The sequence below is a fragment of the Cygnus olor genome, chromosome Z (assembly GCF_009769625.2).
Source record: "Cygnus olor isolate bCygOlo1 chromosome Z, bCygOlo1.pri.v2, whole genome shotgun sequence".
NCBI classification, from domain to species: domain Eukaryota; kingdom Metazoa; phylum Chordata; class Aves; order Anseriformes; family Anatidae; genus Cygnus; species Cygnus olor.
This window is the reverse complement of record NC_049198.1, coordinates 11749340-12037697: the sequence shown is the minus strand read 5'-3', so window position 1 is coordinate 12037697 and position 288358 is coordinate 11749340. Positions and strand designations below refer to the sequence as shown.

Genomic DNA, 288358 nt, shown 5'->3' with positions numbered 1-288358 from the left:
CTGGCTCAGGGCTACCCGCAGATGTGGTTGATCTCTGTGGGACTGCTCCGAGCCAGGTTGCAGTTTTCTTTTCCCACAGTGATACTGAAATCCTGAGCAGAGGTGAACAATGCTGAGTGGCTGGAGAGGGAAAGATGTTGGCTCATGAAGTGGAGGAAAAGACTTGGAAACGTTTGACAATTTTGATATGAGCATCCTGACAGCTACAAACAATCAAAAAACTTGCCATCTACCTGTTTCTTCACTTTGAGGGTTATACTGAAAAAGATATGTCTTCTTTGGGAACTGACCAACATTTTTCACAGGGATGGGGAAAGTGCATGGTGGAGGGAAGGCTCGTATGAACACCACCAGCCAAACTGCAAAAAGTGTCCAAAGAAAGAAGCCAAAGAGACAGGGTTGGAAGCTTCCTTCAAACCATTCTTTCTCCCACTCCTCGCCCTCAGCTTGGAAGACCCTGAGTAAACAGGAGCAGGACCCTGAGGTGTGCCATGCCTGCCCGCAAACCTTGGCTGTGCCATCCTGCGGCAGGATGGCAGGGTTGAGGCCATCCTGCGGCCTCTCTTGAAGTTTCTGTGTTCAGGCAGAAACGAGGATGGGTTCAGCTGTTACCACAGCTAGTTTAAATGACTTTTTCTCAGGGGGGTGTTTGTACAGTATCACGCGGTCCCAGAGACCCAAAGCTGAAAGGCACCTGTGTGACAGCAGTGTTGCACCCAAGCTTTTTTTTTTTTTTCTTTTTGATTTTCTGCTTCCTAGGCACATATTTCCTTTGTGCCTTTGCCAGCATACACACTCAGAAATGCTCTCCCCAGCAGCGATGGGATCTCTGCTTTATTCAGCATGTAAGATTCGGCCTTGCTGGCTTGCTGGTGAGAAATTATTCTGGTTTCTACACTACCCTGTTGGACCCAGGACTGCTGTACAGAGCTTCATGTGCTCTTCACTGCCTCTGGTCTGGTGACCCTTTCTGTGGGTCAGTCTCAGTTCAGTTTGCTTTTTCAGCTTTCAATTTTGCCTTTTTTCTGTTGTTTCCTGACATGACAGATCATCTTTAGATGTTCGTCCCATACTGTGGAGCTGATGCCATACCACTAGAGATAAAAATGTTTCTCTGTACCTTTTTTTTTTTTTTGGGCGGTGGGGGGGGGTTGGGAGGTATGCTTTCTCTGAGCTATTCGCTTTGTTCTATCTGACAACAATAAACAGAATAGACAAAAGCCAAGCACTGACATACGTATCTACTTTCTTCAGTTTTCCAGATTTGATAGAGGAAGCACCATCACACCCAGACTATACACTTTTGGCTGGAGTGCACTGATATCTTTTTTCTTCTTCCAGCAGCAGTTGCTTCCCTAACCTAGATGGGGATAAGTTAGGAGGGTGATATTCTGCTATGGTTGTGCCTTGTGCTGCAGTGGCCAGTGTAAATGAAGGAGAGCCAGCTGCATCTGGCTTTTCTGCAGAAATTAAATTGTGAGCTGACAAGTCAGTTAAGGGAATGAGAGCATAGTTGGAGGAGCTGATAAATTCCTCAACTTTCAACATTAAGTTTAAGGCAAGTGGCTAAGAAACATAAAGTATATCCACATCAAACTTCTCATGCTAACCTGGGCATCCTGTGATTAGCAAGTATTACATGACATTTTGAATGCTTATTACCAATTTCAGCCATCCCCATGTGTTCTGTCTGCATGGGAAGGGCTCTTCAAACATTTTGGCCAAATATTTTTCCATCAAAGTCTGTAATGTAATTAATGTTGAAACCTTTTTGGAAGCAGCTTTGATTTTTGACAAAAACCTCGGCGTGAAAAGTACAGGTTGGTGTTGTTCTGAAAAACAGCTAAAGTGCAAAAAAAGTGACTTTTAGTTTCACTGCACTCTTTAGTTTATTCTGTTTCTGCCTTTTAAAACTCTGTTTCCCCCCCCCCTTTTTTTTTTTAATATCTCCCCATTTTTTTCCATGGGATAAGAAGAGAAGCTATTCCACAAAAGTGAAAAGAAAACCACTTTATTATTATTATTATTATTATTATTATTATTATTATTATTATTATTATTATTATTATTATTATTATTATTATTTTCTGCACATGTTAAAATTTGAAGTCAAAACTGGGACTTGATGTGAAACAAATGTCAGTTTTAGTTTGGTATTTTATGTAAGGAAACCAAACACCTGACTGTGGGGAGAGAGGAGGGGAAAAAGTCTCGTTTTCCATCAGCCACCCTTAAGGTATCTTGACCATAACTCCAATGTCCAATTTTCCAAACTCAACTTTGAAGTGAAGGAGAACAGCAGCTGCCAGCCTCTGCTGGGTCTTTCAGCACTCTCCTTTGATCACTCCAAACAAAGTCATTTGTTTTTCTCACTTCATTTTCAAAATTCATAGGAAGAAAATTATTGGCTCTAGGCCTGTGGAAGAGAATAGGTGAGGGCTGCAGTTGTGGGGTGCTCTCCTCTGGTCTGCGAGAGGGCTCTGGAGACTTCATGGATTTTTTATGTCAAAGGATGCTAGGGCTGTGTACCTGGGGAGAACAGGGCTGAGCGGCGCTTTTGCCCCGAGTGAGCTCCTGAGCATTGCTGCAGGTCCCATACAAATACGCCATGCAATATGTGGACAAAAAAAGCACCTTCCTTGCTATGCAAATAACAGTCAAAACTGAAGATTATAACTGCCATATGTTTTTCTTAATAACTTAGACTATAAGACACTCTTTACAGCAGATCAGCTGAAATAGAAAGTCCTCTCTCCCAAGTCTGGTTATGTAAGAGGGCAGAGATTGCCAAGCTCACCTGGGCTCCTATACCATCCACACCATCTGGAGTTCCCAGAGTAGGATCTCACACCTGAGATAGATGCAAAACCTAGACAAACAGCAGCATTTGTCTGCTAAATTGTGGAGAAGGATCTTCACCTCCAAGAAGGAACTGTGAAATGGTGAATGGCACAAGTGCAACAGCCCAAGAGCATCCTGTTAAAATTTCTGCCATGGTTTTCCCATGTCTGTGCTTATCCCAGATGTTTTTTCGTATATTGGCTCACACTGCACCGAGAAAAGTGGAGAGAAATTTTCCACCATTGCTATCAGGGTTCAGCCCCGGCAACATGAGAGCCCGACTCTAAAACAGCTTCCAGCTGGCAGCAGGGTTTTCAGCAGTGTCATCTAACCCTTCTGGGAGAAAGTGTCAGGAAAGCAGTCTGGAGAAATGTCTTGTCTCAACTTGCCAAATAATGGATGGTGTTATTTGGATAAGATGCTCCACGAGACATATACTCAAGCTGACATTTAGGGATCAGGCTAGACCAAGAAAATATTTTCCATCCCTAGTGGTTATAACTTTATGGGGGTCATTCCTACATTGCAAGCCTTCTGAAGAAACATGAAACTGCTTTTACCATTTTTTTTTTTAATCTCATTGATTGTTCATTGTTTTTGTAAAATGAAAAAGCAGCTGTGATTCATCCCTACACATCCAGTGGATCAGGTTAAATTATTCCCGTCCAAGCATACCTTGAAAATAAACATTTTCCTCCTCGTTTAATTTCTGTTGCATATGATTCAGTTCTTGTAATCACCTTCTGGGCAGAGAAAAAGCTGCTGTGATTGACAGCATGGAGAGCAACAGATGGTGCTGTTTCTGTTCCATTGAGAGCTAGAGAAATAAGCCTATTCACTGGCATTACAGACTGGCTACTATAGATTTAACTCTTCGTTTTAGCTCAGTTTTTGTGCATGTATGTGATGAGCTCTGTTAATGCCTTTTAAATCAAACACTCTGACAAACATCAACTTTAAATTAAAAACAAAAACATTTATAGTCTTGCAAGCCTTACTAATATTTCTCACAATTTTAAATGCAGATGGTTTTGCACACAAGCATCAGTAAGGGTGCTGGGGTGCAGAGCAACATATTCATGGTGTAAAATTCCAAGGTGATTGCTCAAGGCTGGTAATACTCATTACGTTGTACCATGTAGTATATATGGGAGGATAAAATCATTGCAAATTTCACAAGAACGAGAGCAGAGTAAGTTGGTTGCCTGAGTGTATATCCAGAGTAATTGTAGATATTGCTTTGAAATGTATTGGTATAAGTGGGAATACCTTGTCTGGGTAATTTAGATAAAAAGTGCACAGCAAGTTTGTACCTTGGATTTCCCAGAGAAGGCCTTTTTTTTCTGGGCAGTCAAAACACAACAGGGCTGGCAAGTAAAGCCCCAGTAATTCTGACGTTAAGGAAATCTCCCATGCAAAGGAGAATTTCAAGCTACTCGTTTATCTTTCCTGCTATTTTCATGCAGGCTTCTGTATGTTTTTGATTGTCTAGACTAGATATTTCTATTCAACACTACTGCATTTTCTAAACTTTAACTTTCCCTCTCTGAATCAATTGCCTTCTAGCTTTCCACATCACAGTGTAAGTTACAAAGCAGTCTCTTGTAGGACATTGGACGGACAAGGCATTACCTCAGGGCTGTCATGTGGATACACTTTCCATTGTTTGACTGCTCGTCAAGTCAAAAAGGTCACCACTGGAGCAAATGTCAGTTGCAGTGCTGCTGATGCTAAGCCAGACCAAGAGAGCAGTACAAAGGCTTTGCTGAGTTGAGGGAGATGAAAACACAGGTTTAAGGACTTTCATTTTGGGACCAGAAAATTTGGTGCTACCTCTGAGTGGCAGGGATTTGTATAGTACTTTAGAGACTTTAGTTAATATATTTGCCAGATATGTTTTGCAAGCATGGATCTTCAAAAAAAAAAAAAAAAAAGCTGAGTGAAGCTAACTTTGCTGAGAGGGGTTCTCTTTTTTTCTCAAAAGGCATTTACATTGCTCTTATCCAAAGTCCCTGAGGTCTGTGTGTATGAGAGAGAGACTAAGCACTTTAGTCTGCTTTAGCTTTGCAAGTTTTTATCATAAAATCATGAATAAGTTAATCAAGTTTTGACACAAACTCAGTGTTCAGGTCTGTGAACTTGCATTAAACCACGATCTTGTGGCTTGTAACAGTAAAAAAAAAAAAAAAAAAAAAAAAGCAAGTAAGTCTTGCAGTTATTTTTCCAGCCCTATTGCACACCAAGGCTCAGATCCATGCAAATGCCAGCAACGGTGTGTAAACTTTCAAAGACTGTTTGGATGCCACAAAGATGGCAGTGAGCTGTAGCACAGAGCAGTAGAGGGAATCGTATAAAACTACACTGTTCTGAATGCAATTCTGTTCTTCTGTTAAATACCCGAAGAAGAGACAAAATTCCTGAACTAAGTCCATGAGAGCCACGAGCAAGATACCTTGCCTACAGCTTTCAGCATGGATTTCTGAAGTAAGGTTATTAAAGCCATGGGTGGTTGGGTGTGTGGATGGATGAATGGATATACCACAAGAACTGCTCTTACTACACGTACAGGCTACTGAGTAAGTAGGTGCGGTATGAACTGGAGGGTTCGATTAACGTCTCTGAATCTGAATGCCAGTTTTCTGCCCTCCAGGTTGGAATGGGAGTTATTTGGTAGGTAAATGTATTCCTTCACTGAACTCCTTTCTTTGAACACATGCAGTCTGATATTTGGAAGGTATTTCCACAGCGTAAGGTGGTTTGTAAAGAAGCAACACTCTGTTCCCATACAATCAAAATTAGGTTCAGTTACTTCAATATTTTTTTTCTCCCCCTGCCCTTCCTACTCTCAGGAAGAAGCTTATGGTTTTGTACCTTTTGCTGTGGCCAGGTCATTCTTTTCAGTTAGCACGGAAGAACGTGGTTGGTAACTCACCCTTATCCCAACCCTGCGACTCCAAGCAGAACCAGCACAGGGACAGCAGCTGCCCCACAGCTGTCTGCAGAGCTCGCCAGCAGCATCCTCCCGCTGATGGATGTGGCTGACCGCTCCCTGGCCACAGTCCTCATATAGATCCAATCGCCATGTCTGACACTGGGTCCAGTTTCAGTTTAAAAGGGATGCATGGTCTCATTTGGCAGGATCCACCTCCTTTGTCAGCAAGCTGCCCGCATGCCACGCGCTCTGAGTTTGGAGATGTGTTGAGCTGTCTCCTAACATGGCCCGTCTCTCTGATGATGGAGTTTACACCAAATACAAATAATTTTGATGTGGATTTCCCTTCCTCTGGTTCACCCTTCATTCCCCCACTGCACCTTAGGGGGTCTGCACTGCACAGCGCTCTGGAGCACCGACCTCGTGGCAGCTCCTGCTGCTCTGCTCATTGCATGCATAGCACATTGGGGTCCTGTTTGCTTTCAGAGTGAAGGAAAGCCAGACCACTAGAAATTATTGTCCTTTCAGGGTTTTCACCCCACCTGAAAGCAAACTTTTGCTCTTTCTGCTGCCCATGTTAGCAGGACCCCATGTTGCACTGCAGGTTCCTGCACAACATGAACCTCAGTTTGGATGCAGAAATGAAGCTACAGCAAGACCCCGGACCACAGCAGGCAGAGGAGTATCTTATAGAGCACATTCAGATATGTGATGGGCAGCCTCTGACTGATATTGTGCAGACTCGGGGCCTCTGCTTGGGTTCACTGCCTGAAAGGAGGCAGGTAAGTCCCTCTCAGTGTTGGTTGCTGTGTTAGAGGGTGCTGGGACAATTATGCAACCTCTGTTTGAGTCTAGCAAACTGTTTGTTGTCTGCTAGATGTAAAGCTTCAGCAGGTCGTTTTAAACCCCCTCCAGTTCCAGACATATACTCTTCACTGTGCTGGTAAATCTGCATTTCTGAATTGCAGAAACACTTCTCACCCACCAAACCAGGTGAACACCTTTATCTCCTGTCTCTGTTGCTCATCCTTGCCCTGTTGGCTTAACCTCCTGGCACACTTCTGCTGGTGGGGATTGGTTTTTCTTGGTTTTCAGGAAAGCATGTGCTCACCTGTTGCCCAGGACACTGCTAATCTGTGCAATGTGGTATGTTTCAGGGGGAAAACAGGGTGAGGACTAATGGCAGAAAATCCCATCAGCTGGAGCACATGTTAAAGATATCAACCTGAGGACTTGCAGAAGTTACTTGAAAGGACACAGTTTCCTTTCCAAAGTCACCCTGAGAAGCACAGTTTTTCTCTGGAAAAAAAAAAATATATTAAAAGGAGTGCATGTGGCTAGTGTCCTGGATCAGTTTTATCAGCAGATGGGAGAAACAAAGTCTCCAAGAGGAGGTAAAGCTGCTGCTCTGGGGAGAAGGGGGAAGATGAAGGCCCTCCAGTCCAGGAGCACTGCTTAGGCTGTGTGAGGTGGCCCTGTCCAGTCCAATCCATCCTCCTGCCATGTCTTGAGTCCTGCCATCTGCCTCACACCTGGGCTCTGTTTTTGCCCGGCATGTCCCCACATCTCTGAGGCCTACCTCCTTCCCTGCCTCTCCTCCCTGACATGGCCGCCTGAGGGAGGGCAGCCCTCTGCCTCGGCCCCAGTTTCTCTTTCTGGCTTATCTCTGAGATGCCATTTCCATCCTTCAGGCTGCTTTTGGTGGCAGCCTACTTTACCTATGCCTACAGTTGGCCACAGGCACTGACCACAACGATGGTGTCGCTTTTCCCACATACCATCCATACAGCTCAGCCTAAAGGTAGAGGCTGGGCTTTGCTGCCTACTGTGTTGGGAGTTTCTTTGCTTAGAAGCTGGCTAACAGTCCCATGGCAGAGCCTTTCTTAACAATACTCAGGTTTCTTTCCTGCCAGAAACTGAATCCGACATTACTGATGAAGTTAATAGAAGTTACAGACACGGGGCGAGACTTGTTGAGCCAAAGTGTCCCACTGCAGAAGATCTTTTGGCCATAATCCAGCATCCCATCTGTTTTTCTTATGAACCAATGAGGAACATTAAAGTTAGATCAGTAAATTTAATGTCTGCTTTAGCAGCTTCTGTGTCTTGAGGTTTTCGAGGCATTTCTAAAGATGTGTTGCAGGAATAATGTCTCTTTATTTCTCTCCAAGGCCCATGTTGGTTAAATGAATCTATATAAGAAAAAAATTACGCATACCCCATAGCTTAAGCCCCAGAAGGCAAAGGCAGGGACTGGGAGAATGAAGAACCTCCCACTGTTGGAGAAAATCAGGTTCAAGACCAGCTAAGGAACCTGAAGGTGCACAGATCCATGGGACCTGATGAGATGTATCTGGGGGTCCTGAGGGAACTGGTTGGTGAAGCTGATAAGCCACTATCCATCATATTTGAGAAGTCATGGCAGGCCAGTGAACTTCCCACTGATGGGATGAGGGGAAACACAACTCCCATTTTTAAAAAGGGAAAATGAAAGACTGCCATTGGCCAGTCAGTCTCACATCTGTGCCCGGCAAGGTAATAGAGCAGATCCTACTGGAAACTATACCAAGGCACATGGAAAATAAGGAGGTGATTAGTGACAGCTAACACGGCTTCACTAAGGGCAGATTGTGCCTGACACATCTGGTGGCCTTCTACAATAGGTTTACAGCATTGGTGGATAGGGGAAGAACAACTGATGTCTTCTACCTGGACTTGTGCAAAGCATTTGACGCTGTCCCCCATGATCTCCTTGTCTCTAAATTGAAGAGACATGGATTTGATGGATGGATCACCGGTAAGGAACTGTCTGGATGATTGCACTCAAAGAGCTATGGTCAACAGCAAAATGTCCAAGTGGAGATCAACAATGAGTGATGTTCCTCAGGGGTCAGCACTGGGACCAGAGCTGTTTAATATCTTTCTGGGTGACATGGACAGTGGAACTGAGTGCACCGTCAGCAATTTTGACAATGACACCAAGCTGTATGGTGCAGTTGACTCACTGGAGGGAAGGGATGCCATCCAGAGGGACCTGGGCAGGCTTGAGAGGTGGGCCTGTGCAAACCTCATGAGGTTCAACAAGGCCAAGGGCAAGGCCCTGCATCTGGGTCAGGGCTATCCCAAGCACAAACACAGGCTGGGAGGAGAACTGAACGAGAGCAGCCCTGAGGAGAAGGGGCTGGAGGTGGTGGTTGATGAGATCAGCATGAGTCAGCAATGTGCCCTTGCAGCCCAGAAAGCCAACCATGTCCTGGGCTGCATCAGAAGCAGCGTGGCCAGCAGGGAGACGGAGGGGATTGTCCCCCTCTGCTCTGTTTTCATGAGACCCCGCCTGGAGCCTTGCACCCAGCTCTGGGGTCCCCAGCACAAGAAGGACATGGAGCTGTTGGAGCAGATCCAGAGACCGCGCGGATGCTCAGAGGGCTGGAGCACTTCTCCTATGGAAGAGCTCAAGACCAGTCTGGATGGGGCTTTGGGCAACCTGGTCTGGTGGGAAATGTCCCTGCCGATGGCAGAGGGGTTGGAATTGGATTTAAGGTCCCTTCAAACTCAAAGCATTATGTGATTCTATGATATCCTTCCTGCACTTGTCACCTTTAAATTGCAAAAGGTGCCAAGATGATTGACTCCTCTAAAAATATTTATTAAAGACATTTTTCTCTACTAAATAGAAACAATAGTGAGTCAACAAGAAAGCAGATTAATTTATATACCTTAAGGGTAATTGGTTCAGGAAACAATTTTTATCTCTGTCTGGTTTTCCACAGTAAGGCTTGTAGAAAGAAATGTTTTCTTTCCAGAAAGCATATTAAAAACGGAAAGCAATATCTTTCCATAACAAAATTCTAACAAAGTAAGTAGACATAGCAGTACTGTGGGTGGTCATAACAAATTAATTACAGATTGATAGGGAAAGTGTTTTTGGAAGTGAACATTCTGGCACAAGATGATAGCGAAGATATCAGCTCAATCCATTCACTTCTTAAATGAGTCGAATATTTTTTAATTACATTTTTTCTTTGGAGAAGGGCTTTAAAAAAAAAACTTTGGGATGTGTACTTGAATCTGTACCTTTGGCAGGGTCAGTGTCACCTGCAACAGGCAATTGGGACAGCTTTGACAGTCTTTCACTGACCTGCCTCTTGTTCATGTGTGGTTTACACCTTATTTGAGGAGAGGAATCATTTCAAACAATGTCCTCAGTCACTGGCGTGACTTTTATTTTTATGCTACAGAAAAATAAGCTTTTTGGCTATCCTATTTTTTGAAAAAAATCCTGCATGATCAGTACATTGTAAGAGCAAAGTAAGGATCCTGCTGTCCTGAGTATCGAGGTACAGAGCAATTAGAGGATTAACTGACATTGCACAGATCACGTCACTGTAGACTTGAGAAACAACTAACCCTTGTTAGAAGCAATGAGCAAGACACGGAAAGAGGGAAGAGAATAAATTGTACAATAAATTGTACAAGAAATTGCCCAGCTGAAGGGAGTTTACAGCTTTCCTGAAGCTGCAACTAGGAAAGTTCAGGGAGAACCAGAACTTCTCTGTGAAGGAATTATCTGTGATTGTACAATCCTACATCCATCTCAGATGGAAACATCACTGTCAGCACCCAGACCACTGCCAAAAAGGCTGTTCTAAACTTTTTATGGAATATCCCATCAGCCTTACCAAGAAAGTGGTAGGACCTAAAACAGTGCTGCCAGCAGAAAGAATTTGGGGAAATCATACCACACTTGCAGGCGTAAAGGGCAAAAACCTTAGGTAACATTGCTTTTCAGATTATTTTTACACTGTTTGCTGGACTGCAGTCTGTATTTGATTTACACTGTGACAGAACATACTATTCATTTTGTAAATGTGCTCAGCTGTGCTCATGGAAATCAGCTCACATGATGCTTGCTGTTCCCTCCAGGGCAGCACACCACAGGCTGGACACACTCACAGCCTTACTGCACCTGACCTCCCCATGCTAGCAGAAGAAGGGACTACCCCAGAGTTGAAGGACAACCCCTACATCCCCTGGCTAACACCAAAATATTTTATAACACTCAGAAGTTATCATGACTCTCAGAAGCACCTTCAGCTCTGTACAGCACCTATTCCTATCATCGCTATCTTCTGCAGAGACTATTTTGATGTATTTGGCAGGTTACAAGATCACAGCCTTGATACATAGCCATAAATAAGTTGTTCAGGTCCTTATTTTGATGCCCCAGTAATTTGGGTCCCTAATTACAAACACCTGGACAATATGTAGCATTTGCTATGAGATGTAAACTGCCTACCTTACGTAAAGAGCACTTAGAGAAGACTATGTGTGGATATTCACGTGTCAGACATGGAGGCAGAGTACAGCAAATAGCCCAGGAGCTGGCATACTACTCTCTTTAATACAGTGAAAAATTCAGTTAAAACAGACACCTGAAGCAGACAGAGGAGAACTATGGCACTGCTAGAGAACTGAGGTGTCCAGCCAAAAAAATATTTAGGTCTAGCTTGCCACAGATACAGACAGCCTTTCATAGTTTTGGGCTTTTATTTCCACTTCAATCACTCCAAGTCGGCCTAGGGGATGTCATAAGCGGAGGAATATTTGGTAACAGCTGGGGCTTCTAAAAACTGGACAAACTCCTAGAAGTCTTGCAAAAGCCATCACCTCAACCAGAGGGAGTCATTACTGACAGTCTTGAGACTAAAGGCCTGGACATGGTTGGTAACAGGTCTAGAGAAGGTCTGTAAATGTTTGGAACATTATAGAAGAAGGTTTGTCTGCTACTCCCCACCCTTTCCTATAGATGCAAAAGGAATTCCTCAAGTGTATAAGGCCATAATCTTCCACAAATGCCATTAAAAAACCACCACAGTGATGTAATTTCCTTTTCAAACTATCTTCTTTTCTTCTCTCCATGAAAGTGAATACTTAGAAACCAAATTAGGAAGACAAACACAGCTTTTTTTGCATTGCAGGAAACTCATTCTTTTCTGTTATAAATGGTGCAGCTTGGCTGGGCTTTTACCCAGCAAGGGCTGCCAGTTCTGTACGAGAGGTTACTCTTCTCTCCAGTCCATGTGGCTCTTTCCCAGTTGTTATTATTATAGCATATATTTTTAAATATATATTTTAGCCCAAACAGGCAGGCAGTGAATGAAAATTAACAAATTCTATCTCATGTTGTGCCAGATGTCCCTCTTAATTCATGGCAGCACCATTTTCTGACTCTTCTGGGGTAAAGAGAAGTTCATGGACTGGGCATTTATCAGAAACCATTTACAAGGGGATGAAAAGAAGCAAAGAGCTAGTCCAGCAGCACACCATAGTTGCTGGGTTTATATGCTATCTTGGCATCTGTCCTGGGTTGTTCTTATAAGCCCAAACTTTTTCCCTCTTTCTAGGGCTGGCTTCTTAACTCCTTGCAAGCCAGCCCATTCAGAGTGTGTAGTGTTGGTAGGAAATGCAGGTAGGAACAAAATCAGAAGATCAGTTGGTGACGGACACCCTTCCCTTTCCATAATGTGATTTATTTAAACTGTTTTGTGATCTTTGGATCCCAAGTCTGGTGGCAGAGGTTTTCTCATTTTGGAGCCTGGACACAGTGTGTTCACAAAGCCAGCATTTGGACTTTTCTCCTGAAGATCTCTGCTGAGCTCACCAGAAAGATGTAAACCAGAGCTTTGGTGCTGCCTTCCTGGCATTCGCCTAACAGCCCAGCTCTTGAACTACAGTGTCGCAATACAAGCATAAAGTAAAGATTGATAATCTGATATGAATTGTCAAGAACTAGTCCAGCGATCTTACTGGGTCAACAGATCACAGATCAGTCACAGTTCACCCAAGGAGGTGCCCAAGTAGGGCACTTCTGGAGGAGTTTGATTACTTATACAAGCCCCATTTTTCACTTGATATCACACTTCTCTGAAGACTTAAAGTCTTTGATATGTCTCGGGAATCTGAGAAACTCTGATAAATCTGGACCTTTGAAAACAATTTATGTGAGATCAGGTCACCAAAGCAATTCTGCTTACATACCCTGGACAAATGTGCAATTCTTGACCTCTCATGGATACTGAGGCACACTGAGAGCATTTTGTCTTTATGCTTTTCATTCCAGGCCAGAAGATTAGTCTTGGGTAATAGTGTGCCTGAAACTGTGTCTTAGCTTCCCATCTAAAAATAACATACCTTATCTGAACTACCCATACCTCCTGCATGTGAAAAACTTGAGCTGGGGATGTACGCAGAGGAGGATTTCTCACAAGATATTCCTTATTTTTTGCTGGGTAGTTAAAGTAATGAGCAGTTGTTCCTGTGGCATTTCATCCATTACACTCTCAGTCCTGGCCGGAATAGAGAATTGCAGAGGAACACATCTCAAGTAATAAATTTAAACATTTTGAAACTTGAGAAAAAGGTGAATTAAGAGAAAGCCAAAGATTCAGGTTAGATCTTGTTTAATCCAAACCAGGATATCCATCCCTGACAAAAATGTTGACCACGGCTATTTTTTTGGCACAGTGTTTGTTCTCTCCCCACCCTGGTTTCTTGGAAGTCACTGTGCTCTGGCTCTTCAATTACAGATGGATAATTGATGCATTGCAGACTGGAAAAAGCTTATCACACTGCATTATTTGTTCCACCACCAGAGCCCTATCACCACTGTGAAATCTATTTCTGCAAGCTTGAAAGAGACTTGGATAAACCACCTGGCGATCCTGTCTGGGACTGTCGACAGTCTGATCCAGGCAGTTTTTCACGGACTCTTAAAAATGGCATTGACAGAGGGAAGGGGTCTGTTTCACCAATGCATATTTTGGAGAGAGGGTTCATGCAGACAAACTGATGGAGGCTGTGCTGTTTATTAGAGGATCACCCAGACTGAGGCTCTGTTCAGAGCCAGGAGCTCAGGACCAAGTTTCTGCCCACTGCTGTTCACACCAAATTTCCCCACCTCATCCCAGCTTAAAGCCAGCCTGAGCCCTACAAATTCTGCGCTGCTTTGTGGTTTGGACAAACTCATCAGCAGCTGCCACATCTCTGCATCGCCAGGCTTTAGCAAGGCAGCAGCACATCCCTAGGCCACTGGGCAAGAGTGCACGAAGACTTTTGGGTACCTTCCTCTGTGGCACCAAGCAGAGGGTGCTTAATGATGCCTTGTCTGGCATTTAAAGCCAGCCTTCCTTTGCTGATGCCCACTGGCAGGCTCTTGGAGGGGCTTTTGCTCACACCAAGCAGCGGAGCAAGCCCTTCATGGGCCCCTGCAGGGATAGCGACAGGCACCAAAGAAGAGACCTGGTCGTACTGGTGGCCTGGTGAGGAGTGGCTTTTCCCACCAGGCATTTGCCAGACATTTCTGGTGTGCTGAGGGCATGTGGCCCACCTGTCTTGGGAGCCCAAAGGCCATTCTTGGGTGCACAATATTTGGAAATCCTCACAAATCTGCTTTCCCCTTGATAGCCCATGTCTGTGGAGGCTCCCTCAGGGAGGAAGGTGGTGGAGTTTGCCTGAATTCCAGTTACTGACCAAAACTCCTGCAGAAATAAAGAGCAGATCTCAGAAGCTTTCAGCAAAAATACCTCCCTTGCTTGGTCCTGTGGGATTGCAGTGGTCAGCACAGAGGTGGGAAAAGGCTTCAAAGCCGTCGTATGAAAAGCAGCTGCACAGCTTGTTGGCTCTTCATCTTCCTTCCCAGCTCCTTGGGGACAACACACGCAAATCCCACCTGAAAGGGCTGTCTGTGTTCTCCCTGCAGCCACGCTGAGGTCTGAGGACTCTGCCCAGCCGCAGCACGTGGCTGTTGCAGAAGCTAGCCAAAGGATGGCACAGTGCTGGGCATTTTGGATTGTTGCTGGAGAGGGGAGGCTTCATCCCTGCGTTGCTGCAGGAACAGCGTTAAGTGCCAGCCAGGTGGGGGGAGCTGGTGGCCCAGCAGGAGCAGAGCTGGTAGCATGCCTGGGAATGAAGGAGCCCAGAGAGTCATGGTGGGGTCAGGAATTCGGTGACAGTCAGTGCATGGTGGTGTCATGGTGCTGGGTGGCCTTTGTCCCTTCAGCCGTGGTCTGGCTCTCTCAGTATGGCTCCGTGGAGACGACTTGTGAAAGAGCAGGTGCAGATTACCTCTGTGTTTGGTATGAAGGAGTTAACACTGCAAACAGAATTATTTCCAAGTGAAGGAACTGTAAATGTTTAATTACAGATAAAACCCTGCCTCAGCCAGAACATTTTTATTTATAATCATTTTGCTTTGTTGCCTCTTGAAATTATGTCCTGCAGTTTTATATAACAACCTCATTAATAACCTGCTTTCCCAATGTCAGTACTAATAAGATAGTAATAAAAGTCACCTTTCTCACAGAGTAGCATTTTTGCTTGCACAGAAGGTGGGAAGCAGTTTTTACCTAATAGTTATTACATTTTAGCTGATATCTAATTATCTGACATAAAAATACCCACGTGCTTCCCTTCATCTTAAAGTGTTGATAACTAGGCAGAAATATATCCTGTGCTAGAGAACCTTGTCAATAGAAGAAAGGCAATTATGGTGTGCTTGAGCTTATGTAGCAAAGGCTGGAAGGGTGATGCTGGCTGTGCACGCAGCTAAGGGGTGGGGTGTGTGTGTGAGTGTGTCAGATTTTATTCTCTTTTTCATCTCTCTTGCACTGTTCACTGGCCCCACAACTAGAAGCAGAAATCAACCTTGCGGTCCCTTCTTCTCTCCAGATCACTAGGATCTGTTCTTCTCTTTGTGAAGCATTCTTGGTATCTTATTCCAGTACAAAACAAATTCAAAATATTACTGTTTTGATGTTGTATTATTTTAGATTCACTTCACACTTTTGGACAAGTGTATTTCACCATTTGGAGATCAAGAATGGAGAATCAGTACCTCCATTGCTTTTTACTTTCAAGTCCAAAATTTCTGTCTGTAGACAGTGACTTGGTGGGCCAGCTATTCCTTGTGGAAGGCACAGAGGAGAATGATGGGCAGCAAAGACTTCTGCATATGGGAATTTGATCAAAAGATTGAAAATAAAAGAGCAGAGGCTAAACTCTGTCATTAATTTGGACAAAAAAATGTGTACAGCATCAAACCACGAGAACATGATGGGCAGGAACCAGGTGGACTCTATTAGAAAGTGAGGAAGGGAACATTTCTTCTTTCTCATAGCTGCCAAGAAACATGCTTGTTTCAGCTTTTGCATGAAATGATAGATGGGTCCTTTGAAGCCCAAATCTCTCTGGTTTTATTCCTTCTCACTTTGGGACATGGGTGCTGGCAATATTCATTACTCATATTGGAAACATTTGCCACAGGAAGCTCCTGGAACAGAGTTTGGAAAACCATGAAAGCCTTAACAGCAGTTGAAAACATCAGTGCTGTCCCAGCACTTGCTGAATCAAATTATTGAGTGCCAAGATAAATTAATGTTTGTCTCTGAGTCATTCCCAATTTTACGGAGTCCAGGGTTTTCAAGCTCCTTTCCTACCAAGAAAATCCTCTCTCCTTGAAAAAGAAATCCCATTTTGGTGGCAGCAGCTTCCAAATTCTGGAATGGTGTTTAGAGAAGACTTGTTTCATTCTTCAGTAAATTCCTTTCCATTTCTCCTTGCCCAGTGAAATAACTGGAATATTTGCATTTTTTTTTTTCAAATCAGGGTTTTCTGTTGTCATAAAGCATAGGCTAATGAGCCTCTTCTGTGAGACTATCTAGTTGATTAATGTTTATACACTGAAGCAAGGCTCAAGGGCTAATCTATGAACTGTATTTAATGATCCTGAACATCTGGCTTGAGAATCCAAGATTTCACTGAAATTGAATTAAGATTCCTGTGATTAGAGCTTCAAAATAAGGGAGATAAAGGCAACAAAATCACAAAGCCAGGAGACACAATTCTGCCTTCCAGGCCTACGGACTGGAATAACCATGAGCTGCCCCTTTTCCAGAGGCTGTTGCTGAGATATCCAGGATGCTGCAGACAGTGGTCAAGTTTATCCTTGTGGAGAAAGCTGAGGTCTCTGCTCCTATGCCACGCTTGGCCAATGGAGAAGGACAAAATGGGGAAGATCTGCTCTTGGTGACTTCCGCTGCTGGCAGGCCTGAGCACTGCCCCTGGACTGGCTCAGCTTGGACCCTGGGCATCTGTGGTGGCTGGCACTGCCTTTCTGGGGTACCAGCACAGCCCCACACTCCTCGCTGTGGGCTGCAAAATTGCAGATCATGGAAGAGAGTGGCCAAGTACACGTCTGTGCTGACACCTTTCCCAGCACTTGCACCAGTTGTAGACGTACCCCAACGGAGCATTGCTCACCCCTTTCCAACACATTTCCAGACAGCTTCTCCTCCCACAACGTGACTGCCTTGCTGTCACCCACAGAAAGGATCAGAATATAAAACAGAGAGCAGTTCCTCACCATCATTCAGCAACCATCAATTACTCATCCCTCCCAGCACCTGAAAGGGGCTGAACAACCCTCAAATCACCAGTCTCCCTTTTGGGCTCATCTTCAATTTTGAGGGGACAGATACATCTCCTTTCAAAATCCTTGCTGCTTGAGACTTTTTTATCTTACTTGGGGTCAAAAAAAGGTTTTCGTAAGATTTCACAAGGATTAAGATTAGGCTTTATTCCTTAAGATGCTCCATGCATCTCAGCACTCTACCAGGCAGTGAAGACCCGTGATGGCTGCCCCTTACAGCTGCAGTCAACGAAGTTGGGGCATTTTAGCAACTGTAACTCATTTTCCTTGTTTAGCAGCATCTCTGGTGTTAGGCTTTGCTGCTGTAGAACACCTAAGGCTTTTCACATTGACAGATAATTTAGCACCTCAATTTCACTTGTGGGTCCTAGACTTCTGGTTGTTCACATCCTGGTTTGTTCCCAGAATCTCTTTTGGAGTGCCCTGTCTATGTTCACCCTCAAAATTAAGCCTGGGTGATATTTATAGATTATTACCTTCAGAAACAACTTTCTGGATGGATGAAACCTTCACACTATATATGTAGGTCCCTGTTGCTCCCAGTCCCCTCACATCCCCTCCTCAAACACATGACTTTAGACATCATGCTCTAAAAACAACCACTGTAGCACCCTGCACCACAGCCCTCACATTTCTTCAGGCATCTGAACAGGGAAAAAAAAAATAAAAAAAAATGGAGGGATAATTCAAGGCCACAGAGCACCACAGCGGTCACAGAGAGGAGCCCCAGTCAAATGTTAATCAGGGCAGTCATCCTTGAGCGACTTCAGTACTAGAGGTCCAGAGCAGTCCATCATGTTGCAGGGCCAAGGATCATTCCCTGTGACCGATGCCTTCAGTAGTGATATTGTCATGTACTGCGGAAGTGTTTCTCATGAGCCGGGATGCTCCTTGCTCTCAGGAGGGTGAAGTGCACGCATGTGTAAGCCTCTATGTGTGTGCATTTGCAGGACTGCATTCTGCAGATGTGGCATTCTAGAGGATACTAGTGGGTGGTTAAAAATATAATAAGGATATTATTATAGATATATAATTTGATTCCTTTAGTCTGAAATAAGCCCCCAGTAAATTTATATTTACTTGGCAGAGAAGACATGAAACTTGGTTTGGCAGTTGCATTTAGCAAAACACTGGGAACTCAAGGGAAAAAATATTGCCTGCCTGAGTATGTTGAACTAAAGCTGAGAAACGGGGCTCTGTGAATCTGAATTCAACCCAGTTTTTCAGAGCTACTTACCCAGTCTACTTCCACCATTGGCCAACTGACAGAAATTCAATATTTTTCTTTTAGTGAATGAAAAGCATAGTCAGAAACAGCCATTGGGTCAGAATCATATGCAAAAGCTCCTCTTGTGCTTTTGTTTCCTAATTGCTCTTGGAAGGATTTTTCAGACTGGGCTGACGCAGTTGTGTGTGTGAATTTCCTGGCAAATAAGGAAGGTGACTGTGTCCAAAAGACATTTTAGAGTGTGAATTCACAGCTTTTCCATGTCTAATCAGGGAACGTAAACCATTAGCCACATGTTCTCCATTTCCATCACATTTTTTCACACTTAAACAGAAACATGCCAAAGAAAAGGTGCTACATTCTTAATGCCCCCAAATAGGAACCACGGGAGTCCGTTAAATGCTGTGGCCATTTCCAGCATACAAATCAATTTTCCTTGTGGTGGTGAAGTGGTGAATAATGCCTGGTTTGTTTAAAGGAGCATGACTGATTTTGGATGAAGGATCCTGTCACTTTGGCATTTTTAGTTTTATTTATTGCACACAACCGTATAAAACTTGGTACTGGTCTCAGTGCCAGGCTTACTAGTGGAAAAGCTGAAAGGACCACATAACTCCTGGTGCAGCAAAGAGGTTCTCCTTCTGCAAGGCATTTTCTGGACTCCTGAGAAATTATTTTGAATAACATGGCAGAGAAGGATTTCATCAGTTGGCATCTGCTGGCTTTATTTTTTCTTCCATTTTGCCTGTGTCAAGAAGAATACATGGAGGTGAGCAGAAGATCTTATAAACCAGTGGCCAAAGTATTGCAAAGTCACCACCAGACTGGCCATAAAGGTTCCAGAAGCAGGGAAAATTTGAAACAGCGGAGTCAACTTATAGAGTGGACTGTTGCTAATAGCTCTTCTACAGACCAAAATGTCCTGAGACCAGAGGTAGATGATGTAGAACTGACTACCTCAGATAGAGTCCAGGTACTCTGAATTAATCTTCTAAAGATAACTTTAAAGCTAATGAGACTATTTATTTTTTTTCCTAAGATTATTAACAATATACTTATGAAATGAATTTTATTATAGCTGTATATTGGTCTGTATCCTGCTGGGTTGTTTTATAGGATCTTTAAATGAGTTGGCAAAGCCAGCAGTGTTTTTGGGACACTGGTAACAACATAGACAGAAGTCCTCTTTGCTGAAACTATGATACAATGCAATCATATATTGTAATATACAGTCTCTTAACTATTTCAAGGTACTACTTAATTAATATATTAAGTTTTAGATTCAGTTGACTCATTTGGATGTGAAGGAAAATTGATTTGTAGAGATATTTAGAAAGATTCAATTAGAAGAGAATGAATTTCATTGAAAATTATTTATATAAAGTATATTCTCTTGGGCTTGAGACAAACATATTGAAACTCTTAGTATTCAAAATTATTATTCTAAGGGATAGTTTGAAAACCATCAAGTATTAAAGTGTTTGAGATCTGAATAGATTTAATAATGATATATATCAACCTAGTGTCAGTGGAAAAAAGATTTGGAATGAAACTTTTAAAATCATCTGTAGTACCTGCTTTTTAAACTGTGGGTCTTTTTATGCCTTTTACATGGCATTTTATATGTTATAATCATTAGCTCACAACAAAGAGATAATTGCATAATTTGATTATACAAAAAATATTGCAATCCAAATTAAAAATGAAAACGGAAGGGTAGAAGACAAAGCTTTCCCCAGCACAACAAAATGATACTCAAATGAAATTTTTGTTGATTGATATTTCTTAGAAACAAGAACATGAGTGTTTTGCTCTTATTTCTGATAGAAATGTTTGAGTCTTATGCAGTCCACAATTTATCCCTTGTGATTTAAAACAAATTTTCAGTTTGAACCATAACATTTTGAATTCCAAAAAATCATGGACATACAGACAAGTATGGAATAACAATCTACTTCATGATAAGCAGAGGGGAAATTTGATTTTAATCCTGTTTTAGGTTTAAAGAACTGAAACACATCTGAGTAAAGGAATGAATTTAATACACCACTATATGCCCTAAATATAAATATATCATTTAATTTTTGTAGTGCATTGCATTTCATATTTCTTGAGCAGAAATTACATGTTCCTATAGTACACTCAGCAAGATAGACATTTAACTGTAGGTATGCTAAATTACACTTGCAGTATACAAACAGTGTAAGCAAACAGATATATATATTCCAATGAGTCAGTTACCATGTGTGTTCCTCTTTACTGCATAGAGAATTGTACAGCTGCATATTATAGACCATATATTATTGGTAGTTAAAGACAACTACTAACAAAATATCATATAATGCAGTATTTAATGCAGCATAATGATTTTTTAAGGTTAAAGCTCTCAATCACAGAAAGTGCCACTGTTTTTTGGGTGCATGTGTCTCTCATCAGAGAGTTTAGTACATGTGCGGAGTTGCCTGCTGGGAGAAGAGGCTGTGACATTAAAAATGAGCCCAGCAAGCCTGAGTACAGCTGATGGCAGTCATTTACCTGCCAGTCCCTTCTCTGGGAAGCAATCTTTTTCTGGGGAAATGATGCAAGTTTTGGCTTACTGAAATGAAATGGAGCACTAGCAGATGCGTGACAGGGCCAATCCATCACCGAGTGGCTGACGCAATAGGTATTTTCCATCTCCAAACTCCAGGGATTTCCAGGCAGAGAAAGAAAAGAGATGGTAAAGACTTGTTTCAATTTATGTCAAACTTCTCCCCTCCCCCTGAGCTATCTGAAAGCTGTTTTGCAGCTGCTGAAGACAACCGGTCTGTGAATGGAAAGGTTTCACCCCTAAGTCCTGCTTTGCTGCTTATCCTAACTGTGAGTGGAGAATATAACCATCTAGTAAAAGAGTTTTAAAGATCCTATTCCCTGTTGTGGCACTGAGATTATGGCATTTGTCTTTACTGCACTGGGTAAGAGGTCAGTTTCCACACCCCCAGTAACTTATGAAAAATATAATGCATATTTCTCAAGCACGTGTTTTCTTAATAAATGGGGAGAGCCATGCTAGACACATTTGCCCTTTTTAGCTTGCTCCTTGAAAACCTTCAGGTACTAGTCAAACTACTGGTGTTTTGTCTTGAATTCTGGTGGCTTGTTTATTTCATTGCTAGAAAAGGGGCATGGAGGACATTAGTGCCCACAAAGAAATGCTATTTTACATTCAGAACAGGAGCCAAGGACAGTGGCTGTACATTACTTGTCTCCTGCATTGTCTTAGCACAATGGAAACCCATCAAATTAATTAGGAATTGAAAAACGATTGGTTCTCTTACTATGATTAGTTCACATGTTTAAATTAAGGGAATTTTATAGGCCATCTGCTGCCTAGAACTGCCTCCTATACACTAAATCCTAGGAAATTCAACAAATATCCGCAGTGTCATTGTTTCCAGTTTTCTATCTTTATTGGGATATCAGTGTGGTAGATATATTTCAAAAGCCCCTAAATCATACTCGTGTTCCGAAAGCAATGCCAAAGGATTCATTGTGCAATAAAATTTATGTGCAAATGGCTGCATAGGACACCTTTGGCAAGTAGGCTGTAATTAATCTCTATGTCCCGTTTGGGTGTAATTTTACATTAGCCACAGCTTTTTAAGTGTACTTTTCATGAAGTTCTCTGTTTTCAGAGATTAAAAAAAAATCCTCGATATTGATTGTTCTTGGCAGCCAGTTATGAACATTTTTTTCTTCCTCGTCAAAGGATTAGTAAAGATAATAAGTCAATACTACTTTATGACTTCCATAAGTAGCTATTTTCAAGTCAGTGGGACTGCTCTAGTACAACCAGGCTGGCAGGACTTTCCCCCTTTCACACGTAATCTGTTGAGTTTTTGGAGAGATTATGTCAAATAGCTTTTGGCTATGACCAGCGCTGGTATCTGTTTTGCAATAAAACTACTGCTTATCTGATAATGTTGGCCAGGATTTCAGTGCATTTTGTAAGAAAATAAATCTTACCTGTGCAGAGACTTCCATGTGCCTGAGGTAAGGTTTTCTGACTGGACTCGTGCTTTCCCTTACCAATAATCCACAGTTCTAAGTATTTAGGTATTTCCAGGCTGATAGTACTTATTTGCTCTTGGCAGAAGTGTATATAGTTGGCTGTCTCGTTTAATATGAATATCAAGCTCTATCAAAGAAAAAGCTGGAGATTTTATTCTTCGCCCATACTTGACATTAGCACTTCTGATGGTGCAGAATGTTTGCACGGTTCCAGTCCTCTTGTCTTTGGCTCCCTTTCAAGAACTGAAAATGAACTGAAAACAGGGTTACTTCTTTTGTCATATTAGGAAACACTCGAACAGTGTGTCTGGTGATTATCAGTTAAGTTCTTTGTAAAAACAGGGAGAGACAAAGCAGCGAGAAAGATACAAACAGGTGCTCCAGGAAGAGATAGTCCAACAAGTAGAACTCATTTTTCTCATACAATATAGACCTTATCAAAATGAAGTTGAAAATCATCTCGTTGACCAAAATCCCATAAATCCAAAGCTCTTCTGCCCACTGGCAAGTCTTAACATTTCCACAAGTCTTTGAATATGGAGCACATTTGTTGAAATGTCAGGTCAGCCTTTCCTCCCATGGTAGCTTCACTGTCCGTGGTTCCAGATGCAGAGGGAACATGTCTGTGGCATTGGAGGTGTAGCAGTATTTTGTTGGCATGAAAGTTGTTTTCTGTATTTACGACATAAATTCCCAAGCCTTTTGAAATGAATGAATTCTGAGAGTATGAGTTCTAGAGGCATGCTTGGAAGAGTTCAAAACACGGGCAGAAAAGCAGTGTTTCAAATCCAGCTGTTGACCTTGAGGGCAGGAATACAGCACATCTGCATGTTCATTTGGCAGTTCCCATCTCACCAGAGGATCATTTGCTGCTGTTAAACCAACAGGTCTGCATTAAGCGAGTAATTTGAGGATGATAAAGATGATGGAAAAAAAGGAAAGGAAGACCTAGGAGAATATTGAAAGAAAAGATGTAGTTGGAACTATCCCCCTGCAGAATTTGAGAACTGCAGATTTGCGCCTCTGGATAATAGCAAAAAAATTGTAAGGAAAAAACAACAAAGTAGGAAAAATGAGGAAGTAGAGAAATAAAATCAAACCTAGTACTTCTACCTCAGCTGACCCATCAGAAGTTTTGTGACCACTGAATCACCACAATGCCTAGTTACAAAATCTAACCAGGATTGAATGAGACTCCACTAGTATAAATACAATAATTTAGGAAAGAAAAGCACTGAAATAAAGCTATTATCAAACTACTATTACAGAAACTGAGCTGTTTGTAGTAAATGTATTAGTTTACTTGTATTGTACCTTGGCACTTTTTTAGGTTCTCCCAGCTTTAATAGCCTGTAAATATGCAAGTCTGAGAGCTTTAACAGGAATATGCTGCGTTTTTGAATATCTCCTTCTGGCAGTCTGACCCAGTTTTCTTAATGCTAATTGAAGAATTGTTCATTGCTGATGGCCAAATGGAATCCCTTTTTTTCCTGCCATTCATTGCTCCTAGCCTTGTTTGCCAACAAAAGGTCAGCAGAAATGTGGGATCAGTGAAAAGCAAGATAGGAACCTAACTGAAATATTCAGCTAACTTTCATTACTTGGTATTATTTTATTTTCAAAACCCCCACTGCATTTGTTGACAACATTTTTCTTTTGTATATTTATATTTATTTAATACTCATATAGGTCTTAGAACACCTGAAGAGCTTTTGCCTTAAATCTTCCAGAAATAACATCTTTAGGGAAAACCCACGTATGGGAGATTTCATTCCAGATAAGAAATGTTTTGAAAACTTAGCAAATATATAAACAGAGTCTATGCAATGAAAACCCTGTAAGTGACATATATATGATCAATGCACTCCATGAACAAGTTAATTAAAATTTATTTTTGTGCACTTAGCCGCCGCAAACTGGACCGCAGAATCCAGACTGTAGTTCCTGCTGCCGTGGTGACTTTGGAGTTCGGTTATACCAAGGACCCCCAGGACCTCCCGGCCCCCCTGGGATGCCAGGTAAAAAATGCACTTTAATCTATTTTTGAACAGTCTAATTACAGACTACAAGTTACAGGCTATTCTCAAAGTACCAGAGAATGGTCCAATCAGTATCTGGGGACAGATTCAGAAGCAAGTTTTTTCTATAAATTCTTGGGACGACAGAGGTTTTCAGTAAGACTCTAAAGACTTTCCCAGTGTAAAACTAATTGTTAATAAAAATCAGCTTTCAAAAATTCATACTGAAATTAATCTCCTTATGTTTCTAGGCCAAACTTTTCTCTCTTCTTAAAGCAGCATGAAGCTTCCATTAAACTTGGAAGAACTTGTTTCCTGGAGTTGATTATTGCTTTCACCTTTGAATAGTGAAGCAATAATGGATTGCTGGATAGCAATGCTATTGTGTACTGTATGTAGGAGTTTTTTTCATCTGGCACACTGCTAGCCAGATTTTTACAGAGACACACATTCTCCTATTTTCTCATGGAAACTTCTTTTTCTTCTTTCTTGCTGTCTTCCACAATAAGAAGTAGTTTTTCTTTAAATTAAAAATGCACACAGAAGAACAGAATACACAAAACTAGAAAAAGAAGAGCCTACAGAAGGGAAAAAAGATAGTTGTATGTTTGTCTGTTTGCTACAGCAGCTACCTTCAGGGATTTGAATATGACCACTCCTAAAGCAGATGTGTAACGTAAATGAATTTAATGGTGAGGCCTCTTGTTCAGAAATACTGCATTACGTACTAATACATAGTCAACTTCTTAGAAGTTGGACAATATTTTTATTACACCCGCTCTTTTAAGGCTGCTGGTCAATACAGTGGGGCACAACCCAGTCCCAGCTTTGCCCTTTCTTCATGTCAGGATGTAACTCCGTCACACTCTTGTGTTACCAAAGGATGCCACAAATGTGTGGCCAGTGGCAACCTTACGCAGCCTAGAATTTCTGTTTCATTCAACTGCTGCATTTCCTATCATTGTGTGCTTGAGGGGAATGACAACAGCTGTTCTTCCTTTGATTGAAACAAATACCACTTGTACACTTCTGTTCTGAGCTGTTAGAAAAGTAGTGCTGTTCTTTCAGGAAAGATCATTCTTGTTATTTTTAGGAGTTACTGATTTCTCCATTCAAACAAACAAAAAATTGGTTGATTTCTTCTATCCTCTAGCTTCTTAGTTTGAAGTCAATTTTTTCATAGTACAAAAACTTTGAAGAATCATGTATTCAGATTTGATCACAGACAACATAATTCTTCTTGTAAATTCATAACTAAAGTGACTAATCAGAGAACAAGCAGAGTGACAAAGAATCTAATTTAAATTCACATTGAATTAGATCAATGATGACACCAATTAATCCTCTGAGTACTTAATTGAAAGGTCAGGCTCTTGCTTCAGTCAGGCATAATAACTACTCAGTTATTCTGGCCAACTTTAATATTTTGTCAGTCGCACAGTCACACATGTTTGCTCAGCAATTTCCTCAGTAAACATTGTGAAGTAAGTAATACTGCAGATGCAGAAACACATTTTTATAATGACCCTTTTTATAAGAAGCCATCTCAGAAAAGTTTCATTATAAGGTTTTTGTCTTTAAATCTAGCAACAAGCAATCAACCTCTTCAAGCTAACCAGCACCCTAAGAATGTAGCTCCTCCAATTTTTCACACCGATGGGTCATTTAACTAGCTTAAGATTACACCCACTCTCCACTTGTGTAGACAACTTCTTCAGACAGCAAACTGTTCTTCAAAATTATCTTATCCTATCCTAGTTAACTTGAATCAACAGGAAATATGTTTTTGCACAAAAGAAAAAGCAAGAGTTTATATGCAGGCTACCAGGTATGTGTCATCTGGCAGTGGCCTTTCCTTTTCCTAAGCCTCACATCCACTGAGGTCTCCTCCTTGCATACCTCCCCAACAATGCAGTGACCCAAGACACCTGCAGTTTACACAGAAACACCAAGGTAGCATGGGGATTAACTCTTAAACACCAATGTATGTCCTTCTGGAAACATGCTCATCAAAACCCTTACCTTCGTCTTAACCACACAACTGTTTCTTATCCATCACAACTCAATATGGGTTTTGTTATGAAAAGTGTATGTGTTGCAAACTGGTAGAAAAAGACCCTGTCACAGATAGCTGTTAAAATGTATTATATGAAATAATTGAAGTTAAACAGAAAACTCTGTTTCTTTCAAGGAAATCATGGAAACAATGGAAACAATGGAGCAACTGGCCAGGAAGGAGCCAAAGGTGAGAAAGGAGACAAAGGAGATATGGGACCGAGGGGTGAGCGTGGCCATCATGGACCCAAAGGCGAGAAGGGTTACCCTGGGATTCCTCCAGAGCTACAGGTACAAATCTGTTTGTGTCTGCTACAGCAGTAACTAATGCAGGATAGTTAAGTAAATCCACCTGTAAATGAATACAGTGAGAGACATATATATTGCATTTGTCATGATTGACAAATACGCTCTGCCAGATCTTCCTGGGAAAGAAAGACATCAGGGCTTAGCCTTTTTTAGAGTAAGTTTCCAGCTAAGAAATGGGCAGGAAGAAACAAATGGCTCCTTTTTATGACAGAAAGCCAGTACCTGGGTCATTAAAGGTGAATAACAGGGACTACCATTTTTCTATTAAGCTGTGCTATACACATAATTCTGTGCTTCCTAGGGCATATGAAAAGAGTAAAGGAGTTACTCAGCCTCATGCTTCTCAAGTCAGTCAGGCCTTGTGAGATTCTCATAAGCACATGTAAGCAAATCCTTAAAGTACTGGGTCAAAACCTTTGTGTGCAGCCCATAAACCTCTGGTTTTGAAAAATACCCTTCAGTTAGCTATCTGTGGTTTTAGAAGTCTCAGTGTCTGAAATATGTTGAGAAGCATGTAGGGTCTGCCTAGGAATGAGCAACCCGAAAGCCAGGAAAGCATAAAAATATGGGTTCGAGCCTGAGCTTATAAGCTTTGCTGAGAAATGGATATATTTGTCTGGGCTCAACACCGTGTTGACCTAATCCCCTAGCGTTTGGATTAGAGTTTATTCATGTCCCAGGAATTCAGCAGATGGTGGAGATCTTATATATATAAACCTGCAGTAGAGCAGAGGCATGGTATAGTCTTGTTCTTAAGGCAACCAAAAGCAAATAGGGCTTGTATAACTATGACCTTTGACTGCTGCTGAAAACGGGATTTAAGAGTTGCCCACACTATACACTGCAGTGTGAGGATATGTGAGTAGTTCATCAGCAGTAGCAGGAGTAGATTTGGGTATGTCTATGATACTGTGTAGCATAGGTGCTTAAAGCAAGATTTAGGTGCATGGATTTAGGTGCATGCCTTTGGATGTATCCCCCCTGGTATCCAGCTGCCACTGTGGAATGGGCTTCTGTAGGTCTTGTCAGATCAGTCAGCCCCATATAGGGGAATCCTAAAACACTTCAGATGGCGCTAGATACATTTGTGTGGGCACCTGGTTGGAGTTAGATTTAGCTCCAAATTAACATAGTTTAGGAGCCTACTTATGAGAAAAGCATCTGAACTCCCATTATATACTGATTATATATTCATTATATATTCCCATTTATAGTCATTGGGGATCTAGAAGAACAACCCACCTTAATCTGACGGTCAATGCTGCTTTTGGGCAGATGGGTCTTCACACTCCATGGACTGTACAGACTTGATCTCCAGAATCTATAGGGAAGTTTACATCCTCACTCACATGTACACTCTTAAATGGAAGTGTCTTAGTCCTGAGCTGATTCATACCCCCAAAGTCAGTTCACCACAAAAAGTACAAAATGGGATGTAGCAAACACGCAGGAAAAGGAATCCCACTTCCAAAACCTCCAACCATGAGCAAAAACAAATTTCTGATCTATTTACAAATCTACACCTTTTAACTGAAAGATATTGCTCTGAGTAACAGCCATTCATGTCTGTTTTATATCCTCATAAAAGTATGCAAATTAACAGCAAAATCACCAGTAGAGATAACCTGTGTAATGTGGGAAAATGACTGTAGATTTCGCGGCATTGTGTATGCTTGAATTCTCAGCCTTAGTTTGCATGAAGATGGAATAGTTGCACAGAATAAAATCATGATGAAAAAAGCTTCCAAAACTAATGGACTTTTGTAATATAGCAGAATTATATTAGCACCCTTGAAGAATTAACTGGGATTAACTTTATAGCTGAATATCTTGAAAAACATATTGGTTGTAATTACATTCAGCATAGACATTTTTGCAGTTTTAAAATGAGTGATCAGTACTTCTTCTTACGCATAGTGGTACGAATTTAATTGAAAAAAATAATAATGAAATGGCATAAATAGCAAAGGCTTACATATCAATACCTGTTTCCGTGTAAAATTCCACCACTATTTTTAATAGATGTGCTTAAAAATTCCCTATACTGTAGAGCATATCATTTCTCATTAACATCATGCTTAAGAACTTTAGAAAGTGGATAGATTGGCAAAAAACTTTTGAATACAATACTGTTTTAAGTACATAATTATTTTGAAAGACTTGCATTTCCATGTTGATCTGTTACTTCAAAATGAGACATAGGGAAAAAGGACACCTTTTTCAGCTCTTTTGGTCAGCCCAAGAAAATAGCTTGGGTTCAAAAAGAATGTAAAATGGAATCTAAAAAAAAAATAAATAAAAAATTCCATCAAGTGGCCATTACAGCTGCTTTGCTTTAACACATGATGAATTTTGATGTAATCCTGGCTGAGAAACAAGAAGTTAATTGTTTGCTGTCAGAGAAAATGTATCAAGTATGGATAAGGAAAATCAGCCCAAACTCTCAGCTCACATCTGGTGTGCCTCAGATTTCTGAGCAGATGGCTAATAATTTCCATTGTTGGATCTGACCTGGCATCTGATTTTGCCCTTTTCAGTTTTCTTCCTTTCTGTATCTGAAATCAAAAGAAATTTTGGGTGGTTTTGTGTGTTTGTTTGTTTGTTCTTTAATACCATTGTAGCTGGAATTTCATGAAAAATATTGTTTTTATGGAGATCATTAACAGCTGTCGTTGAACACTTTTCTTCTAAGAAATTAAGAGATAATAATAAAGTGTCTGTCAAGTCACTATTCAACTTTCTGGCATCCAGGTGTGATTCTGCCTATACCCCAACCGCTGACAATCAGATGGGGGGATCACAGACTTACAGAAGAGATAACCTCCTCTACCCATGCAAAATAGTTCTCTATAGGTCATTCCCTGGTATCTTACTGAGAATAATCTAAATTGTCTAGTGTGGGAGGTTTTGCACTGCTTCTTGTGAAAAATTTTCCATGGCTAATGTGTCCCACTGCAAAGTATAATATGAAGTTCAAGCACAGTTCTCGCTTTCTTAGTTTCCTCTTTTGATCTCCACCACTCTCTGTTGCCATGACTGAGGGGTACAGGGCAAGAAAGAAAAAGTGTTGATTGCTGAATTCCACTCACTGAATGTTTAGAAGACCTCTGATAAAAATGCCTGATGCATCTCTGTAGGTAGTTAGCAAGAAACACCAATATGTATGGATTTTACCAAGATTATTTTTTCACACATTCAGTTAAAAGCAATATCCAGCCTAACTGCATTGGGGAACATATAAAAACTAATTACATCACATGTATCAAAAACACCATACATTTCCATACCAGTTGTCTGTTGCATCATTCTAGAGAGAGTCAAAGGTAAATAAAATCCCAAACTAAGGTTCTGCTCTGCAAACTCTTGCCCATACACTTACCTTTACAGTCATGAATAGTCCAATTGAACGTAAGAAAGCTAGCACTCTTCCAGTTTCTTTCAATGGGAGTTTTGTTACTGGTGTTTAATGGCCTTGGAGCAGACCCTAGAAGAACATCTCTGTCAGGAAAATAAACAGACTGCAAATACAGGAAAAAATTCTGTAGCTGATTCCTCTATACATGTACACGTAACGGACGACTGACTGAGAACTGCGTTTTTCCAGGTTGCTTTCATGGCTTCCATGGCTACTCACTTCAGCAACCAGAACAGTGGGATCATCTTCAGTAGTGTCGAAACCAACGTTGGAAATTTCTTTGATGTTATGACTGGGAGATTTGGTGCTCCGGTGAATGGTGAGTGCTTGCAAAACAAAATAATGCAATTCTGGATCTCTGGGGAGAAGTGTGATTAATAATGGTGAGAAAACAGTGCTGCATTAGCACAAGGAACTGATGAGACATCATGATTGCCACTTGCTTTCAGGGAAATTGTATTGGAAACTGAGCAAGCCAAGAGAAGGCTTGCTAGCCAGCGTGACTAGTGCTAGCACAAAGGCAGAAGAAAGAGGCATTACCAGATCTGGGGAAGGAGCAAGATGGTCTGCTTTGAGACCTTTAGCCCTTCTGCCACTGTGATGGTATAACCATGGCCACATGTCGCAGCAGCTTCTCATCCACCTTCTGCCTCTAGTCATTCTCTCCATCCTTGTTTTCCCTTGAATCTGTCCATCTGTGAGCAGGCCAACAGCAGATGTGTCTGGAACCAAGGCATTACAGTTTTTCCTGAGCTATTTTTCTGCTACGTCAATCCCCCCTCACAGCTGTGGCACAGGAGAAACAATAGGAGATGGGGGAGAGAGGGCCATAACCAACACGCATGTAAGCAAAGCCTAAGACCATCTTCCTTCACTTGGCCTTTCTCACCCTTCCATTCATTTACCCAGAGCTATGAGAAGTGATGTTAGATTAAATGGAACTTAGGCCCTCCAAGCTTGCTGTGGCACTTGTCTTACTGGTGGCTAGAGGTATAGGTGATTTACTCACAGCTGCCCACTTTGGAGCTTACTGTATATGTGGATGTTAAATTTTGATCCACAATGATTCAGCAACTTTGATGCATACTCCAAGCTCCCACTGTAGGGTCAGTGCTACAGAATTACTCTGTAATTCTGTAAGAGCAGGAGCTTGTCCTCTCTCCTGTGGGTGTTTTGTATATCTCATGATACATGACACAGTTGCACAGACAGCATTGGCACCTTTCAGACAGTGAAAGAGCTATAACGAAAAAGGGTGATGGCAAGGGATGTGTTGTGCAAACAGAAGAAGTGGTGGCTATGCCTGCATTGTTCGGGATGTGGCATGGCCAGTAGAGCAGCAGTAAGTACCAGCAAGTACTGCTAAAACTGCTCATGCCCTGACTGGCTAAGGCAAGATGCTGGCTGCATGACAGCCTCTGAGGCTGAGCCCAGCCTGGCCTGGAGGCTGCCCTTTTAGGAATGGGCAGCAGCAAGAAAGCAAGGAGAAAAAAAAAGGTGAAAGAGAGGTCACAGGACTCAGCCTCTGGGAATTTCTCTTTTGGTGAGATGAGATGGGCAGTCCTGTCATGTTCAAGTAAAGTTATTTCTCTGGAACAGGATGTTGCTTAGCCCCTGCCATAGGCAGAATAAAAATGAATCAGATTTTGGTGTCACTACAAGCAGAAGAAAAATACTCACTGATAACTATAAGTGAATTTTGGTCTCAACTGTTCTGCTTTCTAAGCAAGAAGCACAAGCCTGCAGTGTGACTACCTCCTTCTAAAAAGAAAACATACTATATTTTGCAATCTTTTCAGGGGTGTATTTCTTCACCTTCAATATGATGAAACATGAAGATGTGGAGGAAGTGTATGTGTACCTGATGCATAATGGTAACACAGTATTCAGCTTATATAGGTAAGTGAAGGGTCAGGCCATTCTCACTGCAAAAGCCATGTTTGCATAGATGTGATTGCTTGCTCATGTTTCAAAAAAATATTAAGTTGTTCTTTTTTTGAAGAAATTTGGTAGGGTGAATTAACCAACTAAGAAAAAGTATTATATTTTGGTCTCCTCAACTTGCAAATTTGGATCCTACCTGACACAGATCCTGGACCAAAAATTCTGCCTTCATCAGAAGTTCCTCAGTGATGAGGGAAAAGGAATTAGCACTGCAAGTCAGGGTTGGAGTTAACTGGTAGCATGAAGTCATTCTGCTAATACACATCTTCATCCTCATTTTGTCTGTCAGAGAAAGGGTGTAATGAGTGTTCAGCAGCCAATAATAGTATTGTGAAAGATTAGGGGAAAGATGTTTACTTTAAAGGTGGAGAGCATTTAAACTGCAATAGTGAGGATGGGTAAGAAGTGAAGGTGTTCCACTTACTAGCTTTGTTATCTTCAACACACTTTGAATAAAAAGTTTCTGAACTTTTATGAAGTTTATATTACTTGCAGAATCATCAAGAATAGGATCCACTTGTAGCTTAGCGACTCCTATAAGGACCAGATCAAGAAGCTTGTACCCAGGTAGACATCTGAAAAAAAAAAAAAAAAGTGTTTGGAAAAATGTTATTTGTTTAATACCAACAAGAGGTCTGTTGCCAAAATCAAGTCTTTCTCCAAAGCCTGAATAAATGGATGTGAAAGCTTAAATTCAACACACTGGATTTTAGACACTTAGATGACACTGGCTTCATTTAAGCTGCCTTGTTGAAGCTGCTTCTTCAACAGCCAGTAACAGAAGCACCACTGAAGGGTGCTTCATTCCCAATAGATCTTTCCTTCAAAACAAAAAGCACCAAGATCTCTTCCCCTAATGTATTAATATCAGAAAAGGCAACAGATGGAGGAAAGGGAACTAACACACAAATAAATTGGTGGGTTAGCCCACACCATACACACCGAAGTTCCAACAAAAGACCTCAGGATGGTGCAAACTGCCTGTCTCCACCTGTTGCCTGTGCAGGGAGCACGGGGACTCACCTCATAGGAGTCTCCCAACCTAGAGGCATTTAAAATTGTCTTGGATGAATCACAGGAAAAGAGAGAGCATCACAGGAAATCTGGAGTGTTGTGAAGAATGAGCAGAAATCTATTTTAAAGCATAAATTCATAACTGTGTCATGGGGAAAACAAAAACAAAATCATATAATTTAAACTTCCAGAATTCCAGATTTTCAGAAAGGAATGATACAATTATATAAGGTGCAGAGGTTGTCTAACAGACCAAATGCACAAAAATGCCAAAGTTTCCGCATAAAGCTGAAAAAATGTTGGCAAGCCTTTCCAGGAAGTTTTGCTCAGGATAACAATGTGCTTTCTCAAATTCATTTTTTAAGTTGTTTGCATGATCGTTGCTGACAAAGAAAAAACTGATTTGTTAAAATATCCATCCTTAGCTATGAATCAAAAGGGAAAGCAGACACTTCAGGAAACAGTGCCGTGCTAAAACTTGCCAAGGGAGATGAAGTCTGGCTGCGAATGGGAAACGGAGCTCTCCATGGGGACCATCAACGCTTCTCCACCTTTGCTGGGTTTCTTCTCTTTGAAACCAAGTAAAGAAAGAAACAACCAAGTAGGTGTTTACCTGAGGAAGCTTCTTACTGGGAACTGGCATTTTTCTTGGACTGTGGAATTGCATTACGACATGTAAAGATCAAGAAGGCTTGTTTTGATGCAATGTGTTGCTATTTCTGTATCAGAGACGAGCAGAATACACCGGATAGTTGACACAATTACAGATGCACGGAGGATGTATTGTCATCTAGGCTGCAGCTGTTCAATGTTGTGATTGCTGTCTTCTCCAAAGCGACTGAAAAACAAAGGGGAAGGAGTTTTAGTAATTTAGAGAGCAGTTTGCACAGTAAAGCCAATTTTGTCTGTAAATATACTCTAGTTAAATATACACCAGGAAGTGAACAATGTTTTTCTGTTCTTTTATTCAGTTCTTATGACATGTTCATTTAAATTTGCATCATGGAAACAGGCCTGAATGAATTATAAGTAGGCTCAGCTGAGACCAGATTTAAAGGAAGCTTGGACTAGAATGAATTTTACAAATAGAAAGAAAAAAATGTGAAAATTAAGGTGTCAAGGATTCAGGTTTATTGCATCCCCATCTCAAACCTCTGAAGATAATTTTTCACAGATTTTTAGTACATATTTATGCTTACTCTCTCTAAAAAAAAAAAAAAAAAAAAAAAAAAAAAAGACTGTTAATAATTTAATAATTCTTGCCTCAGTAGGAGCTCAAAGCTAAGGTAACTTAGTCTGCAGGGTACATGAGACTGGACAGGGGAACCATAATGTTTCTTCCAAGCTTTTCAGTTGTTGAAACCTGATGTAACTGAATGCAAGCTGTCAAAGCAGAGGTATATAAGCTGGAGAAGTTGGGATATGTCAACAGCACAAACAGAGAAACACACTTTGTGAAGTTTGGAGCTCTTTTAGAAGGATGTATATTTTAGTATGGCATATTTACTTAGCAGCGAAGTTGTTGATACAGTTTTATTACCAACCTTCCAAGAGCCAGTATTTCAGGAAAAGACATTGCAGCCTAGCAAAGCAGCAGAGACCCAGTTCATATTTAACTGGTGAAAGCAGACACTGGCTGGCTTAGAAGTTCTGACCACAGTAAATCAGGTCATTCTTCATCATTAATATTTCATTAATATTTGCCACCAGTTTTTCAAAATTTGGCTACCTGAAATCCTGTCTTGCTATTTTCTTTTCCTCAGAATCAGCACTGAATATACTAAAACAATATTGAAGTTTGTATATATTTTCTGCACATTCTGTCTCTCCACACGCAAGCTAATGAAATACAAATTACATTTTAAAAGGGGATCACACATACATTACCTGTCATTAATGTGTAACAAGCAGGTGGGGTTAGGGCAATATATATCTGAAATTCTCTTCTGTTGGCTAAAGATACCATTATCTCTCCAATAGAGAAAGTGAATCAAAATCTGCCCTATCAGTGTCCGTGTTCTTGTACGCTTTCCTAGTGTATGGAAACCATGTCTTATGATGAAAAATGCATGTTGATACTTGATGATTATGACTTGTGAATTTTTTAGTTTTATGCATCAACCACTGAAAATATTAGCTTTAACGAACTGTCCTCTGATGACTTTTATTTTTTTTACATGATTTTGGGTTGGGTTTGCACCACATAAGTTTTCAAAACCTGAGACCATGTTATTTTAATTAGTATTTTAGTAACATTCTGGCATGCCTTCAATTTAAAACTCACTCACCAGGTAATCAGAAAATGTTATTCTTCTGGAGTAAGTGCACAAGGTGCATGAGATATATGGCACCATAAACTAAGGTTCACAGTCAGAAAAATCTTGAAAAAAAAATTATTTCTTGTTTGTGTTAGGAATGTTTGCTTACTTTGTAAAACATATATCTACCCAATAAAGATTAATAGACATAAAACTGCAATGGTTTGTTCATATCATTATTTACTATAATCTATCTGAGATCAGCCAAAGACAGCTACCGTTTGGAGATTACAGACATATATTCATAATATGTATTTCTTAAGCATTAATTTAATTAATCTAAACTGGAGAAAGACAGTACTAAGGATCAAAAATATATTCATTTTTTATATATATGCATACATAAGAATTTAAATCCCTGAGATTTTCTTTAAGGACTTCATTTTCTTTTGTGGCATGGCCGCTATAATTCATTTTGGTCAGAATAAAGCACTTACAAATGATGATACATACACTCATTTTAAGGTTCTTTACATTATCTCTTGTAATGGCCATGATATAAAAGAAAGCCAAGTTTTACCATTCTCATTTTATGTCATTTTCATGAGTTTTGTACAACTTGGACTGCTAAGACAGGGTGGAAGGCAACTGAGAATAACCATGAAAGCTTTCTGATGACAGCAATGTGGTCTCAGTTCCAATGTTAAGAGTTTTTTTTACATCAAGGTTGAAACTTCCAGGCATTTATAAGAAATCTCTACAGACTTTTCTCTGCAAAGTTACTGCATGTAATCTCTGCTGACTGATTGCTGTGATACTTTACATTTTAATGGTTAACTTACATATTAGTTTCGAAGATCCTTCAAAATATAGCAGCTGATGTAAAAATCCATGTGTGTGTTCCCATCCCTCAAAATATTATCAAGTTTTATATTCAGTAAGTCTTGTGGAATATGTGTGTTTGTCTCAGAAATGTTTATGAAAATTAGTCACCTTTCCACTGCTGTCAATAGTTGAAAGTCTTTAAGAGATACTCAAGAAAACAAAACAACAACAACAACAAAATAGTCTAGTTACAAAGACTTTTCTCCTTTGTTTTAAAATAAGTGATTTTGATTTCTTGTAGTTTGTGTTACAAGTGAAAAAACTCCTGGAAACTCAAAAACACTGCCCCACACACAGTTTGTGCCATGCTCTGTATGAATCGCCAGCCCCTACTCCTGGTCCTCCTTTCTCCCAAGACCCAGGACCGCCATCCCCCCGTGACACTGCCCTGCCTCTCGGCAGCAGCCTTGCAATGCGGCAACTCTCAGCTCCAGCTGCATTAGGAGCGTTAAGGGCAGCATTTTGCAAATGGCTGCATGTCACTTGAGAGATGCTGGTGACATGAGATGAAACCTAACTGAAGGAAAATGTCCTAGGTCTGGGTCGCAGTTTCACAATTGGTGTTATAAGAAAGCAGAACTTGCCAAGAAAGAGAATTTGGTAGGAAGCAGTTTGCAGGGAAATGTGTAAGGCAGAAGCAATATGGAGTTTAGACTTCAAGTGAGCAGAATGTAGATGAGTGCAAGAGAAAGGCAAAAACTTTTTGTTGTGGTCTCTGGTATGGCCTGGCAGTGCAAAGGAAATGCATGTCCAGAGGAATTAGTTGAAAAACATTGACATCACAAGAGTAAAGCTCTCAGAAAATTTATTTGTGTTTGATAAAGGACCAATGACTGAATATACTTCAATTGAAAACGTATATCTTGCATAGAGAGCTCTGTTAAATTCACCACTGATTCTGTAGTGAAAATGTATTTGAAAAATTTGTGGGTTTAAGCAAAGTGAATAGGTCTTTAATTACAGTGACACTCAGATCTTTCATCTTCCCCATGAAATTTCTAAATGCAACTCAACTGCTTTCTGAAGCAATTTTTTAACTAAATCTATTTTTTTTTTTTTTTTTTTTTTGTTAAAAATCATTTTCCTCATACTTAACAGGCATGATTAAAATGACGTTTTGTGCTCAGGGCCAAAAAAAATTCACACAAGAACAAAACATGCAGGGAAGCACAAAAAAAAATGCAGTTGTCAGGGGCTAAAGGCATTCTTGGGACTATTCTGCTAACATAACTGTACAACCCATCAATTTTGGAAACACAGCACTACAATGCACCCATTCCCACATTTGGAAATTCCTGTTGCTGTTTGAATCAGTAGTGTGTACATGGTCCTCAAGCACTTTGCAGGCTGACAAAGGAGTGGTAACAAGAGTGAGAAGAGACCACGCTTGACTTGTGAAACTGGGAGGAAATTTTAACTGGCCTCATCCCTCTCCTCTACCACTGGGCTGATAAAATCCAGCTCATAGATTTTGGCATGAAAACTGTAAAGATGACTGTGGAACAGCCTCAACATTGTGCAGCTGCATTTGAAACAAGGCAGGGCATACTCCATGAACACATTCACGGAATAATAAAACCCATGTGGTGCAGGAAAGAGATTTCTTGCATTAGCTGCTGAAAAATTGCACAAATGGAGTTTTATCCTGCTTTTCTGAAGACAATCCACAGACTAGAGAAATTTCACCAATAAAAAAAAAAAAACAACACCAGAAAAACAAAGCAAAAAACCCAACAGTGTTTTAAATGAAGTGCATTGTTACAACACCAAGAATAGTAATACCCACATAGAAATCATCTTTGACATCTTAGCTCCTGTTTCTTGTAAACGTGCCTCACAATGCATTCTTCCCTTCATATAGTCATATGCTACTTCTTTGCCTTATCCAGCAGCAATGATATAGTGCTTGCTAAATAAGATGAGGGCTATATACTAGAATGTGATAGCCAAAGATGAATATAGAACTTCATTCAGTAATTCCATCCAATGTATACTTAATGAAGCACTGTTATTATACAATACCGATCATACTAATACTTAAGAAAGAACAATGTAACTTAATTCACAGCAGCAACCTTTAACTTTTTTTTCTTTTTCATTTCTAAGAGCTTCATTTACCAATCTTAACAATTATTTGAAAGAAAAATGCTCCAGGCTCTCACAGTGTACTAAGAGAGTCAAGGATGTCATTAAGGACTGGAACTTCAGGCCAGAAGATGGGAATTCTGAGTTTGTGTTATCCTGTCTTGTGAAAAGCCCTGGACTCCAGAGGAGAGTTAATTTGTCTGCTCTTCATCTTGTAAACTACAAAAGAGTGGAAGTACCATTGTTTCAAATGAAATCTTCCATTTAGTGCATCAAGGCAGATCAGTGCTGTCTTCCCTCTGAGAACACATGCTCCTCAGAAAAGTCCACATTTGCTTTCTCAAACTATCAAAGGGACAAAAAATGAAGAGGAACTGATTTAGTTATAGTTATAAATAAATAAAAGTTATAAGTAAATCATGGCCATAGCAAAGGTGCAAATTAGTGGCTTATGGGCAACAGTGTGGCTCTGTGCTGGAAACAGTTTATAAAAACAAAGGCTTATCGCACTAGCACATGCTGGAAAAATTGTCTATAATGATTGTTGTGGACAATGTTATTCAGCAGAAATGGCCCATTGGAAAGAAGTGAGGGTAAGATTGCCAAGCAGTGTTGCCCAGCAGAGAGCAGAAGCTCAGTATCCAGGCAATCAAAACCTGGGAATAACCCTGGTCTAGTTTCTAGTCCCCTCAGCAGTGGTTAATAATAAACCTGTGGGAAAATATTTATTTTCTACAGTTTAGCCAATATAAAGGTTAGTTATATAAAGCTGTTTGCCAGTTTCTTCATCTAAATCAAGAAAGCACAGCAATATCATAAGGTACGACTCAAAGATGAATACTTTGTTTCAGGTACAAGGGTAAAGGTCCAAAGTACAGGACTCACTGTCACAGAGGTCAGTAATTTGTTCTATTTCAACAGAGTAACAGGAGGCAAATTTCTTACACCGTGAAAATTAATGGCAAAGCTTATTTATTGTGGCAAAGCCAGGTCTGCACCTCAGTGACTCCCTGGACTAGACAACTCACAAACAGTGTATTTTCTAGGAGATTTGATTTTAATGAAGTAGCACAAGGCAGTTTATGCAACTACTTTCTGTGGATGAGAGTGAGCTAAGTCTGTAATTCATATTCTCAGACAGAGACAGAATTTCAGGCAGTATGAATTCACAGCTACTTTAGAGGGATGTACTGACCTCAAGATAGATTCACTTTTGGGCTTGTGTGTGTGTTGGGCATGCACTCTTAAAACAGAAAGCAAGGAAGTGTCAGTTCACACTCATGGGGAAGCAAACACAGACAGGCAAAAAGATGCTCTGTCTCCCAGCTGAATAACCTATTGAAATTGCAGAGATTAGGCTGCTGCATTTGAGAAGCATGCTGTATGAGGGACAGTGTGCCATAACAACACGTAATATGAGGTCAGAAGTGTGGAGAAAATTTGCTTGGCAAATATTGAGAAGTATTATGAATGGAGAACAGCTGCTATTCAGGCAAAGCATAAACACAGGTTTGGGGATAAAGCACCCGTGCTTGAAAGCTTTGATAAATCTGGGACACAAAAATACCACCACAAACTTCATGCGAATCTTTAAAGTTCTCAACTTCAGATTAATGCAGATATGTTTGAATTTACAAGGGAAGTGTCACTCTGTGTTGTGACCTACTACCTGCATTTTTAGGCAATGATAATTATCAAGTAAGGTTTGAAATATAGCAACAGATGTAAGCAATTCTTTTGCACTTCTTGCTTTTTCATTTAATGAAACCAGTACAAATGGACCTATTAGTAGTACCTCTTAAAACCATGCATTAGAATGGATGAAATTGTGCATAATATACTTGCAAAAGGAAAGAACCACGAGAATCAAGGTTTTGTGTAGAGCTGTAATTCACATTCCTACCTTAGTGTTTTTCCAATCGACTGAAAAATTAGAATAATTGTAAACAACAACTCTGATATGAAATGTAAAAACCTGGCATGCATTGCAGTCAGCTTGCATCACAGAAGTGCCTATACCTGTGTCAGAAAAATTGATATAACATATGATACATTATTTCATTTTTTCAACACTGACTGCGGAATACACTAGCTTCAGTATAGGACATGTACACTTTTCAAAGGATGACATGGATAGTGACTCACTGAAGTAATTTAATCAAGCCCACAAAAGCAGCCTGGCAAGATCTGAAACAGAACTGACGGCCCTGCCACCCAGACTGGGGTTTTAACCTCGTAACAACCTCTCTTCCCACACCTCTGCAGCACTGAATTTATACAGCCACCCATTTGCTGCTGCATATTAATGAAACATATTAAATGGTATTGCATATATCAGCATTGCACTGTTCTTACTGCAAGCCTATGTCAAGAGATAGCTCTTTGTATTCAGCACATAGTTTCTGCTGGGCAACTTAGTGCTTTGGGAGAGTTTGTTGGATTCAGATCATCAGCCTCATCCCTTGGTGACTTAGGATCTCTCTTTCTCTCCCACATCCATGTCTTTCTTAATTTGTTAAAAGCCAATTTTTCAAAGTGAAATTAATGCTCATGAAGTGGTGCCCTTGCTTCCCTGAAACTAAGGTAATTTAATAAGGTCCTGACTTGAATGTTTCTGCCACAGAGTATCCATTGGAATGATTGATGGTAGCAAAAATGCAGGTGTACAGCCAGAATAAATGGATTGCTCAGTTAAACCATAGCCAAATCCAGAGGTTACACAGGTTGTGCTTATAGTGTTATTTGGATGTGATAACCTAAACAATATCAGGTGAAATGAAAAAAGGTGAAATTGTCTGTTCCTATTCAACACAAACTCCAAGACCCTAAGCTGAGAGGAGACAACTGAAACTGAAAATCACTTAGAGAAACGCAATGTCCCAGTAATATCATGGTAACTGTGGAAACAAACCTGTGTATGGAACAGTGTCTCTAAGGGAAATGGATAATAAAGGAAACAAGCTAGCTTCATTTGAATAAAAATGCATTTTTTTTTTCTCTCCACCATTTCTTGTGGATGGCAGCATACATTGGATACAATCAGTGCCTGCATTATAGGACCAGGTGTCTACTTGAAAAATAAAGAGTGTTCTAGAAATAGACCTATTCTGTTTGCTAACTATGGCAGTTAAAACAAATTCTGCATTTGTATTTGCAGCCTTTACACATTTTTGTAGTCCAACTAATTTACAGAAATAAATGAAACAAAGATGAAATTGATTGTAAGGGCCTCTTTGCTGCCATAACCTGAGATACTGGGAGCAGGACATAAATTTGAAAAGCCCTGTTAATCTGATGCTTGCTCCATCACTTTTCCTGAATGGATGTCCATTCCTGTCAGCAGCCTAAACAAAAATAAAATGACCATTGCCTCTAGTCAAATGTGGCTGTTTTTCAGGCAGGCAGAATTTAAAGAGCAACTGTACATGAATACAGGCTTTACTAAATCCGGTATAATTTAACTAAACAAAAGTACCTGTGCTTTGTGCAGGGGAAACAGTGAAAACTTCAAGAAAGCTTCCTTCCAGTACCTAAAAGAGGCCTACAAGAAATCTAGGTAGGGTAGTGTAGTGATAGGACGAGGGGAAATGACAAGGGGAAACTAAAGGATGGTAGATTTAAATTTGACATTAGGAAGAAGTTCTTCACTCAGAGGGTGGTGAGGCCCTGGCACAGGCTGCCCAGAGAAGCTGTGGATGCCCCATCCCTGGCAATGCTCAAGGCCAGGCTGGATGGGGCTTTGGGCAACCTGGTCTGGTGGGAGGTGTCCCTGCCCATGGCAGGGGGTTGGAATTAGGTGGTCTTTAAGGTTCCTTCCAATCCTAACCATTCTGGGATTCTATGATTCTGTGATTCTATGATGAAACAGGAGACATTCCTGGCTCAAGTTCCTCAATGCTCCTGATGTGCAAAGGCTGGGCTGATGGCCCTCACATGCATGATCTTCCCTTTGCAGCACCACTGAGCTAATGGCTTCACATAAGTGCGATGTAAATGGCATTTTACAGGGCACTTTACAGCCCTGTCTCAACCAGATAATCTGGTCCTGACAAGCTATTATAAACTGTTTGAGATGTTGCTATACTAGCTGTGGGCACTGTTTCTCCAGCAGAGGTTACAGCTGCTGTAGCAGGACCAGACAGGCCAGTTGAACAGCAAATCTGGTGGGAGAAAAGAAAACAAAAATAAACACAAACAAACAAACAAGAGTTTTTATCATCTCATCCACTAATGTCCTTGAGTGTGGGTTTGAGCTCTCAGGGTCCCTCCATAGCAGCCTCACAAGGCCGGGACAAACGACTGGTGTGGAGTTAGCTGCCCTGTAGAACACGTCCAGTGATTTTTTTGTGTGTGTGTAAACTGGGTGTTGATTTTCACATTCCTTGCTATCCACCCAACTCTGAGCCGCAAGGGATAGCACCCCCGCACGCCTTAACCTGACTGAAATCTTACTGCAGGCGTGGAAACCTGAAGGCGAGGCGGGGAAACCTGCCGCTAAGAAGAGGCAGAGGCAACGGTCAGAGGAACACGAGCCGTCCCCACAAGTTGGGGACGAAGTACGGGGTCTCCGGACACCGTCCTGCCCTGCCGGAGCGCCTCAGGGCGCCGCCCCACGAGCCGTCGACCCGTTGTGGCCGCTGGGCGCGGCGCCGAGGATCGATGTCTCGGCGCTCGGCAGCCGCCATCCCCGCCATGGCGCTGAGCGGGCTGCGGGTGCTGGAGCTGGCCGGGCTGGCTCCGGCTCCGCTCTGCGGCATGATCCTGGCCGACTTCGGGGCCTGCGTGGTGCGGGTTGACCGTGCGCCCCGCTCCGCCGTGTCGGTCGACGTGCAGGGCCGCGGCAAGCGCTCCTTGGCGCTCGACCTCAAGCGGCCGCCGGGCGCGGCGGCTCTGCGGCGGCTGTGCGGAGGGGCGGACGTCCTCATCGAGCCCTTCCGCCACGGTGAGGCGGGGCCGGTGATGGGCGCCCCCCCCCCCGGGGGCACCGAGGTGGTGGGTGCGGGTGGGCACTGAGAGGGCGGCAGGGTACAGGGCTGGTGGGTTTGGGGTTAGTTTGTGGGCTTTTGGGGTGTCACGGGGAGGGAGCGGCTTGCTGGGAGTTGGTTTCCCGTGGTTGGGTGAAAAACGGCCGGGATTTGTGAAAGGGTGGTGAGCAGCACCGAAGTGAAGTCAGCCTGGCTGAGGCTGGTTTGGCAAATAGTTGTGGGCAGCACTGCTGTGTGTCACAGAGCAGGAGGCATGCGTGAGCCTGGACAGCACTCCTGCAGTGGTTTTCAGGCCTGTTGGTGTAATTCAAGTCACATTTGTAGGGTTAGTGCCATGGGAAGACGCAGCAGACAGCAGGGCTTATGATTCCTGTGCACACAGCAGCAGGGAGCTGCTCTCTGGCCTCATAAGCCCTACGCAGGCATTCAGCTGATGCTCATGCATGGGGTGTGCCTGTGTGTGGTTTAGGAATTTGTCAGTGACGGTGCTTTTCATTCAGAAAATAGGGTTTTATGGGTATATTTTGGGGTTTGTCCCTCTGAAGTAGTGCAGAGAAAGTAAAAAATTAATTTCAGTTTTTCATTGTAAGTAGTCTCCTGTTTTCTAACTTTTTTTTATTATTTAATTTTTGCATATAGTCGAAATTTCCATGCTCTTTGGCTTTATAAACACTTGCTTTTTTATGTAATATTGCACATAATTCTGTAACTAGGCATTAAGGTTTACAGGGCTCTGACTAAACTAGCCAAATCCCTGATCCAACACGGAGCTGGTGGGAACCAATGAGACAATGAGGGCCCAGGCAGCAGCAGCAGCAGAGGTTTTTTAAACACACATGTACCATCGACCTTTAAACAAATGATTTTGTGGCTCCAGTGGTTATGGGACACTCACTTCTCACTTGTGCTTTTGGGGATTTTGCTCACACATTAACGAGGCAGTGACCAGAAACTATTTATATTTTTTTTGCTGTGCCTTTGTTATCCTATAAGCAAATTTATGAACTGAATGTATTTGGTTCTGTGAATAACTCTTTTTAATTGAAAGTTTAAAATAATAAAGCACTCAGACTGTTGTACTAAGCTGTTGGAGTTTTATACAAGCCAGTCCTGAAGTTTGCTTGAAGCTTCGTGTGGATGGGCTTCTGCTCTGTCCCCAGTTCATGTTTTAAACTATGAATCCTAAAAACTTTGCTCTTGCCCATAGGGAGAATGTTTTTTCCTTTAATTTAATTTTTACAATTTTCTCTTGGTTATTTAATGGATCTGGCTTCTCAAAATAGGTGCTAATTGGTAGAAATGTGTTACAAATGTCACCACTTTTCTCCCTAACATTATCATTTGCCACTTCCCAGTAAGTAATACAACAGAAGGAGATCTTAAGGAATTTGAAGATGTAGTAATTTTATGAACAGTCTGTAGTAATAGGTCCTGGGGCAGAATGGGCACTGAAGTTCTGTCAGGAGAGTAGATCTGTTTTCCTCCAAACCGCGTCTCCCTGCAGTCCCGTTACGGATCATAGGATAGTCTGACCAACAAACACTGAACCAATAAAAATCTATAATTTGTTTGCAACTTGAACCTGCTTCTTTTAAAGCCACTACTTTGGAATGCAAGATCAAAACTTTAGGCTTGATTACTATAGACCCATGCTGACCAAACCTATATTTCATTGATTTCTAAAAGTTCCTTATTGTCTGCATTAGAAAAAAAAATACATTTTCTTTAACGTAATCGTTGCAAATAGGCTTTGGAATATATAGTGGCATGGCCAGTTTGCATCGGTGAGTTAAAAGATACAGGAACACACAGTGTACTGAGAGGCTAATGTGATGAGGAAAGTATATTCCAGTGAAAGGTGGAAGCAATTTCAGGTCATTTTAATGTGGAAAACGTAAGAGTCTGCTGGTTTTTTTCGTTTATTTTAAAATGATGCCTGCCTTCAGTAGCTTTCTCACTCATTCAGTGATACATAGAGTACAGCAAATTGAATGGCAGGCTTTTGGGGAAATAAAAACAGAAAAGAAGCCGAAAAAAAGACCCTAAACTTTAATTTCGACTTAACTGGCTTGCATTCAAAATGTATGCAGTTTGTTGGTAATTTGTAACATTCTGACTGTTAATATTTTAATGTAAATTCTGAATTAGAATGTATTATTTCAGAAATTGCAATTCATTTCTGTTTTATAATTCGAACCATTTATATTTTGAGTCTTATTAAAAATAAATGCAAATTAGGATTTTGTGCTTTGTCTTGTTAAGGTGTCATGGAAAAACTTGGTCTCGGTCCAGAGGTCCTTATGCATGAGAATCCCAGACTCATCTATGCAAGACTTACTGGATTTGGTCAGACAGGAAAATACGCCAAGTCTGCAGGACATGACATCAATTATGTGGCTTTATCAGGTAGGCTGTAAAATTTTCTGTTGAATAAGTTTTTTTTTTTTCCCTTATGTCAAGACTCAAGAACTTATTGAAAGATTCTTTGCAGATAGCTCTGATTACCTCAGGTTTAGTCTGATGAAACAGCTGAGCAGATCTGAAGTGTCCCTGTCCGTGAAAGGAAGGTTTCCTTCTCCTTTATTGTGCTTCTCCCTGCTTGTTTCTCTCCAGTCAAATCTGGTGCTTGCTTAACCCCTGCGTGAGCTGTCTCGGCTCCCTAACAAGTCAACAACTAAGTAGGAAAAAAGAGGATGTTTTTCTGCCAGGTTATTGAGGGGAAGCAGTTCATTAGGAGATCTGACAAACAAAAAGTTGGTACAAGAAAGGATGAAATGTGGGCTGGACTGGACTGTTCCTTTTGGCAGCAGCAGTGAGCTGTTAGGCTGGATCAGCATGACATCTCAGACTGTACAGTATTTTCCTTCCTTTGTGTGCTATTTTATCTGAATAAGTTTTTTTCTCTTTAAAGAAAGGACTGAAGTTTTTATGCATTTTTGTCTTTGTACTGGGCTTCTGTCCTAGAAAATCTTTTCACGGTCCCTAAAGGGCTGTAGATTATTTTGTGTGTGTTTGTGAGCAGCTGCTTTAAAGTAAATAAAAACTAGCCATTGGAGCATTCTCATGTTCTTTTATTTTCTGCTGTAAATATCTCTAAAGATACCAACTGAAGGGAAAGGAAGTTTAAAGTGAAGTGGTTTTGACTGCAGCATTATGTTTCCTTAAATTACTGTTGACAGAATGCTGATTTTAAGTATCATGATTCTACAGGTATGCAGTAACAAACAATAACAAAATTACCCAACTCTGGTGGTAGCAGTCAGTGTGTCATCAGTGCTGTCATGCATGATCCTGTTTACTGCTGTTCACACTGCTCCTGTCTCTGCCCACAAGGGAGGAGAGAAAGTGGGCCAAAACTTCTCAGCTTCCCACTGCATGGTACATTTCTTTTAGCCCAAGAAAAGGGCCAAAGCGGAGGTGCTGCAAATGTGATGTGGAATCACCTACTGTGGGGATCCACAGTGTTGTGGAATGAAGTTTTGTCTGGGATAGATTCGGTCTTCTCTCATTGTGTAAGAATGTCAGGAAATCAAAAAGAGTGAAGAAGACCCAGCTTGGAACAGTTGTGATTTTATATTGAGGTGATTTCAAAGTATTATGATAATTGGTTATTAACATAGGTAGAGAGTCAAACATTATTGTCTATTGCTGTCTTAAATTGTAGTGCTTCCTGTTTACAAAAAGTACTGTTTCTGTCTCTGGAGCTAACGTAATCAGTAGTATTTTGGTTGGTGCTATATTACATCACTAAAACTTAAGTCATTCTGTATGAAATTTTAAGGAAATAGGACAAGGTATTTGGGATGTATCAGTCCTGAAAAATGAGATCTAACATCATAATTTCTTCATTGGCTTTTTTCAAATAAAACTGGCTTGCATTAGAAACTCCAGATACAAGTTACTATGTTAACTCAGTGGTGCCTGTGACAACCTTCAGACTGTTAAAAGAGAGATTTTAGTCAGTGACAGGGCTTTATGCTTGTACTATATGCTCTGCAAAATTCTTTATACTGTGAACTCGTTTGTGAGTGTTGTTTGCACTTAGCTAACAGTCCAATGTACTTCCTAACTAAACAGTGCTTCACCATCATGCAGTTCTTGGGAAATTTTGACCATGTATGTTGTGAATCTCAGACATTAGGCTATAGGCTTAGAAGAGACATGACCATATGCAGAGTTTCTTATTTGCCCAAAGGGACCTATGAGGGAAGTGACAGTAAAAAAGCTCTTCAGGGTGGAAGAGAAATGCCAACAGATTCAGAGGCAAAACTGCCTTTGCTCTATCCTCTTTCATTTCAGCATAATTTCTGGCATAGTTTCCCCGTGTCTATGTTGCATGCAGTCAGAGGTAACCTTTGTATGTTATATTCATCCATACCTCTGATATACAACCTGTTTTTCAAAACTACAGTGTGAGGAAAGGACAGAAGTGCAGTTGTCAGCGTGAAATCTTTTGTTATGATTGTTAATTCGTGGGTTATGTGCACAGAAGACTGTAAATCTGAGTTTTTACTTTAGAAGATTCAAAGAAGAAAAATTTGCTGAAGTTGCTTGAAGCACATTCATATTGCCTACTGAATTCTTTTGTGGTAGGTTCTATGTGTGTACAAAGTATTAATATAGAATTGTTGCATTCAAGTTTTTGTATGAAATTTTGTCCTTATAGAGCCAAATGATCAGCGGATTATCTATGAGATGATATCTATTTTATTAATTTATTTAATTAAATGCATCTTCACTAATATGATTTGAGGTACTCTATTAATAATTTTGTGAATGAAGGAGTAACTATTTGGTAAGACAGAGCTGGAGTGGAATCACAAAACTGTTGGTAGAAGTTTACTTTAGCTTTTATTTACTCACATAGATTGAAAAGAACAAAAATTTGACCATGAACATTGGTTTCTACATTTCTACAATTAACTTTATACTTACGTTTGCTTTGTTTCCTCTGCTACCAGGTGTGCTGTCAAAGTTAGGTAGAAAATCTGAAAATCCTTATGCACCAGTCAACCTTCTGGCTGATTTTGCTGGTGGAGGTGTGCTCTGTGCAATGGGCATTCTCATAGCCCTTTATGAACGTACCAAATCTGGCAAAGGACAGATCATTGATGCAAGCATGGTAAGTTTTCTCTTGGGAAAGTGGGGGGGATGATTGGATTTGTTTGTTGTTTTTTTTTTTTTTTTTTTTCCAACTCTGAGTCTGTAAAAGGAAGGAGGTTGGAGCTATTGGTAAGGTTTAAAATTGAGAGGTTGGAATGTGAAAGTAAGTCATCGCATAAAATGGCTATTGCTTTATCTGAAAGCAGTTTTCACAGGTCACTGTTGCCATGGCATCCTTATGACATGGGTGACATACTGCAGCTCTCCCCCTGTGCTGTTCCCTGTCTTTTATTTTATTTTATTTTATTTTATTTTATTTTATTTTATTTTATTATTTTTTTTCTGTGTTTTCTACAGTAAGATGAAAGAGGGGTAAGGGATTGTGTTTAGTAAATTCACAGATAATGTGGATGTGGGAAGAACTACAAGCACGTTGGGTGACAGGATTAGAATTGAAAATGACCTTTACAAATTAGAAAATAACCTGAAAAACCTGGCTGAAATTCATCAATGCTGCTACTCTGTAATTTTCTTAGGCAGAAACGATTCGCTGCACAAATATAGCGTGAGAACAATTGGCTGAAGTATGATCCTGGGGGTTTGTAATAGTCACAAGCTGAACATGAGTCAACAATATAATGCTGTTGTGAAACACATACACACTGTATTAGGGTGTATAAACAGGAAATAGACCCAGCAAGGTTTCTTAGGTAATTCTTGTCATCTAATCGGCATTCTAAGGCCTCAGGAAACTACAGTTTCTGGCACTGGCTATCATCCTTCCCCCAAAAAAATCACCAGTTCGTGGGGGTCCAAGGAACACAACAAAAATGATTGCAGGTCTGAAAACATGACCTAGAAAGGAAGGTTGAGAGGGTTTGTGTCTTTACAAAAAGAAATGATGAGTCTTCAAATACTTATAAAGATGCTTCTTTTACTTTAGAGTAGAACACAATAGTTCAGTTGGACAGGACCTTCAAAGATCGTCTAGTCCAACTGTTTGGAGTATTAGTTTATCTTCACTATTGGTACTTTTAGTCATTAAAAGAATTTTCTGCAAGAAGAATCAGTCTGCTAATATCCCACATTCCAGAGATCTCATTAGGACATCTTTGGTTTTGTGTGTGGTTTTTTAGTTGTTTGTTTGTTTTTAAAGCCTGCAAACCTTCTCTCCTTCAGTTTTTTCTTGTTTCATTATTAATTGTGGAATATACAGTTCCTGGTAGTTCCCACACACTGCGTAGGACAAGGGATGGATGCTGTGATACAATACAGTAGGCACAACGATGCATCTGCACTCTCACACTCTTCTGGAACAGAAGGATGCGAGACGGGGCAGCACTTGAGGTTCACTCAGAATTTAGACGCAGTCTTCTGCTGATGGTAGGCATCTGACCAAGAATGACTCGCTCTTTATGAAAAGACAGCCACAGGAAGATGATGATCGCTTGCATAATGGTCTCATGGTGAGAGCTGTCCGCTGGCTGACAGAAGGCTGCGGTTCCAGGTTTTTCTCAGCCTGGAGGTATTCAAAACCAAAACTCCCACATCCTAAAAATTTTCTTCAATCACAAGGATAGATTAGGTTGGTGTGCATTTATTCTCAGCTTTGTTTGAGCTGTTTCACTCTACAGAAGTGCCAGAAGACTCACGGAGCTGATAGAGGTCGCCCAGCGGGACGGTGCCTCTGGATTCTTGTCCCTACTTCAGAGGCTGCTTATGCTTTTAGGGAGTCATTAAGTGAAACACCTCACTATTACTGTAATCACTGTGCAGTTCAGCTAAAGCGGAACCTCCCAGTGTCACTCTTTTCATGTTTTAAAAGAAAGTGACCACATCGGTGTGTGTGGTGTCATTTGGAGACATGCCTTCAGGGATTTGGGGAGGATGTTTGGTGCCTTTCATCTTTGAATTGCAGCAGCCCTCAGGCAGAACCTAGCTGCCGTTTGCCCAGCTAAGTGCATATACCAGTCCAAAGTAAAGGTGCTATTTTAAGTGTCTACAGGGTAGTAGCATGGTAGATTGTCAGTAGTTCTGTCAAATTTTGGCACCAAAATCTGATTTGTATTTAGAGCTTATTCTAATATTATTCCCGTTTGTTATTATCCCTACTTGCAATTTTTTGTTGTAATTTTTTGTTACTAGGAGCAGTGAAAGATAAGATCATTAATAAAGCAGACACTTTTGCAATTATTTTGCAAACATGCAGAGGAAGGTACATAGTGTTTTCTCATAGAAACGTAGGGCAAAATTGTTCCAGCATTTGTGGCAGGAACTTGGGAAAGAGGCCAAGCAATACATTTTAAATGAAGAAGCCATAGTACTTCAAAGATTCACATATTTTAAGTTCTTACTTGGAAAGGTAGAAATGAATAGATATTTCCACATGAAAAATCAGTAGCTTTTTATTTTCATACATGGACTGTTAAAATTAGGATGACTTCAGAGGAGGCCACAAAGATGATCAGAGGGCTGGAGTACCTCTCCTACTAAGACATGCTGAGGGAGCTGGGGTTGTTCAGTCTGTAGAAGAGAAGGCTCCAGGGAGACCTTACAGCGGCCTTCTAGTGCCTAAAGGGCAGGAAAGCTGGGGAGGGACTCTGTCAGGGGCTGGAGTGATAGGACAAGGTGGAATGGCTTTACATTAAAAGAGGGGAGATTCAGGTTAGATATAAGGAACAAATTGTTTACTCAGAGGGCAGTGAAGCCCTGGCACAGGCTGCCTGGAAAAGCTGTTGCTGCCCCATCCCTGGCAGTGCTCCAGACCAGGCTGGATGGGGCTTTGGGCACCCTGGGCTGGTGGGAGGTGTCCCTGCCCACGGCAAGGCATTGGAACTGGGTGGGGTTTAAGGTTCCTTCCAACCCAAACCACTCTATGGTTCTATAAACTAGGAAAATGTGTTGAAAGTGTGTGATGCATCTGAAGCTGCGTTATTACATTTATGCTCATTCTTATTCTTTAACTCTAGACAATATAAGATAATACATGAGATAATACATATGCAATATAAGTAGTACTTCTGAAATATAAGAAATTAAACTGCTTACCAGAAATTTTGTCATAAATCCTGACAAAGGAGAAACCTTACAGTAGGTTTTTATTGTCTTGTTTTATGTCGAATTAAGGTAACCTGCCAGTGAATTTACTGAAGCTGTTGTTTTCTTGGTTTTGTTTCGTGTATCTTTCAGGTAGAAGGAATAGCATACATAAGTTCTTTTCTGTGGAAATCGCAAAATTTAGGATTCTGGAACAGACCTCGAGGTGAGAACTTACTAGACAGTGGTGCACCGTTTTATGAAACCTACAGGACCTCTGATGGAAAATTCATGGCTGTTGGTGCTATTGAGCCCCAATTCTATGAGCAGTTAATAAAGGGTAAGTAACTTGGAGTAGTTGTTTCACATCAGCAAAGCATGATTGAATGAGTGCTTTAATACTTTGATTCATGACAGCAGTTATGTTGATTTCTTTGTAAAAGCCAAACACTTCTCAAAAACAATTGGGCAATATGGTAGAAGTTCAACTGATTTTCTTCTAGCAATTTTCTTTGTTTTTCATCCCTTTCTTGACCTTATCCCCAGACACTACACTTAAATTAAAAATTTTCTCCTGAAACTGCAGCAGTGGTAGTCTGTGGTGAGGCTTAAGAACTAATCAACTATTTTTCAATACCACTTTATTCAGAGGCAAGTGAATATGCCTTAAAAAGAAGATGTAATTCTTTGTTATTGCAAATAAAATTGCAAGCAATTCATTTATTTCTGCTATATTTTTTTTAAAGAAACTTGAAATTATTTTAGAAATGAATGCTCATTGGGATAGTTCATAGTATTTCCTAATAAATAAAAACTTTTTATAATAACAAAGCTTTATAAATTAATTTCCATCACAGAATTGAGTGTTTTTTTTTCTGTCCAGCTATGGATATGATTTTTATATTTTATAGATTTTTAAAATATGACTTTAAAATATTATTTATCTGTTTGAAAAATTAGAATGGGTCATGGTACTTCTTATATGTAAGAAGGATATAAAACCATTAGAGAGTGTCCAAAGGAGGGCTACAAAAATGGTGAAGGATCAAGAGGGGAAGATGTAGGGGGGAAAGCTGAGGTCCCTGGGTTTGTTCAGCCCGGAGCAGAGCAGGCTGAGGGGAGGCCTCATGGCGGCCTGCAGCTCCCTCACGAGGGGAGCGGAGGGGCAGGCGCTGAGCTCTGCTCTCTGGGGACAGTGACAGGACCTGAGGGCACGGCATGGAGCTGGGACAGGGGAGGGTCAGGCTGGGTGTTAGGGGAAGGTTCTGCTCCCAGAGGGTGGTTGGGCACTGGGACAGGCTCCTCAGGGCAGTGGTCACAGCACCCAGCTGCTGGAGTTCAAGTGTTTCAAGCACCCTCAGACATAAGGCCTGGGTTGTCCTGTGTGGAGCCAGGAGATGGACTTAATGGTCCTTGTGGGTCCCTTGCAACTTGGGATGTTCTATGCAAAATCATTAATGCATGTAGTCAAAACAGAAATACACCGCGGTGCCTCTTTACCTTTGAATTTTTTGTGTACTTTGTGTTTTTGATCAGATGTGCTTTTAGCTTCCTATTGGTTGTTTCATTTACAAACAGATTTCTTCTGTTGTGCTCCTTTGGCAGATTATTGTACTTTCCATACAGAATTTATAAAAATTTTGAAAATTCACAAAATAATTCGAGATATATTTTCTGTTTCCAGTGTTCTGAGTGTGAAATATATCTAAAGTTCTCAATCTAATTTGAGTTGTGCTTAATGAGTAGGAGTACCAACGCAGAATATACCTGAAGTGGATGTTCCCAGACAGCGTTATGTATACTGCTTCTGTGTATGAATTGCTTAAATATGGTAAATCTTTGCCAAGTGAGGGTGGCAGTGGAGCAGCTCCTTATTGTTGCTCAGTTTCTCCCCACTGGTTGTTTCTTGAATTGTAGGGTGGATACCTTCTCACGGGCAGTTACTGTCAGCTAAGCCCCAATCAGCTACATTGTGCTAACAAGAACATAGCCAATGCCAGGACCTGCACTTCAGGAGTTTCTGAAATTCAGGAGCATGGTTAAGACAGGATGAAATGAAGGTATGAGGTTGTGAGATGGGGTGTGCCTTTGCTGAGCAGAACCCCTAAGAGATTTTGTGGACTTTGGCATTGTTCTTTTGCAACCTGTGGTGCTCCCAAAGAAAGTTCTTGAACATCAGTGGCTGTAAATGGCTGTTCCTCTGTGTGGCTAAAAAGGGCTGTTCATTTGCAGAGAGTATCAGAATTGTTATGTGTTGATATATGAAATTCATAAGGCAGGCTCACAGAGCGCCTCTGTGACATAACCAGCATTACGGACGGCACCCAGATCAGATGCCAAGTTTGGAAATGCCGTCTTCCTGGCTGAAGATGGTATTCCTCGTCTCATTGCCCTGAAAGTAATTTGTCTGTTTTTGAGCTCCAGTTCTAAGCTACTTTCTCATGAAAGAGAAAGTACAGTTGCTTATTCCACGCTTAGCAGTTCTTGGAAATGTTATTCTCATCCAATCCCTTGGGATTTTTGGATATATATATTATATATATATATATAATATATAAATATATATATATAATATATATATATTGATTGCAAGAAATAGTTGGGGAACAAAAATAAATATAAAACTGTACCAAAGTAAAATTTAAACCCTTGTTATGAAAGTTAGGGAATTGGAATTCCAGTACATGTCCTTAGGGAGAATGCCTGTATTAAATACAAAGGAAAAAAGAAAAGAATAAAGCTGATTACTCAAACACCCATATGTTTGGCTTGAAGTGATCAAATACTGGCCTGCAGCATTCGTGGCTGCAGTATTTTATTATTCTCCGGAGATTTAGTTGAATAGTACTTACTTTTAAGTTGCAGGAGTGGAAAAGAATCTATACTTGTTCTTAAAACAAATTCTGCAATGAAGTCAGATGTTGGTTTGTCACTATGCCTCACAAAGCCTTTGCTGGACACTCTAGCATCCTGTGTTGATTGTTGCCACAGGGTGAGGACTCGTCAGCCAGCCAGCCATGTTATATAAGAAGATCCCTGTAATGAATTAATCCAGTGTTAAGGCAATATAACATGACCACTGACCAGTTTCTGTCTTATCTAGATAACTATTTCCTGAGGAAAATGCTGAAATTCTGTTTTTCTCTATGTGGTTTTTCAGAAACTTTGAGCAGCAACTATAAATTCATCTGCCTATATTGGGGCATCCACATTCAAGAACTTTATTTTCATGCCTAAAAGTATTCCATCTGCTTAAAATGTACATAAATGGCTTGTTTTTTAACAGCTGAAATTTCAAAACCAGTTATTCCACCAATAAAGAACCCATGTACTTATATGTAAGTAGATAGATGACGTGTAATCACAGATGCACCTGTGTTTCAGTGTGCTTCTGTCAAAAATTCAACATACAGACTGCAGTCTTCATGGAAGTGCTGCTTTTTGCCTTTAATTACAACTTTTGCTTATTTCCATTCACTAGTTTTCTTTGTTTATTCTGTGAAAGTGTGTTGTTTAAAATATCAGACTGAACTTCAGATGTTTGCACAACAATGTGTTTAAAATAAGTGGTCTTTGTGTGAATTGTTCAGACTTCCATATAGAAAATAATTATCCCCTTCAGTAGCTCTTCTTGCAGCCTTTCTGAAGCAATAGTGTATTAAATTAGAACAGCTGGTTCTTCTTGTGGCTTAGGGATTTTTTTTTCCTTTCTGGGATATCTGTTGCAGAAATTCAGTTCAGAATTTAAGCCTGTGAATGTTATAGGGAAGAGAAAGCTGCTTGTGAGAACTGTGTTGCTATTTCACAAACCCAAGGAGCTTTGACTTGAGTCATCTGTTTAACGCATTAACTCCACGCTTTGAAGTACATTTAAATGGTATGTTCCAGTTACAGTTTCCATAATTTTATTTCACATTCCACCCCCCCCCCCCCCCCCGCCCCCCCCCCCCAATTCTGGTCATTTCTGCTAGTAAACAATTTGGTGCTGTTCCAGATAAAATAAATTCAAAAGCCACTCTGTCTCTCTGTCCATACTTAGAGAATAGGTTACTTTTCCCACTCCTACATAATGAGAACAGAAGGATTTGGATGTTGCAGAAGTAATGGTCGGAGATTTAAAGAGTGCAGAAGTGAGAAGGGAACATGATTTCTGAACCAGTCGTCACTGCCCACAGAATTTCATTGAGCAGAAGTGAAACTATCTTCCTTTTGCTTTTAGTTTACGTCATTGTTTTCCTGCAAAGTTAGGAGCTCAGTGGATCTGAGTGCAGTTAATGAAATAGTGAGGAAAGTTTTTTCTTACCGGTTTGCAGAGGGAAACTTACTAAGTTTAGGAAAATACAGTATTTTAGTTTGAGAAAACTGTTGGCTTTTTGGATTGTGCTCAGCAGGGAAAATTAAATTTCTTCTTACCACAGGTTTATGAAGTTAAAGAAAATTGGTTATATGAGAAACAGAAGCTATATAAAATAGATACAGTAAATAATAGCTGTAATAGCTGCAGTATCAGGAGTTGTGTTCTGATTACATTACAGACTGTTTCCTGTTCACAAACATGCTGTAATCCTTTTGCTTATATTAATTTTATTACTACTGAAGTCAGCCAATGAATAATGAAAATACCTTTGCATCTTACAAGAAATCATATGTAGGGAACATGTGCTACTAATGTTAAGTCTCAATATTTTGATAAAAAGAGACAGAATGTCTTCCAGCAGACCTGTAAATTGCTTCTGCAAGTTTCTCTTAATTTTCAGCAGTACGTGCTTAGTATTGCTGTAGCCAGTCTAAGGGAGGCATGCAGAACACAGTAAATTTCATATATCAAGTAAGAAACAAAGGTTGCGTCTGCATTATCATGTGGCATGAACTCTACCGTATCAGATGAACTTAGTATAAATTTACAGTTATGTGAAAAGCAGAAACAGTCTCTGAAGTTCTGAACATTTATTTGATAATCCTTTCACTACATTTTATGTCTTCTATTTAAAAGGATGGAAGAATGTAGAAAGCACTTGAAAAATATAGTTTACATCATTATGAAGGATTTCCATGGGGCTCTCCATTTAGTGATTGTGAAGTATGGTGTACTGTATTAAAAATCTATTAATGTACTGAATTTGATACAACATTGTTATTAAGACATGCAAGGCGGACAAACAGTTTCCTTGTTGTTTTAAACGCTCTTGTCACACATAATGTTAAGTTCTACTTGAATTTGTTTATCATGACAAGCCTTAAATTTTGTACAGGAACTTAGCAGGGCCAGTTTCTTGCTGCACCAAAACACTGGCAATTATTGTTACCTATGCAAACCTGGAGAACAGCTGTGGATGCTTTTAGTGACACTCTGGTGCTAGTCTGGTAGTCTATATAAACTGTCACTTTCTAAAAATAGTATTTCAGAAACTTTAAGCAGAGAAAATAGGTGCCTAATTTTACTACAGTTCGTTCAAGAAGTTCTGCAGAAATAGAGTTCTCAAAGTGTTGCTTTAATAAATAATTTGTAGATATATCTCTCAATAAAGCTATGGCACTCTCTAAGAGTACTGCCTTCAGCTCAGCTCTGGGGCATTCAGCATAAGGACATTGACTAACTGGAGCAAGTCCAGAGGAGGCCACGAGGATGCTCAGAGGGCTGGAGCACCTCTGCTGTGAGGACAGGCTGAGGGGGCTGGGGGTGCTCAGCCTGGAGGAGAGAAGGCTCCGGGGAGACCTTACAGCGGCTTGCCAGTGCCTAAAGGGGGCTACAGGAAAGCTGGGGAGGGACTCTTTGTCAGGGGGTGGGGTGATAGGACAGGGAGTAATGGCTTTAAATTAAAGAAAGGTAGATTTAGATTAGATACAATGAAGAAATTCTTTGCTCAAGGGGTGGTGAGGCCCTGGCACAGGCTGTCCAGAGAAGCTGTGGATGCCCCATCCCTGGCAGCGCTCAAGGCCAGGCTGGATGGGGCTTTGGGCAGCCTGGGCTGGTGGGAGGTGTCCTTGCCCATGGCAGGGGGTTGGAATTAGGTGGTCTTTAAGGTTTCTTCTTTAAGGTTCCTTCAAATCCAAACCATTCTGTGATTTTATGATTTAAGGGAGACTTACAGCTGTAGCATTACAAGGAGACTTACATTTTCTTTTTCAAAAAACATTACGTCAAGGCTGTACTAGAGTAGGTTATTAGGCTTTTCTAAACAAAAATTGCTGGATGGAAATCGGAGCAAGAGAGACTTGGAAACAAGTTTTGATTGCTCTACCAGATATTCTTTGTAAAGGATATTTTGTTTTTGATTATATTGGGTGAAATATGTCATTCTGTGGTATCCCAAACAATTCTGTGCTGTGTAATTGTTTCCTTGTTGACTCAGTCACTCCTGCTGTGATTCTGTTCATCTGCACCACAAATGGTTAGCACAAGCTGGAAAATGAGAAGCTTTAGCTCTTAAATGCTGTCAGTTCATACTATTTAAAGCTGAGCTCTTCAGTGGTCAGTGGAAAATGAGCATGTAATACTAAATTCCAGGTTCTACATATTGTTCTATTTTACTAGAGCATGTATGGCTAGATTCAGCCAACTTTCCATCTGGCATGGTCTTCAAATATAATTGTGTAATGGGATAATAGTAGAGCTCTATTCATATTGAGCTGACTAGTGGAACCCAAATATAATTAATAAGCACATCAGTGTTTATCAGACGGTGTTTCCAATTGGCAAGATTTCATGCATTGATGAGACGGAGTCTCAAATAGAATGTTGTTACTTAGCTTTAACTGTCGTGAAAGGTAAATTTCCCTCATGTCCTATTCTTAGGTAAACTGTCCAGCACTGTTCATCTTCAGTGTTACACTTTGAAGATTTTGTAAGCATCGTTAGGTTCAATTTAGTTATGGATACTTAACCATTATGAGTAATCTTTAGTTGTTCTCTTTTTGAGGATGATATGAATGGTTATAAATAGTAGATTCTAAGTTTAGTGATTTAAGGTGCATGTAACTTGGTAACTTGCTTAGGACAAATGTTTACTTTGTAGTGATACTTAACCAGATATCCTTGGGAATCTCTAATAAGCTGTGAGAATTCTTATTCTGCCTTTGGCTGTGTTGATTTTCTTCTAAATTTGAACTATTGCAAGGCAGTATTTCTGAATCTGGAGATTAGCAATCTTTGCATCATACTTTGCAATACCAAAGTTAGATTTCAAAGCATGTGGTTTTTTTTTTCAAAGTTACTATTTAAGAATTTGTGAGCAACAGTGAAACTCCTTTCGTATTATGATAACTATATAATTTGGAAGAGACTGAGACCCAACAAGTGCACATAGTAGAGATGATGAGGAAGAAGAAAGATATTAAAGAGCAAAAGAATGGAGATGGTCTTCTTCTCCATTCTGTGTTTTGCTTATCTATATTTCAATGTCTTTCACTGATAAGGAAGCTGTAGAAATAGTGGAAAATATAAAAAGTTATTTTTTTTTTTAACTTTCTATCTACAGCTGAAGATGAGAGGAGTTCTGTGTACATTCTACATGTAAACAGGCATCTAGTAGCCAAGCCTGTTAACAACTGCAAGTCAGATCATCAATCTGATAGCAGCCATATCAAAACGTATAAGAAGTCTTGACATTAAATATTTGCAGAGCTCCACATTTTCTCTGCCTTTTACACAAAGCTGTTTTCTAAGAAGCCTCCTTTTTGTTTATTTGTAAAGCATTATGATAATAATTGTTCTCAAATCTTTCTTAATTTCTGAGATTAACTTCTCTCCTACCCCTGATTCTTCTGGATTTTATCTGCTTCATTCAATGTAGTAAATTTAAAGGTGTGATTATTTGGGCAGCCCTCAATATACCACTTCTGAATTCTGTTTGATATTGTAAATTATGTTTATGCTATCTCCAACTTGAAAATGTGGTTTAATTGTGTTGCCTCTTTCTTGTTTCTTAATTCCTTTTTGCGGTAAGCCCTAGAAGAAATTATAACAATTCTTCTGTCTCCTTGGAATATAGAGTGCAGAGAGCAGAATCCATGAGAACAGAAACTAAGACAGGAAACTGGCTGCACAGGAGAGATGTGAACTCCACACTAAGAGGAAAAGTGGTGCTTAGTTGGGAAATGGAGCTAGGGGTACCCTAGCTCAGGAAATTTTCAGTACAAAGCCTGCATGTCAATCTTCTGCTGTTGTGTCTCAGAAGAGGTGTGTGTATTGAATACCTGGTGTTCCATATGAGCGACCTTCTGGGAAGCTGGGCTCTTAAGCGTGAGCGTGAGTGCTGTGGGTTTCACTCGTCCAAAAGAGCAGCAGCAGGAGAGTTTGAATGTGGGGAACGTGCCAAGGAGGTGAGAGCAGCAGATGTTGCTGGAGTCTGTTTGGACTGAGGGAGTTCGAGAAGCAGATCAGTTAGCCTGCAGGCACCTGCTGCCAAGTGGCCTCGTTCACATCAAGCCCAAGCTTATCCATCCACACTGTCTTCTCATCTCTAGCATGGAAATACCTGGTCGTGTTGGACTCCAGACAGCTTCTGTGACATAGCTTCTGTTATAGAAAGTGTTCTCAGGACAAAATGTGATCTCGAGGCAGCTGCTGCTCCTTTGATGTTATAAATTACAGAAATGAGCATTTATGTGAACTTAGTTCACAGAACCATAGAGTCATTCAGGTTGGAAAATACCTCTAAGATCCAACCTTTAACCTAGTACTGACAAGTCCACCACTAAACCATGCTACATCTAGACATTTCTTGAAGACTTCGAGGGGTGGTGACTCAGCCACATCCCTGGGCAGCCTATTCCAATGCTGCACAACACTTTCAGTGAAGAAACTGCACCTAATATCTAACCTAAACCTCCCCTGGTGCAGCTTGAGGCCATTTCCCCTCATCTTATTACTTGGTGCTTGGAAGAAGAGCCCGATCCCCACCTCACTACAGCCTCCTTTAAGGTAATTGTCAATTACAATAAGGTCTCCCCTGAACTTTCTTTTCTACATGCTATACAACCCCAGCTCCCTCAGCTTCTCCTAGTAAGACTTGTTCTCTGTGCCCTTCACCAGCTTCGTTGCCCTTCTTTGGACACGCTCCAGCACCTCGATGTAGTTAAGAGGCTGTAGCTGATACAATTTAGTCTAATGCAAATAATATAACATTTTATTTTTCTGATCCCTGCTCCCCCAGACGTAGATATCCCAATGAAGTTTTTTTGGTTACTGTGCTCTGCTGTGTTGGACTGCCTGCAGAACAAAAGCTTCCAGAGAAACATGGTTAGCTTTGATTTTCTTCTTTCAGGTCTTGGGCTTGATTCAGACAAACTTCCCGATCAGTTGAGTTTCTCTGACTGGCCTGAAATGAAGAAAAAGTTTGCATCCATATTTGCAGAGAAGACACAAACTGAATGGTGCAGCATATTTGATGGAACTGATGCCTGTGTGACCCCTGTTTTGTCCTTTGATGATGCTGCCTCACATCAGCATAACAAACAAAGAAGTTCTTTTATCAAAAATGATCGGGAAGAGATAAGTCCTAGACCTGCTCCTCTACTTTCAAGGACCCCTGCTGTTCCATCGCTTAAAAGAGATCCTTTTATAGGCGAGCACACAGAAGAGATACTTCTGGAATATGGATTTACTAAAAACGAGATTGCTCAACTTTATTCTGACAAAGTAATAGAATTCAACAAACCAAAAGCTAATTTATAATCTCTGACTATGCAAATCAGACAAACTTCAGGCTGATGTAGTAAGATTTTTATGTATTAAATTTAATTACATGACAAATAAATGTTTGTGTGCTACTGCTTTTAAATGATGGAAATTTTAGATTTAATGGGAGTTATATATTTGTGTGCTGGGATGGTTTGCAGTCTAGGATGATAATGAAATTGTGTTCTCAAGTTCTGCACTATTTGCCTTAGCAAGCAGATTTAAGTCCTCAAAATGTTTTTAAAATACCATATCCTGTGAAATGGTTGGTTCTTTTGACTCATAGTTGATCCATTGCTTTGTAGTGTATGTTGTAATTACCTGAAGGCAATACTTTTCATAAAATATTGTTGTATACTTCCTAAATGTACGATTGTTTACTCATAGATTAGGGGGGATTTTTATTTTTCTGTTTTGATTCATTTGCCTTACCATGCCAAAACAATTATACAAATAACGCTGTTTCCTTGTGTATTGCTGTAGAGTTACAATGATAAAGTAATTGTATTAAAAATCCTGTCTACATTTTCTTTATGCAATTGCCTGATTATATTAGATTTGACATTTCAGTTTGCCTGAAAAGTCATTTCAGAAATAAATTTGTTATTACAAAATATCTGCCAAGTATTAATCCTTTCCTTTCTTTTTGGAAAAATGGTAGGCAACTTAGCTGCATGGGTTTTAAACAATGGTTGTTCTATGGTGGTTGTCATTTCCTTCAAATTAGTCATTTGAAACAGTCTTTGCTCCTTCAACACAAAAGTAATTACATTTTTAAAAATAATTAGCTATATGGTCTTAGTACAGTCATTAGTCCAATGTGTTAGGGTTTGTTTGTTTTAGGGGGGTGGGGGAGTGATATTTTCAGTGTTTACATTGCTGAAGATTAGCTCATTGCTTGCAAAGACTTCCAAAGCTTATTTTAGAGATGTCATGCCAAAATGTCAGCATTACTACTACCAAAAATCCTTTTACATTCTACTACACAAACACCTGCATGGAAGGAGGAATTATTTAGTAGGTATTGACAAGTTAGATAAACAATTAAACAAAAGTATTTTAAGTTTTCAGCAGATAATCACTGATGAATTGCTGAGTATTATGCACTTTTGCACTATCAGAGAATATCCTGAATTGGAGGAGACCCACCAAGATTATCGAGTCGAACTCCTGGCTCCACACTAAGATCTGACAGTTTGCTTAGTCCCAAATGCATCTGCTTGTATTGGAGTAGAGTCAACGTTGTCAAACTTACTTTACAGCACGCCAAGGTTTTGACCTAATATTTGCTGAGGTCTATATAAAAACTACTGCTAAGTTCAGCACAGATTGGCTCAGCTGCCTCAGTCATGTGGCTGACCTAAAAGGAATGGGGTTTGGTGTGTCACTATAGATTTCTTCTAAAGCCTTCTGTTTTCTTGCCAAAAGTATATGTGTCAGGTGAGACTATTTCAAAACAAAACAAAAACTAAGTGATCCTGATACCCCTTTGTTTTTTAGAAACCAAGAAAATAATCAGTTTATCAAGGGCGGCACAGAGCAGATGCAAAAAAATATTCAGCAGTTTCTGTTTGACAGAATTCTGTGCCTGTCACTAATACTAGAACAATAGGTAGGTTCACTTATCTTCATCAAGTGCCTTGAAGTCCTTTTCTGGATGTGATTGTAGATTTTTATTTGTATTTTTCCCCCTTCTACAGAAATTCAGCACTCGGGTGCATGGGTTGTTTGCTGAATGGGAAGATGGGGGCTCTATACTCCCGGTGTCACCGCTATCTTGCAGCAACAAGAGGAGCAGCTTTGTGTAGGGCTGATCCTGTGCCTTGCCCATGTGATGTATGTGATGTGTGTGTCTCGCACTTCAACAGTAAGGCTTTAGTCGTGGATGGCCGGCAGCTTTGCAGACATCCAGGAGGGCAGATCTGCTAATGTTAGCACTCATCCCCGCCCCCTTCCTTTCATAACTTGTGATCGCAGAGCCATGAAAGTATGTGAGTCCCTCCCCCAGTGCAGACCAAATCCACCCAGCATATGACCTGCACTCCATGTCAGCCAGAGCAGGCAGCACCGACTTGCTGGGCCGGGGCGAGTAGACAGAGCGATGACCTTAACCAAACAGAGCTTCCACGGGCCCTTCCGCCCCCTTCTGAGGTGGCCATGACCGACCTGGACAACACCAGAGGGAAAGAGAAGGCTGTGCAGCAATCCGTGACCAGGACTGGGATGGTGGTACCAAAGAAGCGACCGACGGGAAGGCTGGTCATGCACAGCATGGCGATGTTCGGCAGGGAGTTCTGCTATGCTGTGGAGGCCGCCTTTGTCACACCGGTGCTGCTCAGTGTAGGGCTGCCCAAGAGCCTCTACAGCCTGGTGTGGCTCATCAGCCCGATCCTGGGCTTCATGCTGCAGCCCGTGGTAGGTTCAGCCAGTGATCACTGCAGCTGTAGCTGGGGCAGGAGGCGACCGTACATTCTGGGTCTGGGCATCATAATGCTGGTAGGCATGGCTTTGTACCTCAATGGGGACGAGATGATCTCAGGTGAGTGAGGGGAATGCGCTGTGCTGACAGACAAAACTCATCCCAGTGTTTTTGAATCGGAAAAAAAGGAGGGGTTCCTTTATTTCCCTGTAAAAATTGGGTGTTAACATTGGGTCGCACATTACTCGGCTGCACTGAAGGAGCTGAGGAGTACTGCAATTATGTTCAATCCTAATGCTGCATGTTATGTGCCCTTTACATAGTGTTCTGTAGTTTGTGCATGTGATTACAGTATTTTGTATGCTGATCTGCTTGCCTGATCGGTTCATGCAACTAAAGCACTGCTTAGGCCCAGAGAAGTTTTTAAGAACTAAAATCTACCTTATTAAGTTAAATGGTTAATGTTGTTTGTATGATGTAGTACAAATTGTAACAGAATATCTACTAGTCCCTATTTTAGATGGGTCAGCATTCAAATTTGTCTGTAGTTCATCTTTTAACGTAGCTTTAATTATTGCAGCACTTGCTTGACTCAGGAATGTGTTATGCTGGTGAATAATACAAATCACAACTCCTTGGAAACCCTGTTGCACCTGGAGTGTGCAAAATCAGATAGAAGTGACGTCCACAGATGCTGTTGTATTTCAGCTTGAGATCTAACTTCTCAAAGACTTGCTGGAAAGTCGTTGCTGTCATTGTGGCTTGTGTCTCCTTCCTGTGGCGAGGAGCGTGTTTTCACAGACTGGTTTATTCTCTGTTCCTGGATATCATTGCTGTTGTATATATCTGTATATATTCATTTACCCAGAAAGAGGTGTTAGCCAACTCTTGACTGTCTATAACAGTGGAAGGGTGGAACAAATGGAGTAAAATAAGTACTCCAAAATGCAAGTATTTTTGGCTACCAGAGCATGCAATGGAAGTGCATAGAGTAGAGAAAGGCTAGTGATGCTCTTATTGCGGAGCCTTGAGCTTGTGCTGACACGTTTCTGCTTGCGTATAAAAGTCAACCTAGCACAGCTCAGAGATACGCAAACTCAAAACATAGTTATCCTGCTTCTTAGATGTCATTCTGTTTTGACTGAGCTCTTGTGCGTAACAGCATTGTTTAGATTTGGAGGTTTCTGGAAAGGAAAATGGGGGTTTGCAAAACATGACACTATTGCTGTCAGAATGAGGTGTTTTTTTTTTTTTTTTCTTCTCCTTTTTGTAGCTTTCATCGATGGGAGAGACGAGCAGCAGATGTGGGCAATAGTCATTACCATGCTGGGAGTAGTGCTTTTTGATTTTGCAGCTGACTTTATTGATGGCCCTATCAAAGCATATTTATTTGATGTCTGCTCTCATCAGGATAAAGAGAAGGGTCTGCATTACCATGCCCTCTTTACAGGTACTCAGATCCTTTCTTTTCCTTCCTACTTTGAGGGAGGGGAAGGCAGTTGCATGGATTTTATAATCTCTGTGTGCTAATCTTGAATGAACTGATCATCTGATTCTGCGCTTCAGTCACGGGTCTTTTGTTGCTGGATTTTAACTACTCCAGAGCACAGCAACTTGTGATTGCTGCTACAAGAATTCTGCTGCAGAAGGCTGCAGGCATAAACATTTACAGTAACATAGCCATGGTTCAATTAAGAGCAATTAACTATTTTAAAAAAATGAAGTAGAGTTTATTCATTTTGTTCTGATTTTCTTCAAGTTTTTGATGAAGGAAAAAATAAGGATCTTGTTTCCTTGCCGTAGCACTTACAAATAAATATTTTTGACCCAGCACATGAAAGAGCAAGTGACCAGCAGTACGGCTGGTTTCTGTTCTTTGAAAGTGCTCCAACATATGCTGCCCTCCACTTTAGAAACAGAAGTTTTATGTAAAATCACTAACTTCCAGAAAATAAGACCAAGGAGTTCAGTCCAAAAACTCGCTTCATGTGATTGCCTTTAGACATTTGAAAAGTTGCTGAGTTACAGAAGGAAAGAGCTCACGTAGTGGAGAAGGCTTTGCCCTGTGTTTACAAAACACACAGGCAATGCACATAAGGCTGGGTACCTGTAATGTGACTTTGGAGGAACTTCCAGCTGTGTCTGAGAGCAGTCGCTGTGAAAGGACTAGACAAAAAACAGGCTGGATGAGAAGTCATGCAGTCTGTATTGATGCAGATTTTTGCGGCAACGGAGCTGTACCAAGAGCAGAAGCACATAGCTTCGGTGGTGCTTACCCCAGTTGAGAGGGAGGTGTGGTAGCTATTGGCAGCAGGCAGATTTTGGATATACGAAATAGCTGCATCCTGGAACCTGGGCACAGATTCTAAGAGAACCCTGAAGCCACATGGGAATGAAGTCAGTATGAGCCATTAGAAACTCACAGACAATATTTTAATCAATCACTAGTTTGGACAGAATGAGGAGCGAGTCTCTGAGTATATTACTGCCTTCAGCAGAACTCTTTACAATTTTTCCTACTAAAAAGTTTTGATTTCTATATTCAGAGCTACTGAACTGATTCATTTGTGTGGTGAGCTGTGAAAAGGGATGTAAGATAAATCACATTAAATAAGAGCGGAACAGATTTCTCCACATTATTTGGTCCAACACCTTGTCACTATATCAAGATCTTCTGTACCTAAACCCATCTGGATGGGTGGTTGCCGAGCTTGAGATTCTGCAGCCCTCGCAAGGCAGCCTGCTCCAGCATTTCACTGGCCTTGCTGTTAAACGGTTTTCCCTGAAATCTAATCTTAATATACATTTCCTATAGTTAAAATGTATTATTCCTTTTCTCTGTCCCTATTAAATACAGAAAGCATCCTTCCTTCCCCTTTTTAATTGCTTCTGTTTTATGTATTATTATCTTTCGCCTATTTGGTTCCTTCTTTTTACATTAACTATCCCCAAGACTTTGCTCTCCAATTTGTTTTTGCCATTTTTAAAGTTCAAACATGAAACTGGATAGCTTGCAGATATAAAACTGAGAAAAGTAGAAGAAAGACTGCACATACCCAACACCCAACACACAGACTGTGCATTCCAATATCGTGATTACTTTTTGTCAAAACAGTATGCAAAAAAGACCTCAAGCATCAAGCACTAACTGCTGTGCAAACATTTAGTGTAAGTTTTCTTCCAAAATATATTAACAGCTTAATTGTTTTTCATTAGAAAAGCAACGATACAGTCCCTGTCCAGTAGGACACAATGAAGGAGGGCTGTGATCAGACCCGAGGGAAATAAGTACAGAAAGTCCAGAGTGGAATGATAATGACGTGGTTTTTAGGCGAAGCATACGTGGGCTTGTTACCTCTGCTACTTTTTGTTGGACAGAATGGTTCTGCCATGCATTGTCTCCAGTTCTCCTAAGCAGAGGCGTAGAAATACTTCCACGTTCTTCAGATGCTTCTGTGCTGGGTCACTTCCATGTCCTGCAGAATCACCTGGTTAAAGGGGTGGTGGGACTGTACTAAGCTGCTTCCCCTGCCAAAGCTACGTGCTGGATGTAACAGTGTACACTTGTACCTTGTGCTTCTGAAACAGCTTGCACTCTCATCAAAAAGAAGGAATTGTAAAACAATGGACTGAATTCTTAATGGACTGAATTCTTCTTTTGTTAACTTTGAGACACAAGATAGAGTAAATGGTAAAATGAGAATGCTAAATTTTCTGAGATGGGGAAGCTCAATAAGAGGAATTTCACATTTATATTCGTTCCTTTTTGTTTTCCTTTCCTAGTGGAGAGGTACGTGGATTTTGGTGATTACAAAACAATGTTTTTTATTTAATTCCTTTCTTAAAAACAAACAAACAAGCAAAAACCATGGAAGCAATATCTCAGTTCAGATTCAGCTATATAAAGTACATTTTACAAAGTCTGAACTACAGATAGTCTTGATGTAATAGAAAAATTGTTTGTTCTATGAAGTTTTAAAAAACACATGTTCCAGTAGGGTTTTATTTTGTATTACTCACTGTTTCAAAGAAAAGACAGCTTCAAAGAAATGCTTCTGAATCATACAGAATATTGGCTGGCAAAGAGATGAAGGCCCATGTTGCTAAATATTTGCGTCTTTTTTGAGAGCTCCATCCATCAGAACTGAGGATATTTTTCAAGAGACATTTTGGTAACTGCTCATCTGTGTGAATAGCTCAGTGTTCCAATTTCTTGTGATTCTTCCCACATACAATGATATCTGAAGGGTGATTATTCAATTATTACTAGAGGGAATCACATGTTGAAGGTATTGTGTGCTGTTTATTTATTTTATGAATACCAGTAGATTTTTTCCCCCTTTTTTTCCCCATGTAGGCTTAGGAGGAGCCCTGGGTTACCTGACAGGTGCTGTGGATTGGGGTCAAACCATACTAGGATATTCCTTAGCATCGGAATTCCAGGTGATTTTCCTCTTGTCAGCCTTGGTTTTCCTAATCTGCCTTACTGTACACCTGCGCAGTATTCCTGAAGTCCCGCTCAGCTATAACAAAGAAGAGACAAAGTTCTTGTTGGAAGTGACTGATCCCAAAAAGTATAGCTCCATAGAGGAAATCAGGAATGGATACTTAACATGTACTGAAATAAATGCTGCAGCTAAAGCAAAGAAACACGCTGTTACATCACATACAGAGGTAAGTGCAGAGATGATTTTGTAGCCCATATCATTCCATCCTTGGTGACCAACAGCCTTTTAATTGCTGACTATTTGAAATATTCCCCTTTCACGCACACACTCAGAAAAAGAATCTTCCACCAGGATACAGCGTCAGTAGACAGTCTGCTTTCTTTTTTCTTTTGTTATTTCTAAAGTATTTCCAGCAAGAGGGGTGGAGACAGACTAGTCCTGATGCTTTGAACAGTTGGCAGGGATGAGGGAGAACCAGATTCAAGTTTCCACTCTTCGTAAGTTTCTTGTATCCTCCTCATCTGAAATTTGTCAAGGGGATATAATTTGTCCTTCAGTCCTGACAGAATTAACAACACATTGTGGACAGGAGCTACAAACCATTAATCTTTGGTATAAATGTGCAACTCCCACTGATGTCAACAGGCTTACATATTTAGTACGTATGAAGCGTTAGTTCCCTGGTCTGATAAACATTTCAGTTATGCTACTGCTCAGTATTTCATTGAGGATTCGTTGATGATGCTGATTTGTTTGAAATTGCTACTTAAACAACAGTGCGACGTCACTTCAGGGTTTTAGTTTTATTTTGAAGTGATGGTGTAGCTGTGCCTTTGGTGGAACTTTTAGGTGGGAGAGAATAGTGTGTACTTGCAAGTAATCACTGGTATTTTGGTCCTGCTGAGTTCTTATGAGTGATAGCTTCAGTCTAAGGAAGCTGAGAAAAGGTGAACCTACCTGAAAAATATCTGGGAAGCAAATTTATAGAGTAGTCTTAGGAACAGGTAGTGGTTTTCACTGTTTTGTTGATGACTTTTAATGTAGGAATCCTCACCGCACTTTCATGGTATCCTAGGTAAGCAAAAGTTAATATATATGTTTGGTTACTAGCATGGCAGTAAGTAGTGAAACAGTTGCCTGTTGTTTTAATTTCACTTCTGATCTCTTGGCATTATGTGTATATATCCCCGATACAATTCTTGGGAAATCAGCTAAAAATTAATGAGAACACCCAGATGATTTTAAGTTAGAAACATAAATTCATGTTTAACCTGCCAATATAATGGATTTATAATCTTTTACTGTTTATCATTTGTATTCTAACAGCACTTGGTACTCCCAACCCAGATAAGAATATTATTACAGCAGACACCACACAAAGCTATGATAAAAGATGAACACTGCTGGGTGAGGATGCCAGACACACGGTGAGGGACTGGCAGCAAAGCAGCAGTGTGCTGGGAGAATATGGCAAGCACACTGCAGTGTTCTCCCTGTTTCCCCACCGCAGGCCAACTTGAGCAGACAGCATCCTTCACCAGCACTGTTACCTCTGAGCATCCTCCAAATCGTCAGAGGTGATCTGTGTCATTGACTGGCCAATGCAGACTCCAAAAGAAAGGAAGGGCAATGAAGAAGAGAGGGGGCTGGGGTAGCCTCTTGCTTGGCAAAAAATAATTCCAGTGTACCAGTAGCATCTGACACCCGAGGAAAAGTTCTGTCATGCACTGCAGGCCAGCTTCTGCTATTGCCCTCCTTTCTAGGATTTTGGCTGGACAGCCCATCAGAGGCTCACTGTGCTTTGATCTGTCTCATGTTCCTTTGATGTGCCCGGGCTTGTATAAATTCTAGACACTCTCACTACCGCAGTGGTCTGTCTCCTGTGGCACATGTTTTCTGAGTTCATTCATTACTGTAATTGCTCCCTTGAAGAGATGGTTTGGCTTCCTGTTTTTCTGTGCCTCTTTTTTCACCGCAGGCATCACAGGCCTAAATTTCTTCTAAATTAAGGGCTATGCTCTTACATACTAATAGCATCCATGGTTATTAACGAGATTTCACCTGTACAGTATGAACAGAAATCCAAAGTTGTTCTACTCTTGTTCTTTATTTTGGTGCCAAATTACTCAGGATCTATGGCCATAAAACCTGTCATATGAATTCCTCGCTATCCTTATGAATCAGCCTTGAGTTGTAGCGATTTTGTAGAAAAAAATGATTAGGTATTGTGAGATTTTAAAGGATTGTGCATTGGAGGGCATTAAATATATTTATCAAACATTTCTGTTTCCATTTCTACTCTTTAAAATATCTAAATAGAAAGAAAGCATGTCTAACTGTCAAATTATTATTTGTAATTACTGTCCCTTGAAGTTCCCTGACCGTATCTTAATGCTTTGATTAGAAATCCTATTTTGAAGAACTTTGTGGAAGAGTTGAACAAATTGTATAAGCTAAGTCAAACAATAGCAATTATCATTGAAATAATGCTAATGAGTTAATGTGGAACTGTCTTTTTTTTTTTGTATGTGTAATTGTAGTTGAATAGAATGATTACTGTGTTTAAAATGCAGTTAAAAGAGACAGTGATGCTGAGAGAAATTCCAAGGGATTTAGACAATATGCAGTTCAAGGTAAAAGTCGACGACTTGAATTTTGACATTCCTATGAGGATTAAAAACCTCACACTGGAGCAATGTATTTTCCAACTTTATATGTGGTGATTGTTCATGGAGCAGCTTGCCTCATAACCTAGTTCAAAGGAAAGCAGAATTGTGAAAAGTAGCCAGAATATTAAAGGAAGGAAAAAATGTTATCAGCTAACAGCAAATTGAAGACACAATTCAGCTTTCCAGCAACGAACTTAACACTAAAGTTCATCCCCATTTAGTGGCCATACAGCTTTTCTCACCACCTCTCCACTGTTGCCACCAAATATTCCTAGAGAAAATTGGAAGTGTTCCATAGTGCACGGAATAATATAAAAAATAACATTTGTTTTTCTCTGAAAGCAAAGAACCATGCAGGACCTTTTAAGTAGTAAGGACTCTGTGTTGCAAATGCCTGACATCAAGCACACCTGAAGTACTGAAAAAATCAAGTGATAGAGGTGATCTGATGACTGTGACTGAAAACAAAAACAAAAAAAACGAGATACTTTTTGGGCACAGGGCTCAGACAAGGAGGAGGGAGATAAGGTGGGGCATTGAAGGTGGTGAGAAATGTTGTTTTTGCCTGTCAGTGAGATTTGTTAACCCATGCCTATAATGTTTTTGATGTTGTATTGAGTTGCTTTGCCCATGAGATGGGGGCGTTCAGGTGCTGGAGCTTACATTATCTGGACAGTAGGGTTTTGTGTGGTGCTGCATCTCCTGTTATGTATCACAGCCTCTTCCTGCCTCTTGAGGGGGAAGATGTAGTGGAAATTTTGTAGTAATTATACACCAGAAAAGGTTAAGTTTTCTAGGGAACATAGGACATAGAAAGAGGAATGGGAACAAAGTCTCAGAACTGCAGTACTCCACAACCGATATACTTTAATTCTGAGGAGATATTTTTGGGTTTCATAGTTTTCTATGGCAGCTTTAAATCTGCAATGGAAAGCTGATTGTCTCCAGGAAAGAATTATTTTTGTATTTCTTTTCTTTTGCTTTTTGAACCCCTGCTGAATGTGTTTTGGCAGAAAATTTTCACTTGGTTCTAGTGGTAAACAACAATTCTACTGCCTGCAACAACAAGCAATGTTGCTACATCCTTACTGATGTACCCCAGCTCCCCAAGTCTCTGTGATCTTTCAGATGACTTTACTATGCAATGGCTCTACAAATTATAGTGAAGGACATTCAGTACCCAAGCAACCCATCCTAGCAATAACAAATAAAACACTTTGGAAGTTTAGCAACGAAAAGATACTGAGGCCATCTCCGTTTGCCGTCAGCTATTTTATTAGCCTTCAGGGCAATAATACAGTATTATTGTTAAATACTTGCTTTTAGACTCAAAGGCGGATGACCCTTAAATCACTCTTGAAGACGCTTTTCAGCATGCCATCCCACTATCGCTATCTGTGTGTGAGCCACCTCTTTGGATGGATGGCTTTCCTGTCCAACATGCTCTTCTTCACGGATTTCATGGGACAGGTAAAAGTGTAAAATCCTCTTGCTTTTCCTCCCTCGTAGCATCTCCTCCTCCACCAAAAAGAAATGAGATATTGTTACAAATCTGAAGAAATGTCAGTGACTCCCATCCAGTATGCTATGTTTCCTTGCCTTTTTTTTGTCTCTGTAGGTGAGAGGGAGTTTTGGTTTCCTGCAGTGTATATGAACACCTAAAAGAAAAATTTTTGCTTGACTGGATAAGGGACTGAATAAGAGAATGACTGATTGGAAAAATGTATGTGTGGCATGAAAGAAAAAAAAAAGTAATTGTAGATAAATTAGGGAAAGAGATGCTAAAGCAGGAAAGCAGAAGCAGAGAGAGAAGGAGAGTGGGAAATGGGACACCCGAAGGAAAAAGGGCAAATGAGTGGACAGTCCAGGAAAAAATTGAGGATAAGAAATGAGGACAAAGCTGGTACGTGAGAGTCTGGGAGAAATGAGTGTGAAATCTGAAGAACTGCGAATGGATGATGGGAGCACTGCCTGAAAGATTTCTTGGGTGCTAATCATCACCCCTGCAAGGGATGGGGCCCTGTCTTGGGTCCCATGTTCTCGTAAGCAGGAGGTATTGTATACATGCAACGCATCCTTGTCTTCTGTGATCTCTATGGTCTCTTTCAGGTTGTATACCGAGGTAGTCCTTATGCACCTCATAACTCCACGCTTTACCTTACCTACAGAAGAGGCGTAGAGGTTGGATGCTGGGGGCTGTGTATCAATGCGATTTCGTCCTCAGTCTATTCTTGTAAGTATCCAGGAATGTACTCCAACACTGTTTTAAATCAGTGTTTATACTGCTTGCAGTTTGCCATTGTTTAAAAAAATAAAGTGATGCCAAATTTTTTTTTTCACGAAAACTTTAAGAAATTTTACATTCTCAGCAGTGTTATAAATCTGTATCTTGACATGAGCAGTTCCTGTCTGGACCATGTGATGAGGGGTCACTTTGAGAGGAAGGCATTGTTCTGCATGTGAACTGACCCTAAACAATGAATATCATCCTAAAGTTAAATGCCAGAGTAAAATCGAAGCTGTGGTTATCATTCTGAGATGCTCTTTCACCTAGCAGACCTATAGCATTAGGTTTTCAAAGGTCACTCTGAGGGTCTCTCCCCATCTGCATTTCTCACAAAATGACCTTTTCACAATACAGTAGAAGTTCTTGCCAAAAACATGAACCTTGCTCTCCAAAATTATGTGTAAATATGCTAGCACAGTTTCCCAAATAAATCTCACCATAGCTCTTACCCAGGATTTAAAAACTACTTGCTATCCAAAATCTCAAATTAGGAGTATTTTGGGAGTTGAAGTGAGCACCTAAAAGGATCTTCCTCCTTTGGAGCTTAATTATAGGCATTTATGTAGCACCTCTTTCAGCTCAGACAGGGGCTGATGCCAAATGTTCCTGTTGTAATCAAACAGCAGAAATGTCTGAGGTTGTCAATGGGGCAGTTCTTCCAGAATGGCTGTTAACTACTTCTTCTCAGAGCTTGGTTATGTCTGAATAAAAGTACCCCAGAGAGAGTTAGCAGAAAGAAGTTTCTGCAGCAAGTTTATAACCGCAGTAATTTGAGGCAACTTCCAAAATCAATAACTTTGTCCTTCGTTTCATCTTACGAAATAAAACTCCTTAAAGGAATTCCCCAATGAAATGTGACTTATTCTGTTCTAGTCTCAGCAGCATTTTTTGTTTCTTTCCACAGACCTGCAGAAAATCCTTCAGCAATACATAGGATTAAAGGGACTTTATTTCATTGGATACCTACTTTTTGGATTAGGTACTGGATTAATTGGCTTGTTTCCCAATGTCTATTCCACTCTGGCTCTGTGTTCCCTCTTTGGTGTCATGTCCAGCACGCTGTACACAGTGCCATTCCAACTCATTGCAGAGTATCACAGAGAAGAAGAGGTAAGTTCAATATCAAAAGAAGAGTAAATTTATATCTGGCTGCATCTGTTTAGTGTATTTTGGTAGAACATTGGATAGAACTGGCAAATGGGTTTTAATTGTAATTTCAAACTATTTATGGTGACACATGTTATGAACAGAAAGTTTCTGACATAAAGACGTTCAAGACTTTATTAAACAACACTAATATTATTAGCTGTCATGTAGCTACATGACATCTCTCAGCTAAGGTCCCAGCCCCAGGCTCTCCAAACAGAGTCCTGCATTGAGACAAATAATTATTTATCATCCCAGCTGAAACAAAGCCAATCGCAGTACATGTTCAGGCAGGAAGAGGATAACAGGGCTCCAATTTGTGTTGCTTTCGAGGGCTGCCTTCCTGAGAATCAAATCTAAACCGCTGCTCTGTGCACCATTGATCTCTCGGCTGTGTGTATGTGCCCTTGTTTCTAAGTGCAAGGGGCTCAGGCTGAGCAGCTGCCAAACTCAAATTACTTCAGGGAAGCCTAGCCTGTTCATATTAGCTGAGGAGCTGACTTCTGAGGCCCTAAAGTTAATAACCAGGTTGTAAAAGCTGTCAGAAGTTTCAGTTAACTGCAAAGTGTTACAAAAAACTGTTAGCTGATAAAGATATGCAATTCAAGTACGAACAGCTTTATGTAGTTCAGTAATAAATTATATTCCACACTCTCGTTCTCCCTCTAAATGTCTAGGGTTGTTTTTTGGTCTTCCACAGCATGAAATCCTGTTTCCAAAGGAAATCTGGAAAAGCCTGCATTTCTTCTATCATGTTACTGGACACAGCAAGATCTTAATGTCTTGTAAAGAGTTTAGCTCTTTAATGGAAAAGTTCTCTCAACTTAGTAAGAGAGCTGGAAACAAGAAGGATTAAGGAGAATTGGGAGGACTTAGGAAAAGCTCTCATTATGTCCAGTGACATTCGAAGAAATTAATAAAGAAAGTGTTGAACAGTTGAAACACAACAAAAAATATACTTGAGACCAGCACAGGATGAGATTAAGTCCATGAGAACATGTCCTACAGTTCTGTATGACTTCTAAGCATCGTCATCTGAATGATGAGTACAAGAAAACCCTTAATTACTCTGTTGAATCCTAGGAGGATGTTTCAAGGTGGTTAAATATTTCATAGATCCAATTCATAATTTTTCAGTTAATTTCTCTGTTTCTTCCAACAGAGAACAATTACAATGCAGAATTTCAGAGGGATTTAACAAAAGACAGGGTCTGAACCCAGTTTAGGGTAGGATCACAACCCTAATCTTAGGCCAGCCAGCTCAGAGAGAGGGAGTAAAGTAATTATAAGTAAATTATAGCCCATCTCTGACTCAGACTTGTTCCAAGACAGAAGTGAAATAGAATATGCTGAGTGTGAATGGACTTTGTATTTAATAGGCTAATAGCTTCAAATGTGACTTGTGAGAGAGCTGATTGTTTTTTGTTTGGTGTATGGTACTTGTTATGCCAGATATTAAATGATAATTCTATGTAAGATCTGACATTAACAGAATTAACATCACCTTCTGACATTAACAAAACCTTCTATAATAGGAAAAAAATAAATAAAGAGGAAACATCAAGTGCAAGATTGTGTTCATTCACACATTCATATTATTGTGGTCAGAACTACTGGCACATAGGAACCCTGGGCAGAGCACAGCAAAACAGATGTAATTCCAAAGAAATTGTGTCTAAAATTGAAAATACTTCAGAGGAAAGGTCTGCATTATTCCAGAACAAAGAACAGACATTTTGCCTCAGTATGCAGTCTACCAAAATCATGTGCTGGTTTTTAAAATGCTGCCCTTTCAATTCCTGTTCCATGCTGCTGTTCCCTGGGCTCCAAATTGAATTTCATCTACGGGATTAGGAAGACACTGTTTGCCTCCAGTAATTTCGAGCTTTGGGTGGTAACAGCTCAAAAACAATATAACAGGTCTTGAAAAAAGCATCCTAGTCACAATCAAGAGCATTTGGATAGAGACCAGCTCAGCTAGCACACAGCACAAACCCTCTGTGTGTTACAAAGCAACTATCTCCATTCAACTGCAAGAACAATAAATGTGTAAACTTTTATGTAATTTTCCAGTGAAACAGAACAGTTGGCACATTGCCTGTGATCATGTGCAGTTCAGTTTTGAAGGTCTCCAATGGTGGAAGCTCTACAACCTCTCTGGACAGCCTGTTCCAGTGTTCAGCCAACCTCGCATGGTGCTTGTATATGAGATGCCCATATACAATAAAACCTTTTCCTCTGCTATGTATGTCATTTGAATGTCGCAGCTGATAATGGCCTTCTGTAATGTAGAAGAATCCTAGTCTGTACATTCATTCTCAGACATTTTTTTTTTCAGCAATAAAAGCATTACAGTTAGATTTTAATACTGAACTCCTTTATGTGCTTTGAGGCATGACTTCAGAGCACAGAGCTCCATTACAACAAATTATGATCTGTCTGTGTGTGGGACATACTATGTCTCAATATTTCCCCCGAGGCTCTCCTTATGGTTGGACATGATGATCTCTGGAAGGTCTCTTCCATTCCTTTTCCATTCCGTCATTCCTAGATGATTGTATGATTCAGCCATGTGAGAACTGTAGCAAAAATATCCTTGACGGGGTGTCCTGTACAGTGAATTTTTCTCCTTATGTTAGTTTGCCAGAGCTCAAGTAGACCTGAACTTCAAGGAAAGGGTTGGTTTCGCTGATCATTCCTCAATTCCTTCCTTGAGAGAAGGGGTAGAGGGAAAAGTTGCAGGTGGGAGAAATGAGACAATTTGGAAAACTTATTATCACTTGGAAAATCTGTTTTAATTTTGTAACCTCTGTGGGACAGGCAGAGGAAAATGGAAAGGAAGAGGAGAGCTGTTGGCTTGTTTTGCTGCACCTGGATGTAATGACAGTGCATCATCGGCTGAGAGGTGCAAGTTACCAGCAGTGTCTAAGTTCCCTTCCCTGAATCTTGTTTTTTGCTTATTTGCAGGTCCAGAATTTGCAGGAGGACAAACAAGACACAGATCACAGGCGAGGGAAGGGCATCGACTGCGCTGCTCTCACTTGCATGGTCCAGCTGGCCCAGATCATCCTTGGCGTGGGCCTGGGGCTCTTGGTTAGTGTTGCCGGCAGTGTGGTCACTGTGATTTCTGCATCGATGGTGGCACTGATCGGCTGCTGCTTTGTTGCTTTTTGTGTTCGATATGTGGGGTAGGACTGCGTGAAGCAAGTGGAAGAAATTCCCCCAGGGGAATGTTTTCTTTCTGGGTCAGTAGCACTGGTGCTCTTGCCATGCTGATACTACTGGTACACCCTCCTCTCTTACCTGCTTGGAGCAGTTGCAATTCCAGAGCATCTGCAAAGTGAAGACTTGATAAAACTGGTTGCCTCAAGCCTCAGATTGAAAGTCTCTTTTTTTTTGGCTACTTTACTGCTTCCTTCCTGTTGACCTCAGTGTATTAACACACCGTATTGTATGTGAAGACATGCCTGCTAGTGGTGTCTTGATGCCCTGCTTGAGGAGCCATGAAACTCATTATCAATTTGTGGAAGTAGATGAAGTATATGGTAAATTGAAGAAGTAATAAAAATGGACAGAGTTGGGATGAAAGTTGTTACTTATCTTGTTTTACAAGCATCTTAAGTTCGGAGTTATTCTCCTTGGTAGTCAAAAGCTGCAGAAACATCAAACAGTTGTCATAAGCCATAGTGCTATTATGTCATGATTAGCAGGTTCATTAAATGGTATATTAACCTCCCGGCTATCATAAAAGCAGATTTGGGTATGGAAGGTGATTGGAGTGTAAAAAATGTTGAAGCTTATTGTTTAAAAGCATAATAGTAAAGCAATTATTTTATACTGGATCCTGCTGCTTGTGTACAAATGAAATGAAAGTACTGGCTGACTTTGCTATGAAAGTTTGGCTAAGGCTACTCTGCAAATCCATTTTTAGGCACCTAAACAATTGATCTACAGGAAACGTGCAATTTCTTAATTCTTAAAAGTCTGTCCTCTTGACTTTGATACTATAATTGAAAAAAATAAACTTAGCCAAAATAAGAATTGTATTCATGGTGGTAAGCCAGTCAAACCTTGGCATTGGAAATAACAGTATTTACCTTAATGTAGTATCTGTTTTCTCTGTTTACCTGCATATGTCTAGCCTTGAGTGAAATGGTTTTTGTTCTTTACAGAATGCTCTAAGTCAATTCAGTTCTGAAAAGGTTGTCATGAATTATTGTACAGATGTTCCTCTAAACTCTACAGTGAATCCTGCAGTCCAGATATTTGTATTTAATAGAGTATGGAGTTTGATTCCTATTTTTATTATATTGCCAGAGTTTCAAAGGCCCTTTGTTTGTGAAAGTGATATGCTGTATTTATGCTGTGCTTCCTCGATTCTGGAGATTGTCATTTGTTATGTTACATGCTAAGCACCACAAAGCCATCTACTAATGCAATATTTTTAATGAATGGGGATACAGAGAAAGACTGCTGTCAAGTATGTTTTTATATACATGTTGCACATGTACAGTCTCGACTGTTCAGCAAGCTAGCTGTTGAGCTCGTCATCTCTTGGAGTAGCTCCACACAGTGTGAACTGACACCAACACATGCAAGTCATTGGATTTGAGCATGAGGAGCCCCTGCACAGGTGCACCAGCTTCAGCTTTGTTTTTAAGAGTGTGGCAAGTCATTTATTCTCATAGGAAAAAAAAAAAAATTCCCTTATATGAGCTCATTAATTATACCAAGCCTGTGAAGGCCTCAGCTGCCTTTTTGTGTCTGTGTCACCTCTGGAGGCCCCAAATGGGGCTCAGTTTCTGGCAGACTTTACCTTTCTCCACAGCTCCTTCATCCTGCCTTGTGAAAAATACAAGTTTTATGGCTTCTTCCATTTTGTGACTCTTCATTAGTCCCTCTCCCGTTATACTCAAGGAAGAGAAGAGCTTGCAAGAATAACACCCTGGACTGCGCTTGAAATACTTTGTAGGTGCCGGGATGGCTGGAGAACAAGGGCCTCACCCAGGACAAAGAGAAGGCCAGAAAATGAAGGATTGTTATCTTCTCAGTTCACTTATTGCCATCATTAACTTGCATTGATGCAGCATCTTGCAGGAGGAGGAATTTTTAACAGAAGAGCAAGGCTTCTGTGGAGCCATAAAAATAAGGAAAGGGGGAGGTGATTTGGTTCTGTAGGACAAGAAGACTTAAAGCACTATGTAGACCACCTGTGCTCCAGGAGCTGAGAATGGGTTAACTACGTAAAGCTCTAATTCCAGTGTGAGGATGGGAAAGGAAATTTGCAACATTTACTTCTGTTTTTGTTAACATTTTCTTTGAGGTTTAATACTGTCAGAACATTAAAAGTTGAATAGTCAGTGCTATCTCTGCTCTCTTACACAAAGAGAAAGCTGGCATTGATTCAGGCCCACAGAGTGATGGTAGGTCTGTAGCAACATAGGAATTGTGAACCTGAAAAGAGAAGGGAGATATAACTATCTTAAACATCAAAGCTTTTATTTACAAGTCTGTTCAGAGAAAAATGTTTCAGGCACTCACATCATCTTTCTCATTATCTTTCCTTTTTCAAATGAGTTGTGTTCGATAGAACACACAACAGAATAGATTCAGCTTTTCTTTGACAATCTTCCCATAAAAGCATCCTATATTTGCTTCTAATACTTAAAAGTAACGTCCAACTTAATGTGTCTTTGTCACAAGCAAGCAAAAAAATAAGTACAATTTGGAAAACTGTTTAAAACAGAAGTATGATGGTGCTTATTCTGAAGCAAAAATATATATATTTCAGGTGTCACTGAAAACAGTCAAAAATGTTGATTCATGACAGGAGAGGAAAAAGTATTTTTTTCAGCTATTGAGTTATGTTACAGGCACTGAAGAACCACACTAGTGCTGCTAATTTAAGAAGTTCCACCTTTTCTGTCTTTCTACATGAGTTCAGGACTTCATTTGAGTTATCAGTATGATCAGTTTCTATATTTAGTATCAGCTTTTATTGCAATGATGTGAGTTTGAAAGTTAGAAGGACCCTGGGTCTGACCTTTCACATCTAGTTTTGCTTCCATATACATAAAATCACATAAATATCTATGTTGTGTCTCGGCAAACGATACGTCTAGATGAAGATGCAGATGTTTTGCAATAACCAGCCTTCCAGCTCTCCCACTTTAACAGAGCTAGGCATGGCAGAATGAAAGGAGGCAGGAAACAAGCCTGCTGCCTTATATTCCTGACACTTTCCTTTTTCTTTCTCTTACAAGTGCTTGTCATTTTCTTCCATTTAATAAACTGGCCTGTCATGTAAGTAAAGTGTTTTAAGAAGCTTTGATTCTCTTGTTTAGAGTACTTGCAGTATTAGTAATGTCACAGTTGCTCCCACACGCGCACAATTTTCATTCTTTCACAGAGATTTCAAAAGATTTCTTTGACTTCCAAACAAGCAAACAAGGTGTTCGTGGGAGACACTTTTCTTCAAGATAAATTAGACATCTCAGGATGAGTCACAAAAGCCTTTCCCTTGATACAATTCAGTTTTAGCATCGGTGCCTGCAAATCACCAGTCCCTGCAGTATGCCAAAGACAGGGAGATGGTGATGTAAACAGGAGATGTGTTGATGCTGAAATTTGATACTTTTAGAGTGTAACAGAGTTGCTTCGTGAAGGAAAAGGGTGGAGGTATCTGCAGTAAAATGTTTTCACATTATTTTTGACGTGATAAAGCTGTACAAAAATTACCTACAAAACTTTTCCCTTTAAGTCTCCAGCATTCATTTCTCATTCCCTAGCTGCTCTTCTTTGTTTATTTAAACAGCAAATGTTTGGGACCAGTCATGCAAAACTAAACTCTGAAAAAGTTTTCTGAATTCTGTTGTCTTCTATGTTGTATTCAGTTTCATACGTGCTCGTTTAGTTTACTCATGTTGTATTAATTCGTTGTATCTCCTGAAGTTGCTTTATTTTTCTGGAAAATGAATTTATCTCTCCACGTATTACTATTTTACCTGTGTATTAAAAGTAACGGCTTCACATCTTGCAGGTCCATCAAACCAGAGAATACTGCCTCGTGTTGCTATAGGTAACTACTTGCAGTAGTTGGAAAACAAAATGTCGTGCTCTCCACTCTGGAGGGTGCAGTAGGCTGAGATAAATTTACCAGAGACCAAGAATGCTCCAAGGGAAAGAGGGAATGGGGCTGCTGCCTTCCTAAGAACAGAGCACTTCTTTCCTTCCCAAAGGCTGTGTGCTTGTTTGCCCCCCAGTGTTCAATGGCTTTATAGCACTTCTCTAAGGCATGGGAGTTGCTTTCCCTATTGCTTTCTAACCCAACGCCTGTCCCTCTCTATTTTGTCTTATTCTGAAGTTTCCTTATAGGGATGTCCTGCTGCAGCTCATTTCTCCCTTGTGTGTCTACAACAAATGAAAGTTTGCTTGCTACGAGCTGTAACACTGCATAACACTGACGAAGACACATCCATACGGACACCTGGCGGTCAGAGGCCACCCAGGGCATGTCTAGCATCCAACTCATGCTAGAATTTGGCCTTAGAAACCTTCAGTGCTAATGCCAAGAGTCGGATCAGTAGCACAGCTGTCCCCTGCTTGGCTGGCAGGCCGGTTTGTATTGCACTGGTTCCCAGCAGCCGAGGTGTGTTGGGTGGTGGGAAGAGTGGTCACAGCAAACAGACAGGACAAGAGGCAGCATTCCTTGGCACCTCTGTTCTCAGGGCTCCTCTGCTCAGTAGGTGCAAAGTGTGGGGTCTAAGGAGTGGCAGGGAAAAGGAAAAGGTTCTGGCAGTGATGCGTTTTATTAGAGGCTGGGATCACTAGCCTGGAGTTGTGTGGCTGGCAGATCACGATATAAGTGCAAATGTATCCCAGTGTATCCCAGATGATTCCTTTTGTTTTTCAACGTTGACCTGATTTTTTCTTTTTTTGGTGCAAAAAATACTATTTTGCAATACAATTTGCAAGCTATCAGATTCCAGAGACTGTAAGGGCTGAAGTAATTCGTTCTTAAATAAGTGCTGAAATTCTAACATCCCATTTGCTGAGCCTTTAAGAAACATATCCCAAATATTGTTAGATTGCCATAACATTGCAAAACTTGGCAATAAAACAGTTGTTAAAACTATGGTTATCTCTGAGAGAGGGAGAGAGAGATGGCATCTTATCAAAATATGTTGTTCTTTTATGAACAGCATGCCTATAAATTCCTTTTGTACTATTTAATTTGCAATTACATTATATCAAGTGTACTCAGAATCCAAGATTTCAGTTGTTGTGGTTAAACCCAGCAAGCAGCTCAGCACCACACAGACATTTGCTCACTCCTCCCCTCTCCTGCCATGGGATGGAGAGAGATTTGGAAATAAAAGGTAAAACACATGGGTTGAGATAAAGATGGTTTAATAGGACAGAAAATGAACGAAAAATAAAAAGAACAACAATTATTATAATTATATATATATATATATATACACAGAACAAGTGATGCACAACGCAACTGCTCACCAACAGATGCCCAGGCAGCCCCTGAGCAGCAGCAGCCTCCCAGCCCACTCCCCCCAGTTTTATTGTTCAGCACAGCACCACAGGGTGTGGGACACCCCTTTGGCCAGCCCGACCCAGCTGTCCTGGCTCTGTCCCTTCCCAGCTCTTGGTGTACCCCCAGCCCCTTGCTGGCAGGGCAGCACCTGCTGTGGCTGAGAGTCCTCGACTCTGCCACAAGAGTTAAATGCACTTGACTTCACCTGGATCTTTGGATAACTGGTCGTGTCCGGGTCATCATAAATCACCTCCAGCGCAGCTAATTTCCTCAGGTATTGAATACCCCCTTCCACGGTAGTCCACTTGCCTGGGTGACATGAAGCATCTTCCCTGAAGGGATACCTTTCCTCTACATCTCACAGAAGTCACTGCCAGAGGTTGAAGGCTTGCCCCTTTTCCCATCGCTTTGTCAATACCCCCTTACTAGAGAGGGATCCCAGCTGCTTGGCTTCCTCTAATTGCAGGCTACTGGCCCTGTTATCCCAGCATGTGAACAGCCAGGTGACAACGTGCCCACCTGGATGATGGCTGGAATCTTTTTGTGTGCCTCACAGCTCACTCAGTGACAGGGATCAGGGGGTACTGCCTCGTTCATCACTTCTGCCTCTTCCTCCCAGTTCTTGTGATAGCCCTACTTCGGAGTAGCCAATCTCACCCCATCCTTTCTCCTTTCCCTTCTTGTTAGAAGTCTTTTCCCTTACTAGATGAGCCAGTTTTCACATCCAGTGTTTCTTCTTCACTGTAGGGATGGCTGATACCAGCACGAATTGGTTCTCTGGTTCAGCTGCAGGGCCTGTTGTGGGGCTGGATGTGCCACAGAGCCTGCCAGGGGAACTGGATTAGCTGCAGTGCCTGCTGCGGGAGCTGGATCAGATCCAGAGGCATTTTCTTCCTCTTGAGGGTGCTGAGTACTATTGAATAGTGCACTTTGATAGGTGCAGGCCAGACCCCAACACAGTGCGGCGAGCTGTAAATCTCTGGCATTGCCAGGACAGGGGCACACCTTTTTAAAAAATACTATCAGGTTTTTAAGATTAAGTTCAGGGGTGAGTTCCAAAACCATCAGAGGTGAACACCATGGTAGATACCTGCCCACATCCTCCCACACACCTCACCACCGCAGCCACCCTGCCTCAGGGCACGTCCCTGGGTGGAATTCTTTAGAAGTGGTTTGAACTTAGACAAATCTGGAAACACACGTAGGAGATATAGCAGCAGGATCATGCTAGTTTGAACATCCCAGGAATATTCAAAAATTTCAAGAACTATTGTAACTCGCTTGGAGGAGAAGAGGTAAACAGCGTGCTTATTAATAGTTGCCATGAGAAGGTTCCTGCAGTGTAAGGATGATAGCAATACTGAGTACAAATACCAGATTAAGTTCACGGTGGGTGTAACATGAGTGTGTGCTGTACACAGACAAACAACCCCGAGAGCAAATAACACTGTGAATGAATAAATCAACATTGTGACCAGAAGCTATTAAACTATTATCATGCTTACAACCAATTTGTTTTAACATGCTCTGGCCAGATCTGTCACTATCCCAGACCTTCATGCCCCACATTGGGCACCAAAGGAGCTGTTGTTAACCTGGCAGGCAGCGCAGCACCGCACAGCCGTTCACTCACTGCCCCCCAGTGGGATGGGGGAGAAATTTGGGAAAAAAGGTAAAATTCGTAGGTTGAGATAAAAGACAGTTTAAAGCACAGAATAGGAAGGGATACTAACAATAACCACAAATACATACACAAAACAAGTGATGTATGATACAATTGCTCACCACCTGCTGACTGATGCCCAGCCTGCCCTCAAGCAGTGGCCATGCTCCCCTGGACAAACCCCCCACACTTTATTGTTCAGCACAATGCCATCTGGTACAGGACATCCCTTTGGCCAGCCTGGGCCAGCTGTCCTGACCCTGTCCCCTCCCAGCTCCTGGTGCACCCCCAGCCTCCTCGCTGGCAGGGCTGTAACAGAAGCTGAAATGTCCTTGTCTTAGTGCAAGCACTACTCTTCAACAACTAAAACATCGGTGTGTTATCAGCATTATTCTTATCCTAAACCCAAATCATGACAACATACCAGCCACTATAAAGAAAATTAACTCCATCTCAGGTGAAACCAGGACATCAGTCTACATCTCTGAAAATGTAACCCCAAACTTGAAATTCAAAGTAGATTCATGATTCTTTTCATTATTTATGATCAACTGTACAGGTTCAGCACTTATTTAATATCATTAGTATGTCCTGAGAGCTGTAGGATCCCTGCTACCTGTGGTTCAGGAGTTCCTAGGTAGCTCTCTGCCCACATAACTGCATCACTGGATATGATCTGGAGCTCAGTAGGCGATGTCTTGATGAAAAAAAATGTAAGTTATATTTCCTTTGAACCCTTAGAGCTCTTTCAGTAGAAATAAAAAGAACAACAAAAACAGCTTTGAAGTTTAAGTGTTTATTACCATAAATATAGAATAGAAGATTTGAAATATATAACAGGAGGTGATTTGAGGACATAAACTGGATTTTTTAGAGTTTTTTCAGAATAAATATCAAGCAATACAAACATATGTTGATTCCATTGTATCAGAACAAAGATGTATTCACAGCAATTCATCTGCCATTGTAGAATCACACAGAATCACAGAATGGTTGGGGTTGCCTCTGGAGATCACTCAGTCTAATGACACTGCTGAGTGCAGAGTCAGCTAAAGCAGGCTGGTCAGGACTATGTCTGGTCCGATTCTGAACATCTCCAAAGACGGAGACTCCACAGCCTCTGGGCACCTGTCCAGGTGCTTGGCCACACCATAAAATAGCTCTTTCCTACATGTAAAAAAAAAAAAAATTGACTGAATTTCAGTTTGTGTCTATCTCCTCTTGTCTGTTTCTGTCCTCTTTGCCGTAATCCCCTGACCTAGCAAGAATTTACACACGTTAAGACCTCCCTGAGCATTCTCAGCTCCAGCCTAAACAACCCCAGATCTCTCAGCCTCTCCTTGCATGTCAGATGCTCCAAGCCCTTAGTCACCTTCACAGTCCATCACTGGCATCCCTCCAATGAGTGCCTATCTCTCTTGCACTGGGAGCCCAGAACTGGACCCAGCACTTCAGATGTCGCCTCACCAGTGCTGAGCAGAGGGGAAGGATCTTCTCCCTTGACCTGCTGGTGATGCCCTGCCTCATGCAGCCTAGAATGCTGTTGGTCTTCTTTGCTGCAAGACCACTTTGCTGGCTCGTATTTAACTTGTCCACCCATCAGGTTCCATAGGTCCTTTTCTGTCAACTTGCTTCTCAGCCAGCCAGCCCCTGCCTGTACTGGTTTCCCCAGATACATGTATCTGTCCCCAGGTGCAAGACATTGCATTTCCCTTGCTTGAGGTTCCTGTCAGTCCATTTCTGCAGCCTGCTGAGGTTCCTCTGAATGGTGGAACCACCCCCACAAACACCCACACCTTTTTTTGTCATCTGCAAACATGATGGGATGCATTCCGTCCCACAGTTCAGATCATTAGTGAAGATATTTATCAGAGTTGGCTTCGGTATATTGACCTCAGGTACCCTGCTGGTCACCAGCCTCCAGGTGGACTTTGTGCTTCTGATCACAACCCAGTTCAGCCAGTTTCAACCCAGCTCACTTTCTACTTATCTAGCCAAACTTTCTCAGTTTGTCTATGGGAATATGGGAGAGCATCAAAAGCATTATTTAAGTTGAGATAATCAACACCCCTACCCACCAAGCTAGTCGTGTCATCATAGAGGATTATCAGGTTGGTCAGATGTGATTTCCCCATCATTTTGACCCAGGACTAACTGTTGGTATCTATAAATTGCTAACAACTTTATTATCTCAGCTTTAGGATTGGGCTTGAAAAGAAAAAATGGAAAGTAATTTGATTTTCATATTTCTTGTCCAAGCTGATCAGAGGCTTTTTCACAAATACAGCAAGAACTCATTTTTTCTACAAGATTTCAGTTTTATCCAGCAGGAAGCTAAGTGGGACCTCTGAATGAAAGTGGAAAGCTTCAATGAACATTGACACTACAAGTCAGTGCTGAATACTTAATTTGGTCATTCTGCAATGACTGCCCTCATTCAGGTGGCCTAAGCAAGGAACAGCACAGGTTCTGTGGAGGAATGTTAACTCATTAGCCCAAGAAAATGAGCTATCTTTATTTATTTTTATTTTTTTATTTTTTTTTCCCCAAACTGGTTAGTCTAAAGTGACTCACCTTAACTTTCTTTTAGCACTCCCTAAGGAGATAGGTCAGGGTTTCAAAAATTTTGCTTGATGAAAGAAATGTTTTCTGTCTCCAGCTGTTTCGTTGGGTTTGGGCATTGATTTTTGTTTGTTTGTTTTTCCCCCAATTTATTCTGGTGTCCTGTGAGTCTGTATCTTACACATAAGGTTTAGGGAATTATTCTGAGGCTACGCACAAACATAGTCTGAGAAACCTGCCCATATGTGCAAATTCATATGGATTTGGAAGCATTTACTCTAACGAAAACAACTCTCTGCAACTAGGGAACATGTCTAAGGCATGTTAACAGCCACACTTAGCAAAGGAATAAGTTAACTCACTGTCAAACCTTCTCTTGCAGACTTTGTTTCGATCACTGCTGCTGAGAGTGCACCTGGAGGGAGCTCTTATAGCTGAGCAATCACGACAAAAAGGTATTTCCAATAGCCCCCTCTGGACGGCTTAATCAGAATTCTCTTTTGAAGCAAGAGAGAAATAACCCTCACTAAAAACTACAGACCAGGCTCCCACACTAATGCCCTTGAGCTGCACTGCACCCCTGCCGATGCCTGTTCAGCTCACAGATGTCTGTTACATCAGCTTTCTGTGCAGGCACCCGACTGAATAATCAAGTTGTAAGGCAGATGGTAGTGAAAAGGGTCGAATGGGACTGCATTGCTTTACTGCTGAAAGGAGCGCCAAAATGATTCAAACATTTTCTACCACAGAGGCATTTCAAAGGGAAACCTGGAAATGAGATGGGAGGTTGTTAACATATTAAGAGCCTGGTTAGTTACTTGAGGGGGGTAGATATTCAAAAGTCCTTGAGGGATCAGATTTTGTGCCTCATCAGAGTATCTGGGCTTTGCAGGTTCACTCAGACTGTCACTAGATGTCAGTCTGCACCTTCGGGTTCCTATCGCTCCTCAGCAATGTGCACTTCGAGCAGCACCCGAAGAGGTATCTCCAGCAGGACGAGACCCATAAAGAAAAAAAATCGCAAAGAACTGTGTGAGTATCGCTTTGTATCCTTCAGCTGTGTTTATTTCAGTCCACGAAAAGGTGATTGTTACAAACGAACACACCAATATTTGAAGGAAACAGGAGCTTTTGAAGAGTGTTGCAACTTACAGATTACTTAGGAAAACCCACCATACCCTGTTGTTGCTGTGAAAACGTACTCTCAAGGCTGGAGCTGGAAAGACCCTCTGCTCTGGCCCCATGCCTGATGCTGTGCGCACAGCCAGTGCTCCCAGTGCCCAGGCTGGAGCCACTGCCCATGCAACGCGGAGCCCAGATTTCATGCAGGGATAGTTGGGACTCACAGCACACGTGAAGCAAAATTCCTCTCTGTTCGTGCACAGCCAGAGCCGTGCTCTTTGGCCACGCTGGACACACACTGACCGGCTACACAGCCTGAGCTGCGGGTCAGGCATAAACCAACCTCTGACCAATTGTGGATGAGTTGTGCCTCTTTCAAACACCGTATCTGTGACCTAGACCTGGTGGATCAGTGGCTTAAGAGAGAGTAGCCCTCTTAGTCCATAGTCCAGTCCCTCTCTACACAACCATGATATTTTCTTAGTCAGGTGATTTGCCATACATAAGGTTTTTACATCTTTTGTGATCAAGCATCTGAGGCTTCCTCTCATCATGACTATGATTTGTTCTGAACTATGGGTTGTTTTTCTGCCACGAAGTAATGTGTACATCGACATCCACAAAAGCACATGGGTTTTGTCATGCTGAGCACCACAGAGGAGGTCTTTTAGGCAATTCGCTATCTACTGAAATTCAAAGCTATATTTCAGATACCTGGATATTTTTCTATGTAATGCACAAGAGCATTAAAGCATTTGAGAATAGGAATTACAATCACAGCAAGCCAAACAAGAAGCTCTGCTGTTCAATAGCAAACGCCAAGAAAAGAATCTGGCTTCAAGATCCATCCCCTCTTCTTAATTTAGGTGCTTTTTCCTGTTCTATGGAGGTATGCTCAAGTCTGTCTGAGCCCTGGAGTTAGACGTTCGTGGTACACTTTTCTCACACAACAGTGTGGCTTTCTTCATCTGCTAGCACGGGTATTCGGGCTTTCTCCCAGAACACACAACACCCAAATGCACTTCTTACAAATCCTTTGACACGTTAGGCTGGTAGATTTATACAGCCAGAAAGCTCACAGGCTGTGAGAGCTATCTCATCACGCACGGCATACTGAAACATTAATTAAACCAGAATCCGGGAGCAAGAATAAGCCTGTGATTATACAGCCAGGTTAATCATTTTCCTCTGGAAGGTGAAACCTGGGAGCCAGACCTGGATCCAATTTCTCTTCTGTGTTTATTCATACAAGGAAAAAATCTTGGTACTTCCTCTCTAGGGCTCATGCCCTAATCATTATGCTGCAAAGTAGCACTCAGTTCACTTTCTGAACCCACAACAGTGAGCACCTCATGCATCTGGAAACTGTTTCAAGCCAGAGGATTCAAGCACATCCGCAGAGAAGCCCGGAGATTCAGTCATTCACCAGGGATATGGAAAGGAGCATCTCCCAGATTGTGGGCAGGAGCTTTGCCCACTGAAGCAGTATCTCAAAAGGGAAGAGGAAAGAGTATAATCTGCACATGCATTTGAAGGCAGGGCAGGAGAAGCATATTTAGAGATAGATGCAGAGGGACAGGGAGAATGAGTCAAGTTTGCAGCCCCTCCTAACTTGGTGTGGCCTGGTACAGGGTGTCCTGTGCCAGAGTACCCCTTAGGGTACGCGCAGCAGCCAGTCCTGACTGCAGGATCCCCATGAAATGCAGAGAGGTGCTACAGACATAAGCAGATTTAGGCATGCTCAGGAGCAGACTTCTAGGCACAAAAAATTTTACTGAAAAACTTTGAGTACCTACACACTTCAACTGGCAGCCCAGTCAGCATTTATGAACTTAGAGGGACAGTTGTACAGTACTTAAATGCTCAAGTTCTTCTGTGGATACATCTGATTTTTTTTTTTCCCCCCAGAGTCTTTGCATCTTTATAAAGAAGTCCATCAGCTGCCAGCTCACTTCTGCTGTTCTTCTCCAGGCACCTTGCAAATCTCAGTATCTTCCCAGTTAGGAAGCACCCAAGGCTGTAGTAGAAGTCTCTGCTGACTTGAAAAAAGGAACGGCTTCTTGTTACAAGTAGCAGAACCAGCTGCTTCCAGATCAAACTGGAATTTTACAACAGGAGTTATTGGCATGTACAGTAAACCTAAAGGAGTCTGCAAAGCGTAATTGCCACTAATGGCACTGCAATTTTCTCTGGACAGAAATAGCAAGTTTGTTCTGCATTTGTGCTTAGAGGTGACAAACAACCCTCTGCAGAAGTGCTTTTTTTCCTTAGCAGAGTCAGGCTGCAGGGGAGGGAGGTGGAAATAGAGAGGGCTTTTGAATATTGTATCAATATATTCATCCCACTTGCAGTTTTGGGTATTAATAAGCTTGTTTTGACAACAAAGCCAGAACTGTTGCATTTTTCCATCTTCTAAAAGAAATGCTTTGACATTCCCATTTAAAATCGTTTTCCTCATATTAAAAATATTTTAAAAAGGGAATCTATAACCTTACCATAAAAAGTTTCACAGCTTGAAATTACCCTTTTTCATGCCCTTAAAAGTTCACTTCAGACCAATCCCAAATTATTTCCCAACTGTTTCGCTGGAACACCGGATGGGACAGGCACTCTCCCTGCCCTTCTCCAGGGTGAGATCTCCGAACTGCAGCCTCTAGGGCTCCTCACACCAGAGGATTTGAGCTTGAATTAATCAAAACACTGGCAAGTATCAATGCAGACCCTTAACAAAGACTTTAGCAGAACACAAACCTTTGTGCTTGGCTTTAGCTGAACCAAGAAGTATCCTGGAGCAAACAGTTTGAAGTGGCTACAATCTGTTTTTTCCTCTTTATTTACAATCGTGCTGGTCTCCTGGAGTGAGTTACCAAACAGTCTGAAGCGCAAGGGCAGAGCCTGCAGCCTCCGTGCCCCTGGAGGGACACCTGCCTTGCCACAAGGTTTGGGGCTGTGGGTTCTCCCCCAGCAGCGAGGCTGGGGGACACGATGCCAGGGGGCATGGGGGTGTCACTCCCTCCCCTCCAAACCCAGGCAAAGCAACACCTCACCACAAAGCTGCAAGTCCTGCCCTGGGGTTTCTCCTTGGCTGTTCGGGTTGCTCTGTATCACGGCGGTAGCAGAGGGGACGAGGGAGATGGAAAAGCAGATGCTGCAAGGATCTGGAGGGGAGCTCAACGCTCCTTGTCCCTTCTTTCCTGGGTGCTTAAGAGAAGGGAAAGGATCCGAGCCTGAACAAGCAGAAGCCTTGTACCCACATCGGCTGCCTGATGCCTGTGCCCTCACCGGAGCCTGGTGAGGGGTGACCATGGCCAGGCTGGCATCATCTGTGATGCCACACAGCAGCAAGAAAGCAACTCCATGCCTCTTCTCTGCCACAGAGGCACAGAAGGGCAGGAAAGATGCTGGCCCCTTGCTGGCTGTGCTGCTGGGCTGTGGGAGCACAGCCGGGGCTCCCCAGCCTCGCGTCATCCCACGCGGCCCCACACACCCAGCATCCGACTGTGTGCCCCCAGCCAGGGTTCCCACAGGAGCTAGGACAGGTGCAAGCACTAAAAAGCATCTCCTAGAGACACTCTGATCCCCAGTGCACCACAGGCACCTTCTCCTACTCCTGTTCTCCAGGCTGGGGGGGGGGGGGACACACACTTGCGAGACGATTTCCACCAACAAGCCTCCAAGAGCAGACAACCCCAGAAGGGCTTCTCTACCCATCCCTCCTCCCCTCGTCCCTACCAGGCATTCAGTGTCCCAGGGCCACATCCTGCACAGACCCCACGGTCCCACCCCCGGACCCCTCCCCAGCCTTCTCAGCAGCGTTGCTCCGTGGAGGCAGCAGGCAGCACGTCGCAGCGGCTGCTGTACACCACCATCCCGGGCGGGTAGTAAGCCAGCTCCGGCTGCACTGCTGCAGCCGCTGAGGAAGCTGCGATGGGGTGTACGGGCACCAAGGTGTGCAGGGCCTGCTCCTCCTGCTCGGGCTTGGTGGTGTCGGTGAAAGGGCGCATGGTGGTGAGAGAAGGCGAGGTGATCCTCCAGAGGAGGCTCTTCAGTGCCTTGCGAAACTCCCTGCGCATGAGGCAGTAGAGGATGGGGTTGAGGCAGCTGTTGGAGTGCGCCAGGCACACGCTGATGGGGAAGAGGTACACCTGGGAGAGAAAGTACTCAGCGCTGAAGCGCACCACGTTGAGCTTGATGAGGATGCCCCACGTTGTCAGCGCTTGGTTGGGGAGCCAGCACAAGAAGAAAGACAGCACCACGATGGACACCGACTTAGTCACTTTGGAGCGGCGCTTGGTGCTTGGGCCGCTGCAGGTGCTGCCAACGTGCTTGTCACTGATGAAGCGCACCAGGAGCAAGTAGCAGAGGCTGATGATGGCCAGTGGCAGCACAAAGCCCAGCAGCACCTTCTGGATTTGGTACAGACCCAGCCAGAACTGGGCGTTGCTGCCTCGGCCCTCGGGGAACTTGACGAGGCAGAGCACATCATCAAAGACGGTGGCAGTGGTGGAAAAAATGGCCTGGGGCAGAGAAGCCAGGATGGCCGACAACCAGATGAGTGCGCAAAGCCACTTGGCAGAGCAGCAGCCACCCAGCGGGTCACCTCGCCGCTGGTTCTTCAAGGCTGAAGCCACGGAGCGGTACCGAGCCACGCTCATGGCAGTGAGAAAGAAGACGCTGGCATACATGTTCATGGCCGTCACGTAGGAGACGATCTTACACATCGCCTTGCCGAAGAGCCAGTTGAAGTCCAGCGCGTTCTCCACGGCCCAGAAGGGTAAGGTCAGCACAAACTGGAAGTCAGTCACCGCCAGGCTGGTCACGAAGAGGTTGATGGAGGACTTCCTCCAGCCTTGCTTGCTCTTCATCAGGTAGAGCACCAGCAGGTTGCCCACCAGCCCCAGGGCGCACACCACCGAGTACACCAGGGAGATGACGATCCGCAGCACGTCGGAGCTGTCCCCCTGCATCCCATCGGCTCTCTCCAGGTTGATGTTCTTGAGGAGCTGCAGGAAAGCCGACGCGTTGCTCCTGTTGCCCATCGGGGCTCCCTCCAACCACTCCAGCGCCGCGTCCCAGGGCTCTCCATCCGCTCCCTCCTTCATGCCGGCGGCTGCCGAGCAAGGACCGCTCTCGCAGGGCTCTCCCATCCCATGCTAGGGGAGGGACGGAGGGGAGAAGGGAGGGAAGAGAAGGCAGAGGGACGGCTCCGCGGCAGCGCTCCCCGTCCCCGGGAGCAGCACGGAGCGGGCAGCACTGGCTGTGCAGGGCGGGCCGGGGGCGGCCGCCGCTGTTATATCCGCCCCGCGGGGCCGGGGCATGCGCGGCGGCGGCGGCGGAGCTCTCCCGGGTGCTGAGAGCGGCGCCCCCCCCCCCCCCCCCCCAAAAAAAAAAAACAACCCCAACCCCAACCCCTCGTCCCCCGTCTCCCCCCGCCCCGGCTTTACGCGTCCCGCTTGGAGCCTTCGCCTGGGAAAAGCGGGCGGGAGGGGAGCGGGATGCGCGCCCCCGAGCCGGGGTGATGCTCACCAACACCGCCCCCCTCCCCCCACACCCCCCCTAAGAAAAAAAAAGTCTGCACGGTGTTTCAGGTCGTGAAGAAGCCCCCTGATCCCCTCTCTTTCGCAGCCGTCCCGCGGCGCTCTGCTCTGTCCCCAAAAGATCCGCCTGCGGGATGGGGACGGGCAAACCGCGGAGCCCCAAAATATCCCGAGCTGGGCATCCTGCCGATCCCCCCTTCTAGCCCCGGGGCGGCCTGGGGGTGCCTGTCATCGACTTTCACGTGCACGGGGCCGTGCGGCTGCCCCCAGCCCCGGGGAGGGCAGCGAAAGGTCCCGGAGCGGCTCCGGCCGCCGCCCGCCCGCAGGGGGCCCCGCAGCGCCGGCAGCCGCAGGGAGCCGCCCGTGCCTCGCCCCCCGGCCGCGACCCCTGCGAGACCCCCGAGGAAAAGGAGGCAGGAGGTGGGGAGAGGAACCGGGGCTTTCCTATCCCCACCTCCAGCTTTAAAGGGACCGAAGTGAGGGCAGGTTTCGAGGGAGAAATGGATCCTGGGGGGGGGGGGGATTAAAGGAAGGTTTAACAGGTGGCTTGTTTCTCCGTAGCCTCCAAGATGATTTGTTTGATGGAAGTTCCTGCACGGACACGGCTGTGTGCCGTTTGTTGCCAGTGGTTCCACCCTTCCCTCTGCTTTCCAGCTGCGGTGACCCTGTGGAGGTACCAGCCAGCGGCAGTGCTAACGGGGAACGGGAGTAATCAGGAAGTTTTATGCATCATTTGTATGGCACATAACGAAGGAATAACTTCCTGGAGTCAGCAGTGTAATGCCATGGGAAGGCTTTGCCTCCAGAAGGCTTGCTATGCTAAATGCACTGGTACCAGGATGAAAGAAAAATTTGAAATAAAGTGCTTTCAAAAGGCTGGACACAGAGGGCCTTGCAAGACAGACCTCTGACATTTCATCCCCACTTTCCTCCAAGTTATGGATTTCTTTCTAGGCTTGCATACCTCTTAATCACTGACCAGGGTTGCATTCAGGTACTATTTTCAATAGTAGGGCATTAATATGCATCCCTTTGCCTGTTGAATGGCATCACTTTCTGACATTCTCTCCCCTTGACTATGCCATGGTTGCAGTGAAACACGACAGCCCCACTGGTGTTGCACAGCAGACCATAAAAGCGCTGGCAGGACACAAGGTCGAGGATCTTTCTACGCCAGCAGTGCAACAACCGTAACAAACAGACACAACCACAGTGACGGGACAGACAGTGCAGAAGTGGATTGAATTCTGCCCCATTCTGACCACACTGCTGCCTGTACACCCAGTTCTAACTATTTTACTGGGAAAACTGCAGAAACCATGTCTTGCATGAAATAATTTTTTTTTTTTTTTTTATCATGTGAATCTTCCCCTGCCCTGTGTATCTTGTTGGTACACTGTGGAGGCTGCACAGTAATAAAGATGTATCGGGGAGAGAGGAGGGAAACTGTACCTGCACATACATTGTTTTTTCATTAGCCACCCAGAAAAAGCCACCAAGTGTGAACTGAGGTACCTGGTGGGAATACTGGCAGTGGGTTTTGAAAATCAGGGCTGCAAGCATGGGTTGCTTGTCCAGGTTGCTCATGTTCTGGCCACCAGACAGGCTTTCCAGTCTCCACTGGTTTGTCTTTTTCTTTCGTCATTCTTCACCTCAGAGAAGAAGTTTTAGAGGTATGTAAAGGAACTTGCTAAAGCTAGATGAATAATAAAAGAAATATTCACTGAATAATTTACTCATCACATCATCAGAACATTTCTGTAGCTGAAAAAATGTTTAAAAAAGTCATCAGATTTTTTGAAAAACTATTGCAAAATTCATCAGATACATTACCTAATGATTATTATTCTGGGAAATATTATTTTCCACTTGTTCCACGTCAATGCAGCAATGCTGCTAAAGACTTGTTGCTAATGTGAAACTTCCTGGAGTCTTCCCTTCATCAAAGTGCCAGTGCAACTTGTGTTACTGGCTCTATCTTTTTGACAACCCTAAAACACTTGATGGGCGTAAGCTTTAGAGGAGTGTTCTGGCAATAACAGAAATAAGGGCTGGTTTGCTTGCTTCTGAAACCTCAAGCGGATCCTTTAGAGTTTTGGGAGAGGCATTTTGGTGTTTATTTAATACTGTGCTAAAAGAACCCATTGGGCTAGCTTGGCTTGCTCGAGTTCTGATAGCACCTATCTACAGGGTAAACTTGGAAAGCTTGCACCAGCTCACACCAACAGCAACTGCTCCCTTGTATCAGTGATAAATGTGCGCCGGCATGCATTTCCCAAATTGCACTAATAGTGTTTCAGATAGACATGCCAAATACACATTTGCTGAAAATGATAATTTTCATACAGTTCACCCTGCCCTGGCGGATCCATGTCATTTTTTGCTTCCTTTACAAAGCTCTTACAAAAACAAAGGATTGATTATGATTACAGCAGTGACTGAAGCAGCTGTATGCTGTTCTGAAACTTTTTTAGCAAGGGAGATGGGGCTTTGTTTTAAATATGACAGCCTCTATTTTATTTTTATTTTTTTGGCTCAAAGCACATTTTTGAAATATTTCAATATTTCAATATTTTGAAATATTGAATATATTTGAAATATTGAATATTTTGAAATATTGTATTATTATTTCAAACACAGAAACATTCCAAATGGGACTATTTCTTAGGGCACAGTATTTTTTTTTCTATTCGACATACTGAAAAAAAAGACTGGCAATGGTAAAGGTCTTAAATGGATTTCATTACAAAGAGTTATTAATGTGTTACTTAGATGGGCTTGACATTATTCTTAAATGTTACCTTCTCACCAAAGGATACTGTTTTATGAATAATTCTTTTTATGGCATTTTCTTCTCATTAAAACACTTTTTTTTTTTTTTTTTTCTCAGTTCTAATTTCTAGAGCTCATATGGTCTCATATTGGCTTTTTATGAGCTTGTGGCTATGATCTCATGATTTCGACTATATTCAGATAGTGAACTGGTACAGTCTGAACTGGGTTTTACAGCTCTGCTTTCTACATCCTGACAGTGAAGATTTGGCGCAATTTGGTGTGTATACAGCATGGGAAGGCTTTCACAGTAATTCTTTTCTTAAAAGTGTAGAAGGAAATATAAGCAGGTTTTCATTACAAAACCTTGGTTAGATAACACAGTCATCATGACCAGAGAAAAACATCATCAATAAACTTCACAGAATACAGACATGTTCTCCAGAAAGCATTATTTAAACCTAGATACAAACTTTAATTAAAAAAAAATCATTTTAACATGCTCTTGTCATCTGCTTTCTATGTACATCACTGAGAACATATTTTCCTGACACTAATTTTCATAGAAAGTTAATTTCAAAGTGACCTGTTGCTCCACAAACTTGCTTCAAAATTGTTAATACGGATAGTAAGATCAAATGAGCTTTTAAGTTTACATGAAAGGGATCATTTTGTGAATTACCTGACCAATTACAAACAACAACCCAAGTCTGAACACTCATCAGGATTCTGAACGTAAGCATCCCAAAAATCTCATGTAATGGATCCACGTAGTACTTTAGAGTTTGCTTCGCTCTGTTGTTGGAACCTATCCACAGATATGCCATAAGTGAAATGTAAGCAGATATTTTTTGCGTGAGTAACTTATGAAATTCCAAAAATCTTTAAAGACTAGAACTGAAATGGAAAGTGAGAGATCCAACACTGTTTTCATCTCAATTACCAGAAGTTAGCTGGGTGTAAGAGACTGCCTCTAAATGAAAGAGCATGAAAAAGATTTTTTTAAAAAAATGTACTTACAAACTTCCTTCTAAGTATGTCTCCAAAAAAAGGAACAGATGCACAATAATTACTCAGCAAACTTTCCACCAGAGTCTTTGGGATTCAGAGTCATTCCCTTTCAGTTCATTTCTCTGCTAATATTTTGTAGTTTTAACATGGCCCACCACATCACATGTGATTTATCTCCTTAACATTTCCCATCCAAGCAAATTGTTAAGCCGCCTGCACAGTTAACAGACAGCGAGGTCCAAATGGTGCTTCACCTTGCATGTGGTAGAAAAGGATTCATCTTTCTCCAGGGGCATCTTCTCTATCTACTGAATTGAGGAGTGACAACCAAGCACGTATTAGATGCCTTTTAGATCTTTAAACTGTGGGCAGGAGACTTTCATTCCCAGTGAAGCAGAATTTCTCTCACTGTTTTCAGATGGGCTTCATTTTTTTTGCAACTCCTTAATATCAGATCATGTAATTTATGTTGTAGTTCCTCACCAATTATAACCACATTTCTGTCCCTCTGCACACGTTTATACAAGTATACAAATTATTACACACTTCTTTCACCTCTGGTCTGCAGGTCTACTTAAGGAAATTTAAAAAGTTTCAGATATGGGTGGTTTGACAGTGTCTCTTGATCACAAATCTTGTTTTTGTTGGTTTTTGTTGTTGTTGTTTGTTTGTTTGTTTGTTTTGTTTGTTTTTTCCCAATCTCCATTCAATGAATATAGAGGCTTTTCTGTGTTGAGCTGCAGTTACTGAACTGCAATACCTTTGCTGCCACAAGAACACTGCTGATGTGGTGGTGTATTCTTTTCCTTTTTGTAAATGAAGTTAAATTATAAAAATAAAAACAGCCCTAACATTCACAAAAGGTTCCAAAAACTCAGGTTATGCCTCTTTTGGAACAGGAGGCAACTAATTAATTCCTTATCATTAGATTTTAACTATTTCTTGTGAATGACTACATGGTTTAATATATAGGTATTTTATTTTCATAGCCCACAAATGCTCTCCTAAATCAGGCCTGTACTGGGAAGACAGAGTGCCATAAAGTCTGTGCATTTAAGTAGCTGGCCTCAGTATGTCTGCAGAGCACGTAAGTGCTTTCTAGTTGTGCCACTGCTTCACATTTTAAGTGTAGGGAACTGTGTCGGCTAGCACCACTGCAGCTCTTAAGCAGGAATCCTACTGACCCCGGCATATTTTCTAACACTACACCCAGTGAATCATTTCTTGTGTGTGTGTGTGTGGAAGCTGGCAGAAAGCCCAGGGAATTATAGAGATTTTGGTTCAGATTCCCACAGTTGTTTTTTTCCATTCTGTATGGCTTTTACTTCTACAATTTTCGGTCATTAACAACAACAACAAAAAATCAAAACAGAACAAAACACCCACATTTCCACAAAACCTCTAGAGTTCCTTAAGCCATTATTTCTTCAACATATCCCGATTTTTTTTTTTCTTTCTCTCATGTGATGCTTTCTGGAGAAGAGGTATCAGGGAAGAAAGGAGGAAAGAGCAGGTTGAGAGGGTTAGTTCAGAATGAGAAACTTTGTAGTTTCAGAAAAAAGGCAGAAGGAGAAACATCTCATGCTTCAAGAGAATTACGGGCAATGGGAATTAACTTGGCCTGCTGAGAAGGAAGCCAAGATAGGATCCTGCATAAAATACCAGTTGTCTCACTGCATGCACAGTGAACAGCTACCCAAAAGATGATGGGAAGCTGAAGCAAATAGTACATGCCTCGCACAGAAGGACTGCTTTTCTGATTGCCTTCAAGAAACCAGCAGTTTGTAAACATATGCCCATCCCTTGAACTTTAATCCCCCCTTTCCAGTGCTCCTAGTCTGTTCTGTTTATTTTAACATTTTCCTTTTTATTCTATTTACCATAGATACCTCATATTTATTTAAATTATTTTAAAAATTTATTTAAATTTATTTTAAATATTTTATTTTAATTTTTAAACTTCAAGTATTAAATATATCAATTATTAAATTATATATTATATCAATTTCAGGTCACACTTAGCTTTAAATTAATGTCAGGGATGTACTGATAAAGATCTAAACAAACTCCATCTTCCAGTGTCACAGAAGTGTCTATTGCCCAATATGTGACTAGACTATTCAAAGAATCCTAACAGTAAGCACACCAGGAAACTTGTCACTGTAAAGTGCAAGATAACATTACTCATATGCAAAACACATGGACAGCTGTATCAAAATAAACACCTTGCAATGAACAAATCTTCTTTTGGCAAGTATTGTTGGATATCAATATTACACAAAATCACCCTCTTCTTCATAGTTTGTGTCACTCCATTAGCTAGATGAGAGCACATTATGACTCATGAATCAAATATCACTACTCTTTTATAACTATGTTTTATTTCTGGAGCTATCATGTCCCATGCCTGGGAGAAGCCACATTTCTAACTCATTTAGAAATATTTGGATTTTTAACTCTTTCATGCATTTTCATTCTCTGGAGTTTTAGAGTTCTCCTCAGTTAAGGCAAGTATCTTCCCCTTTGGGAAAGCCTGAAGAATGTCCATCATGAAGCCCAGATTGTCACGAAGTGATCAGAGAAACACACGGGATGGCCAGTTTTAAGCAGGGGGCTACTGAGGAACCCACTATCAGTTTCTCTACAACTACCTGAAAGGAAGGCGTGGGGAGCTGGGGGTCGGCCTCTTCTTGCAGATTACTAGTGATAGGATTAGATGGAATGGCTTCAAGTTGCACCAGGGAGGTTCAGGTTGGAAATTAGGAGACATTTCTTCTCAGAAAGAGTGGTCAGGCATTGGAACAGGTTTGCCCAGGGAGACGGTGGAGTCACTGTCCCTGGGGGTGTTCAAGGAAAGGTTGGATGTGGTGCTTAGGGACATGGTTTAGTGGGTGACAGTGGTAGTAGGGTGATGGTTGGGGCAGCTGATCTTGAAGTCTTTTCCAAACTTAGCGATTCTATTATTCGATTCTATGACAGCATCAAAATGGTGCCATGTGTAGGCATCTATAGCTACCTGCAGAACAACGTGTGTGGGCTGGTACTGAGGCTGAGTTCAGTGATCTATGGTGAGGAGTACATAGTGCCCAGCTAAAGGTATAACTGACGAGGTGATTGCAAACTTTATCTACAAAGAACCTGTGGGGTGATGTTTGAAATTAGCCCCAGCATGGCAACACACCCTGAAAACACAGCAATACAGGGGGAAGCAGCCTGGAGGCCGCGTAATGGCCGCTCAGTGTCAGGCACCGCAGACCCCAGCTGGGCCCCGAGCAGCCTTTGACCTCCGGCGGGTCGACACCTCGCTTCTTCGGCGGCCAACACCTCGACCACCGGCGTGTCCCGAGCACCTTGGCGGTGTGAGTGGGGTCCCGCTGTGGGGCCGGGGAAACGAGGCAGAGGAAGGGAGGGCGGAGGGGAGCGGCAGCCCCCGCCTCGCTGCCCGCCCGGTTCGCTCCTCTCCCTTCGGGCGCCTTAACCCCGGCGGCTCCGAGGCGGGGGCTCCCGGCAGCGGCTTCCCGCAGCGTCTCCCTTCCCTTCCCTTCCCTCCCACCCCACCGCGGCCCTCCTTCCTCCGCCGGCAGAAATCAGACACCGGGCCGGCCCCGCGCAGCCCTTCGGGGGAGCGGCGCCGGAGTGCGGGCGGTGCCGGGAGGCCGCCGCTGCCCGGCCATGCCGCGGCCCGGCTGAGGCGTCCCCGGAGCTCGCCGCCCGCACCATGCCATGTGTCCCGCGGAGCCGGGCGGCGAGCGGCTCCTTCTGGCTCCTCGTCCTCCACGTCCCGGCGCTCTGCGGGGCGGGCGGGTCTCCTTTCCCCGACGGGAGGCAAGGTCAGCGGTATGCGGGCGGCGGTAGGGGGAGAGCGAGGGAGGGAGGGAAGGAGGGCGGCCGGGGAGGGCTCCCCGCCGGGCAGCCCGGCTCCGGGTTTGCTTCCAGCAGGACCGAGTCGCTGTTTCCCGGTGTTATCCACTCAGCGGAGACTGAACTCTCCGGTGTGTTAGCCCCCGCCGAGGCTTTGCTGCTACTACGCTCTGGTGGAGCGTGAGCTCCACGTCCAGTGCTTCTGTGCCTTCCTGCTGCTTTTTGGAAGTCATTAACTTGTGCTCTGCAAAGGCACCGCCAAATCCTTTTCTTTTTTCCTTCCTAGCATCTCTCTAAACACCAGTATCATTTCTCACTGCTGAACTGAACAGCACAAACTACAAAGGATTGGTATTCCTGGGATATAAAATAAACTCTTTGAGTTATTCCTGTTCATCAAGGACAGCAAGTTAAGGCTGAGGGCTCCCGTGCTGGAGAAGCCTCCTGCCAACCACTCCCTGCATGTTGGGCTGCTTCTTCAGGTAGCTTAACTTTACTGCACCCTTTCGCAGCAGCTGGACGTCCAGCTAGGGTAGTGTAACATAAATTTTATGCTGTTGCCTGTTTAAGGAGCATTAAGAGAAGCAGTTCCCAAGAGAGGAAAATCATGAGTAGCTGGAAGACTCTGCCAAGTGGTCGAAGGCTTGAAAATGTAGGAGGAATTTTTGCTTTCGGAAAACCTTCCCGATCTAATTGACAGCTGTGGTGCAGTCAGTGGGAGAGCTTGAGCACAGAAGAGGAAGTCTTCTGTGCCCCTCAGAGAGAGTGGGAAGGAAAAGTGGTTAAATAAGCTGCTTGGAAAATGAGCAACAATTATCCTGAAGTTAGTTTACACAGAATACATTTAGAGTGAATGAATACAATCAGTGCGTTTCTGTGACACTTAAGAGGGACGGGACAGGGAGAGCAGTGTTAGCACATATAGCTGTTTATTTGCCAGGCATTTGGAAATGGATGTAGAATTAATTTTATTTTCTAAGCACAGTATTTTCTAAGCTTTGTCTAGAGGGACAGTTCAGCTTTTTTTTTTTTTTTTTTTTTCAGAGGAAGACTGAATGCAACGTTAAGTGTGAAACATTCAATGGTCAGGACTAAAACTAAAGTTTAGCACAGCTGTTAAGTGTCAGTCTTCACTCAGCATCCACAGTGAGTGTGGCTGGTCAGAGAGTTAAACATTGCTAAATGTCTAAGGCCTCTTTGAGTGGCTGATCCCCAGGATGAGCTTTTCAGCTCAGGGGTGTTTTGTGGGTACAGAGCCATTCTTTGGCTGGGGAAGACATCTGACAGCAGTGAGCAACACTAGTGCTTATCGTCGTGATCATTTGGAAAGAAGCCAGATGGTCTGAGGAGCAGATGCAGATGAACTGCAAGGATGAAGTTGAAACAATGGCAAGTGATGATGTGTCATGTTTTAAAGGAATTTTGTCAGAAAAACATGCTTTCCATCTAGAAGGAGTTATGCACTTCCTGTCACGTGTGACAGATTGTGAATGTTTTTCTCTTTATCCTAGTTTATCCGCTCTGTATACAGCAGTTCTTAATATAGGCAGTACTCTGCCATGTGTTGTGCGTTTGAATCCACACAGGAGTGGTACAGACAGCAGTGGTTTTAAATATTATCAGATGTTTGTCAAGTCCCAGAATTGGCAGGGTCTGCAGGGAGGGTTTCTCAAAGGAGCTGAGCAATTCTTAGATTTCTTAAGCAAGCCCCAAGGGCCTGGGGCTTGCTTGCCAACCTTGCTAGTCCATCTGTCCAGAAGGGCCCATGCAAGCACTGTGGTTCCGAGGCAAAGCACAGACTGAATGTGTCTTGCTTAATGTGAAGTTACAGCCATGCTTAGGGCGCCAACGCAAGCCAGTGTGCTCAGATTGCAGTTGTGGAAGGCAAAGTGGTGTTCCGAAGCCTCCCTGGGGAGTCTTCCCTTTCCTAGCATACAAATCCCAAGCAGGGCCACTTGGCAGGTAGGGCTTTTGTGGAGAATGAGGAGAAGAACACCCTGCCATGCCAGCCGCATGCCAGCCCCGAAGATCATCACTGGCACCAAGATACATTTCTTCTATTCTGTGTTTGCTGGCACTAAGTTTTATGGTAGCCTGTAGTGTTTAAATGTGTATTAATTGCTACTGTAGGATGATTGAGGAAGTCAATATTGATGAACACAACCATTATTCTTGTGCAGAGAGACTGCATGTGTTAAGTTATTCTCTCTGTTGCCGCTTCCTTTTTGTTCTCAACAAAACAAAAGCTCTTCTTTCCTAGGAAAGCAGAAAGGTATTATCAAAATTGTACCTCCTGTCTTGGTTTCAAACTCTCATCTCCAGCTAGAAAGGTCAAGTGGTATGTTAGGCTTAACATGGAGCTCAGTTAATTCTTTTAATATTGATGGGATTGCCTTTGCTAATATTGATAATGATAACTTGCAGAAATATCTTTAGCCTCATCTTGTTAAACTTCATTGTGTTGTAATCTTATTCCCTCCGGTCTTTTGCAGACTTTTTAATAATTCATTTCTGCGGTTATATTACAGTATAATATTATTTCAGCATAATTCCACTCTCCAGTGACTAATATTTAGAAAAGAATACTGAAAGGGTGGGTGGAAGAAGTTAGACTTCTCTGCTTTGATAATCTTGGTGTCACCAGATGTTTAGGCACTGTTTTCAGTTTTACCAATGATGTCTAAATTGCGTTGACCTCTACACACTAATTACTGTAGCGCTGAAATAAAAAACTTCCTTAAATAATTTGAAGTCCAAAACCACAAGCCTTTGGTCTTGCACGGAGTTTAACACTTAAGCCATAACAAATTAAGCTCAAGACATCAAGCAAAGTTGTATTGCTCAGTGGAAAGTAAGATTTCCTTCAGGGTTTTAATTAGATTGTTCCATAAACTGGGCGGAAAAATGGGGAAATGAGGGCCTGGTCTATCAGCATTCTCTGTAACCCAGCCTTTGCTAACATAGTATGTGACATGGAGGGAAATAACCAGAAGTTTTGTAATGCAGCTTCTTCAGGTAAGATGTTTTTGGGGGGTTTCTCCTCTAGAGAGGAGAGGTTTCCTCTGGAGAGGTTTCACCCTAAACTTTGAGGAAGGGAGGGCCTCGGTGTAGCTTCCGCTGCTAAATTGTCAGGCAGCAGGCGCTTGCTGTGCTGTCAACCTGCTGTGTAAACTCCAGACAGGAATGCATGTATGGAGTTTTCAACCTCTCAGTCCCCACCATGCTGATGCGGACAAGGGCAGGAGGCATCTCTCAGTATTTGTGGTAGGTGTGAGTCTTCCTCTTGGCAAGACCTGCAGCTGTGGAGATCTAAGAGCCCACTGCTGTAGGTTATCCTGTGAAGGCACGGATTCATTGTAGGCTGCTGGGAAGACTTGCATACAAAGAAATCTATTGTATGGGAGAGTGGTAAGCTTGCTTCTGGAATAAAAGATGCTGTTGAGACAAGGCCAAATTGCTAATGTAGTTTAGTTTATGTGTTGGGAAGTGTGGTGTGTGTTTGTTTGTTTTTTGACTGGGACTGTTTCACTGCACGTGTCTGAAGTGCCCACAGCCTGAGGACACACAAGCAGTAGTGTCCCGTACTGCAGCTGATGGGAACGAAGAAGCTATGTTCCTTCCCAAAGGCGATGAATCCAGACTGATAATGTGTCTGGGCATGATTTATCCTGTGTGGCTTTGAAGGTGCAGTCAGTGGAGAGATGTGTGTCTAGAAGGATTGCCTTATCAGTCGTTGGGAGGAGTAAATTGCTCTGAAAGCTTATGGAGCAGGTTAATTGCTTTGTTAACCAGCTTAATTAATGAATGAGATGTAATCATTTCATGTATAAGCAGCTGAAGCTTTGGAAATAAAGATCAGCCCTAGGAAAGGAGGAATTGAAATGATATGTATCCTCACACTTTCTTTTTGATGAAATATGTTCTGTCTGTGATTTCTTGGGCTGAAATCAAGTATGCCAGCTGAAGATCTGGCCTTTAGGGTATGAGTTCTTAGGGGCTGTGTCTTACATGGGTTTGTTATTTGCTTGGGGCTTTTGAGTTTTACACTAGTTTTTTTTTTTTTTTTTTTTTAAATCGGTGACAGGTGTTCTGTGGCAAGAGACAAGAATGCCAGCAATGCTTTAATTCCCTGGTAGATCCTGATTTCTTCCTCTTCTAGATTCTGACAAGGTGTCCAATCTTATCATGGTTGGAAAACCTTATGCAAAATGGTACATTTACTTTATTCTCTTTCAAAACCACTCTTTAAAACTCCCTCTGCTGCAGCATCTGCTAAAGCTGATGCTACTGATGTGCTGTTGCTGCAGCCCACCAAGTTGCTTAGAAGTATTTTCTTTCATTTTCCTATGTGTATTTGTAAGGCTCTGTCTCCTCCTTCAGGTGGTCAGCTTTCTGAATGTGTGGGGATCTTCTCCTTGATCAGAGCCTAGTGTGCTTAGGTTGAAAGACAGTGTTGCTAGCTCTTGTGGGATTGGGAATGGGGAGAGTCAATACTTGATTTGCATGGTGACAAAATAATTAAAAAGGAGAATGTTCAAATTCTAAACTGTGTTATGATTGGAGACTAGAAAGCCCAAGTAAGGACTGTATTGCAAAGTGGTCTGTGTACTGTCTGCCATTGTGCTAGTAGGATTGTGTGGTGAATTTCTGTCACTCTCAAGTTTTCCTTTAAATCACACAGCCTCTGAACAGGCTAGCACTTACCCTAGTTTTGCTTCTTTTTTTTTTTTTTTCCCTTCCTCTCAGAGCAATTTGTCAAGACACTGCAAGAATACCACGTGGTTGATCCAGCACGAGTAGATGCAAGTGGGCATTTTGTTTCTTTTAATTTACACCACCACATCTCAAACACGAAGAAGAAGAGAGATCTCAGCAAAAAAGGAAATGCGGTGTATTATAAAATTAACCACAAGGAGAAGAATCTGTTTTTCAACTTGACTGCCCACATGGGATTTCTTTCCCACAACTACATAGTAGAGAAGAGACGTGGCAACCATACCAGTGCAAAGATTGCAACTCACTCAGGCGTTCATTGCCACTTCATTGGCACAGTATTGCAGCCAGGTTCTGGGAGCGGGACAGCAGCAATCAGCACGTGCAGCGGCCTGGTAAGTGACACTTACAGGGGTTCTTGGCTAATTTTGGTGTTATTAGAACTAAGCTAGAACATTGGTATATGAGTGTGTGTGCTAAGAAATGGAATGTGCCAATCTGATACTTTACTGACACAGTTCTCTAAAAGAAATGATTTATTATTATGGGTGTAATTTGGAATTTTGGAAGAGAGAATGAGTAGGTCAAAAGTTGGAGCTGAGGCTCTTTGGGGTTTACGTTTGACTAGTTCCATGGTTTTTTTTCTTTTTTTTTTTTTTTCTCTCTGATGCTCTGGGCTCTTTGTCTTATGGCTTGAAGCCATTCAAATATATAATCATTGTTTTGATCCTGCTAGTAGTTGGAGTGCTTTTGCTGCCTGTCTGGATGTGAGTTTCTGCTTTAGTTTCTTCTAAAGGGAATGTAGCTCAGGTGCACTGAAACTGTTTTGCAAACCACTCCAGCAGGTGGTAGGTGGGGACAGCTGGAAGACATGTTTCAGAACTGCTGTGCAACTTCAGAAATAAATGCTAGGATAGATGCAACCTTAGCCAGAGCTTTAAATTCAGTTCTGAATCACATGTAGGCAACCTTCATTCAAAGGAGTACTTTCAAGGCTGGAACTTGAAGTCTTACATTTGTCAATAGCCTGTGGTTCAGACTGAGACAAGCAGGTGGAAGCCTTATTTTTGCTGTGCTTTGTTCTTTATCACTACTGTAGCTCAGGTTTCTAGTTCTAGAGGATAAGGCTGGACCTGTCTTGTCAGGGAGGGAAGGAAGAGGCAAAATTGCCTGGACGTGAAGAAAGTAATGGTTTAGGGAGCTTTGCAGAATGGCACACAATCTGTGAGAGACAAAATGCAAAGGGCTTGTGGAGTATGCAGGCAGAGGCGATGAAGTATGTGCAGCCTGTGTGTGCTTTAGTGCCTTAATCCTTGTGTGACAAATAATAGCAGTTTAAAGTGCATAGAGCAGCACATCGATGCCTCTTGGCCAACATATCTCAGTTTGCAACAGGCTAGGGAATGGGGGTTCACTCTTGAGCCTGATACTCAACGCCAAGGTATCTGTATAGTACATCTGTTCCCTGCCAATCTGTTTATATCCAAGAGAGTTCCTTGCCGTTGAGAAGCATGAAGCTTTCAGAAGCTTTGGGAACTTTGGGTTTCATAAATAGCCTTACAGCATATGAAAAGTAACATGAAGACAGGTCTGATGGAGATGAGTTGGGAAACTCAGGAGTACCACACAAGTGCTGGCAACACTTTTGGCATACTGCCTGGAGAATTAGACTTTTACTTGAGAGCAGAAGCTTTAGTTCCACAAGGATGAATATCAGGGATCTTCTTGGAAATTCTTCCACTGGGCACCAGTTTATGAAAACTTTCCTGAAAGACGTTATGTTCATTGAGGGTCTGTAAGGAAAAGGTGGTATAATGATACAAGTAGTTTCTTTGATTGATTTGTTGTGTGCTTTGCCAAAACAGCTTGGTTAGTTTTCATTAGGATGAGAACTTGAAAATGAGATGGTAGAGCTTCATTATGCCTTCTGATGTGTTTAGCCCACAACAACAAAAAAAATAATTTATCAAATTACATAATAAATATATGTTTCGAAGTGACCCTTTGATTTGAGTTACAAACTTTTTGAGGTTTACTTTGATTTGGGGGTTTTTGAACCAAAGTTTGCTGGAAGAAAAGCCTGGGGATTATTTCTTTTTGACAAAACACCTGTACCAGACAAATATGGTCTCATTTTTTTCAAAGATGAAACCTTGAAAATACCGAATCATTAATTCAGGTTGAAAGGGGCCTTGGGGGAAAATTATGATGACTTTGGAATGATGAATGAAGTATAAAAGTCACTGTTCTGAAGAGGTTGTAGTAGGAGTTGGGTCTGAATCTTAATAACTGCAACTGCCACAAGCTTGGAAAGGTGGCTTAACTTGCCTTTCCTCTGAAAGCTCTTTATAAGAGCCAGTGTCAATAAAAACATCTGTTAATTAATAGTTTTGCCAGTGTTGAGAAATACAATCTGATTTTCAGGATGAAAACCTGAGGTTTCCAAGCCTGTTTGTAGTTGTCTGCTGCTTCCTGAGCTAATGGGTAAATTATTTCCATCCTGGAGATCCCCATTTTTTTGCTCTTCAGCACCATCCATATTTCTGCTTCTGTTTTTTCTTCTTCCTGGGATGTATTGTCTTTCTCCATTGAAAATATTCTTTTTTTGTTTTGTCTTAAAGATCATTCTGACATAGCACTGAAAGTATAGAAAACATAGAAATGGATTTATATTTCCCTTTTGTTTTTAGCATCATAGAATATCCCAAGTTGGAAGGGACCCACTTGGCTCATCGAGTCCAACTCCTGGGCCCCAAAAATCAGACCATGTTTCCGAGAGCCTTGTCCAAACACTTCTTGAACTCCAGCAGCTGGGTGCTGTGACCACTGCCCTGGGGAGCCTGTCCCAGTGCCCAACCACCCTCCGGGAGCAGAACCTTTCCCTAACACCCAGCCTGACCCTCCCCTGTCCCAGCTCCATGCCGTTCCCTCGGGTCCTGTTGCTGTCCCCAGAGAGCAGAGCTCAGCGCCTGCCCCTCCGCTCCCCTCGTGAGGGGGCTGCAGGCCGCCATGAGGCCTCCCCTCAGCCTGCTCTGCTCTGGGCTGAACAAACCAAGGCACCTCAGCTGCTCCTCATGTATCTTGCCCTCCAGACCCTTCACCTTCTCCGTAGCCCTCCTTTGGACACTCTCTAACAGTTTTATCTCTTTCTTATGCTGTGGCACCCAAGGCCACACACAGTAATGGAGACCGCACCGGCGCAGAGCAGAGCAGGACAATCCCTTCCCTTGGCCAGCTAGCAGTGCTGTGCCTGATGCATCCCAGGGTACAGTTGGCCCTCCTGGCTGCCAGATCACACTGCTGGCTCATTTTCAACTTGCTGTTGACTAGAACCCCCAGATCCCTTTCTGTGGGGCTGCTCTCCAGCCTCTTGTCCCTCAATCTGTACGTGTAGCCAGGGTTGCTCCGTCGCAGGTGCGGAATTTGGCACTTGCTGTTAATTTTGGGTTAGATAGAGGAGGAAACCGTGAAGAGAAGGTCACTGCTGGAACATCAGAAATGGATCAAACGGTGGCACTTGGGAGAGCAGATGTGAAATCTCTTGAGTACAGGAGAGCTTCCAAGAGGAAGTGAGGGGAGGAAATGTTTTAGTTCTTGTCTCTCTCTGGAAATAATATTTGGACTTGTCTTGGCAGGCTGTATAGGGCACACTTCTAATAATGCTCCATGTTTCCACAGTGCCTTTCAAGCAAAAGATTATCATGAGCTTTTCCAAACAGTAATGCCTTGATTCTCAATTGTGTATTAGTCCTGAGCTCCCTTGCTTAGCTGCTAAGGCTTGTGTGAGCCTGTCCCCTTAGTGGGGCTGGGAGGGGACACATTTCAGAAGGTGAATGAAACGAATATCCTGAGTTTATGCTCTGAGTAGCAGATTAGTAGCTCTTCCAGAAGAGCTGGGAAGATAAATTTTCTCTAATAATCTGTATCCTCTTCATTAGAATAAGGCCCTCTTTTATTCATCATGAACACAGACGTTGTTTATAGCACTTTCAGATGGCAGAGCATCATTAAGGCTTTGTTTCCTTTACACTTGTTTATAGTGTAGAGCTGTCAACAGACAGTTGCTGTTGGACTTCTGGTAGTGTTTTTATCTTCAAAGACTGTTTAAACATTAGCATGGAAATGGAAGACCAGTGTAAGAACATTAGTATGGAAATTAAGAATGATCTGTACGCTTGTATCTGGTAAGCTCGTGGCCATACTGGGTGACGTCTCCATACAGGTCATGCTTTAGCTCTCTCCAGCTGGTCAGAAGCTTGCCCCTGTCCTGATGGACATCAGTGTTTACCAGAAGTGCTGCTGTTGTTTGCTGCCCAGGCAACAGCAATGCAGTACACAGTCATGAAGTACTGTTTGCTTATTTATTCCTCCTCCCACCTTCCCCTTGCCTCCCCCAAATCAAGCCGCTGCAGAACACTGCTGGTTCTTGGCAGTGACAGGCAGGCAGGCCAGACCTGTTGGCTGCTCCATGTGCTTGCTATCAGTCTGTAGAAAACTGGGTCAAGTCTGCTGCCTGTGCCCAGGATTTTTTAAGATTTCCCCTGCCTCAGTTCTTCCTTGTGTCCCCGCAGTCAGAACAGCCATCTGTGAACACTTGCTTGCTGGCTGTATGACAGCTTTTCTTTATACAGCAGCTGGTGGAAGATGCACCAAGTGGGACCTTTCCACGTAGATCAGTGCCTGCCCTGGCACTTGTGGCAAGCTTCTCCTTGAAAAGAATGACGATGTTGAATTCTACTCAAGTGTAACCATTCTCCTTTTTGCAGGATAGTACTTTTAAGTACTACCCATTATATGAGACGTAAGAATGAGGTCTAGTACTTACGGAGTGTCACCTGTCTTCTTAATCTGGTCCGCTTAAGAATAGTTTCTGTTGCAGACTTGCTTCAGTTTTGGGAAACTCAGCATGATCACTGTTCTCCTGCTACATCCCAAGAAACTTTTCTGCTTAGTGTGAGATAGCTTTTCCATGCTGAAGCATGCATTATCTCATGGTCTGTCTTAGGCCGAAAAGTTCTGTGCAGGTACCATAACAGTACTTCATTAGCATTACGTGCTCTATGAGAGTAGTTTAATACTACTGTTCTAGACTTTCTTGGGGACATGGAAAGTATGCATCATGTTGTCAGACTATGCAAAGCTAGTGCTTTCCTTAGACAGGATTGGGGATAAAGGAATCTTTACTTTAAAACGGTTTTATGATATTTTGTTCTAAATTAATAGAAGGATAAAACACATCAATAAGAGGTAATAGGGATTCTTGTCTACTACATCTTCCAGCTTGTGAGGTTGGTTTGTTAGCTCTGTAAAAATTTTTTTAACTTGTTATTAACGATAGCCACTAGAGCCCTGCAAAACTCCTGTCCTGCATAACTTACTCCTCTAGCCCAGAACAATGGTCGTGTTTTGTATTGCCCTATGGCATACCTGTACGATAAAATTGTTTCTCTTCAAATGCAAGTAGATTTTGATTATCACAAGTGGGTAAATACTTGAGAATGCAGAAGTACACTTAAAAAGGCTACACTTCTCTTTTCCTTAAGTTGCCCTTATGACCATCTGAATTTGGGTTCAGCACTGTGCCATGATGGGGAACTGTACAGCTCCAGAATGTGTCAGGACAAGCATTCAGGTTTAGTGGCTCTTACTTTAAGATGTGCTGATGACAGTGAATTGGAGTGTATTCCTGCTGTGCTACCTCAATAGCTGAACTCCATTCTTGGAACAAGTGTCTCCTTATTAATGTCACTTATATCTCCACTGCATCCTCTTCTGGTTTGTCTAGCCAGTGATAATCTTCTGGAGCCAAAGTGTAGGAATGACCCGTCTGAAGAATGCCAGGCATGAAAGCAAGCTGCTTACCTTTTCCCTGGGGATGGGAATTTCTCCATGGTTGGATATAATGGAACTGCCAAAGTCTAAATGTTGTGACTTGGCTCCTTCTGTCACTTCTAAAGAAGGAACAACCTGCTCATTGACTCTGTTGTGTACTTGCTGTACATTTCTTCTCTCAGGCAGTAGTATGGAAAATGCTGTAAGTAGAAAAATAATACACTGAAAGTAAATCCAGTGTTCCCTGGGCATCTGTTCTATGTCATGCTTTATTTGCCATTTTTCTCCATATAATAATAAATATTTGGATATTCTCTTTGCTTGACCTGTGTGTGTGATTTTATTTTCTCTGAAGACCAAGAAAAGATAGGGTCTGTGGGGGTGGTGCTTTTTTTTGTTGTTAAACAGATTAATCATTCAAACTTTGAATAGTATTTGCTGCAGTACTTTACTTTATCCATCCCTTTTCTTTGTGTTTGAAATCCAACTTTATCCATCTGCCAGCTCCCTTCCCCCAGTCTATTGTCAGCAAAAATACTCTAATTGACAGGTCAAATGAATCTCATCAGTGATCTCAGTACTTGAGAATCTGTATGTGTCGGTGGCTCCTGGGCTTGGCCTTGTCACCTTTGACCAGTGTGAAGTTGCTAGCCCAGAAGCTGGACTTGGCTGCAGTTTTTATAACGTTACGTATCAGTGGAATTGTCATTAATTGGATACGTTAAAGTAGGGATTAGTTGGTAGTAACTACCCTGAATGATGTACTCAGAATTAGACTGCCTTGCTACTTCAAAATAACTATTTTTTGACAGTACAAAAGACAGACATTTCTTATAAGGTATTAAGAAATCTTGTTCTCTTGTTTAATTCTGTGGTTACTTGCTAATTGCTTTGGAATATTGTTAGAAGGCAGAGCTACCCAGTCACATTTCCAGCTGCCATCAGTCTTTTTAATGAATTGTGCATTTTTGTGTTCTTCTCGCCCCTCAAAAATCTCCACTGGTGTTTCATACGTGGTGTGTTTTTTATACATAAAAAAGCTTCAAAGCTTTTCATTCACTCAGAGAAAGCTGTGGGAGTGTGACTTCAGTCTAAGGGTTCAGAACCCAGAATTAAAAAAATATAAATAACATGTATTTCAGCTTGATTGTGTAGTAGGGTTTGTAAGACAGTCTGTTCTTTGTTTCTTCTAGTACCTTTGAATGTTGTTGGCCAAACTCTGCCCAATCTGAAAGAGAAATGGACATATCAAAGATATTAAGTTATTACTGATTTTGCAGAGAAAGGTGGGATCTCCTAATCAGAGAAGTGATGAACATACACAGGTGCAACTATGACATGGTACTGGGTAGGATGCAGTGCTACTGCTGGCATTGAGGATTGCTGAAGGAAGAGATTCCAGAGAGATTGGAGAAAAAAGCTGTAAGTGAGGAAATGGAGCATGTGGGAAGCAAATCTGGGGAGAAAACAGGTTTTGATTAGTTCTGCTGTCCGTACAACTTTTTTTTTTTTCCTCTTTAATTCATTTTCATGATGCTGAAAGGAAGGGTCCAGCTTGGGGATTAACAGAATTGTTTTTCCTGGTTGCCATATTAACGGTGTGCTGTACCTGCTGCCCATCATAGCACATCCTTTGTATGTAATTATTAACGATGAGCGTAAGAGGGGAAGAGCTCATGCTTTCCTACATACCCAGTGATGCATATAATGTGACAGTAATAGGGACAAATCTCGCCAATTGTATGCCTTTTTTTTTCCTATCTGTTTAAAAAAAAAAAAAGAAAAAAGTACCAAGAAAAACCTGTCTTGCTCCTGTTCTGAGCAGACAAACAATGGCCGTAAGTTAAGTGGTAGACAGCAGTGGGTGTTGTAAACACCAGACTGAAATACCTTGTGCCTACTGCTTTCAGTTAGAGGATAGATGGGCTGCTGGTACTTTTACAGCAGCTCTGTGATCCTGGCTGCCAGCCACAGCTGCCAGCCAGCAGTTTGGAGATCAGGTCCTGTATATTCAGTGTTCTCTGTCTGCCACAGAGGAACAGCTGCAGGCTGTGAGCAGGGTCAGCATCAGGGGGCTATTATACGTACATGTATATTAGACACGTACGCAAATATATATATGTACCTGTAGCATTGCAGAAGGGTTAAACTGTAGCTAAAGCATATGGGCTAAGATGCATACTTGTGTGTTAGGAAGACTTCAGCGCTGTCGTATGTGTTGGGTATTATCAAGCCATGCTCAAATATGTTGGGTTTCTCTGGAAGCTGAGGCTTATCAAAGAACTTTCCCAAACCAGTTGCAAATTGAGATAAAATTCAAGTAGCTACTAATTTAGGCTGGGATACTTAGGTGCTTTATGCACACACTGGCTCCAGGGTGTGCTCTGGAGAAAGACTGATCTGAAATTGCAAGCTTTAAAAATAACTAATTAACTAGTAGTAATAATGAACTGGTCTTGTTGGCTAAGCAGTGGCAATGTTTAGACACATCCATTGTGTGTTCCAGGTAGCTCCGACAACAAGTCCCCAGTAAAACTGCTTAGGCTTATTGATGCCTGGAAATCCAGAAAAATGGATCTAAATCCGTTGTATTTGTAACTCGTGCTAAGGCACAAATGTGTTTTTTTTTTTTTTCCCAAATATAAATATGTATGTATATATTTAAAATACTGCTCAATTAGAACTCGAATATCTGTTTGTTTTGATGCAATGTTAACTAGATTGGTTTCCTTGTCTAGAACCATCATGGAGCAAATCTGATTGAGACCGTAAGAATGGAGGCTGTGGGTAGGGCAAAGGTCTATTTTGCCCAGTATCCTATGTCCAATGATGTCTGCAAATAAATATCTAAGGAAGAGTAAGAATAGGGTATTAGGACATCTCCCTCGCATTTTGGCTTCAGTCAAACTTCTTGGTATGAAATTTATTGGATATTTTCTTTATTGAATCTATTAACAGGTTCATCTTTCACATACTTTCTTGGGCTCCCCAGAGTCACCTGGTGCTAGAGACGTGGGTCTTTACTATGAATTTTAACACTTAAAAGAAGCTAAATCCATCTAAATCCATTTCGTTTTTAACTAGCTTTCTGTCAGCTTCTTTTTGATTTTTCCTGAAGTTACTGTCTTGGAGGAGACGATGAATGGTCAGTCATTGTTCATGGTGTTTGAGATGCTTTTGTTCAGTTGCATAGTATAGTCTATGTTACCTTTTTGTTTCCTAGTGTTTCAGAACACCTGATACTGCCTTTTTTTTTTTTTCTTTGACAGCCATTAGGCTGTTATATACAAGTTTCTTTTCTTTTTCCTTGAAGATACCAGCCCAGGTTCCTGTTTCTCTAGAGCAGCAGACAGGTCAGAGCCCATTACTTAATGCACAAAGATTGGGGCTGTTTCTTTGCTGCTTTTCCTCCTTTGCTATGCCATGATATATCGCTTTTCATTAATCTGCAGTGAATTCTTACCTTTGTGCTCAGCCTTCTCAGTGAATTGTTGTAAATGAGCATTACCTCCCACACAGCCATATCTGCAACTACTTATTGTAATTGTAGGAATATTTGGAGACTTCATTGTGAGTTCTTGCTTGTCTTTGTATAGACTGTCTTTCTCAGCTCAACTTGTCTGAAGTTTTCTTATAAATTTCTTTCCAGTGGGCAGTTACCTACCACAGGAGGCAGTGAAATGAAAAGGAAAGGCAAGATATACCTGTATTATATCCTATGTAACAGTCTCTGATTTTTAATCCAAAATGTAAACATGAGGAAAGTTGCCATGAAGAAAAAAATCTGCCTTTGGTTCCTTTGCAACATCGTTACACAGCCATAGCTCTGGAGCTTAATGGAACTTAATGGTACAAGCAGATATTTTTCTTCATTTTTGTTAACTGTGGTTTATGCCTTCATTTTGTATTCCATTGTATTTTTCTCTGCGCTTGAGTTTATTAGATAGATGAATCAAGATCTAGTCAGGTACACTGTCTTTTTGATTAGATCAGATCAAGCAAACAGTGGATTACATATTAGGGGACAAAGCTTGTTTGCTTTTGGCAAAAACAATTGCTAAGTAATTTATTTTCCTTTTGCAGCAACTTCTTTGTTAGGAATTAACATGCTTCTGTGTTAGCAAGAGGAATATAAATAATTTGCATTACTATAAGGATCCACCAAGGGGATTTATGGAGCTGAAATAACATTGTAGGTAGTATTTAACCCTTACTGAACTCCATTACACTACAGTTCATGGGTGCCACTTCAGAAAAGTCTCTGCTAAAAACTAGACTATGAATAATTACTTCTTTCAGATTTTTTCAGATCAACTACATTTAATTTGTAGAGTTTTGTCACTGAACAAAACATGGCTTTTTTTCCCTCCTTTTCCCTACATGCCCACATCATATCATTTCAACTGGAACTTTAGTTGGATTTAAAACTAAATTTTTATTTATGTGTTTGCCTCTTGGTATGTGGTTTTAAATACCTTCCTGAACGAAAGCTAACAAACAGGTTATGTTTTGGAATCATGAAAAATATTGGAAAAACGTTCTCCCAGTTTGTTCATTAGATTGTTTTAGTTGATCTCAATCTGCTTTTTTTTGGGGGGTGAGCTGGGGAGGGTGGTAGGTGTAGGAAGTGGTAGAAAAAATCCTCAGCTTTAAAGGACCCGGCATTCCAAAATATGACAACATATTCCAAACAATTGTTCGCATCTCCAAAACTTTGTTAATTAGTCTGTGATGGAATGCCTGGTAATTTTGGATGGATGTGGGAGCAGCCAAATCAGTGGAATTTTCTTTTGAACTGTATTTTCATCAATACGTAAGGACAGAAATGATATTGTAGGGAACTCGTGCAAATATTTCTCTTATGTTTTGAGTGTGTTGCATAGTTGATTATGACTTGTACAGTAGTGGCAATCAAATAATTACAAATCATTTTTGCATTCTTCAGTGGATCAAATTTCTGTTTGTAAAGATTGGCAGAAGAATGTTCTGATCTGTGAATTTTATAGCCAGGAACAAATCTTATATTGAAAACAAACAGACCTGGCATGTAGTTCTCCAGATTTATGTTACTTAGGTTCTTCAAATGAAAGAAAACTGAGGGAAGAAAAACGTGTCTGCAGTTTCCTTCAGAACTGTTACTTGCTGGTAATGATGTGTTTGCCAGAATGTAAGCCAGAAGTCATCAATCTTAGGCTGTGGTTGCCCCCAGACACTCTAGCAACCTGTGTTGAGAGGCAGCATTTTCATTCTGCTGCCAGTATGCCCAGTACTTGGGGGGGCTGTGTCTTCAGATATTAATAACAGTTGCATCTGGGGAAGTTGCAAACTTGAGCACATTAAAATTCATTTTGTTGCTGTTGACTCTGCAGTAATCTCAGCACTGTGACTGCTCTGACCCCTCACAATTCTGCATACGTGCAGGTAGTTAAATGAAGAAGGAACTTCAGTAAGAGTATGTGGTGCGTATAAACTGCAACCCTCCTTCACTGCTTCTTTGTGTATCATTTCGTGGCATGGAATCCTTTCTGCTCAGGGTTCTAATATTTGGAGCAATACATAAGACATATTGGGCTGTAAGATTTGGAATAATAATAGTAAGTTGGGGGCTGGAAAAGGCAGGTGAGGAATTCATATGAAGTCCAGAGAGTTGATCAAGCACCTGCAGACATCACACGCCTGGTTCTTGAAGTGCAATCATGTATGAGAAGGCTGCATTTTTTTCATAAAGTGGATTTCTTTATATGCCTTTTCTGTAGCACAGTTGCCATAAAAAGAAGCACTTCGAACAGTGCAGTATGCTGGCAGGTGGCTGACAAACTATTTGAGCTGTGGTATAATGTGAAGCAGTATATAGAATGAAACCAATGGACCCCAATACCCCCCTCTGCCTTACAGAGGGCATGGGGGGTTAAAAAAAGTATTTGGAGATCTGTGGGGTGCGTAGGTTTCCAGTGTGCTCTTTCTTTAGGAAAGAGAAAATTTAATGGCTTGGAAGAAAAGACTTCCAAACTTGACTCAAGAATAATCAGAGTGAATCCTGCCTACAGATGCCTGGAGTAGATAACTTATGTGCGGTGCCTGTTTACCTTCACAATTGAAGTTGCAGTGGCTTCATTTCTTAGTCAGTGGCTGTGCACTCGAATGTCTTATGCAGAGCAGGGAAACATGAATGAAATAGAACTGCTCTTTGTAGCATCACTGATGTGTGTTGTTTTCTTTTCCTCCCTCGCCTGCTGTGCAGAATGGCATAGTATACCAGCTGCCTGAGTACAGTTACCCATGTGATTGCTGTATTTCCTCTGCACTTTTGCCAATTCAGCTATTATTATGATAGCTGTCAATGACTGCTTCTTTCATCTGTGGCCCTATTCTGACAAGGAAGATTATTTATGCCCATAAGTGTTAGTACAAACAGGTACTAAATATGTAATAATCACCCTTCCCAGTCTTTCTGCTGTGTTAAGCTGTGCAAAACACCTAGAAAGGGTAAACTGTACTTGTCTTACTGATGCATTGCATTTCATGATAAACAAATTAAAAAAAAAAGTGTTACGTTTCTCAATCTATGACCTTATTTTTTTAACAGTGAACTGTCAAGGTTCATTCTTCTAGGGTAAAAAAAAAATTAGTCCTGTGCTGGTGCTGTGCTGAAGATAATAAGGTACTGGAACTAAGACTGGGATTCTTAAGATCTGTTAGAATTGCACACAGTAATTTGTAGCTATAAACTTGTGCTGGAGCTTACAGCTCTGATTTCTACTCCTCTATATGTAGTGCAGGTCTGCTGTGGGTCTGTATAACTTACAAAAGAGAAACTGCTTAAAAATGATGAAGACTTGAAAGAAAACAGCTAGAGGGGTAAGATACTTAAGTGGTATGGAGCTTGATTAATATTATTATTTTGGAAGCTCAAGACGAGAGTTATGTTTTTTATTTTTATTTTTGTGGGTTTTAAAGCACAAAAAAGCTGGTGGGAATAAACAGCAGAATAAGAAGAAAAAGTAAGCAAAAGGAAAACCAAAAGTTTGTTCTTGCAAATACAGTGATTATGTTCAGGTGGAGGACAGGGAGAATGAAAATTAACATACAAGCTGGCCAGTTGACTGAAAAAAAGGGTTCTAAACAAAAAAATGTTTTGAAGAAAAGTTTTTTAAGGGTGCACAAAGTGGGACCTTTTTCAAACATTTCAGAATCAGGAAGCCTTTCTGAGATTTTTTTTAGTGTGTGTGACTGAGAATCAAATAAATGGTTGGAGGAGATAAGGCTGTGGCAGAGAAGTGACATTATTTAATGAAAAATAATATATCACTAGGATGAGACGGTATTTAACCAGTGGTTAAAAGGAATTAATATAAAATGGCTGAATTACTAACTGAGACATAATCTGTCATTTAAATTGACCTTAGAAGGTGGGTAAACATGGAATAATTTGGATGGCAATATAGTAAATGAATCAACTGAGCTACTGATGGAGAAAAGCTCCAACAAAATTCAATTCCAACGTGATAAGAGTGCGGCCTTTGACTCACAAAGCCCTTATAAACGGAAGATTGCCAGACTATCTGGAGGTCGAGAATATGTCATTTCATCCTTGTACTGTTACTACAGCCTTTCTCTAAGAACCTCCTTGACTGAAGGGATCTTTGTAATCCGGTCTGGCCATTCTTGCCTTCGTGTGGCATGCGGTATGTAATTGTTTTCACCAACCCAGAGTATTGTTGCAGCATATCTTGTTCATGTAGGTGCCCTCCTCTTGAGAGTTGCTTTGTGCCTGGTATAGAAGACAGTGCTTGGCTGCCATTGCTGCCATGAGATTTGAGGATTTCTTTTGTAAACAAGGTCTTTCTGGCTCTCCCGTCCATGTGAAATCTGGATGCCCTTCGTTGCTCTCTGTCCTCAAAGGGCCTCATTAGATCTTAATCTGCATTTAGCAGTCTTGGCCATGTCTATGATGACAGCAAAGCATTTGAACTGCATTGTCTACACGTCGTCTTTTTCCTAGTAACTCACAACCACAGGGAGAAGCTGTGTTTCTTCTCCTAACAGACTTTTATCTTGTGTCAGTTTAGAGTTGCTCAGTACTTGCTGACAGCTTTTGATATGTCTTCATATAATCTAGTTAAATTACAGTTTGTTAGCAGATTCTTGTCAAAAAGTGACAGGTAATTTAACCTCTTTTGCATCAAAATGCACAGAGGAAACTACTGCTATTTCTTCAAAGTAGGATCCCAATCCCAACAGCCAGAAAGAAGAGAGAAATTAAAGTAGTACAGGTTTCTCCTTAGACAGAGAAATGCATGTTTCTTCTTTTATTGCTAGCTAAGCCATGGGGACAACATGCCTCTTGTTTATCCAATTAAGTGTTCCCTATGAATTGAGGAAATGGATTTCACTTAGCTTTGGAGAAGAGTTCAGAAGTCTGAGAGTATTAGCAATTCAGGAGAAAGATGCAAAGGGGAGTTATAAATCTTAAACGTCCATTACTGCTCCCAGGGGAGGCAATCTAAATCTAAGGAGGGAATGAAACTGGAGAGCGTAAATTAGCTATGACTAACTGCAAAACCCCTGCTTGCAATAATTATTTCTGTCTTCTAGGAAAAGGGGTAAGAGAGTCAATACTCTCTCAGAGACTAGGCATGTAACGCCGGTTTATCAGCTACACTGATTTACCCAGGTGAGGTTTCAGGCCATCAAATTTGTGCTGTAGCAGTGCTCTGAACTGCTTTGCTGGTCGTTAGAAAGGAATATGATCTCTAACCCAGTAGTAGTGTTATCCTTTGGGCTATTTTCTTGTAATGAGGACATATCTTCTTCAGACAAGATGGCAGATCAGGTTTTGGCATAGTCCTTTCACGTCATGCCTGTGAATATTGCTGTATATGGTGCTTGCTCCAGTTAAATTGATTATTATAACACTTCTCAAGAAATTGTTCTGTAAAGAGCTTGAATGGCAATTAAACATTTTAAAATGTAAGCAAAACAACTTGTCTATATCCAATATATTGGTGGAGACCAAATTTAGCCAAACTGAGTTGTGTTTTTCATTCTTGGACAGGTGTTTTCCCATTGGTAAGGGTTTCTGTTCTTTGGTCTATGAAGTCCCAACTAACATTTTCATGGGAAGTTATTCTTTATCCAGACACTACGGTATGAAGACCCGAGATACAGAACAGAGGGGCAATGACATACAATACCTGTAAATGGGTAAGTCTTGGATGAGTTAAAAGTTCAAATCAGAAAAACAGGAAGCATAATAGTTCACTCTCAAAGAGAATGAATTTCTGTGAAGTGTAGCAGGTTATGGGCTGTCAGTATTGGCATTTCTGACTCTCAGCCCTCATGCAGGCTGTTCTTGTGACTGAGCAAGTCACTTGGGTCCCATTTCTGTCGAAGTCACAAGATCAAATTGATCTGACTTTAAAAACAAAATCAAAACAAGCGAATAACAAAAACAAAAAACACCAAAAAAGTGTGGTTACGGCCTTTCTTTTATTTCTTTTTAACCTGATTAAATACCTGAACAGACCTTGTCATTTAACCTGACCGTGGCAGTATAATGAGCCATGTATCCGTGTTGGATTTGTGTCTGTATTGAATTTGGGAATTCAGTAGTATTTCTCACCGTCATTTTTCCACTGTAGAATTAAATCGTGGCCCTAAATTACATACTGGTATGGTACTTGTACAGTTTGTGAAGCACAGCTGTGCCAGGAAGCAATTGCTGCTGACTGAGAGAAATAATGTTAGGCATTTGGGAGCTGCTTGTCAGCCTTTCTGACCACCTAGTTGTGTCCATTTATGCAGGCTAATGATACGTATGAGGCAAGATATCTGTACAAATCAGTGTTTCTCATTTACCATCTGGTACTTGGCACAGATCAATAGAATAGAATAGTTCAGTTGGAAGGGACCCACAAAGATCATAGAGTCCAACTGTCTGACCTCTTCAGGGCTAACCAAAAGTTAAAGCACGTTATTATCCAAATGCCTCTTGAACTCTGACAGACATGGGGCATCAGCCACCTCTCTAGGAAGCTTCTTCCAGTGGTTGGCCACCCTCACAGTAAAGAAATTGCTCCTGATGTCCAGTCTGAACCTCCCCTGGTGCAGCTTTGTGCCATTCCCACACACCCTGTGATCAGTTCCCAGGGAGCAGAGACCGGCCTCCCTCTCCTCTTCCCCTGCTCAGGAAGATGCAGAAAGAAATGAGGCCACCGCTGAGCCTCCTTTTCTCCAAAGTAGAAAACCCAAGTGACCTCAGCCTCCCCTCACAGGACATGCCTTCCGGCCCTTTTACCAGCTTTCTTGCCCTCCTCTGGACACTTTCAAGGACATTAACACCCTTTTTATATTGTGGAGCCCAGACCTGCACCTGATATTCAAGGTGAGGCCTCACCAGTGCTAAGTATAGTGGGAGGATCACCTCTTTTGGCTGGCTGGCCATGCTGTGTCTAACGCACCCCAAAATGAAGTTTGCCCTCTTGGCTGCCAGGGCACGCTGCTGGCTCACGTTGAGCCTGCTGTGGACCAGCACCCCCAGATTGTGTCTGGCAATGCTCTGTCTCCAGTGCAGCACCCAGCATTTTCCTTGGCTGAATTTCATGCCGTTGATGATCACCCAGTGCACCAAGGTATCTAGATCCTTCTGCAAGGCCTCTCGTCCTTGCAAACAGTCAACAGCACCCCCCAGATTAGCTTTGTTGCCAAAGTTGCTGAGGATGCATTCCATTCCTGCATTGATCGCTGATAAAATTGTGGAACAGGACTGGCCCTGAAACTGAGCCCTGTGGAGCACTGCTAGTGTCCAGCCACCAGCCAGACATAGCCCATTCCCTGCAACCCTTTGAGCTCTGCTGTTGAGCCAGTTCATCACCCAGCACAGCATGAGCCTGTTCTTCTCACAGTTGGACAGTCTGTCCAGAAGTATGCTGTAATTATAGTTTAATGGTAGCTCTGTATTTCAGTGCACTATCTTACTTGGGGTTACTGGCTGTAAGTGCAGGTCATTGTTACCTGGCTTTATACAATTTGATGTCAAGCTATGAGCCATGCCCAGTTCTGCTTAGGCACTGCAATGCTTCCTATCCGTTGATTAGAAAGGGAGCTGTGCCTGGCTGACTCAGGAGAGCAGTGAGCTAGGTGTAATATCTGTCTCACTGCAGGATAGTTGACCATTTTGTCTAGCTTGGCAGCAGTAAAGAGGAACCTGAGTGCAACCCTCACAAACAAGGGGGCAGTCATTGGTGATTGCAGAGGTTTTCAGAGTGTGGCAGTGTGTGTAACAGACTGCAGCATAAACCAGGTATCAGAAACCTGCTGTTGTGCTAGAAACTTGTTCGCAGGGCTAGTGGCAGTGTGGTGGGACAGATGTGCCACAGGTCCCAGGCAAGACTGTAACTTCCATTCCGGAGTACTGGAAGAAGCAGCCAATAGAACAGTAAATACTGAAGGAAAGATTTTTTCTAGGGAACTATGTGGCTTCATATGTCTGGAGAATATCAGTTGAGGGGAAGTTACTGGGTGAAATAAGACTGTTCACATAGTCCCTTCAGTCTCTCCTCTGAGGCTGCTCTTATTTAAATTATTTGTTAATACTTACAGGACAAAAATAGAAATGTGTGATGAGCTTTGCACAAGACCCAAAGCTGGAAGGTGTCATTAGTACAGAAATGGGCTGCTAAAATAGATGATGCTAGAATCGAATTTGCAGGGTGAAAAACTGAAGAGTCATAGCCTAGAGTGTTAATTCATAAACCTGGCAAGTAATAGGAATTTCTGCTTCTAAAAGTTCACTGCTTGGAAGTATAAGACAAGATTTAAATATAGTAGCTGATGCTAACATAGCTTGTTACTTGCAGGAGGTTACCTTGAGAAAAGTCATAAATGATCGTGAGTGATCAGAGATTAGCCATATTTTCCCTCTTTTTTTCTAAAGGGTAATTTAGAACAGAGCAGACATTTCTCATCACTATTTGAAAAAGGGCAAAGGAAGAAGTAGTGGTACGTATCTCGTCCTATTTTACTGTTATCTAGGTGTCTGCCTTTGGCAGTTGTTGGAAACCGAGGGGTGAGGGATGGTGGTCTGAGCCAATCCCGCTATTCTTATGTGAGATTCAGTTTTTGCGATGGAGAACTGGCAGCTGGATCTGCTGATTCAGGGTTTTCTTTCAAGTCCTGTTTCTAGCTGCATGAGTAGTGGCTTGGGTGCTCAGGGCAGAGAGGTTTGTGAGGATTCACAGACTCTTCCTGGAACAAGCAGGCTGACATTCCTGGGAAGACCTGGAAAACTGACAAGAAGTAAACAAGCTTTGAAGTTGGAGCCCATGAGATTAGTTAACTGTGGAAGATGATTTAAGGCATCCTTGAACCTATGACGGTGGGATTTCAAGCGGTTGAGACATTTCCTTTTAGCACTACTCTGAAATCTGATCGATAAGCATCTTATCTCCTTCACAAGTCGCCTTCATTCACCTCAATTTTATCTTTCTTTTAAGGACATGGAGGCTAAAGTGAATGTGATTCTCCAGGGCACAGTGTGCTTGCATTCGGTATGAGTGCAGATAGTGGAACTTAGATAAATGAATAAAGCCAACACCTTTCTGAAATATAATCCCCAAATACCCTAAAGACTTCTGAACCAAGAGAAATACCTCACATCAGCTAAATCAACACACTTACGGATAATGCAGGGAGACAGAAAGGAGAAGAGGAAAGGGAGAGAGCTTTAAGGAAAGGAAAAAAAAAAAAGGAGGGGGGGAGAAGAAGGAGGAGAGGGTATTGTTTGTGTAACTGATTACAGAGAAGAGATCTTGGCAGCCGTAAAGTTCAGTTGTCTGGGATCTGTTAAACACACTGCACTGCTTCAGTTTCTGTGTATATGTTGAAAGGAGAGTGAGCCCAGCAATATTCTCGCAGGATTTGTGTCAGGGAGCACTTAGCAGCAGTATGCATCAGGAGAATCCACTTGCGAATGGCTTTATTTGGGAACACAGATATTTAGGGAGACTACAGCAGAACCGTAGAAACTGCTTAACAGCTTTTAAAAGAACAGCAAACTAACCAAAAGGTGGCCTGCTCTTTAGCAGGGCTGTAGCATAATTCTCTGGTCCTTTCAATCACAGGCAGCGGGGTGTGGATGCCACAGCATTGCTGTTGTGGAGTCTGGCACAGCATTAACCTCTCTCCTGCTGGTTGTGGCAGAGAAAATGTTGTTCTGGGCAAAAAAAACATATTTGCAACTCGCTTCTTTCAGTCTGTCCTGTCTGCCTTTCCATCTGGATGACTTCTGTTCCCTAGTATTAAATGTAGTTTTTCTACTGATCACTAGTGGTAGATGGCAAGGGAAAGGGAAGTAGATCCTGAAAACAGGGTTTGCATGAGGAGTTTCTCTGTCAGATCACTCTGGGCCTAATCAAATATCCTGTCCTCATCAGACTTCTGCCCAACCTCTCTCCTTCAGGAGACCCAAGGACAGGATACCAGAGTATCCAGCCCACAAAAGCAGGAGAGAGCATCTCAGTACTTTGGTGTGTGAAGGGTGCAGCGCCCACAACAGAGTGTGCGTTGGCATTTGATGCAGTAAAAGGGAGGAGGCAAGCATGAGCTCCAGAAAGGGCTGCGGAACATTTTTATAACCTTTTTCATTGTCCTGTTCTGAAGTGAACCTGCCATACAATCCAGTGATGCAAATAAATTTCATACCTGTCTGCTGTAGAGAGCGAGCTCTGGGGAGCAGTGATCATGAGGTGTGCTCTGCCGTGTGTGGCCAATGCCAGTGTATGAGCATTGGTATTCTGGGGATGCTGAAAGGGGCGTGCTTCAGAATGGAGAATGAGAAAGAAAAATGAGTTTTTTCCCCTCTTCTTGTGTTCACATCTTGACCAGTTTTCATTCAAAAGAACAGTGTCTGAGCTGAGTGGTGAGGGTTTATGGATAAGTCAAGCAGGATGAACTAAAGAACTTGAGTCCATGGTAGTTTTACTTACAAATACCAAGCAAGAAAAAGGTCCTCCTAAACTTTTCCCTTTGCTCTGATTGTGCTGTGTATATGCAGTGTTCTGTATCCATTAGCCATACCTTAGAGTGTTTGGTGTCTGAAGCACATTAAGATCTCTGTCTCCACATAACTTTGCCACAAGCATCCTTTTGTCCTATCATGGATGGCATCCTGTAGCTTTGCAAGTGCAATCCTGTAGTGCAGTACAGGCTTCTTTAGATATGACTGTCAGCTGCCATACGCTGCTCTGTCTGGTACAGCTCATCCCTTGTCTCTTCATCGCTTGCTCTTCTGTTACGCACTCTGACCACTGCTTGCAGCTGGGGCTGGCTGCTTGTGTGGCTTCTCCAGTCCAAAACCAAGGAGGGTGGTGGGTTTGGAGGCAGGCTGTGCGTCCCTTTCCTTCCCCACAGGTAGTGGCATCCTTATTTCTCTTCAGCAAGGTGCTACGGTGGAAGAGAGCCTTCCTGTGGTATCAGAAGCGTTTGGTTGTAGAAGGCTGATTGAGAGCTGACGTCTCAAACATTGCAGGACTGAAGGGATGGTGGGGGAAGAGTTGCTCTAAATGCAGCGTCCGACTTTTGTAAGTAGATAGGCTCTAATTAGAGCCATCACCTTTTGTTGATATTTCCCAGGGACATATCCTCGCTTGTCTGCAAGAGCAGAGTAACTTGGAGTGACCCTAGGTGCTGCCAGAATTCTCTGAATCTCACTAACTCTTTGTCCAAAAGGCTTAATAGCACTACAGCTTTTAGTACTCTCATGTGTCCTTTTGGTGTTGGTTTCATGAAGGATTCAGATTATTTGCTTTCTGTTCCTGAAACAAGATTTCTCTTAAACTATTTTGTTATGTGGTCTCAGTGCACTGGAGTTGCTGATAGATAAGCCTGGGCATCCTGTACTTGCATGCTGAATTCTGTAATGTATGAGTCAGATTAACTGTTTAGAGAATTACTTTCTGAAGTTTGCCAGGGCTGAAAAGACTTTCTGCGTCACCTTTCACTTTAAGAAGTTACTGGGAAAGTATGTCTGGCAGTAAACTATTTACTTTCTGGCTGGGATTCATTTCTGTATTGCTTGCGCTTCTTTTAGTTAGAGAGCAGACACTCCACTTACTCTGTAGTCTCTGTTTTTTTCTCTTTGAAAGTCTAATTTGTGCTCAAAGGACTGTAGTAAGAAGAGAGAGAGAGGTGAAGTTGATGTTGATGACAAGAAATTCTGGTTGTTTTCCTGTACGTAAGTGTTGGGCAACATCAGAGAAAATGTCCTTGTAGTGCTTCCAGATCTGTCTTGCGCAGAAGGCTGAGACAAAGGCCATCTTTGGTTTCTTGTATTGCTGTATCATTGAAGAATGAAATGTGTTCCCTCCATTTTCTGCAGCAGCATAAACTTGTTGTCTGACTCGCACCACAGTTCTTCATGTTCTATTACGTGTCATGAGGACGAAGGTTTACCCAGAAGGGTAGTTTCATGCAGTGGTTACAGAAGGAAGAGAGAGAGTAATCCCAGATGATTTACTCCCCGATGATTTACTCAGTTGTTTCTCACTCATTAACTGTCCCAGACCCCCTTCCCCTCCAATCTGCAAAATGCTCCCACAAGATGCTGGGGTCAGGGCTGGGAATGCAGCTGTGATAGTTACAGCAGGGTGAGCAGGTATAGCAGGTGCCCACAATTGTTGGGGGCCTTGCTGCTTTTTCTTGTCTATCCCTATGGTCAGAAGCCAGTCTTCAGTCTCAGGCAGGTTTTCTGGCTCCCAAAACAGCCCAGCTTGCTCCTCTGCCCAGTCAGCCCAGTTGTTGCTTGCCTGGCCCAGAGGTGTCGACCCCTCTGTTCTCAGCATCTTCCAGGAAATGTGTTCCCCTTCTGGTGTCCCCTATCTTGTTAGCTGCTTCCCCAGGATGATCAAGCATGTTGTGAAGCTTGTTTAAAATGGAAGTTGTGAAATACAAATTAGAGGTAGTGTATAAACGCACAGTGTTTGGTTTTGCACATGAATTACTCTGTACAAGGGCTATTTAAACAGTAGTGCAGCAGCAGCTTGGCATAGTGTCTCCAGGGGGATTTGAAGTATGAGGAGAGCAGAGATTTTTGTCGTAAGAAAAACACCATTTTCTGAGCCATAAAAGCTCATAAGAATATTTGCAAAAGGCAGTCACAGCTAACGGATGAATTCTGCTCTTGCTCATAACGGGAAGTCCCTGACTGATTGAACTGGTTGGGAGTTCTTAGAGGGAGAGCTCGTTTTCTTTGTTTCTAGTACAGTACTAGACTGCTGAAGCTGAAACACTTTTTGGCATGGTTGGACCGTGGGCAGATTTCTAGAGAACCTACAATTCTCACTTACTGGCCAGCTTTCTTTACACTCCACAACCAGTCAGATCCACCGGGTCTCATGGGGACTGGTTGCTGTTTGGAGGATGGAAGCAAGGGTGACACAACCTGGCTTCAGCCATTGAACCGTTGTTTCCTGCATTCTCCACTGCTACCTTGCCCTTTCACAGCAGGAGTTCTTAGCAGGCTAAACTCAAACGAGGAAGTCTGAGGTGGAAGATTGATTTTTGATCTGTCTTAGGTGCTTGTGTAGTCTCCTTAATTGGAACAGTTGAATATCTCGCAGTGTTTATCTTCATTGCAACACTTCCATACCTCACTGAATTGTTAACTCTGATTTGCAAACAGAGAATGGAGGCATAGAGGTTCTCAGTGGTTTGTCAAAGTTCGTACAAGAAGCCTGTGATTGTGCAGGTGCAAGGAATTAAACTCTGCTGTCTTGTTACAAGCTTCACTTTTCTCTTCTTCTGAATCAGCAGAAGCATCATTTGACTGGTACCTGACAAAAATGTGTATGTGGAGTGAGAATACCGTGTTCTCTGTGCGGTGTAGAACTTGTAATACCTGCTTTGAAGAATGATGGTGGTTGCTGAATGAATTTGTAGTAAATAATAATATCAAGTATCATGTTTTGGAGTTTACATTTAATTTGTCTGACAAGGTCGATGCTTGTTGTGTTACCAGTGTTCTTGGTGAGTTTTTGCAGCTGGGCCATCTCCTTCTATCCAGAAGGCTGTGATTAGAGGCTTAGTTTTGACAGCAAGTTGAAACAGGGGAAAACTACCTTTCAAGACTAGGGTGGTTCTTTTTATTTTTGATTTATTTTTTGTTTCCTAATTCCTCTTTTGAAGCATGGTGACTTGATAGGAATGATTCATTTCAGAAACTGTCCATATGGGAGTAATCTCTGGAAAAAATTGGATGTAATCATCATCTAAAAGGGCTAATGACAGTAACAAACACCTTAGCCTTTAGACTAAGGGTTTAGCAGAGAGAAAGGTTCGAGCTTGGTTGTGTTAGTGGTAGTTATGTGGCACTTGTGCCATTTTGTACATGAAGTGTGATGTTTTGCTGTAATGAGACGTTTTTCGAGAGATGTTCTTCTGCCCTGTGGGCATGCCTCTGTCAGGAGAGTTGGGTAATGTTTGGGTGCTTGTCACAGTGACAGATGCAGTGACTGCAGACTTTCACCCGTGTGTCTGGTATGCTTTGACCTGTAGTAAAAAGGTTCCAGCAGATCTCAGGAAGTTTTTGAATCTGTTCCTTTCCACTGTCCTCTTCCCTGCATTGTCTTGTTCTGATAAAAAGGAAACTGGAAAAAGCTGGTGTTTCTCTTCTAGCTATGCAGTGGGTAGTTAGACCTTTCCGTCCCCTCTGCCTCACTGCTTTTGTACATATCTTCCTGTTGCCCTGTTGGAGTCTTGTATTTTTGCATAATAAAGCTTACTTCAGCACTTTAATGAGAACATTGCTATGAAAAATGCAGGAAAATGCCCAGTGTGACAGGGCCAAGTGACCTTTTGTGGGGAAATTTAGTTTAAGGGTGGAGACTAGTGTAAGGACTTCAGTCTTACCAAGAAAGCATTGAAAAGATGGGAAATATCCTGAAAAATACTATTGATGTTTGCTTCACAGGTGGAAAAAAAAAAATGGGAGAATTATCTTGTAAGCTGAAAGAGTAAGGATTAGTGATACTGTAGTGGTCTGTGAAAGTCCTCTTCTGGAATGTTCTCCTATAACACTCTACTGTATCCCATCCAAAAATTGTTAACAAGTTTTTGTTTTGTAGATTGCCTTTTAAAGCTGAAGTCAGGAGTTAGCTGAAGTGGTAATGGTTACACAAATCTGAGCATTGTTGTTTTTGAAGATGAAAATGTGATTGAATAAGATGTTTCTACATTTTATTGAAAAAGCTGATGTTGAAGAAAAGTGGGACCCAGGGTGATAAGGGAAATTCAGGTAAAAAGAAAGCAGAACAAGTGAAAGTCCAACCCCCCCCCCAAAAAAAAAAAAAAAAAAAAAAGCAAAACAGACAAAAAACACAATAAAATGCAGTAAAAGAAAATGAATAAAATGATAAGAGAAAGATACAGCCAAGAAAACAGTAAACACCAGATTGTGATGTTGTGTGTTCAGAAAAGCTTTGGATCCTTGGCTGTATGTTGACACATTTCCTTGTATATAATGAGACAAGAACATAGTGCTTCTAAATTTTCCCATTTTTGTACCAGTATTAGACAACACAGCTGTTACACGAGTAATCTGTGGTATAAAAATCAGTATTTCTTATACGTGACATCCCAGGCATGTTAAGGGCAGGGTCTGCAACCTGACCAAGTGTTTCACTGTGGAGTGTAACTTCAGCATTTTCCACACAGCTCAGGTGTGTGGTCTTGTTGAGAACTGTGTTGCAGCAGTTGTAGTGTTGGTATCTACCTGGCACTCTTAAATGTCATTCAGTACCATTTGAAAGTGGTGTTGATGCTTAGATTTGAAGTAAGTTACTTGCCCATGTAACTGCTGATGATAAATGTAAGGGTACTGAAAAGTGTCAGGACCCCATGGGAGAAATCAGGAAGGATGTTTGATAAGCTCTGCGAGGAACTAGAAGAGACAGGAAGGAGAAGCTGGAGACACTTGGGAGTAGTCTCCTAAAGCTAGGAGGAGGGAGGGGGATGCAGATTACAAGCAAAGGTGGTACGTGCAAGCACTGGAAGTCTGCATGCTGCAATCCAGACTGTTTCGTGTTGTGGTTCATGAGGCATAAGCAGCTGTGGAAATTGGATGTCTGACATGAGGATTCAGGACCAATGCACTCTCCCTCCTTTGTAATCAGAGCAGACGTTTTGCTGCGTTAATTACTGCTTCCTACCCATGACAAGGAGTTCACATCCACAATGGTTCGGGGTGGGGGGGGTGGTTGTTTTTTAACCTGATATGTATCTTCTAGTTTAAGGTGGAAAACACTGTCTTCTTGCATACAGAAAACTCTAGCAGGTCACAGCTGATATTTATTGAAGTAAGCCCATAAGAAAGACAGCAGGCAGTTGGAAAGAATCCCTTGGGTACCTAATCAAAGCTAATTTTCAAGCAGTTTGTTTAATGTGTGGACTGTTCCTGCAAGCATGGTAATGCTTCTGAGCTTACTGGGAAGAATAGCAAGGTCACGTCCTTAGGACTGTGCTGACAAGCCTGATTTGAAGCTCACAGGATCTTCCCCTTCGCTGCAACATGTGCCTTCATCTTACTTTGTCCCCTATACTCTGTTCTAAAGTACTCTGTGTGTGTCACTTCAGAAACACTTATCAATGAATACTAGTTGAAGGGGTGATGCTGGGGACAGGTTTAAATACTTTGGGTCATTGATTTCCCAGAGCTGATGTGTGCCTTTGCAAAGGCACAGTGTAGCTCTGAGATTCTTAACCTACTTGAAAGAAGATTGATGCTGAATTGGGTTTGCCAAAATACAAAAATTGGAGAGAAGGGCGAAGTAATGGCTGTTGCTGTGTCACAGAAAAAAATTACATTTTTCTTTGTTTCTGAGGAAACATAAGCTAGCCTGCTACACTCAGATGTGAGCAAAGCAATGCTGGCAGATAAAAGAATAACAAGATTTTAGTAATTATAGCTTGCATAGATAAAGGTCTAACTGTATGGGTAGCTGGAGACAAAAAGACCATGAAGAAAAATATGAAACAAAATACTGCGTACTGTGTGATGGTAGGTAGCAACATGCAATTTTGAAGCGTATACTGACATTTCTTGTCATTTGGTGTGCCAGTCCTGAAAAAAAAAAAGAGCAATACTAGCCTGCTGCCTGCTTTCTGGCAAAGCTTTTCTGTGCTGAGAGAAGCCTGAATGTTGATGAAAGAAGGGTAAGTGGGTTGCCTAGGCAAAGCACAATTGGCAGAGATGTAAGCAGGCACCTGCAGCAATAGATGGTAGCCCTAGGAAGGACTCTGAGGTCCTGCTGTGTCTCCCAAGATTGCATTAACCCTTTTGACTGCAGAGGTTTGTAAAGAGACAGTGTTCAAATAGGCTAAGGTGACACTAAAAGCCTCAGAGTTGTGGCTTCACGGACTACAGCTCTGTTTCCTGAAGCTTGATTTCTTTGTTGTGTGACTTTTCCTTTGACCACACAGAAATTTTGCGCTGTTCCCTGGAGCTCAGATTTTAAGTGGCTCTGGCTGCGTCATGTCTGTCACCTGTCTTCCCGATAATGAAGCAATCCCACAATCTTTGTATTATCTACAGATAACAACAGGAATGTTTCCATGTCGTCTTCTAAATCTTTATAAGAATGTTCAGTTTCAGAGGTGCAACACCGATACCTCTGGAGGATTTTGGTAGAAATTTACATGCTTGGTAATGGCTGTTCATTTATAATTACACCTTAAGGCCTCTCAATTAGCCAGGTTTAGAATCAGTAGAATATGTATAGCATTGATTCCCTTTTAAAATTATTCTTCATCAAAAAGTGCCAAGATAAACGTCTTACAAAGCCTAAATGTGTCATAAACATACTGTATTTTTTTTTTTCTGGTCAAACTTGTAATCTCATTAGGAAATGTGATTAGAAAATGTAAAATTGTAATCTCATTAGATAGGATCTGTTGTTTATAAAGTTGGCTTTGACCATATTTCCTGCTGTTAATTCTTTACTAGTCTGGTTAATATCAGCTGTCCTTCCTTCTTTCCCTACCCTGCATGCCCTGAATCATGCCAAGCTGACATGAATGTGATATCCTATGTTGTGTTATATGTCCTTAGTAGATACTATGCCAACATTAACTTTCCTCAGCTCTTGAGGAAAATTCCTCTTGTTCTAAAATGTATAGAGCAACAATGTGAAGTTTCCATAGTTCTCGACTTTCTCTTTTACTACTCTTGGATACAAGTTACTTAGTGACCCTAAAAGTGCTCTAGTACTTGCTGCTTGACATCTTCCTTAGTTATCTTTGAAGTAGGAATGACTGCCTTGGAGGATTGCCTTCCCATGCACAAAACAAGAATATTTTGATAAGCAATTACGTTTTTTCTGGCTGTTGTCTATCTGTCAACAGTTCTATTCTTTCAATTTAATAAGGAAAAGTTATATTAATATATGTTTTTATTTCTAATATGTGTTATTTGTGTTTCATTGTCTTTGTAATCACTGTCTGAGGGGCAAAAAGGAGGTAGATAAGGTGGACGCCTACCTCAACTGAATTCTTTAACTCCTTCTCTCTGCTGACCTGGGCACCTGTTTATTTTGCTTGAAGATACTTCTAGGGGGAACTTGTAAATCCCAATCTTTGCTTTTGAGTCTGGTAGCTTGACTTGCTTATGAGTGTAAGCAGACAGGTGATAGTTACAGGCTATTAGGATGAGATTATTATGCTATTTTAATTCATACTGTCCTTGCAGTATATGTGCTGCTCTTTGGTCAGATAAGCACTTGTGCTTTGAACTCTCTTTGAACGTGAGAGAAGTCCAATTTTAGTGGACGAAGGAGGGACCATGGCTTAGACTTACCAGATTTTGCTTGCAATCTGAGCAGCATTAAAAAGAATCTTTTAAGGATATCCTTTCACCAATGTTACTCAGAGAAAATCATTTATTCAAACTGTGCCATCTGTGTAAGGGTGTTTTTTTAAAGCAGCTGACTTGCTTTAAATGAGGTGTGATGTCTGTGTAAGCTCCAAAGACCACTTTTGCACTCCATGAAATAAGAGTACAACCTTAGTAGGTATTAAAAGGTGCAAAGCAGTCTCTTAGGACACCAGAGAAACTACCATTCAAACTATGAATCACAGGCCATGTCAGAGTAGTTTATTTCACTCAAATATTTCTGAATTGCAAAACCAAGAAGGCTGAAGAAATGAAGACCTGCACATCTGTCTCTCAGCAGGTTTCATTCCATCAATTTTTCCTACTTGAAAAACATAATGTATTGCTATTCTTTCAAAGCAGATTCTTTAAAAAATGTGTGGCTGCATGTGATTTTAGGATTAGCTTTTTTTTAGCTTTTTTAATAAGTAACATGAGATACAAACGCAAACTAGGACTATATGCATACTAAACAATACTAAGAATTTTGTTTTTCATGAAAGCCAGAAACGCTCTAGAAACAGCATTATGGCTTACACATCAAATTCACCCCTGTTGATGATAGCTTATGTTCACTCTCTTGGGTCTTTTATAAGTTTTGCTTCATTGTGCAGGCTTGTAAATCCCAATTATACTAATGGGTGTCATGCTTTCACATTATAGGAAAGAAGTGCCAAATACAGCCCACAGTGGGATGCCCTCATCTAGCAACTAGCTCTTACACTATGGAGCCTTTCTCTTAGCTATCAAAAACATTTAACACTGGGGAAAAGAACATTAATACAGTTTGTATTGGAGTCCAAGGACAATGATCCGGAAAGCTGTTGCAGTCGTGTTCTGTCAGGCTGTTGCATATTGGAGCTAGAGATAAAGCAGTTCACACGTGAAAGAAAGTGGCATTTGCAAAGTTGATGGTCAGTTAATTATTGCTGAAAAATACATAGCAACTTGCTCTTGTACTTTTTGGAAACATTATTTGATATGCTACCCTCATTTACTGAAATGTCTTGTAAAATAATTCTTTGCTATGAATTAGAAGGTCAAACATTTGCGCTCCCCTGTTTCTGAGAAACCAGTTCTACAGAAAGATATGAAACAGGTTGGTGTCACCATATGGCATTTTGATGAGGACTGGTGTCCTGTCTTTGTTTTGAAAGAAATCAAGTCACAGATATTACTGTGCTTTCCTGTGGACTATTTGAGTAGGATTGGGGGTTTCTTATTGTTGATTTGGTTGGCAGCGTTTTGAAGAGTCTGAACAATAGGTACATTAGGAGAGATGTATGAACACAAGTTTTAGATTTGTTCATGCTTCAAACCAGTGCTCTTAGAATGGGATTCATGTGGTTTTGTTTCGGACAGTTACCTGAGGATCTCGAGGTGGGAGCACAGTTGCTCTGGAGGGTGGGTCATTTTTTTTCTGAAGTCATTTTTTTGAGGACCTCTAAAAATGGCTTAGCCTTCAGTGGCTGAGCTCTTAGCTCGGATTTTTGGTGCTTCACAGAATTATGAAGGTCTTATCTAACACAGTTCATGTTTATCTTTCATTAGTAACTTCAGTAAGTATTTCATTTGAGCACCTGAATTTGGATGGAGGGAATGTATGGTATTATACCAGACATTAGGAAAGGTTATGTTCAGAAAAGAATGACACTCCTATAACCAGCATTTTCCCATCTGCTAGTCTGCTCTTACTGGAGGATTGTCATATCCAGAGGCTCTTAAAAGGATGCTCCAAGGGCTCACCCATTGACTGGTTTAATGGGACATTTTGTCTAGGCTAAGGCTCCATAATCTAACGTCTTCCCTGAACAGAATGGTGGCTTTTTGCTTTTTTTGTAATCCTGGCTATTTTCCTTTCTTTTCTCTATACAGGCCAAAGCAAATCACATTTAACAAACATTTGTCTACATTGAGTATGTGTGAGCCCATGGCATCTTCAGCTTCGTGCTGCTAGTCAATAAGCAAGTTGATCACTGAAGGGATTGGGTTGCTGATTCTTAGCATTTCCTGAAAGTCTCCACTGCAGGTGAGGTGCAGCTGCAGAGTTAGGTTTTCTTAGAAATTAAGAATGTGTGCAAGCAAGAGAGTAGTAATACTTATTACGCAGAGTAACGTTTCATATTATCAGAGTTTATAATTCAGAGGGAAAACCATCTGGTTAAAAATACATGCATTTTTCTCATTTCAAGTATAACCCCAGGGTTGCTTTTTCTTGTTTTCTTCCTGATTGCTTTTCATTTTGTCTAAGAACTTGTTAATGATCTGTGGCAATCGAATTCACTATAGTTAACAGGGAAAATGAGAGTTAATTTTGGAATACTGTTGTCTCTCACTCCCCTCTATTCTGTCAAATTGTCACATGAACCTGTTGTGCTTTATCTTAAATTAAATTATTAGAGGTAGGCACTGTGTATTTCTTTGTGGTTTTTGTCTTTCTAGCTGTGTCTCCTGAATGTTCTTTTAAGGGTTCTGAGTTGTAAAAGAGAAGTGAAAACCAAAATTATGTAGTATTAAAAAATGGCTTTGTTTGCTTACATCTAAGCTTTATAAAGTTGTGGAACATACGAAGATGGGTGAGCAAGCATTAAACTAAGTTGGTTACCAGAAAGGTTCAGCTCCAGCAACCTTCACCTTCTGGAGGTGGCCTGAACAGGTCTCTTGAATCCTGAATAAGCTAAATTCACAACCGCCTGTGGTGTTTTACCCCATAGCTCTCTTGTGCAGTGCCCTCCTGTGTATGGTCTTCAGAGAAGCTCCTGTGTATTATTTTCTTTCCTGTTGTCAAGGATAACCAAAACAAAGTAAAAATGAATCTGGAAATCCCTCAAGTGTTTTTACAGCTTAAATCTAATAGTCATTTTTTCCCAGACATGGTCTTGTTGTACATGCAAAGGTTTGGATGACTGTTCAGTGATGTGCTCTTTAGCTTGCGTGGAGATGGTATGTATGAGAATGGATTTTGTATCTGAAGCATGCTTGAATTCATTGCATTTTTTCTTAGTCACCTATTGCATTTGAGTTTTCAAGTATCTTCTCCCTGCCGAGTTTGTATACAGGAGTACAAGCTGTCTCTGCAGTTAACCCGCACTTGGATTTCTCTTTGTTGGGGCTGCTGCAGACCCAGGCTCTGTGCAGACACTCCTCCTTTCTCATGTGAAAATAGCATCTCAGATAGATACATTTGGTAGTGCATGGTCACCCTGTTTTTGATACGCTCTTATTCTGTACAAATACCCATTGATGTCATATGATGTACCTGCGACTGCTGACTAATGCGTAGTTTTGGACAGTACTCACTTCTCTGTGTTGATAGCGCTGCATCGCATTAGTGACAATGAATTTCATTTCAAAGATACCTGTAGAGTGCAGTGAAATTGATATTAATGGCTTTTCTGGTTCAAGACAATCTACTTTTTGAAGTGAAGCCTACTTAAAAACCTGTTAAATTCTGGCAAAACCTATTATGTCAAGTGTATTTCCATTCAGCTGTGCTGAAGGAAAAAGGGGATGACCAGATACCTGAAGATAAGATCCTGTCTGGATCTATGTTATTTTTAAGCTGGGTATCTAAAATCCTACCACAGTCCCAGAAAAGGAATCAGCCTCCTTGCTTTCTGGAATTGTCTAACCCTGAAAGCTCCTAAACACTTCTGTGTCACCTGAATTATCTCGGCTGTGATGCAGACCTAGGTTCTACCGGTGCTGATGGGAAGCTAATTGTGGTTGTGGGATTTTGGGAAATAATGTTCATCTTATGTGTTACAGCCTACTTGTGAGAATATTCTGCTCAGTAAATAGATAATCCATTTCAAGGCACAGCTCAAGAGATTTTCATTTCTCTCTGCCACATCCAGGAAATGAAAGGTGTACATTATAGCCTTGGATCTCTACCATAAAGGATTAAGTGCCTAAAACTGTGGTGCATCTGCATAAATAGGTGACTAAATTTGCTGCATGAGTTCCATATGGAGCATTCAAAGCTGCAGAGCTGAGAGAAGGACTTCATTGTGCAGCCCTGTCCTGGGACAGACCACATGGCTCTTAAACTTAATGCTGTATTTGATTTTTTTCATTTGCTTTTCAAAGAAAGGCTTGCAAGCTTTCTGAATGTAAATACATTATTAATGTCCCAGAGGTAAAGAACTTGATCTTTTGGCCTTTAGCACCACTTTTTTTTCCTGAATGTACAAAATCAAGGAGCTGTACAGCTGTAATCAAATCGGGATGAGAGTCTATTTTTCTAGTATTGTAGGATCCTTAGGACTACATGGTGCCTGATCCTTAAACTGTGCAGAGATTGGAGAACCAGAGCAGGGAGAGGGACAAGTAGGTTTTGCTTCTTCCTTTATCTGCTCTCTTTGTAGGCAAGATGGCATTCAGACCCTGTTCTTTTTTTTTGGGGTAGAGGTGCTGTGCATGCCAAAGAAGAGCAGTGTGTGATGGTGTAATAGTAAAAACCAGGTGGATGATGTACAGCTTCTTGTGGGTTTGATTGCCTTAATGCATTAAGCACCTACTGGGCTAGTCCTGAAAGAGGTGGTGGTTGTTTTTTTTTGTTTATTTTTGGTTTGACGTGCATGAATGGCAACAAAAGATTTAAATCCCATCTGGAAGCAAATGCTGTGCAATTCTAACTGGTGTTTTGTCACTAAAAATCTGTTCAGGCTGTTCTGGGGACTTGATATCATTTAATGCCGTGCTGGTGAGCCTGGTATAAAATAGACATACGTATTTCCTTTTTTCTGTTATAGACAAAAGTGCTTTTGTACTATTCAGTTTTGACTCAATGGAGGCTTTGAGTCAAAGTCTTTGTTTTTGTATGCATCGTGGTTAAAAATAATGTTGTTGGTGTTGGTATCATGCTCACTAATTTGTTTGTATGATAGGAAAAAATAATTGCAAACAAAATTTTGTTTCAATCTGAGTTTTTTTTTAAGCAGACCATCACAGCTGCTAAATTCCTATATCATTCAAAATTCAGTTCCTTTATGTTTGAATTATGGATTATAATTTTAGGCTAATTATATCTGAGCTGTGCTTGTAAGTGAATACTAAAGTTCAGGTGTGTTTAGCAGGTGGACTTGGCTATTTTTCTGGGTTCTTTTTTGGATTTAAATTCTTCCTCTGTTTATAGGAAAACATATTATGCTGTGTTAAAGACATGGTCATATCTGTTATTGGATTTGCCAGCACGTATAGAGTACTGCTTGTATAGCCATGAAAGCAGAGTAGCTCCTAGTGTACCTCTCTGGGGAGGCAGTTTAAGCACAGAAAATGAAATTGAAGAGCTCAAACTAAGTTTAGGTCCTACAAAGATGAATCCAACATACTACAGGCTTGGCAATTTCAGAATGATTTTCAAACCCGTGAATGAACCATGCTGTGAAATCATTTATTGAAATGATGGTGAAACTGCAGTGGGGAAGAGATCTTTGTCTCAAAGTGATACAAGTTAGTTAAAGTGTCCTACTAGGTTTTACATTGTATTATCGTTCTATCTCTTGGAATGGAGACATCAAGCTGCTCCCCTTAAAATTTCACCCAGTTAGCTTTGTTCTGACAGTGTATGCATTAGTAGCATACTGAAGTTTAGTTTCCTAGTGAAGAAGAGTGGAGAGACCAAGGGACCTTAAAAGTCCGAAGTCCCAGAAGTGACAGGAAATTGTTTTCTATACCCAGAGGATTCTGGTAAGTTGTACCACATTGTGAAGGCAGTACTGGTTCCTTCCTACACTCCCTGATGGTTTGATGTGAGGGGAAAAATACGTCACAATCCCACATCTAGGGATTAGTTTAATCTTCAAGGCTTTAGCCAGATGTCTGAAGATGATGTTTGCTGGCGCAGATTATATTACATTCTTTCATTCTTTCTTCAGAGCTATGTTATTTCTAAACAGCTGTTCAGTTTACAATCCCAAATATGTGTACATGCATATTATAAACAGACCTTGGGTTCTCTTGAACACAGAAGAAGATAGACCAAAATTTGGGGCTTACAGTTTATGAGATATGTTATTTCCATACTACATCTGGCAAAGCTGAAGTTTCTGCATTTGTGATAGCTGGGTGTAGTCATGTGCAGTAGATGACTGTGCTGTAGAATAAAATTTGCTCTTTCCTGTCTCATGGTTAGGATTGAGAAGGAATCTCCACTGATGCAAAATGTAACCATTTCTTTGTTACAAAGACCATTAAAAAGTGAACAACGGGTTTTGTTTTCGAGGGGCTTTGCAACCTTCTCAGTGATTCAAGGTGGTAGTTCTGTGCAGATACTCCTCCTGCTTCTGCAGTGTTTAAATGAATGACCCAGATGGGTCTGATCCTTCCGAGTTTGTATTGTTCTTCACCAAAGGCAAATTTGGGTTGAATGCAGTTTCTCCAGGCTTGTTCCAGGCTTGTTCCAGAACTATGTGCGACTAAAAATTTGATTAGGCTGTCACTGAAGGATGCTTACAGAAGCCTTTTTTCCAGTCCTTACACCAGCATTCATTTGCATCTGACTCATCGTCTGCAATGTCAGCAGTCAGGTGAAGCTGGCTTGAGTTTCACGTTTGATCTGAAATCTGAAGATCATTTTTCCTTTCACTAAGGATGCTTCACCCAGCTCTGCTTTCTATTCCTCTTAATTTTCCTGTGGTTTGACACTGAGAAGTGCTATCTTTCTTACAGATTGTAAATTTGTGTGGCAGTGGCTTGCCTGAGCCTCACAGCAAGTTGTTAGCAGTGCAGGAACAGGAGAAAGCTGTCTTGGACCAAGACTTACATATGAAGCACAGTTACATGGTATGGTATGTAGTCTGTGCACTGGAAAGGTGCTTAACAGGAAAAAAAGGCACCAGGAAGGAAATGATCTGGAAGACTCAAACAGTAAATAAACCTGTTTCTTCTAGATCAAATTTTATTTCCTGGTCTGATTGTTTCTAAGTAGACTGAGTTCAAGAACTCAGGTGAATCTGTTGAGTAGAAGTGAACTGTTTTCTTCCACTCCCTTCAGGAGAGCTTTTACTGAAAGTTGTTAATTGCCCTAGGAAATAATTAAGAAAAATGTATCTCCTCAGGCTCCAGGAATAAGTTTCCAATTGCATGCAAAAGGAGTTAAGGGAAGAACAGATACAAAATAGCAACAAAAAATATTTTTTCTCCCTATGGATTATTGTAATCTGGGAGAGCACGCATGCTTAGATGTCCAGATGTTCATCCAAAGTAAGGTTCAGCCTCTCGGAAACAGAGTTTGTCTCCTGCATCCTTTTCAACTTTTAAGAATAAGATTGTTCTGGTTGTGTGTGTGTGCGTGTGTGGAGCAGATATTTGGAAACCTTATCTGCAGCATCATATTCTGACAACCCAGTAAACTGTTGCTTGAGAATTAAAAACAATTGCATTAACAGTTGCAGGCATTTTTGTTGTTATTGTTGTTTTCCTTCTAGCAGTCACCATTCGATGCCACCTGATACTACAAATGTTGCCATACATTCTTCATTGTCATTCTGGTGTGAGATGCTGTGGAGCTGTAAACATAGCTCACTTCTCAAATGGACTCATAACACTGCTGTAAAAGGTGGCCATGTATAGGAAGAACTGACAGCAAGTGGAGTTGTTGCATGGTTCATGTTAAAGAAATCTCCTATAACAGCATTAAGGCTGAGAAAAGTCTGTTGCGCTGTTGCAGCCTCAGGTATGGAATCGGGAGGGGCATGCTATGCGATCTTTAAATGACTCAACCATAAATGCTTTTTCAATTCATTCCTTTCAAGTGTTCCTAACAAGACCTAGTTGTTACCATTTCAACTGCTTCGCATTGCTCACAGTGTGGACCCATGTTATGTTTAAGTGCACAGTTGAACACCTGCTATGAGAAAAAGCTTTAGTTCTTCCTGAATTTTCCTTCTCAGTGTGAATTTCACAAACATGCATGTATTTTTCACAAAGCTAAAGTGGCAAAGGTGATAGTGTTGCCCTGTTTTGCATACAAGTCTGAGCAGAAAGATTAAAATCAGATGTGTTCACTGCTTTGAGATATTTGTTATAAATGAACTCTCTGATTCTTTACGTTTTCCTTTGTATTACAAAACATACAGAAGCTTGTGATTTTGCATGTTTGGTTGCTGCCATCTTTGCAGGTTGGATACCAAAAAAAAAAAAAAAAGATTAACACATCATCAAGGATTGTGTAAGATCTGTAAGATCATGTTAGTGATGTGTCCAGCATCAATAAGAAGGCTACAACAGACACAGTAGTGTATTAAATTATCAGACTGATTTAAGAATAGGCCCTTTGTTCTCTTACAGCCTGTGCTCACAGATACCGCTAAGTAGCGGTCTAATCACACAACCTTTTTCCTTGTCTCTCCCATCCACTTCTCCCCTATAGCTCAGGATCTGGCTTTGTGCACTGTCCTGTAGCTGCTAGCTCTAAGCAGGGCAATCACACAGCAGTTGTTTGTGTTTGAGGAGGCCATGTATTGAGTTCTCTTTGGGAAATACAAATCAGAAATCTAGCTTTTGCCAAGAGCTTAACAGCTAGGTCATTTCTTACCTACAATTGTTACCTATAATGATATTTTAAAAATATGTTAGTAAAATACTTGCACAGGACTTGAGAAACTGTTGGTTTTATTGGGTAAAAAAAACAAAGTTACCACATAAACTGAAGTGGAATGTGCAACTGCTTTCTGTTGGTTTTAAAACTTGGCTGATGGGACAGATTTTATTCAGAAATAGCCCATAACATTGTGCCATGATCCAAAATCTGGAACTTAATGCCATATTAGGTATAGCTGCAATCATTTGCAATTCTGTTTTGAGTGATTACACATGGGAAGAGGAATTTGAAATATGAACATGGTTATTAGCACATAAATGCAATTCTAACGGTTAGCTAAGATCTAATTGTTTGGGCAAACTACACTTCAGTTTCTACCGCTCCTAGCATCTCCCAGCACCACTAAGTGAAGTTTTCACATCCTGAGCAACATCATCATATTTGGATTTGAGCTGATGCTATTCTCAGATGACAGCTTACTATTTTCATTAGTAGAGCTAGTGGAATTAAGGCAAACGTAGGTAGTGTTGTGAAAAGTCTGTTGCATGTAGCTGACAGCAAAGACCTCGTCACTATGTGTGTTCCTTGTGCAGTTTCATCCACAGAACCGTTTTAAAAGCAGTTCTGAAATTGCCTCTTAAGGATCCCGAAATAGCCAGCAAAGGTCCCGTTTGTCTCCTTAGCACCTTGGTTCCAGGAGCAGCCAGAAACTCAAGGCAAACACAGCATGAGCGCAATCTCACTTTAGCTGCCACTTGCTAGCTCTAGTTTTCAATGACTGGAAGCAGGGTACAGAGCTGTAGCAAAGGGTGAGGGAGAGGGCTCCAAAGGGGTAAATGTCACCAAACATTGCTGGCTGCTACTGCAGCTCTCTGGGTAGGGATTCAGCAGGACAATAAGGACCTGCAAGCAAGGCTTTGGGAAAATTATTCTGAGCTCAAAAGTATCTTATTATAGCACTGCAAGAGCAGCTACATCAGAGGAGAATGGTATTATCACACAGTATATAGCAGCATTATTGACATTATGTTATGGGGGAAGACTGCCTTTGTCTTTTCCACCCACATGAAATTAAAGAGTGGCCCCTTCTGTAATGCAGCTGCCTCAGGCCCGATTGACAGCTTTATGCCTTGCACCCTGTTCTGCGTGCAGGCTATGTTTGCCTGGGAAAATACTAGCAGAGTTCTTTGTAACTGAATTCCTCTTTATTTATGTGCACTTTGTGGAAGGACAGACATAACAAGGCTATTGCATTCTTATTGGGATCCAAGATAGCATCCTTTGAAAACAAAATAAGGTGCATCTTAAATTTTGTTTCAGGCTTCTTGCAGATTTGAGCAAATATGCAGGTTCTTGTGTAGACTCTGGATGTGTTTTCAGAAGTCTTTCACGTCAGTATCAGGAAGACACTAGCTTTAAAGAATGGTATGGTCTGAAGGGGTAGTGTTTGCAAACTTTCTTCTATGGGGTCTTGCCCCTTATGCTTTGGAAACTGATAGAATGTGTGTAGCACTCTGTGCTCTAAACAAGTTTTCCCATCACTCTGCAATGCCGAAATTTAAGAGGATATGTATAATAAGCATCATCTGTATGAGCTAGTAAAAAATAATACTGTTAAATGACATTGTAAACATTGTTACTTGTAAATTAGTGAGAATATTTAGGCATGTGCTTCTCAGTGAAATGCTTGTTATATTTTTCCATCAGTGCTTTGCTGTGATAAATGCTTTATTAGTTGAACAGGTGAGGATTTACTGCAAGAGATAATTCAGAAATTGAGAATATTCCAGAACCTCTATCCTTTATGCTCTGATTAGAAATACTTCCATGGAGTGAAGAATATCCTCAGTGCTTCTTGTTGTCCTTCAGTGTTATTTACACACTCTGCATTTTACACAGATTAGATGAAGATGTTATGCCCCAAGAGTCTGAACTTCACATAGCAATACAAAATTAGAAACAGTCAATTTTTTACAAATGGGTATAGCTATCCATTGTGACAGAGAGAAAACAGTTGAATAGAATGCAGAATAGCCTAATGTTATCCCAGGTCACTGTAAATGAGATTTACCTGACCAAACATAAATGCCCTGTGTATGGTTGCTCACGTCTCCGCTTGTCATGACCTTACTTAAGGTCAGTGAAGAGAAACAGGTGCTTCTGGGGTGCATTTTAACTCATATTGATGGTTCAGATCAGATGAACTTGCCTGTTCTTCACTGATTATGAAGAGATCCTGAATCCAGAAGCATGGAGGTAGATGGGGAGTGGCTGAGGTCACTGGGCCTGTTCAGCCTGGAAAAAAGGAGGCTGAGGGGAGGCCTCATCGCGGCCTACAGCTTCCACACGAGGGGGAGTGGAGGGGAAGGTGCTGATCTATTCTCCTTAATCACCAGTGATAGGGCCTGCAGCAGTGGTGTCAAGCTGAGGCAGGGGAGGTTTAGGCTAGACATCAGGAAGAGGTTCTTCACTGAGAGGGTGGTCGCACACTGGAACAGGCTCCCCAGTGAAGTAGTCACTGCACTGAGCCTGTCTGAATTTAAGAAGAGATTGGGCTGTGCACTTAGTCACATGGTCTAAACTTTTGGGTAGACCTGTGTGGTGCCAGGAGTTGGACTCGATGATCCTTATGGGTCTCTTCCAACTCGGGATATTCTATGATTCTGTGATTCTATGTTTACATCTGGTCAGATGAATGGCACATCTGGAATCTGATTTCAGCCTTGGTAAACTCATAAGTTATGAGTGGAGCTCCTTGGGCCCAACAGGCCCAGCACTGGGAGATTAATCTTCCTGTTTTGGCTTGTGGTAAGAATAAGTTCAACATTTGGAATATGTTTTAACCAGCTTTGCCAGTCCCATGTGCCAGAGACAAGACAAAAAGGGGAGAAAAAAATATATATGTCAAAAAGATAAACAGAGTAATATAAATACTTCCTGGAAAGTAAGTCAATATGTGGCCTGTTCACCAACACAAGATTAAAGTAAACATCGGTTTACATGGTTAAAATAACAATTTTATTGGTAGCAGTTATGTAAGTAATTAATATGTAGCCACAAAATAAGCAGATGTTAATTGATTCTGCTGGGTGGGATCTTCTGAGTTACTTCAGAGGTGCTTCTGAAGACTCTGAAGTCATCTTGCTGTAGTATGTGGGATGATGGTAGCAGGAGTTCCTTTCCTCTCACAGTCAGCAATCTGATTTCTCTTGCTTTTTAAACTTCTTGCGTCTTGTGTTTCAGCTTGGGATCACTGACCCTCTGAGTCCCATCAGGTGTCTTCTCTGTCACCGTTACATGGACCACAGTCAAGTTAGCAATGATGAGAATTTTTTCTGCTCAACCAGGTTTACATTAAACTCCCAGCATACGTAGTTTATACAAGAATCGGAGCATAAACAAAATAGGTATTTTGCAGGAAATGCATAAGTGTGTTTGTTCAGAATTTGAACTGGTGTCCAGCTGGAACTTGGAAATACACTTGCTTTTCCTGATGTAGTGCTGTGTGTAGCGATTCGTCATGATATTCTTGCTTTGTTAAAATTCCCTTCTGCTCTAGGTCATTGCTAGAAGCTGGGTAATGCAGAATTTGAGCAATCAATTTTATTTTCTTCAACTCTGTACTGTTATCCATTACTGCACATATTGCATCAAAACACAGTTCAGCCCAACTTATGCAAGTCAGAATAAATAAAGGCACTTCCAGGATCGCATGCAGTATGTTGCCAATAAGAGAGTAGCGTTCTCCCCTCAGACAGAGAACAGATGCTTCTGATCTTGACGGTAACAAATGATTTATCAGTGAAAAATCAGGAATGGGAAAACAATGGTCAGTCAGTGCCAGGAGATTACAGATTTTTAATTAAACTGCCCATGGGCAGATTGACTTGGCTGTTATTATCTGGAGAGGTAAACTGCTTCTTTCTAGTTCAGACAGACAAAGATTGTCCTTTTCTCAAACCTTCATGCAGATTATCCCATTGTTTAGTACTGCACATAGGTGCAAGTGACTGGGTACTGTTGCATCTAGCTACCGTGAAAGGGTTTGAAACTATTTGTCCTCCTGGCTATTAACTGAAAAGCCAGAATTAAAATAATAATCCACTTTCACAGAGCTGCTAGTAAGCTAAATTGTGTTTCTGTTTTGAGTAATCATTGAATCTCAATGTGTCGAGTGTCTCTTAAATCACATTCAGAAAGCTTGAGAAAGTTGCACTCGTGAGGCTCAATAGTTTCTCACAAGATCAGAGAAATACGTTTGATCTTCACTCTCAGACTACCTGCCCGCTTAAATCCCCTGCTTAAGTTACCAGCCATACTCCTCCATATTCAAGGAGAACTGCAGGGCACCGACAGCTGCATGGGACTTACTTATCCTATCCCATTGCCCTTGCTGAAGGATCTCAGCTCAGGCTAGTTACAAATATAAATTAGGCAATGCTAATGGTTCAGTATCAATTTTGTTTCCTGCAGTCTACTGCTGCTAATTCTTCTTGCTTTTACATGCCTGTATTACCTTGAATTCCTTTCTTTAGAGTCCTCCCACCTACTGCCCCTAGACTTTAAATTAGAAACCTTAATCTGCAGTCCTTCTGTAGCCCATGGTTTCAGACTTCCTCTTGAGATGCTTGTCTCTTTTCACAGACAACAGTTATAAAAGGCAGCACAGATCACTTCTTTGTGTAATGATTTAGACATGAGATCAAAGACTGATGACGTTTTCAAAGTGGTGGTGTCAATTCCAGTCAATAGCTCACTGCTGTGCTGTGGCATTAAGCCAGGAGGTGGTAGCCTATGGCAAGACCTTCCCATCAGAATACCCCGCTGCTCTGCAACGCTATGAAATAATGTGCAGCCGTGGGCTACCACAACTTGCAATTCCAAAAAAAATTACCCTCACAGGGTTTGCTTCTGGGAGCAAGCAACAGAACTTCACAGGAGCTTGAGGACTCTGTGGCCCTGCGTGGGCTTGGCCCTGGGAAAACCATTCCCATCTCTTCAGATCTCTGTATCTTCTGAGATGCTCTGGTGTCTCACTGAGTTCTACCGAAGAAGCTATATCATTCAGTGAAGTTAATGTTTGGAAGTAGCAAGCATGAAGAAAGGAAAGAAGAGTTTACAGATATTTCCTGCAACAACATGGCTTAAGCACTGGCTTTTCAGAAAGCTTCTTCCTCCCCACAGCACTGCGGTCTGGTGTCCCCCACACAGGAGTGACTCCACAAGTATTAAGGGAACACAATGGAGGTAGAAGGATGTCCAGAATATCTGCATGTAGAGCCCCTGTGGTGAAGTCTGTCCTGCTAACGAGTCCAGTTGCCTCCATCAGATCTTTGTTGACATGAGGTGACCTGCCCGAACAAAACTCAAGGTCACCCTGATGCCCACACCCCTTGTTTGCACATAGCTACTGACTTTTTGTTGGAGGATGGCTGGGGCTTGGGGCAGGGCTTCCACAGCTCCATCATGTCCCGGTACTTTCAAAATTCGTTCTGTTGGTCATTAGTCCGGCAGATGTTTTGAAGCTGATTCTTGGGCGGCAAATGCAGCAGTAGAGTTGTGCAGGGAGACCTTCAAAGCTAGTTGAGCAGAATCCCAAATTTTGCTGCTAAATTCCTGCCTATACCCTGTGGAAACGTGACATACTCAAGCAAGAGCATTGGCTTCACCTACATCTTTTCACTTGTTTGGACGCATCTGAATGGACATCTGAGACTGCTAGTCCAAAGGGCTAGCAGGAGGGTAACTAAACCATGAGGAACCCTTTCTAATTTTTTTTTTTTTTTTGAGAAGCAGTGAAAGCAGGACTCTTCTGATGGTGGAATGTAAATAGTGTGGGCTTTTTTTTATTTTTTGCAGCAGGGTCTTTGACCATTGTAAATTTTTCTGTGGGCTGCTCCAAACGTTATAAAACAGATGACATTCTTCTTTTTGCAAATTAAATAAAGTACCATTCACTCTGTGTGTTTTCTGAATTGCAGATGTTGGCAGGAACGTGTTGTGGTCTAAGCAGACAGATCTGAGGCTGGTTAAAGATCTGGTGGAAATGAATGCAAATGTGCTTCTCACGTGCCTTTAAGTCTGCGTCTCAAACTTCTGCTAGCAGATTTCTCTTTCTATTTGGGTTTTCCTATTAGAAATCATTCCATGGCAGCAGGGGACTGCAATGAAATGCTTATTCTCTCACTCTGCAGAGATGCCTGAAGTTAATTACCCAGGAAAACATCATATTCAACTTACAACTTGGGCATTATGAAGTTTTTCTGGGAATGTGAATACGGTGTTTGAAAGATGGCAAATGTTGGAAAATAATATGAAGGGATAAAGGTTGCCTCCCAGGCCTCATTACAGTTTGAAAAGAGAAAAACTAACATACTGCTGTTTTTGGAGGGCCAGAAGTTTCCTTGGTCGGTGTGGCTGTAGAATTACAGTTACACAGACAAACTTCAGAAAATAGTCTCAAATATGGGCTGGTTTTCTAGTATACTTCCGATTTCTCTGCATTTAGGGTGCTTAACAGATTCTGGAGTCTGTCAGGCATTTAATAAAAAAATAAATCACTTAACCAGTAGTTAGTTGTAGGGTTTCATAGCCAACCTGCCCTTGTGATGAACAAGTCTTTGTCACCACACTTTTTGCTGCGTACCTCGAGATAAAGCAGGAGGAGAGAAGCACTACTACCTCATAGTTTGGCTGTGACATTGATATTCCGTGTGTAGCTGAGGCTCAGAGGGAGGTCTGTAAGCACATGCACGCACCCCATTATGGCAAATGGGCGCACATGGCACTGTTTGTCAGATGGTTTCCAAGCCGAATCTCTGTAGGGAGCCCAAGCAGTAAAGTGAGTTTTACTCCTCTTGAGTATTACTCATTTTTATTGTTATTGTTATCAAGAGTGATAATTCACATGGCAGTAGTGCTGGCTGTCTGAGTCATAGGTGTTGTGCTAGGTCCAGTATAAACATTACCAAAAATTTATTCATTGGTTTATTCATTATGGAACAAGCAGCAGCAGCAGCAGAGTGCAAACTAAAAAGAGGTACTTTCCCTTGGGAAACAGTAGGTTTGGCATGCATTTTTGTGTTCTACCTTTTATTTTCAGCAAAGGAAACTGAATTTTCTGTTTGATTCCGAGGCTTTTTTCGACCTCTCAGTTCAGACAGCCAGCTGACAAACAGCAGCAATTCTTTGAGTAGTGGTAAAATGTGCAGATGGCGTGTGTCACCAGTGAGAAAGTGTTTGCCACTGAATATTAGTGTCAGCAGGCCAGAAACTGCTGCTTGTCAACCTTGTTGGCCCTGTTAGTCTTGCAAGTGATTCAGAGCTGCAGTTTATGTTGTGTTGTCCAAAATCTCCTTATGTCTGAAGGATTTGTGGCAGGTGATTAATAAAAATGGGCTTGTATGCTCCAAACCTCTCTCTGTCTGTCTCATATATAGGCATGCATGCTTACAGCAAACTGGAGCATGATATTTCTAAAGGACTTAATGCTGTAAAGGCAAGTATATATATCTATGGTTTAAAAAGGCTAACATATACTTTTTTTTCTTTTTAAAATTAATGTCCCATCTGGAGGACTGCAAATTTAGCTAAGCCCACTGATTTTTATTTATGCATTGCCAGTAGAATGAGACAGAGGTCAGCTGTTTTGTTGCAAGTCAGTGATCATTGTGCTTAGTGCACAATAGCTTTTGCCTTTTTCTATCTAGTTTCAGGGACTCAGCTGAGATCTTTATTATAGTTCCTCTATGTCACTTGTGCCTTGTGTGTAACTGCATCCTTTGCTTACGTTTCACATGCTTGCTTTCTGCATTTTAAAGTGCCATGGCTGAGAGCTGGACATGTTTTCAAACTCAATGGAGCTAGAGCTGATTTCTCATTTCTGCACCTGTGTTATCGTCTACCTGAATTAGCAGGATTGTCATTTAAGGACAGCAGTCAAGAAAATCCCAGCAGTTTCCCTAGAGCTTCACAGAATACTTTGCTGAGACTTGAAGCCTGCACTGTGGAAAAAAACATTTTGAGAAACCTCTGAAAATCGAGGAGACTGAGGATAAAAACAGAGTCTGTTCAGTAACTTTGCACAACTCTTATCTCTAGATACTCTTGAATGCTTCTCAACTGAAGGTAGTCAAAAGCAGTGCCAAATCAATCAAATCAGATTACATGGGAAAACAAAACATGGGGATTTGAACAGCTTGGGCAGTGATTTCACGGTCACAGTCTTCAAAGTCTGGAGTGGAAGGAGGAAGGTGACTTGATGCTGGATCGGTAGTCTTGGTGGAAGGACAGCTGTTGCCTTGATGCTGTCTCAACAGCATTGGCAGGAACTGTAAGAAGGCATGTGCGAGTCTTTGGGCGAAATCCGGAGACGTGCTGCCAAACAACAGCAATTTGCTGTGGGGAGATGAGCCAGACCATGGAAGGAAAGGAGAACCCATATCGTGGGCTAGGGGTAGATGGTGTGGCTCTTGGAAAACAGCTAGCAGTGGTGGGCAAAGAAGCCAGCTGGATGTGATTTTTAGTGGCCAGTTCTACTTGCCAGCTTTGTGTTTCCTGCTCAGCTCTGGCAGAACCTTCCTTGAAAGTCTTCTCAAACAAAATGCGTGTCAGGGATCCGTGGGTGCAACCCTGTGCTGTGTGCTGATTCTAGAGTGAGGTCAAGCATATTTTAAAGTAGGAAAAGAATGGAGGAGAACAGTGCTTGTGTTTTACATATGAGCTGAGAGGGGATTATTCATTGCCTTTGGAATCTGCACAGTTTGTTACGATGTAGGCAGTCAGATCCATGCCTGCAGCAAATAAAACAACGAGGTAGAGCCAAGTGTGAGATTGGTTCAGTGTTTTGCTTTCCATTTTTCTTTGTTGTAGGGAAGAAGAAAAGAAGTTGTAGTGCTGACAAAGAAACAGATCAACTTGAGGAAATCTTGTCTGAATTGTTTTGGCAAGGAATGAAAATTGCCTCTGCTTAGCTAGTACAAAACCGTTGTTTTTCAATGGTTTAACAATGATAACATTTCATTTGCCCATACTTCAGTGTGCCATTACAGTATGGCATCATCCTGTATGAAAATCCTGCTGTTGAAAATATCACTGAAAAAGCCACAGTCTCATCTCACAGATGTAGACATTTCTGGAGTAAATTTCTGGTATTCAGCTGTGCAACTCTTGCTAATAGTGACAGCAGCATTTCTTGCTTATTGTACATACTGTTTTTGTAAGCTCACCTTTGTGAGGGGTGAATTATGAATTACTGATGATTCAGTCATGACTTCCTAAATTTGTTTCTAAACAGTCCTCTGGCCGCACAAGTTGCTTATTAGAGGTCTAAGGGTCAAATATACCTCTTTTTAAGAACTCTGAGCTCCGTTGGCGTTCTCTCAGGACTGCATATGATCTAGTCTTTATTACCTTTTATTTATTCCCATTGTTACCAAGCTTTTGGATTTTCATTAGTCTCTGACAAGCAAGAGTTATTCTGAATAGGAATCGAAGATACTTTATATCTTTTAGGTTTAAGTCTTGCAGATGTTCACTTTTTCAGTAAAAGATTCGGGACTACCAGCACGTCTACAGGAAGGCGTTTCATCTGCGTGTAACATGTGTCTGATCTGCACAAAAGTATTGGCATATTGCGTTGCATATTTTCCCACATATCACTGTGGGTTTGTTCTAAACAGTATTATATGTCCTAAAGAGACAAAGTGCTGAATTCTTAGAAGTGCTGAACATCGATGCCTTTTTTTTCTTTTTAAGTTAGAAGGTATTTTTATCACTTCAGAACCCCTGAAAGATGCATTATGAGAATTTCAAAACATGCCAGTTTTGAAGACAAAACTTTAACATTGAGCAAAAGAAGAGATGATGGCAAAGCTTTAACAGAAAGAAAAATGAGTCCTTTTACTCTAGCAAAATACTTTTCCTCAACTGTCTTGTTCCCAAGAATGTTTTACTGCATTTTTTCCAGAAACACAGATTGATTCTTGTCTATATTTTCTTTTCTTTGTGCTAGGGCATACTACATTCAAACCTCGAAGGCTGACTGCTGCTTTTCAAAAAAGACAAAATAAAATGCTTTCATTCTAAGAAGTGCTTTATTTCCAAAATAGCAAAAGCAATAACTTTGTAGTCAAACAAACAAACAAGAAAATATCTTTCTAATTCTCTTTTTCTAATTCAATGTCATTTTCAAATAAAAACAGAAGCTTTTCCAATAGGCACAAGCTATTTTTTTAAAATATTCTACAGAAGAAAGAAATGCATATCAAAATACTTGAAAACAATCCTAAATTCATCATTTTTAGCCTGAAATCTAGCCCTTTGATCTCCATGGGCGAGCCGCACAACTAAGACATTATTTTTGCATGCAGACAGAAATGTATCCCCAAGAATAGTTTTTAAAGGTACCACTATCTAAAAGAAGTGGTTGCCACTTGCATAAATTGTTAAGACCCATGGCAGTTGCATGTCAGCCCGGAGATCCAGCCGGCCCCATGGCCTGTCTCAGAGAAGATGAGCTATGCTGAGTGAATGTGCTCTGCTGTGAAGTCCCTGAAGGGCATCTTGGCCTGATGTTATGGCTACAAGAAAATAGAAACCAGGAGAGTAAAAGGCACAACAGGAACAAGCCTCTTGGGAGGCAATAGAAATGCAACCCAGAAAGCCTTTTTCCGTACTGAAAAAGCTCCTACAAAGGCAGCAGCTGAGCAGCAGATTGTGAATTGTGTCTTGGAGGGTGTTATTTGCCAGGCCCTTGGCTTTGCTGAGTACACAGCAGACTTTCAGAAGGAAATAATGGTCAACAGCGGGTTCTTGGGGAGAGGTGTAAGAACAGAGCTGGGAAATAGGAACATCTCCTTGACATGCTGTTTCCGAGCTGTAGGTGGCATTTTTCTATTTGAGATCCCGGGATTAATTTTCCCTAAATGGGTTTATCCAGCCTCTTCTGGAACCTCTCTAAACAGTTCCCATTTACAGTTCTGTGTGACAAATGCCCCCTCAGCTTAAATGTGTCCTAGATGAAAAAATCTTTTGTAACCTCCCAGCATTTTTAAAGCTCCCTAGCTCTTGTGCTAGAGCAGACAGCAAATAGGCAGAGACTCTCCAGTTTCTCTGTGCCACTTGCCACCTGCCCTATGTTGTCTTTCATCCATCCTTTTCAGGTGCTTATTACACAGAAGCTGCTCTTTACCCTGAGTCACCTCTCTGTGTACTTTTTCTACTTATGTTCCCAATTTTTGGGAGCAGGAGGCCAGGAGACAAGACATGTAGGTGTGTTGTGGATTTACAAAATGGTACTGTAATTTTTTTTTCTGGTTTGCACTGAATTACTGTGTTCTGCTATTTTTTGCATCAAGTTTTACTAGTTTTTGCATCTGTTTTACTAGTGGGTTGACTGAATTCCTCCTGTAGTTTTTGAAGAGAAAAGAGAGAAGAGAAAAGAGAGCCCCATCTTGTTAACGTGCTTTTTTTTTTCCCCTCTTTTTTCTTTTTGGTGGATACTTTAGCATACATCACAGTACCCGCTACAAAGAATTTTGCTAGGTTTGGACACAGGGGCTTACTCTGGTGTGGTCTGTAGTTTCTGGAAGTGCTCTAACCAATTTCAGTGCGTACAGAAGACTTACTGGGATATGAACATAGTCTAAATGGCAATGCTGATGGAAAGAATGTTCTGGTCCTCCCCTTACTTCATACTTGACTCCCAGGTTCTGCTGAGTCTCTGGGAGACAGGGAAATGCCTGTCAGAGTCAAACCTGCGCACCAGAAAATGGAGGCAGTGGTAAGAAAGAGAGGCTGCCCCTTCATTTCCTTTCCCCATGCGCTGTTTCTTGTGCAAGAGTGGCCTCCCAGCTGACCTTCTGCATGGTGACGTGACCATTAGCATGTCTGTATCAGTACAGACAGCACTACTGTATGTTGTTTGAGTGCTTGGCCCAATGAGCTTCGAAGTTCGCTTTCCTGTGATGTCTCCAAGGGCTCTGATCCCTTGGGAACTTCTCCTCATGTTTTGAAATATAATGGCTTTTTGTAATGTTTATGACACAGATGCGTGGTCTGAAGATGGTACCAGGACTGAGAGAAATCTGCCACAGATAGCTATGTAGCAGCAGAGTCCCAGAGATTCTCTGTGTCCTTGCCCTGGGCTGCTGTCTGCACACCATATTGCTCCCTTCGGACAGGTCTGAATATGACTGGAAAAACCCTTGATCTGGTCAGTTGTGCCCAGCGACGGGACGAGAGGCAACGGACACAAACTGAAGCACAGAAAGTTCCAGCTCAATATGAGAGGGCACTTCTTTACTGTGAGGGTGACAGAGCACTGCAACAGGTTGCCCAGAGAGGTTGTGGTCTCCTTCTCTGGAGATATTCAAAACCCACCTGGATGCCATCCTGCGCAATGTGCTCTGGGTGATCCTGCTTGGCAGGGGGGTTGGACTGGAGGCCCTTCCAACCCTGCCAATTCTGTGATACTTTTATTTTCTGTGTATAATTAGAAGCATGGGTTAGACGGGCTGCTTGTCATTCTTCCCCACCAGGGCAGTGCATCCGCAACTCCATCTGTGTAGACCAAGCCCGAAATGCAAAATTCACTCTGGGCCTTGCTCTGGAAACCATTGAACATGCTGACTTCCCAACGGCTTCAGCAGGGGCTAAAGGATTCGGCACCTCAAAGGCAGTGCTTGGCATTTCATCAGATTTAGCTTCCTAGCAGAAGGGTCTTGGAATTAGCAGAGATTTAATTATACCAGTCTTAGTGTAAGTAGTTTACTCAGTTACTGGTTTTGTACCAACTTCCCATTTTGTTTGGTTCTTACTGAATGTACATCCTGCCAAGTTTTGAACTGAAACTTGAGTGTGAATGGATTTAGGGGTTTTTGTTTGTTCTGCAGGCTTTAGTTCTCAGTGTGGTTTTGTATGTGTGTGTATGCGTGGTTTTTTTTTCTTTAAACAACTTGAATCTGAAATCATGAGTCATGTCTGCACCTTTGAGAGAGTTGTTCTGCCTTCAAGCTGTGGTGTCTCACATGTACGGGTAATTTGGATGATGTATTAGTGCGTGCAGTGTACCTCTCATATCAATGGAAGTGGATTTCAGTTAGAATTAAAGCCTCCAGGGTGGAATTTATATAAAGTTTAGAGCTAACTTGCATACGTTATGCTCTTAAAATGACCTGAGCCCAATGCTGAATCAGCTCAGCCTTCAACTTTGGTTATGGGACCTGGAACTTGTACCGCGTTTGTAAAAACATTTATTGTGCTGTGCCAGATGCAGTCGTAAAATCACTTAGTTTTTCTTTGTCAGGCAGACAGAAATAACAGGGAAAGTCAAATGAGTGGCATGTGGTTTGCCTCAGGCCAGCAGAAGTGTAGCATTTCTGTTCTAATTACCAGTTTTTGTTATGCAGGTTTCCAGACTACATTGTACTAAGCATCATCTGTGTATTAGAGGCTGTGCTTTGCCCTTCACATTCTGGGACTCCGAACCTTTTTCTTACGGCTCTGTTTCATTTCTTCTCCCCTCTCTTTCCACATCTCATTTCTTACTCTCAATCGTTTTTCAATACAGCCATTGCTTATGATGCAAAATAACCTTTTCAGCATACTATCACTCATATTTTGATATATTCTGGTATCCTAACTTGTCACAGCTGCCGTCAGATTGGGACTGGATTTTCTTGTTTCGTAATGTATTTGGTTTTGATAAACACCCTTCCCCTTCATTCCTGCCCAGTGGCAGTGCAGAAATCTGCCATTTGAGCGTGGCTCTCAGCCTGTGCAGAGCAAGTAGAGCTTTGTTTCCTCCCATGGAAACAAGGGCAGAATGTTTCAAGCATTTATTGGGCAGAAGCGTTAATTTCTCCTGTAGGCACTGAGCTGAAACTCAGTGTAACAGTGCTGCTCTGAGGTTATCGTTTGATGTGGGAAAATGACCTTTTGGAAAAGCACTGGAAGCATGAAAAGTGAAGAGACTGATGGCATCAGTACTGTCTGCCTTTTAGGTTACCTTGATGTGACTTTCATCGTAAGTGGTGGTGTGACCCTTCTTAGGCATGCTGAAATTCATTCAGATGTCCCATCTGTGGCACACAACCAGAGGTTTCATGAGTCTGCAGGAAAGAGAGGCAGAAGCTTTCTCCCTGACACCCCGACGATCACAACTGCAGACCTAAATCATACCCTCTGCTCCTGACAACTCTGCTTGTTTGTGTGATGGAGCTGCACAGAATAAAGCTAGAAGAAAGTCAGCAGATGGGTCAGTGAAATCCAGTCTGACGTTTCTCAGACTTCAATCTTCAGCTTCTTCAAGCAAAATCATTTCTGTGGAGGAGCGGAAGTTGTACTGTGATCTTCCTTTTTCTTCTCTTCAGGAGAGTAAAGCCCCTGCCAGGCTTTCATCCACTGCAAAAAGGGATAATTGTGCTTTCTTCCATCCATCTGCACACGTCGTGGCAGCTGTCTCTTTGGTTCATCATTCTGAACTCTGCTTACTGGCTGTTGACTAGGGTTCCTGTGGGTCACAGTAATACAAACAAGACTTGTCAGTAGAAACAATGCCAGTTGTCACTTGATCAAATATTTGTATTTAGTTATTCTCTAATAAGTTTGAGCTCTGCAGTGTTAACATTGCCATGCTTGCTAGCATGGAGTTAGTTTTAGAATGTAAGTGAGCAGGAAAACAAAACATTCTTGGTGCTTTCAGTCTCTAAGATTAGAGATTGCATCCGTGGATCCTCTTGCGTATGCTTGCATTGTTGTTAGAAATCAAAGTTTAGGCAAGAATCCTCTCACTGATTTGGTGTTTATTCTTTATTCTTTAGTGTTATGTAGGCTTTAAACCTTTAAATTTGATATGCTTTACAAACTGTAAAAGTTTACTGTCTACCAAATAAAAACATTAGAACTCATCCTGTTATCAGAAGTCTCAAGGGATTTCAGAAGCTGGGTATTACAAACCATTCTTATAACATTTATTTCTGTTTTCATGAGAAGCTGTTCAGATATTAGAGGGGGAAAAAAGTGTTTATACCATGTAAACTCCTTAGATACAGTGCTTTTTGAAGAAGCTTAATTAGAAAGAGATGAATTAGATGTTCCAAGAGTATTTTCCAAGAATAAAACAGCTGTTGCTCTTTCCTACTTCTCCAAACTGAAGGTTGTTTTTGGAGGAATTGGGGAACAGTGACACCTGCTAAGTTGCTTTTGGATCCCAAATTAAGGCAAAACTTGCAATAATCTCACCCTCCTGTGACTATAGTCAAAGTAAGCCTCCTGAACCTAGAGAAACAGCTTGTGTTTTTTTGTTGTTTATTTGTTTTGCTTTGTTGGTGGTTTTATACTTATTCAGTACAAGTTGCCATTAAAACTTCCAGTATACAAGGGTTTTGCAAAATGGGAGGGGGAGGAAGGAGAGACCAAGGATTTGAGGTAGAGTCAAACACTCAGAAAAGTTACGTGGTGTCATTGAGGTTGGACGGTAAAGGTTATTAATCTTTAATTTAGATTTAACTTGCTATTAGATTCACTCTGAAGTAGAGCTTAAGGCTGTATTGATATTTTTCATACTCGTTGCTTGCTGGAGTGCTCAGTATTATCTAGCCAACTTATGCAGGAGGAAGGACTTGTGCAGCCACTTTGCATTTGAGAGTGATGAGACCTGCTGTGTGGATGTGCTTGTGCACAGGCTGGGCATGGTGGGGGTATCACCTCCCTGGATTTTGGCAGGTTCAGCAGCCCAAAGGACCACACCATTTGCTCCAAAGACACAGTGGACTTGTCAGCCATCGAACTGGAAAGACAACGTGGGCAAAAACTGCTCTGGACCTCAGGAGTGCCCTGGGCTTCAGAGAGCCCTTGGGAGTCCATCTCTCAGCAACAGTGTGGAAATCAGGCTGGCAAATAGAATAAGGACTCAAACTGTGCTGGAGTTAATGAATTACGAGTCAGATGTGTCATGCAATTTCCCTGCTGGACGCTCAGCCTGTGGCAAACACAGGCTTGTTTCAACTTAATATCACCAGTGCTGAAAGTTGTGTAAGATTTAATAAATGTCATCTTCGCTGTATTTTAAGACCATAAAAATGGATATTCACTGTATCTCCACTAATGGACAATAAGTTCTTATTCTGTTGGAATTTAATGGTGTGTCTGATCCTTAGATGCAGAAAAGAAGCACAGATCTGGCTTAAGCAGATCAAATGGGATATATTTCAAAAAGTAGAAAATGAGAATGTGGAAAGAAGCAGAAGGGCAGTCTGGGAATTAGACAACAAGAAATGACTGATACGGTTAGACATGTAGTGGTTCATCTTCCTCATGAACCACTGGAGATCCCAAAGCGGAAGCCTGTACAGAGATTAATGAGGCTTTAAGCAGCTTCATGGCCATACAGAAATCACCTTTCATTTACAGATCTTCTGTCATAAGAAAAGTAGTCTGATGGGATATGTCTATGATGCCAGTCTAGCTAGTTGGTGGCCAGCAGGATACCCAGAACTGAATGTGTAAATAAGACACATGGACTGCTGCTTCTAAGAGTAACCAACAAAGAGCTAGAAGAAGTAGAAAATGTTTTTAGGATGGGCAGTAAGGATTAGGATGCCATGACCTGATGTATGAACAAAGGTGCATTTTTTTTTAAAATGTGAGCCATTCTCAAATACTCACATAAGATTAATTTCAAAGAGAACTTCCTCTAATATAAATGAATACAGCCAAGGTAATTAAGGTTCTGTAAGAAATGCGAAGCTTGCAATGAGTTGCAGGTCCACAAAAGTAATTCCTGGCTGTCAGTAATATGTAATAAACTCTTCCTGGGGCACTGCGGAGGAACAGATGGACACAGAATTTGGTCTGTTTGCTTCTCTTACCCATTTAAATAAATGGTGGATTTCAAATGTGGACCTGCCTTAGCTTCTTTAAGTGCATCCTAGATAACCTTCATCCAAGTCTCCATCTCTGCTGAACTGTGGGAAGAGGAATGAACCAGTCCTGCTCAAGCCCAGGTTTGGACTGATATAATAAATAATGATACTGTCCTTTCCCTTGCCTTATCCTAAAAATAAGCTATTTTAATTTTGTACCAAAACTATGCTAAACTATAAGACTCTGTTCCAGAGGCTTAGCACCATTGTCACTAAATCCTGATGAAAGCATCATTTATTTTCTTTCAAAGAGATAGAGTGCTGGCTTTTTGTGTGGGTGATGTTCATAATACAAGCTCTTGTCCAATTTCTCAATTCTTGAAAGAGAATCAGCCTCTCAGCCTTCTCTCTGCCTGAGCAATGGCATGGCAGGTCAATTTCTTTGTAGCTGTAGCTGAGGAAGGAGGTGAAAATTTTGCTTGGACCCTTGTGTCACAGGGTTTGTGTTTTAGCAGGAGATAGGAACCAATGACGTTTCAAACACAAAGACGTTGGGAGGGCAGGGGGGAATTCAAAGAAAACAAATCAGAATCAGAAAAAGGAAAACAAGCTCAGCATGTATAATGTTTGCAGATAATTTACTTCAGTAGTTCAGTTTTGATTATTTGAGGCTGAAATTCTCTGGTAATGAGTGTGGGAATACTTCTGTTCCCTACAGCACAATTTTTTCTTTAATCAGAAAAGTCCTTTATTCAAACTGAATTTCTCTTACCACACATTGCAGTTACAATATGTGGCTGTGCAGCAGAGTACTTAAGGGTAAAACCAGCATCTTTTCCTCTTATTTTTGTTTAATTTCTAAAAACTCACCATGTTTTCAGAGTCCATTGCTAATTTATTGTTGGAAATATTGCAGTCTGCTTTGAGGAACAAACTGTTCTCATTACAGATGTTACTTTTTTGGCATTATTGTCAATGTGTTCAGTAATACAGAATTGGACTCAAAGATTTTTATTCTTTCCCCCCCACACACTTTTTGCCTGACATACACCCACTAATGCCAGCCCTTCCTGTCTGGAATAGAAGTGCAAATTGCAAAACTTTGCCAAGGCTAAAGCTGTTCCTCTCCCTTCTCCCACAGGACTCTGCTTCAGTTTCCTATGTGGAAGTGATTGAAAAATTCCTGCCAGAAAATATATTTTGACAAAAAACCCTGAACATTTGACCAAAAGAAATAGTACGTAAAAAAAAAAAAAAAAAAACTCCTTTCCACTGGACAACAGAGATTTCTACTGAAAATTTAAAAAGTTGGCTGAAAAGCTTGAGTCAGAACTGTCCTAGTATTGCCTCATGGTGAGCAACATGCAGTGTGGGAGATGCAACGTGTCCAGGGAGCCATTTGTGTAAAAAGGATGAGACACTTGAGTGAAAAATCCCATTAAGTAGTGTAGAAGTGCTTCCAAATACAGCCTAGGAAAAAAAAAAGTTGGAATTTGAGGAAGATTGGAAGGAAGGAAGAACAATAATACTTTTTTTCAGTTTTCCACTATAGGCATTGAGAGACCTGACACCCCTCCATTTTCTGGCCGTTTCTATTATTTTATACAGTAGCTTTTCATGAGAAAGTTTGAATGAAGAGGACTTGGCTGCAATCACTTTTTCTGTGGTAAAAACTAACCTTTTTAATTCGCATTTTACAATAAGCATAACTAAGCTTGCTGATTTCTGATGAGAATTTCATAGTGAGGATTATTTTTATATCCTGAGGCTATGTGAATGCACCCGGGAACTGCAGTTCATCACATTACCAAATGTGCTACAAAATGCAAAAAAATAAATATATAAAAAAATGCTATAAACTGTTGAAAAATGAAACAAAAAACCACACACATACATTGTATCTATACGTAGCTTGAAATCTGATGGATTTTAAATGAAACACACTTGCTGTTATTTTTTTGGGAGTCAAAAAAGAACAGATACAATGAGCAAAATTAAAGAAGCACTTAAACAGCAAAGAGAAATTTGCCAGTTCTGAGTGCTCTGAAGTAAATCTAATGTGAAGATAGGTGACATTTTCTTCCAGTTAGTCTCATTATTTCCATTCTTGCTGTACAGCCTGTGGAGAATGAAAGTACAAGCGCAAAGTGTGAACTCAGTAAGTACTGAAAGTCTGTTGAATGCTGTTTGAAAGTACATCTGCATATGCTGGAAGCAGACTCTTACAGTCAGTCACTTCATCCCAAGTGGCACTGGTGAGCACAGTGCACTGTGATTTTCGTATTTGGTTTCACCCATAAATTTACACATTTACTGCATTCCTCATGAAGACAGAGCAGGAAATTGAATTCATTAAAAAATATTTTCCCCAAATAGATTAGCATATGAAATATAAAATATTAGTCTTCTCTTTTTTAGACTCATTTCTTAGAGTTCCACATTTCTCAGGGTTAAAACTGTGATAGTTTTATTTATTAGCTCTATAATGTGTAGGGTCTTTACATTTCCAATTGATAGATTGTGTAATTGATAATTTGTTCAATGTATGACTTAGAGCATGACGCATGTGCTCTTCTTTATGATTCTGGACAGGAATGAAAACAACTATTCCTACCTGACAGCCAATCAGTCAAAAATAAAACAGTTTCAGGATAAACAAAGCAAGGCTAAAGGATCTTGTGTAGAAGATAAACAGGTGCCTGTTTGGTTAAGGCAAAGGATTTCTTCCTACAGGAAGTCTTTGTGGAAGAAAAACAATTCAAGAAGCTCCATTCTGATGGAGCTACTTCCACCATAGCAGGAAGTCCTGCTGCAAGTATGAGTCCTAGCTGCCTTATTATGTCCACGCTGAATTATCAGGCATGCCAAAAACAGGTTTTGAATGAGATGGATGTGTAGGGTACAAGACATGGTCATTTTTACTTGGTTTCAAGTCCCTTTCTGGGGGATGAGAGCAAGTTAAGTGTTTTCAGTAGAATTATCTGTGGATAGACTCTGTAACCATGATGAGGCTTTTGTTGGGTTTTTGTCTGACACAATATTGAACTGCCAGAGGAAAATGATCATAGCCCTTTAGTATCTTCAGATTTATTCCTTTTCCCATCATCCTACTGACTGATGTTAAGCATGGACATACACGTTGGCAGCAAACTGTATGTATTACACATAGAAGGTAGCATCATATATTCCAGTGCACTGCACTGTTGAATTGCAGTTGCAATTCTAACAGTTTGTGAGTGATTTGGCAGTGACACAGAGTTGGTGTAAAGAAAGAAGTTTGAAAATACATTTGAGGTGTATTTAACATCAGCGAGTGTTCATGATAAAGGAGGAAGCTGAGTGTTCGTGATAAAGGAGGGAGCGTCCCTAAATTTGCTTTGACTTACAGGAAAGAAAACATTTATGTAACACATAGACAGAGCTGTATTTAACATACTGGTCCCAAGAACTTTTACATCCTCTTGGACTGGTGGCTGGGAATAATACTGACCAGGGAATCTAGTTTAGTTTATTTTCCTTTATTTTCATCTTCTCTTCCATCTTTTTTCCCCACCTGGTGTTTGCAGTACCATATGAACGGCAGCTGCAAGAAAAATAAGGGCAATGCATGCACTTATTTCAAGCTAGCAACATGGATAGAGAATGCCTGTATACTGAAACTGTCTGGAAATAAGGAGTACTTGGAGATGTTGGTTACACATTGACCGACACCTTTAGAAAGATAAGATCTGGCCTGGTCACAATATCCTGTCTCTGTCCTGTACTTAGGGAACACGTCATGGCATCTCTCTTTACCGAAGAGAATGCAGATGGCACTAAAATGCTGTGTAAGATGTAATGGTATCAATCTTATTCCATATTTTAGCAATGATGTTTTCATCCAAATTTCAAACTCTTTTAGAATTTCCCAGAGCACAAAGTTCAAGTGAAAGGAAAGATTGCTTATAAATCTCTTACTTCACCGAGGAATTTATTATACACAGAGCAGGCAGTTTTGTTTAAACAAGTTCTATGGCTGCTAGAATTTAGGATCTGTGAGAACTTCTGGAGCAAATTGTTTATTTTTTATTTTTGCTGCAACTTGCAATCTGTCTAGAATTATAGTACTTGAAAAAACTGTATGTTCTGCTGGATCCTCTGAATAAGAATAGGAAACAACAGTAACACAGTGTCACCTCTGCCTCTTCTGTCTTTGCAGTCTTACTAGCATACAGATTTTTAATGTACTTTTCAAGTCTGCAGTACAAAACAAGAGTGAAGGAAGCATTCTCTTGCCTTAAGAACCACATTTTAGGCTGAGGTTAAAACAGAGCCATCGTGAGCCATCTTGAGGTCAGAGCTGAAAGCAGAAAAATGGCAACAAGCCCTCATTATGATTCAAAGTGCACAGTCAGTGGCCTAACAGGTACAGTTGTACTCTATTTGGTAACAGTGCTGGCTTATATTATTTTTCCATGCCATCCCATCAGTTGCTTGTGGGAACTCACCACTGAATTAACGTGTGAAACGACTGCATGAGCGCGCCCAGTTAGTATTGCCAAGCTGACCATGAAGGATTGCGTGTGACTGTATTGGGTTTACATGGCAAGGTTTTGGTAGCAGGGGTGGCGTCTGTGTGAAGAGTCCAGAAGCTGCCTCATGTTAGATAAGGGCCAGTTTCAGCCAGCTTCAAAGGGACCCACTGTTGGGCAAAACCAAGCTATCAGCAATGTTGTTTGCACCTCTACGAGAGCAGATTTAAGAAAGGGAAAAACCTGCTGTGCCACAGCAGCTGGGAGAGAGGAGTGAAAACCAGCCCTGCAGCCCCTGAGGTAAGTGCAGCAGGAGGGCAGGAGGTGCTCCAGGCACACAGCAGCAGTTCCCCTGCGGCCTGTGGAGAGGTCCCTGCTGGAGCAGGCTGTCCCCCTGCAGCCCATGGGTCCCACACGGAGCAGATCTCCACGCTGCAGCCCGTGGAGGAGCCCCCGGTGGAGCAGGTGGATGTGGCCTGGAGGAGGCTGCAGCCCATGGAGAGCCCCCGCAGGAGCAGGCCCCGGGCCGGAGCTGCAGCCCGTGGAGAGGAGCCTACGCAGGAGTGGGGGGTCTGGGGAGAGCTGCCGCCCACCCGTGGGGGACCCGTGCTGGAGCAGTTTGCTCCTGGGGGATGGACCCCGTGGTACGGAGCCGTGTGGGAGCAGTTCTTGAAGAGCTGCTGCCTGTGGGCAGCCCCCGCAGGCTCAGTTCGGGCAGGACGGCATCCCGTGGGAGGGACCCCACGGGGAGCAGGGGCAGAGGGGGACCGTGAAGGAGCAGCGGAGACGAAGTGTCAGGGACTGACCGCAGCCCCCATTCCCCTGTGCCGCCCAGAGGGAGGACATAGAAAAGGGTGGATGGGAGGGGGAAGGTGTTTTTAGTTTGTTTTTAGTTCTTACTGCTCTGGTCTGTTAGTAATAGGCAATAAATTGTGTTAATCTCCCTATGCTGAGTCTGTTTTGCCCATGATTATAACTGTTGAGTGATCTCCCTGTCCTTATCTCAACCCTTGAGCCCTTTCCATTGTATTTTCTCCCTCTTTCCCTTTGAGGAGGGGGAGTGAGAGAGAGGTTGTGATGGAGTTCAGCTGCCTGCTTAGAGTTATTCTTGTTTTATTCAGAGCTGGTATCAGTTCTAGCTGTAGGTTAGCTGTGCTGCTCCAGGGTGTCAGGAGCTGTTGAGGCATGTTGAATTGTGCATTGATGACACTCTGAAAAGGTCTGGAATGTCTCCCTGGTAAAATGGACCCCCAGGCATCTCCTTCATGTTTCACAGTGACTTCAGTCTAGATGTTGAGTGTGGGAGCAGCCTTTATCTTCCCAAGACAGAGCAATCTGCAACCAACAAATATTAAAGTGCTGTCTTCTATAAACCTCTTTTAAAGAACAAATGTTAAAACTGTCGCATAAAAGTTATTCATGTCTGAGATGTCTTTCTTCAGGTAAAGAGACATAAACATGGTCTCTTCCAGAAAGTAAGGGACATCCAGGTTTTCTGCATAAAGTGCAGGAGGCATCTCTTGGACCTTGCCTCACGTAACGAAGAGGAGACAAGCAGGAAGGTAGTAATTACAACTAGGAGAAGGCTGGTGCAGCTAACTGTTTCTGTTCATATTCCGTTATCCATCCACATGAAGAATGAAACACATACAGACATGCTTCAAGTAGCTGCATATACTCCTGGAAAGTGATATGATGATAATGATAAGGGTAGTAGTAGAACTACTACAGATAAGCATTTATTGTAGAGGACAGGAGGAAAATTTGTTTCACCCCTGATCTACAGGAAGACTGGCAGGATTTCTACCTTAGGAGGATGGGACAGGGAAATTATAGTGCTGAACTTAACAAATGATGTCTGCAGAATGCCATCTGGTTTGGGATGTCTGTTGTGGCATAGCTGACTTTAGAATAGAGTTGTTATGGCAAAAAGCATTAAGACTGAGAAAGCAGATGTTCCGTATTGAGAAACAGTAACATTAAAAAAATAAAAATAAAATCAATGGGAATGTCCAAAGCCGGGTTCTGTAATAGCCAATGGTTACTGGCTCATTGAACAACCTTTCCTGCCATCTATGTGTGTGCATTTGCAATATGAAATATGTTTATTTTTTCTTTATTCTCATGCTCCGTAAAGCTTGGACGGATAGCTGTATTTTCACATACAGAAACTAGGGAGCTTGGTAAATGAGGTCACTACTGATACACACCATTTTTTGTGTGAGTGCCTTCCTTTTTACAGATGCAACTTTGACACGGTAAGTCAGTGACTAATCAGTCTGCACTACAAAATCAGGGTCTGCAGTGAAGATGGCTAGTTCTTCCTGGTTCCAACCAGGCTAAAAACACAACAGGACTTATAAAATATAAAAGAAAGTTTGAATCCTGTGGAATGAAATGGAATGGGTAAAGACCTGTGCCAATGCTTTGATTCCTTGAGCAGCAGGAGGAATGCAACATCTACTTATTTCCTGGTCTAGCCTCCACATAGGAATTCCTCCTCTGTAGGTTCATGCTTGCTTGACATCAATATCCATTCTAAGCATGGGATTTATTGCTTTCATAGTGCATCTCAGACTATGTCAAAAGTAGCCTTGATTTATAATTTAAAAAGAAACCTGGGCATTTTTGGTTTTGTGTTTAAGAATCTGAAGGCTCGATTTCTTTTTCCTTAAAAAAGAAATGAAAACATACAAGCAGTAACAGTAATACCAGATGAGCGAACATATGTGACTTTGAGTCTTAAACCTGTGAAGCCTCATGGGTGTAACCTTAAGGCTTCAAGCCAAGAATAACTGGCTTTTAAACTTTGAGTTGCTGTAGAAAACTGGAAAGGGAAAGAGTTGTCACTTTTTAGAGATGTTGGGGCAGACTCCCCAGCTCCCTCTTATTCTTGCTCTCGTGCTGGCTTTCCCAACTGTCTAGGGAAACTGGGGGACCTTGGAGTATTTCAGAAGGATTTTAAAAATTTTTCTGTCCATATAAGTTTGAATACACCAGCTAAGGGATCACAGTGTTGCTGATTTTTTTTTCTTCCCTGTCCCAGAGCAAGTTAAGAAGGATGCACTGACCACAGCAAGAGAATAAATAAAGATTGAAAAAAAGCTGTAAGAGTGGGTGGGATACCTTGATCTTCAGTCGCATCCCCAGCATGGGCTGGGGGACCTGAGTTGTCAGTAGATCCTTCTCTTTAGATCTAGTATTGCTCTGTATATATTGGAGTGGAGGGGCTGTAGAATGGTTTTGCAACGTTAGCAATCCTTGCAGAAATGCAAACTGAGACACAGGGTACCAAGGCCATCCTCAGTTGCATGCATCATTTAGATTTCAGCAGCAGGAGGTGTAAATGAATTCTGTGTAGTCCAGGTTGATATCAAAGGCCCTGTCAAAAGTGAGCTCAGTCAAAGTTCGGAGCTTGATACAGAAGCTGTAGCATGAGAAATTTTACAGCCTTTGTTATGCCAGCCTATTGTATGATCACAGTAGCTTGCTATAATCCACGAAAAGCTACTTATTTCTCCCATTGAAAGCCTGGGGGCTCGGGGTGGGTGGTGAGGTTTGTTGTTTGAGTTGAGAGTGGACCACACAGTTCAGCCATTTTGTGTTGTGTAATCTGACTGTGGAATTTCAGTAGGAGCAGAATTACGCTTTTCACTTATGAAATAGCTTCTATTCAGGGTTTGTTCTCTGGGGAATGGCTGCAAAATGCCAGAAGAACAAGATGCGGCCCTTTGTACTGCATCATGTTTGACTAATTAACTCTTGACCTTTCAGTGGCTTTGTACAAATATGGAAGCTTTTGCTTCAATACATGGAATTTCAGGTCATTAGGAAGAAGATATTTCTTCTGTTCCCATCTGGTCTGTTACACCTTCATGAGGTACAAAGCAACTGTGATGTACGCAGCAAAATAAATGCTGAAAACACATTGTTTTATGTTGTTTTCATATTTTGATGCTACAGTGTAAAGGCTGGCTCATGAGAAAAGCTCAAGGATGGTGATGTGAAAAGAGTCTATTTTACTTTTGACTTCTGGTACTGGCCAGTAGAGATTAACTATTTTATGCTTATTTTCAGACTGGATATTTCCATCTGCCCCATGGGGATTACTTCATTGAGCCCATTAAAAAGCATCCACAGAAGGAAGGAACGCCCCATCCCCACATTATCTATGAGGCAAATATCCTTCAAAATGCTTTAAGGAGAAGACGAGCAATCCCAGTGGAAGAACAACAAGCATGTGGACTGAATGGTACAAATGTTGCTGAATTTCTGCCTATTTGCCTTCCACATCTCTCTGAGCAGCTTTTATCTTCCAGCTGTCTGTGCCTTTCCTTCTGCCAGGCTTTCCTAAATTGTGAAAAAAGAGATTATGCAAAATGAGAGTGTCTCAGTCAAAACATCTCTGTGGCCACCCATCTGGTTCCTTTCTGAGTCCGAATTTAAATCCCCCTTGTGACTGCTGGAATATGTGTTTCACACCATTGCTCCTTTCTACCCCACACTTTTTACTCCAGCCAGAATTGTTCAGTAAATTTGACTTGAAATTCTTCAGTAGTTTTGGGATGACAAGAATTGCAGTTGTTATTATTTTGAATAAAGTATACTCACTTCATGGAAATGTTGTCCTTAATATAAAATATCCCACCACTAATCCAGTGTTTATATTTTAAGATTCATAGATTCTTTGTGATTGTTACCAGAATATTTAAAGACTTTTGACAGTTCTGAAAGTGTAGTATAAGGCATCAACAGATCAACAGTTATTTGTTTGTTTTGGTGTTTTTTTAGAAGCATAAATAAAAAATAATTTACATACTGGAGCAAAAATAGTCAGCGTTATGCCTTTTGGGAAAACAAGCTAATAGGCTGTCCTGGAAAGGTGGAGTATGTCTAGAGGGTAGTTGATATCTCCTATCTACAAAATGAGTTCCTTTAATTATTTTTTAGAATCATTTACTTTATTCATTCATTACTAATGGTAAAGTTTTGGTAGGAAGAATGAAAAATAACCCAAATGATGAAAGGCCCAAGTTATGTACAAATAGAGGTGTGGAATACGTAGAGGTGTGTGTCTGTGTGTTTTTCATGGGTTAATGGTTAAATAATAGTTGGTTCTTTTCTGAGGGTGCAAAAAAAAGGAAGGGTATGTTGGAATTTTTAATTCTCAGTCATGACTCCTGCTGCAGTTCTATTGCTGTGTGATGTGAACTGATAATTGAAAGAAGCAAACAACAACTCAGCCCCCTTGTGCTTCTGGTTGTAGACCTGGATAGCACTTGTTGCTTGCTGTGTAAGAGCAGTGTGAAACTGCTGGGGGAAACCAGAAGCCTGATGGCTAGTGGGGAGATACTCAATTTTCTGTGACAATGCATGGGTGAGGATAAGGGGAAGCCATAAGAATTAGTATCAGTGGTGTTTCTTACTGTTTTTCATCAAATAAAAATATATCTACTTTTTAGTTAACTAAACCTTAAGTTGATAAGCCATGAATGTCTAATATTGGTGTCTATTTTAACAGATCTAAAGTATCTCCTTGATTTTCCATTTCCTCTGCTGACTGCTGGGATAAATGAGAGGAATTAGTTTAGATTTGCCTGTGAAGACTGAGGAACTGTTCTAGCCTACTGTCCTCCATGTTTCTTTTATGCATGGAATAATGTCTGTAAGCAGTAATTTTAAGTGTGGAGAGAAGATAGGAGATAACAGGCATTGTGCTGTGTATTTGCTTTGTGTACTCTGGTTATTTTCTTTCTACTTCTCACTTTTTGTCTTTGGGGTTACTTCCTTTAAAGTACTGTAGAATGAGACTGAAAAAGACTGTCTATACCTGAATGCTGGGACAAATAGAGCATACCTTCCCCGAGATTTCATGAGTTAGACTAGCTAAGTTTGCTCTAATTGGCTTTTGGATTTAAACTCTCTGTCTGATCTTATTCATTGTAATATGACTCTATTCCTGGTGCTAATAATATCTTCATGATATTCCAGGCTAGCAAAGGGAGCATCTTATGAATTAAAAAAGTAATGCACTTGTCACTTAGGCTTCTGTGTTTAACTGACTTGATCAGCCTTTATAGGTTATGTCTGCTTTTGGTCAAGCAGTAATCTGCTTGACTGTAATAAAAGTAATCAGTGTGAAAAAGTGCATTGGGAAAAGAAAGCATTCCTTTCATTATGTTTCTGCTCTTTGTGTGAAAAGATATAATAATCACTGGTTCTTATGGTGGCCTTAACTCCTTAATTTGTGTTTTATGTTCTGGTATTCGACTGCTGTTGTAGCCAACTCTTCAACAGTGGTAGAAAAAGCCTCCAAAGTCATTTCCTGTTTACAGTAGGCATTATTAAAGAGCAACTGCTCTTCGTAGAGGTAGAATACAGAATAAAAATGGAAAGTGAGTTAATTCTTGAGTTCTTTGCTAAACATATTTACTACACAGGGTGTGGGCAATATTTGCTACATAAATTAAGTTTTAAAGGTGGCAAGCTGACTCTTCCCTCTTTTCAACACCACAAGCACTTCCTGCTAAGTTTGATGCCAGAAGTCTGGTATACCCACTGATACCACAGATGTCCCAGATTAATGCCTTTTGGGATCACTTCAAAGGAAGACAATTCCAAGTTTTCATCTAATTGTAGAAACAAATTCTATTTTACAGATTCAACATCATGACCATTCTTCTGTATTCTCAGTCCTAACTTTGTGCTGGGCTGGAGAGTAACTGATAAAGAGCTGCCTGCCATATCCTGTGTTTGACCTGGTGTTCAGAGTCAAGTATCTTAAGCTTCTGGGCTGAGGTTCATTATACGGTGTGTGTGCTTTTGTTTATTTGAGCTCTGATTCTGTTTTTTTTTTTTTTTTTTTGAACTTAAACCAAGACAGTTGAGCCATTTCTAAGAACTATGCCTGTGAAACAATTTGTGCACCCAGGCTGAAATGTAATTGTATCAGGAATAGTGTAGCCAGCAGGAGCAGGGAGGTGATTGTCCTCCTGTACTCGGCTCTGGTGAGGCCATACCTCGAGTGCTGTGTTCAGTTTTGGGCCCCTCGCTACAAGAAGGACTTGAGGCCCTGGAACGTGTCCAGAGAAGGGCTACGAAGCCATTGAAAGGCCTGGAACACAAGTCCTGTGAGGAGCGGCTGAGGGAACTGGGGTTGTTTAGTCTGGAGGAGGCTCAGGGGAGACCTTATTGCTCTCTACAACTGCTTGAAAAGAAGTTGTGGGGAGCTGGGGATCAGCTTCTTCTCACAAATAACCAGTGATAGGACACAAAGGAATGGCCTCAAGTTGTGCCAAGGGAGGTTCAGGTTGGAAATTAGGAGACATTTCTTCTAAAAAGAGCAGTCAGGCATTGGAACGGGTTGCCCAGGGAGGTGGTGGTGTCACCATCCCTGGGGGTGTTCAAGGAAAGGTTGGACGTGGTGCTTAGGGACATGGCTTAGTGGGTGACATTGGTGGTAGGGAGGTGGTTGGACCAGATGATCTTGCAGGTCTTTTCCAACCGTACTGATTCTATTATTCTATGATTCTGTGATAATTTTTGCTTGGAAAAGTTGAACCGCATGGATACTTTGAAGTCAGTACACAAATTTTGATGATGATAATAGTAATCTAGTCGGAGTTAGCAGGTCTGTCAGGCAAGGAATAGAAAGACTACTTTTACAGGCAAAATCAAAAAAGAGGAATTGCAGTAGGAAAGAGGAGGTGAGGATTCTTACTTCCTGTGCAGTATTTTTTAGTCTTTTTTTGATGTAAGGAGCTCTAGAAAAAAGCTCTGTGCAGTTCGCTCACAACAGCTGTTACTGTGACAATGACCAGATGAATCTCCAGGTTCCAACCCTGCTTGTCATCTGTCTCTAATCTACATACAGTAATACTTTTGCATCAGTTACATTCCTGTGCTCTTGCAATGATTATATTAATTAATTTATAATTTGCAGTATCCTGAAGTTTCATATATTTGGAGAAAAATCATTGTGATAAATGATGTAAATTAGAACTTAGGTATGTGCTGTATGCTCCCACTGCTGCTAAGGCAATTAGTGGATGATTCAGTCATTAGCTGAATGCAAAACTGAGTGCTTATCTTAAGAACAGCACTATGATACAGTACGTTGCAAGCTTCTGTCTTAACAGTGGTATTTGAAATGTGTGAGAAGGGGCAAACATGATAAATGAAAAATTGCCCTGACCTTTACAAATGACTTTTCTGATCATTTTTGCCTATAGGAGAGGAAAAGTGAGGTTTTGTTTTGTTTTTCTAAATAGGCTATCTTAAAAACTTTCCACTGCTCCAAGATACATTGCAAGAGGATGAATTAACCTCCCTTTCACAAAATAAGAGATGATCTGCTCCAGTATCTCTCTGTTTGTTTTAATGCAGTCTGCTACAAGGTATTGGGTTTGTTTGTAAGCTGCAAAATGGAGAAGCTTTGTGAAGTTTGTGAATGACAGTGCGGCCCTTCCTGACTCAGCAGTGATAGGAGATTGCAGCACTACAGAGGGGACTGATGGATATGAAAAGATGGACTTTTTCTTGGTCTGGTGAGGTGGTCAAGTTGCAGTAGTTTAAAGGTAGGGTAGCTGAGTTTTATTCAGACTGCAGCCCAATGATTGCTGCAGTGAACTGTACTATATAACTAAGTAAGGAGAGATTTATGGTATTAAAGTAGATCTCTGTGAATAAGTCATTGGAGCTTTAGGCATAGAGCAGTTGTCATATGCTTTGCCTCATTTTGGCAGTTTTGAAAACAGTTGATAGATGAGTTCCACACATATCAGAATTTGGGATTAGTTTGACTTGTACATGAATCTCCAAATCCTTGTCTGCAGAGGAGTTACAAATCTTAGAAACTTCTCCCTAAGATTGAAGGCGTTCGTTCCTTGGAGCTGTGATAGGATAAAGCTGGAGTGAGGGAGGAGGAGATGGTACCCTGGTGCTGTGAGAAGTGAGCAGAGGGGTGGAGGGAACTGAAGAAGCAGAGCAGCAGTATCTCTGCAAAACCATTTTTAAAGTGGTTTGAATGATGTTTTGTGTAGTAATTCATTTAGCAGGTGACTAGAATGTTATTAAGCTGTTTCAGAAGATAGTTATGTGCTGTTCTTCCTACGGGTTGTGTCTGAGTGCAGGATTTTATTGAATAATGGTCTTGGTCATTGATAATTAACTTGCAGCTGCCAGAGGACTCTCTTCATTTTTTCTGTCTGTAAATGTACAGCATAAACTATTAGTCTTGGCTCTTGACAGTGAAGTCCTTTGTTTAACCAGTTGGAAGAGGGCAGGAAAAAAGTCCAGGACACTGTTTTATTCTCAAAGGATAGTCTGTCTTTTTTTGGAAGAATATTGTGGCCAATGTAAGCAGCCTTGCTTGCTGGCAGAACCCGATACATGCTGTGCGACTTCCATATCTTTCAAAGAATGATGCTGACATTTTTCCAGTATTTGTTTATCTTGTGTTTAACCACATCAATTACTATTCAGCTTAATTTGCACGGTTTCTCCAAAACACAAAGTCTATTTTTTCTTAGAATAGTAACTTCACATATTGAATTATAATAACCAAGATGAATTCAATGCAGAGGGAAGAGCATCTTTCTACCTGCATCCTTTATCTTTCTTTAAACAAGCTCTACAAACCTGTTTAAATGGTGCTTGCTGTGAAAAAAGAGCAAATGGATACATTTAGACAGAGTGACCTCTGTTTTAAAGCCGGAACCACAAAAGGAACAGCCTCCAGGAGTATGTGGAGTATCTCATTTCTGGAACAGTCTTCATTGAACTGTGAGCAGTGAGCACCTGCTTGTGCAGACAGCAGGAGATTTTGCATTTCAGAGGTAGGATACGTGGGAAACACAGACATCACAGCTGATTTTTTCTAATAGTGAATGAAACAATTGCTTTTAACTGTTTGATATCAGCAGATTTTTTTATTTTTTTTCCCAAACAAGCTTATGAAAAAAGTGCAGAAGTTTCAAACTTTCTTTCTCTCCTAGTTTTGGCTGAAATACAGTTAATTTTCTTCTGAGTACTTGGCATGGTGCTGTGTTTTGGATTTAGGATGAGAATAATGCTGATAACACACTGATGTTTTAGTTGTTGCAGAGCAGTGCTCACATAGAGCCCAGGATGTTTCAGATTCTGGTTTGGCCCTGCCAGCGAGGAGGCTGGTGGTGCACCAGGAGCTGGGAGGGGACAGAGCCGGGACAACTGGCCTGGGCTGGATAAAGGGATGTCCCACACCGTGCGGTACTGTGCTGAGCAGTTAATAGGGGCTGGCTGGCCAGGGGTGCCATTGCTGCGCACGTACTGGCTGGGCATTGGTCAGTAGGTGGTGAGCAATTTTGTTGTGCATCACTTCTTTTTTTCCTTTTTTTCTTCTTTTTTTCTTTTTTATTTTTTCTTTTTGTTTTTTCTTTTTCCTTTCTCTTTTTCCTTTTTTTTTTCTTTTTTCTTTTTTCTTTTTTCTTTTTTCTTTTTTCTTTTTTCTTTTTTCTTTTTTCTTTTTTCTTTTTTCTTTTTTCTTTTTTCTTTTTTCTTTTTTCTTTTCCTTTAAAAGTAAAGGAAATGTTTATTTCTGTCTTATTTAGCTCTCTTCATCTCAACCCATAAGTTCTTGCACTTTTACCTTTTACAGTACTCTCCCCCATCCCACTTGGGGAGAGTGAGCATGTGGCAGTGTGGTGCTGAGCTGCCTGACGGGTTAAACCACAACACTTTCATGTTTCAGGAAGGTTTTTTTTTTTTCAGGGGTTCTTTGGAGTTTATTAGCAGCTTATCAAAGATAAGATATATTTTCTTTTTTCATTGTCTTGTGCTTTCCTTCTCCAGAAAAAAGGAAGTTGTCTTCTGTTTCTGAAATCTCTGGGTTCTGTGCTCAGGAGATAAAAATTCCTCAACTTGTAGATGTTAGCATTTGACATACAAATTTAAGAAGACTTCTTTGTTCATTACACTTCGCTGTCAAAAATACTGTTGTTAAAAGTGGGCTTTCTAAGAAACGAAGAGGTGTAGTGTTCTTGCTAAGCAATGGAAAGGATACTAGGTTTCATTAGCATACAGATGTTCAATGAATCTGCTTAAAATATTACTTGAACTTTATGTTGTAACAGCACAGGATAATGCTGATACATCTTAACGTCATTACCCAAGTAGGTGAATACTTCAGTTTAATCTAGATGTGTTACAAGCTAGCATGTTCTACAGTTCTTGGAGAGTAACAGTCATTGTCAAAGGCTGATTCATCCTATCCTAAGATGTCTTCTCTGACATTTGGGATGCATTGTCCATGGGAGCTGTAGTTACATGCAGTAGAAGTATTGATAGAGGAGAATGGAAGAAAATACTGCATTTTATGCAATTCTTCCTCTCCAGTAGAATCAAACCCAGTGCCTTCTCCAAGTGGATCCAAAGTCTGTGCTGAAATGTGGCAGAGAAAGCTCAACGCTGGCAGAGTGCCTGCACTTGGTGTCCTAGTCCCTGAAGGTTTTATTATCTTCTCTTTTCCAATGGAATTTAACCTTCAGTATTTCAGTACATCCTACCAACTGTAACAGGGTGGTTTCCATTTGAACTTGTATTGTGCTGGAGGTAGGGGAGAAAACAAGTGGAAATGGGAGATTGTTGTTATAACTTGGTAATAGTCACTTGTTGCCACCAAAATGTATCAGAAAAATGATAAGCTTCCTCATTCAATGACTGAATAAATTTTAAAGTTCTGTGAAAGGACATTTTTCAAACAATATAAGTCAAAATTATAGTGGGGGAGGCAATCTCCTTTATTGCATTTCAGCAGTCTTCCTGTTCCATCCTGTGCCACTGGGAAGAAGCAGAATTTACTACACTGTGCTTGCTTTCCTGTAGATTAAAGGGTAGATTGTGATCTCTTGTCTTCACTGAAACAGTTTGCTTAACTTCTCATTACATTAAGGAGTCTGTTTGCAGACTGAACTTATGATCAGCATTTTTAACCATGTTCCATGGTAGAGGAATATATTCTACTCTTGATCTGTGCCTACAGTTTTCCTTGTCAAACTGTGTGTGATGCTATTTCTCTTTTAAAGTATTGATATTGATTTGGTAAACAAATGATTTGCTAATGTAAATGTTAAATTGCTGCAGTATTGATTTGGGGAGCAATACAGTTGGAAGTTAAACTGTAACATGTCACATGCCATCATCCCTTTCTCTTTTGTAGAGAAATGTTAGCAGTGAACAATTTTAAACCTTATTTGCACAGTTGAAATAAAAAATAGAGAAAGCTGCATAGGGGAAAAGATTTTGTTACAGGAGTTTGAAAACTTGCTCAGAACTCTTGTCTCATTAATAGAGTAGTATTGGCAAAGCTGTTCAGCCTTCAGTGCGGTTAGTGCCAAACTTCTCAGTCATATTGAACTCTCTGTGAACTTTCTAAGAAGAATCTACAATTACGTTATTATTTCAGGGCAGATCACAGACTTCTAATTCTTCTGAGAAGTGCTGGGCTTGTGCTGTGGGGCTAATGCACTGATACGAGCTCAATGTTCTCAGTTAGTTTCTCCAAAGTCTGCATGTCCCTGATGAGCCTCTGGTAGCCTTCTGTTATATGTGACCCACTTAAACTGTGAGAGGCTTGTAATGCTTGGACACCTGTTTATTCTGCAGGAAACACAGTGTCCTCACAGCTTGTCCACTCCTTGCTTGGGTGTAGTGTTCTTCACTCCATGTTCCCAACATCTGCTTGAACTTGGATGCATTTTGCATAATTGAAGAGAGTCCTCTGGGTGATTTATAGTTAAAAGGAGATTGTCTTACTTCTCTCATTGATTTTAACTTATGATTAACTGGGGACAGAGGATGCGGCATAATTTAGGAGGTTGTAAGATTATTCTTATCCTCCACTACTTAAGTCATTTTGCAGAGCAAACTGTAAGCTCTATCTTTTGTGCGTAGAAGTGAGGCTGTATCTGGACTTACCTTGCTCCTCACCTGACTACTTGGTGGCATGCTCTGGAATGCACAGATCCCATTCTCCACTCCTGGTTATCTGTTGAGTGTAGGATGGAGTTCTCAGCTCTAGCAATGGTTGCTTGTGGGGATCAGTCTCATCATGCATTTCTGGCAGTTTCAAGTTGTTTGGGACATTTTGTTTAATAGGAGCAATTACACTAGGCAGGTAGCAGTCTGCAAAGGACATCTTTGGAGATCCATGGTGTTGTTTCTGACAAGGTCTTTATATTTGAACTGTTCATGCATTCAGTATCTGAAAACAATGATCTGCCTCAACACAGATTCGGAAAGCTACTGAACTAGCTGGGTTTGATTTGTTATGAAAGACATTTAGTAGGGTTTACAGGTTTGTTTCTCAGTCTCACAGGGCTTATGTAAAGTTTACCTGCTGCAGGGTGTCTTTGTAAATAATGCCTCTTTGCTGTATGCTATTTCTGTAGAAAGAACTCTCCTGAAAAACCTGGGCATAAATAACAGACTGGAGGGACATTATTCACTGAAAGATCATACAGAATTACACACTTTTTTTTCTAGAAAAAGGAATTGTTCAGCCGAAGTAGGCATCTGACTTTATGCAAAAAAAAAAACAACAAACCACAACACAAACAAACAAACAAAAAACCACCAAGTGACCAAAAGACTGCTATGCCAAAAGGTACAGCAAATGTTTTTAGTTACTGCCATTAACTGTTATACTGAAGACTTCGTGAAACCATTTGTTGTGTGCCCAGGTTTCTATATGAAAGAAAATAAAAGAGAATATTAATTCTTGTCATAATCTCTTGTGTACTGACTCTGCTTTTCTTGCAAATATTCAACTTAAACTTAAGCAAACAACGTGGAATGAGGTAGCTATATATTTTCCTATCCTTCTTAAACAATTAGTGATGAAGTCTCTCTACACATATATTAGACGATTAGAGAAGGTCTCCTTTGAACTGCTCTAGCCAGTATCAAGGAACACTGCCAGAAAGTTGAATCTTTGTGCAAAACAGAATGTTCCTGATGTCCTTTATTCATTTCTTCAAAAACAGTCTAATTCCATGCTGTCTCTGCTTTATACTCATTTAAAAAAGGTCTTGTCTAAGGTTTTGTTCAGCTGTTTATTTCTTAAACACAAAGAACAGCCTCAGTATGAGTCTTCCACGCTGCCAAAGTTAGAATTAGAAGCAAGTTTCTTGCCTACCTCATGACAAAACAAGCTGGATCAAGTTCTTTCCACTCTGTACCTCACTGTTGTCAGTTGTGCCCCAAGTCTGCATTCTCCTCAGCTCTGTGGAGATTTGGATGTGGATCAAAGTCTTCTTTCAGGTGTTGCAGAAGTTTTATCAAGGGATCATTCCTGACATTTTCTATATTATTTGCCTGACATTCTCCAGGTAAAATATTCACTGAAAAACTATCTGCCTTATGGTATTTTCAGTGTCCCAGTTGCATCCATTCCCCATTGTGAAATATTTCTGTCAGTCAGGTGTTCCTCTGAGGAGATGTCTGGTAAAGAAGAATGAAATTTTGCCTGCTGGGGAGGTAATGGGGAAGAAATGCAGTGAAAGAAGGGACTTTCCTGGAAAGCCTGAGCCAGTAACACTGGCAGGCAGGTAAAAGTTTTACAACAGAGATTGCCTTAGCATTGAAGAAGGGCTTACTGAACAACCTCTTCCTCAGCTGATGGATGTAGCCCAATTTTATCCATCATCATCTTCATCTTTTTTTTTTTTTTTGATATTTTTCTCTCCTTAGGCTATTATTACTCATATTATTTTATGATGTGTTTGAACTGGATGTCTTCAGGCAAACACTCCTGCATTTTTCTCTTTTTCTGGCCCCATGCCCATACATACCTTTAAAATCTGAAGACTACAGGAAAGAAAATGACTGGGAACTTTATGCAAATGAAAACTGAGCTTGTTTTTTAGAAAATAATAAATGTTGAGTCTGTTAACAAGGTTCTCCTTGATTTTCTTTCCAGTAGAGTGCAAATTTCAAAGCTCAAACCCAGTTCTAAGCAAACACTTTCAAACGTCTTGGTATTTGATTGTGCGAGCCCCAGTAACTTTTCCCCATGAAGTATTCTGTCATGGTTTCCATTGGCAGCAAACCACAGTGAGTCCAGTTAACTATAGCTGGTGTCACTGGTCAACCTCCATCCTATACATGACAAAAATGGAAGAAAATTAATAGAATCATGACTTCCCACAGGTTGTATTGCCTCTGACAACTAGCATTTGATCAGCATTTGATTTGATTAATTTTTGCCTAGTGCTTTATAGTGGGAATAGCTGTCATGTTGCAGCTGGAGAGCTCTCAAATCCAGTCTTGAAAAGATATTTTTAGCTGAATTCTTGACTTACTTTCACATCTGGAGAATTTTAAGCAGGTGAATGTCTTCTTGAAATCTAGCCAAGGTTTTTGTGTTGTTATTGCCAAAAAGTAAGAATATGCCAGTTGGGATGATTTCAAACAAGTTATCTAATTGCCATGTATATGGGTATCCAGTAACCTTTCTGTTGACATCTTGAAGGAGTACATTTGAAGCATGTTGCAATTTAAGTTATACATTTTGAAAGCTGAACTAGAAACTGTTATTTCTTCAAATCAAGAAGATGTTTGGGTAGCTGAATGATAAAAATAAATTGAAAGTATTAATGGAATGCCAAAACGTGTAGCTAATGTCCAGCACTGTAAGCATATAGAATAACCACAAAGGCAGGCAGGTTATATGATAAACATGAGTAGGCTTCCTTTTTATTAAATTTGCTGGGCAAATTTTTTTAAATATGCTGGTGGTGGTATTCCAAATAGTATCTATTGTATTTTACAATATTATGTTTTATCTGCAAATGCTGAGCTTGTGTTTACTCATACACCACAATCGTGCAGGTATTCTTGGCAACTGCTAGTCCAACACAATGAGACCAGATTTGCACTAATAAATGAAACGTCTGCATTCTTTGGCATTGCTGCCAAGTCGTAAAGACCAGTCTGTGTCCATGCATTATATTTTCTTAGCCTCTTGAACAGAGTGGCCAGATCCTGACTACTGAGAGGGATTCCTGGCCTGCGACCACTCCTGTACCACACTCAGGAACAGATTGGGAGCATTCTTTTCACCCCTTCCTGAGGCCATGCCAGGAACCATCCACTTTTGAGTTGGCAGTTTCCAGTGCCTGGGTATGTTTCCCTGACCATATTTAATTTACTGGAGCAGACAAAGCCTTACAGTTTACAGCCTGATGGGGCAAGCTTTTGGTTCCTTTTTTTTGGTAAGAGGAATTAGGAGTATGGAGTGCCATTTTGCACTACAAAACTTCAAGCGTGGCCTTATATATCCTTGGTACACAGAGAGCAGGTTGTCTAAAGAGGAACCATGTTAGTCGTAGGTGTTCTGCGCCCTGTCAGAAACATCACTCTTGTCCATGCTGACAAGGACAGCTTAGAAATGAAGATGCCATTCACAGAAAGTCAGGGTGTCAGTATATTATAGCTGAGGTTCAATAAGCTATTACAAATAAGCTATTATACTAGAGTAGTGGAGCTCTTCATCCTTTCAAAATATGAAAGTCAAAAAGAAGTATGTTGGGATTGCTTCTCTTTATGGAAATATGGAAGCAAGTTTTCAGGATTGATTTCTGCAGGCAGCTACTGAGGTCTTACCAGCAGGTTGTTTTTTGTACAAAAAGTTTTGGTTCATTGCTTAAAATGGAAAATAAAAGGGATTTGAGTGTAAGAGGGAAATAACGCATAGGTTAGGGTGAGCTCTGAAACGTGATTTTGTTGTGACGAAAAACAAAAGGAAAATTAGAAAATGATTTCATATTAAAGAGCATTTTGCTCAGGCTTAAATAGAACATTCTTAATTTTTAGGGTGAAATGAAACATTTTTTAGCTTTTATGTTTTTCAGCCTGTTTTAAGTAAACAGAACTGTACTTAGGCTGAAAATGATTGCATAATTAAAAAAAAAAAGTAATTTTCAAAATTTTGAAGTGAAGCATGTGACTTTTATGCTATTTCTTTGAATTAATTTTAAGGTATCGCAAATTACTTTGAAGCATTTCAGTTGACCTGAATCTTTTTTTTTTTTTTTTTTTTTTGACAAAAGTAGCAGACTGAAATTTTTCCTGCAGCTTTGGATGCCAGTATAGTACTTTCTCAGTCACTTTCAGTCACTTGAATTTACAACTGTAGAGACAAGCAATTAAGCATTGTAGTAATGTCAGAAGTGAGTGCTTGAAATAGCGTTTTGATGGCTGCTCTCTCTGCTAACTCATAGCAGGTCAAGATTGTCAGTCATTACTAATTGCTGATACAGAATAGTGTTTTAGAACCTGTTTTTAGTTGCAGGATCAATTGGTTTGGATGAGAGAAAAATGAATATTTTGTACAGTTTTCATTTATGTCCTACTGAAACATCAGATAAGCTTTGAGTGATCATTTATATGGCTCTTATTTTGTTGGCTTACTCATATGTGTAGAAATATTAGTTTTTTGGACAGTCTTGTAGATGTTTCATGGATCATCAGTGGTCAAGAAACTGCTGTAGAAAACTTTACGTAGTCTTTAACTTAAGGGAGCCAACTTTATAGTTGACTAGTTAAAGAGCATCAAATACGAGCTATACTATATGTCACTGCTGACTTTAACCTCTTGCCACATTTATCCCAATCCGTTATCCCACAAATACCATCAGTATTTGTTCTCTTCTGTCTAGGAGAGCACGAAGCAAATACTAGAGTTATAAAGATAGGTGAAATATAATGCCTTTTAAGGTGCAACTGAAAGTAATCTATATGTGTAGAAAACAATAAGATAAGTATCTAGAAAATGAAAGCCCAGTGTACTGCTAATATTGCCCAAGTGGAAAAATAAATAAATAAAAATTACTATTTCTAGTAATTATGGCTGAGATGAAGATAACTGCCACCAACTTCCTGAAGTCAGTGGGATAATGAAAAATGAAATGTAAATTTGCTCACTATTTTAAATATACAAGGTGATTTGACAGCTGTAGACAGTCAATTAATACTGAATACTGTGCAAGTTTCTGTTCCTTTACAGAGCCTATCGGGACTTCTTGTGAGCCCTCCTTGTGACAGCAAGATTTATGCAGAGATTGTGAAATTCCTTAGTTAACAAGAAGAGACTGCCCCAGAGCAACTATTCAATGAGAGTTATGTTTTCTATAGAGAATCTCTTTATACAGATAGTATACATTCATGGTACCCAGTAGGACGTCTGGAGGGGAATGGGGAGCTCCCATGGGCTTGGGAAGGTGTAGAGCTCCTACTTGTTGTTGGCCTAAGCAGTTTTGACACAACTTAGAGTACCTGTTTTGGTCCCTAAATATTTCTGGAGCCTCTCTATTACAGCCAAACCTTGTATCAAGAAGTGGGCTCATCCCAGTATGTAATTTGAAGTGATTTATTCCACAGTTCACTTAAGACCTGGCAGATTTCAGTGCAAGCTTTTGACCTGAAGTTATATCCCAAGGTCCTGTGTTTTGTAACACTCGAGTCACAAATAAAACTGACAAAACCTGCCACTTGTAAACCAAAGTTAATGCTGCCCTTAGCTGAAAGATCTCATAATTTAACATTTTAGCAGGGAGAATATAACTAATAAACTTAGAAAGTCAAAGAAGATCTGACAGGCACAACTGTCTGCTTGCTGTTTTTGAATATTACAAATATCTGGAGCTTTCCTGGGGGATTAGCTGAGCAGCACTTTCTGAGCTTTCCATGACCCAGCACAAGTCAAAGCAGAACAGAGGCAGCGGAGTGGAGCGTGCCAACATCTGAGACAGACATAAAAACAAGACAAGGAGTTCAGGATGCTTCAGCTCGTGAATGGGAGCTACAGTTGAACTGGAATCTTGCAGAGTACTTGGAGGGGAGCTGTTTGGCATTTTGGAAAGAGAGGAGGGGAAGTTAGGGCAGGAGGAACAGAAGAATGCAAAGAGATCAGGCCAAGCAGAGGACACAGGTGGGTGATGTGGAATAGCTTTAGTTCAACAGCCACACTTTTCACAGACAGTTGCAAAGCAATCCACCAAGATTCAGTTCTTGTTAACTTGGAATTTGCTTTGTGAGGCTGAAAATATGAGCTGGAGCAGGGTCACAACCCACAGGGAGGCTGCATCCTGTTTTGGGACCACCCGCCAGTCTGAGTAAACACAGGAGAGGTGGCATCTCACAGCTGCTCTGCGCCGCCTCTCTGCCTTTCACTTCCTATCCCACCGCAAGAGGAGGCAGGAGCAGCTGGTCTCAGCTGGTTCTGTACCAGACTTTGCACAGAAAGACGCAAGTGGCTGTTTTGCTATATTTGCTGAAGAGAAAAGCCAGAGAGGAGTTCCTGTGGCACATGGCTCAGCTCTTGGAGACCTGGAGGAGGCTCTCAAACCCACCCAGCGTTTCTGATTCATATGTGTGGAGGAACATAAGCAGACAAAATAGTGTTGGTCACGCTGCTTTTGTGGTGATGGTGACAGTACAGAGAGCATTTTGTGAAGGGTGTCTCTGTGGAAGGAGTCCTTACCCAGTTCCTGCAAGACTGGAAAAAAAACAGTATGTGCATCCTGGAGGTATGGAGCAGCAGTCAGTTCTCTCCAGAGAAGGGCGAGGAAATCTTGAGTTGTTTGCTGAGAGCTGACTACGAGTGCAAATCGGAAAAGAGGCCTCCTGTTTTCCCTCAAGGGGAATCCCAAACCCTCCCTTTCTGCTCTGCAGCTGTTTATCCCTGGTCAAACCCCAGGAAACTTGTATCCTGGCTGGAGGGTGGACCAGAGTGGAAAGGCGCACATTATAGACCAGAGGAGTGCATTATGCTAATATACCTCTCTCCTTTGCTGTAGCACAGCTCATGGTTCTGCTGAGGAACAGAACAAAATGTTTCTTCATTTAGGACTTCTGAGGGAGATCTGTACCGTGGAGGATTCAGCCTCTCATAAAAGAGCAGTTGCACAACATTTCTGAAATAAAATGTTTGCACAGGGAAGTGTGCCAGTTTGTTTATAATCCCTGAATCAGCTGTGATTATGCTCAGTAATTCTGTTTTAAAGAATGAACTGCTAACGTTCACCAGTTTGGGGTTTAGCTAGTATTATGAATTTAAATACGTGTACGGGTGCATAAGCTGCCTAGAGGAATGACTCTCTCCAGTCCTTGTGGTGCAGCACCCAGTCTGCCTCTGGGTACATTGGTTTATTAATTCCCAGGAAGTAGAAGGCCCTTTTCAGCTGTCTCTTGAGTCTCTCTAGAGGCTGGCTGCAATTCTCACAGCTTTAAGACCGCATTGCTCTCCTGTCCTGCCTCGTGGTAAGTGAACCTGCCATCTGGCTGGAAAGCTGCCTGGCAAAAAGGGACCTGGGGGTATTGGTCGATGGCTGGCTGAATATGTGCCAGCAGTGTGCTCAGGTGGCCAAGAAGGCCAGCAGCATCCTGACTTGGATCAGAAATAGTGTGGCCAGCAGGACTCGGGAAGTGATTGTCCCTCTGTACTTGGCTCTGGTGAGGCTGCATCTCGAACATTGTGTTCAGTTTTGGGCCCCTCATGACAGAAAAGACCTCAAGGGCCTGGAGCATGTCCAGAGAAGGGCTACGAAGGTGAGGGACCTGGAACACAGGTCCTGTGAGGAGTGGCTGAGGGAACTGGGGTTGTTTAGTCTGGAAAAGAGGAGGCTCAGGAAAGACCTCATTATACAATTATCGTAAAGGAGGTTGTAGCGAGGTGGGGGTTGGTCTCTTATCCCAAGCACTAAGTGATAAGATGAGGAAATGGCCTTAAGTTGCACCAAGGGAGGTTTAAGTTGGCTATTAGGAGAAATTTGTTTACTGAAAGTGTTGTGTAGCGTTGGAACAGGCTGCTCAGGAAAGTGGTTGAGTCACCACCCATGGAGGTTTTCAAAAAAAAGTGTAGAGGTAGTGCTTAGTGACATGGTTCAAGGGTGGACTTGGCAGTTCTAGGTTGAAGGTTGTACCAGGTGATCTTAGAGGACTTTTGCAACCTAAATGATTCTTTGATTCTATGATCTAAATCACTCTGACTGCCCAAATCTTTGGAATATAGTCCTAAGTAGTCCTTCAAAAAGAAAATAGGCACTCCAGAGGCCCGTGCTGCCAGTTTCCTGCTGGTTCATAACTGTCCTGTCCATACATCCAAGAAGCTCTACAAAGCATGTATCCTTCTAGAGTTTCAACCCTTTCTTTCACTACTGAATGCTGCTGTATCTACACATGCTTTCCTACAGCATGCAGACTTAGGGAATACTGCAAGAATAAGATCCTTGGGGCCTTTTAGCCTTGCTCTTATTCCTGATTAAAGGAAGTTGGTGACCCCTGACCACCAACATATAAGCAGTTTATTTTTCTTCATTATAGTCTGAATGAAATTTGTGGAACATTAATTGAAATCTTTGTAGTCTGATTGAAAAGCTTCTGGATACTATTCTGTTAACCTCACTGGAGCATAAGTCAGCCCTGACAATGCACAGACAAATAATTCAAGATGTTGCTTTTAGTCACTTGCCTTCATTTCATGCAAATGAAGTTGCATACAGGTATGTAAAGAGAAGAAAAAATATTAATAAAGCCCATATGTTTAAATCCTTGTTCACATCATAACAGTTTCACAAAACTACATTTTCTTTAACTGAGGTCAGCAATTCTTAAATTATTTGGTTACAGACGTTAAGATACAGACATAATTTATTGGGAATATTTAATTTGTAAATTTGTTTCACAGTGAGATGTATTCTTTTTTAGAAGATACTTGTTTTCATAAAACAAAAATAGAAGAATTGTGCGGCAAGTTAAACTGATTTAAGATGCCATTTTAACAAGTGCTAGATTAAATTCATAGAAAAGTCACCTTGCTCTTCTCATCCACCACATTGATGTTATCAGCAGAATAAGAGGGACCTGCCGCTAAAATTAACAGATGAAAGAGCATGGAGAGTTCAAGCCACATTAAGTAATGTACTTCTAGAACAGCATCATATGGACCTATATATATATATATATATATTTGTCCCTTATTGACTTGTATTTAATCCCTCAGAAAAAAAGGAGAATGTTCAGACAGAAGGAAAATCTTTCCTGTGACATTGTTCTCTGTATACATCCTGATGCCAGTAGTGCAGAACATTTTTTCATTCCATCCTTCCATTGTAAGTGGTAATGAGTGACAGACACACTTATCAGCAGCATCTGATTGACTGCATCAGTCAACACAATTTTTAACTTTATTCTGCATTAGAGTGATGTGACTCCACTGTTTTATTGTTGATATTTTTGACAGCAGGAATGTTAAAATTAAAGTTTGCAAAGATGCAAGTTTTCTTTACCTGTGCTTATTTTTGTTGTGTCTTGGATGTTTGTTGTCAACATGGGAAGTACATGATTAAATAGCTGTAGTAGCTTCCTTTGTGAACACTGTTTAACACTCACAAAGCATTTGTGTGATTTAGCTTTGTCTGTTTCAGAAATGCTCATAAAAAGAGCTGGTTTGGTAACCTGTTCTGTTTTAAAATCTCATCCTTTCTTCCTTGTTTTACAACAGTTTTTCTGTACAGTGCATGAATCTTCACCCTCACATTGTCAGCATCCAGACTTAGTTTTTTATTAAGGTTATTTGTGACCGAAATTGTATGTGTAAGAAGAGATCATGGATACAGAATGACTAGTGTACTTAGTGACACAGAGCTTTTCTAAATCCTTCCCTTATTTATTTCAGCAAAGAGAATTAGACCAGGGGATGGGGTTCACTTACTGTATTGAGTAAACTATTGCTTTTTAGTTTTGTAGATTAGTAGTAAGTTCTTGCAGTAAATCAGCTGGTAGAACTGTGACACCTTGCTGCTCAAGGCGATGTATACTTCTAGCAACCAGTCTGCTGCATCTGAATAGAGCAAGCTATACATTTGCTGACAAAGCATACAGAGCCACCAGAGTTGTAAGTATGTAAGTAATCATAGGAAAGGAGTTTTTAGGAATATTGCTGCTTCCCTGCCTGGAAGGCAGGAGATGGGCCTCTCTTTCTGGAACTACATGTGAATCCTGAACAATTTGTACCCAGTTCCCATGTTGATGAGGACAGTCAGGAGCCTGTGCAGACTGCTGGAAAGCCCAGATCATTGTGGGAGGAATGGCTCCCATGCCCATGGAGACTGAGCTCACTGGGTCTTTCAGGGATGAGACACAGTCCTCCCAGCACCAAGGGGAAACATGTTGTCATCGGCTTGCAGCCATGTCCTGGAGCTCTGTGCTTTCAGGACGTGTGTCCTGTGTCCTCACTGGAATTTCGATACAGCCTGGTAAGGTTGGACATTGGTTATGTGAGAAGCTTGTCCTGACATAAAAGCCAAGTCTTTTATTAGTTCTAGCCCAAAGCTGATAAGATGAAGATCACTTTTCAGAAAGCCATGTTGCTTTCCTCTGTCTTACTGTCTTTTTAATTCTTATTAGCTGAGTCACTCTTCAACCTTCCCTTTATTTAGTCTATGGTTGAACTTGTGTTCTTTTTAGCACTGGATTAGTGTTTATAAAAATGATTTCATATGCTTATTCATCTCCCCTTGTACGGTGACTGCTTTGCAACAGAGTTTATTGACCTCTTGAAGAACTCACCCCAAAACTGTGGTCTTTTTGTTAATGCTTAACCTAAGAGCGTGTCTTAGAGCAAGACATAAAGAGAAGGTTTTAAGAAAAATCATAATTTAGAAAGTTCTGAACAGTATGGAATTTAATATTCTAGCATCCCTAACATTGTTCATACCTCATGTCTAGAGATGTAGCATATTGACATAGAATAATACAGTGTGCTAAAAATGAAAGAGCTCTTGTGCAGAGAGAAAGGAGGTGAAGATAAAAAGTGAAGACATAAATCCGTACTACTATACTTTGTCTGATATCCTTCAGTCAAAGGTTGCGTTCTTCTCTCCTGGGAATTTACAGACATTTTCGCTTTGCTTCTTCAAAGCCCTTGTGCACCTCCAAAGGTGTTGAAAGGTGTCTGTGTGCAGTTAGCACCCTCAGGTCCCTGTCTGTTGTACTGTATGCCGCACTCTTCTTTGAGCAACACCTGCAGGAAACAAAGGTGGAAAGAGAGCCTTTGATATGGAAATCTCACATAATGTCTGTAAGCCAACTGAGTAGTATCAACTCTTCAAGGGAGTTGGGGGTTTAAAAAAAAAAAGGCAGAAATTAACAAAAAAAGAACAACAACAACAAAAACTAAGAAAAATAGGCAACTTCTTGAGTGGATGAGTTGTTCAAAATGAAGAACATTTTTTTATAGTGCAGCTATCAAGATTGCTTCTTAAAGATCAGAAAGCTTGATCTTAATAGGGGCTGGGCAAAATAACTATGTATTTCTGTTGCCACTTAATGTAAAACAGAATTGATTTGCTAAAATAATATAGATTTGTTTCCTTCCCAAAGGCCATGCAGCTTTAACCTGTACTGGATAATTTTTTTTGTACTTCTGTTTTTCTTATTTAATTGAGACTCACAGTTAACTTAAAATCTTTCTGCATATCTGAGAGGTCAAGTATGTTGTCCAGTTCAGGTAGGATTTGTATGAACAGTTTAAGGAGATATTTTTATTTTTCACTAAAAAACAATTGGATTTTGATTTTAAAAACAAACAAGAACAAAAACAACAACAACAAAAACACCTACAATCTTTTAATGATTCTAAAATTCTAACAAGAAGACGGTGAAATGTTGACCTCTACACAATTTGTCCTGTGATATGGCTGGATGTCACATATGACCAACATAACATTGTATGTGACTGATTTGGCCAAATCAGGTGTTTTAATAAAAACCTCACATCTGTAAAATTATCTCCCACAACAGACAGAAACTTCTGAATGCTGCTGCTTGAATTCATGCAGTTTGTTAACTGAATCTCTTACCAACCCTCTGTTTACTGAGTCTGTGACTATCCAGGGTGTACTTTCAGCAATATTTTTTTTCTGTTCCTAGGGATTTCAGCACTGTATCTACCCATGTCTAGTTTTTCAAAAATGCATGGAAACCCCTTTCTCTGTTCTACTTGTGGGGCGTTCTCAGCATTTATGATGGCGGGGTGGGAAGCAAGCAGGTTGTTTTCAGACAGCACTGTGTGTTAGAAGGTTTAAAACTATCCATCCCTTCTTGGATATTCCTGAACTTGTGGACTCCTTGTTAAGATTGCCATTACTGGCCAACAGAGCACCTGGGGATTCTCAGCAACTCTGAAATCACTTGCAACACTTAGCAAATTTAAGGTAAAAGTAAAGCGATGTTATCTTACTTCAGAATGAAAAGCTTAAAGAGGCAATCATCATTTGTGGAGATACAAAAGCATAAGTAGAACCGTGCTTTAAAGCTGCCTGTAAGTTAGTGTAGCTCCAAGAGGTTCTTTCTGCGTCATCTCACTAACAAAGCTGCCAGGAGACTTACCACAGCTGGGGATCTAGTTCTTCAACAGCATCCTGGGTCTAGGTTAGATCCCTGCACTGGAAGGGGTTAACACTTAGGAGAGGGTTTTGACTGCTGCACTTTCTTGCTACATGGCATTAATTTTCATAACTCAGATCTCTTCTCTGGACTTTCCTGCAGTTCATAGCCTTTTGCTTAACTGGATCAATAAACCTGAGGACTGTTCGTTGTTGCAGTCTGAATGGCTTTAAAATTTTTTACCTACAGAGCTATCACCTCTCCAAACAATAACCAAAAGTTTTTGGTGGATGTGAGTACAAAGCCTGACCTCTGACATGGTGTTTTATATGGCCATAAGCAAATGGTTTAACCAGCAGTCTGAGCAGGATCTTTTGTTCATATAGCTGTGGGGAAGGTCTTTCTCAGGACAAAACCCTTGAAAATGTAGCTACTGAGAAAAATAAGACTGCTGAAAACCACAGAAATATATGAGAGAGATCAATGAATGCATTTCATAAATAGCCCTGATAATAGTGGTGAGTATTGTGGTAACTGAACAAAGGTTGGGGAAGACTGCAGGAGTGATGCTGCAGCCTTTGTTAGTGGAGTTAGGGTAGGGATTATAGCAGAGATGATTCATTTCTTTCTCTTAAACAAACAAACAAACAAAACAAAATGAACCAATCAATTCATTCTGTTTGTTTTTACTCACAAATTATATTTTTCCAGGTAGATAAGAAACTATTTTTCCATGCAGCTCATTCTTCAAGATTAATATACCAAAATGTATTGCTCTCTTTGAGTCCCTTGACTTGATGGGAAGAGAACTTTCTTTATTGAGCACTTTTTTTTTTTTACTAGTTGGTATATATTTTCAGCACAGTCTGTGTGGCTACATAGGATGACATTGACATATTATTTGGGTTGGTAATCACAAAGGAAATTTATATTGTTGGGCTTTTTATTGTGACAGTTTATGGATGGTAAATTTAGCAGCTTATGTGCTTACTGGAATTCATTTACATTTATTCAAACTTTTTGTTATTTTTATGAGGTTTGTCTTGCCAAGAAAGTAAAAAATCTTGCAGTTCTTTGGCCTTCACAAGTAGTATTTTCAGCATCTTTTAAAATGCAAATGCCAGTTCATGCAACTATTTTAATTTATTTATTATATTCTGCATCTACGATATAGAATACGTGACATCCTGCATAGTATATTAATTAATTAGCATAGTATACTAATCAAGCTTTGTACAGTATGCTTTAGAAAGCAGTCCAGGCAAGTACAGGCTTCCATTGAATAGAATGAACCTGGATGGGGTAAGTTTGTATGTTTGTGTGCTTGTCAGTGATGCATGCCAGGTGCAGCACAGTCTAACAGATCATCATGTGTGTTAACTAACAGAGCATCTGTGTAACACACATTTGTGTATTGAAGTCAGTTCTAATTGTTATACGTCTGCTCTAGTTTTGATTATTAATATGGCATGTTCCAATTTTATAAATAATACATCATCAGTACCAGGATTTCTTTCTCTATGCAACTTTCAGACTGAACTCAGAGAATCCATTTCTAAAATCCTGTGCTTCTTCTGTTGCACATATACAATAACCCAAGATATCAGATGCCATTTATGCTGAGAGGTATATTATACACATTGTTGATAGTCCAGTGGTGCTACGTATAGACATTTAACACGTCACAGCACATTCTAACTGAACTTAGGTCTTGTAAATGGCAAACAGCACTTTGGTGACAGAGGCATAACAGATCTTCTGCTGATGTGAACACACAGATTTGAGACCTAGCTACCAGGTCATCCATACCTGCAGGGAAGTGTGGTCCGGGAAGCTGTCCCTTATTGCTCGGTAGTGCTGGAAGATGGAGGTAATGCTTGATAACTGTCCCCTGCCACACAGTGGTGTGGGGTAATGCTGGACAGGCTGTAAGTAGTTAGAGGCCTGTGAACGTGCCCTGTCTGGAACTAGGACATCCTATTCCATGAATGAGATGCCAAAGGGCTACGGCAATGTCTGTAATAACAAGAAGCACTCCTGATCCTTCTTAGGACTTGGGAATCCCAGCACCATAAAAGTATTTCTCTGGTTTCTAGCTTGGAAAAATGCCACCAGTTTCTGTCAGACTGGCATCTCTCATTTCTTTTTCAGGCCTAGGGATATTTACATTTCCAGTACTTCTCTGGTAATGCAGCTGGCTGGCATTCACAGATAGTATGAGTGAAGCACAAAAAGCTGTGCCAGGGGTGGTTTAGACTGCATATTAGGAAAAATATATTTACCGTGAGGGTGGCCATCCACTGGAACAGGCTTCCTGGCAAGGTGGTTGATGCCCCACGCCTCTCAGTGTTCAAGTGGTATTTTGATAATGCCCTCAATGATATGCTTTAACTTTTGTTTAGCCCTGAAGAGGTCAGGCAGTTGGACTTGCTGGTCTTTGAAGGTCCTTTCTAACTGAACTATTCTATTCTGTTCTCTTCTATTCTTGAGAGTAACTATCCCTGCTGAGTGCAGGGCAAGGTTGCCTGTAACTCAGCATAGCAAAAAATTCTTCCCAAAAAAATCTGGATGTGCAGATCCCAAAATTACAGTGGAAGCACTAAGGGTCTCACCAGTCAGACAACATGACAGGCAGCTGAGGGGCCAACAGCTCTCTGCCTCACTGTTATTTAGATGACACCTACTGGTAAAGCATTCCCACCCCTTAGGGTTTCTGGAGTGATATTTTCAATGTACAGTACAAACCATTCGTGGATGTGCCAAAGTGCTCGGCTTAATTTGCCATCCTGCTGAGGATAAGAGCTGCCTGTGGAGAAAGTATATCCCTTATCTTAAACTATGAACTGGCATCATGAGAAAGTTAAGAGCTAAAACATGGAAGAGAAAACCTTGAAAAGGGCATCTCCATTTCAGTTTTTTGAACTTGGCTCTGACTTGCACTTTAGTGACTGGTATTTGGGTAGGGATAACTGGATGTGTATCTTAGAGCACTTTTTAATCCATACTGGGGGGATATTCAGAACCTCACTGGACTTGGCCCTCAGCAGGCTGATGTCACTTTGAAGTTTTTGATCAGGTGGGTGGCAGCCATTCCAACCTGTATCATCGTGTGATTCTACAATGCTGCCTTACTGTCTGCAAGTATTACTGCCATACACAACAAATGTAAGTCAAGTTGGAAAATATTTTGAAGTCACTGTTGCTTCTTACCACTCCAGATACCCTCAGCTTTTTCAAACAAGAAGAGCATCGGAGGGAGAAATGGGAACAGAACCATATGGCTGTCAGAAAGGTTTCTCGGCGATCTGTCAGCAAGGAGCGATGGGTGGAGACGCTTGTGGTTGCAGACAGTAAGATGGTTGAGTATCATGGAAGTGACCATGTGGAATCATATATCCTCACTATAATGAATATGGTATGTAAAACATTTCCTTTTTTGTTTGTTTTTAGATGAATGGAGCAAATTTTAACTTTATTATTTTGCTAATCACCTGGAAACAAGTCAGTAACGTTGTTCACTGAAAGAAATGGAATATAGTTCATACGTACTCATTAAAACTCTGTCTTTTAAAGCATTTTTTTTTCGTTTTATTTTGCATAGATGTCATTTTTCTCTGGATTTTAAATGAAAATTCTGCAATTCTCAATTTTGAGGACTACACTCCAAAGTTATAAATTCTAGCACTAACTTCCGTTTAGCTGAAATTTCTGTTGTCCCCTAGAACCTGTTGCTGACCAGTGAACAGTAGCTGCAGCAACAGAGAGAAATTCTACAGTTTTAAGCATTACGGATTCTTTCCCATGTCTTTGAATGAGAAAGGTATACGGGAGCCCACTAGCAATTGTACTAACTTTGAACTTTGCTCTAGCGTTATAAAGATAGTATAGTTTGGAGTCAGATGCTGTTACTGAAGTTCAGCCAAAAAACATTTAGGGTGTAGGTTTTGTACCTAACAGAAATGATTTGGCTACTTACATATTTGACAGTACTGTTTTTTGAAATTATATTTTTCCTTTCTGCCACTTTTGTTGCGAGTTAGCCCCAGTAGACAGCTAAGCCCTACACAGTTACTTGCTTCCCCCCCCCCCCCCCGCCTTCAGTGGGGTGAGGAAGAGAATTAGAAGGATATTAGAGGGATGCCCCATCCCTGGAGGTGTTCAAGGCCAGGCTGGATGGGGCCCTGGCAAGCCTGATCTAGTGGGTGGCATCCCTGCCTTGGCAGGGGGATGGAATGAAACTAGATGATCTTTAAGGTCCCTTCCAACCCAAGCCGTTCTATGATTCTATGATTCTATGATTGTATAAGTGAGAAAACTCCTCGGTTGAGATAAACACAGTTTAATTGGTAAAGCAAAGCTGTGTGCACAAGCAAAGCAAAGCAAGGAGTTCATTCACTGCTTCCCTCTGACAGGCAGATATTTAGCCATTTCCAGGAAAGCAGGGCTTCATCATGCATAATGGTTACTTGGGAAGACAAACATCATAACTCTAAATGTCATCTCTCATTTCCCCCTTCCCCCCAGCATTTATGGCTGAGAATGACACTATGCCTTCGGAATTCCCCTAGGGAATATCCCTTTTTGTCAGTTGGGGTCAGCTATCCCCCCTCCCAACTTCTTGCACACCCCCAGCCTACTTGCTGATGGGCATTGTGAGAAACAGAGAAATTCTTGACACCGAATAAGCACTGTTCAGCAACAGCTGAAACATCTGTGTCTTAAATCAGCACCATATGAGCTACTATGAAGAAAATTAACTCTATACCAGCCAAAATGAGTACGACTGTTTTTCTAGATAAGTTTTCTGCTTCAAATATAAAGACCATGTTAAGGAAGGAAGGAAGGAGGGAAGAAAGGAAGGAAGGCAGGAAGGAAGGAAGGAAGGAAGGAAGATAAAGTTTAACAGTTTAACTTTCAATGTTTTTTACTCTGTGACAAATTTCAAAACATAAGTTGACCTGGGAAAAGCGGTAGTGTTTCCTGAGACAGACTTCAGATTATTTCATGTTGTTATCTGTATCTTAACAGGTATTGACCTTGGAGAGTCTGTTGAAGGTGTATTCTATGTCCTTATCATGGTGTGTGTGTAATATATACAAAATTAATCACAGTGTAATTCTAGCCATGACAATTGATCTATCCCTTACATTTATACTGTGTGCTCCTGACAGTACCCTGAGTGGTCTGGCTAGCTAGTGAGGTAATGAGTCTCAGTGAAGAGACACAAAGATGGTTTAAGCATGTGAGGTTTTGTCTACACAGGGAAAACCTGTGGAATAAAACACTGCCATGATTTGATTCAGGAACAAACAAGTCTTAGCATTTTCTCTGCAGTCTGTACCTGAGATATTAGGGTTACCCAAAATGATTCAATTTCCAGTCCCATATCTTGAAAAAGGATTGTAGACAAATCAAATCTTTGTATTTAAAATCACAATTTCCACTATATCTCAGTAATTTCTCCATTATTGGTATTCTCCAAACCAATTTTGACCTAAATGCAATCTATTTTATCCATTCATATTTCATGTGATATAAGGCATAGCTCACCTATAGATAGATTCTCACCATATACTATTCTGATTCCATTTTCTTCTGCCTAATTCAACATTGTGATGCTTATCACATTTTATTTGGCCAAATTTTTCTGGAGTTCAATTCTTGCCTTAATGTTTTGCCTTCTTTTTTTAATATGGATTCATTATCTTTGCTTTTGTTTTTTACATCCTCTTCTGTGCTGTAAGAACATGAGTATCCATCATTTAACTGATTTCTGTTTTCCTAATACAGAGTTACTAATGCTTTGTTGTGGCAGAAACTGATTCATATCAAACCAAAACATGAGGATTTTATATGCTGTTCTTTTGCACCCTGAGATGATCTCTCCATCATTATTGTATGACTGCAGATGTTATATTCATTTCTGCTAATATTTTTCAAGAACTTTGAAGTGTTTCAGCTGACAGTGAAGGGTGCAGGCCCAAAGTTGGTGCATTCCTCTAGAGGACAAATGGACATAAAATAATCTTGTGTGTGTAATCTGTGCTTTTGTTCTTTGGGTTAGTAATTTTTGCCAAGTCCTGTAGCATCACTCATTTGACAGAGCTACCCCTTTGTGGTAGTTCTAACATTAGTTTTCACTAAATTTTCAGTGAAGCATATTGGGGATCTAAAAATAAAAGAAAAACAAAACTACACCCCACACCCCAAGGTGATATGACAAGTAGATGTCATATTTTCTCTCTAAAGTTCTGTTCTGCTATAGAGGAGTCAGTTAATCTCATACCTCCTGGCTCTGGCACAGGTCACAGGGTTGTTCCATGATCCAAGCATTGGCAATGCAATTCACATTGTGCTGGTCCGGCTCATCCTCTTCGAGGAGGAGGAGGTAAGGTTTTAATTTTCCTTAAAATATTATTTATGAATCTTGGGAGTTGAGCCCTAATTGTGGAGAGGAGGGTTTGTTTGCTTAAAATAATTTGTTCATTTTACTCTTCTGTTGATCTGTTGACTTTGGCACGTCTGCTTTTAGAATAAATCCTTTCCTAAACAGGAAAGTATTTAGATCATGACTTCAGGTATTTCTGCATAAAATCCTCAAGGAAAACGTAATTAAAATGGGTAAATTGGGAATGGCAAAATGGAATCTCTTGAGTGTCAAAAGAACATGGGATGCCAAGGAAGACTAGATGAGAAACAAAAATTAACGTATGTGTCACCATTCAGAATCTAATTACCTGACATTATCTGAAGTGCATTATAAAGTGTAATGCTAGAGTATTTGCAGGTCCCTGAAGAAGTAAATCTATTTTGAAGTAAATCTATAAGTACAACTGCAATACACATTTTTCTTATTAGATCTCTTTCAAAGCACAAAAATGAGGTCTAAGTAGATGCTAATTGCTGTGAACTAGCTGTGTATTGGTGGTTTCCAATGTCAGTCATACACAACTGTTTTGTACATGCTTAAATACATGCTGATTGTGATAATTTTATAATTATTTTTAAAACACCATGAGTAACATAGCCTGCTCTGACTGCAGGAACACATTGAGGGGATTTTCTCAGTGGCTTATGGTTTGTGACCATAATCCAAATGGTCCCAATGTTATGGAAGGCAGTAAACAAAGCCGTGGAGTGAGGCTATGCCTTGTGAATTAAGAATAAGCAGGCAAAAAAAGTAGTTCATGTCTTAAACAGGACAGCTAAGACCTGAAGTCTGTGGTGACCTCCAATTAAGTGTACTTGCTAAATTTCTGTCTGTTTTGAAAATAAAACATGGATTACTATTCAGTTGAGTGTGGCAATGCTGGAAGCAAACGTGGTGGTTATCTTTAAAAATTTGGGGGTTGGTTACTCAAAAATGAAAACCTGGTAGCAACATTATTTAGATGCTACGTAAAAAGTTTACTTTAATAAAATAAGGAAAGATTGAACAGGTGCCCAAGACCAGAAAGGGGAAATTAGTCCTTCTTAATTAATTTAATTTGCATACTTTATATTTCAGAAGTTTTGGTAACTTGCATGTATGTATGTTATATAATCATAAGATGAGGAAGAAGCATCTGTGACTGCACTGTCTCTTCTTGGAATTTAAGAACATTGTGAAAGAGATATGCCCTTAGAAGTGCAATTATTCATGAGTTTGTTCACATAACAATGAGTCACAAACATGCTAGTGACTAACATGCTAGTTAATTGTAACCCCCTTCATCAAAGAAAGAAAAGTTGCTTTCGAGAAAATACAAAATGTTTGTTCAAAAATTTTGATACTGTTGGATTTTATGAAGCCCACTTACAAAAAAAAAAAAGGTACATTCTGCCTTTTATTTTTTGTTAGCTGCATCAATTATAAGCATAAAAACTGTATTTCAAAGACTTCATAGCTAACATTGCTGACATGTTATTGCAATACAGTGTTGTCTTTACAACAATATTTTCTTTCACTTCCCATTAGCAAGGTTTGAAGATAGTTCACCATGCTGATAAGACACTAGCCAGCTTCTGCAAATGGCAAAAGAGTGTCAATCCCAAGAGTGATGTCAACCCTACACACCACGATGTGGCTGTCCTTCTAACCAGGTATGACAGAAGTTCAGTAGATGGGACTAGATATTGTTTAGGTGTATTTCTTTTGGTGATGATTTTTTTTATAAGCTTATGTTGTCATTTAGTTCATTCTGCATTCCCAGTAAAGTGATTTATCTGATGAAGACGCGCTGTTTCAGAAACACAGTGTTAATGCAAAAATAACCTAGTGTGAGGATACCTGACATTCACAAAGGCAGAGAATATGAGTTATATTATAAAAACATGTGGTTAAGGTTAGACCTGCTGTACCTTTTAAAGTTATTGCTTTTCATTTGTTTTCAAAGTACATATAACACTCTATATACGTATGTGGGTGTTTTATTAGAGATGCATCTTAGTCAGGAAATTGAGAACTGTATGTCCCAAGAGATTAGCAGTTTACAGAGCTCAGGTCTTTCACCCCACCTGATCCTGTCTCATTTAATGCTCAGTCACTTCTTTAATCTTTTTTGAAGGAATATACCAAACAACCTATCGTGTAGGTGAGCAACTCCATAATGACAAATCCTAAAATAATACACAGGTGCAGTTCAGAATGGACAAACGTTTTTGAAGACTACAATTTAAAGTGTGATGATTTTTAATTACTATCTCAGTATTCAGAGGGAGAGAAAATATTTTTCTTACATGTGAGCAATGGAGGCACACAAAACTTAAAGGTGATAAATGAGGTTACCCAGGGAGTTTGTGGCAGGACATGAAGCAGAAATTCTGTGGGCCTGTCAGAATGGATGCAATCTGCACACAACTTAGAGGAAAGATTAGGTTCCAGAGTAAGAAAATCAACAGATCTTAAAATAAGGACAAGAAAAAGAATTCTCAAAATGTTGAGTGGTTTACCTCTCCAAATGAACAGGCTTCAGACAGTTCATTTAAATGAAGCCGATGCGTGGCTGGGTAAACGTTGTTGGATCACCACTCTGGCAACCCTTCAATGGTTGCAAATGCATTGTACCTGGCAGTGCTGATATACAGGATCTGAGTTGCCATTCTTAACCTAAGAGGAGATCCTATTGCGGTTGGATGTACTTCCAAAGAGCCTGAGATTAGGTTGTAACCCCCTCTGCCTGCTCTGACTGAACTGGGAGAGGAAAATCCCAGATTTCTGAGGATCCCTGTGAGGGTCTATCTCATTCCCTCCTTTACAGGTTTAGGCCTTGGGTTTTTTTTATTATGACTTGTCCTGTTCAGAGCTCAAAAATGCATGTCTTTCTTTCAGTTCTTCTAGCAGACTGGACAGAATCTGGCCAAACCTTTTGACAGAAGGGCCCAGTTTTTGACTATGTGCAGTTCCTTAATTCTGGCACTGACACAGCAGCACACACCTGTTTGCTAGGGGAAATACTCCATGCTGACGGAGGGGAATTGTTGGCCTAAACAGCTTACAGGGATTTTGGCAAGACAGTAGTATGGAGACTTTTCTGTAACAGCACACTGGATGCTTGTAGCTGTGGGTCTGGTGCCCTAAGTGAGGTAGTGGAATTAAAGGGAGATTTTTCTTCAAGAAAATAAGAGACCTAGTGAAAGCTAAATCAGATTAAAGAGGCTGAGAGAGGATCACTAGAGAGAAAACTATTGCTCTGACTAATAAATCCTTGTACAAAATTCGAAGAAAAGAATTTCTGCATGTCATTCATCATCAGGCATGTGCTAGAAACTTCAGATGTGCTATAATCAAAACACTGTCAGAGGTGGATATTTTAAAACCTTTTTTCGCAAGTTGAGAAAAAACATATGTATTCAGGCACAACAGCAATGTCAATATTGATTACAAATTATAGCACTGTAATACAATAGTACCAGATTGAGTGCATGTTGTTACACATATGTTTGTAAAATGTTATCACAATGCTTTGTTTAAAAAAATTAGCACAAATTAGCACTGATACATTATGAGAGGGACACTCAACCCAATGTAAGGGACTCTCTGCAGTTGCTTTAAAACTGTTTTAATGGCAAGTCTTTTTTTTTGTAATTCTAGAAAGGACATTTGTGCTGGCATGAATCGTCCATGTGAAACCTTAGGTTTGTCTCATCTGTCAGGCATGTGTCAGCCTCACAGAAGCTGTAACATCAATGAAGATTCTGGCCTTCCATTGGCATTCACTATTGCTCATGAACTTGGACACAGGTATAGTTGGAAGTGAAGGGGGACCATGACGAGTTTAACTTACTCGTTGCTTATTAATAGTTGAATTGCCAGACAGAAACAAAACAAGGAGTGAGTTAATGTCTCTTTATTATTAAAATCAAAACCATGCTGGTTTTAAATGAGCAGAGGAATAAGAGATTCTTAAGCCTTTGACCTTTGTTTATACTTAGAATTATTTAGTATACCCCTTTTAACATTCTGCTATGGCAGTACATTTACATAATTAAGCTGCAAACAACCATCACTTAATGCCTTTTCTCCCATACTCATTTTTCCTAGCACATATTGAATTACTATGCAATTACTTCATATGATCTTCAAATTAATCGAAACCATTTATATAAAACATTCCTGTTCTATCAGGGTGTTTGAGTATTTTGGATTTAGCTAGAAACTGTTTTTAATTCAACCAGCCAAACTTCATGGAAATATCAAGTCCTGTCTTATTAACAAATAAAGTCACTTTTTGTCTTGTCTTAGTAACTGGTAGTTTCCGTAGATTAATATTCCCATTGTAGATTCACATAGGTCAAGTTGACTAAGTTTATTAGGCATTTAGTTTTGGACCTGGCTAAACTTTTTATTTTTCTATGATTGGGTCTTTTTGCTTGAAACTAGATTTCACAGTATTCCCACTTTGTGAGGGTGTTTTGGTTGGTTAGTTGATTTATTAAGATCACCTGAAGTATTTTGATTTTTAAATCTTTTGAGACTGAGTTGCTTTCCCTGAGTAGAACATTCTTGTGGATACTTCGGTTTGGCTAAAATGTTGGCACTTTTCATTTGGGCCATGTTGCTTGGCTAGGTGACACGTTCATTGCTGTATCACATTACTTTCGTTATGCACCCAACCTCCACTCAGGATGGAGTCTGTATTTCCTGATGAGATATAAAATCTGATAAAAAGATTACTTACATATTAATTGGCCTTTCTTTATTCAACCTGTCAGTTCTCAGAAAGGAAATAATATAAGCAAATAAGGATGAAATCATTCATAATTGGATCTAGGTGCTTTGAGGTTTAGTCTCTTGGTCCCCACAACCTCTTGCTGACAGGGAGCTTTTTCATTAATGTTCGTTATCAGAAAACACTTCTTCCCCATAGAGCCATGTGTGACATCCTGGTCTAGCCTACATGGCTGGTAACTCACTGTCTTTTGGATGCTGTGAGACAGAGTACTGCTGTACTGGCTTTTGCAGGAGTGCTGCAGGGCCTCCTTGCCTTTAAGTATTGTCTCCTCAAAGACAGCAGAATACTGTAGAGTTCATCGTGAACTTGAAACCACCCTTCACTTAAGCCAGCATAGAGTATATATATTAAAAAGTTCTAATGTGGCTAATAAAAGTCTGTAAGAACAGATTAAAGAAAAAATAGAGAGAGAAAGAAAAAACCTAAACCCATTTTTAATGGATTCCAAAAGTCACCCTTCCTCATACTGTCCCTCTAGATGTTCACAGCCTCCTGCATCAACAGACCCTGTTCATGGAAAAGGGCCTATCACTAGGGGGACACACTTGATTTTATAGCTCAGGCCTGTTACTGGAGTTGATTCTGACTGAAATCATGCTCTGCGTTTGGAACATTTGAGTCATGGTACAATTACATTTTCCAGAAACAAAGTCTTAGTGGTTCAAACTCACCGGAAAGGTCTTTGTCTGAGTCATTACTGAATCATGACCTGAGTTAGTTTTCACTGCTCTTTTACACAAGAACATATACAACTTCAGATGTTAACAATGCAGGTGTCAAAATCCTTCATATACTAATATCTCTGTATATTGTTGTTTCAGATAATCTCCTTCACACTGAGATGATGTGGAGGCATCTATGTTTAGTCAACTGAATCCCACACAAAGTTTTTTGTTTATGACTTTTACAAGCTGTTGAATAAAGAAATCTCGTAATAAGTCAAAAAAGCTGAAGAGAAAGCTGTTGGAAAGACTTGCTATGGAGATCTATTTATAAGACACAACTGGAGGAAGTTAAATAGGAAGAAGTGAAGTTTGGAGGCTAATCCACTGAAGTTCAGTAATGTGGAAAATGTCTTTGTCTAAATCTACCAAAAGAGATATAAAAAGAAACAATATAAAAAGAAACAATAAAGACATAATAAGGGAGTGCAAGAAAGTTTAACAAAGCCTGACCTTAGTTAAAGTAGTACAAGTCTAAGCAACTGGGTCCACAAGCTAGGAAGCACTCTAGAAGCTTTGACATAACTTTGAGGTTTAAACTGGCACTCCTGGCCAAATTGTGCAATGGTGTTTTGACACCCTTAAAATAGCTCCGCATGTAATCTTTACCACTTCTTAATTTTTTTTGTCTGATAATATTGCTGTGCATAACAGATACATTTGAAAGCCTGTTGGAGTGTAGATTTTTGGTACGTTTTGGGTCAGATTTATATGTTTGGGTATTTTTTTTTGACAAACAGGTATCTGCAGTTCACCAGAGGCAGAGGAAACCCTAGTGTCTTTTAAACACAGTGTGGAACCTATAGATGAGTGTTGCGGTACATCCGATCAGCTGGAGTTATTAGATGTTGTTTTGTTTTTCCAGTTTTGGTATCCAGCATGACGGAAAAGAGAACGACTGTGAGCCTGTTGGAAAGCGCCCATACATCATGTCCCGGCAGTTGCAGTATGATCCTACTCCGCTCACCTGGTCACAGTGCAGCAAGGAATACATCACACGTTTCCTAGAGTGAGTGATTGGGCGGTAGCATTTCCCTGAAATGAGTACAACTGTGTGTGAAAAGTTCCATAAACTACCAGAAAAAAGTGCTGTTTGTTAGTATCACTTCATCATATCTTAGCTGGAATCTGGAACTGTTGTTTCCAAAGGCCATATCAAAAATTACCATTAACAATTAGATATTGCAAGTCTGTATAGAAGTGTCAAAAAGATGGCTTTTGTTTTGTTTAGTTTTTTCAATATGCAATTTTTGTTTTTTAGCCGAGGGTGGGGATTCTGTCTGGATGATATCCCCCAAAAAGAAGTCTTAAAGTCCCCAATCATTGCTCCTGGAATGATTTATGATGTGCATCACCAGTGCCAGCTTCAGTATGGCTCCAACGCTACTTTCTGTGAAGATGTGGATGTGAGTGCTCTATATTTTTCTTTTTTCTCCTAATGACAACTTAAACATTTGGAACAGAAGTGCAGTCAGTGAACCTCAGTTGCTATCTACATGTGTAGCATGTTCAGTCTCGTAGGCTAGGTGCACAGTACAAGCATTGCCTAACACAGTGTTTTAATTCTACTCTGCAGACTTGTTGCACCGTTGGCCTTATATATTCCAAGACATTTACTGGATCTCCCCATACTTGGTGTTAAGTGTCTGTGGTTCAATGGTGGAGTCATTTTGGTTTGAAAATTACAATCCTGATTTTAGGTAAATTAACAATGGAACTTAAGTCCTATTATCAAAAACAAGATGCTTTTCAAGAATATAGCTTTCAAGTGACCAAATCATACTGGTAACAAATATTCAGTTTTAGGAAGTGTTTTCTGAAGAAATCAGGGTTGTGCTCTCTTCCCATATGTCTTGACTTTTCATACTCACTATGGTCTAACTAATTAAAGGAAATTTCAATCCATAGACTTTGAAAATCTGTGTCCCCATAATACATGAGATTTTTATGTCTAAACAGGTAATTTGTAGTTACCCTGGGGTTTTATCTCACAGCACAGTTAAACAGTGCTATGTGAAGATGCATGAGAACAGTATAGTGACATCAGCACAATTCCCTGCAAGAGCTAGGAAGTACTGCAGAGTAGCAGATTATATTAGCTATGGTGTCATGCTGTGCCATTGTAACTGTACGTAGCTTGTTCAGAGCTATGAAGCTCAGTGCAGTCCTTTCCTACATAGAGGGGTTCAGAAGCAGTGGTTTGAAGTGCTAATCTAGCTAAGGGATCACTAGGTTTTGCTGAGTTTTGGGCAACAATATTCATTAAACTTTGCTGGCAGCATAACATTTTCCTCTGCGTGTTAAGCAGGGCTGTGGCAGAAGTAGTGTCTTCACTAGGCAAGGTATTGTGCACAAATCTGGATTGGGAACTGCTGATCTTGATTGTTTATTCCATTTAGATAATTATGCATATCCTCATTTACTCTCCTATTAGAGGGATTACTTCTGATTAATCTCCCTTAGCCTTAATAGATAACATGATTACCAATGTTGAACTGGAACTACTGAATCTGAAGCAGGTATTGAAAAATTGCTTTCATTTGCTGTTCCAGTTTCCTTAGCTAGTGTAATTTGTCCGACAGTACAGATAGAAAATTAAAGTGTAATTTTGCAGTGCTGGTTCATTCTGTGTCTCCTTGGGTTTGAACCTGTGGGCCTTTACATTCAGCATCTCTTGATGGACCAATTTTACAGCTAGATATATGTCAGAAAATTAATTGATATCATCTTACTTTGCTTTTTAGTGCAAGGACTGTGTTTTGCAGGTAGCTGCACTGGCAAGAAAATTAATTGTGAATTAGTATAGTTTGCATGGCATTTCATCTAAGAGGTCAGACTATTATTTACCTTTCCACTATTTACTTAACATTCAATGACCAAGCTACGTTTGTTGTGTAACTTTTAATGTCTGTCTCAATTCGATCCACAGATTCTTTTTTAGGGAAGAATCAGTATTTAGTATATATCAGTATATAGCTGAAGATGCCCAAAGGTTCAGTGATTACACTTACAAAAGTCCTCTAGCATCCTGTGAAGTACATAAATGTTGTCACTGTAACGTGAAAAGAAAAGCAAAATACAGATTAGGGGGAGGAGTTTTCCAAGTAGTATGTGGATCGATCCCCAGCTTTCTATAGGACAGACTGCAGGAGCTTAGCATCAAGGCACAGACTCATCTCACAGATAGGGTGGAAAGTGTACACATCATGTTGCTGATGATAAAATCACTTGCCTTGCAGTGAGTCCATGTTACAGTCACGAATTTCTGACTGTTCTTCATGTATTTCCAAAAGTACGAAGTAAACAGTGCTCCAGTATTTTTAGAGATGGAGAAAAGCTCTGGTACATGGAAAATTCATCAGCCAGAACATTTGGTTAGCTCTGTCTTTACATGCTGACAGTGATGGTTCCACAAAGAGTTGCACAGTAATGCTACTCTTGAACTATAAATAGGGAACTGCAAAACAATCTCTGGCTTGTAAATATCGGCCAAAAGCAGCTACATGAGCAGAGATGCAATATCCCAGACAAAGTATTTCCAACTGGACATGTAGGGTACTTAGGAACGTTTTGTATTATCAAATTTCTTTCCTGGTGAACATACAATGCAGAACATAAATAACAGCCATCTCTCTCAAAACAGACTATGCCTAAGCTTAGCTATTTTAAGTAGAAGCAGCTCAGAAACCAGCAGCCAAGTTTTTGATTTCAAATTCAGCCAAACATTGCTGCTAGCTCATTGGGGCTGCGTTTTCCCAAATGTCCAATTTCAGTGTTGGCTCCCAAGCCCAGCATATTTTTTACTTTGAGAATCCCAGTGGAAGCTGGTAGTGGGATAGTTCTTGTTAGCTCTCCTATGTGATGACACAGAGCTGTCTCAGTTTCACAGGTAAACGCTGCCAGGTTTGTTCCCTTTCCCAGTACTGAATTCTGCAGTTAAACACCCTCTGCCAAGACTTGGCCCAGAGCTCCTGGGCTTTTGCTTCTGCTGTTCCATTTGGGACTGCACAGTCTCTTTGACACCCCTGGTTTCTCCAACTTGCAAATGGTCTTCCACAGACTTAGGATTTCCTAAGCACGCAGGGCTTCGGTATGTAAACCAGAAGAGAAGCTGATTTGTATGTGAACTGTGTCAGGTCTGCATGAGATGTATTAACCACCTCTGTCAAGGGGGAATTGCCCTTGATGTCTCTCCTTTCTGTATAGAAAATAGTTCTGCTTGAGTGAAGAGCAATTGCTGTAAGGTGGCTGTAACGATTCTTGACCTGCTATCTTTGTGTCTCAGGAGTTTCTGTCCCTTGTGTAGAGAGCTGACCCCTGCATGCAGAGCAGCAGCTGAAATTCTGTGCTTTACTGACAGGGAACTGCATTGAACTGGCACCTGTTTCTGAGTTTGTTAATCTGCCAGTATGTACCAACCAGAGCCCTTGCTCTTCCCAGCCTACTGGGCTTTTTTTCTCAGATAGATAGCTTGGACGACTTCTTTTAGATCATTCCCTCATTGTCTGCTTAGCTGATGTTTTAAGAGACCTGTGTTTTGATCTCTTTCTCCTCCTTCAATTTTGGGAGCTCATGAATGTTAACCTGGCTGTTGTACTTGGAGATGTGACATTGTTTTCATTTACCTGCGTGGTTTCTGTCACCTTTTATTTCATTGTATGTTTTCAGGCAAACAGCAATACAAAATTGAATACTGTATTCATTAGTACTCTTTAAACGAAAATAATGCAGACTGTTCACTTTCAACGTAAACAGTACTGGCCAAACTTTGTAAAACCATTTTTCCAGTCTATAGCTAGGAGGTGAGCAGCCTATGAGGGGAATATTTAAACTCACAAATATAGTTTGGTTAGTTAACTTGATAGAAAGTACTGACTGTTTTGTATTTGTCATGTAGTCCCTCCTTGTACACTAATGAGGAGTACCTGAATTTGGACCTTTGGTGGGTCCTAACTTGTGGAAAACTTTGAACATGTCTCTGGAAATACAGCCCTTATAAGGCTTTCTAAATTGATGTACAAAACTGTGGGAAATATTTTGAAACTCTTGGCCATTGGAGTTCTTCAGCTCTGTTTCAGACTGCTGCAGTTTTCTTTCTTTTCCAGAACCTTTGCCAAACACTCTGGTGCTCAGTGAAAGGCTCCTGTCGCTCCAAACTGGATGCTGCTGCGGATGGAACTCGATGTGGAGAAAACAAGGTGATCGTGAGCTGTGGTGTCTGCAAAATGGAAGCAGAAAAACCATGAATGGCTCTGCTATTGTTTAGTGTAAAAGAAGGGTGTCCTGTGACATCTCTGTTTCAATCACTAAGTTGTCAACCTTCAGGGACTGAAATAACAATTCATGTAACATTTTTCTGTTTTAATAGTCTTAACCTGTTTGTCCTGTTTGTTCTCTCGACAGTGGTGCTTCTCTGGTGAGTGCATTACAGTAGGCAAGACTCCAGAAGCAGTCCATGGTGGATGGGGTGTTTGGTCATCCTGGTCCCATTGCACAAGGACCTGTGGGGCAGGAGTTCAGAGCGCAGAGAGACCATGCGATAACCCAGAGTAAGCTGAGAGCACAATCTTTTGATGCTTTTTATTCAAGATCTTCGAGGTACTTGTGATGTTGGAGACACTTTGTGTGATGCTGTTTTACCAACGGGTAAAGGCTCACCTTTTACAGTCATTGTCTTATACTTTAATCCTTACCTTCCATTGAGTTTATTCAAAATGAAAAAAAAAATCCTGTTATTTTGCATGCAAGCCTTGCGTAAATGTTAGAAATGTCGTTTTAATAATACTGTCATGCATAAATAAACATCTTCATACACAGGAGAGGAGCAATAGGTAGCATTCTGTTCCTGAGGGAAACCAAGGACTTGCCTTTCATGTTTTATTTTAGTCATCAGTTTTGTTTGAGCTTCATATACATGAGCTGATGGGTACAGAACATGAAGGGCAGAGTTTTCTAATACGTACTTGAATTTATGAGGACACTACACCTCAATTTGAAAAATCACTAATAGGGTCCCTAACAGTTGAAATCACTTGGCTTTTTTGGAAGAACTGTCAATTATTCTGGAAAATAAGGAGTTTGGGGGAGTTCGTTTGATAAGGTAATTTGACATAAGTTCAGCCAAGCAGTTTACCAAGCACTTCTTTGTGCTTGTAACAAGATACAAAGTGCCTCTAGATTCCTATACTTCATATGGATATGCTTGGGTAGTTGAGCATGTGAACAGTATGACTACTCTGTAAAGGATTTGGATTCACCTTGTTATCCCATTGGAACCTGAAAGTCATTGCGTGTTTGAAACTACTTTTCACCCAGAACATCACATCCCAATCTCAATGCTTCTTTTCTAGACCACAGTTTGGAGGAGACTACTGCACTGGAGAAAGGAAACGCTATCGCATGTGTAATATTAGCCCCTGTCGAAAAGGCTTGCCCACCTTTCGTCAGATGCAGTGTACTGAATTTGACACAGTTCCCTACCAAAATGAATTCTACCACTGGGTGCCAGTTTATAACACAGGTATGAAGCTATGAATTTTTTAATGTCTTGAATAAATTCCCAAGAGTAGGCAATCCCACTGAGCCACAAGTCAAGCAAGTGGGCAGAAGAATGGCCTGGCTGAACAGGGAACTCCTTCTGGTACTAGGGCAGAAAAAGAAAAGATACGAGGCTTCACAGGGAGATGAGAGAGCTATATTTTGCAAGTGCAGGGAGAGAACAAGAAAAGCCAAAGCCCAGCTTGAGTTGACACTGGTCACTGTGGTGTCAGACAGAAAAAAAGGCTTTTTCAAGTATGTCGGCAGCAAGAGGAGGTCTAGGGAAAACAATGGACTGATAGGCGGAGCAGATAGTGACCTAAAAAGTAAGGAGGAGGAAAAGGCACATTTAATGACTTATTTTTTGCCTCAGTTTTTAACAGTAATGACAAATCTTAGACTGCCTGGTCCTCAGAACTGGAGGACCATGACTGGGAGCAGTGACTTCCCATTTGTGGTCACCAAAATTGTAAGTGAACAGCTATATCAGCAAAATATTCATAAGTCTATGGAGCCTGACAGAATTTCTCCCCAGGCTGCTGAAAGAGTTAGGGGATGTTACAGCTGGACCTCTCTCAACAATTTACCAAAGGTTGTGGGAGTCTGCGGAGGTCCCTGCTGGCTGGAACCTAGACAATGCTATACCTTTCTACAAAAAGGGCATGAAAGATGACCCAGGAAACTATTGACCTGTTAGTTTAACCTCAATCCGTGGAAGAGCTGTGGAGAAGATTGTCCTGGATACTACTGAAAGTCAGTTAAAGAACAGAGCAATTATCAGGCATCATCAACATGGGTTCGTGAAGGGAAAGTCCTGCCTTAGTAATTTGATCTCCTTCTATGATAAGGTCACCCACTTGGTGGATGAAGGGAAGGCAGCAGACATAATTTTTCTGGATTTTAGTAATACCTTAGCATTCCTCAAAGCATCCTACTGGACAAAGGGCAAGAGGAGGGCAAGAAAGCTGATAATAGGGCTGGAAGGCTTGTCTTATGAGAAGAGGCTGAGGATGCTTGGGTTGTCTACTTTGGAGGAAAGGAGGCTCAGAGGCAACCTCATTGCTCTCTGCAACTTCGTGAGCAGGCAAAATGGAAAGGAAAGTGCAGGTCTCTACTCCCTGGGAACCAATGACAGCACATGTGGGAACAGCACAAAGCTGAACCAGGGGAGGTTCAGAGTGGACATTAAGAGCAATTTCTTTACCATGCTGGTGGCCAACCACTGGAACAGTCTTTCTAGCGAGGTGGTTGATGCTCCATGTCTGTCAATGTTGAAGATGCATTTGGACAATGCCCTCAATAACGTGCTTTTACTTTTGGTTAGCCCTGAAAAGATCAGGCAGTTGGACTCTATGATCTTTGTAAATTCCTTCCAACTGAACTATGCTATCCTATTCTATTTTAAACATCCTCGATTTTGGTGACCTTTTGCCAAATCCTTCAAATATCAAGCAAATATTTCTTCTGTGGCTTACAAGATTTTTTGTCTATTTTTGTCTATTGTTTTCTCAGCAGCCAGAATTTCAGTGTAGATCTGCATTTCTCCCTCATGATCTGCGAGGTCCACAAAATAAATATAAAATAAAAATTAAATATAAAATAAAAATAACGTTTGCAAGTTTATTCTTATGTTCTATTAACATCAAGTGTTTTCTTGCTGCTAAACTCTATCTTACGGGAATCTTAGCTTCCTCAGGTCAGTTTTCAGGGGACATGCATTTAGACAGAGAGTTGGCCAAATCCTGTGCTGATCCTTCATCTAACATCATTTTGTATTTTTACGGGGGTAGGTGGCTATTGTGGGCTCAGTGCTTCTAGTTTTGTCCAGCCATGTCCAGCTATTGCACTGCAGTACATCTGGCAGTTTTCCAGTCATCTCAAATTTTAATTTTCTTTCATCTTTCAGTGTTTTCTAACGTGGTTCTGGGCAAAATAACTTCAAGTAGGTTCATCAGTCAGTTCTCTGTCTGAGATGGAGCAGTTTGAGCCTTTCCTGTGTTTGTCCAAAACAAAACGAGACTTTGAACAAAAGCAAACCAACAGTCTCTTGTAAACCCCCACAAAGAGAGCTGATGCTTCAGGGCTCTGGAGACTGCATCACCATGTCCGCCATAAGTCAGCCAACCTTTCTCAGTCTATACCATCTTCCCTTACTTTTCCCCCTAACTAATGCCATCCCATTTTCAAGAATTTTTGGAGCAGTCTGTTCCTACTTGAAGCTTGCTGCCAAGAAGGTTTTGGCTTATGTTTTATTATCAGGCATTTTCAATTCCCTCACCCCGCACACGTGATATAAGGGGAAAAGAAAGTGTTCTGAGGCTTTACCAAACCCTGACTGATGTAACAGTTTTTGTGTGAAAACATTTAGTTGAGATGAAACCCTGAGATAGAAATTTTCTAGATGCTGTTAATTTCTGCATTCCTTCATCCTTTTGAAAAAATGGTAAATGGTGAAAGAAACCTTGATGACCATCTCTCCCATCTTTAATTACATAGTTTCCTTAACCAAGTTATGATTGTCACTTAATTAAACACTGTTTAAGTGTTCTTTCCCACTGTGTAAATTGTACCTTCATAAAGATTCTCTTGTGAATAGTGAGATGCAACAAGTAGCTTTAACAAGCAACTGGGAAGGAAAGAAGTGGATGATACCTTGCTGTTTCCTAGGCCAACTATGGTTAAGGTTCTAAATACTTTGAGATTTTTCCCTCCCTCTTTTAGAAGAGTTTGAGCCTCCTTTGGGGACTTGCACAGTCCTATTGTAGAGTTGCCCTGGAGCACAGAAACCTATGTGCTCTTGCTAGAGCACCTGAGTATCAATGGGAATGTCAACATGAAGGGAACTTGCAGGTTCAAGAGTGGTTAAAGCATATGGTGGCTCTGACCAGGGTATTTACTGAATTGTTCTCATAATTCTGGCCCCTGCATTGACACTTGAGTCAGACTTTGGTGCTAAATTACTTCTGTTGTCATCAGGCTGAGCCCACATCTATTTATATATAAATATATATATATATACATATATATGTATATATACCTTTTGACAAATTACATTTATCTGAACCTGGTAGCTTCCTAGGACTTAAAGTCCACATAGTCATCATGAGTCTTACATTAAAGTGATTAAAATAATCATATAAACACCATTCTTTTCTCAGTGAGTGCCGGGATCATCTAATTCACTGGCAGATAGGGGTTATGTAGCTAAAGAGTGGGAAATTTCATATTTCTTCCAAAATATATCTGTGTGTCAAGTAAGATCTGTACTGATATAGTCACAAGGTTTCAGCTAACAGTGCAAGGTAATGCCTCTGCTGCCATTGTTTTGGAATTAGATTTTATTTTGCAGTTCCAAGTTTTTTTAGTGTGATAAGGTAGTTTCACCTTAGTTTCTTTTTTCCTGTTTTGTCTGCTTGGCAATTGTCTTTTCTAATTTTCTTTGTTTTGGATTTCCTTATCCAGTTCTGACTTTGGCAAGGATTTCAAGAGTAGAGGCCCACCTCTTTTATTCCTTGAGAAGTAGGGAAAAAACTATTGAAACCTTATTGTCTGCTGGCAGACAGATTAATCACATCCATCTCAGTCAGGTTAAGTTGGACCCTTCCTGCATTCAAACTCATGGAAGTCAGCTGTAAGGGAAACGTTTGAATTTTGTATTTCTGCTCAGAGCAGGGAACGTGTTCTTTTCTGGTTATCTTCACGTTGTTTTGCTTACAGTTGGTGAATCTGAGTTCTGTTCTGATATATGCAGGAAAAAAAAGCACACATGTTCAACTAGGGCCAATGCAATGCCAGAAGGATACAGACAATCTGGAGGGAGGTTCACAGAAGAGCAACGTGAAAGACAAGCAATTTAAAAATAATAGTTTAAAGTAAAGGCTAGAAAAAGGCAAGTGCTTCTCTAGAAAAGAGAAGATTGAGTGATTTAAATGCAAAGTGCTTGAAGATTGTTTCTAAAGGTGCATTGCATACATATCGCTGAGCTAGCAGAGGTACAGGCTAGCAAGTCTGCATGGCTCCATGCAGTGTTGTGCTCAGGTCTGGAAGCTACAAAGCCTCAAGCAGTTTTGTGCCCTTGTTAGCTGACTTTGAAAAGCAGGACCCCGTGGTCTTATTAGCTCGTTGTGAATGTAGCTCTTCTGCTTTAACCATCAAGTGAAAAGTTTCAGCATCAAGTTTTATGCCATTGAACTTCATACTGCAGCTTCTGAGCCCCTCAACTCAAGAGAGAGGAGAAACAGTACAAAGAGAGTCAAGGGAGAGCAGGCTCCTGCAGTTCTTCATGTCTGTGAAAGGTAGGAGAAGCAGTAACAGCCAAAATAATACAAGAGCACTTCAGATTACACATTAAGAGTTCTTTATTGCTGGTTACGTAGAAGGTTAGAGGAATTAATATTATCATTTTATATTACAACACAATCTGGGCATGAGCAATCTAAGTGGCTTTGATCCTACTTTGGTGTGGAGGAATTTCAGGCAGAAATCTAATCATTACTGAATGTTTACAGGTTGGATGTAGTATTCCATGTGTATGCTGGATCACAAGAATTTCTGTGTATTTTGGCTTAAAAATTACTAAGATGACAGCCTTTTTGTTAAAGTATCATCATGAGTTAACTAAATTTACTGAAGTAATGGAAACTAAACCAGCTGTTTTAAAGAGCTCTTTTTGAGCAACCCTAATGCTTGCATTGAACTCTGTTTATTCTTTTTAGTTTTTTGAGGACTAAAATAAGATTTAGAAAATGTAAATTGAATGCCAGTCTTTGCTTTTGAGTTCTTCCATCATATGAGGCAAAGTATTTTCCTTGTGTGTCAGTTCTCTATCTGAAAATAGGAGGTAAGACCTTTCTACACCTGTATCTGTCTCACGTTTAAAATGTTAGACATTTGAAAGACCGTGACTGATTCTCATGCTGTTTATTTACAGCCCTAGAATAATGGAGCCCTGATACTTCATCAGATCTCTGGGCTCAGCTGTAAAAAAATAAAAAATAAAAAAATGATAGATAAGTAAATAATTTCAGCAAATGAATGGCTAATATAGTGTTTGGATAATTTCCTCAGTAGTGCCCTAATCAGCCTTCCATGCAGATGAAATAAGAAAATAGCTTTAAGAATGAGGACAGGAGTATAAAATATTGGATAGGAGTGAGTCTGTGGGGCAGGAACAATAATCTCTCATTTCCAGTGGGTCTCAGTAGAAAACTGACAGGAAGAAAAGCGTTTGTCGTACAGGTAGAATCTATTTTTAGATGAGTTACTACAATTAGGAAAAACAGGAAAGCTTTCAGGCCTACAAGGCTCTTCTTTGAGTCATGAGGCTTTGCAAGTCTGAAAGTTTGCTTATTTATTTTTACTTTTTCATTTGGCTTAGCGAGGAAGATTATCTTTCCCTACAAACTCTTTATGAGTTATATAGTTAGACCATCGTCGTGACAGGAATATGTCAGAAGTCAGCACTGCCTGTTTTTTCTTGTTCATTGATTTCTGAAATGAAATTGGATACCGCCCTGCTTGTTATGTCAACATACAGCTAGGGAGGAGATACAGATGTCAAGCTATTACTCTACATATTTCATTATGAGCAGTGTAAAAGTTGAAATGGCTTTAAGCAAAGTCTGGGTCAGTCAGGATGCATTTTGAACAGGTCACAGACTTGCTGGGATTCTTGTTCTCCTTACTATATGAATACTGTGATTAGTGTTTAAAAAAATGGTGTGGTGAGAAGGTAAATAAGGTGAAGCAAACTTTAGAGCACTAACATAATCAAATTAGCCAAAACCCAATTTCTCCAGGTAAACGTAAAATAAATTGTATTGCTTGTCAGGACTTCTGTTATCAGAACAGCTGACAGAGGTTATGGCTGACAGTTTTCACAGAGGGTCTGAGGACTGATAAGGTTTACAAACTTTATGTTCTTGCCTGAGATTTTTATAGTTCAATCTCTGTTGATATTCTTGAATGTGACTGATTATCACCTTGATTTCCACTGGTTTCATTACCTCAGTCCCCTCTGCCTCTAATCCCCCTATTGCCCTTTCTTTATTAAGAGATCTTTATTTCAGAAGCCACAAACACATCATTGTTGTCAGTCTTAAGAAACCATTTAGCTCTACTGACAAGAGGGAAAACACAAAGCTCCTCATTAAAGTTTTGGATTTCATGGAGTATCCCCTTTTTATTTTTTGGATCCCAGTTTTGCAGCAATGCTGGTTACATGAATGAGATTAATAATGTTAAAGTTCAGACTGTGCAGGAGTCAGTGCTGGTGTTGCAAGCACTTCGGGGCCAGGAGCTGCTGTCACTTCTGTGCACTGCATGGTGCTGTATATATGTTAGTGCTGTACAAACCAGAGCAATGAAAGTAAATTTCCCCCTTCAAAAGCATAAGCTCTTTTAAAGGAAATGATTTGGTTTCTCTGCATTAGCAAAAAATTGAATTTCTCTCATTACTAGAAACTCGTCCAATTTTAAATACAGCTCTTTGTATGACACAAGCAAGGTCAACAAAGGAGGAAGGGGAAACAGAAATTCATCAGCTAGGATATCAATTTATAGTTACCCTGCATTGCTCTGAGACCAGGGAAGCAGTCGTTGGCTATCAGGCATAGGATGAAACTGTCACTCAGCAGACGCACCTCTGTAGCACCCAGGGAGATTTTAGTAAAATGGCTCAATATGGTGCCTTGAACTGCTGACTGGCAGTTTTACGGCCTACTGCTTTGCTCAGCAAAGGATTTTGGCTTGGAGAGCATGAACAAATTGCTGTGGCACTTGGCTAGACCAGGGTCTTGGAACAGACCAGGGGCAAAAGACAGTTCTGCTGCTGCTATCCCTCCTGGATGTGACAGTGGATAGCTTTTCTTTCAGTCAGATAGCACTAAGTGGGGCCTACAGGAAAGCTGGGGAGGGACTCTTTGTCAGGGAGTGGAGTGATAGGATGAGGGGGAATGACTTTGAACTAAAAGAGGGGAGATTTATTTCAGATATTAGGAAGAAATTCTTCACTCTGAGTGTGGTGAGGCACTGGCACAGGCTGCCCAGAGAAGCTGTCCCATCCCTGATGGGACTTCCCATCCCTGAAGTGCTCAAGGGCAGGCTGGATGGGGCTTTGGGCAACCTGGTCTGGCGGGAGGTGTCCCTGTCCATGGCAGGGGGGTTGGATCTGGGTGAGCTTTAAGGTCCCTTCCAACCCAAACCATTCTACGATTCTGTGACTGTGCTGGAGAGTTTCTAGGGTAGTGATCTGAGGGCAGAGATTATGTCCTTGGCTTTGACCATGGTTTCAGTTCAAGCTCATCTTCGGTGCATACAACTTATTTATCAAACTTGTGTCCTTTGACGCTCCTAAACCTGAGATTCAAAATTTCAAGCTCCAGCATCTATGAGGTGGGGCAGGTGCCTGTTTGGCTCTTTTTACTCCACATATGGACTAGTATAAGGCTGAGCCCTTACAGAGAATCACAAATTGCTTTTGCTGCAGTTTTTCTCTTCTCTATTGCACATCTATATAGAACAAGCCTGGATATGTCAGACCCGCCAGTATTATCTCCATTTCATAAATTGCCAACCAGGAAAAAAATCAAGTGTTTGAAATAATTTATTGACTGCCAGCAGGTACCTGAAATTAAGCAGTGATGTGACCCTCGACTGACAGGCAGAAGATGAGAAGCGATCATTTCACTGCTCACTGAGAGGGGTCGGCAGCACTGATTAGGAGTTATAAATTATCTCAAATCACTCAGTCATCAGCTGATAAAAACCAGTTGCTTAGTCTTGGCAATCTTACTCCCGAATTCCTCTTTTCCCCTTACTGATGACTGTTGTTTTTGCCAGTTTCCTGTCCCTTTCTCCATCCCAAATGATGGCCTTGTTACTGTTCAACTCAGCCAGCTGGCTGTTAGTATATCAGCAACAGAAATGGTGGAGGTGTGGGAGGTCTGATGGTACAGGACTCTAGCTGCTTCCTACTCTAGTCATGTTTATCAGGCCTCTGCTACTTCCTAGTTAGCATTACTATGATTGCTTTGGTAACTGAGTCTAATTATGCTATTTCTTGTCAGTAAATATAAGAGAAAGCTAGTGGATGGTGCGGTGAAGTTATACTGTTGTTCTCAGCGCATTACACTTCAATGTCCTGCTGGAATATTTTCTGATAAAATATCTTTGTTTTCATTTCAGCAAACCCCTGTGAGCTCCACTGTCGCCCAATAGATGGCCATTTTTCAGAGAAGATGTTGGATGCAGTCACTGATGGTACTCCTTGCTTTGAAGGAAGGCACAGCAGAGATATCTGTATTAATGGCATGTGTAAGGTATTGGGTATGTTTGCATGTTTCTTTCTCTACAATTTTATGTAGTTATGGGAAAATACTTAATGTTTTTGTGGTTGTTTTTTTTTTTTTTTTTGAAGAACCACGGCATGCATTTCATTTTATTGCATTTTTAATGATCATGGAAATAAGTTCATAAAAACAACTTCTCTCAGTAGACGTGAGAGACATTTCCGTTAGTTTTAATGAATCCATTAACCTGAGGGCTAATTATTTTTGGTACCTTCGAACTCTTCTTTTCTTCTTCTGTTGCTTTAAAACAACAGGCCTGTTTGTTTCTGGTGAAACATTTTCATGAATAGTAGTTTTAGGGTTGTAATTGGTGTCACTGCTATGTGGTTTTATTTTGAAAATGATGTTTAGTATTGCACACTATGCAGCAGTTCTAAACTGACTTGCAGTAGGATCAGACGCTTGCTCTTAAAGACAATTAAAATTATTTCCCTTTACAACAGTAGATTGAATAATATTGTACAATGAGGTAACTGGCAAACACATGGTATGTGGCTCAATAACGTTCTGTTTATTGAAGAATAAATATAAGGTTCTCCACATATTCTGCATGTTGGTAGTTAATACACCTCATAATGTCAGTCCCTCAGAAAGCAGCGATAAAAGATTTGTTCTAAGTTTTCCTTGCAGAACATGCATTTGTGAAAGGGAGTTATTGAGATCCTGCTCCAATTCACAGTGAAGAGATTCCGCTTGGCTTTACTAAGAGCCAGGATGGGCCTTTTAACTGTGATGGTGAAAGAACTGACCTGCTCATGAACAGCTCAAGCCAGCTGGAAACAAACCCTACTGTATTGAAGAGTGTAGTAAATGTTGCAAACTGTATCAGCTCTTTACTAACAAGAGGCCAAAGAAGCTAAGCCCAGAAGGCTGTCTTTGTGATGTTACGCTTTTATGTTCTGATTTCCAGTCCAATTGGATTGGGATCACTGTGGCTAATTTTAGCTTCCGTATGCTTTCTGTATTGAACTTTGCCTGTGACCATTCAAATTTATACCTATTTTGGAAACAGTAGAATGATTGACAGATTGGAGTTGAAAGGAAAATTTTAATTGCAGTTTCTAGATAACAGATATACTTCAACATAAAAATAAGGCTTTGAGTCCCAAGAACTAAAGCATTTCTTCCATAGTACTGACACTATCATAAATATGGTTTTGTCAGCCTTTCATATGTTGACTACCACTTCAGATCTTCTGACAAACAGGTCTAATTAGAATCACAATCATGGAGTGAACAATATAATCATACAGCTGCCACAGATGAGAGCCAGTGATGAATAGGTAAACCCAAATATCTCACATATCTGAAAGACAATGTGTCTTTATATAAAAAAGTGCCCAGCATAACACTTGAGGAGAAGCTTTTTCAAGTACCTCTCAACATAATTCACTAATATTTTAGTCTAGCTAGTTAAACACAATAAATACACTGCAGATCATGGTGAGTAAATCTAGAAATACATTGAATATAATTAGTCTGGTACACAATTCTTGTACTCCAATAGCAACATGTTGCTAATAACGTGGAAAAAGAGTTCACAAACATTAACAGCAGTGTCTAATAACACCATATTTTGGTTTTCATTACTTTGTCTCACAAAAGCACTTCATGTTTGTTCTAAGTCCTAAAATAACACTTCAACCTGAAATTTAGTAAAAAATTGAAAATGGTGAGATGTTGTACATTAGATCTGTCTGTCCATATTGCTCACATATTTGGTTTGTAGAGTAGTTCCTGTTTAACAATGAATCTCAGAGTTTTTGTAGTTGCTGGGGTGGGGGGTGGGGTGAGGGGGAAGATAGATAGACTCAGATTCAGTCAAGAATCTCATCTCCTAAATTCAGCTGATTTTAACCTGATTTTTCAGATAGCCATGGTTTTGCTCAGAGCAGACAGAGAATTTGTTCTTACCTAGATGACTAAACATGGATTGAGGTGCTTCATTTTAGTTGCCTGAGGTATACTGAACGGTCTCCTAGCTGTCCTGGTAAATCCATGGGAAGTAAGTATAGACACCAGTGCTGACTTTTTTGGCCTTTGTGATTTGCCCAATATGTGGGGCCTCATTTTTCAGAAGTGTTCCCTATGCCTCACTGCACAAGGACGCTTTCCTGTTAGATGTTGGTATGGTATTTCTTTAGAACTTCTTGATCAGAAACAAACCAGAACTGGTAACTCACTTGAGAACCTGGCAAATAAGACAGTTGGGCCCTCTGCTCTGTCATTTACATATAAGAGGAGTTCCCTGAATGTGTAATGGTGTTAAATCACTCTGCACTGGAAATAGAGACTGCAAAGGGGAATCTCAAAGCTACGTGCCTGTGATTGCCACCATGTTTTCTTTCCAAGTGGTGCTAATACGAGGAAGAGGGATGCAGTCCCCTTAACCCTTTTATTCTGTTCTCACCTAGCTTGGCCTTCCTTCTTGGACCCAATCCTGTAATGATGCCCAACTTAGAAATGGAAGGAGGCAACAAGATCTGTTAGTAATGTTACCTAAAATTGTCAAGATATATCATGACTAGTTTGCTATTTAACCATATTTCTCTGCACTCATCTTTTGGGTGCCTCTTTCCCTTTATTTGGAAGATTGTTAAAGAACATAACCATCTTCATATGTTTTAAATTATACATCACAAGCAGACTCTAATTCTTATTAGAGCACTTGGTTGCTCCCGCAGAGTCATTAAGCGAAGATACTGCCACTATAGTATGTTTGTTGAGCAGTGATACATACATGAGTTCTCCAGACTGAGGAGTTTGGTTAAATATGCCATGGCATTGTCTAAAAGTGAAAGCTTGGTGAACGCGCTGAGAGTGTGCAGACTTTGACAGCGGAGGACCTGGCATCTCTGCTGTTTGTAACAAGCATTCATCTCCTGCACAGAATTTTAATAGGTTTAAATGACCTTCAGTCATGCAAATCTGTGAGCTGTTCTCTGTGGTAATGTGCGGTTGTTATATTGAGAGATTAACATAGTATTGAATTACACAACTATAGTACTAGGGAGGAAAGTGTTGTGTTTTTTTTTTTTTCTTCTCTTGCTAAAAAGCAGATTACATATCTCAATGCTTTTGTAGTACTTTTACTACCATTCACTATGGTTCAATCTCCTCTTCCCACTGCTAGCCCAACAGGAAATTGATTCAGAAACATCTAGACAAATTGTAAGAGGAATAGGCACATCGGGGCACATCTTTCACTGTTAAAGGCAATCTTGTGGCCAACATGACAAGATCATGATTTCTTTATTTGTAGACCTGTGGGGGAGACAGATGGAAGGAAGAGCTTAGAAGCATAACATAGCATTCACGTAACTTTGATATTCAGGCAGTACATCCAGGACGTACCCTTTAGTGAGAGCAAGGACTTTTTGTATCTGCTCCCCACAGCCAGTCTGGCACAAAAGTCTCTCCCTCTAGAAGTGGCAACAGGGTAATAGCTCTGGCTATTTTCCTTTTAGTCACCAAGCAGCAGGAACTAAATTGTTTCTCCTGCCTTGTAACATAGCCAGACAATTCAAGTCATTACTTCTGCCTCCATACTGTGTGGTGGGACCAGTAATAAAGCTGGGCTCAGGTGCATCAAAAAGGCTCTTGGTGAATGGGGCAATGACAAAGAGCTGCAGGGAGTCATGCCGATTTGCAATGCATATGGTATGGCACAGAAGGGTTTCTTGTTAGCACAGCGTGTTTCACAGGCAGAGGGTGCACAAGAGCATATGTGTAATAGAATCAGAGCCTAATTGTTGCTGTTTTTTTCTTGTTTTAATACCCTGTGTTTAGTCTACAGACCCTCTTTAACTGGCAATTTTGCAGAAATTTTAGGCATGCTTTTTAAGGCATCTTTAGAAATTATGGCTCCTGCATATCTAGATAGAAGATTGAGGAAAAGAAATAAAAGAGAGGTGGAAGCATGTAGAAATATATGTAACAAATAACAAAAATAATGTACAATTCATTGGAGCAAGAAGGTAAAACCTGGCCTGAAAATTACAGTTCAATTAAATGTATTTATAATGAATGACTGCTAGAGCTGTTTACGCATGAAAATGTACACTTTGTGATGGTCATTAATGGCCTTGTAAGATGATGACCTGCTGCTAGATATTAAGGTCATTTCACCACCAGCAGCACCCCTGTAGCTAGGGAGTAAAGTGGAGGCTTTATTTATTGTGACACAGCTATCCAGATGCCTCATTTTTGGGGACCCCTGCACCACACCCTGCTGTGCTTATAGATAAGTCAGGTGATGTCTGGTCAGGTACAAGCTGTTTCAAATGTCAGGGGAAAACTGAAATAGAAGCCTCTATGGTTATATTTGGAAGGGACAAAGGGATAAATTCCCTTCGTGTCACAAGGATGTCATGTTTTAGTGCCATGGATGTGTTAATAAGGGAAATGTATGGCAATGTGTGAATGATCTGAGCTGATACAGAGTACATACAGTCCATACAGAGACACTAATTGGCACCCCAAAGGCAGGAAAGTGATCATACTGTGGTGCTGGACTCTTTCACCAGTGACAGCATAGTAGTTCAGGACTACATTCAGTGCCTGGGGTTTTCATACTATGTGGTGCTCACAAAAGGAAATATGCTCAGTGATGTTCATTTCAGAATGCCTGGTTGACAGCTCACATTAGATAAATTATATCTGGGTATAACCACTCAAACAAGAATGAACAGTAAATAAAGCTGAACAGAAACCTTTTAAGAACATGATAGAAAATGCTTATTTGACAAAAATGATAAAACTTGAAGACGTCTTTTTTTCAGGTTCAAAAGAGAAGCTCAAAAACACTAATATTGTCTAGTAGCAAAACATGAAGTGCTAGAGTTCCAATTCTAGATTTTTAATTTGCATATTAAAAAGATAAAATCTATTCAAAAAAATCAAACTTGCAATGACAAATTTCTGTCAGCCTAAAACACTTTATCCCCAACATTCTGTTTAATAGTGAATGTGTGCATAGAACAGAAAATAAACTTCAACTTGCTGGACTCCCCAGGGAGGCTGGTTACTGCTGTGGTCTAATGATAAACCTGATAATGCTGACTTTGATAACTGCTTGTAGACTATTAACAAATGTACTGATAGTACAGTAGATACACCAGAAAATGCATCTTTTTAAGAAAATAGCTACATATCTACCTCTTTACATTCTTAGGAAGTGCTAAATATAAACTGTAGTGAATACTTAACGCATAGGTGAGGAGTTAGATCTCAGCTCTTGGCCAGAGGAAGAATCATCTTGCACTTATCACAGTGGTGTCTGAGTACTCTGAATACTTCATTAAATCCATCCTTGGATGAATAGCTACATGCTTGGAGGCAAAACTGTGGTCATGAACCTTCTTAGCATGTGCTTATCACTGTAACATTCTGTACTGCTTGTAAACATGGTCCTTGGTGCTGAGATATGTCTGTGAAAGACATTACAATAACAGTGAGGAAAAAAGTTTCCCCTTTAAAAAAACTTTTCCCTTCTGTGAAATAAGAGTGAAGTGCCTGCTGCAGATCCTTTTGGCACAGCCATTGTTTTTCATAGAATGTTTCAAAGGTGTTGGATAAGTCCTGTCATTAAGTGACAGATGAGTGTTTTGTGAAACCTCTGTAAAAATGTAAGTGACATGGTTTAACACCTTTGTTAACGTGGGGCCTTTTCATGCTTTTATCTTTGCAGCTTCTCTAGCTGTTCATTAAATCACTCGTGCACAGAGAAAAAGCTCAGGTGTTTCTGGCTCTTAAAATGACAGAAAGATAGTAGAATATGAAGAAGCCTTTATACTTAGATTAATCTAATAGATGGGCTTTCCTGTCAAGAGCTTACAGAAGATTACAATAGCTGAGGTACTGAAGCTGAAATAGGATCAGAATCAAAAGAGGGGATGCCTGGATTTTCATACATCAAGAGGCTCAGAGAAGTTGGCAGGTACCACATCTGAAAGCTTATTTTCAGAAAAATCAGCAGAGAAAAACTTTAACTACCACCAGCCTGTTGGTTATTCATCTAAATCAGAGGCAGTCTTCTGTCGAAGGCCTCCAGATGTCTTAGATGCTGTTAACAGCTATTGAATATTGGACACCGGACTGCATTCCGCAAGTTTAGCTTGCTGTGATGATGGCACAGAATCATGGAGCTTCACTGCTAAAAACAAACAATTAAACAAAACCACAAAAAACCCTTGGTAAGAATTGATTTAGGATCTGTGAGGTATGGATAGCATATTGGGACTGAGACTGGGATTGCAACAGACCAGAGAAAAGGAGTGCCTCAAGCTCCTGTGCAAGCATTATCCATATACCAGCCAGAGAGTGTAGGAAGGGATAAGCTGTGAGGCAAATGTCCCTGTCTTCATCTCCCAGAGCACCAGCCAGGTCTCTGTCCTTCAGGGCTTGGGTCAGCACAACAATTTGCCCAGAATTACCTCTATTCTCTCCAAGTTAAATATAATTTTATTTATTTAATAAATACTCAACAAATCAAGAAATATAACATCTATGGGATTGAAACTATGCACTAATTCATGTCAAAATTTGAAAGTGATTTCAGTCTGAAACTAGAATATGGAAATGAGGGAGCAGAGAATGTGGAGTGACAGAAAAGTTGACACATTCTATTGTGTGGTTTTGAAAACAAAGCATTTTGACACCTCCCCCAGAAATTTACTCTGAATTTTTTAGAAAAAAGTTTTTTAAAAGGTTAAATGATTCCCCAAATGAAACATTCATGGAGGAGGGAAGCAAACAAAATAATTCTTTGAAATGTTCTTCAAATTAAGCCAAAAAAAGCAGTAAGTCCTATTTATTATTCATGACTGAAGACTGTGCATTGCCTGATGCACATTATCTGCATGAGGGTGTGCTACAGAGGAAGCTACGATGTAGGGATACACATAGCAAACATGGAACAATACATGGAGATTATTTTAGGTGGAGAGCCAGAGCTTGCTCCTCAGTAATGACGATTAGCTCTGGTACAAAGCACTGTAACTGTTTTTTAAAATTCATTAATATGGACTTGTGACAAAAGCAGTTGAAATGCAGATACCATTTAAAGAGCTTTAGGAGCTCAAGTGTGCTATTATGTGGTACACCCTTTGTCTGGAAAGCAGCACTATAAAAAATATAAATCTGCAAATTTTAACAATACATTACAATCTAGCTTTTGTGTTATACTATAACTTTTGCAAAGTTTCTGAAGCTGGCTGTGTAAAGTCTTCTTAAATAAATTTTAGGATCCTTTCCCTGGTGTATTTTTATAGTTTTATCTTAGCATGAAGCCTTTCAAAGTTTGGGGGATGATTTTCTTCCTTCAGCTGAGCTCTGTTCATGTCAGGAGAGAGAAGTTTCAGGGAAATCCGAACCTTTGCGTTGCCTTACCTCCAAGCTGATTCGGATGATGAAAGGTTTTTTGACTTTATATATGAGCAGGGAGCAAACTCTTCAGCTGTGCCTAACCCAGACGTATTACACTTTCACTTCTCTGGTGAGGGCATGTGCTACTTCTACTCAAGTAAATGGATATAAAATTCAAGAAACATCATTTTCATACCACATTTCAAATATTAAAACAGTTTAACTTCAAAAACCTTGCTAGTTCTTAAGAAAAAAAAAAAAAAAGCCATTCCAAAAATAAAAGAAGATTTTGTTCCAGTTTAGAGGAATTAGTGCACAAAGTTTTTGGCATTGGAAAGAAGGATTTGCCCTGACGCAAAATCAATAATTTTTCTCTCTTGCTTTGACCCCCTACCAAGCATGAACTGAAAAACTGGTCTTTACCAGAACTTTCTCTCTGACACATTGCCTTATGTGGGCAAACTGGAGAAGCAAGCATCATGGGTATAAAACTTCATGCCTGCTGAAGAGTTTCACTTTGCCAGGGAGTTATCTGCAGTAACTGTTCTGCATTGGGACTGCCACAAAAAGCTGACATGGCAATCGGAAAGTGGTCTGTCATGTCTTGAGTTGCTTTGTATCTTTGGATGGGTGTAGTTTTATAAGTTCAGCATGTTCAGGAAGTGAATCTCCAGCAATAACCCCCTGCACCACACCAGCATTAATATAGATTCAAAGCTTCTGTTCCTGTGCACAGCTTTTGTTTTACATCTGTTGAGAAAACAGACCAGAGATATAAAATGTTTGCATTGGTCTGTGGGTATAGTATTGGGTTTTCTCTGCGGTACTGGTGAACCTGTGTTTGGTTCCATTACTGCATTGTAGTCCTGGGAATCCATGGTTGTGTCTACAGCATAAAAAAGCAGACACAAATCCTAGATGTTTGGGGCAATCCTAGTTGCTGAGGCCATTTGGGTGGCACATTTCCATCTCAAGTATATCAATCTAATCACCACTGTATGTTTCATGGCATGGTAGTGGTTTCTTTTTGTTCTTTTTAGCATCATATTAATCCACAGGAGTTTTACCTAGATGCAATGATCTCTATTATTAGTTTCTTTATGTAGAATATATACTCTGCCATGAAATTGATTCTCCCCCTGTCTTAGAAGAGGACAGAGTATGCTGAAGCTTCATTGTGGAGACCATATTTATTCTGAGACAGTTTTTTCTTCCAGGCTGTTGGCTGTGATTATGAGATAAATTCCAATGCAACTGAAGACCAGTGTGGAGTTTGCCTGGGAGATGGCTCTGCTTGTCATACAGTGAAGATGACATTTAATCAAAGCGAAGGATTTGGTAAAATGGGTTCTTTTCTTAAACTCTTCCATTGATGAAGTTGTTTCCTACATTAAAAAAAAAGAAAAAAAAGAAATGCTTTTCATTGGAAACTGAGTGATCAATCTGTATAGGAAATAGCAAATGGATATTTCACAGTGAATCATGCTTGTGCCAGAAAAGATCAGTGGTCCGTACGTTTTAAGTTCACCTCATCTAATAAAAATTATGTCAGAGACTAACAAGTCCTATTCAAGTTACACTGATAAAACCCCAAATAGTAAGTGCATTTACAAAATGGATGCAAATAATGCCCTTGGAAAATCTGGACTGAATCTGTAGACAGAGTAAAGCACCAAGAAAATGCTGCACTGAGTGCTTTGAGAGTTCATTTCTAAGTATCTTAAATGTGATAGCATTGGCTCTCGTGGCCATGTACAACCTCTTCCCCATGCAGAACTTTGCATCTGGTTTATATAAAAGCTTCTGTGGGATGCCTCTGTGCTGGAAGGGGAGAAAGACTCCCGGCAGGGTTATGGAGGTCTGAATCAGCATTTGATGGAACAAGCCCTTCTTCACCAATGCCGGTGAGACATTCAGGCCTTTAGTTGCCTTGTGTGGGATGAATTGGAGCCAAAAAGTCTAGAAGAGAGAGGGGGAACTAAAACTGAGAGAGAAGTGTGATGATGAGCTGGACGTGGAAGAGATGGCTGGGATGAACAGCATTGAATGGGAAACCAGGACAGGAGGGGTGAGACAGGGTGCTGGAGAGCGTGCTTAGAGCAAGGTCTGTGGCTGAGGAAAGATCCTGCTGCCAAGATTAAAAGTCTCAAGAGCAGTGACTGGTACCATGCTGGTGGGGAGAGAAAAACGGCAGTGAGGCGTGTCTTTGGCTGGCTTTTTTTTTTTTTCGTTTAAATAATCTGACTTGCACAAATAAAATCTGAGTTAATAATTTAGAAATGGTTTGCTAAGGTTTTCTGAAGTTTGTGGGAAAAGCCCTTTTAATATTTCACTTTTTTTTCTTAACTGTGGATATGTTGGATATATTCCTTTCCTCTCACCCCCCACACTCTGTATCCTGCAGATGAACTGTGATGATGCCTACAACCACGCAGGTGGTGTACGTATGTGAGGCTTACAAAGGAAAATCTAGAGCTCCCTTTCCTCCAATACTGCAGTAATCCTCCAGCCTTTGATCTTTTCCTACTGCAACTCTATAATGCACTCTGCCTTTGTCTGTGTGCAAGTTTTGCAAGGCTGCAGATGATCAGAAGTTTGTTTTCAAGAAACAGCTTTTCTGAAATGGTCTGATACTGCTATGCATGGGAGGATAGCTGCCTCTAATTTTATTCAAATTCGTCTTGTCTCGTATCTTCATTTAGTGTTTCCTTGCCTCAAGATTCAATAAACCTCACTAACAGATACCACTGAGGAATATTGAATGTTAAGTAAAATTATTTAATTACTTTAGATTCTTAAAAAAAAAATAGAAAAGAAAGATAGCTTCTGTAGATTCTTTCCCTTGTAGAGAAGTCAACTCCATAGCAGAAAAAATAAGGAAAAAGGTCAGGAAAGGAAAAGGTTGGTGGGCTCTTTAGCTTTTAAGGCAATGTATGGATCTTACTGTCTTACTGATGTTAACAGGCATGAAACTGAAAAAAGCAAAATGCATTTTGTTCACAACATCTGGCTTCTTTTTGTCTCTGACTTGCAGGTACTGTGATGTTCTGTCATACAGCACAGATTTATGACACAGTGGCTACTAAACAGTTTATGTAAACATAAAGACTTCAGGGTCATAAATTCAGTATAGCTAATGAAACTGGCCCAGAGTGCAGGATACTTGGTGCCATCAGCAGGGAAGGAAAATGAGTTTTTTTGAATGTTTAATGAGAATTACAAAAGCAAAGCTAATATACTCTGATCTAAAGCTTTCTTCAGAACTTAGGCCCAGCAGGGTCTTTCTTGGTTCTGGTACTGTAGCAGAGTATAATGTCTCTGCAAGTCAACTAGGTTGCAAATGATAATAGACAAATGATACACTAGGAAAGAGCTTTAAATACTTCAGCCTTTCACTTCAGGATAGGTTTTACCTGAAGTCTTACCAGCTCATGTTCAGGAAAAAAAAAAAAAAAAAGTTTTAAAACCTGTGTTTTTATTTGGAGTTTCTTTCAAATGCCTTTCCTTTGGATGCAAAATACAGAAAGTTGTCCAGGAATTCTCAACACAGCTGTAGGAGTGACAGTTTTATCAGTGTAATGGGCTCCAGTAGAGTTTTGTGTTGGAAAACAAATCAGAGGTCTGATTTGCACAAATGGTCTTATCTGTTGGCACTAACGCTAGCCAGTATGCAGTCCACACTAGGTTTTCAGCAAGTTCCTCTGCAAAACCATTTATGTTGCTTCAGCTGAAGTAACAGGGCCAAAAGATTGCACCATAAGTAGGATCTAGGGTTAGGCAGGCAAAGAAGTTACAAGTTATCCTGTGAATAATGTAGAAGTCTGCTTTTTTATGGTAGAGTATTGGGGGGGGAGGGAGGGTAATGAGATGTCCCTGTTACTCACATTGTTGTGGTGGCTGCAGAGGGCTGTTGTTCCGTACAGCAGACCATTGACAGGGCACGCAAACTCTTTGAAGGAAAATAAATGGCACTCCTGAATGAGGAAAAGCATTGAGGTAAAAGAAAGACTGAGGTGCAAGGGATATAGGTTTAGGACTGTGGCAAGTGAAGTGTGGAGTAAATGGGTAACAAAAAGGTGGAAGATTTTGAGGGTGAGGCAAAGGACAGGGAATTATCCTGTCTTCACTCTTCTTGTGTGAAATTTATTTTTGGTTTTTCAATAGGAATGGGACAATACATTTAAATTTCTGAAAATCCAGAAATATGGGATCATACAATAGAGGTTGAGAGGTCTTATTCTGCCAGTCAGAAGGCAAAATATGGTGCATGTCACTCCTGTGAAGGGCTGAATTTTAAGAAAGTGATTTAAGAAAGTGATGTGCAAACAAGGAACTGTGGCTGTATTTGCCTTAACCTGAAGGTTTATCCTGGGCTTGTCACCTTGTGACCAACCTGATTGGAACTGAATCAACACTTACCATTGTCCCGTGCTATCCAAGTGCAGATGGAGGTCTGGTGTGTTCCTGAGATGGAGTGTGGACGTAGCCATGCAAATGTGGATCCAAGAGATTGGAAGGTCTTCTGGATCCTCACTTAGGGAACTGTCTCTGAACTACATTTTTTTTTTTCCCATGGCCATCATACACTGCAGTGCTCCCTCTGTTCCATGAGAAGGCTGTATGTAACTGTGCAAACCTGATAAGCTATGGGGAGTCTGTGCTGTTTTCCATATAATATGCTTGTGATATTGCCTAGAAACTGTGTCAGAGGAAAATCATGCATCAGGAACTCACATTTTTAAGTGAGAAAGTCACAGATATGACAAACTGGAGAGCAGGATGAGAGCTGGTGTGATAAGGAGAAATGGCTAGATTATAATCTGATCTACAATACATTGCTAACCACCTCAGTGAAATTACTTCTGTCTCACAGCAATGGGAAAAGAGAAACAAGCTCTTCGGTCCTAGTAGAGCTGTGCCTACAAGGTTTGCATGAATTTATTCATACTGTGCTCTCATCTGTGATTAGGAGCATATAGCTTTTTATTAAAAAGGGAAAGATTAATAGCATCTGAAAGTTGCCATTTTACAGGTGTTATGATAGCACCTAGAGCTTAGATGCTCCAGGATTTAATGAATACAGCATGTAGGTTAGACAGCTGACATTTTAACTGTTATTGAATCTCAGATTACTAGATCGTTATCAGATGGAACCATATAACCAGGAGCAATTATATAAACACCATCCACCTCATTTTTAAACAAAAAAAAATTATTATGTTGAATGATAAAGTCAAAAGCTCACTCCTGATTAGCTTTGCTTTCAGAAGCAGATAACATTCATTGAGAAATAGGGTGAGGTTCTAGGAAATCAAGAGATAATTTAGCTAGTCAAAAAAAGAAGGGCAAGGGGGAAGGAGTGTGATACATTGACCAAATGTAACATCTATCACCATACAACTGTAATATATTTAAAATCAGGTTTGTGAGCAACAGCGGGTGATTCAGACAGAAATAGTTATGCAAAAACTTGAGAGGATACAGACTTTTATGTTAGAACCAAAATTGATTGTTTTTGTATTTTATGTTTTGAGCAAATGTTATTCCAATTACATCTGGAAAAAAATCTGCTGGAAATAGGACACCAAGGTTGCAAGGCCAAGCTCTTGGGACATTATACAATTAAGATTTTGCATGCTGTCTTAATTTGGCACACTTGTGAGTATGCCAGCTAATCAAGTCTTTACTCACATGATCACATACTGTGCTTATAATATGTCTCCACTGCACTGAATGAATAGAACATTTGGGAAAATCATTAGACCTTGGTTACTTATAATAGACCTAGACCTCTAGTTTCCTATAATAGAAGTTATTCAGTAATCCTAAGAATTTTGTTATTCCCTTCACCTATGAAAGACTGAAAGGTTTAAATTCTCACAGTCAGTCTAGAAAACTTGCAAAAGACGGCAACCAGAAAAAAAACTGTTTAACGTTATTCACAGGAAAAGTATATTGAATTTAATTAGGAAGAGCCTGAAGTAGGCAGATTCTGACAGATCTTTTTTTTTTTTTTTTTCATTGTACCATTGTCAATATATGACAGTAGCACCAATACTTATCACCTTACAAAAAAAGCTGTAAGGAAATTCAGATGTTAAAGACTTTGGGGCACTTACTGCAGTAAGTTTACAGGGCATATTAGTACTTCAGGTACGTGGATAGCATTGATTCAGAAGATCACTAAGTATGGCCAGTATGTTTTATGTCGGTATAATAAAAGATGATGTGCTTATTTCACAAGAAAGGTGAAGGGGATGTGATTCTCAGACTTAATTTGTGACCTCAGCATGTATGATGAGAACTGAGGAACCACATACGTACATTGTCACCAAACTTGAAATAAATCAACCCAAACTGCAGCTCACACTCACAGGACACCTGCTTATAGAGCTGATCTTCCATCAGATTTCTAAAGCCCACCCAGGAGCAATAGCAAGAAAGCTGTTTGAGTTTGTGTTCAAGTTTGTATGCGGACTTCCTATTTTTACAGTTTTCATTCAGTAGCAATAGTAGTTACCTCTAAGATGAGAAGCACTGAGCTTGGTTTCTTGTATTGCCTGCGGTACAAGCAAAATTCTGTAATAGGTTCTCTGGCTTTATTCTTAACACACATATCAATAATCTTTTTTTACAGATAATTTTGCTCATGAATAAAGAGCTGTTGATCTTTCTTATGAAACTCAGGAGTTTATAATAATCTGTTTAACTAATCTTAGTAATTTGAGGCATTTAAATGACTTTCAGGTTTTTGTAGCAAGGCTATGTAAGGGAAATAGTCAGGGAGAAGTTCAGTAACGTAAGACAAGGGATGTGAAATTATGTACATCCATGCGTGACAGATGAAAATGTTCCTTGCAAATTGAAAAGACCTTTCCTACAACAGGCTGTTAACCTACTGGGACTTCATAGCCTTTCTCCAGAGCACTCACATTGCAGTATTCCAGAGGCCTCAGGTGTGGTTATAAAGATGTTGACACTTACCGATGGAGTAGAGTTCATCTGGTGCAGCTAAGAAAAGCATTCACCTCCATGTCCCTTCTAAATGCCTCTGTCATGGCCTAACACATCACGTATTCCCCAACTAATATTGGAAAACCTGGCTTGGAAAGTCCCACCATTAACTAAGTGAAAAGGATACCATGAGATAAAAGCTTTGTGATAGCACATTTATATATACTTTCAAACAAAGCTGATGTTTTAAAATATCTGAAGTAAAAATGAAATGTCATTTTTGTTGTTCACCTCCATGTATCTTTTTTTGTCTCTTAGGATATGTTGATATTGGGCTAATTCCAAAAGGTGCAAGGGGAATCAGAGTCACAGAAGTTGCAGAAGCAGGCAATTTCCTTGCTGTGCGAAGTAAAGATCCAGAAAAATATTACCTGAATGGAGGTTTTATCATTCAGTGGAATGGTGAATACAAAGTGGCAGGAACAATATTTCAGTATGACAGAACAGGTGATCTAGAAAATCTGACTGCTCCAGGACCCACCAATGAATCAATATGGATTCAGGTAAATAGGTTATCACTAGCAGAGCCTACTGGGTTTGGATGGCAGCAGAATGTATTGGGGCTTTGACACTAAGGCTGGAAAAATATGTATATTTTAGATAATGCTATTAGCATGCTGTCTTGCAAAAATCACTTAAGCTATTTTGGAGAGAAATGAACATGTTGCCTGAGAAGGCAGTTCATTGTAACTGAAAATACACATCCAATATCATAGCTTGATTATTAAAAACTAGTATAATTCAGTGCTGCCACTAGGATAGGAATACTAACACCTATTGTTGGTCAGTCCTTTGCTCAAACTTCCCAGTCTCGTGTGCCAGCTTAGACCAACAAAAGTAGCTGTGATGTGAACTGGACCCAGAGGAAAAGTAACTATCCCAGAAAAGGAGCTGATGTCAGGCTGGGAACAGTGAGAGCTACCAAAGAGTGACAGCAGTGACAGCTTATATTGAGCAACAAAGTATAGCATTAGATAGACAGATCAGTAGCTTATGGTAACTAGAATGGATCTGTTTAGCATACACTGATTAAGGTTTCTACCTTTGTTTCTTTTATACTGCTTTATAGATTCTAACTTAAACGTAACCAGCTTCTGTTAATCCTGAAAAAAAAAAAATTTAAATTGCCCCTTTGTTCTCTGAATGTATCTTTCTTTCATGGCTTGTTTGCCTGTGTATCCACCATGCCATTAAAGAAGTGCTAGAGGAATGATGGGCACCACTTTCACACCTTGAATGTCTGGAGAGAAGGCACATATAATGGGTAACTCAACAGTCACTGTCAGGAACAAAGCCAAGGAAACAATTAGAAGGAAAAATAGAAGTTCATTGTCTCTGTATTTTATCCCTTGAAAATGTTTTTCTTCTCTCCCTTCTGTTGGCCAAATTGTGAATTTCTTGGGTGGCTCATCTCAACTGGAATTTTCCTGTTTAATCCACAAACATTGAAATAAAATAAAGCAATATTTGAATAAAATCTGTAGTTTTCTGACCTACTGGATATTTTTTCAAAATGTTTCATATTATAGGGTAATTACCATTTATAATGATGGTAGGCAATAGCTCTTAATCAGCAACACATTTGCCAGTGCCTTGGATGGACTTTGCATTATCTTTTCTTACAAGTCAATAGGATGCCAATTATGCTGACCCACTTATTCCCACCTGTGCTTGCAAAAGTGCCTGGCAAACAGCTGTGTCTTAGAAAGGCACATGTGTGCACCACTGAATGGAAGGTTTGCTGGTCTGAATTTCGGAACTGGTGGTAGCTGCTTTAAACATTGGTGATTCTTATGCTTTCACACCTGGAAAGCTTTGGGCCAGTAGATTATTATAATCATAAATAAGTAAATAAACTGCACTCTTTTTCCAGCTGCTTTTTCAAGAGACTAACCCTGGAATCAAGTATGAATACACTGTTCGTAAAGAAGAAAGTCATGAGAATGAGATTGGAGAGCCAGAGTATTTTTGGCAATATGGAGAGTGGACAGCCTGCAGTGTTACGTGTGGAAGAGGTAATTCCCATGTTCTTCTTCTATTACTTTTTGACTTTGTTACTGGTGAATTTCATCTTTGCTTTAATTATCTGGACGGTGTTCTATAAGAGGTAAAGTTTTACTTGCATTTAGTGAGAAAGCATACATTGTAATATATTTTGGCTTTAAAATAAATTAAGTTAACAAACCTATTTAAAGCAAGTGGGTTTGTGTAGTACCTACCTTGAAATTCTCAGCCTCTCCAAACAAAAACGAAAACCTAGTTTTCTTTTCCTCATAACTTATTGCCAGTATTGTTTGCAGTAATCCTGCTTACCAGCATGTTGTGGTTTAACCCAGCAGGCAGCCAAGCACCACACAGCCGTTTGCTCACCCCACCACACCTCCCAGTGGGATGGGGGAGAGAACTGGGAGGAAGAAAAAATTAAAGTTTGTGGGTTGAAATAAAGACAGTTTGAAAGGACAGAAAAGGAAGGGTAATAATAATAATGATTATGATGATATTAGTAATAGTAAAATGTACAAGGCCAGTAATGCACAATGCAATTTCTCACCATCCACTGACCAATGCCCAGCCCATCCTCAAGCAGCTGTCCCCCCGACCCTGGCCAGCCACCCCATGTCAACTGTGTTTTTTTTTTTTTTTTTGAGACTGGTCTCTCATCACATACCACCATGTGCTTTCTTGTTAGCAGAAGAAAGCTTTTTCTTTAGGTACCCAAAACAAATGTTTTGCTTAATGGCACGCTGTGTGTTTTAGCTCTGTTACCTATTTGTGGGTAATGTTTAATATAACAATTGGCGTGATAAGAAAAAGAGGGGGGGGAAAGTGTTATTAGACTGCTTATTATGTTTTTATTCGACATCTGCTCTGCTTTTCCCAGAAGTGTTTCTCACTAAGTAAATTACAATCCTGTGCACTACCTTCTGGCTAAAGAACTGTGTGATTTGGCTTTGATTTCTAACAACCACATGATTACTTAAATAGAGGACTGCAGGATATGGGGCATTTTTTGTTTTTTATCTAATAAGTGGCTTCCCCCATTACCGTCTTTGGACTCTTAACAAGTATTTCTTCAGCTCATGGCTTTGTTTTTTTTCATAGGTAGAAATGATGTGTTTCAGGAAAGATAGTGAACTTCTTGGTATGACTGCACAGGGGAACCAAGAGGTGCATAACAGTTTAAGAGCATGGAAGCCTTCTCAGTTCTCTCTGTTCCTTCAAGGACAGGAGGAAAGGAATTAGTAGACCCTTTGCTCTCTTTCACCTTAGATATATACATTTGTAAAAGTGACTGAACAGGCATGAAGGAATATGTGATCTACTAATGTATAATGAAGTCAGGGTATTGTCCCTTACTCACTATTCAGAAAAAAAAAAAAAAAAAGGAAACCCTGGCGTAGAGCTTCAGTACATCACTTGAACCCTTGAACCTGGGGAGCTCTGATATTACAGTCTGTTTTCATTTTTCTGCAGGTATACAATGCTTAATATGAGTGTGCTCTGGGCTGTCTGAATGTGCACCAAACATGCTGTTGTATTACCTTGGCAGTGACTCTGAGTTAGCTCTGGCCCTCTGAGGCACCACACCAGTGCAGTAACATAGCAGGCTTATGTCTGGATGAGCAGAGTACAAACACATCAACAAAAACACCTGGAGCTCTGCTGCACGAAAAAAAAACAGGAAGTATCAGCAGAGAAGGAATATTGGGAAAATGTTAATGCTCCATCAGCATAGAAATATGGAAACTCTAAAGTCTTGCCTCATTTAGCAAGGAATGGTTATGGTAGTAATTGTTGATGTAGAACCAGAAATTCTCACACAGTTGCACAATATTGTGGTTTGATCCCCCCAAGTTCAGTTCAGGAACAAGAGGCAAAATAAAGGCAGAACTGAATGTTCCCAATGTTGCTCCATTAATCAACACATTTCCTCAACTTCCACAGAACTAGCTTTTAGGTTTAAATAATTAGATTGATTTTATCTGAATGTACAGCCTGTTTAGATTCAGAATTTAATGCCATTGGCAGCAACAAAGCTGTAGTGCCAGATTTCAGACATTTAAAGATTTCCGTAAGGTTTCTAAGATAAAGTGCATTGAAGTAGGCAAGATTATCTTCAGCTATCAGTATGCTACCTGACAGCCCTTACTGAAGACAAACGTTTAATGGGGATCAAGGAGATAAGAAAAGTTGCATTTGTTTAGACTAAATGTGGTAGTGAAATAACCTTCAAGGACTTAGGCAGTCATCATTTGGTAAATAATAAACTAACTGTTTTGCAGGATCAAAGGGAGGGCCAAGAAAGGTGAACTATTGAACTAACACTGATGGGTATAGCCAGTGGGAGAAATTGATCCTTACCTAGAATTTTCTTTTAGCAAACCTGGACCTGTCTAAAGATTCATTATAGGCCTTTCATCAGGATGGGTTGAAATGGTAGCAGTAAATCCAAAAGCCCTTCAGTCTTCTGTAGCAACAGAGATCAGAACAATGCAAACAAAGTCTTTACAGAGCCAAGAGAGAAAGACTGAGTTAGAGAGTGACAAACGGGACTGCAGACACAATAGCAGGGTGATCCAAGGATGCCTCTTCTGTCCTAAGAGAAAAAGTAATTCTAGACCCATGATACATTACCCTTGGATAAGGATCTGTACCTGGACAAATTCCCAGTGGTGCATAATGTCTCTGTAGAGTGAGGTTGTCCCTTCTCAGAATGACCCCAGAGCAGCTCCTTATAAACATTTCCTAAAAGGCTCTTGGCCTCAGGATAGCACCACGTACATTGCTGTGCCCTGGTCCATATCCTTCCCCAATTCCATTGAAGCTGTGAAAGAGAAGAAGTAAATGTGCTTATGTTTTCCAGCATCTCTTTCACATGCCCCTGTCTTTTATAGTCTCAAAGAGAGAGTGAGTCTGACCAGCCCACAATAACATCATTTAATAGGGAAAAAATGTAGTCTGAAAAATCAATGTCCTTTGGGACAAAGGAGGTGAACAGAGCTAGCAACTCTTCAAGGATGTTTTTCTTTGACCACAAGAACTCTCCATCCCCTTGTGTAAGAAAGTGAGCAGGGAGGGCAGAAAAATTGGATGGCGGGGCAAGGACCTGCTGGTAAAACTGAGGTGTGCACAGGCAATGGAAGCAGGGACATGTGGCCTGGGAAGAGTACAGGGATGCTGTCCAGTTGTTCAGGGGTGGGATCAGGAAAGCCAAGGCACTGATGAAACTGAGCTTGGCAAGGGATGCAAAGAACAGCAAGAAGGGGTTCTGTAGGTACATTGGCCAGAAAACAAAGGCCAAGGAGAGTGTTACCCCCTCTGCAAAACGAGAAGGGAGAGCTGGTAACAACAGACATGGAGAAGGCTGAGGTACTCAGCAAGTTCTTTGCCTTAGCCTTCACTGGCAGTCAGGCTTCCCACGTCTCTCCAGTCCCTGAACCTGTAGGTGAGGGCTGGGGGAACAAAGTTCCTCCCAGTGTAAGTGAAGAGCAGGTTGGAGACCACCTGATGAAACTGAACATGTACAAGTTTATGGGGCCCGATGACCTGCGTCCCAGGGTCCTGATGGACTGGCTTACGGAGTTGCCAAGCCTCTCTCCATCACATTTGAAAAATCCTGGCAGTCAGGTGAAGTCCCTTGTTACAGGAAAGCTGTGGAGGGACACTTTGTCAGGGAGTAGAGTGACAGGACAGGGGGGATTGGCTTTAAAGTAAAAGAGGGTAGGTGTAGATAAGATGTGAGGAGGAAATTCTTCACTCTGAGGGTGGTGAGGCCCTAGCACAGGCTGGTCAGAGAGGCTGAGGGTGCCCCATCCCTGGCAGTGCTCAAGGCCAGGCTGGATGGGGCTTTGGGCAACCTGATCTGGTGGGAGGTGTCCCAACCCATGCCAGGGTGTTGGAATTAGGTGGTCTTTAAGGTCCCTTCCAACCCAACCTGTTCTATGATTCTGTGAATATTTTCTATGCAAAAGATACCTAACACTGTGTGCAGGGAAAAGGAGAACACTTGGCAATGAACAATATCCATTTGTCATGTAGAAAATAGTTTGGTAATTACATTGCAATCCATTCATGACAAACTCTTAGGGGGATAATATACAATAAAAATCATAAGCTTTGCTCTGTCCTCTCTGCAGGGTAGTTGGAATCTCTGATTGCCATTTGCTTTAGGCAAAAGAAAGGAATTGCTTTGCAGTCAGGAAGTCTGCATTATGGAAGGCGTCCTACAAGCTCTTCCACTGTCAAACTTGAATTGTGCACAGCAGACCTCTAGCCAAGAGGGTTGTCCCTCCAGAGTCAGCTGTCCAGCCAGGTAGCGTGTAAAGCCCTTAAGCTTTTTTTATAGGAAGATTAATTTGAATGTCTCACTGAGTATTTTTCTAGACCCATTATGCTTTCTAGCCATTATGCTGTCTTTACATAATGGTCAATTAGAAATTACAAGTTAAATTCCTTTATCCTTGTCAAAAGGCCATAGTGATGTTTTTTAGAACTAGCTTTGAGTGGCATTGAATGTAACAAGAAGCAAAAAACACAGCACAGCTGCAACAAAGGGAGAGTATTAGGCAACTTCAGAAATGTACTTCTCCGTAGATAACAGCAGTGATTGGCAAATTTTCAAAGCTTTGCAGAGGACTTGACTGTAAGATTTGTTTGGGGGTTAATTGTTGTGTGCCCTCTAAATCCTTTACAACTGTTATCGTGGTTGTTTTGCTAAATTACCTCCAGGTGTTCCTGAACTGAAATGTACTACTAAACTTGTAGCATTGAGATTAAAAAAAACAACAGTCACTGTGTTTTACTTCATGATTACAGGTCTAAGTTTTATAACACCAAGAATGTAAAGGCTGGCTTTTGTATTGTATGAGCGCTTTGTGCATTCACTGAATGTCATTCATTCAAATACCAAAGTGAATTCCTTGCAGAGTATTTGATGTACAACAGTGATAATTTAATGTTAAAACTAGTGAATTTTGCTATCAAATATGCTCTTTTGCACACACACTTTCTATATCTGCTTCTGGAGGTGCAGGACCTTTGATTCTGTCATTCTCAGCCTTAACTTCACCCCAACTAAGCATCATAGAATAGCTTGGGTTGGAAGGGACCTTAAAAGATCATCTGGTTCCAAGCCACCTGCCGTGGTGGGGCTGTTCAGCCAACAGGTTTCTAATCTCTTTCAAAACACATCCAGACCCAAATGATTTCAAACTGGTGCTTTTTTTTTTTTTTTTCTTTCCAAACTAAGTGAGAAACTGGGAGCTGAGTGGGTCAAATTTCTATCTTCTGTCTAAAAAATTCTTCTGTATTAGGGTTGAAGTGGCACAGAGAGGTAGAAGTGGTCTCTGAGCAGATTTAATTGAAATTAAGGCCTGTATGAAAGTTGGTAAACCAGGGTCAGTGTGAGGTAACTAGTTTTCTATTGTTGCACTGTTTTCTAGTTCAACTTTCTCAAGATGAAATACCCAGCTGTGTTTCATTATGTCATTATATGTATACCTATATATATTTTACTCTCTCTAATCACAGAAGGGGTAATCACATTTTAGGGTGACATAGGGAAAAGCAAAGAGGAATAGTATAGCTGAAAGCAAGACTTGAACATTCAATAGAAAAATGAGGCTTGGGATGCATAAAATTTTTGTTTAGGCAGGTTCAAGGTAATTTTGTGAACCATTCACCCAGCTCAACTTTATTTTTCTATCTTATTTTCATTACCAGCTAAGGACCTTGAAAAACACAGTAAAATTGCACACAAGGTTCCTTCTTTCTTTCAACGTATCTGAGCTAAATTGAAACAGTATCATATTTTTAAGATGACAGCTTTCAAGAAAATATATATGCATCTATATGTGTATATAGAATTCCTTTCAGCTTTAGAACTGAACTGTACACCATCATGAGGAAAAAAAAAAGAATTAATGATTTCTTTAAACATATGCATCTACCCCAGAACTTTCCAGATTTTCAAACTACAGTGCAAATTCATGTAACTTTCATAATAAAAAATGTGTATAAAAAAGTGAATAAATTTGTTTATTGATGCCAGTGATCAGCAAATGTTTTATGGAAATGTACAGACTCTGAACAATACTTCTGCGAAGGTTTATAGTGGTTTTAAAGTGAATTATAGCAGCTGAAATGACACTAAAAAATTACCAGAGCAAAAGAATTCTTCTGTAGCTTATTTACATTTGTAAGAGCAACATATCATATGATTTTGAAAGGAACAGAAATGTATTTCTGTGAACTGCTTTGTTTACAACTAACAGAAAGGCAGCTTACTATTCCAGTTACATTTTCCGTAGCATAAAACAGGCCCTTGCTGCTTGGGAGTCCTGCACTGAACTAAAAAGCATTCTGCTGCTTGGAGTCCCCTAGGAAAAGGAGAGCCATGTCTGTGCTGCCGTCAGAGAGGCTGTGCTGTCATGCAGCTACTGCCACATCACATACCCCGGAGCTCGAGTGCTTCAGCAAAAAGAGTATTAATGGAAGGGCAGGGCTGCAGTCCCTCTCATTCTCCCTTTTAGGTGAAACAAATCCATGTTCTAGAAAATCAACCCTTGTATATGACTATAGGAGGCTCAACATCAAATCCCACGCTGGCTTTGGTAATTGTTGTGTACATCCCAGCCACAAGTCTGAAAGTAACTCAAGAAGCTATAGCATTTCTTCAGTGTTGCAGACCTGATATCCTGGAGCGCTATCCAAAGGGGATAAAGGTTTCCATCTAATTCATGGAAGGAATGACCCAAATATGCATAGAAAGTTTTTAATTTTCTTCTGTCTTGTGGAGGTCTTTTTCAGTAATATTTGGCTATAAGTTCCCCTTCATATCTGCACTCCATGCTCAGTTCTCCCACCAAAAATTACCTCTATTGCTGGCTTTGGATTTCCTAGTATTACATTTGGTAGTCTGTTTCTTTTTTTCTTTCTTTTTTTTTTCTTTTTTTTTGTTTTATTTAAAGTTTTTTGAATGCTGTGAAATTATTTAAATCAAAGTAGTAATAATGCTAGCATGAATTTTTATGACATACACGTTCATGGTCATATATGGGGATACTGTATAGAGGAACAGAAGTATATGCTGCATAGAAGGATATTTTCATATTTCCCAAGCATTATTATGTATAGCTTGCTGTTCTTGTCTTCCAGATAGATTCCCATGCTGGTTATTAGGAGGTATGAGAGAAGGAGAAGCTTGATTCCTAAAAATACTGCAAAATAATGTAATGCTTCCCTGACACTATCGTAATAGTGTTACTAGGCCCATTCCTTCCCAGGAGAGGGATAAAAGTCACAGAGAGAGTGACTTAGCATCTGCATATTAATTGTTGCGAATTAATAGCAAAATTAGTTTAATAGCAATGAATAAAAAAGGTTTCTTCAGTCTTATTAGTCCTTGGGATTTGTTTGGGTTTGCAGCACAGAATCTACCTCAAATTATAGTAAAATTCTGTGGAAGGCAGGCCTCCGGTAAGTAGTTTTCTTTAGGTTCACACTAGGATTGATGCAATATTTTGGTTCATGTTTCTTTCCCTTAAATGAGCAGGAGTTTTAGTGAGTGGAACTATTAGTAAATAATCTTAGTTGTATGTATGGAATATCTCTGTTCTTTCCACTGCTGTAATTTGCCTCTTATCATCAGTGCTGAGTATTAGTTATTTAAAAAACAGATTTTCTCCTTTGTGTTGTGACATCATCATTTTAGGTCATTTGTATCAGAACTTTTAAAAAGCAGAATTCAGCATTAGCAATCACGTATTTTTTGGGGAAATGCTCTGGTTTGTCTTCTGCTTAATTGCTCATTCCAGAAGTACAAAGTAAAGATCACCAAAATTCCCTTGCTGCAAACAGCCTGGTGCTACCATGTTGCATCTTTGCTGTGCCTGATTTCAGGATATAGGAGCCCTTTTGGAGACTGGCAATTTAATTGAGATCAGGGAAAGTGCTTTCTAGTGTGTTGTTTCAGCTACTGATTCAAAAGACCCATGCATGACACTTTGTCAACTTGATTAAAGTATACTTATACCTGACTTAGCCCAGGCATTCAGCAGAACTGAATTTTACTCCAGAAGAAGTCACACAGCTGTTCCTGTATTCTAAGATGAAGTGCAATCATTGTGTACTCGCCATGCTAGAGAACTTCTGCAGTTTGTCCCCAGCCTACAGGGATTACTTTTCCTTTTTTTTGTCTTTCTCTTCCAGGGGTGCGGCGCCAGATTGCCCACTGCATGCGAAAGGGAAGCGGAGCGATCAAAAACTCCTTCTGCGACCCAGCAACACAGCCAAATGGACGACAGAAGAAATGCTATGAGAAGGACTGTCCGCCCAGGTACCAGATACTGGGAGGGCCCTTGTAATCTTGTTTCAGAGTCATTCAAAAGGATATGTTGGTTCTAATACCAGATTAATGTGACATCTGCAGCCTGCCACGGTGACCGCTCCTAAGTATTTCAAAGCAAGGTGTCAGAAACCCAGTAATAATTAAATTAGGAGTGTGCTGCTCTGCAAAGTTTCCAGTGCAAGTTGCTGAGCAGTCTGCTGTGAAAGGCAGAGAATGCTATCTGTCATCTTTTCATTTAGTTTAGATGCAGGTGTGCATGCAAGCCATGTAAGTTTTTATTTTAAAAATTCTGTCTTAGCTCAAGTAATACTGTATCATTGCATGTTCCAAAACTCAACTTGCAGAGCAGATTTTTAAGCCTTTTGATGCTGTTTTTCAGTATTTTTTTTATATTCCTTTGTCCTTTTTGTGAGGAAGGATGATTGGAAATGCGCACTTTTTCATAACTCTAATTACCATACCTTCTTTATAACACTTATAATGTGACATCTTTTCTATTGTATCCCTTCTTATTTTTTCTTTCCAGGGAAGTGCAGCTTTCTTCATTCTGTGTTCACATGGGAATCATTTTTTCTATTCCCATAGCATTATTTTAATGATCTTTTTCATCTCTCTTTTTTCCGTTCTATGATTTTAGGGAGCAGGGTAAGGAAGATTAACCACAGCAAACATTCCAGGTGACAGCAGCCTGTGGCTGTAAAATAGGCACAGACTTGCTGGAAGGTATCAGTGGTGCAGGGACATGACAGTACAGCCCCCGTTCTTGTTGCTACAGTCAATATTGGTTTTAGTTTTGTGCTTTGGATACTGGAACATCTTGCTTTTGTCTTTCATTTTCTTTGGAAATCCTTTATCATGATGTCCACAGTGGTATATCAGTCTTTACCTAGTAATTCTAGTTAATTCAGGATCAAATCCAAGTCATTGCAATGATTTCCTTAAGGTATACCATGTTATCTGTATCAGCAGCAATTTTCATGAGGTTTTAACATAAATTGTGTGGCTGTTGGTTTTATTAGTCATTTCCAAGTATCTTCACAAGAAAGTATGATGTCTCCTTTGGGAATTATATCTTTACGGTTGCAGCCTCTATAAATAACTGTTAAAAGCATAAACTGTCAGCATTTCATAGTTCTGTATAGATTGCTAGGAAATCAACTGACAATAGATCAAACTTATTAAGTAGTTGACTACTTAAGACCTGAGCCTTCCCACGTGTGGGGGAGCTTTGTATTTACTACATGTATTAACCGTTGTATTTATTCCAAAGTTTCAAATGTGCTCAAGTTACTCCATTTGCTCTAAGTGGTTGCATTATTCAGGCCTGTTCTTGAAAGTGAGGGAGCAGAACTTGTCCATTATAAGGCAGATCGTGGAATTACATTAAGTGTGAACTAGTCAGAAAAGCTCTCGTATGCTGCCAGTCGGAGTGATGATTCTCAAGCTCATTCTGCTCTGCAGAGAAAAGGAGTAATTATCCTTCTGAGGACTGCAAAAAATACTTGACAATTTTCAATTCTCAGTGCAGGGAACCCAGACAATATATACTTCTAGAGTCAATTTCCATATGTATTTTTATCTTAACAGAAGAATGACTGTAGTTGTGTGACCATCTAAGTAAGCCCCTATTCTGGTTTCCAGCAGGGCCATAACTACATGCCTAAGGAGGAGCGGAAAAGGCAAGCATAAATTATCTCTCATTCTAATACTCTTAGAGTTTCCAACTGTTTTTAATTCGATGCATTTCCAGAGCAATGTATGCTTTCTCTCCGCAGTAATTCAGCCTCCCTCTGCAACTGTGAAACGTCTTTCATATACATCTTCCTTTGCAAGAAGTTCCACATTTTTTATGCCCACTGTGTGAAGAACCATACATTTTATTTATTTTGAATGTGGCTCTTACCAGCTTCTTTTGGTCGCCACTAGTTCTTTTAATAGAAGTGCTGACAGTGAATAGTGAGTTCCTATTCACCCTTCCCAGGCCACTTATTTTGTAGATTTGGTCTCTGATCCAGGCTGTGGTCCCAGCATGGGGTTTAGCTGATATTACTTTTCCATGACATGTGTGTTATCTCTAACCCAGACAGGTAGTTACATGTAGAATCATAGAATCATTTCGGTTGGAAAAGACCTCTAAGATCATCAAGTCCAACCCTTAACCTAGCACTGCCAAGTCTACCACTAAAGCATGTTCCTAAGCACTGCATCTACATGTATGTTGAATACTTCCAGGGATGGTGACTCAACTGCTTCCCTGGGCAGCCTGTTCCAATGCTTTACAACCTTCACCAATGCTTTCAGTGAAGAAAATTTTCCTAATATTGAACCTAAATGTCCCCTGCTTCAACTTGAGGCCATTTTGTCTTGTCTCATCGCCTGTTGCTTGGGAGAAGAGACCAACCCCACCCTGATACAACCTCCTTTGAGGTAGCTGTAGAGAGTGATAAGGTCTCCCTAAGCCTCCTTTTCTCCAGGCCAAACAACCCCAGCTCCCTCAGCCGCTTCTCATAAGACTTGTTCTCTAGGCCCTTCACCTTCAGACATCTCTGTCTGAAAAGCAAGTAGGCACTTCAAGCACACAAGATACTGTGGTTTGGTGGTTGTAAAGAAAATCTGAATGTTAGAGAAAGGTGTCCTGTACAGCACTATTAGCACAACTGAGAGTTCGTGTGAAACTGCCAAAGGACAGGTGTTTTGTAGTGAGAGGTGGCTCAATTCTGTACGAGAGCTGAGGACAGTGTCATTAAAAATGGCACTACTGGGAACCTTTGGTTGGAGCTGTAACCACAAGACTGGAACTGCTGGATGATATCATGTTTCCCAATAGCAAATCAGTTTCTTTGTGGGAACATCCTGTCTGAAACAAGGATGCTGTCTTGCACAACCCTCCTATGATCTGCTGAATCCCGTGGATGGAAAACAGGCTACCATGCACCTATCTACTAGGTCACTAGCTCAAAATTAGATAATGTATCAAATGGTAGCTACAGGCAAAGAATAACATTAATGTTTGTAACTTGCACAAACCAGGTCTTATCTCATCAATCCATTTCAGGAAGTTAATTATAAACTGTTTAATGACAGGCTTCTGCAAAGTCCAAGTCTTAATATTGTTCTTGTTTTGTTTCTTCCCCATGCTTCCTACTAAAAAAATCTGGGGCAATGCAAATATTTTAAATGTAGCAATACATGTGTGCCATGTGTTGACTAAGAACAAAATAAATATGGTTGAATAGTTGAGAGTTCAAACATGATACAGCTGCTCATGTGAAACTTCAGTGATGCTCCTCAGCAGGAGTGACCGTGGCGTGAATGTATACGTTTTCCATACTGCGCTATGGAATGAGGTTTCCAGTTATATGTTTCTTGGATAGGCATGGATTTTGCTCCATAGGTGTTCATGATAAAAATCAACAGATACTACATGAAGAAAAAGAGAGCAATTTTAACTACTTGTGCTCTGAGTAGAAGTTTTACCCTGCCCGTACAGAAAATTGCCTGAAGCGATTTTAACATGATTACCCCCTTAAACAGAGGAACTGTAAATAGGATATTTTCAAAGGACTTGGGATCTCCTGCAATATCCAAATTTATCTGCTTCCTTACAATTTTATTGTATTGTCCTGCTTCTAAATTGTTTAGTAAACTTCAACAGTGTAATAAGAACATAAAGTTTTGTTTCTATTATAATACTTAGACCAAACAACAGTGCCTTGTTGATACGTGCTCTGCCTGGTGTTGTACAAGTATGTGTAGTGAAAGAAGACCGTCTTTCTTTAAAGAAATAGTGAGAGGGCAGGAATATTGAGCCCCATAGGATGAATATAGCAAACTTAGGTCCCAAAATCCCAACAGGATCCTCATTCAGCATACATCATCTAGGCATAGACAGACGGGGTTGTTGGGCTCTGCCTTAATTATTACAAACCTTGAAAGCTCAGTATGATAGGAAAAAGAGAAGTCTCATTCCAGGCAGCTGAATGCCCCCTGGGAAAATCAGATTTTGTCCCTACCTCTGTCCCAAAATTGTTGTTATGACAGGCAAGTCGCATAATTTTCAAAAATTCTTATGTGTATGCTCTTCATTTTCTGGATGCATGATTGGGTGCTGCTAGCTGGACTGTAGAAGAGCTGAGCACTCACAACTGCAGTGGAAAATCTACTGAAGTTATGCTTTCATCGTACAGGCTGCTCTCTAATTTGAGAGCCTCAGGAAAATTTGTGCTCACACAAATTAGTTACCCAAATCATACACTTCATTTGTTTGTGAACACAATCTTTCTGTGCCATGTCTGCCTATGGAGATAAGACAGTCCTGTCACTTTGTAGGAACAAGGTGATGCATTAATATTGAAGAGCCACTCGTTTGCTGTAGTAGGAACGAGTATTAGACAGACTCCCATCAGGCTTCAGTTTCTACCAACTTGTCCCACCACAATCAGCACAGCTACCTACTAGTTTTCTTCCCCATATCCTTTTCTTTGCCAGGCATCTCTGTGCATGTGATTGAGGAAAAAAAAAAAAAGGCTTGCTTATAACCTGCCCAAAGCTAAGTCTGTCTGGCAGTGCCCTCCACTCTCTAGCTTACAGCTGGGAGGACTGACAGCTTGGTCATCTCAATTTAGAAGTTGGATGTGTGGATCTCAGATTGCTGTGTCAATTCTGGCTGTGTGCTCATCAGCCACCTCCAGTTTCGGTGATGGCTCTGCAGTGTGGAGACAGCAGAAGCTCCTAGATGACTGGTGTTTTGTCACTCAGGTGCTGCACCCTTATGTGCAGTCCAGGACCTGCTTTGGAGCACCCTGTAATAGAACAGACAAGTAGATGGTAAATGTTCTTCCCTCCTTGCTTTGCCTGTCTTCGCCTTCTGCTGGGACACTGCAGTTCAGAAGTCTTCAGTGGGGACCATGAAGAGCCAGGCTGTGTCTCCATGTTAAGTTTCTCATGACTGAGTGTCCTGGTTTCAGGTAGGACAGAGTTAATTTTCCTCCTAGTAGCTGGCAGGGTGCTATGTTTTGGATTAGGATGAGAAGAGTGCTGATAACATGCTGATGTTTTAATTGTTGCAGAGCAGTGCTTACACCAAGCCAAGGACTTTTCAGCTTCTCGCTCTGTCCTGCTAGCGAGCAGGCTAGGGATGCAGCAGGAGCTGGGAGGGGACAGACCCAGGACAGCTGACCCAAACTGGCCAAAGGGGTATTCCATACCATCAGACGTCATGCTGAACAATATATAGGGGTGGCTAGCCGGGGTGGGGGGGCCGGCTGCTCGGGGATAGGCTGGGCATCGGTCAGTGGGTAGTGAGCAATTGCATTGTGCATCACTTATTTCGTACACATTATTAGTAGTAGTACTATTATCATTATTATTATTATTATTTTCCTGTCTTAATAAACTGTCTTTATCTCAACTCACAGGCTTCACTTTCCCATTTCTCTCCCCCATCCCAGAGAGGGAGGGGGGAGGGTGAGCGAACGGCTGTGTGGTGCTTAGCTGCCGGCTGGGTTAAACCACAACACTGAGTGTTTAAGACAGGTGCATATGCACCAGAATGGAAATAAGAAAAATGCACTGTTGGGATCTCCAGTTACTGATGAGAATAAGCTTTTAATAAAAGCAAGTTTTCTGAATTGTGTGTGGTGAACAAGGTGCTGGTTAATTAACTAATTGACTCATCAGTACCATCTGCTACCTACATTGCATGAGGAAGGGTTCAATGGAAAAAGTTACATGATTAAAAGTAGTCCATGAAGATGCAATAGGATACAATCTTAATTCTGGGATTTCCTAACCTCAGAGAATTTATTTTCTTCAGTGACTTTTTAAAAAATGTTTTGCGTTTGCTAGCTTGTTAATAATTTACCATTACTGCTGGTGAAGATAGTTTCTGTAGGAAACTGATAATTTAGTGCTAAGAGTTCAGTACTTAAACCTGCAAACTGCTGAGCCCTCACTCAGAGCCACATGAAAATAGTGAGGGAGGCGGTGTCAGCTTAGCATGTTTGTAACTTGAAATATGTGATCTGGTTCCATTAAAATTAATAGGGCAATTCACATACTTCAGATTGCATTTGTGCCAAAGCATCAGCTGTTTACAAGATACTAGAGATGATAAAAAGAATTGGAGAGAAGATGCAAGAGATGAAAACAACCCTGAAATGACTTGATTAAGGTTATGATAATATCTTTTTCTCTTCTTTTGTGCCACATACGTCAGAGGTGCACTTTGTTTTTCTTTTTAACCGGTTGTTAGCTTTCCTTTGTTATTTGTAGAAACCTGAAAGAGCAAGAAACACTCCAAAGAAAGGCAGAAGGAGAGAATTAATTTATTCTTTTTATTACAGCAATGTCCAGAGGCCTCATACAGGGCTGTGGCTGTGGGTTACCATTCTACCGCATGCCCCAAAGGGCTTATAGTGTAATTTAAAAGGAAATGCAATATATATTCATAAGTAAAGAGAAGGAAGGTGTAGGTACCCCAAAGGAGACCAGATGGTTGCACAAATGAGCTGTGTGTGTAGCTTGATTGCTCTGAGCCTTTTTTTTTTTTTTTTGGATGATTGTGAGTAGATATCAGTGCCTATCAGTGCCTTCCAAATGAGTGACAGCTCATTAACAATTGAAGAATAAATTAATTGGGAAACAGAGAATGAAAGTCGAAAGGGGAGAGGGACACTGAAGAAGCCAGAAACCAAAGAAGCCAGAAATGCAGTAAGATGGAAGAGAAAGCAAGAAGATTGTGACAGATCCAGATGAATGCTAAAAACAGCAATAAAACCTGCCATGGAACTTTGATGTGTTTATCAGAACGGGTTTATTTTGCTCTAAGTTCATTGGCCTAAAAAGGAGGGGAGGAAAAAAAGACGGTAATTTTGGGTTTAAGCCCAAAACATTTTTTTTGCTTTTTTGTCTAGAAACGCATATTTCTATAGGGAAATTCATATTTCTGTAAAAGCAAAATACATAATAAAATATGTGTCCCTGGTGGGGTGTGTGTGTGTAAGGCTTTGGCATGACTTCAAAACTCAGGAGCAATTTACAGTGTCTAAGGAGCATTTTTAGTCTGGAGTTCACAGCTGAGCTAAGTTGCCTATATAGCAGCTTGGGACTGTGTTCTTGCCTAGGGTACTCTAAGCTGCACTGGAAAACACTGCTCTGAGATGAAATATTTAATTTTCATTTGGTAAAGCGTTACACAGTATGCTATGGAAGACCATCTGTAGTCAGGAGAGAGACACAGAACGGGCTTGTTTTTACTTTTGAATGAAAAAAGTACAGAAAAGGCCGCTGTAGTACAGACCACCCAGCTAGGCCCAGAGATATAGCACTGCTGGGCACTCATCCTGCAGGGGTGCAAGTAGCATAGCTCTGACTGCAAGCAACATAGCTTCTGGTCTTCTGATGTTATTGCCTTGCTGCTTGCCCTTGTGGAGGGAGTTCAGTGCCAATGCCAGTTTGAACACTCCTGCAACACTGGCTGCATAGACATGTGTGGTGGTCTTTTCCACCTAGCTGTTGTAATTACACACCCTCTGGTGATTCCGATTTGTTAACTCTTTCTGTATTATTAAGGTAACAATAAGCAGATAATACGATAGAGTAAAAAAATAACTAAGCTCCCTAGCAGTTACTCAGTCTAGATGTGAAGGAGTATCTTTAATGTGCTGGTTATGGATTATTTTCTGTAATGTTTCGTATCCCTCATTTTTCAGATGGTGGGCAGGAGAATGGCAGAAATGTTCGACAACATGTGGCCCAACAGGACAGAAGAAACGAACTGTACTTTGCATCCAGACAGTGGGATCTGATGAGCAGGCATTGGCTGTCACAGAATGCCAGCACCTACTTAAACCAAAGACCCATCTGTCATGCAACAGGGATGTCTTGTGCCCATCTGACTGGACAGTGAGCAACTGGACTGAGGTAAATTCATGTCACCTGTAGCATTAAATGTTTGTTTTCTGTTTTTTATTTTTTCAAAATGACCTATCATAATCAATAGAGAAGACCAATGATCTGTTTTTTTTTTTCCTTATTTTTTAACGAGTCTTCACAAGAGGAAAAAAAAGCTGCACTGTTTGCTGATGACCTCAACAAGTGCTGTGTGTGAGATGTTTCTGAGGTTTTGGCTTGCTTGGTACCACAGAACAGAGCGTGTTTGCATGCACAGAATTCTATGGAATACTCATTACTGCTGTGAAACAGATTGGGGAAGGCTCTGTGTCATGTCTACAGGGATAAAAAGAAACTTTTTTATAATTTTTACATTTATATCTCTTTTACATTCATATCTCTGTCATTTTTTGCAGCAGCATGCAAGCCTTTTATTTCTAGTATTAGTCTGAAGCTCATATTAACACTAGAATATCTGTGCACCCTTCAAGTGTTAATTAAATATTGTGCAGTTATTTCATTGACAGCTGATGAACTGCAGAATGTGAGGTGGTCAAGTTAATGACTGCAAAAAAGTAAATTTGTCTAAATATACTAGAACAGATTCTGCAATATATGCTAGTATTAATTGGGAGCATTTGTTTTTTGTGCTCTGTCCTACTTTTTAATCTGTGGAAGGACCTCGCGCTTCTTAGCTTTCTTTAGATTATGTTGCTGGTATCTGCAGGTGCTTCCCAACTTCACGTTCCATTGGAGCCCCAACATATTGAGCAGTCTAATTCTACATGAAACCTAAAAATGCACCAAGATACATCTTTTGGGAGGAAGAAAAAGGTTTTGAGTCATGTGAAATTTTTAAATTGTTTTGTTCTGATATAGTGAGATTTGCTTTTGTTTAACCTCACAAACAGGCAGTTTTGTTGTGTATACTGAGATAAGAAAGTGTAACTGATAATCATGAAAACAAATGCACAACAAATATTTCCATTTCAGATGTCAATAAAATTGAAGTTGGACAAGTTTTTCAAAACTTCCAAAACTTTCATTTTTAAAAACTCCACTGCCTTCTTTCTCCTATTTCATTTTTTTTTTTTTTATCAAACTCACTAATGAGCTTGATAGCAGATTCAGGATAATGAGCTAGTAGAATTTTATGATGGTTTTATTCACCTGCAACAAAATGGGGGGGTTGAGTATGGGCTCGACTGTTTCTCCTGAACAAATTACAACATTTTCAGGACGTTTGTAATTGGAGAAATTTTTTTTTTTTTGCTGGTAAATTTGAGAGAGAGATTTTATACAGGCAAAACTTCCTTTTACTCTGAACTTACCTTGCTGTTAGAAGATCATTCTGTATCTTAAAAACTGAACATACTTAATTAGGTAGATAATGAGGATGAAGTGTTACAGCCATTCTGAAATCTCTTTTTAGTGCTTGGCTGTAATCTAATGCAGAGGTTTTCAAAGCTAGTTCTGGGAGAAAGACAGACATTGTCCCAAAAAGCTAATCAGGTTAGATGTTCTTTTTAATTTACCAGAATGCTGATCTTAATCATACAGGTGGCAAAGTAAGTTTGTTGTATTTCTCTGGAAGCAGCAACATGGTGCCAGCAGTTACTGTTGTCCTCAGTAGGCAAAATCCATTACTGCCAGTCTCAACAACTTCAGAGGTCAAATTGAAGCTAATGTAAACTTGCATAGCTCTGAGTACATTAAATATGCTATATTGCTGGAAGTGCAAGGAGGACAGGCAGAATGTCTAATGAAAGTGCCTACTCTGCTTTCCTCCCTGCGCCTGTTGCTGCAGAGCTGATGTTACTGTACAGGTGTTGACAATGCACGAAGTACCAATAACACAAGGTCACAGGCGTTTCTACTGCTCTGTGACCTAGACTAGCTCTAAGAAGGGTTAGATAACCCAGGGATTTTAAAGTGCTGGCAGTAGGAGTGTTTGTAATTGTGCTGAGCACCTGGTTTAGCTGGTCAGGCTCCCTTGCATCCGAAGGAGACTTTCTTCAGCAGGTTATATGTAACATCACCATTAATAACCAACCAGTCAATCAGCCTTAGTACTTCAAACTGGAGAAGTACTTTGAAATTTCAGAAAGTCATCAGGGGAGTGACAGCTGCTAAACTTGTGGCTGTACCTGTGGGGCTGAGGATAAGGAACATCATTGAAAAAACGTCTCCTTAACTTCCAGCACACTTTGTACATGATAGTGCTCCCATTTAAACAGAAGACACATAGGTTATTTACTTGTAATAGTCCAAGTCCAATAGGAGAGATGTGAACAGCCCTGGCAGCAAGTGGTGGTTGCATTAAGACTGAATGAAAGATCCATTTCATAAAGTCAGCAAGGATCTAGGAGTTGCAGAAGTCATCACAGCAGGTTGGTGGCATCAGGAGCAGCCAATAGTGAGCCAGACAGATGCTTTTGATGGCAGCTTTTTCAGTCTGTTTTTTTATATTTTTGGTGGTAAAGGTGTTGGCTAAACAACTTTTGTGATTGTTTCGCAGTAGAAATCAAATTCTAGCATATTTTTCTAGAATTCCGTATTTTTTCTTTATCAAGTAGTCTTTTATCACTGATGTTTACTCAAGGTGACATTTACTCTTCTAAAAATTTGGCAAAAGCTGCATGATAACAGAAAATCACTAAAATGAAGGGCTTGTTCCTCAGGAAAAAAAGAAAATTTGTTATTGATTATTTGCAATGATTCTTCTTTATTGAAGAGAGCTGCCAGTTGACACTTAACTGACTTGTACAACAGAATGAAGAGAGGTATTGTATTAATTCTGTTTCTTCTGCAGTGCACAGTTACTTGTGGTGGAGGGATTAGGACTCGGAACGTTACTTGTGCCAAAAATAACCATGAGCCATGTGATAGTTCCAAGAGACCAAACTCTAAGGCCCTGTGTGGTCTTCAGCAATGTCCTTCTGCTGGAAGATTTCTGATACCCCCACTGGCACCCAGAAGAGGAAAGATCATAATCAGAAAAACAACTACTCCCAAACGGAGTCGTCCTAACAGAATACCCATACCTCTACCAAGCCCAAGGTTCCATACAACAACAAGAACACCCAATCCTGAAAGTGTAACTCCCTATTTGCCTACATCCTCTGGTTTGGATAATGTCTCTGAAAAAGAAGGAACAACCAGCAAAACATTACAAAATAATTTTGTTGGATCAACTGATGTTTACAATTATCCTGTTGTTTCTACTGAAAATAGTTCACATCAAAATACTACTTCGTGGCCTTTTCATAATAGCTCAAGTTCCGAAATTATAAACCATGCTGAAAATGTTTCTAAAAGTGAGCCAGTTTCTGCTGTAACGGGCGAGGTGCAAAAAAGTGAGTACACTCCTGTCTCCTCTTTTACCAGTAGTCCAGAAATAAGTTCCAGCTATGATTACTTAACCGAAGAATCTGATGATGTTGATGGGTCAGTAGGAGGCAGTGGAAAACAGATTGATCGCCTTTACAGCACAGAACACGATCCTGAAATCACAACCAGGAGCACAACGATAGGTACTAGCTCTTACATCCTTCAGAATGAGAGTGTGACTTCTCACCTTCCCCCAGCATCTCTTCCCCAAGAGCCTTCTGCGCTCCTTCCTGTTAGCAGAACAACACAAGGGCTGGCATTTCCAACACCAGCAAACTCTATCAGTCTGCAAGTTGACGTGCCTGTCATAGAAGTAACTACCCAAGAAGCATCTGTTACAGTAATGCCCACAGTGTTTGGTAATGTACTGAGAGACCAAACTGACAACAGAACAGAAATAAAACTTCCTGACAACATAACCTCCAGTACACAATCGTCAGCTCTTGAGCATGCTACCAGGAACCAAAGTGCATCTGAGGGGGTTTTGACGAATGTCACAGAAAGTAACCACCTAATAACATCCAACAGTTTGCCTGGTGACGCCTACTGGATAGTAGGGAACTGGAGTGAGGTAAGTTATTTTTAACTTGCAAGTAGTGGAGAGCATTCAGCTCTCTGAACCACTGCTGAGGAAATAAATCTTGCTTTGTCACAATTATCTGACATGAATAGCATAAATTCAAATGAAATATTAGTATAAAAAATGGGTAACAGAACTTGGAGCATCTAATATTAGGTTGCTTAAATAGAATGTGTCTGTTTATGGATTCTGCAAAACTATGCATAGCTCTTCCAGGGACATGACATTCAGGGTTGACTGTAACCAGAGATACCTCAAGAGCTTTGTTTTAAAGCATAGCAAAAAGATAAGCTATTAGATGAATCCTGGAGACACCAAATGAGTGTGTTTGTATTTCCAAATAAGTACATAATTCAAGTTAGCTGTAGATATGCTACTGTGTTCTAACCTTTGCTTATATATCATTTCTCTCTAATTATGTGTGTTTCCTAAGTTCGTACATGACCAGGGTCATGTAGGTAAGCTAGCTTTATTACTATATAAAGCACATTGATATAATGGTTGCTGAAACATATTTTTAGTTGGCTATTAACGGATTTTTTGGTGCATTTCTATCTCGTACCACCATCAGTGTTTGTATCCACCATTAAGCAAATGCCTCCCAACTCAGAGCAACATTCTGCCTGGTAAAACCAGTTTGAATATACAAAGTCAAGATAAGAATGTTAGTCCAAAGTTAAACTGGTATATCTGGGCCATTAATTTGTCCAGCACATGTCCGCAGAGAGACATTGTAATATGGAGTTCTGCACCATTCTTAGAAGTTTAGGTGATCATATGTTGGAACTGGGTTGAAGCAGTAGTAAACATGAAGCATTTTGTCTGTAGTAAACATGAAGCATTTTGTCTGGTTGGCGTAAAAATTAAAATTGTCAGGCCAGTGGCTTTGGCTATTACAGTATCTTTGGATACAATAGCTGATAATTGCAGCATTAAGCTATGTCTTATTATTTGAAGGTAGAAATGAGCAGTTTTTGTCTGCATTAATGGCTGTGCCAGAACGAAGTTGGATCGAAACAGGTGTTAATATCCCATACTACTACTAGTGAAAGCTCTGGTTTCCTATTTGAGTAAATGAAACAAGTACAGCTCACAGGGAGTTTGAAAACTTTTGAGTTGTTAAGCATTTGGAAGATGTTTTACAGCACCACCTTCAAACTTGTCTCAGTTTCCTAGCTTTTCAGAAAGAAGTTTTCTACTTTGTGAGCATAACTTTTACCTTGCAAGTATATCGTGCTAAATCGAGCAGGTAGAGAACTGTGCTTCCCAGACTTGGATATCTCTGATCATTGCTGAATGGTTATAAAGCTTGAGTAACTTCTGTTTTCTGTGCAGGAGCAATATAAATTGTAGAGTTTGCTATGGCCTTTCAAAAGTGCTTACAATCTTTTGTATTGTGCTATTGACTTTCCTTTACCAACACATATAACCATGCTTTTTGACAGTCAGGTTTCTGTGCTGCTATCTTGCTGTGTTCTGAGATAGTACTTATTCAGGGGGTCAGGGATGGTGAAGGGGCAAACATACCCATTTTTGTTGATGTTCTTCAAATCATAATACCTGAAGTGAGAGACTTTGGTATCTGAACAAGTTACTTAATTTTTTTGATGGCCTTTCTTTGATAGCCAAGCTAAACAGTACAGCCGAGAGTCCGTAACTGGAAGCCTTGTTGCACTGAGCATAGAAAAACTAGAATGGTTTGGTTTGGAAGGGATCTTAAAGACCACCTAATTCCAATCCCCTGCCATGGGCAGGGAACCTTCCACTACACCAGGTTGCTCAAAGCCCCATGCAACCTGGCCTTGAACCCTTCTAGGGATGGGGCATCCACAGCTTTTCTGGGCAACCTGTTCCGGAAGGATGTGGATCTGTTAGAGTGGGTCCAAATGAGGGCCATGAGGATGATCAGAGGGCTGCAGCACCTGTCCTATGAAGACAGGCTGAAGGAGCTGGGGATGTTCAGCCTGGAGAAGAGAAGGCTTCAGGGAGACGTCATTGCAGCTTTTCAGTACTTAAAGAGGGCTTATAAAAACTACGGAGAGCAACTTCTTGCTTTAGCATATAATGATAGGACAAGGTGGAATGCTTTTAAACTAAAAGAGGGATGATTTAGATGAGATGTCAGGAGGAATTTTTTTACTCAGAGGGTGGTGAGGCACTGGCACAGGCTGCCCAGAGAAGTTGTGGCTGCCCTATCCCTGGAGGTGCTCAAGACCAGGTTGGATGAGGCCCTGGGCGACTTGATCTAGTGGGTGGCGTCCCTGCCCAGTGGCAGGGGAATTGGAACTGGATGGTCTTTAAGGTCCCTTCCAACCCAAGCCATTCTACAATTCTATGATCACACCCTTAGGACCACTCATCACTGGTCATCAAGCCATCGACAGTGGTGTTCATTATGGCCCCAGCTGACGCATGGCAAATAAAATGGAATAATTGCTATAGTTGTGTGTGTGTGTGTATATATGTATATACATACAGACACACACGTATACACACATACACGTCTATATATATATATTACTGTTGGGATGAAATTTATCTTGTTTTGTAACCATTTAATTTCGATTCGTTTGATCTGTGGACCACTGTAAAACTGGATCCCTTAATACAATATTATTATTTTCAACAGATGTTCTCAGGTTTTTTTGGTGTATGTATATATACCTTTTTTGGTGTATGTATATATAGCTCGATATATATAAAAAAGGTTTTTCCTAAATGTAATTTTTTTTACATCTTTTTAAATTTCAGTTTACTGTTTCCTTGAGATTTTTCTACTTCTCAAGACGTTTTTGAATTTAGATTGTGTCTTCCAGTGTTCCTGCTAACTCTCCCAACTTGGTGTCATCTGCAAAATTTTTAAGTGCATGCTCTTCTTCATGACTCAAGTATTTAATGAAAATACTAAAGAAAGCTTAGCTCTGGACAGAGACCTGCAGGGCCACATTTGAAATATCTTTTTATTTTGATGTCGAATCGCTGAGGACCACTTTATTATAGTTTTTTTTATTAGATGTCTATTGTAATGATTTCTCTTGGATCATATTTCTATCATTTGCTAAAAGAACAGTCATGTCAAAATGCATCATGTTGACTGGCTCTCTTTTTTTCATTAAACCAGGTACCCCATTTGTTCTTGAAAGGTCCATGTTGTCTGCTTTATTGCTTTGTCATCATTGTTACCATATACCATTTTGGTCTTGATTGTTTAATATTTTGCTTTTGTGTCTTCTTATGAAGTTAGGCTGTGTGTTCTTAGTCCACAGATCTGTCGTCTTGTTTTCCCAAAGGTAACTTGAAAGGTTCTTCTCTAATCCGCTGGGACCTTCTCAATCTTCCATAATTTTCAAAAAATTATTCTCAACAGTTCAAAGGTTATTTACAAACACTTGAATGGCTATTGTGATATGGTCAATAAACTCAGCTTTGCAGAACTGATAAAAACAATTTGAGGATACTTAACACATCTCAAATTACTATTTTTAATATTTTAGTGATCTTTTGCTATTTGATTCAGGCTGCTGCTTCTAGTTAAAATTAACTTTATGTGAAGCCTGGCCCACTTAATTTCTGCTGCCTGGCTATGGTTCTGAGCAACTGGCTATAGGTGGTCCAGCTTGAGCTGGTGGATTGGACAAGATGACCTGCAGGCATCCTGTCCTATCCTGTGATTCTGTGAATGTCAGCTATTACATTTCTCACGAGATGAAGGACTTATATTTCTCCATACAGACAGCTTGATTCTAACACTGACAGAACCTTTTCTTATTGTTCCTTACTTATAATTCATTTTTAGTCTGCAGTTTTCTGACTTTGTGTATTTTTGTCCTGCTTACCTGTTCTTAGCAAAAATTGTTTTCTGTTTTTCGATGACTTATCTTGAAGGCCTTGATATTTCAATGCCACCATATTCTATGTAGATGAATCTCCTGCTATCCTGTCTTTCTACTGTTACTGTAATGCACTTGATAAATTTCATAACTGCCAGTATTCTGATGCTTCTTTGCTCCTTAGGATATGTCTGTACTTGTAAATTTACTGTAAACCACACAGTAGAAGTTGCTCTCTTCATTATTTGGTGGCCTAATCCAGGATTATTTATGCCATTTCTAATGCCGGCTACAGTATGCTTGGCATGTGTTGGATTTGACTCTATGCATATAGTTCACTGTCCCTCACATTTTAAGGCAGAAAAATGTAAATGGGGGGTCTCCAGTCACTTTTTACCTCTTTACAGGGGCTTTTTGCTGAAAAGCATGCACTCGCTCTTGGGAGCTAGACTGGCACAATCCGTGTCCTCTTACCTCTGATATTAAAGCTGTCCCACAGTTTTGGAAACACTTATCCTATCTGGATTCATCTTTCTAAAAATCGTTTTACTGTGGAGTTTTCCCAGGAGTCTCTCACAATTTATTTCAGGTTTTCAGCATTATGTACTCAATTTGCTAAATATCTCATTAGCAGTGTTAGGGATAGAGAGGGAACAATGACAAAGGTTGGATGCAATGACATTTTGCCTTAGATCCCCAAAGATCAGAGAGGGAAACATTGGAACAGCTGGTACAGATTTAGAATGTCTCAATAAGCAGAAGATTGCCAGAGTATAAATCAGAATGTTTGCATGCTGTAAAGCAGAATTGGTATTTTCCTAACAAAGCAACAGAAAGCCCTGCTTTGTAATTTAAAGTAATACAGGTAAATTTAAGTCTTCTTTTGAACATCTGTACAGACTTCTCAAATAACCTAGGCTATCTAAAATGGCTCTAGATGTTTTTGTTCAGGCTCCTGAATTGTTTCCAGAATGATTTACTAACCTCAAGTTTTCCCCTTGGGCTTTCCTCTCCCCTTGTCCAGTGCTCTACCACCTGTGGAATGGGAGCTTTCTGGAGACACGTGGAGTGCAGCAGCAAAAATGCATCTCACTGTCAACACACAAAACAGCCCGATCCTGCTAGAAAATGTTATCTCCGCCCATGTGCTAGCTGGAAAACAGGAAATTGGAGCAAGGTAACTTCATTTGGAGAGCTGCGTTTGAACAGTAAGCTTGCTAACTTCAAAGACTAGGGATTTCTAAATACTTCATTTTTAAAATAAGCATATACTTAATGAATGCATACATGATTCCCAGTTGACCGTCCAGTGCTAATTTCCTGACTAAGTTATTTATGGAAATGCACCTGCTGTGAATTTTATTCTTCCTGTGGGGGGGTCATGCTCATTAAATCTTGCACCTAGAGCTAACGCAGGGCTCATGGTCCATGTTTTGTGGAGATCCTAGGGCAAAGCTCTACATATTTGCAAGTGTTTCTTTTTGATCTCTGCCTCTATAGGCATATCCTGATTTTAATAAGGGGGTAAAAATTTGGGAGAGGGACTTGGCATGCTCCTGTTCACCTTGGCCAGTGTTTACTCATTTCTCACGTGGAATGGTCTATTCCTTGTTCATTTAACTTATAATTTTTATAATTTAGAAAAAGAGAGAGAGAAGGAAAGAGAAAAAAATGTAATGGGGAGAATGTCTATTTTGGCTAGGGTCTTTTTTAGTCCTAGTTACATACAAAGGTCTGGGCAACACACAGAAAAGTATCCAAGTGGATACTTAAGTGGTTAAGTGGAACCCAGTGAATTGTGTTTGAGTTCTTTTTTGATATTGTAAGGTGTGTGATGAACACCTGGAAGGACTTTCATGACTTCTTGAAGCTTATTATGTTTTGTCTTCATGCTGTTTAAAACTGGGGCATCAAATAGTGAGCTATTTTTCAAGACTCAGAAGAGGAAAAACTGCAAAATTCTGTTTGAAATAATGTTGCTTTAGGAAGGGATAGAAAGACAGGTGTCTCAAACTTTCTCAGTCACTTATCATTTTTGTAGACAGTTTTGTTGCCATTGGACTAGAGGGCAGATTTATGCAGAGAAGAGTCTGCAGAAAAGATCATAGTTACAAAACCCGGGTTATATTATTGAGCTTTTTGACATCAAACTGATTTGTACTTGAAATACGTGCTTGTGTAGAAAGTCCAGGCAAGGCCATAACCAGACTTAAACCTTCAAAATTGATTTTAAATGATGCACAGACATTCTGTGGTCCTACTTCAAGCAAGACATATTTCACCTTCACTCTTCCTTTGTAAAAGTTATTGCTCTTGCAAAAAGTAGATGATGGTTGTGTAACAAAAAGTAGCTAGAAATCAGACGTAATGATAAAATATTATGGGAAACAAATGTTTTAAAGCCTCAGTCCAAGAGGACGCTTTGAGATAAAAGGCCTTTCCTAGTGGATTTCTGTTGTGTAAGCCATCCTTATTTTACAGCAATTGAACTATACAAACCTAACTACAATTTCATATATTAAAATGGGTATTTTTTGTTTGCTTTTGCAAGCAGCAACTCTTTCTCTCATTACTTGTTTCAAAGATTTTAAGGCAATTTACCACAGCAAGACGGCTGTATCCCACTGCCAGTGTAGTAAATCTTTGTTCTCTTCCTCTCCTCTAATTCTTCCCCTCTCCTAACGGAAAGGTGTTTCATACTTGGTCTTATAGTCTGAGTTTATTACCAAATACAATTTGCATGTGTTTTCAGGCTGCTGTGTACTGAGTTTCTTGCACAGTCAGTTTTGTCCATTGTTTTTATTCAGAGGGGCAGAGACTTCTGTGAACAAGAACATGGATGCCCCTTTCACCCATCCTCCGACTCCCAGGGGAAGTAGGATGTTCAGTTCCTTGTTCAAATCAAGAATCATTATTGATGTAAACAAGAATGTTGCAAGATAACAACTAATGCCACACTCGTAGAAGTTAAAGCTAATCTGTGGTTATCCAGTGACATTGGCAGAATTGGCTTTAATTCTGGATGAAGACAGAATAATTAAATGCGTATTTGTCCTTATCCTTAGGGTAGCAAATTCATTTCTTGTGAGCAGCAGGAGAGGCTGTGGTATTTGGGGATGGAAGCTGGTACTGATGCATGAGGCACTTTGAGCAAGCTCTGGGGATAAAGGGGAGACTGGAAGGGCTCAGCTGTTGGCATCATTTGAAGAAGTGCCCCTTTCTGTTTTGTTTACAGTGCTCTGCTAACTGCAGCGGTGGTTTCAAGACCCGAGATGTTCAGTGCATCGACATTCGTGAAAAGCGACTTCTCAGGCCTTTTCACTGCCAATTACTTGGATATAAACCACAACTCAGCACCAGTTGTAATATGGAGCCTTGCCTGCAGTGGCATGTGGAGGCCTGGAATGAGGTACTGGTCTTTAAAAGAGACTTTGGGAATGAGCTATTAGCTGTCATTTAACAGTGGCAGTATGTCCCATGCTTCTAAGTAAACTTCCACACAAAGGAAAACACACAGATACTGCACTTAGAAACGCTGCAGTCTTTGTGTGTGCTTATAGCAAAAATCATCATAGATGTTAGAAAGACTTCACAGAATCATCCCTAGGATTGCGTGTGTTACACAGCTGTAAATTACCTTACCCTGAAACAGAGAGGCACATGGCCTGGAAGATGAAGTAGATTTGTTAAAGCTATGCTGCTGGATCAGTAAATGCGATTCATTCAAACTTTTCCCTTTTGCTGCCATTGTAATCTTGCTTTCTCATTATGATCTATTTGTCTTTATGCTTTTTGGGGCTGGAATTTTATGGGCCAGAGGCTGAGATCAGACATAATGTAAATCTGATTTTGGGGTGATTTGGGACTTAGTGATTTAAATTTGTATCAACAAACTTTCATAGGCAACCAGGCACATATTTATGTCAGCTAAAGCACGTAGGCTGATTATCTTTGAATGTTTGCTCCCAATAAAAGCAGCTCTGGAGGAAGTGCTGCAATGTTTGTGTCATTATGGACCTGATGCCTTTAGATTTTAAGGGAGATGATCACATTGCTTCCTTGTCACTGACAAGTCCCACCTGCCATAAGAAGTAGGAGACATCATCCTGTGTGCAGGATGTGGGTTTACTGTCAGAGCAGTCAGCAGGGGGTAAATAATAAGAGTAACCAAATGATTGTGATGAATTCATATTTTGCCACTTAAAATATTCTTTAAAAACAGTTGCCCAACCTGGCAGTTATCCTCAAGTTGAGCATACTGGGTAGAATTGGGTTGAAAAGGTTCATTTATTAGATGCCAGCTCTGGTCCTCTGTCCATAGGGACGCAATTCCTCTGAGGACAGGAACAATGCATTATTCAAAGTATATCTGGCACCTTATTTCACATTAGACTGCAGAATCTTTTGTGTATTTCAGGCAGGCTCTACTGCAGACCTAATGAATAGTAGTAAAAAATCAGATGGAAAGTAATAATAGAAAAGGGACAACAGAATGCTTAAAAAATAACCCTGATACTGTCTTTGTATTATGCTTTTTATTGCCATTCTGCAGTTAATTTATTGTTAGCACTGGGTGAATTTTAATGTCCCCAACCACCTCATAAAAATGAGGTGTTTCACCCCATGAACTTTTACTGTCTTCTGTAAATATCGCAGATTAATCCTGCAGGCACATGACTTGCAATCTCATTTTTGTTAGAGAAATTACTGTTTCTGGTGGTGTTGCATGAGCAGTTCTGCGTTGCCTGTTCTGTGTTGCTACTTCTGTGCTGTCTTATTACTTGCATTAATATATGTCAGGAACAGCTTTCTCCCAAGTATTTTGGACCAGTAATGGCTTCTTCCCTGTCTATTTCCAAGCATATGACTAAATAAATTTCTCCCTGCAGAGCTTTTCTTCCCATCTGGATTATAAGATTTGGTATGTAGGCTAGCCTGTATATCTTTCTAGATCAAAGAAAAAAAAATATATAGGTCCATGACATGCTTCCTGTTACCTGTGTATCCACATTTCTAAATGAAGAACGCTTTGCTTGTCTTTATGGTCTGTTACTGGGTTCTCATTCATTCCCACCTCTCTCCTCATGGGTTTGTGCATCTCTTGTGTTAGTGCTCAAGAACATGTGGTGGTGGCCAGCAAAAGCGACATATCTACTGCCCAAAAGAAGGCAACTGTGACTGGACAAAAAGACCTGATGCCATTGTACCATGTAACAGGCAACCTTGTACGCAATGGATTAACCAGACATGGGGCCCGGTAGGTTTCCACTCTTTGTTGCTGTATTTGTTTTCATGACTTGGCCGTATTTGATAGTATTTAAATTGTTGCTATTATTTAAAGATTAAACAATGTGTTAAAGCAAAAAAGGGAGGAGGGATCAGGCAGACAATTAATTATCTACTTGTCTGTGAACTTCAGTGCCCCTGGCAGGTGTAAATTCTTATGCACAGCTAGAGCTACGATGGGAGATCTCTTGAAAATATTACCAAACGTTTCAGAGCCAGCCCCAGTTCCTTCAAGTGATCGACATTGTAGGGATGATTCTTTTTCCTTTTCTAACAAAGAATGAGTTACCGTTGATATTCTTCCCTTATTCATTTGAAATTTTCCACTGAAAGAGACTAATAAATTCAATCATGTTCTGTTAGATACAAAGTCAGGTAAAATTTCAAAAAGACGACAAGACAGACTATCTTTAGAGAGGAAGGGAAAATCTTGAATTGCTAATAAAAGTCCCAGACACAAACCTAGCTGAGTCCCTCCTAGCACAGCTAGCCTGTTTGATCTGTCTGTGCTTTCAGAGCCTTTCCAGTCATTGTGATGTTTCAAAGCTTGTGAATTGGAGCAGGGGAGAGGGCAAGCAAGGAGGCAGAGGGGGGTGCCAGAAGGATATCCTGAAAGCAACTTAGTTGAATACTGGAATTGCCCACACAACCAGAAGTTCTGAATTTTGACAAATAGCCTTCCACTGTGGATTCTGGGAATCTAGCTGATGAACATGGTGTATATATGTTTGGAGGACCTTCCAGTAACTGCAGTACATGCTATTTATAAAGAATCTGGTGTATCTAATAAATCTTTCCCTCCAGTTTACTTTGTAAACCTATTCATACGTTACAAATACTCCTCATAATAGAAGAGAACATTGAAAGAACACCAGAAGCCAGGAGCCATAAATAAGTAAATATTGGAGAGTCATTTAATACAGAAAATGTAATGAGGGTTGTTTTTTGAGAGAAAGCCTTCAGATGGGATATTAGAGTAATGGTTTCAACTCTGACACTTAAACATGGAATTGAAAGCAACTGAATACCAGAATGTATAGCAGCTACTTTACTGATTTATTAATCCCATTTATTATACTTTATTAAAAAAAAAAAAAAGTTTTAAACATTAAAGTTGCAGAAAGAATATCTAAGATCTCTTTATGTACTTCACACTAATAATATTGTCTCTTATGGATAGAGGTACAATATAGAGAGGATGATCTGCAGCAAAATTAAAGAGCTGCCAGTCATGTCTTCATCTCTTGCACTTCATTAGCTAGCATTCTATATCGGTTGAATTGTTTTTTCTTGCTGGCCACTCTTTATCTGAAGAGAATAAGAATTTAAAATTCAGTGGAATTCTCATAAGCTCTGGGATGAAGAATTAAGTGAATTTTCAGAATAGTAAAGGAACATGGTTTGAAAATGTTCTATTACGGCCATCTATCTGTAGTCAGAACAAGCAGCTGGTGGTTGTTTTGCTGTCATAAAGAAAGGGTAGCCACAGTGCAAATGTCACCAAAGAAAAAACTTCTCACTGAGCTTTTCTGAAATCTTAAGCTCAGACATTTCTAGACCTAACATTTTAATTGACAGAGATTATTCATGTTTAATACAACTGGTGAAAAAAACACAGGAAACAAAAATTGTCAGTTCGCAATACTAATTTGGATTACTAGTCTCTATGTAGCTTTTGCATTTCTGTAGGAAACAGTTCTCTCACCCTGCTTACACAATCCAAGATGCTGTGTTTGTTCTATTTCCCTGTCCACTGTATCCTGACAAATCTTGCCACAATGCACAAAGGAAATGTCTGTATGGAGTATGAAGCACACAAAGTATTTTATTGTCATTGGTTCTGTATCATACAGTGTTTTTAGCTTTCTATCACATTACAGCTCAAATATTGGCATATTGCACAATTTCTACTTAAAAGACTTGTATGTGTTTTTAAATGACTCTTTCAGTGCACTGTTTCCTGTGGAGGGGGCATTCAGCAAAGAACTGTGAAGTGCATGAATACAGAAACTAACAAAACTGAAGACGACAGTATGTGTGCAGATAAGCCCAAGCCAACAGAGCATCAGAAATGCAATCTGCAAGAGTGCAGAAAAAGCACAGGTATGATAATACACCCGTGGCAGATGGTTTCCAAAGAGCTCTTTGTTTGTGCTGAGGTCCTGCAAAGCTGGGAACTGACTCAATCTATCAGCTTGTTATGAGTGCTACAGGCTCGGTATTTATGGGTTAGCCTAACCAGCTACTGCTCAGCCACACTATTGGCAGAATCATGTTGTTATGTTCTCCGGCCCTTCTGGCCTTGTGTTGCTATGATGGGGAATACCGTTCTCTGAGCATGCATCCCTAATTTGTGATGCTGCCACAACTAAATGAATGGGTCTTCTTATATTGACTGGCTTTAGGTAACTCATAGGCTGCTTTAAGGGCTGTGGTAGGAAATACTGCAAGTCCAAACAGATGACTTTTCTTAAGACAGACACCCCTATAGGCACTGCAGATTCTGGGCTGGGAGTACAAGTAAGCAAAGTGAAAAAGATACTGTAAGAAAAATCTGACTGGCAGTGAACCCAGATACTCCATTGGCACTATGAATTCAGTGATCCCCAGAGTGAAACTATCTCCAAAATGAAGAGGTGGAGAGAATGAAACTCCCACAGATGATAATTGGCCAGAAAAAAAGGGAGTGAGTGCGGGGCAGAGAGGGTGGAAAATTACAGACAGGTACCTTTATCCCTGTTTGTGACAAATATAAAGTGGAGGAAAACCTGAAGCTCTGTAGTCTGTGTACAGCAGTATCCAACAGGTACCCTAAGGTTAGCACAGTGACAGCTCAGATCCCTTCTGGAAGAGCCTCCAAAGACCTTTTGGAGGAGGATTCTTCCCTCCTAGCAAGTCAGCAGTAAGGGTGCAGTCTGGTGATTGACGAGGTTAACTCCTGAGGGCAGTGCAGATCTGGTTATGTGCTTGAGAGTGATAAAAGTTCCTTTACTCCTCCTGCTGTTCACGTATCTTTACCACATGCTTTGCCCTAAGGTTGAACTGGTTTGCTTATCTCCTATCCCCTAAGGTTGAACTGGTTTGCTTATCTCCTATCCCCTCCGTGTTTGGAAAGACAGACTCAGGTAAATAGTACCTACACAGATCAGTTACTTCTGTAAAGAAGCCAATATAACATAGGAAGTACCCTAGTGGGCAGACCAGTGGTCCATGCAGCCCAATACTTTGTCTCCAGCAATGGCATTAGGAGGTACCACTTAGGGAAAGTACAGGAGCTTAGTCCTTCTCTGTGGTTCATTTCACTGGTATTCCTCCAGCACTCCCAACTGATATATTAGGGCTATTAAAGGCATCCTAGCCTGGTTCTTTTAATTTCCATTTATGGACCTTTTTCCATGAATATGTTGCATCCCTTTTTGAATCTACAATGCTGTCTGCTTCTGCCACCTTTTCTGGCAGCAAGTTCCAGCATTTCATAGCCTGCTTTGAAAAGAAGTCCTCATGTCTGTTGTAAACCACTTTCTACTGGTTTCATTGTGTTTCCCTAGATCCAGTGTTGAGGGATATGTTGAACAAATCCTGCATTCAACTAATCCACCGCCTTTCTGCTTTTGCAAAGTTTTGCCTTCTCTCAGCCATGTCTCCTCACAGCTCAGGACCCCCATTTTAGTAATGCCTAACCAAATCTGACATGTCTCAGTTTATTTAAGCTACTACAGCCCTATCAGCACCTTACTACTGATATTAGCAATCCCTGTTTATGCTCTTCCTGCCTGCCCTGCATTTCTCTGTAGCACACTGCAGCTTGTTGGGCTTGTTTTAAATGCACTGTTACAAGAATGTCAAAGTGGCAAACACACAAATCATTGTTACTGAATCTCTGTGGCAGTTCTTAAAAGCAGAAATAGTAAAGTGAGAAACATCAACCAAGCTCTGTCTGCTGCAAAAGTAAACCCTCACTGAACAATAATAAAAAAGTGCTGTATTTTCCAAGGCAGAAGGTCATGTGAAGTTTAATAGGAACTTTTCACTTATAAGTCCTAAAATTTCAGGAGGATTGAGCTGACAAGTAATACAAAGGAAGAGAAAGTTGTCCTAAGTATGAGCCTTAACATAGTGCAGTTTAAGATTCTTGAAATGCTGATGATTTGTCAGCAAAATATAGCTAATTATTCTCATCTTCTCCACCATAGGCCTACCCTGCAGCAAAGATCAACTGTCGGTCCACTTCTGCCAGAGGTTGAAAGGCATTGGCAAGTGCTTGGTGCCGTCCATACAGACTCAGTGCTGCTCCACGTGTAGTCATCCCCGAGTTCGTAACAAAGCAAGATATTGGGATCAGCGAGGCCTCAAGCAACAAAATTATACTAAACCTAGAAGAAAATCACCTCAAAATCAAGAAAACAACAACCAAGCTGCTCAGCACTAGCTGCTTTTTATCTAGTTGATTTGGATGGGGCTTCTGTTTACAGGTTTTGTTTCTTCATGTTTTTTCTGAACCGTCTAATGTATGTGGAAATCTGTGATCATAACTGGGAAAACACATTCCTTACGGTTATCAGTCCTAATGTACTGCTTCATTTTTTTATCTGTAGAAGTCCAGAATTTGTAACATTATTTGCAATGTGCAAGCGGTTAGTACTTAGGCATGCATAGAGGCTATAGACAAGCTTGGAAGAAGGTTGTTTTTTGTTTTTTTAATGATTGTTTTGCTTGCTCTTCCTTCCATCTCTTTTCCAAAACTCTCTTTAAACAGCAGCACCACTTACTCAAGAGTGCTGAGTGAAAGTGGATGATGGGGCAGCCATTCCCATGTGCTCACTCACTTTTCTGTTCTTTTTTTTTAAGAATCAAAGTGAGGTGTCAGTGTTTCTCTAGATTGTTTGCTCACTTCAGTTGTTATAAATACAAAAGCAGAGTTTTATAATAACTGATTATGGTGTGTAGGCTGATCTGAAATGTGTTTTTTAAAAGAAAACTTCTTCATTTAGTACTTGACTGAACATCTAAAGGATACCTCAGAAATAGCCTGTCCTGGCCAGTTTTCTCCTGCTTCAAATGTCTTGCTCCAATGTAAAAAAAAAAAAAAAAGAAAAAAAAAAAGAAACCCACCAAATCTGGAATGTTAAGTTCCCAGATATGCTTTAAGCAACATTTATTGGTACCATGAAAGCAAAGCTGTTTGCATCTACCACCTGAATAGGCAGATATATAATTCACACAGATAATCAGTGACAGTTCTATCATCTAACCCAGTATTTCCCATAGAGCATAAACCCACATCCACATTACTCTAATCACCTCACTCACAGCAAACTTCATCCCCCCACCGTGCAAATCCTTGATCATAGTGAAGGTGATGACATCTGGGATTAGGAGCCTGAGACCCAGAGTATCTGCATAGCTCTGGACCTCTGGCATTAGGAGAGCACCAGCCAAATAGTGTTTTGAATAGTGTGTTATTGAAAATGGCAGAACAACGCTTAGGGAGACCAGACTGGACCCTTTGAAGGAAAGCTGGGCATTTTCAAAAGAGGTGGACAGAGTCTGACATTTAGATTCCTTTGAAATTCAGTAGGAGTTGGACACCTTGACTCTTCGTGCTCTTTTGAAAATCATGGATTTACTCCCTAGCCGCCTAACAATTTGAGATTGTAATACAGGGAAATGTCATATTTTATGCAATGTAGAGTGAGATACATAGCCATGAATCAAAGTGTCACTATGGTTACAGAGTTATGATTAGCAATAGCTGTATTTCTAGACAGTCTTTTATAAAAGTTAATAGAAATATTTGGGCCTGACTATATCATATTAACCTAATGAAGACCACAAGTCTAATTGTCCTTTTTCATAAGTTTGTGACCTTTGGCTAAGGGCTCACTTCTTCACTTGAAGTCTCTGGGAGTTCAGGATATGCAGCATGGTAAGGTTAGATTTACTAACCCCTGTGATGGCAATGTAACCCCAGTTATAGGTGCTGATAAAACTTAAAATCCACTGATAAAAAAAATGGTGCTAGTATAAATTGCTGCAGGCGTTGACTTACAGTGGTGCGTGTGCATGCATGGGTGTACACAGCCTACATGCACATTCTCTTAAAATAATACATATCTATGGTGTTGCTGGCCAATGCCAGACATACTGCTTTTTCAGGATCACAGTGTGCTTATGTCCTTTTGAGGTCCTGAGTGGCTCCTGGCCCTCTGAGCAATGCAAGTCAGATTGGTTCTTATTCCATCGGACACAGAAGGACTGAATCATGCGAAGGAGTGGAGGTGTCCCACCTGCTATTCAGAAAGCATTTAAGCAGGGTTTGGCCCCAGGCTGCATTGTGTAAAGCAGAGCCTGTACAGCCAAGTACAGGCAGTTGTCTGATGGCCAAGCAGCCTAGACTGGTGGGAATGCAAAGTGGAGGTCAGCAAACAGCCATCAGGCTTGTGAGCTAATGAGAAGAGAGCTGACTGAGTGGAGGTAGTGCAGGTGGGACGAAAAGTGCCTGGGAGGTTGTGCCTTCCACTGCTCTTTTCAGCACTGGTGGAGTAAAACCATTTCTGGCTTCATTGTTTTCTACAGGAGGCTGTTATTTCATTTGAAATGGATAAAAGTGAGTAAGTGACATCAAGGACTTTAATTAAAATAATCTTTCTACCCAGGGAAGCACAGTCAGCACTGTTGCTCAGCTTAAAACTTTAGGGAAAAGACTGTGACAACACAAACCGTTTTAATAGGGCAGTGCCACTGCTGTATTTTACATAGGTTTTTACATTGCACTCATCAGCCTACTATCTCCTCTATGCTAATAGTATTTGCAAACATCTCTGCCATCCATTAGCAAGGTTCCTTTCTTATGACATATCTCTTTTTAAGTAAAGGTGGATTTATGATCCTAACCCAGATGGTCGCTATTCTCAAAACTGAATAGAGTATTAAGTGCTGAGGCATGATATCATTGTATTATCACATTAGCCTAAGACACTTCAGCTTCAACAGGTTGTTCAGGAAAAATGTGTATTTGTCACATTCACTGCTTGTTCTAATATTTCAAGTTTTAAAAAGCAAACTATGATGACATATTTGTTTCAAACTTCAATAAATGGCATTGCTTATATCTGATGTCTCTGGTATTTTGTTTCCAGTGCAAGAAGATTCATAAAATGGAATTACAATGAAAAAAAAAGAAAAGAAAAAACAACAAAACACTAAGACAATATCTTCCTGTGCTTTCTATCTAATTATTCCAGCAGAATCCTCATCATTAATATATTTTGATGCTTGATATTCCAACATAAAAGAGATCATTAAAGAGGAGAGGGAAAATGTGGCAGAATAAATCATGGTACTAAGTTAATTCGTATGAAATATATGACGTCTTACCTCTTGACATCCAGCAGATGTACCTTAGCTCCCTGGCAGCAGATGTATGTATGTATGCCTACCGTGGGAAGTGTTTGTTTTCTTGAGGGGTTGTTTGCAATGTGCTCATCCCACCCTTGCGCCCAAATCCTTTCAATACTCAAGCTTTGAAAGTACTGCTGATTCTGTGCTGCCCAGAAATGTGATCATGCTAACTCAGTTCCTTGACCTGTAACCCAGAAGCACAAGGGTCACTGTTAGGCATATCTGCTTGGGTAGAGAGCACCATGAGTGTGCTCAGTTACCCAGCTCCACCCATGCATCCACAGGTTCAGCCTCATAACACCCTATGGAAATTGTAGGAATTTGCTGCTTCTTGCTTCTCTAAGTAGGTGTGCATCCCCAGCCCCCAGGGACAGCAGTCCTGTGCAGGTGATTTAAGAGGGATGAATGAATTGGATTGAGAAATGAGTTGAAGTTCCTCCACTTCATGAGGCCTCATTGAGTGATGCCAGCACTGCAGCCTCCCCTGCCCTTACACCTGCAGGTAGTAGGACATGGGGAGCTCACACAAGGAGACTGCATGTTTCTGTGACTTATCCCTTCTTTCTCTTAATGGACAAATGCAAATATCTCCAGCGTGCCCACAGGAACAAAGCCTGAGGTATGTTAGCAGAGCAGCCCAAGTCTGTTCTGCAGACATAATGATGGTAGCAGTAAGAGCCAGGAGGATGAGGTGCCTGGGTTTGGGGAGGAATCTGTGGTGAACATGTGAGAAGTGGGAATCTGTTAAACAGTTAGGCTACCATCAGATGCCTACTTGAAAAACACAAAACCAAAATTATTCAAGATTCTTCATGACTTCTGATGATTCAGCTTTACCTTTATGAGTCATTAGATGTAGCTTTTACTAAATCAAAGTTAAAGACCTGGAACAGAAAAATAATTACTCAGAGGTACTGGTGATTTGGGGAGGCACTCTTTTCCTAGATCTTTGCAGTTACTTCTATCCAGTTACAAGCAGCTGAGAAGATGGTCCTCGACAGCTGTCTGTTCTCAGACAGCTTTTATTGACTGGGGAGAACCCTGTGAAACTCCATTAACTTAATGAAAGTTAATGAGTCAAAAAGGCCTGCCCCAAAGCCTCCGTGAGAAGCAGCAGGCTGACTTCCCTCCAGATTTGAAAGGAAAGGGGTTGAGCCCACCTTCCTAATAGGCTAATACAGTGCCCAAGGCACGGAGTGAAAAACATGGTACCTCCTCCCCATCTGTGCATTACCTGCATAACACATACCTGTGGATTAGGTCCCTCAGTAAGATTGTTAGGGGAATGCTTTATCCCTAAATTCCACCGCAACCTATAGGCCAAGCTGCTTGTGGATGTCAGGACAGAAGGGGCTTCTACAAGGTCCAGACAGGAGCAATCACAATCCTGGGGATTTCAGAAACACATGATAGAAATGTTGGTTGCAGTTTCACAGGTAGCAGAACCTGTAGCATCTTTCTGCCATCAGAAGTATTCTCTACCTCAGCCCATCCCAGCTTGGGCAACCTCCCCCATTCTTTGAGCACTGTTTTTGAGCTGATAGGGCTCACTAACCCAGCAGAAAAATTACCATGTTTTTGTGGCTATGTTAGTTTCCTAACTAATTGGTTAATTAACTAATTAGTCCTAACTAATTAGTTGTTCTAATGATTTAATTAGGCCTGCACAGAGAGCAAATGTTTCTCAGGTAAGTGAAGCAGCAAGAGAGGACATAATGCAGGATGGAACCTCCTCTTTTTGCAGAAATGGAGCTGGTACAGCAGGATTGATACCAGGAGAGCCTGGAGTTGTATCTGCTCAGAGCATCAAGCAGTCTCCCAGGGAGAAGCCAGCCTCCACTGTAGGTTGTTTTAGTGATCTACCAGGTGTAGGACAAGACAGAGCTCAGCCCTGAGGTTGCAAAGAAGCCACCTCTCTGGAAAGTCAAAACAAACCATGGAGGAAAAACTGCTTGGAGAAACTTTGGCTGCAGGTAGGAAGCTACTATTCAATCCAGTAGAGAGGTAAGACAAAGTTTAGAAGAATGGTGTTTGATAAGGGTATTTTCTGCAGTCAATGTCTGCATCTTCTCTGGATTTGGGCTCTGGGTTTGATGTTCTGTAACATCATAGGCTATAAAAAGCAAGGAAAAATACTGAGAAAAGTGTAAGTATGTTAGATTTCCGTAACAAATCCTTCAGTGAAACAAGAGAGGGACTCAGTTGATATTCACCAGTAATTACTAAGAGTTAGGGGCTATAAAGCTAAAACATGAAAGGTAAATCTAAGCTAATTTGTGCAACCCAATTGTTGGTGTCTTCAGGCTAGCAAAACAAAACTGAATAGTGGGGGAATATAATGGTGTCTAAACAAGTAATTAATTCAGCCTGAAACTATGCTAACGTAGAGTAATCATAGCATCTGAAGTCTACTAATGTCCTCTTTGGAAGTCATTACTATCAGGTGTATCTAAAACTTCGGAGCTATAATCCTTGCAAATTCAGCCTTTTGGCTTAGTTACAGTAAAAATACAGATGTACTTTTGCAACTATCGCTCTGGGCATTGCTGGAAAAGATGACAGCTCTGAAGCGGACCTGCTTTTCTTACCTCAGAGCTGTTACATGGTCTTTGAAAACAAATGTACACGCTGTCTCTGAGAAAATAACATTTTTTTTTTGTGCTCAGTTGTTTGCTTGTTAAACAGTGTGTCAGTGTTGACGTACACTATTGATATTGTGGCTCTTGCGTGGAGTTCTTTGTGGATGAGTACATGGTTCGTGAACCCTCATCCCACAGGTGATGATGGTGACGGACAGGGCTTAAAAGCCATTATGTGTTCTTTTCACCCACTGGCCTCCCTTTAAAAGTGAACCTGAACGATGAATTACTTCTGAAATACCACTCAGGTGAAGGTAATGTCTGGGCAGCCAGGCAAGTGGTAGGTTGAACTCTGACAGGGAATACAAAAAGTTTAAAGCAGTAACTGTGGTACCAAAAAGATAAATGGGTGAGCCCAGCTCATATGTCTGCTACCCATGGAGATTTCTGCAGGAAAACACTATTACTTAAATCACCTGGGAAAGAAGGAAATTACTGTATACAGTCATAATGCATGGCTTTTGTGTGTGGTCATTGGGATAGATGTGACAGACACATGCACCCAAAAGGACAGTTACTAAGGTCTGCTAGGGAGCCAAGGAGTCTGGGAGCAATCCCGGCATATCAACAGGTTGTGCAGAAAGGTGATGTAAATAGGGCATGGTTAATTTTAAACAAATGAAGGAAGCCTGTCTAAGCTTTTCGTATGGGTAAGAGATTTTACATGCAAGCAGAGTGCTGGATGTGCTTTTCCTCTGGTCCACTGGGTCCTGACTGTAGTGTTTGGGAAAGTTCAAGCTATCTCATGGGTGTTGCTGGGTTTGGAGCTGGATTTGGTGAGGCTGCAATGCCATCCCTTCCCATCCTCCTGTGATGAACCCCTGGAACACAATTCATGTACATGTGGCATGTGTCAGCTCTTACTATGCTGTAAGTGCAGAGCAGAAACTCCAAATTCCGTTTTGTTTTGCATGAAGTCTCAGTAAACGGGGAAAAAAAAAAAAGGTGAACCTTGGATTTTAAGCGTTGTCTTGGATTTGCGTAAATACTATCAGCTAGCAAAAAGAGAACATACTGTGTGTGGAGAGGCTGGGGGAAAGCCAGAAGTGAGAAAAGGCTGCATGTGAGGTCAAGCCAATTCATTGCAAGTGAGAGGGGAGTCCCAGGCAAATCAAGGTCACTGTGCATGAAAGCATTCCAAGGCAGTGCATGGCTTTACTGCAGCGGTCCTTGGGATGTGAACAGGCATCCAGAGCTGCCTTCCTGCAATGCCACATCTGTGTTCCTGCTTGCCAGCCCGCCGGGCGAAGGACATTGCTGTTTACCATAGTGCTGGTGTTAGGTGAGATTCCCGTTGGGAATGCTGGCATGCTGGAATGGTGGCAAACATGGCAATAATAGGAAATCACCATAAGGAAGACTCCAGTTTGAGGGAAGCTGATTACTCTTGTGAATACCAGAGAGGGAAAGCTTTGTTACACAAGGACGGTCTGTGAATGGGACTGCGGTGTCCAAAGACAAGCCGGCGCAGAAGAAGACTGGCCTGGCTGAACAGAGAGTTGTGGCTTGAGCTTAGGAGAAAAAAGAGGGTTTACAATCTTTGGAAAAGAGGGCGGGCCACTCAGGAGGACTGTAAGGATGTTGCGAGGCTGTGCAGGGTCAAAATTAGAAAGGTCAAAGCTCATCTGGAGCTCAATCTGGCTACTGCCGTTAAAGATAACAAAAAATGTTTTTACAAATACATCAACACAAAAAAGGAGGACTAAGGAGAATCTCCATCCTTTACTGGATGCGGGGGGAGACTTACTTACAAGAGATGAGGAAAAGGCTGAGGTGCTTACTGCCTTCTTTGCCTCAGTCTTTAGCGGCAAAACCAGTTATTCTCTGGATACCCAGTACCCTGAGCTGGTGGAAGGGGATGGGGAGCAGGATGTGGCCCTCACTATCCATGAGGAAATGGTTGGTGACCTGCTACAGCATTTGGATGTACGCAAGTCGATGGGGCCGGATGGGATGCACCCGAGGGTACTGCAAGAACTGGCGGAAGAGCTGGCCAAGTCGCCTTCCATCATTTGTCAGCAGTCCTGGCTATCAGGGGAGGTCCCAGTCGACTGGCGGCTAGCAAACGTCACGCCCATTGACAAGAAGGGCCGGAGGGTAGACCCAGGGAACTATAGGCCTGTTAGTTTGACCTCAGTGCCAGGGAAGCTCATGGAGCAGATTATCTTGAGTGTCATCACGCGGCACTTACAGGGCAACCAGGCGATCAGGCCCAGTCAGCATGGGTTTATGAAAGGCAGGTCCTGCTTGACAAACCTGATCTCCTTCTATGACAAAGTGACACGCTTGGTGGATGAGGGAAAGGCTGTGGATGTGGTCTGCCTTGATTTCAGTAAGGCTTTTGACACCGTTTCCCACAGCATTCTCCTCAAGAAACTGGCTGCTCATGGCTTGGACTGGCGTACGCTTCGTTGGGTTAAAAACTGGCTGGGTAGCCGGGCCCAAAGAGTCGTGGTGAATGGAGTTAAATCCAGTTGGAGGCCGGTCACTAGTGGAGTCCCCCAGGGCTCAGTACTGGGGCCAGTCCTCTTTAATATCTTTATCAATGATCTGGATAAGGGGATCGAGTGCACCCTCAGTAAGTTTGCAGATGACACCAAGTTAGTTGCGTGTGTCGATCTGCTCGAGGGTAGGAAGGCTCTGCAGGAGGATCTGGATAGGCTGGACCGATGGGCTGAGGCCAACTGTATGAAGTTCAACAAGGCCAAGTGCTGGGTCCTGCACCTGGGGTGTAACAACCCCAAGCAGAGCTACAGGCTGGGAGATGGGTGGTTAGAAAGCTGCCTGGCAGAGAAGGACCTGTGAGTACAGGTTGATAGTTGGCTGAATATGAGCCAGCAGTGTGCTCAGGTGGCCAAGAAGGCCAACAGCATCCTGGCTTGTATAAGAAGCAGTGTGGCCAGCAGGGCTAGGGTTGTCCTAGGCTAGATTGTCCCCCTGTACTCGGCTCTGGTGAGGCCGCACCTTGAGTACTGTGTTCAGTTTTGGGCCCCTCGCTACAAGAAGGACATGGAGGTGCTCGAGAGAGTCCAGAGAAGGGCAACGAAGCTAGTGAGGGGTCTGGAGAACAAGTCTTACGAGGAGCGGCTGAGGGAGCTGGGATTGTTCAGCCTGGAGAAGAGGAGGCTCAGGGGGGACCTTATTGCTCTCTATAGGTACCTTAAAGGAGGCTGTAGCAAGGTGGGGGTTGGTCTATTCTCCCACATGCCTGGTAACAGGACGAGGGGGAATGGGCTAAAGTTGCACCAGGGGAGGTTTAGGTTGGATATTAGGAAGAACTTCTTTACTGAAAGGGTTGTTAGGCATTGGAATGGGCTACCCAGGGGAGTGGTTGAGTCACCATCCCTGGAGGTCTTTAAGAGACGTTTAGATGTTGAGCTTAGTGATATGGTTTAGTGGAGGACTTGTTAGTGTGAGGTCAGAGGTTGGACTGGGTGATCTTGGAGGTCTCTTCCAACCTAGACGATTCTGTGAATTTTCAAACTCCCCAACACACGTAAGTGTCACACAGATGGCAGGCATGGAAACACTATGTTTTCTGTCTATTCTCCTGCATCTGTTGTCTGTTTCATACAATAGCTGAACTAATGAAGCTTGAGATTAAATTACCTCTTATCCTCTGGATTCACTTCGAAGTGTATTGTTTGGTTGCTTGGCTCTGGAAGTAAAAATACCTTGTCATGTTATAATATATGGCAGCCTGAATCATACTCATAACAAAGAATGCTGGCTTATAAAATTACTGTCCTTTGCTGCATCTCCTACTATCTGAATGCTAATTGAATGATGTTTTTCTCCAGGGGAAAACTGCAAATTCATTTCAATGTGTTCCTATCCCTACTCCTCCTAGACTTCGCTGGGGACAGCCCCAGTCCTGCTAGTCAAAACACACCACTGGAATAACTAACACACTGAAAAGCCAGCAAGATTCTGCTCCAAGCTAAAAGAGCCTGTGCCAGACTCTGCACCCAGTGGCCATAGACTTAGAGGAAACAGGACCAACTTTACTTCTACTGCCCATTTGATGGTGAGCTCAGTTCATCTCAGCTTCACGGCTGTGTAAAATGAAAGTTTTTGCATCTGAGCTGAGGGGAGGGCACGAGCATCCTCAGGATCTCGCATGAGCTGGGAGTTAGCCAACAATGGATGTCCCCTTGTTAGCAAGTTACAGCTGACAGTTCCCTATTACTCCAGGTCACTTCATTTCTTACCACGCTAGTCTTCCAAGCATGCATTTAGGCAAAGAAACAGTGGATGTTGCCGCAGCCAGACCCTGCTGGAGTTAATGGGAGCAGAAATGGGTCTTGGTAATTAATGCAGTTACAAGTTGAACTAACTAGATTTTTAGCTGAAGCTTCCTGCTGGCTCCTGCTCCCTTCCCACAAGGGACACGTGGTCTGACTGATGAGGGAACCCTCATTTGTAGGGGAGCCTGCTGGGAGCAGGCAGGGCTGGCGTGAAACCCCTACACGGAGGCTGGGGCTTTTAATAGCTGCTCATTTGTCTCTTCAGCATCCACTCTGACTCAACCCCAACCTGTCTGACCTGCAGTCAACCTCCAAATGGGAAATGTGGCTTTCACCACTTGGTATTCAAAAGGGCAATGAGATAGGGAACACACAACATGTTCTCCACTGAGCTCAACAAATCCTTTAAGCAATCCATGTCTCTGCATTCACTGGCTGATGTTGTAACACAAAGGAAGCTTTGTGCTGGGAGCTTTTATCCTGCTGTCGTGACTGCCATGTCCAAGACCCAAGTAGGTCTGAAACTGTAGAAACACAATAAAGATCAGCGGTGAAGTTTTCCATCAGCTACAGGCAATAGCCCATGCCCTAGGTGCAGAATGGGTTTATCTGCGTAAATGAGAAGATTTAACAACAGCAACAGGAACTAGCTTTGCTAAAAAGTTTAGTCATTGAAAAGTGGAGTACTGGAGTGTTAGAAACCTTTTGCACATTAAGTTAGGTTCAGTGTAAAGTCATGGAAGACATCAAAACTGCTAATTTTGATATTGCTGAAATGAAATCTTTGTTGGGGTATGTGGGCAGGCACTGTTTACAAGGCAGAAGCTGTATTAGAATATCCTGAGTTGGATGGACCCACAAATAGGACATCAAGTCCAACTCCTGGCTCCTCCAAGTCCAACTGCAAGCTGTGTTAGGTGGCTGATCCACCAGCAGCTTTGCCTGGAGCTTGTGTTTGGATCGTGTACCTGACTGTGACTTGGCATGAGTGCCATGTCTTTCTGTGCAGGGTGCTGGAGTGGTGTCTTTCCTCTCAGAAGTTTTTCACTGCTTTATTTTTTATTTTTTAGTGATAATTATAGTAGCACTGAGAGATGGACAGTGTGATGTGATATTTAGGGCTGTCAGCTGAGAGTAAGGAGCATCCCCTCTCTGGTGCACAGCGAAAAATCTTAAGTTTCGTCTTGACTGCAGGTGATCTCTATTTTAAGTAATCAGTCACCTGAGAAAGAAACAGACACTTAGGAATGCCATTCATTTTCTGGTTGTCAAATGAATTATACCGATTTTATACAGGAAATCTGCTGAGTACAAAGTTGAAAGTTGTTGGTTTCACCGGGTGTGTTTTACTAGCTGACAGCCAAAGCAAGTTTGTGCTGAATTGCCCCAGTAAGTAACTATCAGTAGTCCCCAAACAGATTTATGGAGTATGTCTGACTGGCTCCCATTGTTTCAACAAACACAGACCCGTCATGTGCTTGAGTCTGAGGATCTTTATAGGGGAAACAATAAAATAAGTCTTTGAGGAAAGAACATTGTGTATCCTCTGCAACAGTCAGTGCCACTGCTCCCTCTCATCTGGGAGTTGTCTGCTGAGATGAAAATATGCCGTATATGGAGCACAAAATCTTCCGCAGACAAGAGCTACACAGGGAGCTGGCTTCCTTCTCCTCTTGCATCACCTTTATTTATTGGACTCCTTTACATTTTTGAATAATTATAATTTTTTTTATCCCTGGATGAGTGAATTAAGGTTGCTGATTAGAGGACTATTGTGTCCTTAAGTGTGCTTGTTCCAATCAAGGGAAAAGTATGTTCTTAATTTGAGCTACCCTAGGGTTGTGTCCAGTGAAATCAAGGCATCCTGTTTGCTTCTGAGTTGGGCCGCTAGGATTACTGAAACTCCAGATTAACCTCATGTTTCATTACTGCACGTGCTCAAGCCTTTTCCCAGCTGAAAATTTTTGTACCTTATGCTTTCGACCTCTGGACTGTGTGCTGTTATTTCTGTGCCAAAAATACATACAGCCTCTACTAGAAATCTCCTCCACAGAGAGGTGCTTGCAAACTTTGGTCAAATCACCTGTTGGTCTGAAATGAAATAAATACACTGAGTTTTTCCAGTTATGCCATGGCATGTTTCTTGGACTTCAATTTTTCTGTTCTGTTTTTGAACCCTCAAAAAATCCACTTTGAGGTGCAGACACAAACTTGCTACAGAATTGAAAATTTGGTCTTGTCACTGCACACAGCATTGGTATTACTTTTACCATTTTTTCAGGGGCAAATTTTACTTCTTACAGCTATAGCATTAGGTTATAAAGCATAAACACAGCTGGTAGTTTGCCATTACTCTGCTGCTATTTTTCAATGTGATGAACTTCAGCATACAGCCCCCCTCTTCTATAGGACTTGACTTCTTTGCTTTTTGTTTTCCTTGTTTTTATGAAAGCAGATCTTTAAATTCCACTGACTTTAGCAAGTGACCCAGTTCACCCTGTCTAACCAATCATCCTTTTACTGTCTAACCCAGCACTCATTTTCTGTTCTCTTCCAGATCAACAATAAAGATATTTAATGGCAAAAATATCTCTCTACAGGAATGAAAGTGTTAGGTTCATGTTTCCTATGTATGTTACTTTTATAATCAGTTCAGAATGGGCTCGTTTTTAACATAGTGGTAGTTTGTCCCATCCAACATTCTGAATGTATAAAAGTTTTTCACAGATATATTTTGTTCAGTCCAACCAAGCCTGTTGTCTGTTGGAGGGAGGCTATGGTCATGTTGGCTTGATATGAAACAAGCTACTAAAAACCACAGCACTAACCTCTGTCTTTTACAGAGGTTACGGTTTTTAAAACTTCTTCTGAAGTTTTAATCTCAAAGCACACTCCAAATATGACTGAAAAGAGCTTTGAAATGTCTTTGATCTCAGCTTTCTGTTAACATAACTATGGAGGCATCTTTGGCTCAGCTGGCATGCTGTCCTCTGAAATGAGAAGTAAGAAAAAATAAGAGAGTCATAGAGGCTTTGTTATTAAGCAGTTGAAAAGTCTGTTTTCTCATTTTCCCCATATTTCAATGTGCCTGAGGATTTGATCAGCAGGGGAGCCTGCTGTGGGAAATGCTGTGCTCCAGGTTTGTGTTTGAAAAATCAAAGTGAATCCCAACCCCAGTCTGCTACCACAGAGCGCACACAGATTAAACTAGAGCCTTCCTGGACTACCCTAGGGGCCATTAGTTGGCCATGGCTCCTGCAGAGTCAAATCAGGTTGAGGGGGAAGGCTTCAACGGTGCTGGTTGTCCTCACCTGCCTCAGACACCTGTAAACAACTAATTCAGTAGCTGTCTGTAGATGAAACCAGAAGCAGAGCTGCTTTTGAGCTCAAGAGACCAGTTTAGCTTCAGTAACAGCCTAGAAGTGCAAGTATGCTGTTTTATAAGCAGGTCCAGCTACTGCCAGTTTGGAGGTGAAAGAAGAGTGCAACTAGAAGTGCTGGAAATTTGTGAGAAAAGGCAAGTGGCAGTGACCTTGTTACAAATCCAGGTGCTCTTTGGATCTGCTTGCCTGTATGGTGCTGAGCAGTGATCATCCAGATCCCAAAAGTGCAGCCATAGGCCTGTAGTCAGGCAGAACATCCACAGATGACTTCAAATCAGTAGGAGTTACTGGTTACAGATAAAATGAAGTCAAAATGTGTACAATTTTTATAAGAGAAGAAATTTAATTTTCTTAGCACTTTCCCTCTGTGCCACCACTGTATATGTTTGTGAAGAAGGAGTAATTTGCTTCTGAATTTGCAGCTTGGGAATGCTTATCTTCAATGATCTGAATTCACTCTCTGATTAGCCATTTTATGATTGAAACTGCCTCCTTCTATATGAAATATCAGATATTACTTCACTATTACTTCAACTGTCAATGGCTTCTAGCCTATAAAATAGTAACTGGATTCTGAATCTCTAGACAATTCAGGACTGGAGCTGGTCAGAAGGTTTTAATGGATAAAAAGCGACTTTGCTATATTGGGTTTACGTGGCAAGGTTTTGGTAGTGGGAGGGCTGTATGGCTGGCCTCTGTGAGCTGAGCCCAGCAGCTGCCCCATGTCAGATCAGAGCCAGCTCCAGCTGCTCCAAAAGAGAACCATTGCTGGCCAGAGCCAAACCAGGAAGCGATGCTGGTTGGGCCTCTGGGAGAGGAGATTGAAGAAAGGGAAAACAAACAAACAAACTGCTACAGAACAGCAGCTGGGACAGTGAGGAGCGAGAAGCAGCCCTGCAGACCCCCAGGTGAGTGCAGCAGGAGGGCAGGAGGTGCTCCAGGCACGCAGCGGCAGTTCCCCTGCGGCCTGTGGAGAGGCCCCTGCTGGAGCAGGCTGTCCCCCTGCAGCCCATGGGTCCCACATGGAGCAGATCTCCACGCTGCAGCCCGTGGAGGAGCCCCCGGTGGAGCAGGTGGATGTGGCCTGGAGGAGGCTGCGGCCCATGGAGAGCCCCCGCAGGAGCAGGCCCCGGGCCGGAGCTGCAGCCCGTGGAGAGGAGCCCACGCAGGAGCAGGGGTCTTGGGGGGAGTTGCCGCCCGTGGGGGACCCGTGCTGGAGTAGTTTGCTCCTGGGGGATGGACCCCGTGGTACAGAGCCGTGTGGGAGCAGTTCTTGAAGACCTGCTGCCTGTGGGCAGCCCCCGCAGGCTCAGTTCGGGCAGGACGGCATCCCGTGGGAGGGACCCCGCCTGGAGCAGGGGCAGAGGGGGACCGTGAAGGAGCAGCGGAGACGAAGTGTCAGGGACTGACCGCAGCCCCTATTCCACATTCCTCTGCACCGCTCAGGGGGAGGAGGTCAAAGAGGGTGGATTGGGGGCTGGGGGGGAAGGTGGTTTTAGTCTGCTTCTGGTTTCTCACTGTTACAGCCTATTAGTAATAGGCAATAAATTGTATTAAACTCCCTATACTGAGTCTGTTGTGCCTGTGACGATAATGGTTGAGTGATCTCCCTGTCCTTATCGCAACCCTTGAGCCCTTTCCATCATTATTTTCTCCCCCTTTCCCTTTGAGGAGGGGGAGTGAGGGAGTGGTTGTGGTGGAGCTCAGCTGCCCAGCTGGGTAAAACCACCACAGCTCAAGATACTTTGTCCAGCTCTTGTGGGAAGCTCAGAATTATTATTATTATTATTATTATTTTTTAAATGACGTATTTTAGGATAAATGTTTTACTAGATAAAGTGAATATTTTCCTGTGGAAAAGACCATATTTTGTCATAGCTAACGTTTTCCTTTAAAAGTGAAGTCTTGACAGGATTGTGGTTCTTGGTGGAAAGCTGACAAGCAGTCAAAAACTTGCCATAGTGTTTGCATTTGTTTGACCCCCATATGTGGTCCTAGCAACAACTGAGAAATAACACTTAAAGTGATTCTGAAATGGCAATGTTAGCTCCAGTGTCCTGTCTAATTTCCTTTCTGTGGCTGTACTTCCCCCCATAAAGGTTTGAGGAATACTGCATGGTAACTGATGAGGTATAATTAGTTATCATTGTTCATTGTTAAATAACCTTTATATTCTATCTGTTATATGGTACTGCATGTTATTTATTAACATATGCAACTTTAAATCATGATTAATATGAAAATGCAGTATGAGAACTGAAGTGAGCCCTAAAATGATGGGTTCAACATGATTTCTAACCAAATAGCAAGTCTTGCAACTTTGAAAACAGGGCTGAATAAAACTGAGCAGCAATTCATGAGGGTTTTCATTTACATAACTTTGCCCTTCTCCTGTTTTTGAAGCCAATGACAAAAACGTAATTGCTTTATGTATTTATTTATGGAAATTCAGTCCACGTTCACAAAAATATTTTGCAAAGCTTGCGATAACTTTGAAGCTTCAGGTGTCCGGCTAAGCCCTCACCTCTTGGATGAGATTTGCGTGACTGTAAATTACTAATTTGAAAACTGCTCTGATAACAATGCAGGGTTCTTTTTACTCCCACAGATGTCTGTGTATGCGTCCTTTTCAGTCTCCAGCTGAACTCTTCTAGCCATCTTCTGATTCTTGTTGTGTTTCTATTACATCTGAAGCTGTGTGTGTGATCTCTACCTGATCACCTTCTGCGAATTCACAGAATCACAGAATGGATGAGGTTGGAAGAGACCTCTGGAGATTGTCTAATCCAGTCTCCCTGCTCAGGTTGACCAGAGTTATGTCTGGTTGTTGTGTGTGGGTTTTGTTTTTTTTTTTTTAATATATATTTCCTTCACTGGATGGAGACTCCACAACCTCTTCAGGCAACTTCTTCCAGTGTTCAACCATTCTCATAGTGAAGAAAGAAAATGCTGTTAGAACTACTCCTCCCAGTACAAATCTGCTGGGAGTGCACCACTCTGTCACATTGTCCAGGTTATTAATGAAGATGTGAAACAGTACTGGCCCCGGTTTCAACGTCGTGGTACACCACTAGTCACTGCCTTCCAGCTGGACTGCATGCTGCTGATCACAACCTGTTTAACCTGTGAGTTCAGCCACTTTTCAGTTCAGCCCACCTTACCTCCACCTATGTAGGCCATACTCCACCAACTTGTCAATGAGGAAGTTACAGGAGACAGCGTCAAAAGCCCTTCTAAAGCTGATAAACTTGAGATACACAGCAGGTACCCACCTGCTGGTATTCAGGTAGGTTAGTTCAAAAGACTTTCCTGGGACAGTTTTAGATGCGATCACGAAAATATCTCTACTGACAGTAATTAAGTTTGCAACCCAAAGCAGAAGGGCTATCAAAATCCAGTATGGACTAGAAATGTAATTAGCAAAATCAGCCCATTATAGTGTTGGTAAATGAAACAAATAATGTCTTGTATTTCTTGAGGAAATTGTCCTCAGTCTTCATGCTCTGGATTTACAAAAGTGTAACTGTGAGCCAAATGTTTGCAGCCCAGACAGAGAAAAGAAAATCAGCTTGTCTTGCACTGAGTTTTATCTGAGGATGAAAATTATTGGGTGGCAGTTCTTCATTGATTTTATGAAATTTTTGTGTGCTGCTGTTAAATCAGGTAATTCTTGCTGAGGTTGTGATGCTGCCCTTCCTGTTCAGCACCCCTCCCCCAGCAGCTCTTCCTACTTCTTGAGCAGCAATGATTCTTGTCAAGTGTAAATGCAGTTTTTGTAATGGTACAGAAATCCAACAATAATAAACAGCTGTGAAAGGACAACCTCCACCTACACCGTGATAACTGAAAACTTTTTGAAGTGATTTCTCAGCCTCTGTGTAAGGAAAAAGTAAATTGCTAGCTATCAGGCTTTTGCCTGGTCAAGTGTATAATGTAGATCTTCCTGTGCACTCCAATGCTAGAAGTAACACTTTTGTTGCTCACACAACTTCTGAAGTTGTTTTAGTAGAACTGAACAGAGAAAGGAGAAAAAGGGTTGCTGATAAATGACTGGGGAGAAGGCTCAGCAGTGCTCAAACCAGCAGGGGCTCAGAGAGACCCTCCAGACACCCAGGTTGGTATCTAACCACTGCACAGGGTTATCTGCAGCAATAACCCCAAACTGGACTGCAAAGCCTCAGCATCCATTCATCTCCCTCTAGAATTACACTTGATCATGATAAATGATGAAAACTGCCTGCCTGGGGGCTGTGCCAAACCTGAAGCCCCATGCTGATGAGCTATGGGGCAAAAGTAAACAGCAGGTAAGATTTTCTTACTCTTTTTTTCTCCCAGACATCATCACCTGTGGCAGTTTATGAAGACTGTTGTCTTCTGAGGAACTGAGGACCCTCTACAGATAATAACAGATTAAAGGCACTGGTGATGTTTTGAGCACTGAATCAATAATGGGCTTGAAATACCATAAGCCAAGCTTGGCCAAAGAGAAGGACTGATTGATTTTTTTTTTTCCATTTGCAGCTTTTGAAGCAGCACTTCTCTGGGCAACTTGGGCTCCCTGTGTCATCTGGGCAGCCCAGCCCCTGCAAGATTGCTCTCTCCTGCAGACCCTGAGACAGAGCCAAAGCAATCTGGAGGAGCAGGTCATGCAGAGCTGTACAGTGGGCTGACACAGTGTGGGCTGGGTGGCAAAGACCTCTTCAGCAAGTGTCCCTTGATCCTGAAGAGGCCTTATCCTGCTTTCAGTGTTAGCAGAGGTAACACCACCCCTCTGCAGTGTGTTGCTGAATTGGGCCATGAAAAATGAAGTGGTACTGCTGTGACTATCCATAATTTTTGCGCAGCTGCTAGGCCAGTCTGACACTGCAAGGCTAGGGGAAAGAGGCATTAAAGATCTGAGGTGAAGCTGGTCCCACTGCGAACAGGGAATCAATGTCTCATAAGCTTTCCTGCAGTGACTCCAAGCAGGGCATTCTACAGCTGCAACTTGAACAGCAGAAAAACTCCATCCTTCTCGAGAGAAAAAGTTTTGACCACGTCTGTGTTCCCTTTCTGTGGCAGGTAGCATGGTTCACTGACTACGCTGATGCAAAAGACCACCAGCGAGTGCTGGCAGCTGGTAAAAATCAGTGGTGCAAGAAACAACAATCCCTTGGGCTGCGCCTGTTTGCAGTGCTGCAGACAGATGCTGCACACTTATGTTCATGTATACACACATGTTCGGTCTCACTTTCTTCTAACAAACTCAGTCTAATGAAAGCTGCTGCATGGCAAAGCCAGCAAAAGAGGCAGTGCAGTGTGGGGAGCAGAGTACTAGTTTGCAAGCCTGCAGCGTGTGGGTTGCACAGTGACACTGGGTGAGCACTGCAGTGCTCTGCACTCCTGGTGCCCCCTCTAATTAAATTGACGGCTCCTCAGAGCAGAGGCTGCCTGTGTACAGATTTGAACAATGAGGTTTTGATCTTGTTTGAGGTCCCTCGGCACTGCATTAATACTATTATATTAATCATATTATATGATTTACGGTCACATCAGTAGGACAGTTTTTAAGAAGAACGATCCTGTGATGAAAGGACAGAGCTGAGGATGGGAAGTTAAAAGATCTAGTCCAGATTTCTGTTACAATTTTGAGCTGACCATTTGTTCCTTCAGCTGGCATACAACCGCAGCTTGCACAGGTTAGTGATCGCTGAACTAAGATTTGTAGAAATTCTCTCTAGATTGCTTTATTGCTGCTGTCATTTGTTTTGTCTCTGGCTGTGACACAGTTAATCCATTTAAGCTCATGTTACCCTGTTAAAAGCCGATGTAATTTAGTATTCATAAGCAGAAGGTATTCTCCCAGGGGTTTGAATCTGAGAATGAGCAGGCTGCCAGCCGTAGCGGGGAGAGAGGTGAGGTGCAGAGAGGATCCCCTTGGCAGACAGGAGGGTAGAGATTTCACTGTCACTGTTTTGGATTGCCGCATGTGGCTGAACTTTGAATTGTCATTTCCTTTGTCATCTGAGATGGTGGTTGTGCTAGAAGAGCTGGGACAGCAAATACCCCCACCTTGGGCCCTCATGCAGATGCCCATGCTTGCCGAGCCAACCCTAATATAGCAAACCCAGAACTATTTGTCTGTGCAAGGATGATTAGTGTTGGATGCGCTGTAACTAAAACATGCTCATCGTGTTGGCTGGGGCACTGGTCCATAACCTGAAGGTTGGCATGTCCTTTGGCACAGCCTGGAGTCAGCCTGCCACTCAGGTAGCAGCCAGGCATGGCCCAGCATCGGCTGGAAGGCGCTGCTGTCTGTGGGCAGCTGGGACATGGCGCTTTTGGCTGGGGGAGGGAAATGTGAGTTTTGGCCTGGGAGCCATACAGCACTTCCTGGCGTATTTTATTTGGTGGTGTAGGTGAGGCAGTCTGGGAGGAGGCATGGTTCTCCACTGGTCGGGGAATCTGGGCGAAGGCTGAATTGTAGCTTCCTTTTCTGCATCCTGCTGTCTCCTCCTTTTCTCTACATTCTCTCTCTCTTTTCCTTCAGCCTTTTCCGTTTTGCTCCTCATGGTCCCTGCACAGTCAGGCTCTGTTTTCTGCATTTCTTTGCTCTCTTCCCTTCTCTTGTGTCCTTTCCTATCCAGGAGAGACTCCAATCGCACAAGAGGCTCTTTAGATCTTGGGATTTGAATCCCTCCAGGCAGAGGAGGGAAACCAAATGGGGGATCCCACTTCTGGGACAGACACTCAGTGCATGGCAGGTGGGGAGCTTTAGATAAACAAGTCATTGCCTCTGTGGTTCTGGTACTTCAGGGCCAGGCAGCAGCTGATTGCAGAATCAGTTATGGACTCGCTCTGGGCTCTAGTTTCTACCTGAGTCCCAATCTAGATGCTGATATCTTTCTTGAATTCAGTTGCAAGGACTGAGTCTTTTAAACAGCTCATTCTGTATGCTTTCCAGATCAGTGAGTTGTCTCTTCCAGATCAGCCAAGTTAAATGCTGGGTTCCCCTGATATGTATGGACATACATGAAATCTGAAAGAATTATCAAGCTCTGTCTGAGGGATCTGAGCCCTAAAAAACAGCTTGCAAATCCTTTTCAAGATGTGCTCCTTGTTCCTCCTTAACTCCAAGTTCCCTATCTGCAGATCCAGAATGACGCAAGTTTATGTATCATAAGGCAAAATGGAAATTTGTTGTTTTATGATCATTTCTAGACAGATCTTGAAAGTTTTTATCTGTGGAAAAAGTCTTATACTGAAAAATAAAACAAGCTTGTCACTGGAAACTAAAAATAATACATTCTGAAATTATTTTTATTTCCATCTGGTCAACAATTTCAAAAATCTCTTCCAGTAAAAGATAACAGCAGCTCAGCCTTCTGATGCTGAGGAGAGTGGGAATATCTACCTTTCAGTGTAAGAAAGGGAAAGCTTGGTAGTAAAGCTCTAACTGGCCATCTTTGTGCATGCAGTCTGTCCAGGGGTGATCTGCTCAAAGATTTAGGGTGTCTTAAAAATCCTAAGGAAAGAAATCCTACTCTTAAATAATGTCTATGTTTGATCGCTTTGTCCTGTCAGTATGATGTAAAGGTATTTGATTCCACCTGATCCCTCTGCTGACACCATCTATCTTGATGTGGAGGCCAGAACTTAGAACAGGTGTGATTTGATTTCCCATAGCCTTGTAGAGTATTTATGAATGGAATTGATTGCATGATTATTAGCTCTCAGCAGGTAATGGCTTCTTGGAAATGTATGCTTTGTTATTAATACTGTTTTGACATTTCAGTGGCTGCACCGAGAAAAGCTTTCTTTCCACAGTCATATTCATATTGAAGAAACCCATTCCTCAGTTGATTTACAGCTGTTCCAGTGTGCAGCCTGATATCCCTGCAGATACACAGGGGTATCGCATCCTTCTGGGCCTTTATCCCATTAAACAAAAATACAGATAGATTTTCCTTCTATTGCTAATGTACTATAGACAGGTTACAGTTTGTCCCTGAAGTGTGCAATTGAGAAATCACATATTAAGCATGATTAGATTAATGTCATTGTGCATTTAAGCCCTTGCAGAATATTAAGTTAACTTGTTCTGTTGCCGTACGCACTCTGTGCACAGGGGTGAGTTGTGAGTATTCCCAAAATGAAGAATGATATTTCAGGAGTGTAATAAATCAGTAAATGCCTGTTTTGTAGGCCTGCAGCTTCCTGTGATGGATAGCAAAAGGTGCTTTAAATGTCAGCCCCAAACTGGCATGGAACGAACGTATTTTCTTCTAGTGAGATAAACCCATCACAGGAGAGAACGCTTGAAACTCCAAGGAGCTTAATTGTACTTTTCAGCTGGATGTAGGCAAGGACAGCACTGTGTGTCTTTGTTCCAAGCTTCCTTGCCTAACCTCTGCCCCTTTCTGCCACCCCTCTTGTTTCTCTTTCTGCTTCTGAGATCCCAGGGAGAGCCAGTTCCAAAGACTTTCAGAAAGACAAGGCTGAGGCAAAATATGAGACATGATGTGGTATGGATTCAGCTGTTTTGCCACCATTATAATGCTCTGTACTAACTTATCTTTTAACACAGATAAATTAATACAGTTGACTCTGTCATGTTTAATTGCCATAAATACACCTTTGTTTTTTTTTTTCCTAGGTGCTCAACCCTTTTTCTTTTCAGTTTTCAAAGTTGCCTTCTCTGCATCTTAGAAATTTTTCCTGGTTTCAGAAGAGCTCTGTGATCCAGTTGAAGAATATCATTTGGAGTGGGATACAGGTATGTTATTTACTGAAACTAATTATGTAGCCTGGATGATTTACCTTTAATATCCGAGAACAAAAGAAAATGCCCTTGGCTGCTCTTATTTATCTGAGCACGAGCTTCTTTGTAGTAATTTCTCCAAAGATGTTAATGCATGCACTTTAGTACAAAATCCAGATGTAGCACATTCTGAGAATATTCTATCACAGTGACTAACAAGGCATCGAGTGCAACCAGACAATTTT

General features: G+C 41.0%; 5 protein-coding genes across 9 annotated transcripts; 4 read left to right on the top strand and 1 right to left on the bottom strand.

The window, feature by feature from the left end:
* The first annotated feature begins 18848 nt into the window (after positions 1–18848).
* On the top strand, positions 18849–35761 carry C1QTNF3 (C1q and TNF related 3). Of its 2 annotated transcripts, none has more exons than XM_040541814.1 (6): positions 18849–19459; positions 24443–24554; positions 26746–26900; positions 30523–30652; positions 32133–32232; positions 33717–35761. In XM_040541814.1, the coding sequence occupies exons 1-6, from the start codon at positions 19172–19174 to the stop codon at positions 33874–33876; spliced, it is 945 nt and encodes a 314-aa protein (XP_040397748.1). In that variant the 5' UTR covers positions 18849–19171; the 3' UTR covers positions 33877–35761. The 2 variants fall into 2 exon arrangements, with proteins under 2 accessions (XP_040397748.1, XP_040397749.1); XM_040541815.1 differs by having other exon boundaries at positions 18853–19255.
* A 7232-nt stretch (positions 35762–42993) lies between these two features.
* AMACR (alpha-methylacyl-CoA racemase) lies at positions 42994–61936 on the top strand. Its single transcript, XM_040541543.1, has 5 exons — positions 42994–43461; positions 45767–45910; positions 48466–48626; positions 51797–51983; positions 60910–61936. Exons 1-5 carry the CDS (start codon positions 43179–43181, stop codon positions 61317–61319), a joined length of 1185 nt encoding a protein of 394 aa, XP_040397477.1. The 5' UTR covers positions 42994–43178; the 3' UTR covers positions 61320–61936.
* A 1093-nt stretch (positions 61937–63029) lies between these two features.
* Positions 63030–81191, top strand: SLC45A2 (solute carrier family 45 member 2). Its single transcript, XM_040541634.1, is given in 8 exon segments — positions 63030–63448; positions 63451–63861; positions 65015–65191; positions 68099–68415; positions 72185–72328; positions 72968–73091; positions 74050–74255; positions 77259–81191. Coding segments are annotated over 8 exon segments (1629 nt in total). The 5' UTR covers positions 63030–63423; the 3' UTR covers positions 77484–81191.
* Positions 81192–86988: 5797 nt separating this feature from the next.
* On the bottom strand, positions 86989–93455 carry RXFP3 (relaxin family peptide receptor 3). Its single transcript, XM_040541650.1, has one exon. The coding sequence runs from the start codon at positions 93331–93333 to the stop codon at positions 91993–91995; it is 1341 nt and encodes a 446-aa protein (XP_040397584.1). The 5' UTR covers positions 93334–93455; the 3' UTR covers positions 86989–91992.
* A 7498-nt stretch (positions 93456–100953) lies between these two features.
* On the top strand, positions 100954–268814 carry ADAMTS12 (ADAM metallopeptidase with thrombospondin type 1 motif 12). 4 transcript variants are annotated; one of them, XM_040542131.1, is made up of 25 exons: positions 100985–101336; positions 105452–105578; positions 106114–106475; positions 167830–168004; positions 192396–192592; positions 195482–195565; positions 197135–197259; positions 199250–199399; positions 201978–202121; positions 202374–202518; positions 206218–206310; positions 206516–206661; positions 207463–207632; positions 215834–215967; positions 224580–224700; positions 230635–230879; positions 232250–232391; positions 240586–240712; positions 248437–248647; positions 251430–252578; positions 257442–257594; positions 259653–259826; positions 261528–261674; positions 263653–263806; positions 265897–268814. In XM_040542131.1, the coding sequence occupies exons 2-25, from the start codon at positions 105569–105571 to the stop codon at positions 266130–266132; spliced, it is 4794 nt and encodes a 1597-aa protein (XP_040398065.1). In that variant the 5' UTR covers positions 100985–101336; positions 105452–105568; the 3' UTR covers positions 266133–268814. The 4 variants fall into 4 exon arrangements, with proteins under 4 accessions (XP_040398064.1, XP_040398066.1, XP_040398065.1 ...); XM_040542130.1 differs by lacking the exon at positions 105452–105578 and having other exon boundaries at positions 100954–101336; XM_040542133.1 differs by lacking the exons at positions 100985–101336; positions 105452–105578 and adding an exon at positions 121052–121116 and having other exon boundaries at positions 106336–106475.
* Positions 268815–288358: the final 19544 nt, after the last annotated feature.

Coding starts and splice junctions, on each gene's coding strand:
- ADAMTS12 (XM_040542130.1), top strand. CDS start 101,225: ATGCCATGTGTCCCGCGGAGCCGGGCGGCGAGCGGCTCCTTCTGGCTC. Junction 202,519..206,217: donor CTTTCTGTGAAGATGTGGAT/GTGAGTGCTCTA, acceptor TTTCTTTTCCAG/AACCTTTGCCAAACACTCTG. Junction 215,968..224,579: donor GTATTAATGGCATGTGTAAG/GTATTGGGTATG, acceptor TTTTTCTTCCAG/GCTGTTGGCTGTGATTATGA.
- C1QTNF3 (XM_040541814.1), top strand. CDS start 19,172: ATGGCAGAGAAGGATTTCATCAGTTGGCATCTGCTGGCTTTATTTTTT. Junction 19,460..24,442: donor CTACCTCAGATAGAGTCCAG/GTACTCTGAATT, acceptor TTGTGCACTTAG/CCGCCGCAAACTGGACCGCA. Junction 26,901..30,522: donor GGATTCCTCCAGAGCTACAG/GTACAAATCTGT, acceptor GCGTTTTTCCAG/GTTGCTTTCATGGCTTCCAT.
- AMACR (XM_040541543.1), top strand. CDS start 43,179: ATGTCTCGGCGCTCGGCAGCCGCCATCCCCGCCATGGCGCTGAGCGGG. Junction 43,462..45,766: donor CATCGAGCCCTTCCGCCACG/GTGAGGCGGGGC, acceptor TGTCTTGTTAAG/GTGTCATGGAAAAACTTGGT. Junction 51,984..60,909: donor CTATGAGCAGTTAATAAAGG/GTAAGTAACTTG, acceptor TTCTTCTTTCAG/GTCTTGGGCTTGATTCAGAC.
- RXFP3 (XM_040541650.1), bottom strand. CDS start 93,333: ATGGGAGAGCCCTGCGAGAGCGGTCCTTGCTCGGCAGCCGCCGGCATG.